Consider the following 243793-nt stretch of genomic DNA (forward strand, 5'->3'; position numbering starts at 1 on the left):
CCCTGCCCAGAAGGGGAAATTTCATACCAAATAGGTAAGTAATATAGTACAAAAAATATTCCAGCATGCATTAATGCAAGCAAACATGTGCAAAATGTGTTACTGTGTCAGCTAGTCAGGAGAACTACGTGTCTAGGAAATCCAGAGAAGAAAGTAATTTCTACCAACATACAATGATTTTTTCAGTGGGATCAATGAGAAATCAACAGAAGAATTAAAATATATATATATATATCTGTGTGTAAAAGGTACAAGTAAAGTTTTCCTGTCCAGTTGTGTCTGACTCTAGGACAAGGTGCTCATCTCTGTTTCTTAGCTGAGAGAGCCAGCATTGTCTGAAGATACAGTCATGTGGCCAGCATGACTGTATGCCAAGGCACACGGAATGATGATACCTTCTCACCAAAGTGGTACCTATTAATCTGCTTGCATTTGCATGCGTTCTAACTGCTAGGTGGGCAAGAGCTGGAGCAAGGAACGTGAGCTCTCTCTGTCACATAGCATTGGGTCTCTAACCCATGGTGTCAGCTCTCCAGCTGACAAGCTCAGTTTCTTTAACTGCTGAGCCATTGCGTAGCATGTATTAATATTGCATATGTATTCATGTGTATGTAACTTAATGACAAGCAATCGTATTACTAAAAAAATCTTACAAGATTCTTCCTAACTAATATCAGTTGTATAGATATAGTTCCATCATGCTATTCTAGTTTGAGTAATGAAATGTCTGCAAGAAAACAATCAAGTTCAGAGAGCAACAAAGACCCTCTCAAGCCTTCTTTTCAAAGGAAGAATATTGTCTATAAACTCTAAAGGCACCAAACAGGTTTTATGACTATACTTGCTAAGGATTTGGTTAAATACCAACAGTATACAACAATAAGACATAGGATAACACAGCAATTTTCAACAGGGAGGCATTAGGTTGAATAGAACATGGAAATCTCCCTTGGGCCACACATAGTCAATTTTTTTTTCAATGTCCAGATATGGCTGACTGTTCCCCGTGTCCAGAAGATCAATACCCAAGCAAGAAGCAAGATCAATGTATTTTCAAGACTTTAAACTTTCTGTCTCATAAAGAACCATTAGGGATGAGTTTAGCCTTGGTTGGTATTAGCCTATTTATAACTACAGCATTTGTCCTTGGAACATTTGTTAAGCACCAAGATACTCCCATCGTCAAAGCCAACAACCGGGAACTTACGTTTACACTCCTTCTCTCCCTTCTGCTTTGCTTTCTTTCACCTTTACTATTTTTTGGGCAGCCCAACAAGACCACTTGCTTTCTTTGCCAAACTGCTTTTGGCATCATTTTTGCTGTGGCTATTTCCTGTGTATTGGCTAAAACCATCACTGTAGTTGTAGCTTTCATGGCCACCAAACCAGGGTCCAATATGAGGAAATGGTTAGGGAGAAAACTGGCCAGTTCCATTGTTATTTCCTGCACTCTTGTTCAAGCAAGTATTTGTTCTTGGTGGATGACAACCTCTCCTCCCTTCCCAAATTTGGATATGCACTCTCTCACTAGTGAAATCATAGCAGAATGTAATGTAGGATCTGCTGTCATGTTCTATCTTGTCTTGGGATATTTGGGATTTCTAGCCATCATTAGTTTTATGGTGGCTTTTTTTTCCAGGAAGTTGCCAGATGCTTTCAATGAAGCCAAGTTTATCACCTTCAGCATGCTGATGTTTTGTAGTGTTTGGTTGACCTTTGTCCCTACTTATCTGAGTACAAAAGGGAAGTACATGGTGGCTGTGGAGATCTTCTCCATCCTAGCATCCAGTGGTGGATTGCTGTCTTGTATCTTTTTCCCCAAATGCTACATTATTCTGTTGAGACCTCAGTTAAACAACAAGCAGCAGTTAAGAAAAAGTAATTAAGCAAAGTTTATATGTTCTTTGTGTGGTATGCACGTAAACATGCATGTGTTACAATTGGTGGTAATAAAATTCTGCCAAATTTTAAATGCAGTAGAACAAAATTTAGCTATGTTCATGGAGATTGATTCATGCTGATCTGATAACAATTGTATAATAAAAAGATCAGAATTTTTTGTTTTAACAGGTAAAGAGTTATAAGGTGGATCCTTGGGCCCTTATAGAGGATACAATATAGCAGAATGTCAGCTTAGGTTTAACAGCTACTTTTCCACAGGAACATAGTTTCAGCTCATAGGTGCATTGCATCAGCCCTCCAAAACTGCTTTGGGGAGAGAACTGAAGTGTACTGAAGTTAGTTCTCTTTGGAATTTTAAAACAGTTATGTGGTGTAAGTATCTCGCTGATTTGTTAAAAAAGGGGGGGGGCTTGGCTGCTCAGAATAAAACATTCTTAGGTAGTGCAGACTGGTCTTGTTGGACATCCAGATCTTTGGTAAGTAATTTAAATGGGCTGAGTGCATGCTTATAGCACAACATTAGGAATGCCTCCATGGAAAAGCCACAATTTTGAAGATTTTGCGTGATGGTTCTGAACCATATTGATTTGTAATAGTCTTCAAGAAGGAAAGAACTGAAACTGGTTTGAAAGATCAGTAACTTTAAACAATGTACTATGAAACATGTCTATGTGTTTTTTTTTTCATCTTTAGATGCCCTTCCTCCCTTCTTAATACTACATTTGGAACACATTTGTAACACAAGCAGCCACCTGGAATGTAGATTTTAAGAATGTAAATTGGACCCTTTCAAAAGGAGAACAGAAAGTATAAAATCCTAGTTCAGTGGTTCTCAACCTTTTTAATGCCGCGACCCCCAACCAGTCATAAGTCGAGGACTACTCAACCAGTCGTAAGTCGAGGACTACTCAACTAGTGCAGCACCTTTTGCAGAATGGGACTTTTGGTGGGCTCAGCAGGGCAGAGACACCCTGGACAATTCCTATTGGCTTTTGAAAGCCAATAGAATTAGACTCTATTCAAGAGAGTCTATTCTATTGGCTTTCAAAAGCCAATAGAATAAAAGGGAGTAGCACAGCTAAGGAAAAGGGGAAAAAATGGTGGACTGCGTTGTTTGGCGACCCCGTGAAATGGTCGTTTGACTCCAAATGGGGTCCCGACCCACAGGTTGAGAACCACTGTCCTAGTTGGACACCAAAAAGTAGCTGTGCATGGAATGACTTGCATGTTTCTTTTTTTAATAAAGCTCATTCTTAAAACAGAATTGGTCTTTTTTATTATATCATCATCATTGTAATCATCTCTTTCATTACTATCTAAAGATAAAAGCCTTCATTTCTCAACACATTTACCAACATGCATATAATCTCATAGAAATCAAAATATCCTTAATTATGCCAAATAAAGCTTGGGCAGTTTATAAGAACATTAAATCAAAGTTATTTAAAGTTCTAGCAAACCAATTTTTCATACTTTCTATTTTTGGTATCAAAAAGGTTTTTGAAATCCTCCACCAAATTAGCAGATTGAATAATCTGGGGTAGGGAGATTACTCCAAAAAAAAGAGACACTATCCAGCATTTTCCAATGATAGACAACTCAATCAGGATTCAACATGGCATCATCACTTAAGAAAATGTCCAGTGGGAAACTTTCTCTTCCTGGAATGTTCTTCACAGACCTACTGGCCCTTTTTATATCTAACAAAGTTCAAAATCACTGCCTTCCACCTAGGACAATTTCCCTGAAATTAATCTCTTCCTTGAAAATTTTATCTAGCTGAATTACAATGGGTGAAAAAAGTACAAATATTCTTTTTGTCCCATGTATTTTTTCCTAATTTTAATATTTCATTCCAACACATGATTACAAAAATGGGGGGAGGGGGAATATAAGCATGTTGGAGAAGTTGAAGTGCCTGTGTGATTGGCAGATATGCTCAGAAAGAGAAAAACAATAATTCTCAGAGAGAGAATTGTAACAAAAATAACAAGTCCATTGGAGTTACATTAAATGCCAATGCATTTATGTATATGTATATATGTCTGTGTACATATATATGTGTGTGTGAGAGAGAGTGCAATGTGCACACACACAAACACAGATTTAAAGGATAACTATGCATACAGAATGAATAGAAGGGACCTTGGAGGTCTTCTAGTCCAGCCGTCTGCTCAAGCAGGAGAACTTATACCATTTCAGACAAGTGACTGTCCAGTTTCTTCTTAAAAACCTCCATTGATGGAGTACCCACAATTTCTGAAGACAAGCTGTTCCACTGGTTAATTGCCCTTACTATTAGGAACTTTCTCCTTAATTCCAGGTTGCTCTCAAATACTGGAATACTGCTATCATGTCAGTCCTATTTCTTCTTTTCTTTAGACTAGCCAAACCCAAGTCATGCAGCCATTTTTCATATGTTTTAGTCTCCAGGCCTTTGATCATCTTAGTTGCTCTTCTCTGAACTTTTTCCAAGGTCTCAACATATTTTTTGTAGTATGGTGATCAAACTGGTTGCAGTATTCCAGTGTGGTCTTACTAGGATTTTATAAAACAGTACTAATACTTCACATAATCTTAATTCTATGCCTCTGTTTATACAACCCAGGATTGTATTAGCTTTTTGGCTGCTGCTGCATATTGCTGGATCATGGTCAAGTGATTGTCCACTAGGACTCTAAGGTCCCTCTCACAGTTACTGTTTTTGAGCTAGGTCTCAACTAGTCTGTACTTATATCTTTGATTTTTCCTGCCTAAATATAAAACTTTGCTATTCTCCACATTAAAATCATTTTGTTGGGTAGACCCATTACTGCAGTTTGTCAAGATCCTTTTGAATCCTGAGCTTGTCTTCTGGGGTGTTGGCTATTCCTGCCAGTTTAGTATCATCTGCAAATTTGATGAGTTCCCCTTCTATTCCTTCATCTAAGTCATTGATGAAGATATTGAAGAGTACTGGGCCTAAGATGGAGATTTGTGGTACCCCACTGTTTACTTCTCTCTGTGTGGATGTAGTAACTTTGAGGACTACTTGTTGAGTATGGTTTGTCAGCCAGCTGCAAATCCATCTGGTGGTGATGTATACTATGTATAGTGATGTATACCGAGTATATTGTGTGTATACATACATAAAGAGACACATATTTTAAAGGATAATTCTATATGTAAATATATTTGGGTGTCTGTGTTTTATTTTTACAAATATGCACTTATTCACACTCACATGAGTTTGATATTACTGTATATATTCATTTATATCTACAGAAAGCCCACAGAATATTATTATTTTATTCCCATTTTTTAAAATATGTAACTCTGAAATTATCAACATAGTTCTAGTAGTTGCTCGTCTTCAGGAGCGGGAAACATAGTGACATAGTGTGTGTGTTGACTTCTCTAAACATTCTCATATCCTCCAAGCAATTCAGTTTCCATGTCAGCAAATTCCAGAGATAATTCAAATTATCTCAGCTGTGAAAAGAGCTGAGCTAGTTTGTGAGAAACTCTCTTGGGAACTGCAACTCTCAAAGGCCTGTTCTCAATGTTGAAGCTGAGATAACATCTGAGGAAACATCTAAAGCCAAATTGCAGAGTCTTTATCCTGGAAAATAAATAATGGCATAATAAGATGTCTGTAGAATTAAGCATTAATTCTACTGTGGCATGCCTCTGGCCAGCAGATATGAACATTAGATTAGTTTGCAAAGGATATAGAACTAAAGTTCGTTTCATATGCAAGTCCTAAAATACATAAAAAAAACATTGATTAAATAAGGGCACAGATTAAACAACTTGTAGCAAAATTAACAGAATAACAGAATAACTGAGTGGGAAGGGACCTTCAAGGATTTTCTAGTCCAGAAGTGTCAAGCTGGCAGCCCGCAGGCTGGATGAGTCATGCACAGGCCATCCCCACCCTGGCTCCACAAAGGCAAAAAACGTCATGATGACACGATTCATCAAAGGATGTGATCAAATTTGACACCCATGTTCTAGTCCAAACCCCTGCTCAAGCAGGAAATGCTTTACCATTTCAGGCAAATGGTTTTATGTCATTTTAGGTCAAAAGATTTAGGCACTCCTATTTAGATTGTAGGTTTCAATGACTCCTTAAGTCAAAAGTAAGGAAGAAATAAGATGTAGTTAAGGATTATATCTTTCATCCAATGTGACTATATTTTTATTAGGCATGAATAGACTTTGGCATATAAATGAACCTAATAAAAGTTTGAATCCTGGTCATAACAAATGGCTCACTCTTTCATTTTTGTTAATCCCCTTGATCAGGGATTAATCCAAGATAAGTTTTAATGTAATGAAGTCAAATTTCCTTTCTCTTCTGCCATATATTAATTTGGTAGCATATCATCTAAAACTAAGTGGAGCAACCTGCCTCCGGAAGTGGTGAATGCTCCAACACTGGAAGTTTTAAAGAAGAGACCGGACAGCCTGAACAGGGGGTTGGACTAGATGACCTCCAAGGTCCTTTCCAACTTTAGTAGTAGTAGTAGTAGTAGTAGTAGTAGTAGTAGTGTAGTATAGTATAGCTCCACTCCTGAACCATTGCACAAGGAACTGAAGTCTTGATTCTTCCTATGAGCTTTGAAGTGCATATAGTCCAGGCCATGGTTTTCCCAGTTGCAATGTATGGCTGTGAAAGTTGGACCATAAGAAAGGCTGAGCACTGAGAACTGAGGCCTTTGAACTATGGTGCTGGAGAAGACTCCTGTGAGTCCCTTGGACTGCAAGGCATTCAAACCGGTCAGTCCTAGAAGAGATCAACCCTGACTGCTCTTTAGAAGGCCAGATCCTGAAGCTGAAACTCAAATACTTGGGCCACCTAATGAGAAGGAAGAACTCACTGGAGAAGGGCCTAATGCTGGGAAAGATTGAGGGCAATAGAAGAAGGGGACGACAGAGAATGAGATGGCTGGATGGAGTCACTGAAGCAGTAGGTATGAACTTAAACGGACTCCAGAAGATGGTAGAGGACAGGAAGACCTGGAGGAACATTGTCCATGGGGTCGCGATGGGTCGGACACGACTTCGCAGTTAACAACAACAACAACATGGGCTTTGAACTTTTATTCATGAGTGTTCTGAATCAAAAGTGTAAATGCAGAAGAGGATAGGATTGTGTAACTACATTTTTTTTCAAAATCTCTCTAAAAAGAAAAATTCAAAGCAGGCTGTAACATGTTCTGTGACTGCATGGTCTACTAATCAGAAAAGGAACTACTACTCTTCGGTGGGCTATATTGTTGTTGGTTTTTTTAGATTTGATTTAGGCTTAGCTTAGACTTAAAATGCTAAAAAAAATTAGGAAGTTGTGCATGTGTGTGGTTCAATATTATTGGATTTTAGCTATTATTTTATAATCAAGGATGAAAAAAACAAGAGATTATTCATAGAATATAATTCCAATGGTTGAATGTAGGCCCTTTCACCAGAACTTCCTTCAGTGGTTAGTTCTTAACATTTCAATGATTTGATTGATTGATTGACTGATTGATTATGTGCCATCAAGTTGTTTTCAACTCAGAAACTCCATAGATCATTGATCCCCAAACTTTCTGGCTCCATGGACCAGCAGCAACACCATTTGTGGCAGCGGGGGGGAGGGGATGGCTTTGCGCACATAAAACCTAGATACCACACATGCACAAATGAAGCTTCGCACAATTGTCTGCCACTTTTGCAGCTGGGCTGTGGCCTGATACTTGTCCACAGTCTGAGGGTTGGGGACTTCTGCCATAGATAGATTTATAACATGATTGTGTATCCTTAACATATTTTTTTAAGTTTCCCTATGGTACATTCATGGCCAACGTAACTGAGTATGTCAGTCTTCCTCGTGGTTGTCCTCTTTTTCTCTTTCCTTCCATCTTTCCCAACACTAGGGCCTTTTCCAGGGATCTGGGTTTTCATATTAGGTGCCCAAATAGAATAATTTGTGCCTGGTCATTCGTACTTCAAGTAAAAACTCTGGGTTGATTTGTTTCATGACCATCTGTTTCTCTTCTGGCCTGCCAATAAAATTTTCAGGGGTCTTCCCCAAGACAAAACTTCAAAAGTATCAATACTCTTTTTTTAAAATCCCACTTTAGCTTCTGTAAAGTCAAAGGAAATACCATGGCAAGTATGATTCTGATCTTTGTAGGTATAGATGCATCACAACATTTAAATATCTTTTCCAAAGCCTTCACCTATACAATTCTGTAGCATATTTGGAGCACAGAGCTTAGAATATCCGAAAGAGACCTTGAAGGTCATCTAATTCAATGCCCTGCACAAGCAAGAGAGTTTATACCATTTCAGAAAAATGGCTGTCCAGCCTCTTCTTGAAAGCCTCCAGTGATGGGGCACCTACATCTTCTGAAGGCAAGCCATTCCACTGGTTGATTGTCGTCACTGTTGGGGAAATTTCTCCTTAGTTCTAGATTGCTTCTCTCTTTGATTAGGTTCCATCCATTGGTTCTTTTTTTGCCTTCTGTTCCTTTGGAAAATAGTTTGCCCCTCTCATCTTTGTGGTAGCCTCTCAATTATTGGAACATTACTATCATATCTCCACTAGTGCTTCTTTTCACTGGATTAGATATACCCAATTCCTGCAACAGTTCCTCATATGTTTTAGCCTCCAGTCCCCGAATCATCTTTGTTACCCTTTTCTGTACTCTTTCTAGACTCTCCGTTTCTTGACTGCTTGTTCCTTTAGTGTTAAAATATCCTTTCTGTATATTGTAAAAGGCAGATGCTACCTATTTCAATTCATTTCAATTAAGCAGTCAAGAAAATCTGACTTTTCCCCCTGCTACTGTAGAGTATCTGGAATTTCCATAAATGATACCCTTGGAATCCTAAAATAAAGACAGCAAGTTGGAAAGATGATGAAAAGATAGATATAGATTAAAAGACAAATTTTAAAAAAAACCCAATAGAGCAGAACAGTGTGAGTTCCAGGGGGTGGAGGGTGAATTCACCATTCTTATCATAAAAACCATACACAAGATAAAACATGAAACATATTTTACTTTATTTTTTTCAAATATCCCTATCCACTCTTGCTTCTTATTTTTTCCTTTGGAGGGTCTGTGTGTGTCAATAATTTTCTATTTATCTTTCACTTTTATCTAGTTTCCAAAGGATTTTCAAATCAAGACCTGCTAATCTCTACCTAATAGTTGATGTTTGACCATTTCATCAAACATTTTGCAGGGAAATGGATTCCTAATCCATTGATTAAATTAAATCTTTGTCCCGATTTCTAGAATTAGAGAAGTGTTGTAGTTTCAAACTTCCCAATTCTATTTCTCCACTATTTTCAAAACAGGTTCAGCATCAGTCACTTATTCTGCCACCCCCAAAAATAAACTTGTTAATCAGACATATACAGAAAAAATTGCCAGGTTGCCAATGATTCAGTGGCAATTATATCCCTTAGGAATGACTATAATCACTCTATTATTCTAGTAGGCCAAAATATACAACATTTTGTACAAAAGGGAATAGGAATTTAGAAACAATAAATCTTTCAAGAGCCACTTGGAGGAAGGGAATGGTAATGCTGTCTCTATGAGATTCAAAGTTCTCTTCCTCCTTTTTGATCTGCCAGAAGATAGACTCCATATACAGAGAGTCATAAAATTGATCTTCCTGGTGTTCCTGATGCACAAAGCAGTTACTCTGAGCTGCCCTGCAAGTAATGCTTTCCCTATTCCACATGACTGGTATCAACCTGGTGACCTCGTCATCGGTGGGATGATGTCTCACATGATTTACCATTTCTATCAAACTCTATTCAAGCAACATCCTTTTCTCAACCTTTATGATTCACCAATGTAAAGATTTTCCTTTGAATTAACTGACCTTACGCACATGCCAAAGAATCGTTTATATGACTAATAGCTTTTTGTATAGAAAATGTAGAGTTTTTCATATAACTTTAAGAATTTTTGTGTTTTGAAAGTTTTCTAGTGATGACAGAAGAGGGAATTTTCTTTGTGTTTGTTTCATTAACAATGATCTCATAAGAAAAGCCCATTTGATTGCATGGAGGTTATCACAAAGCAGAATGCTAAACAAAAAAAAAAATCAGTACTGCCACACTTCACAAAACAAAAATAAAGGTGCTTTTCCAAAAGGCAACTGGACTTCTTTGTTTTTTTTTTCTTTGAAAACGTTTCAGTAAAGTTCCTAGAAAACTAAGCCAACAGAGATACTGAACACTGAAGTTAACACTTTAGAAATTAGTATACCTTATGATGAATCAAAAATAGAAAAATATTAAAGGAAATAAATTGTGTGCAAAGTATACTTGGACTGATTATAAAATTATTTAATGCTTCAAGCAGAAACAGGTTTTCTGGTAGTCAGTTACAAATAATGACCATCCTAAAATAATTTGCAAAATTATAAATTATTATTTTGAAACTATGTGTTCAATCTATTTGCAGTGTAATAACCAAATTCTACCAACATATCCTTGCCTTGGCTTTTGCTGTGAAGGAGATCAATGAGGACTCCCAGATCTTACCTAATGTCAGTTTTGGATTCCACATCTATGACAGTTACTACAATTCAAGGATGACCTATCGTACAACTCTGGACCTCCTTTTCAAATCCAAGGAATTTGTCCCTAACTACAAATGTGATAGCCAGAAAAATCTGATGGCTATCATTGGAGGATTAGGTTCTGATACATCATCTAATATAGCTGACGTTGTAGGTTTCTACAAGATTCCACAGGTAACTATGGAGGGAATGAGCAGAAAAATTCTGCACCTTGTTTTTATAGCATAATTACTGACAATCAGATATTAGGCTTAGATTTGTATTAAGACATTGTGTAGACCTTAAGGTATAATACTTATCACTCTTTTCTAAAATTACAATGCCAATCACAAAAGTGAGTATCTAGGGACATGCCATAACTAAAGAAAGATTTGAATGTAGTATTCATTGATCCTGTTCAGACAATTGACCTATTATAATGTGTTTGAAATAATTCCTAGAAATTGCATTCTATATTAATATTTCAAAAAAAATAGAGGAAAAATCCTTCCTTGGATATTTTTTACAGGAAAACTAGATCCAGAAAGATCAGATTTGAGCTAACAACTCAGCAGAATATCACTCTGCTTTCTTTTAGCTGACATATGGCTCATTAGCCCAAGAGGAATTGCAGACCAGTAAGCTTTCTTCACTTTATTTCATGATCCCAAAAGAGGACCATCAATACATTGGGATTATTCAACTGCTTCATCACTTTAGGTGGACATGGATTGGGATTTTTGCCATGGATAACAACAATGGAGAATGTTTCTTACAAAAAATACAGCCCATACTTTCACAAAATAGAATCTGTTCATCATTTGTACAAAGGCTGCCACAACTAATCCACATAGAACACTATACAAAACTTTATGACATCTTCTTAAGTATTTTCACTAATTTGAGGAATAGCAACACCACTACATTTCTTGTCTATGGAGAATCAGGGACAATTATGTGGCTCAGAGCTATCACGTTTGTAACAGATCCTGAAAGCATTGAAACTGCATCGTTTAGAAAGGTGTGGATCATGACTGCACAGATTGATTTTGTGCTCTCAGGCTTTCAAGTCACGTGGGATCTCCAGATGTTCCATGGGGCTCTTTCCTTCACTGTTCATTCAAGAGCAGTTGTAGGTTTCAAGGAGTTTCTTCAGACCATAAAACCTCATTCAGGCTACAGAGATGGTTTTCTGCAGGACGTTTGGGAACAATTACTTGATTGTTCATTCTCAAAATCAGAGTTACAAGAAATGTCCAGTAGGCAGTGCCCGGAGGAGATAAAACTGGAGGATCTTCCTGGGCCTGTGTTTGAAATGGAAATGACTGGACAAAGTTACAGTGTCTACAACGCTGTTTATGCTGTGGCTTATGCTTTGCAGGCTCTACTCATGTCAGGGTTCAATAAGAAAAAAACAATAATGGGTAAAAAAACTGACCTTCCATATTTGCAGGCTTGGCAGGTATTCTCTCTGCATTGGACATTTCTTTTATTTCATTGAGCAGTTTGATCTAGAATTACCATTTGAACCTATGGCAGAAAGTCTTAATATTTTCTGCTTATAGAATCCAGTTAAGTAGAATAGAATAGAATAGAATAGAATAGAATAGAATAGAATAGAATAGAATAGAATAGAATAGAACGGGACGGGACGGGATGGGATGGGATGGAATAGAGGATAGGGAAAAGGATAGAATGATGGAATGGAACGGAACGGAATGGAACGGAATAGGGGATAGGGAAAGGGAAAGGGATAGAATAATGGGATGGGACGGAATGGAACAGAACAGAACAGAATAGAATATCTTTATTGTCACTTTAAATGTACACTAATTGGCATACATTAAAATGAAAATTCATTGCTCTCAAAGTGTCACCAGCTCCAATGTACACTACATAAATATGACCTAAAAAATTCCATATGCCCACATACCCACATATAGTCTATGACACAGAGAAACAACACAGTGTAGTTTGGATGCATACATGTACATAACAAGAAAAATTTAGATGTGAACATCAAGAAACTACAAAATATTGTTAAGTAACACCGTTGTTAAGTGAATTGGGCTTCCCCATTGACTTTGCTTGTCAGAAGCCGGCGAGGGTCCTAAATGTAAAAAAACAGTCATAAGTCATTTTTTTCAGTGCCATCATAACGGTCATTAAATGAACTGTTGTACATAGAGGACTATCTGTATTATCTTTATAACTCTCTCTCTTTCTCATTCTCTTTCACATAGCTCCATCTATTTCTACATGGCATTTCTTTTAACAGTTCAGCTGGAGAGAAAGTGATCCTGAATGAGAAAGGAGAAGCAATGGGGGGATTTGACATCATCAACCTGATCACGTTTCCAAATCGGTCTTTTCAAAGAGTTATAGTCGGAATAATAGATCCAAGTGCTCCAACAGGCAAAGAATTATTCATTGATGATCGTTTGATTGTCTGGCACCCAGCTTTTAATCAAGTATGGATTCATTTCATGGATGATATCTTGAACTACCCATGTTTCCCCGAAAATAAGACTGTGTTTTTTATTAATTTTTGCTCCAAAAGATGCATTAGGGCTATTTTTCTGCTTAGGGCTTATATTCAGAGAAATACAGTACTAAATGCATCTGGCTGATTGAAGATCTTAACTGGGGGTTATTTTTGAGGTGGGACTTATATTACGAGCGTCCTGAAAAATCATGCTAGGTTGACTTCTGGTTTGCTGGCCCAGCCGCTGCAGCTGGTTGGAAGGCGACTCCGTTTTCCATATCCGAATTTCCTTCACTAGGGGACCCTGCAATGGGTCGAAAGTCACCCTGTAAAGGAGACGAGCAAGGAGGGGATCCCCGCTTGATCGGGGGAAGGCAGCAGCCCTTCCATTTTATCCAGGGCAACCCTCCAAACTGGCGGAGAAAAGACCAGCCATAGCAATATGGCTCGTCATTAGGCTGTAGACAGACAAAGTCAAATATTCTATCAAGCACTTTGAAAGCAATGCGGATGAAACTGGGTGAGATCTCATCTGGTCTTTACCCCAAGTACCTTCTTTTCCTATAAAGGCTATTTGAAGTATCCTCGCTCTGTCAGGAGAGAGGGAAGGAAATTTCTATCCCACCCTCTAAGTATAGCGACATCTGACTACCCAGGGGAATCAAAGCGTTAAAAAGAACAACTGAAATCTAACTGGATTTATATTTCCTTAAACTTGGGGACCAACATTTTTTTCTCTATTTTTATTGGAGACTTTTGTTTTTATCTACAAAAAAGAAATAAAATTGGAAAAAAGAATTAGAAAAATTCAGGACTTAAAAAAAACTCTAAAGGGCATCGGTGACATCTTGTGGTGAAGCTTGGTATTGCAATTTGTTATTTCCTAAAAAGAGACTTGGCTCACAGCCCAGACCTTAGATAAGACCTTCTTGACCTTGGTACCATCTGTGAAAGTCTTAGCTGCAAAAGAACAGCTGGGCAGCAAAATTGGCCTACTTGAACTGTGAATGCAAACCTTTACTGACTTTTCCTTAACAAATAACTTTTACTACAAAGATTATTTACAAATAAGTGAAAGAAATGGATGGAAACCAGGAAAAGATTCTTTCTATGTTGAAAGCAATACATGAAACCATTCTTTTAGCTTGTGATAAAATAAGACCTAGCAATACTGGGATACAATCCCCAAAATGACAGAATGATCTCAGTTCGAATCCAAGGCAAACCATTCAATATCACAGTAGTCCAAATCTATGCCCCAACCACTGGTGCTGAAGAGGATGAAATTGACCAGTTCTATGAAGCCCTACAGCACCTTATAGAATTAACACCAAAAAATGATGTTCTTATCATCATGGGGGATTGGAATGCTAAGGTAGGAAGCCAAAAGATAACCAGAATAACAGGCAAGTTTGGCCTTGGAGTACAAAATGAAGCAGGGCACAAGCTGATAGAATTTTGTCAAGAGAATACGATGGTCATAAAAAACACTCTTTTCCAACAACCCAAGAGATGGCTCTACACATGGACATCACCAGACGGTCAACATAGAAATCAGATTGACTATGTGCTCTGCGCCAAAGATGGAGAAGCTCTATACAGTCAGTAAAAACAAGCAGGAGCTGACTGTGGCTCAGATCATGCGATTCTTCATTGCAAAATTAGGCTCTTAAAATGAAAAAGTAGGGAAAAGCACTAGCCACTCAGGTATGAACTAAATCATTATTCGGATGAATACAGTAGAGGTGCACAAATAGATTTAAGGAACTGGATCTGATAGACAGAGATGCCCGAAGAACTATGGATGGAAGTTCGCAACATTGTACAAGAGGTAGCAACTAAAACCATCCCAAAGAAAAAAGAAATGCAAGAAAGCAAAATGGCTGTCTGAGGAAGCTTTGCAAATAGCTGAGGAAAGAAGGGAAGCAAAAGGCAAAGGAGAAAGAGAAAGATACACCCAATTGAATGCAGAATTCCAGAGAATAGCTAGAAGAGATAAGAATGCCTTCTTAAATGAAAAGTGCAAAGAAATAGAAGAAAACAACAGAATAGGGAGGACCAGAGATCTCTTCAAGAAAATTGGAGATATGAAGGGAACATTTCATGCAAAGATGGGCATGATAAAGGACCAAAATGGCAGAGACCTAACAGAGGCAGAAGAGATTAAGAAGAGATGCAAAACTACACAGAAGAACTATACAAGAATGAGCTTAATGTCCCAGATAACCACAATGAGATAGTCATTGACCTCGAACCAGACATCCTAGAATGTGAAGTGAAATGGGCCTTAGAAAATCTGAGCAACAACAAAGCTAGTGGAGGTGACAGTATTCCAGCTAAGCTATTCAAAATCTTAAAAGACGATGCAGTAAAAGTGCTACACTCAATTGCCAGCAAATTTGGAAAACTCAACAGTGGCCACAGGATTGGAAAAGGTCAGTTTACATTCCAATTCCAAAGAAAGGCAATGCCAAAGAATGTTCAAACTATCGCACCATTGCACTCATTTCACATGCTAGTACAGTTATGCTTAAAATCCTACAAGCTAGACTCCAGCAGTATGTGGATCGAGAACTACCAGAAGTACAGGCCGGATTTCGAAGAGGCAGAGGAACTAGAGATCAAATTGCCAACATACGCTGGATCAGGGAGAAAGCTAGGGAGTTCCAGAAAAACATCTACTTCTCTTTCCATTGACTATGCAAAAGCCTTTTGATTGTGTGGATCACAACAAATTGTGGCAAGTTCTTAAAGAGATGGGAGTACGACCAATCTCATTTGTCTCTGAGAAAACCTATATGCGGGTCAAGAAGCAACAGTGAGAACCGAACACGGAACACTGATTGGTTCAAAATTGGAAAAGGAGTCCGGCAAGGCTGTATACTGTCACCCTGCCTATTTAACTTATATGCAGAGCACATCATGAGAAAGGCAGGGCTAGATGAATCAAAAGTTGGAATTAAGATTGCCGGGAGAAATATCAACAAACTAAGATATGCAGATGATACCACTCTAATGGCAGAAAGTGAAGAGGAACTAAAGAGCCTCTTGATGCGGGTAAAGAAGGAGAGTGCAAAAGTAGGCTTGAAACTCAACATTAAGAAAACCAAAATCATGGCATCCGGCCCTCTCAATTCCTGGCAAATAGATGGGGAAAAATGGAGGTAGTGACAGATTTTATTTTTCTGGGCTCAAAGATCACCTCAGATGGGGACTGCAGCCAAGAAATTAAAAGACGCTTGCTCCTGGTGAGGAAAGCTATGGCAAATCTAAACAGCATTCTAAAAAGCAGAGACATCACCCTGCCAACAAAAGTGCGTATAGTCCAGGCCATGGTTTTCCCAGTTGCAATGTATGGCTGTGAAAGTTGGACCATAAGAAAGGCTGAGCGCCAAAGAATTGAGGCCTTTGAACTATGGTGCTGGAGAAGACTCCTGCGAGTCCCCTGGAGTGCAAGGCGATCAAACCGGTCAGTCCTAGAAGAGATCAACCCTGACTGCTCTTTAGAAGGCCAGATCCTGAAGTTGAAATTCAAGTACTTTGGCCACCTAATGAGAAGGAAGGACTCACTGGAGAAGGGCCTAATGCTGGGAAAGATTGAGGGCAATAGAAGAATGGGACGACAGAGAATGAGAGGGCTGGATGGAGTCACTGAAGCAGTAGGTATGAACTTAAATGGACTCCAGAAGATGTAGAGGACAGGAAGACCTGGAGGAACGTTGGTCCACGGGGTCGGAGGGTCGGGGACACGACTTCGCAATTAACAACAACAAAGAAATAAACCTTTTAATGGCATTTTAATATGACGGTATTCTCTAGCTTTATTAACGGTATTAACACCTTATTAATAGGGCCCATTGGGAGGAAAATTCCACTTAGGGTCTCCGGCTTTGGAGGCGGATCGGCCAAGAGACCTCGAGTTCCCTTCCAGTGTATTCTGAAGAATTTTTCTCAAATGGGATTTTCCCCATATTTTACCAGGAAACATCAGAAGGGCAGCCTAGGAAAAGTCAGTGCCCTCCTAACCATCCCCAAGCACTCCGAGTTGTTGGCGATGTCCATTTTGCTCTAGGAGTTCACGGTGACGTAACCCTAACCCTAAGTGGAGTTTTCCTCCAATGGGATTTTCCCATGTATTTTACCAGGAAAAATAGATAGGGCAGCCTAGAAAGGTCAGTGCTCTCCTAACCATACCCAAGCACTCCTAGTTTGTTGGCGATGTCCAGTTTGCTCTAGGAGTTCACGACGGTGACATAACCCCTAACCTAAGTGGAATTTTCCTCCAATGGGATTTTACATGTATTTTACCAGAAAACATACATAGAGCAGCCTAGAACAGTCAGTACCCTCCTAACCATACCCAAGCACTCCGGGTTTGTTGGCTATGTCCATTTTGCTGTATGAGTTCATGGTGACCTAACCCTAACCCTAAGTGGAATTTTCCTCCAATGGGATTTTCCCATGTATTTTACCAGGAAACATAGAAAGGGCAGCCTAGAAAAGTCAGTGCCCTCCTAACCATACCCAAGCACTCCGAGTTGTTGGCGATGTCCATTTTGCTCTAGGAGTTCACGGTGACGTAACCCTAACCCTAAGTGGAGTTTTCCTCCAATGGGATTTTCCCATGTATTTTACCAGGAAAAATAGATAGGGCAGCCTAGAAAGGTCAGTGCTCTCCTAACCATACCCAAGCACTCCTAGTTTGTTGGCGATGTCCATTTTGCTCTAGGAGTTCACGGTGATGTAACCCTAACCCTAAGTGGAATTTTCCTCCAATCGGATTTTCCCATGTATTTTACCAGGAAATATAGATAAGGCAGCCTAGAAAAATCAGTGCCCTCCTCACCATACCCAAGCACTCTGAGTTTGTTGGCAATTTTTGTTTCTTCTGCCATCAAAGTGCTTCATAAAACGCTAACGCTGTAATCTACAAACTACATTAACGAAATTGAAATCGCTCTTAAAATTACGCAAGAGGATTGCTCAGAAATCAAAAGCTCAGCCAAAGAGATGCGTTCTTACCTTGTCCCTAAATGCCCGGAAAGCGGGGCCCGTGAGCATCACCCAAAGATTCTGTCGCACGGCCTGCCAGGTTTGCCAGAAAAGGCCCTTTCCGGTAGACTGCCAAGCTCTGCTAGTGGGAAGGCCCTTGGAGTGGTCCCTCCTGGTATTTCCCACCAAAACTGCAATATTGAGAGGAGCGGTGGCGATCGCAACCTCCCACCCTGTTTCCCGCTTCCTCTTGGGGTTTTTACTGGGCTCCCAACCTTACTCCATTTCCATCCCTGTCTCTTTAAAAGGAAAAACCTTAACCTCACTGAAAGTGGCAAAAAAAAGGTTGGGGGGACTCCTCAAGGACAACTTACCTGTTTTCTCCCAGTTCCTTCTTAACAGCCACAGCAAGGGGTGGGGGGTCACCCATCCGGCGGAGGCTCTAGGCTGGAAATCCAGGGAGCGTGACCTCCTTTCTCCACTGCCTTTTCCAAAAAGGCTGAAGGTTTCATCCGGCAGGCGTCCCCACCCTTCCTCCTGGCCGCTACATCAGTCGATGCAGCCGTGACTGGGGAAAGTTAGCAAAATTGCAAGCCGGACTCTGCAAAGACCCGGGTCTCCTGCTGCCCCCAGAGAGACCTGCTTTTCCTTTCTCTGACCTCTGGGCGGTGGGTGGGCTGTTTACGGCAACCTGGAGAGGAAAGGAAGGAATCTCCTATCCGTCCTAACCCTGACTTGTTTTGGACGAAGGTCTATAAAGTTAGATGGACGGCGAACAAAATAATAAAAGCCATTAGTTGCAACTTCTCACGTCTCATCCCTTTTATCCATCCTTTAAAATGATAAACCTAGAAGGGAACGATTTTATTTTCAAAATAAACTGCATTTATTTTTATATTGATCGTTTCTTAATAAAAATGCACACAATTTCAAATAGAGATTTGATATTGCACCTAGATTAATACATAGGGATCTCTAAGAAATATAGTTTAGAAACATCAAACCTAAATACAAACCTACATACTACGATCTCCTTAAAGAAATAGCAGGGCAGGACAAACAAAACTATTCTTGAATAAAAACCCCTGGATTTGCTTGAAGGGGGCGAGCGGGGTGCACTTTTAGGAGCAACCTCTTAAGGTGTAACACAGGGAAGCGCGATACGACTGGTTCTTCTACACCCGGGACTCGGGCGCTGGGAAAACCCCATTCAACGGCTGCCTTGCTTGGCAGCCTTCGAGGAGACCCCCCGAGACGGGTCGGAACGCCCTTCCCGACCCGGACGCCAAAAGCCTGGAGCGTGTCCCGCCGGCCCCGCCTCTAAAAAGGAGCTAAAAAGAAGCCGCGGCTGAGCTCGCGTAAACGACCCCGAAGTGTGTTATGAAAACAAGCTAACTTCGTCTCTACGTTCCCAATTTAGCCCCTACAGCTGACAGGGGAAAGAGCGCAAAGAGACCAGGTCTCGCAACCTCCGGCGCCGCCGCCGCCACCGGTTCTCGGTCGCATTTTTACAGACACCGGCGGCGAAAGGCCAGGAACGGCCAGGCGGACATCTTAGGGGAGAGGACCAAACGAGTGGCCGGGGAGGAGGCGGGGGAGGGGGAAGGTGCGGATCCCCCGCTAACTAGGTAACAGAGAAAGCCGGTATCTTTCTGGAATCAGAAAATGCGGGGATGGCTCGGCTCACCTGAGGTAGTAGCAGGCTTCCTTTTTTTTCCTTCCCGAGGCCTCGCCGGTAGACGTGCGCTCCGTCCACGTAGTGCAGAAAAGAGCACGGGAAAAAGCAGGGAACCGTGCTGCGAACGGACAGGAAGCTGGGGACGAATTCGGCGGACGGACAGGAACTCGGCCGTACTGGGAACGTCGTCGTCGGGGGTCATGCTACGGGACGGAAAACTGTGCCCTCCTGTGGTCAAAACCGGGTACTGCGGTCGCCGAAAAAAATAAAGCTTTTAAATGGGATTTCAAGGCTATTTATTTTCCCCCCGTCTTTATTAGTAACCTCTTGTTAAGATTAATAGGGCGACGGGAGGCCCTTTTGCCATTTTCAAAGGTTTATTTCTTTCGGGGGCTGCTATACCCGGCTAGGCCACGGGAGGGCACTGTTTTCCCTCCCTTAGCGAGAGCGGCATTGAGGCCGTGGAAAAGGCCTACGGTGGCCTCGATGGTAAATGCTATGGGCCGGGTATTGCGGCCGCCGAGGGAAATAAGCCTTTTGAACGGGGTTTTCAAGGCTTACCTCGTTGATCGGACGTGGAGTCCGCCCTGCCCAGAAGGTCCCCGGAAGGAAGTGGAAGGACGATTAAGAAGGACGGACCGGACGTCGGCCATATTGGGAAGGTCGCGTTTCAAAGCCCCTGGAGGACGGCGAAATTGAGCGGACAGGAAGTCGGACATATTGAGGAGGTCTACCGGAAAGGAAGTAAGGGGGGAACATTGAGAACGAAGGGACGGAAGTCGTTTGGGGGGAACATTGAGAACGAAGGGACGGAAGTCGTTTACCGCAGCACCTGGGGGACGGCCGACGCCGACGGACAGGAAGCCCGCCGTCCAGAGAGGGCCTCTCGCCGATTAATCGTCAAGAACCAGCCGGCCGACATGCGCAGAAGGCCGAGGGAAGCGGCCCGTCCCTTTCGGAGGAGCATAGAGTGGCGACCCTTTGGCTGACGCTCTGCGCTTTGGGGCTGAGCTTCTCGGTGTCCCGATCCTGGGCAAGTGGCCTACGACGGCTTCCCTGGTAACGCTATGGGACGGGAAACACTGCCCTCCTGTGGTCAAAAACGGGTACTGCTGCCGCCCAAAGAAATAAATGCTTTTGAATAGCATTTGAAGCTTATTCTTCTCTATTTTTATTCTTAACGCCTTATTATTAATATTAACGTGGCGACGGGGGGCCCGGTCGGTGCGACACGGGCGCAGAAGAAATCCTGGTTCCAATCTTAAACCGAGTTAAGGCCTATCGTGGCTTATTCATATTAATAAGGTTTTAATAATCAAGAATAATCATCTTAAAGAGGTTTATTTATTTTTCTGGCCACAGTATCTGATTTGACCAGTTTTCCGTGCCTTAGCAGGGCTGGCTCAGGAATTCTGGGAGTTGAAGTCCACCAGTCATCAAAGAGCCAAGGTTGCCGACCCCTGCCTTAGCTATAGGGTGGAGGCCATCCTAGGATGGACTCCAAGCCAAAGCTATGGGACAGAAAACTGTGCCCTCCCGGGGTCAAAAATGGGTATTGCGGCCACCCAAAAAAATAAACCTTTTTAATGGCATTTTAAAATGACCGTATTCTCTATCTTTATTAACGGTATTAACACCTTATTAATAGACGAAGGTCTACAAAGTTAGATGGGCGGCGAACAAATTAATAAATGCCATTAGTTGCAACGTCTCACGTCTCATCCCTTTTACCCCTCCTTTAAATGATAAACCTATAAGGGAACGATAGGTTATATACTTTTTCAAAATAAACTACATTTATTTTTATATTGATCTTTCCTAATAAAAATACAAAATATTTCAAATAGATATTTGATATTGCGCTTCTATTGATACTAGGTATTCTAAGGAAAATAGTTTAGAAACACCAAAAACCTAAATACAAACCTAACTACGTTACGATCTCCTTAAAAGAAAAGGAAGGGCATGACAAACAAAAACTATTCTTGAATAAAACATCATGGTTTGCTTGAAAGGATGCGAGCGGGTGCACTTAGGAGAACTCTTAAGGTGTTAACACAGGGAAGGGCGAACACGATGGATCATGGAGAAAGCTAGGGAGTTCCAGAACAACATCTACTTCTGCTTCATTGACTACGCTAAAGCCTTTCATTGTGTGGATCACAACAAATTGTGGCAAGTTCTTAAAGAGATGGGAATACCAGACCGTCTTATTTGTCTCTTGAGAAACCTATATGCGGGTCAAGAAGCAACAGTGAGAACTGGACACGGAACCACGGATGGGTTCAAAATTGGAAAAGGAGTCCGGCAAGGCTGTATACTGTCGCCCTGCCTATTTAACTTATATGCAGGGCACATCATGAGAAAGGCAGGGCTAGATGAAACAAAAGTTGGAATTAAGATTGCCGGGAGAAATATCAACAACCTAAGATATGCAGATGATGCCACTCTAAGGGCAGAAAGTGAAGAGGAACTAAGGAGCCTCTTGATGCGGGTGACGAAAGAGAGTGCAAAAGTTGGCTTGAAACTCAACATTAAGAAAACCAAAATCATGGCATCCGGCCCACTCAATTCCTGGCAAAGAGATGGGGAAGAAAGGGAGGTAGTGACAGATTTTATTTTTCTGGGCTCCAAGATCACCTCAGATGGGGACTGCAGCCAAGAAATTAAAAGACGCTTGCTCCTGGGAAGGAAAGCTATGGCAAATCTAGACAGCGTACTAAAAAGCAGAGACATCACCATGCCAACAAAAGTGCGTATAGTCCAGGCCATGGTTTGCCCAGTTGCAATGTATGGCTGTGAAAGTTGGACCATAAGAAAGGCTGAGCGCCAAAGAATGGAGGCCTTTGGACTATGGTGCTGGAGAAGACTCCTGCGAGTCCCTTGGACTGAAAGGCGTTCAAACCGGTCAGTCCTAGAAGAGATCAACCCCGACTGCTCTTTAGAAGGCCAGATCCTGAAGTTGAAACTCAAATACTTTGGCCACCTAATGAGAAGGACGGACTCACTGGAGAAGCGCCTAATGCTGGGAAAGATTGAGGGCAATAGAAGAAGGGGACGACAGAGAACGAGGTGGTTGGATGGAATCACTCAAGCAGAAGGTGTGAACTTAAATGGACTCCAGAAGATGGTAGAGGACAGGAAGACCTGGAGGAACATTGTCCATGGGGCCGCGATGGGTCGGACACGACTTCGCAATGAACAACAACAACAACACAAGAAATAAACCTTTTTAATGGCCTTTTAAAATGACGGTATTCTCTATCTTTATTAACGGTATTAACACCTTATTAATAGGGCCAGGGGAGGCCCGTTTGCTGCAACGCAGGCGAGGAAGAAGAAATCTGCTTCAAAAGTTTGCTAAGCTCACAGATGTTCAATTCCTAATCCTTCATTCTTTGCTCTAACCGAGAATAAAATAAATTCTTAAACCTAGTTAAGAAAGCCTAGGATGGCCTAATATTAATATTGTACGAGTCGTACAAAGAACATACGGACTGCTATCCAATTTGGAGTTTCTTTTATTCTTGGTTAGAGCAAAGAATGAAGCAAAGAACTGCCAAGCTCTGCTAGTGGGAAGGCCCTTGGAGAGGTCCCTCCCGCTATTTCCCACCAAAACTGCCATATTGAGAGGAGCGGTGGCCATCGCAACCTCCCACCCTGTTTCCCGCTTCCTCTTGGGGTTTTTACTGGGCTCCCAACCTTACTCCATTTCCATCCCTGTCTCTTTAAAAGGAAAAGCCTTAACCCCACTGAAAGTGGCAAAAAAAAGGGGAAACTTACCTGTTTCCCCCCCCCCAGTTCCTTCTTAACAGCCACAGCAAGGGGTGGGGGGTCACCCGTCGGGCAGAGGCTCTAGGCTGGAAATCCAGGGAGCGTGACCTCCTTTCTCCACTGCCTTTTCCAAAAAGGCCGAAGCTTTCAGCCGGCAGGCGTCCCCACCCTTCCTCCTGGCCGCTACATCAGTCGATGCAGCTGTGACTGGGGGAAAGTTAGCAAACTTGCAAGCCGGACTCTGCAAAGACCCGGGTCTCCTGCTGCCCCCAGAGAGACCTGCTTTTCCTTTCTCTTACCTCTGGGCGGTGGCTGGGCTGTTTACGGCACCCTGGAGAGGAAAGGAAGGAATCTCCTACCCTTCCTAAGCCTGACTTGTTTCGGACGAAGGTCTACAAAGTTAGATGGACGGGGAACAAAATAATAAAAGCCATGAGTTGCAGCTTCTCACGTCTCATCCCTTTTACCCCTCCTTTAAATGATAAATCTAGAAGGGAACGATAGGTTATACACATTTTCAAAATAAACTGCATTTATTTTTATATTGATCGTTTCTTAATAAAAATGCACACAATTTCAAATAGAGATTTGATGTTGCACCTATATTAATACATAGGGATCTCTAAGAAATATAGTTTAGAAACATTAAGCCTAAATACAAACCTACATACCTACGATCTCCTTAAAGAAATAGCAGGGCAGGACAAACAAAACTATTCTTGAATAAAAACACCTGGATTTGCTTCAAGGGGGCGAGCGGGGTGCACTTTCAGGAGCAACCTCTTAAGGTGTAACACAGGGAAGCGCGATACGACTGGTTCTTCTACACCCGGGACTCGGGCGCTGGGAAAACCCCATTCAACGGCTGCCTTGCTTGGCAGCCTTCGAGGAGACCCCCCGAGACGGGTCGGAACCCCCTTCCCGACCCGGACGCCAAAAGCCTGGAGCGTGTCCCGCCGGCCCCGCCTCTAAAAAGGAGCTAAAAAGAAGCCGCGGATGAGCTCGCGTAAACGACCCCGAAGTGTGTTATGAAAACAAGCTAACTTCGTCTCTACGTTCCCAATTTAGCCCCTACAGCTGAAAGGGGAAAGAGCGCAAAGAGACCAGGTCTCGCAAACTCCGGCGCCGCCGCCGCCACCGGTTCTCGGTCGCATTTTTACAGACACCGGCGGCGAAAGGCCAGGAACGGCCAGGCGGACATCTTAGGGGAGAGGACCAAACGAGTGGCCGGGGAGGAGGCGGGGGAGGGGGAAGGTGCGGATCCCCCGCTAACTAGGTAACAGAGAAAGCCGGTATCTTTCTGGAATCAGAAAATGCGGGGATGGCTCGGCTCACCTGAGGCAGTAGCAGGCTTCCTTTTTTTTCCTTCCCGAGGCCTCGCCGGTAGACGTGCGCTCCGTCCACGTAGTGCAGAAAAGAGCACGGGAAAAAGCAGGGAACCGTGCTGCGAACGGACAGGAAGCTGGGGACGAATTCGGCCGACGGACAGGAACTCGGCCGTACTGGGAACGTCGTCGTCGGTGGTCACGCTACGGGACGGAAAACTGTGCCCTCCTGTGGTCAAAACCGGGTACTGCGGTCGCCGAAAAAAATAAAGCTTTTAAATGGGATTTCAAGGCTATTTATTTTCCCCCCGTCTTTATTAGTAACCTCTTGTTAAGATTAATAGGGCGACGGGAGGCCCTTTTGCCATTTTCAAAGGTTTATTTCTTTCGGTGGCTGCTATACCCGGCTCGGCCACGGGAGGGCACTGTTTTCCCTCCCTTAGCGAGAGCGGCATTGAGGCCGTGGAAAAGGCCTACGGTGGCCTCGATGGTAAATGCTATGGGACGGGTATTGCGGCCGCCGAGGGAAATAAGCCTTTTGAACGGGGTTTTCAAGGCTTACCTCGTTGATCGGACGTGGAGTCCGCCCTGCCCAGAAGGTCCCCGGAAGAAAAGGAAGTGGAAGGACGATTAAGAAGGACGGACCGGACGTCGGCCATATTGGGAAGGTCGCGTTTCAAAGCCCCTGGAGGACGGCGAAATTGAGCGGACAGGAAGTCGGACATATTGAGGAGGTCTACCGGAAAGGAAGTAAGGGGGGAACATTGAGAACGAAGGGACGGAAGTCGTTTACCGCAGGACCTGGGGGACGGCCGACGCCGACGGACAGGAAGTCCGCCGTCCAGAGAGGGCCTCTCGCAGATTACTCGTCAAGAAGCAGCCGGCCGACATGCGCAGGAGGCCGAGGGAAGCGGCCCGTCCCTTTCGGAGGAGCATAGAGTGGCGATCCTTTGGCTGACGCTCTGCGCTTTGGGGCTTAGCTTCTCGGTGTCCCGATCCTGGGCAAGTGGCCTACGACGGCCTCCCTGGTAACGCTATGGGACGGGAAACACTGCCCTCCTGTGGTCAAAAACGGGTACTGCTGCCGCCCAAAGAAATAAATGCTTTTGAATAGCATTTGAAGCTTATTCTTCTCTATTTTTATTCTTAACGCCTTATTATTAATATTAACGTGGCGACGGGGGGCCCGGTCGGTGCGACACGGGCGCAGAAGAAATCCTGGTTCCAATCTTAAACCGAGTTAAGGCCTATCGTGGCTTATTCATAGTAATAAGGTTTTAATAATCAAGAATAATCATCTTAAAGAGGTTTATTTATTTTTCTGGCCGCAGTATCTGATTTGACCAGTTTTCCGTCCCTTAGCAGGGCTGGCTCTGGAATTCTGGGAGTTGAAGTCCACCAGTCATCAAAGAGCCAAGGTTGCCTTACCCCTGCCTTAGCTATAGGATGGAGGCCATTAAAAAGGCCTAGGATGGACTCCAAGCCAAAGCTATGGGACAGAAAACTGTGCCCTCCGGGGGTCAAAAATGGGTGTTGCGGCCACCCAAAGAAATAAACCTTTTTAATGGCATTTTAAAATGACCGTATTCTCTATCTTTATTAACGGTATTAACACCTTATTAATAGACGAAGGTCCACAAAGTTAGATGGACGGCGAACAAATTAATAAATGCCATTAGTTGCAACTTCTCACGTCTCATCCCTTTTATCCATCCTTTAAATGATAAACCTATAAGGGAACGATAGGTTATATACTTTTTCAAAATAAACTACATTTATTTTTAGATTGATCGTTTCGTAATAAAAATACACAATATTTCAAATAGATATTTGATATTGCGCTTCTATTGATACATAGGTATCTCTAAGAAATATAGTTTAGAAACACCAAACCTAAATACAAACCTACATACGTACGATCTCCTTAAAGAAAAGGAAGGGCAGGACAAACAAAACTATTCTTGAATAAAAACATCTGGGTTTGCTTGAAAGGGGCGAGCGGGGTGCACTTTTAGGAGCAACCTCTTAAGGTGTAACACAGGGAAGTGCGACACGACTGGATCATGGAGAAAGCTAGGGAGTTCCAGAAAAACATCTACTTCTGCTTCATTGACTACGCTAAAGCCTTTCATTGTGTGGATCACAACAAATTGTGGCAAGTTCTTAAAGAGATGGGAATACCAGACAGTCTTATTTGTCTCTTGAGAAACCTATATGCGGCTCAAGAAGCAACAGTGAGAACTGGACACGGAACCACGGATGGGCTCAAAATTGGAAAAGGAGTCCGGCAAGGCTGTATGCTGTCGCCCTGCCTATTTAACTTATATGCAGAGCACATCATGAGAAAGACAGGGCTAGATGAAACAAAAGTTGGACTTAAGATTGCCGGGAGAAATCTCAACAACCTAAGATATGCAGATGATACCACTCTAAGGGCAGAAAGTGAAGAGGAACTAAGGAGCCTCTTGATGCGGGTGAAGAAAGAGAGTGCAAAAGTTGGCTTGAAACTCAACATTAAGAAAACCAAAATCATGGCATCCGGCCCTCTCAATTCCTGGCAAGAGATGGGAAGAAATGGAGGTAGTGACAGATTTTATTTTCTGGGCTCAAGATCACCTCAGATGGGGACTGCAGCCAAGAAATAAAAGACGCTGCGCCTGGGAAGGAAAGCTATGGCAAATCTAGGAAAGCGTACTAAAAAGCAGAGACATCACCATGCCACAAGTGATGCGTTTATAGTCCAGGCCTGGTTTGCCCAGGTGCGTGTCTGGCTGTGAAAGTTGGACATTAAGAAATTTTCGCCAAAGAATGGAAGCCCTTTGGACTATGGTGCTGGAGAAGACTCTTGCGAGTCCTTGGACTGCAAGGCGTTCAAACCGGTCAGTCTAGAAGAGGTCAAACCCGAATGCTCTTTAGAAGGCCAGATCCTGAAGTTGAAACTCAAATACTTTGGCCACCTAATGAGAAGGAAGGACTCACTGGAGAAGCGCCTAATGCTGGGGAAGATTGAGGGCAATAGAAGAAAGGGACGACAGAGGACGAGGTGGTTGGATGGAATCACTCAAGCAGTAGGTGTGAACTTAAATGGACTCCAGAATATGGTAGAGGACAGGAAGACCTGGAGGAAAATTGTCCACGGGGTCGCGATGGGTCGGACACGACTTCGCAATTAACGACAACAACAAAAGAAATAAACCTTTTTAATGGCATTTTAAAATGACGGTATTCTCTCTCTTTATTAACGGTATTAACACCTTATTGATAGGGCCAGGGGAGGCCCGTTTGCGCGCAACGCAGGCGCGGAAGAAGAAATCTGCTCAAAAGTTGCTAAGCTCATAGATGTTCAATTCCTAATCCTTCTGTTCTTTGCTCTAACACCGAGAATAAATAAATTCTTAACCTAGTTAAGAAGAAAGCTAAGGATGGCCTATATTAATAATATAATATTGTACGAGTCGTACAAAGAACATACGGACTGCTACCAATGAGTTTATTTATTCTGGTTAGAGCAAAGAATGAAGCAACAGAAACTGCCAAGCTCTGCTAGTGGGAAGGCATTGGAGAGCTTCCTCACGCTATTTCCCAACAAAACTGCAATATTGAGAGGAGCGGTGGCGATCGCAACCTCCCATCCTGTTTCCCGCTTCCTCTTGGGGTTTTTACTGGGCTCCCAACCTTACTCCATTTCCATCCCTGTCTCTTTAAAAGGAAAAGCCTTAACCTCACTGAAAGTGGCAAAAAAAGGGGAAACTTACCTGTTTCCCCCCCCCCAGTTCCTTCTTAACAGCCACAGCAAGGGGGGGGGGTCCCCCATCCGGCGGAGGCTCTAGGCTGGAAATTCCACAGGAGAGTGACTCCTTTCTCCACTGCATTTTCCAAAGGCGAAGCTTCAGCCGGCAGGGTCCCCACCCTTCTCCTGCCGCTCATCAGTCGCTGCAGCGTGGACTGGGGAAAAAAGCTAGCAAAATTGCAAGCCGGACTCTGCAAAGACCCGGGTCTCCTGCTGCCCCCAGAGAGACCTGCTTTTCCTTTCTCTTACCTCTGGGCGGTGGGTGGGCTGTTTACGGCAACCTGGAGAGGAAAGGAAGGAATCTCCTACCCTTCCTAAGCCTGACTTGTTTCGGACGAAGGTCTACAAAGTTAGATGGACGGGGAACAAAATAATAAAAGCCATTAGTTGCAGCTTCTCACGTCTCATCCCTTTTACCCCTCCTTTAAATGATAAACCTAGAAGGGAACGATAGGTTATACACATTTTCAAAATAAACTGCATTTATTTTTATATTGATCGTTTCTTAATAAAAATGCACACAATTTCAAATAGAGATTTGATGTTGCACCTATCTTAATACATAGGGATCTCTAAGAAATATAGTTTAGAAACATTAAGCCTAAATACAAACCTACATACCTACGATCTCCTTAAAGAAATAGCAGGGCAGGACAAACAAAACTATTCTTGAATAAAAACACCTGGATTTGCTTCAAGGGGGCGAGCGGGGTGCACTTTCAGGAGCAACCTCTTAAGGTGTAACACAGGGAAGCGCGATACGACTGGTTCTTCTACACCCGGGACTCGGGCGCTGGGAAAACCCCATTCAACGGCTGCCTTGCTTGGCAGCCTTCGAGGAGACCCCCGAGACGGGTCGGAACGCCCTTCCCGACCCGGACGCCAAAAGCCTGGAGCGTGTCCCGCCGGCCCCGCCTCTAAAAAGGAGCTAAAAAGAAGCCGCGGCTGAGCTCGCGTAAACGACCCCGAAGTGTGTTATGAAAACAAGCTAACTTCGTCTCTACGTTCCCAATTTAGCCCCTACAGCTGAAAGGGGAAAGAGCGCAAAGAGACCAGGTCTCGCAACCTCCGGCGCCGCCGCCGCCACCGGGTCTCGGTCGCATTTTTACAGACACCGGCGGCGAAAGGCCAGGAACGGCCAGGCGGACATCTTAGGGGAGAGGACCAAACGAGTGGCCGGGGAGGAGGCGGGGGAGGGGGAAGGTGCGGATCCCCCGCTAACTAGGTAACAGAGAAAGCCGGTATCTTTCTGGAATCAGAAAATGCGGGGATGGCTCGGCTCACCTGAGGCAGTAGCAGGCTTCCTTTTTTTTCCTTCCCGAGGCCTCGCCGGTAGACGTGCGCTCCGTCCACGTAGTGCAGAAAAGAGCACGGGAAAAAGCAGGGAACCGTGCTGCGAACGGACAGGAAGCTGGGGACGAATTCGGCCGACGGACAGGAACTCGGCCGTACTGGGAACGTCGTCGTCGGTGGTCACGCTACGGGACGGAAAACTGTGCCCTCCTGTGGTCAAAACCGGGTACTGCGGTCGCCGAAAAAAATAAAGCTTTTAAATGGGATTTCAAGGCTATTTATTTTCCCCCCGTCTTTATTAGTAACCTCTTGTTAAGATTAATAGGGCGACGGGAGGCCCTTTTGCCATTTTCAAAGGTTTATTTCTTTCGGTGGCTGCTATACCCGGCTAGGCCACGGGAGGGCACTGTTTTCCCTCCCTTAGCGAGAGCGGCATTGAGGCCGTGGAAAAGGCCTACGGTGGCCTCGATGGTAAATGCTATGGGACGGGTATTGCGGCCGCCGAGGGAAATAAGCCTTTTGAACGGGGTTTTCAAGGCTTACCTCGTTGATCGGACGTGGAGTCCGCCCTGCCCAGAAGGTCCCCGGAAGAAAAGGAAGTGGAAGGACGATTAAGAAGGACGGACCGGACGTCGGCCATATTGGGAAGGTCGCGTTTCAAAGCCCCTGGAGGACGGCGAAATTGAGCGGACAGGAAGTCGGACAGATTGAGGAGGTCTACCGGAAAGGAAGTAAGGGGGGGAACATTGAGAACGAAGGGACGGAAGTCGTTTACCGCAGGACCTGGGGGACGGCCGACGCCGACGGACAGGAAGCCCGCCGTCCAGAGAGGGCCTCTCGCAGATTACTCGTCAAGAAGCAGCCGGCCGACATGCGCAGGAGGCCGAGGGAAGCGGCCCGTCCCTTTCGGAGGAGCATAGAGTGGCGATCCTTTGGCTGACGCTCTGCGCTTTGGGGCTTAGCTTCTCGGTGTCCCGATCCTGGGCAAGTGGCCTACGACGGCCTCCCAGTTAACGCTATGGGACGGGAAACACTGCCCTCCTGTGGTCAAAAACGGGTACTGCCGCCGCCCAAAGAAATAAACGCTTTTGAATAGCATTTGAAGCTTATTCTTCTCTATTTTTATTCTTAACGCCTTATTATTAATATTCACGTGGCGACGGGGGGGCCCGGTCGGTGCGACACGGGCGCAGAAGAAATCCTGGTTCCAATCTTAAACCGAGTTAAGGCCTATCGTGGCTTATTCATATTAATAAGGTTTTAATAATCAAGAATAATCATCTTAAAGAGGTTTATTTATTTTTCTGGCCGCAGTATCTGATTTGACCAGTTTTCCGTGCCTTAGCAGGGCTGGCTCAGGAATTCTGGGAGTTGAAGTCCACCAGTCATCAAAGAGCCAAGGTTGCCTACCCCTGCCTTAGCTAGAGGGTGGAGGCCATCCTAGGATGGACTCCAAGCCAAAGCTATGGGACAGAAAACTGTGCCCTCCCGGGGTCAAAAATGGGTATTGCGGCCACCCAAAGAAATAAACCTTTTTAATGGCATTTTAAAATGACCGTATTCTCTATCTTTATTAACGGTATTAACACCTTATTAATAGACGAAGGTCTACAAAGTTAGATGGACGGCGAACAAATTAATAAACGCCATTAGTTGCAACGTCTCACGTCTCATCCCTTTTACCCCTCCTTTAAATGATAAACCTAGAAGGGAACGATAGGTTATATACTTTTTCAAAATAAACTACATTTATTTTTATATTGATCTTCCCTAATAAAAATACACAATATTTCAAATAGATATTTGATATTGCGCTTCTATTGATACATAGGTATCTCTAAGAAATATAGTTTAGAAACACCAAACCTAAATACAAACCTACATACGTACGATCTCCTTAAAGAAAAGGAAGGGCAGGACAAACAAAACTATTCTTGAATAAAAACATCTGGGTTTGCTTGAAAGGGGCGAGCGGGGTGCACTTTTAGGAGCAACCTCTTAAGGTGTAACACAGGGACGTGCGACACGACTGGATCATGGAGAAAGCTAGGGAGTTCCAGAAAAACATCTACTTCTGCTTCATTGACTACGCTAAAGCCTTTCATTGTGTGGATCACAACAAATTGTGGCAAGTTCTTAAAGAGATGGGAATACCAGACCGTCTTATTTGTCTCTTGAGAAACCTATATGCGGCTCAAGAAGCAACAGTGAGAACTGGACACGGAACCACGGATGGGCTCAAAATTGGAAAAGGAGTCCGGCAAGGCTGTATGCTGTCGCCCTGCCTATTTAACTTATATGCAGAGCACATCATGAGAAAGACAGGGCTAGATGAAACAAAAGTTGGAATTAAGATTGCCGGGAGAAATCTCAACAACCTAAGATATGCAGATGATACCACTCTAAGGGCAGAAAGTGAAGAGGAACTAAGGAGCCTCTTGATGGGGGGGAAGAAAGAGAGTGCAAAAGTTGGCTTGAAACTCAACATTAAGAAAACCAAAATCATGGCATCCGGCCCACTCAATTCCTGGCAAAGAGATGGGGAAGAAATGGAGGTGGTGACAGATTTTATTTTTCTGGGCTCCAAGATCATCTCAGATGGGGACTGCAGCCAAGAAATTAAAAGACGCTTGCTCCTGGGAAGGAAAGCTATGGCAAATCTAGACAGCGTACTAAAAAGCAGAGACATCACCCTGCCAACAAAAGTGCGTATAGTCCAGGCCATGGTTTTCCCAGTTGCAATGTATGGCTGTGAAAGTGGGACCATAAGAAAGGCTGAGCGCCAAAGAATTGAGGCCTTTGAACTATGGTGCTGGAGAAGACTCCTGCGAGTCCCTTGGACTGCAAGGCGTTCAAAACGGTCAGTCCTAGAAGAGATCAACCCTGACTGCTCTTTAGAAGGCCAGATCCTGAAGTTGAAACTCAAATACTTTGGCCACCTAATGAGAAGGAAGGACTCACTGGAGAAGCGCCTAATGCTGGGGAAGATTGAAGGCAATAGAAGAAGGGGACGACAGAGAACGAGATGGTTGGATGGAATCACTCAAGCAGTAGGTGTGAACTTCAATGGACTCCAGAAGATGGTAGAGGACAGGAAGACCTGGAGGGGTCCATGGGGTCGCGATGGGTCAGACACGACTTCGCAATTAACAACAACAACAACAAAAGAAATAAACCTTTTTAACGGCATTTTAAAATGACGGTATTCTCTATCTTTATTAACGGTATTAACATCTTATTGATAGGGCCCATTGGAGAAAAATTCCACATAGGGTCTCCTGCTTCAGCAGGCGGCTGGACTTGAAGACCTCCGAGGTCCCTTCCAGCTGTATTCTGACAGAATTTTCCTCCAATGGGATTTTCCCATGTATTTTACAAGGAAACATACATAGGGCAGCCTAGAAAAGTCAGTGCCCTCCTAACCATACCCAAGCACTCTGGGTTTGTTGGCGATGTCCATTTTGCTCCAGGAGTTCACAGTGACGTAACCCTAACCCTAAGTGGAATTTTCCTCTAATGGGATTTTCCCATGTATTTTGCCAGGAAACATAGAAAGGGCAGCCTAGAAAAGTCAGTGCCCTCCTAACCATACCCAAGCACTCCGAGTTCGTTGGCGATGTCCATTTTGCTCTAGGAGTTCATGGTGACGTAACCCTAACCCTAAGTGGAATTTCCTCCAATGGGATTTCCCATGTATTTTACAAGGAAACATACATAGGGCAGCCTAGAAAAGTCAGTGCCCTCCTAACCATACCCAAGCACTCCGAGTTTGTTGGCGATGTCCATTTTGCTCTATGAGTTCAAGGTGACGTAACCCTAACCCTAAGTGGAATTTTCCTCCAATGGGATTTTCCCATGTATTTTACCAGGAAACATACATAGGGCAGCCTAGAAAAGACAGTGCCCTCCTAACCATACCCAAGCACTCCGAGTTCGTTGGCGATGTCCATTTTGCTCTAAGAGTTCATGATGACGTAACCCTAACCCTAAGTGGAATTTTCCTCCAATGGGATTTTTCCATGTATTTTACCAGGAACAATAGATAGGGCAGCCTAGAAAGGTCAGTGCTCTCCTAATCATACCCAAGCACTCCGAGTTCGTTGGCGATGTCCATTTTGCTCTAGGAGTTCACGGTGACGTAACCCTAACCCTAAGTGGAATTTTCCTCCAATGGGATTTTCCCATGTATTTTACCAGGAAACATAGAAAGGGCAGCCTAGAAAAGTCAGTGCCTTCCTAACCATACCCAATCACTCCGAGTTCGTTGCCGATGTCCATTTTGCTCTAGGAGTTCATGGTGACGTAACCCTAACCCTAAGTGGAATTTTCCTCCAATGGGATTTTCCCATGTATTTTACCAGGAAACATAGAAAGGGCAGCCTAGAAAAGTCAGTGCCCTCCTAACCATACCAAGCACTTCGAGTTTGTTGGCGATGTCGATTTTGCTCTAGGAGTTCAAGGTGACGTAATCCTAACCCTAAGTGGAATTTTCCTCCAATGGGATTTTCACATGTATTTTACCAGGAAACATACATAGGGCAGCCTAGAAAAGTCATTGCCTACTAACATACCCAAGCAATCCGACGAGTTGAGGCGATGTCATGTTGCTATAGGAGTTCAAGGTGACGTAACCCTGCCCTAGTGGAATTTTCCTCCAATGGATTTTCTCATGTATTTTACCAGGAAACATAGAAAGGGCCAGCCTAGAAAAGTGAGTGCCTCCTAACCATACCCAAGACTCCGAGTTTGTGGCGATGACATTTTGCTTAGGAGTTCAAGGGATGTAACCCCTACCCTAAGTGGAATTTTCCGCAAGGATTTTCCAGGTATTTACCAGGAAAACATACATAGGGCAGCCTAGAAGTCCAGTGCCCCTTACTAACCTTACCCAAGCACTCGAGTGTGTTGGGCGATGTCCATTTTGCCTAGAGTTCACGGTGACGTAAACCATAACCCTAAGTGGAATTTTTCTACAATGGGATTTTCCCATGTATTTTACCAGGAAACATAGATATTGCAGCCTAGAAAATTCAGTGCCCTCCTAACCATACCCAAGCACTCCGAGTTTGTTGGCGATGTCATATTTGCTCTAAGATTTAACGGTGAAGTATCCCTATCCCTAAGTGGAATTTTCCTCCAATGAGATTTTCCCATGTATTTTACCAAGAAACATAGATATTGCAGCCTAGAAACGTCAGTGACCTCCTAACCATACCCAAGCACTCCGAGTACGTTGGCGATGTCCATTTTGCTCTAGGAGTTCACGGTGACGTAACCCTAACACTAAGTGGAATTTTCCTACAATGGGATTTTCCCATGTATTTTACAGGAAACATAGATAAGGCAGCCTAGAAAGGTCAGTGCTCTCCAAACCATACCCAAGCACTCCGAGTTCGTTGGCTATGTCCATTTTGCTCTAGGAGTTCACGGTGACGTAACCCTAACACTAAGTGGAATTTTCCTCCAATGGCATTTTCCCATGTATTTTACCAGGAAACATAGATAGGGCAGCCTAGAAAAGTCAGTGCCCTCCTAACCATACCCAAGCACTACGAGTTCGTTGGCGATGTCCCTTTTGCTCTAGGAGTTCATGGTGACGTAACCCTAACCCTACGTGGAATTTTTCTCCAATGGGATTTTCCCATGTATTTTACCAGGAAATATAAATAGGGCAGCCTAGAAAAGTCAGTGCCCGCCTAACCATACCCAAGCACTCCGAGTTTTTTGGGGATGTCCATTTTCCTCTCCAAGTTTATCCTGACCTAACCCTAAGTGGAATTTTCCTCCAATGGGATTTTCCCATGTATTTTACCAGGAAACATAGATAGTCCAGGCAAGAAAAGTCAGTGCCCTCCTAACCATACCCAAGCACTCTGAATTTGTTGGCGATGTCCATTTGCTCTCCGAGTTCAAACAAGGGTGACGTAACCCTAACCCTAAGTGGAATTTTCTCCAATGGGATTTCCCATGTATTTTACCAGGAAACATAGACAAGGGCAGCCTAAGAAAAGTCAGTGCCTCCTAACCCCTTCCTAACCATACCCAATCACTCCGAGTTCGTGCCGATGTCATTTTGATCTAGGAGTCATCGGTGACGTAACCACGACCTAAGTGGAATTTCATCCAATGGGATTTCCATGTCTTTACCAGGAAACATAGAAGAAAGGGTCAGCCTAGAAAAGTCAGTGCCCTCCTAACCATACCAAGCACTTCGAGTTTGTTGGCGATGTCGATTTTGCTCTAGGAGTTCAAGGTGACGTAATCCTAACCCTAAGTGGAATTTTCCTCCAATGGGATTTTCCCATGTATTTTACCAGGAAACATACATAGGGCAGCCTAGAAAAGTCATTGCCCTCCTAACCATACCCAAGCACTCCGAGTTTGATGGCGATGTCCATTTTGCTCTAGGAGTTCAAGGTGACGTAACCCTAACCCTAAGTGGAATTTTCCTCCAATGGGATTTTCCCATGTATTTTACCAGGAAACATAGAAAGGGCAGCCTAGAAAACTCAGTGCCCTCCTAACCATTCCCAAGCACTCCGGGTTCGTTGGCGATGTCCATTTTGCTCTAGGAGTTCAAGGTGACGTAACCCTAACCCTAAGTGGAATTTTCCTCCAATGGGATTTTCCCGTGTATTTTACAAGGAAACATACATAGGGCAGCCCAGAAAAGTCAGTGCCCTCCTAACCATACCCAAGCACTCCGAGTTTGTTGGCGATGTCCATTTTGCTCTATGAGTTCAAGGTGACGTAACCCTAACCCTAAGTGGAATTTTCCTCCAATGGGATTTACCCATGTATTTTACCAGGAAACATAGAAAGGGCAGCCTAGAAAAGTCAGTGCCCTCCTAACCATACCCAAGCACTCCGAGTTCGTTGGCGATGTCCCATTTTGCTCTAGGAGTTCATTGGTGACGTAACACTTAACTAAGTGACTTTTCCTCCAATGGATTTCCCATGTATTTTACCAGGAAACATAGATAGGGCAGCCTAGAAAGGTCACTGCCTTCCTAACTATACCCAAGCACTCCGAATTTGTAGCGATGTCCATTTGCTCTATGAGTTCATGCTGACCTAACCCTAACCCTAAGTGGAATTTTCCTAAAATGGGATTTTACCATGTATTTTACCAGGAAACATAGATAGGGCAGGCTCGAAAAGTCAGTGCCCTCCTAACCATACCCAAGCACTCTGAATTTGTTGATGATGTACATTTTGCTCTAGGAGTTCATGGTGACCTAACCCTAACCCTAAGTGGACTTTTCCTCCAATGGGATTTTCCCACGTTTTTACCAGGAAACATAGATAGGCAGCCTAGAAAAGTCAGTGCCCTCCTGACCATACTCAAGCACTCCGAGTTTGTTGGCGATGTCCATTTTGCTCTAGGAGTTCATGGTGACATAACCCTAACCCTAAGTGGAATTTTCCTCCAATGGGATTTTCCCATGTATTTTACCAGGAAACATAGATAGGGCAGCCTAGAAAAGTCAGTGCCCTCCTAACAATACCCAAGCACTCCGAGTTTGTTGGCGATTTTTGTTTCTTCTGCCATCAAAGTGCTTCATAAAATGCCAACGCTGTAATCTACAAACCACATTAACGCAATTGAAATGGCTCTTAAAATTACACAAGAAGATTGCTCAGAAATCAAAAGCTCGGCCAAAGAGATGAGTTCTTACCTTGTCCCTAAATGCCCGGAAAGCGGGGCCCGTGAGCATCACCCAAAGATTCTGTCATAGGGCCTGCCAGGTGTGCCAGAAAAGGCCCTTTCCGGTAGACTGCCAAGCTCTGCTAGTGGGAAGGCCCTTGGAGAGGTCCCTCCCGCTATTTCCCACCAAAACTGCAATATTGAGAGGAGCGGTGGCCATCGCAACCTCCCACCCTGTTTCCTGCTTCCTCTTGCGGTTTTTACTGGGCTCCCAACCTTACTCCATTTCCATCCCTGTCTCTTTAAAAGGAAAAGCCTTAACCTCACTGAAAGTGGCAAAAAAGGGGGGGGGATCCTCAAGGACAACTTACCTGTTTCCCCCCAGTTCCTTCTTAACAGCCACAGCAAGGGGTGGGGGGTCACCCATCCGGCGGAGGCTCTAGGCTGGAAATCCAGGGAGCGTGACCTCCTTTCTCCACTTCCTTTTCCAAAAAGGCCGAAGCTTTCATCCGGCAGGCGTCCCCACCCTTCCTCCTGGCCGCTACATCAGTCGATGCAGCTATGACTGGGGGAAGTTAGCAAAATTGCAAGCCGGACTCTGCAAAGACCCGGGTCTCCTGCTGCCCCCAGAGAGACCTGCTTTTCCTTTCTCTTACCTCTGGGCGGTGGGTGGGCTGTTTACGGCAACCTGGAGAGGAAAGGAAGAAATCTCCTACCCATCCTAACCCTGACTGGTTTTGGAGCAAGGTCTACAAAGTTAGATGGACGGCGAACAAAATAATAAAAGCCATTAGTTGCAACTTCTCACATCTCATCCCTTTTATCCATCCCTTAAATGATAAACCTAGAAGGGAACGATAGGATATACACATTTTCAAAATAAACTGCATTTATTTTATATTGATCGTTTCTTAATAAAAATGCACACAATTTCAAACAGAGATTTGATATTGCGCCTATATTAATATAGAGGGATCTCTAAGAAATATAGTTTAGAAACATCAAACCTAAATACAAACCTACATACGTAGGATCTCCTTAAAGAAATAGCAGGGCAGGACAAACAAAACTATTCTTGAATAAAAACACCTGGATTTGCTTCAAGGGGGCGAGCGGGGTGCACTTTTAGGAGCAACTTCTTAAGGTGTAACACAGGGAAGCGCGATACGACTGGTTCTTCTACATCCGGGACTCGGGCGCTGGGAAAACCCCATTCAACGGCTGCCTTGCTTGGCAGCCTTCGAGGAGACCCCCGAGACGGGTCGGAACCCCCTTCCCGACCCGGACGCCAAAAGCCTGGAGCGTGTCCCGCCGGCCCCGCCTCTAAAAAGGAGCTAAAAAGAAGCCGCGGCTGAGCTCGCGTAAACGACCCCGAAGTGTGTTGTTAAAACAAGCTAACTTCGTCTCTACGTTCCCAATTTAGCCCCTATAGCTGAAAGGGAAAGAGCGCAAAGAGACCAGGTCTCGCAACCTCCGGCGCCGCCGCCGCCACCGGTTCTCGGTCGCATTTTTACAGACACCGGCGGCGAAAGGCCAGGAACGGCCAGGCGGACATCTTAGGGGAGAGGACCAAACGAGTGGCCGGGGAGGAGGCGGGGGAGGGGGAAGGTGGGGATCCCCCGCTAACTAGGTAACACAGAAAGCCGGTATCTTTCTGGAATCAGGAAATGCGGGGATGGCTCGGCTCACCTGAGGCAGTAGCAGGCTTCCTTTTTTCCTTCCTGAGGCCTCGCCGGTAGATGTGCGCTCCGTCAACGTAGTGCAGAAAAGAGCACGGGAAAAAGCAGGGAACCGTGCTGCGAACGGATAGGAAGTTGGGGACGGCCTCGGCGGACGGACAGGAACTCGGCCGTACTGGAAACGTCGCCGTCGTCGTCGGTGGTCACGCTATGGGACGGAAAACAGTGCCCTCCTGTGGTCAAAAACGGGTACTGCGGCCGCCGAAAAAAATAAAGCTTTTAAATGGGATTTTAAGGCTATTTATTTTCCCCCCGTCTTTATTAGTAACCTCTTATTAATATTAATAGGGCGACGGGAGGACCTTTTGCCATTTTCAAAGGTTTATTTCTTTTGGTGGCTGCTATACTTGGCTTGGCCACGGGAGGGCACTGTTTTCCCTTCCTTAGCGATACCGGCATTGAGGCCGTGGAAAAGGCCTACGCTGGTAAATGCTATGGGACGGGTATTGCGGCCGCCGAGGGAAATAAGCCTTTTGAACGGGGTTTTCACGGCTTACCTCGTTGATCGGACGTGGGGTCCTCCCTGCCCAGAAGGTCCCCGAAAAAAAGGAAGTGGAAGGACGATTAAGAAGGATTGACCGGACGTCGGCCATATTGGGAAGGTCGCAATTCAAAGACCCTGGAGGACGGCGAATTTGCGCGGACAGGAAGTTGGACATGCTGAAAAGGTCTACCCGAAAGGAAGTAGGGGGAGTTGAAGAACGAATGGACGGAAGTCGGACATGATGGAAAGGTCCTTTTACCGCAGCACCTGGGGGACGGCCGATACCGACGGACAGGAAGCCCGCCGTCCAGAGAGGGCCTCTCGCAGATTACTCGTCCAGAAGCAACCGGCCGACATGCGCAGGAGGCCGAGGGAAGCGGCCCGTCCCTTTCGGAGGAGCATAGAGTGGCGATCCTTTGGCTGACGCTCTGCGCTTTGGGGCTTAGCTTCTCGGTGTCCCGATCCTGGGCAAGTGGCCTACGACGGCCTCCCTGGTAACGCTATGGGACGGGAAACACTGCCCTCCTGTGGTCGAAAACGGGTACTGCTGCCGCCCAAAGAAATAAATGCTTTTTAATAGCATTTGAAGCTTATTCTTCTCTATTTTTATTCTTAACGCCTTATTATTAATATTAACGTGGCGACGGGGGGCCCGGTCGGTGCGACACGGGCGCAGAAGAAATCCTGGTTCCAATCTTAAACCGAGTTAAGGCCTATCGTGGCTTATTCATATTAATAAGGTTTTAATAATCAAGAATAATCATCTTAAAGAGGTTTATTTATTTTTCTGGCCGCAGTATCTGATTTGACCAGTTTTCCGTGCCTTAGCAGGGCTGGCTCAGGAATTCTGGGAGTTGAAGTCCACCAGTCATCAAAGAGCCAAGGCTGCCTACCCCTGCCTTAGCTATAGGCCATTAAAAAGGCCTAGGATGGACTCCAAGCCAAAGCTATGGGACAGAAAACTGCCCTCCTGGGGTCAAAAATGTGTGTTGCCGCCACCCAAAGAAATAAACCTTTTTAATGGCATTTTAAAAAGACCATATTCTCTATCTTTATTAACGGTATTAACACCTTATTAATAGACGAAGGCCTACAAAGTTAGATGGACGACGAACAAATTAATAAACGCCATTAGTTGCAACGTCTCACGTCTCACCCCTTTTATCCATCCTTTAAATGATAAACCTAGAAGGGAACGATAGGTTATATACTTTTTCAAAATAAACTACATTTATTTTTATATTGATCTTCCCTAATAAAAATACACAATATTTCAAATAGATATTTGATATTGCGCTTCTATTGATACATAGGTATCTCTAAGAAATATAGTTTAGAAACACCAAACCTAAATACAAACCTACCTACGTACGATCTCCTTAAAGAAAAGGAAGGGCAGGACAAACTAAACCATTCTTGAATAAAAACATCGGGGTTTGCTTGAAGGGGGCGAGCGGGGTGCACTTTTAGGAGCAACCTCTTAAGGTGTAACACAGGGAAGCGCGATACGACTGGATCATGGAGAAAGCTAGGGAGTTCCAGAAAAACATCTACTTCTGCTTCATTGACTACGCTAAAGCCTTTCATTGTGTGGATCACAACAAATTGTGGCAAGTTCTTAAAGAGATGTGAATACCAGACCATCTTATTTGTCTCTTGAGAAACCTATATGCGGGTCAAGAAGCAACAGTGAGAACTGGAAACGGAACCACGGATGGGTTCAAAATTGGAAAAGGAGTCCGGCAAGGCTGTATACTGTCGCCCTGCCTATTTAACTTGTATGCAGAGCACATCATGAGAAAGGCAGGGCTAGATGAATCAAAAGTTGGAATTAAGATTGCCGGGAGAAATATCAACAACCTAAGATATGCAGATGATACCACTCTAAGGGCAGAAAGTGAAGAGGAACTAAGGAGCCTCTTGATGCGGGTGAAGAAGGAGAGTGCAAACGTTGGCTTGAAACTCAACATTAAGAAAACCAAAATCATGGCATCCGGCCCACTCAATTCCTGGGAAAGAGATGGGGAAGAAATGGAGGTGTGACAGATTTTATTTTTCTGGGCTCCAAGATCACCTCAGATGGGGACTGCAGCCAAGAAATTAAAAGACGCTTGCTCCTGGGAAGGAAAGCTATGGCAAATCTAGAAAGCGTACTAAAAAGCAGAGACATCACCCTGCCAACAAAAGTGCGTATAGTCCAGGCCATGGTTTCCCCAGTTGCAATGTATGGCTGTGAAAGTTGGACTATAAGAAAGGCTGAGCGCAAAAGAATTGAGGCCTTTGAACTATGGTGCTGGAGAAGACTCCTGCGAGTCCCTTGGACTGCAAGGCGTTCAAACCGGTCAGTCCTAGAAGAGATCAACCCGGACTGCTCTTTAGAAGGCCAGATCCTGAAGTTGAAACTCAAATACTTTGGACATCTAATGAGAAGGAAGGACTCACTGGAGAAGCGCCTAATGCTGGGGAAGATTGAGGGCAATAGAAGAAGGGGACGACAGAGGACGAGGTGGTTGGATGGAATCACTCAAGCAGTAGGTGTGAACTTAAATGGACTCCAGAAGATGGTAGAGGACAGGAAGACCTGGAGGAACATTGTCCACGGGGTCGCGATGGGTCGGACACGACTTCGCAATTAACGACAACAACAAAAGAAATAAACCTTTTTAATGGCATTTTAAAATGACGGTATTCTCTATCTTTATTAACGGTATTAACACCTTATTGATAGGGCCAGGGGAGGCCCGTTTGCTGCAACGCAGGCGCAGAAGAAGAAATCTGCTTCAAAAGTTTGCTAAGCTCATAGATGTTCAATTCCTAATCCTTCATTCTTTGCTCTAACCGAGAATAAATTAAATTCTTAAACCTAGTTAAGAAAGCCTAGGATGGCCTAATATTAATAATATTAATATTGTACGAGTCGTACAAAGAACATACGGACTGCTATCCAATTTGGAGTTTATTTTATTCTTGGTTAGAGCAAAGAATGAAGCAAAGAACTGCCAAGCTCTGCTAGTGGGAAGGCCCTTGGAGAGGTTCCTCCCGCTATTTCCCACCAAAACTGCAATATTGAGAGGAGCGGTGGCCATCGCAACCTCCCACCCTGTTTCCCGCTTCCTCTTGGGGTTTTTACTGGGCTCCCAACCTTACTCCATTTCCATCCCTGTCTCTTTAAAAGGAATAGCCTTAACCTCACTGAAAGTGGCAAAAAAAAGGGGAAACTTACCTGTTTCCCCCCCAGTTCCTTCTTAACAGCCACAGCAAGGGGGGGGGGTGTCACCCATCCGGCAGAGGCTCTAGGCTGGAAATCCAGGGAGCGTGACCTCCTTTCTCCACTGCCTTTTCCAAAAAGGCTGATGGTTCCGGCAGGCGTCCGCCCCCTTCCTCCTGGCCCTACATCAGTCGATGCAGCCGTGACTGGGGGAAGTTAGCAAAATTGCAAGCCGGACTCTGCAAAGACCCGGGTCTCCTGCTGCCCCCAGAGAGACCTGCTTTTCCTTTCTCTTACCTCTGGGCGGTGGGTGGGCTGTTTTACGGCAACCTGGAGAGGAAAGGAAGGAATCTCCTATCCTTCCTAACCCTGACTTGTTTTGGACGAAGGTCTACAAAGTTAGATGGATGGGGAACAAAATAATAAAAGCCATTAGTTGCAACTTCTCACGTCTCATCCCTTTTATCCATCCTTTAAATGATAAACCTAGAAGGGAATGATAGGTTATACACATTTTCAAAATAAACTGCATTTATTTTTTATACTTTTGAAGCAGATTTCTTCTTCCGCGCCTGCGTTGCAGCAAACGGGCCTCCCCTGGCCCTATTAATAAGGTGTTAATACCGTTAATAAAATAAATAACTTCCCCTCTCCCAGGAAACAGGCAGTGGGAGCATAAGCATAACCCAAGCAAAGCAACAGAATAAGAGACGTGGAGTTCCAACTAGAATTTAACAGAATATCTCTCTGCAGCAAAAAATGGAAAGCATCTCCTAAATTCTGCATGTAATCTTTATTTTATTTTGCATTTATAAAATTTTCAGTTTTTTTTAAAACAGCATTTTAAGCATTTTCCTGCTCAACAAGATAAAGTTCTTTGTTGGAAGAAGGGACGATCCCCATCAGCACCCCAGAGGTGGCTGATGGGACTTGTAATCCAGTAGAAGCCCAAGTCACCCTCTGTTCTCTCAATCCTAAAAAGCACAGCGGCAAAAATGATGGGGATATTTTAAAAACTGGGCCTTTGCAACGGGAGAGGGAGGAGGTGGGAGGCAGCCTCTCAGGCACAAGGCTGCCTGACGAATGGGACTTGTAGTCCAAAAGGTCCCCGGGCGTGGCGAAGGCTCGAGGAGGAGGCATTACGCAGTCTAATCACCTTCACCTGTGCGGGACAGGGCACACCTGGCCGTGATGAGCCTTCCCGCGCTCCGCGGCTGTCTCCATGGCAACCGCTGCGCGAGCTGGGAAAATAGCCGAGCGTTCGCACCTGTGTTTGGGCGGGAAAGAGCGCGCGCCTTTCCCGCCCAGCGCCCTCGGACTGCCTCGCGGGCTCCGGTCTGCACGCCCATCTCGCTCGTGATTGGCTGCTCCGGAAACGCTTCCCTCGGATTGGCTGAGCGGCCTCTCCCCTCTCCGAGAGGCGGGGGCATTTAAAATGTCGGCGGGATTCTCAAGCTGAGTGCAAAAAGAAAAACGAGCGCGCTGCAGAGGCAGCCGACGCCGCTACCGCGTCTCTTTTTCCTCAGAAGAGAGGCGATAGCGGCGTCTCCTGCCTCTGCAGCGCGCTCGCTTTTCTTTTGGCACTCAGCTTGAGAAGCCCGCCGACTTTTTCCTTTTTGCTGCGGGGCGCCGGAGGGCAAAAATGTCTCTCTCCGGCTCTCCCGCGGCTCAAGTCCTCGAGCTCGAGGTCGGGCAGGGCCTTTTGAGCTTTGAGGTAATTCTGGCGGAGAATTTTTTTTACCTTTTAGGGATGCGGAGGGGGGCGCGAGTTCGTTAGCTAATTAATAGCTTATTGTTCTCGAGGAGTCAGGATAGCACCTGGGGTAATTTTAACCACGGCGTGTATTCTTACGAGTAAAACGCCAGTGGTAGCTCAACAGTGTTTTATTTAAAGGACTCCAAAACCCATAGGTCGCTAAAGATACTTATCTCAGTCTTTCGCTCGGGGAATAACGCAAACCGCTGTGTCTTAGAATAATACTAGTCAAGTTCTTAAAATTTTGGTCGAACCTGAGCTAATCTCAGCCATGTCCTTTTTAAAGGGACCAAACCAGCAAAGGTTAAAATTAGCTTTAAAGGGAAAATTATCTCAAGAACTGACTTCTCTCTTAGGAATAAAGTGAATTCTTGGGGTAATTTTAGCCAAGAATTCAAGTTCTTAGAATAAAATATTGGTCGAACCTGAGGTAATCTCAGCCATGTCCTTTTTAAAGGGACCAAACCAGCAAAGGTGAATAGGATTTAAAATTAGCTTTAAAGGTAAAATTATCTCAGGAACTGACTTTCTTCTTAGGAATAAAGTGAATTCTTGGGGTAATTTTAGCCAAGATTCAAGTTCTTAGAATAAAATTTTGATGGAACCTGAGCTAATCTCAGCCATGTCTTTTTTAAAGGGACCAAACCAGCAAAGGTGAATAGGAGTTAAAATTAGCTTTAAAGGTAAAATTATCTCAGGAACTGACTTTATTCTTAGGAATAAAGTGAATTCTTGGGGTAATTTTAGCCAAGAATTCAAGTTCTTAGAATAAAATTTTGATGGAACCTGAGCTAATCTCAGCCATGTCTTTTTTAAAGGGACCAAACCAGAAAAGGTGAATAGGAGTTAAAATTAGCTTGAAAGGTAAAATTATCTCAGGAACTGACTTTCGTCTTAGGAATAAAGTGAATTCTTGGGGTAATTTTAGCCAAGAATTCAAGTTCTTAAAATAAAATTTTGATGGAACCTGAGCTAATCTCAGCCATGTCCTTTTTAAAGGGACCAAACCAGCAAAGGTGAATAGGAGTTAAAATTAGCTTTAAAGGTAAAATTATCTCAGGAATTGATTTTGCTCTCAGGAATAAAGTAATTTTGTTTGGAATCTGAGGTAATTTTAATCAACGCACAAGCCCCTAAAAGTAAAATATATAATAATAATAAAGTTGGAAGGGATCTTAGAGGTCATCTAGTCCAACCCTCTGCTCAGGCAGGAAACCCTATAGTTTAACAAGTTAACAAGAAAAGAAACTAGCGCAGGGGTAGGCAGCCTTGGCTCTTTTATAACTTGTGAACTTCAACTCCCAGAATTCCTGATCCAGCATGGCTCAGCTTGGAAACTTCCCTTTCCCCTCAACATGTCTGGCTCAGGAATTTTGGGAATTGAAGTCCAAGGGTCTTCAAATGTGGCCCTTTTATGACTTCTGTATTTCAATTCCCAGAATTCCTCAGCCAGCGTGCCTGGCTGAGGAATTCTGGGAGCTGAAGTCCTGGGGTCTATTTGTGGACTTCAACTCCCAGAATTCCTCAGCTAGCGTGCCTGGCTGAGGAATTCTGGGAGCTGAAGTCCTGGGGTCTATTTGTGGACTTCAACTCCCAGAATTCCTCAGCTAGCGTGCCTGGCTGAGGAATTCTGGGAGTTGAAGTCCTGGGGTCTTCAAACATGGCCCTTTTATGACTTGTGGACTTCAACTCCCAGAATTCCTCAGCCAGTGGGCCAATCCACAAGTCATAAAAGGGTCAAGTTTGAAGACCTCTGCCTTAAAAGAAGCAAAACATGTAGAAAACAGGCTAGTGCACAGGTCGGCAACCTGCGGCTCCGGAGCCGCATGCGGCTCTTTGAGCCTTCCCCTGCGGCTCCCAGCCTCCTCTGCCTTTGCAGAGAGAGACAGAGAGAGGAATTGCGCTTCCCTGCGTCTCTCTCTCTCTCTCTCTGTGTGTGTGTGTGTGTGCTTTTCTCTCTCTGTGTGTGTGTTTTTGTGTGTGTGTGTGCCGAGGAGCTGAAAAGCTTACTGGGCGGAGCTCCTCCCTTTGCTGCGTCTCTGCAGGAAGCAGGAAGGGCAGGAGAGAGCCAGCTAGCCCAGCTAGGCTGACTCAGGAATTCTGGGAGTTGAAGTCCATGAGTCATAAAAGAGACGAGGTTGCCTACCCCTGATCTTGTTGGACAACAGCCTGAAGCTTGTCAGGTGAGCAGCAGATAGGAGAGGGGGGGGGAGAAAGAGAGAGAGAGAAAGAGAGAGAGAGAGAGAGAGAGAGAGAGAGAGAGAAGAAAGAGAGAGAGAGAAAGAAAGAGAGCGGGGGAAGAGGAGTGGCAGACCAAGGGCAGATAGAGAGGGAGAGAGAGAGACAGAGAGAGAGAGACCCTTTTGACATCTAAAATGAAGGTAACACTGCATATATCCTTTTTTTACCTGTGTGCGTGTGTGTGTGTGTATACATACATACATATACATATATATACACACACACACACACACACACATACATACACACACAAACACACGCACCCCTATAATAAAGGTAAAAAAGGATATATGCAGTGTTATCTTCATTTTAGATATCAAAATGGTTTTGCGGCTCCCAGTGTTTTGTTTTTGGTGGGAAACGGGTCCAAGTGGCTCTTTAAGTGTTTTGGGTTGCCTACCCCTGGGCTAGTGGCTTAAGGGAGCAATGTTACAAGTTATTGTATCTTGCCTTCTTTCACAAGTAGGATAAAACACATAAAACCCCTTTGACTGATTGCTTTTCTAACCTCTGAACATCCATGGTCATTTGGTGATGTTGATTTTTTTTTTTAATTTCAAAGGCATGAATCCATGTAGACGAAGAAGAAGACATCAGCAGTAAGACAGATGGTTTAATTCACTCTCCAGTGTATTATGAAAGTGAGGAAGCCTGGCAGATACTGTTTGCAACATGTTAACTACTGCAAAAATCTTTGGGTCTTGCTAAAGTTTATCTTAAGACTTGCTTTAGCAAAGTTTTTTTTTAAACATTACAAAGTATCCAGGGTAAAAAGAGCAGTCATAAGTGTGACAAACATGCCTAAAAAGTAGCAAAAAAATTTCTGACCCAAGACAATTTTAGCTATTGGCTGTAGATCTTAGAATCAGACAGATACCAGCCTCCTCCAGTACCTGAGGACTCCCTCAGTGAGACTCAAGCTGGAAGGGAATCCTTTGGGATCACCTCCCTCCCACCTTCACACCCTTGGAAATAATGCCAATACTAGCCAGACTTCTTAGAAGCAAAAGTAAACCTGGTGATGCATTTTAATATGATGAATACCAATAAAGAAGAATATTTGTGGTTAACAGTTGAAATGAGGTGTCTTTGGTGCTCTCTGAGCTTGGCGGTTTTCTTGTAGACCAAGCATGTCCAAACTCGTGACGTCATGTGACGTCATGCAACGCATCGGGCTGGTTTTGCCCTGGCCGGCAATGGGGTGGGCGTGGCTTCCACGTGACCTGTCCGGTCCATGGGCCGGCAATTTGACACCCCTGTTGTAGTGCAGTTTGTTCCCAGTTTATGTTCTAGTGCAGTGGTGGCGAACCTATGGCACTCGGAGCCCTCTCTGTGGCACATGTGCTGTTGCCCCAGCCTTGCCTCCCCCTGCGACCCCCTCCTCTCCAGCAGCTCCCCTGAAGGAGACTCGCCCTCGAGCGTGGCCCACACGGAGCAGCGCAGCCAAGGACATGGCAGCCAGGCAGCGTAGACAAGACTCTGCCCTCACACCCCATCATGCAGTTGATGCTGCAGGGCGCGGGCAGAGGGCGTGGCTGCCATAGTGCTGCTGGGCTGCCTGGGCAATCTGCGGAGGGCCATGGAGGCGGTAAGTGGTCCTGTGGGCGGGGGGTGGGGGGTGGGGATGGAGGGGTGGAGCGGGGTCGGGGCAAGTTTTTGGGCACTCGGTCTCTAAAAGGTTCGCCATTACTGTACTAGTGGCTTCTTTCAGTGTTAGCGAAAATGGTCTTGGAGGTTGTTTGTTGCGCTATGTGTTGTTAGCTTCTTTGGCAGCTCCTTGATTAGGATATTGTTTACTTCTTGATTGTTGGTCTGGAAATTTAGCCTTGGCAATGGTTCATAGAACCAAAAAGAAAACATCAATGGCCCTTTTTAATGTTAGGTTGGCCATTGATCTGTACAAGATGTTATAGTTTTGTAGCTTTGCAGACTGAGCAGAGGAAGTGCACTCTTCTACCAAATATTCTTCGAAAGAGACAACGTTGCTGGGCACGACTGAGGAAGAAACCAAGGAGAAAGAAGAAAAAAGAAGAAAAAAAGAGCAAGAAAATGTCTCCAGCGCAAGCCCTCTTAGTCTTCGGCTGTGATGGCACCCTCTACGCTGAGAGGTCTGGTTAGTTGAGTCTTCTATTCTTTAAAGCTTTAGGACAGGGGTCTCCAAACCTGGCCCTTTTATGACTTGTGGACTTCAACTCCCAGAATTCCTCAGCCAGCGTGCTGGGAGTTAAAGTCCACAAGTCATAAAAGGGCCAGGTTTGGAGACCCCTGCTTTAGGATATGGAGGGAGGTGGATGGTCTTCCAGTAATTATGCCTAGGTAAGCAAGGGTAACCCCTGTGTCTGGGGTAATAGTAACCACTGTGTATTGTGCATTCTTAGGAGTAAAACCCCAGTTCCAACTGAAGTAATGTTGACTTTCAAGGAACGAATCCAAAATGACCTGTAGACGAAGAAGAAGACATCAACAGTAAGACAGATGGTTTAATTCACTCTTCGGTGTATCATGAAATTGAGGAAGCCTGGCCAGTACTGTTTGGGCCTTGCTGAAATTTACCCTAAGGCAGTGGTGACGAACCTATGGCACGTGGGACAGAGGTGGCACTCTGAGCCCTCTCTATGGGCACGCGCGCCTTCGCCCCAGCCCCACCTCCCCCCGCGGCCCCCTCGTCTCCAGCAGACCCCCGGAGGAGAATCACCCCTGGATGTGGCCCGTGCGCAGCAGCCCAGCCAAGGACATGGCAGCCGGGCAGTGGGGACAAGACTCCGCCCTCGCACCCTGTCGCATGCAGATGATGCTGTGGGACGCAGGCAGAAGGCGTGGCTGCCATGGCACTGCAGGATCACCTGGGAGATCTGCGACGGGCCATGGAGGCGGTAGGTGGCCCTGCGGGATGGCAGAGCGGGATGGGGAGACGGGCGGGCGAGAGCTGGGGCAGGGCGGCTTTTGGACACTCTAAAAGATCTAAAAGGTTCGCCATCACTGCCCTAAGGCTTGCTTTAGCAGTTTTTTAAAAAAGTGGTCTTGGAGGTTCTTTGTTGTGCTATTTGTTGTTAGCGTCTTTGGCAGTTCCTTGATTAGGACATTGTTTACTTCTTGATTGCTGGTCTGATGTTAATCATAGTGTTAATCTATGCATATCTCAGTGTGGATTGCTGGTGAAGAGGTGTTGTCTTTTTTGCAAAGTGGGTACATATTGTTTCTGTCTGTCTATTCATGGCTAATTTGTCAGAGTGACAGGCTCCTAGAAATTTATTAATGTTTTTGGACATTGCTTGGTCTACGACAGGGGTAGTCAACCTTGGCTCTTTTATGACTCGTGTACTTCAACTCCCAGAATTCCTGAGCTAGAATGGCTGGCTCAGGAATTCTGTGAGTTGAAGTCCACGAGTCATAAAAGAGCCAAGGTTGCCTATCCCTGGTCTAGGATAGTCAGTTTCCCAACTGTAACTATGGTTAGGTCTTTGAATTTATTGCGAAATTAAAGAGTTTTCATTATATATTCTGGCTGCTACCTGGTATTATGATTGATATTTGATTTCACACCTTTCTTCCCTAGCATAATTTTAGCCATGGTGATGGTTCTTAGAACCAGAAAGGAAACCTCAGCGGCCCATTTAAATGATCAGTGTGGCCGGTGATTAATAATAGATTTTATAGATTTGTGCCTGGCATAATTCTAGCCAATGGTGATGGTTCTTAGAACCAGAAAGAAAACCTCAATGGCCCTTCTTAATGCTAGGTGTGGCTTTTGATCTATAATAGATTTTATAGTTTTCTGCCTGGCATTATTTTAGCCATGACGATGGTTCTTAGAACCAGAAAGGAAACCTCAATGGCCCTTTTAAATAAACAGCGTGGCCGGTGATTAATAATAGATTTTATAGTTTTCTGCCTGGCATTATTTTAGCCATGGCAATGGTTCTTAGAACCAGAAAGGAAACCTCAATGGCCCTTCTTAATGCTAGGTGTGGCTGTTGATCTATAATAGATTTTATAGTTTTCTGGCTGGCATTATTTTACCCATGATGATGGTTCTTAGAACCAGAAAGGAAACCTCAATGGCCCATTTAAATGACCAGCATGGCCGATGATTAATAACAGATTTTATAGTTTTCTGCCTGGCATAATTTTAGCCATGGCAATGGTTCTTAGAACCAGAAAGGAAACCTCAACGGCCCCTTTCTAATGCTAGGTGTGGCCGTTGATCTATAAAAGATTTTATAGTTTCCTAGCTTTGCAGATTGAGCGGAGGAACAAGTTGCGCTCTTCTGCCAAATGTTCCTCGAAAGAGACAACGCATGCTGGGCATGGCAGAGGAAGAAACCAAAGAGAAAGAAGAAGAAAGAAAGTAGAACCAAGACAGCAAGAAAATGTCTCCAGCTCAAGCCCTATTAGCCTTTGGCTGTGATGGCACCTCCTACACTGTGAGGTAAGTTTAGTTGAGTCTTGTATTCTTCAAAGTCTCAGGGTATGGAGGGAGGCGGATGATCCGTTATGCCAGGGGTCCCCAACCCCTGGTCGGTGGACCATCACTGGTCCGCAGCATGCCAGCAAGTGGGCCACACAAATAAGCAAAGCTCCATCCTCAGGATTCAGGCAGTATTCAAAACCACACCCCCTCTGGTCCACAGAAAACCTTTCTCCACGGCACCGGTCCTTGGTGCCCAAAAGGTTGGGAACCTCTGCATTATGCCTAGATAAGGAATGGTAACACCTGCATCTGAGCTAATAGTAACCATTGTGTATTGTGCATTCTTAGGAGTAAAACTCCAGGGGCAGCTGATGTAACATTGATATTTTTTTTTAATCTCAAAGGCGTCTACTATACGATCTTAGAAAACAGAAGACACAGTTGTCAGCCTGCAGTGTTGATGGTGAAAATGGAGGAAGAAGGAATGGAATAAAAGAATGAATATGGTCTCCATCAAGAATGCTACTTCACCAACTCAATCACAACTGAGCTGTAGATAATAAAGTTTTAAATGTTTGTTGCCAGGCATAAATTTAGCCATGGCGATGGTTCTTAGAACGGGGGGGGGGGACTCTCAATGGCCCCTTTTAAAGCTAGGCATGGCTGTTGATAGATTATAAACTTTATGGTTTTCTTGCCTGGCATAATTTTAGCCATGGCAATGGTTTTCAGAACCTGAAATAAATCCTCAACAGCCCTTTTCTAATGCTAGGTGTGGCTGTTGATCTACAAAAGATTTTATAGTTTTTTTAGCTTTGCAGTCTGAGTGGAGAAACAAGTGCACTCTTGTTGACAAATGTTCTTCGAAAGAGACAACCCTTGCTGTGCACAGCAGAGGAAGAAACAAAAGCAAAGAAAGAAAAAAAAGAAGACCAAGACAGTAAGAAAATGTCTCCAGCTCAAGCCCTATTAGCCTTTGGCTGTGAGGGCGCCTCCTACGCTGTGAGGTAAGTTTAGTTTAGTCTTGTATTCTTCAAAGGATATGGAGGGAGATGGGTGGTCTTCCCTACTTGTTGATCCGTTATGCCAGGGGTCCCCAATCCCTGGTCTGTGGACCAGCACCGGACTGCAGCATGCCAGCAAGTGGGCCACACAAACAAGCAAAGCTCCATCCTCAGGATGCAGGTACTCAAAACCATACCCCCTCTGGTCCGTGGAAACCCTTTATCCATTGCACCATTCCCTGGTGCCCAAATGGTTGGGAACCTCTGCATTATGCCTAGATAAGGAAAGGTAACACTTGCACTTGAGGTAATAGTAACCACTGTACTTTGTGCATTCTTCGGAGTAAAACTCCAGGGGCAGCTGAAGTAATACTATTTTTTTTAACTCAAAGGCTTCTGCTACACCATCTTAAAAGACAGAAGATGAAAATGGAGGAAGAAGGAATGGAACGCAAGAATGAATATCAAGAATGCTACTTCACCACATAAATCAAAACTGAACTGTAGATAATAGATTTAATACCTTTCTTGCCAGCTGTAAATTTAGCCATGGCAATGGTTTTTAGAACCAGAAAGGAAACTTCCCCAACAGCCCTTTTAAATGCTAGACACAGCTGTTGATTGATTATAGATTTTACAGTTTTCTGCCTGGCGTAATTTTAGCCACGGTGATGGTTCTTAAAACCAGAAAGGAAATTACAACGGCCTTTTTAAATGACCAGTGTGGCTGTTGATCTATAATAGATTTTATAGTTTTCTGCCTGGCATAATTCTGGCCATGGCGATGGTTCTTAGAACCAAAAGAAAACCTCAATGGCCCTTTTTAACGCTAGGTGTGGCTGTTGATCAATTATAGATTTTATACCTTTCTTGCCTGGCATAATTCTGGCCATGGCGATGGTTCTTAGAACCAGAAAGAAAGCCTCAACGGCCCTTTTTAATGCTAAGTGTGGCCGTTGATCTATAAAAGTTTTTGTAGCTTTAGAGTCCCTGAGATCGAGGGGAGGAACATTTGTACGCCTGTTGCCAAATGTTCCTCAGAAGAGACACGGAGGAAGAAACAAAGGCGAAGAAAGAAAAAAGAAGAACCAAGACAGCAAGAAAATGTCTCCAGTTCAAGCCCTATTAGCCTTTGGCTGTGATGGCGCCTCCTACGCTGTGAGGTAAGTTGTATTCTTCAAAGTTTTATGATATGGAGGGAGGTCAATGGTCCCCCCCCCCAAAAAAAATTGATGGTCCATTCTTCCTAGGTAAGTAGGGGTAACACCTGCATCTGAGGTAATAGTAACCACAGTGTATTGTGCCTTCTTAGGTGTAAAACCTCAGTGGCAGCTGAAGTAACGTTGATTTTTTTTTTATTTCAAAGGCATGTACTACAGCATCTTAGAAGACAGAAGACTCAGCTTTGATGGTAAAAGTACAAGAAGGAGGAATGGAAATCAAGAATGAATACGATCTTGTAGATAGTTGATTTTATATCTTTCTTGCCTGGCATAAATTAAGCCCTGGCAACGGTTCTTAGAACCAGAAAGAAAGTTTCAATGGACCTTTTAATTCTAGGTGTGGCCATTGATTGATAATAGATTTTATAGTTTTCTGCCTGGTGTAAATTTAGCCATGGCTATGGTTCTTAGAACCAGAAAGAAAACCTCTCAGTGGCCCATTTAAATGACCAATGTGGCCAGTGATTAATCATAGATTTTATAGTTTTCTGCCTGGCATAATTCTAGCCATGGCGATGGATCTTAGAACCAGAAAGGAAACCTCTCAATGGACCTTTTTAATTCTAAGTGGGGCCGTTGATGGATAATAGATTTTATACCTTTCTTGCCTGGCATAATTCTAGCCATGGCGATAGTTCTTAGAACCAGAAAAAAAGCCTCAACGGCCCTTTTTAATGCTAGGTGTGGCCGTTGATCTAGAAAAGAATTTATAGCTTTAGAGTCCCTGAGATTAAGGGGAGGAACATTTGCACCTTGTTGCCAAATGTTCCTCAGAAGAGACACGGTGAAGGAAGAAACAAAGGCGAAGAAAGGAAAAAGAAGAACCAAGACAGCAAGAAAATGTCTGCAGCTCAAGCCCTATTAGCCTTTGGCTGTGATGGCGCCTCCTATGCTGTGAGGTAAGTTTCGTTGAGTCTTGTTTCCTTCAAAGCTTTAGGATACGGGCAGGGGGGGGGGTTGGTTTTCCACTATTTGATGGTCCATTCTTCCTAGGTAAGTAGGGGTAACACCTGCATCTGAGGTAATAGTAACCACAGTGTATTGTGCCTTTTTTATCTCAAAGGCATGTACTACAGCATCTTAGAAGACAGAAGACTCAGCTTTGATGGTAAAAGTACAAGAAGAAGGAATGGAAATCAAGAATGAATACGATCTTGTAGACAGTTGATTTTATATCTTTCTTGCCTGGCATAAATTAAGCCCTGGCAACGGTTCTTAGAACCAGAAAGAAAGTTTCAATGGACCTTTTAATTCTAGGTGTGGTCATTGATTGATAATAGATTTTATAGTTTTCTGCCTGGTGTAAATTTAGCTATGGCTATGGTTCTTAGAACCAGAAAGAAAACACCTCAGTGGCCCATTTAAATGACCAACGTGGCCAGTGATTAATCATAGATTTTATAGTTTTCTGCCTGGCGTAATTTTAGCCATGGCGATCGATCTTAGAATCAGAAAAAAAGTTTCAATGGACCTTTTTAATTCTAAGTGTGGCCATTGATGGATAATAGATTTTATACCTTTCTTGCCTGGCATAATTCTAGCCATGGCGATGGTTCTTAGAACCAGAAAGAAAGCCTCAACGCCCCTTTTTAATGCTAGGTGTGGCCGTTGATCTAGAAAAGAATTTATAGCTTTAGAGTCCCTGAGATTGAGGGGAGGAACATTTGCACCCTGTTGCCAAATGTTCCTCAGAAGAGACACGGTGAAGGAAGAAACAAAGGCGAAGAAAGAAAAAAGAAGAACCAAGACAGCAAGAAAATGTCTCCAGTTCAAGCCCTATTAGCCTTTGGCTGTGATGGTGCCTCCTACGCTATGAGGTAAGTTGTATTCTTCAAAGTTTTAGGATATGGAGGGAGGTCAATGTCCCCCCCCAAAAAATTGATGGTCCATTCTTCCTAGGTAAGTAGGGGTAATACCTGCATCTGAGGTAATAGTAACCACAGTGTATTGTGCCTTCTTAGGTGTAAAACCTCAGTGGCAGCTGAAGTAATGTTGATTTTTTTTTTTTATCTCAAAGGCATGTACTCTACACCATCCTAGAAGACAGAAGACTCACTTGTCAGCCTGCAGTGTTGATGGTGAAAAAGGAGGAAGAAGGAATGGAATGCAAGAACGAACATGATCTTCACCAAGAATGCTATTTCACCAATTATGTCAAAACTGACCTTTAGAACAATCGCTGAAAATGTAAGCCACTTTCATGATCACACCACACTACACATTTTAATCCTATCTGTGACCATTGCTACATAATAGGGATTCTCGTTTTCTTGCCTGTTGTATTTTTAGCCCATTCTAGGTGTGTTCCGTGATGTACATAAGATTCCATACTTTTCTTGCCTCCTTACTGTTAGGCCTGGCAATGGTTCTTAAAACCCAAAAGAAAATGTCTATGGCCCTTTCTATTGCTAGGCTTGGTCACTGATTATTCTGGCCTAGTGTAATGTTAGCCACAGCTGTACTTCTTAGAACTTGAGAAGGGCCACACAAGCATTCCACATGCCAATCCATCCTGTAAATAGTGATGATTCATTTTTAGAGGTCTTTCAGTCCCTGAGCTTGTGTGACACTCACACCGAATGGATGTGGGATAATTATCGGCTCCCAGACTCACTCAGTCCATGAGCAGATACTTTCTCTTTCAGTCCCCGAGTGAGCAGCAAGGGCAAATCACACTGGAGGCGTCAACAGCCCTCGGCTGGAAGTCTCTCCCGGTCCCTGAGGCTCCCCAACTGAGTCTCAAACTGGAAGGGAATCCTTTTGGATCGCTTCCCTCACTGGTCAATGATGATCATGATCATTGCAGTCCATGAAACCAGAGAGACAAAAGAGATGCACTATTCCTGATTCCATCTGCACCGACCCCCATGTTTAGGCATGGACCCTTGGTCACGCCTCCTTCGCCCCCTGCCACTCGCCTCAGCCCATTTACAGCCAGCTTTCCTCCTCCATTGCCCTCCTGCAGCCATTCTCCACGGCCAGTGGACCCTTGGCCCTCTGCCCGTCGCCCTTCGGCCTGGATAATTCACCCAGACACCCTTTGTCCCGGGCCTTTGGCTATATGGGACAAATAGCCCCCAGCCATGGTGCTGCGGGGGCAGCATGCGATGAACAACCCCAGGGGCTGGGGAGGGCAGCTGTGATGCAAGATTTTTTTTAAAAAGTGCTCTGCTCTGCATGTTTTGGGGCCTTGCAGCTCTGACCCCAGAATCGGAAGGAGGGGGACTGGCAGCAGAAGTAGCAGCCACCGGGGCCACTGGGGGGAGCAGTCAGACAAGAGTGTGTTGGGGGAACAAGGGAGGGAGGGAGGGGCACCTCAAGGGGGCTTCACGAAGACAGCTTGACTCGCAACTCAAAGAGGGGAGGAGGAGAAAGGCCGGAGCAGCTTCTGTCACAGCCAGGGAGGCAGGTTAGGGGGGCACACAGGCAAACAGAGGGCTGGTGTGCTGCTGGAACTGGAGCGTCATGGGAGGGAAGCGTGGGCTAATGGGACTGCTTGCGCCTTGGAAGGGAAGGGAGGGCAACTGGCAAAGACTGGGGCTGATGGGACTGCGTGCGCCGTCGTGGGAGGGAAGGGAGGGCAAAATGGCAAGGGCTGGGAGGGAGAAGGGGAGGCATGATGATGGGACTGCTTGCGCCTTTGGAGGGACGGAGGGCAAATGGCAAGGACTGGGAGGGAAGGGAGGGCAAATGGGAAGGGCTGGGGCTGATGGGACTGCGTGCGCCGTCGTGGGAGGGAAGGGAGGGCAAATGGGAAGGGCTGGGGCTGATGGGACTGCGTGCGCCGTCGTGGGAGGGAAGGGAGGTCAAATGGGAAGGGCTGGGGCTGATGGGACTGCGTGCGCCGTCGTGGGAGGGAAGGGAGGGCAAATGGCAAGGGCTGGGGCTGATGGGACTGCGTGCGCCGTCGTGGGAGGGAAGGGAGGGCAAATGGCAAGGGCTGGGGCTGATGGGACTGCGTGCGCCGTCGTGGGGGGGAAGGGAGGGCCAATGGGAAGGGCTGGGGCTGATGGGACTGCGTGCGCCGTCGTGGGAGGGAAGGGAGGGCAAATGGGAAGGGCTGGGGCTGATGGGACTGCGTGCGCCGTCGTGGGAGGGAAGGGAGGGCAAATGGGAAGGGCTGGGGCTGATGGGACTGCGTGCGCCGTCGTGGGAGGGAAGGGAGGTCAAATGGGAAGGGCTGGGGCTGATGGGACTGCGTGCGCCGTCGTGGGAGGGAAGGGAGGGCAAATGGCAAGGGCTGGGGCTGATGGGACTGCGTGCGCCGTCGTGGGAGGGAAGGGAGGGCAAATGGGAAGGGCTGGGGGCTGATGGGACTGCGTGCGCCGTCGTGGGAGGGAAGGGAAGGCAAATGGGAAGGGCTGGGGGCTGATGGGACTGCGTGCGCCGTCGTGGGAGGGAAGGGAGGGCAAATGGCAAGGGCTGGGGCTGATGGGACTGCGTGCGCTGTCGTGGGAGGGAAGGGAGGGCAAATGGCAAGGGCTGGGGCTGATGGGACTGCGTGTGCCGTTGTGGGAGGGGAGGGCAAATGGCAAGGGCTGGGGCTGATGGGACTGCGTGCACCGTCGTGGGAGGGAAGGGAGGGCAAATGGCATGGGCTTGGGGGTTGGAACTGTGACCCGTCGTGGGAGGGAAGGGTGGGTAGAAGCCACGCTGGCCTTGCTGTTTGCCTGTGTGCCCCCCTAACTCGCCTCCCTGGCTGTGGCAGAAGCTGCTCCGGCCTTTCTCCTCCTCCCCTCTTTGAGTTGCGAGTCAAGCTGTCTTCGTGAAGCCCCCTTGAGGTGCCCCTCCCTCCCTCCCTTGTTCCCCCAACACACTCTTGTCTGACTGCTCCCCCCAGTGGCCCCAGTGGCTGCTACTTCTGCTGCCAGTCCCCCTCCTTCCGATTCTGGGGTCAGAGCTGCAAGGCCCCAAAACATGCAGAGCAGCCACAGCACTTTAAAAAATCTTGCATCACAACTGCCCTCCCCAGCCCCTGGGATTGCTCCTGCCTGCCACCCAGTTGGCTGTGGGCTATTTGTCCCGTACAGACAAAGACCCAGGACAAACGGTATCTGGGTGAATTGGCCGGGCCGAAGGGCGACAGGCAGAGGGCCAAGGGCCCACTGGCCATGGAGAACGGCTGCGGGAGGGCAGCGGAGGAGGAAAGCTGGCTGTAAATGGGCACGGGTGAGTTGATGGGCTGCATTTCTTGGGCAAAAGGCTGCACTGCTGCTGTGGCCATCCTGACTCACAGAGGTGATGCCAAGGCACTCCTGACAGGGATCTTCCAGCCCCTGAGTTACTACTCTGTGAAACTCACACTGAATGAGTAGGCAGCCAGACGCTCCCAGGCTCGTCCAGCCTCTGAGCACACACTCTGTGAGACCCACCCTGAGAGGGAGACCCTTTCAGTACCTGAGTGAGCAGCCAGGGCGAGTCACACTGGAGGAGTCAACAGCGCTCAACTACAAGCCTCCTCCGGTGCCCTAGCTGAGTCTCAAACTGGAAGGGAATCCTTTTGAATCGCTTCCCTCCCAACTTCATACCCTGAGAAATAATGTCAGCTGCAGCCAGATCTCTTGGAACCAAAAGTAAACCTGGTGACACACTTTAATACGAGGTATTGCCATCTCTACAAATTAATAACTAGTTTTTTGCTAGAGTGAAACATTTATGTGCTCGAACTGGAAAATAAATCTGTGTGACCCTTTTAAATTCTAAATGTGGCCATTGAAACCCTGAGTAGATTTCTTGCCTGGCTTAATTTAGGCACGATGGTCGTTCTTAGAACCAGAAAGCATCTCAATGGCCCTTTTTAATGCTGGGTGTGCCGGTGATTGATAATAGATTTTATAGTTTTCTGCCTGGTGTAAAGTTAGCCATGGCGATGGTTCTTAGAACCAAAAATAAAGCCTCATTGGCCCTTTTAAATGATCAATGTATGGCCAGTGCTTAGTAATAAATTTTATAGTTTTCTGCCTGGCGTAAAGTTAGCCATGGTGATGGTTCTTAGAACCAGGAAGAAAACCTCAACGGCCCTTTTAAATGACCAGTGTGGCCAGTGGCTGTTGATGGGTTATAGATTTCATAGTTTTCTGCCTGGCATAAATTTAGCCCTGGCGATGGTTCTTAGAACCAAAATTAAAGCCTCATTGGCCCTCTTAAATGACCAATGTGGCCAGTGCTTGGTAATGGATTTTATAGTTTTCTGCCTGGTGTAAATTTAATCCTGGCAGTGGTTCTTAGAACCAGAAAGAAAATCTCAGTGGCCCTTTTTAATGTCTGGTGTGGCCAGTGATTGATAAAAGATTTCTATTTGGAATAATTTTATCCACAGCTGTTATTTAAAATGTGTAAGTTATGTTTTGACTGATAAATGTTAAACATGACACACGGTATGGCGGTCACCTCAAGAATTTTGATTTCTTTTGTCACACACATTTGTCTTTTTGTTCCTCAAATTTCTGTTTGACATGTATTTTTTGTAATACAACTGAGTTTTAGTCCTGATTTACTGTTGTTAAGTAGTTGTGATGCTTATGGTAGACAAGGTATTTTGTCTTTTGCCTGTTTATTTATGTATTCTTTCTTATCACCATCTCTTCACCAAGAGATACCTGTTGTGATATGTATGTATTTGAACACTGGTGTTTTCTTTCTTCTGAGAAAAATCTTTTGATGAAAGTATGGTTCCTTTTACACCTCACCCTTTGTCAAAAATGTCATTTTAAATTAGTGAACTATTCAACCCATGGTATTTTATCATTGCTTTTGTAATTTTTATGTGACTTTTTATCCTTAAAATATTGGATTATGCTTTTATGTATTTTATCTGTAAGACTGTATTATGTTTTGAATTGTTGTACAAACTGTTGCAACTGGGTAACGCTTGGAAGATATGATGCAGAAACAAAGTATTTTTCTTCCTTCGCTATATTTGGGATCCTGCAGTCAGGAGCTTGGACCTGTTGGGCACCTTGTGCTCCTGCCCTTTGCCAAAATCACCGAGGATCATCTTTTGTAAGGATTTGGGTGTTTGGTATATACAGAAATGTCCTGTTCTACCAAAATAAACTTCCAATGAAGTTTTTTGTGCTTTACATAACATTTTAGATTTCTCTCTCTCCCCCCTCCCCCTCCCTCTCTCCCTCTCTCACCTATTATCTATCTCACCTATTAATCATCTATATCAGACATCCCAAACACAAGGCCCAGGGGCCGGATACGGCCCACAAAGTGGTTTCATGTGGCCTACGAAGCCATCCTGGAAACAGTGAGGAAACGGCCCCCGCTGCCTTGGCTCTGGCCCAGGCCGGCTGGGAGCCAATGTACAATTTTGTGGTGGCCATCTTGGCACTTGCCCCGGTCCCACCCCCTTCTGCCAGAGACCCTCAGATCTGTCCCACTCCTGCCCAGGCCCCCACAGGCACCCTTGATGCGACTGGTGTAGAACTAGCCACGCCCACCCAGTAGGCCACACTCATTCCATCCACACCCACCCAGTAAGCTGCACCCACTCTGGCCATCCCCCACCCCCCAGAGCAACTGCAATGCTGTTGCGGCCCTCAGTGAAATTGAGCTTGATTGACATCTATTTAATCTATCCAGTAACCTTTTCTGCTGTACCTTAGGGAAAAAATGTCATGGGCTTACCTGGCCACAGGAGGGCAGCATTCCCTGTTTTGCCTTCCTCAGTGCCCTATTAGAAATGAAATTTTAGCTCCTACAATTATCTTTTATATTCCCAGCAGCCTCTTCTGTGGCTGCTTTGAGCTTCCATCAAAGGAAATGAAAGAATAAAAAGAAGCCACTCCAGGACTTCTTTGCCAAACGTTACAGCACACATTGGCCACAGGAGGGCAGGCTTTGCTGCTTTGACTAAACTCAAGTTTTATAGGTGTTTGCTTATTATGTATATTCCTTTATCAAAGGTGTACTCTGAGTTCCCCTAGCACACAGGTCAGCAACCTGCAGCTCTGGAGCCGCATATGGCTCTGTAGCTTAATATTAATAAGGTTTTAATAATAAAGAATAATCATCTTAAAACGCCATTAAAGAGGTGTATTTATTTTTGTGGCTGCAGTATCTGATTTGACAGAGTTTTCCGTCCCTTGGTTATAGCATGGAGGCCATTTAAAAAAGCCTACCATGGACTCCAAGCTAGAGCTATGGGACGGAAAACTGTGCCCTCCTGTGGTCAAAAACACGTATTGCGGCCACCAAAAGAAAGAAACCTTTTTAATGGCGTAACACCTTATTAATAGGGCCAAGGGAGGCCCGTTTGCTGCAACGCAGGCGCGGAAGAAATCTGCTTCAAAAGCCTTAAACCTTAAGGACTATGATGCCCTATTAATATTAATAAGGTTGTAATAATAAAAAATAACCTTAAAATGCCATTGAAGTTTTTTAATGGCTACTATACCTGCTTCAACCACAGGATGGCACTCTTTTTTTACCCTTAATAGCATTCAATAGCTTCAATAGCTAAATAATAATCTTAAAATCATGTTAAAAGGGTTTATTTCCTTTTGTGGCTGCTATTCCTTCTTTAACCGTAGAACTCAATTCTTCCCAGAGGGCTTGACCGCTTTAGTCTCAATAAATAACTTCCCCTCTCCCAGGAAACAGGCGATGGGAGCATAAGCGGGCCTCCTGTGGACTTTCCTCACTGTTTTTAAATATCCAGTTAATGTCACGTGCCTCCCAAACGATTCATCAGAGCAGCATTAAAGAACCGCCATCTTCCCACAGCCTTCCGTTGAACCAGGGCGCATGCGCGAGGCCGCTGGCCCCTCCCTGTACGTCGCACTTGGCTTCCTCGGCGCACCTTGTGACGCGCAAGGCGGCGCCGCCGGCCCGTGAGCAGTAGTGATGTTCCGGGTGGTTCTGCGCGGCGCCTCAGCGCTTGCCGGGGGTAGCCGCCTCAAGCTTGTTGCGGGGACGGCGGTGGAGGCACGTCAAGGGCCGGGTGAGGAAGGGCTAGCGGGCGGCCAGATGTCTAGCCGACATGGGGCAGCACCTGTCTCTACCTTTCCCTGCCCTGCCCGCGCTCTGCACCGCTTCCCCCGCTGCTGTCGGACTACAGCACTCATGTTGCTCTCAGCACAAGTGCAGGATGCGGGGATGGAGGGGTACATTCGGTCTTGGTCACGGTGGAGTTGCCCGCATAGGGCTCCCTCTCGAAACGGCCCCGTTTCTGGCGAGGAGGATCGCGGCCTGGTAGGGCTGGAGGGAGATTCGTGGCGGCGGGAGGAAAGAGTCTTTCTATTGGGATTCTCATTCCTGGCCGCTTTTCTGCAGGCTGGTTTAAAAGAGGGCAGGAACTGAATAACATCTGGCCGTTCACGGTACAAATTCGCCTGCCCTATTTCAGTTTCGCGTGCCGGGAACCCAGCGCTTTTGTTCGATCGTGCATAAAAATATTTCGAAAACACTGCCCTGAGGTTAAAAACAAGCAAGCACCGAGCTTGTGAGCCTTTTTCTTCTTCTCCGTCTTCTTGAAGGGCAGGCAAGGAGAAAAACCAGCTGGTTCTTCAAAATGGGAAAAAATGCTCTTAGACTAACAGGCTACTTAATCTCCCCACACAGAGTCTGGTTAATTTTTGTTACTACATGACTTCCAGCAAGAAGATGGTACTGCATTGTCTCAGCGTGTTGTTCTGAACTGGTTCTGTATACATTTTTTGTCTTTTCAGGGAACAGCCCTTTCCTCCAAATCAGAGAATATGCCAGGCCTGTCCAGAAAAAAAAAGAAGGTATATATTATAAATTGTTCAGCTGGCTTCTCATTGTGCCTTCGGGGAGGAAAGGCAGAACATAAATTAGTAAATGGTTGCTTTGGATTCTGGTTGCTGAGGATTCTTTGTTTCTATGGATTTGAATATTTGTCTGTAATCCTAAGCCCTGATCCATTGAAATGGAAAAATAAAAGGTGATAGTAAATTGTGATACCTCCCTCCCTTTCATATCAATAAACACATTGGCCCAGAAAATTGGAGGGCTAGACTTCTGAACAATTGATCTTACAAAAGTAGCAATTTCTTCCACTTCCTTCTTTCTCCTTACCACCAGTGAATTGAGGGGGACCTTGAAACTCTTAAAATTCCATTTTGGAGGTATCTACAGATACCTGTTTGGCCACTTGAGAAAAATAATTGCTGAACAAAAATTTATAACAAGAGAACAATTCTGTTTCAAGCCCTTTCTTTTTAGCTATCTCCAGCCATTTGGATGATCTGCCTGGTACAACGCTGAGGAAAGATTATGCCAATGTCTCAGCTATAGACAAGTAAGATTTGCAGGGATTGGTGGGAAATGGGTGGGGGTGGGAAAGAGGGGAACAGAGTTTCTAGTGCCTCTTGGTAACAATTCTGTCATTTGCCTTATTTTACAGTTGGAAGGAAAAAAGCTCCCAAGATACAATCACACAAAATACCCACCCTTCATATATGATCTGTTAATATTCTCTGGGGGAAAAAATGGTCCCTTCAGCATTACTTTTATATATATATATATATATATATATATATATATATATATATATATATATATATATATTACATATATTATATATTACTATATATATATATTACTATCTATATATATTCTATATACTATATATATATATATCTATATATATATATTACTAATAGATATATTACTATATATATATACTATATATATATATATATATATATATATATATATATATATATATATATATATATATAAATGGAATGAATAAAGCGCGTTCACCAGGAGAGTTTAAAGTTAAAATACTTTAATTAAAGTATTTTACTATACTAAAAGGTTGCCAAGCTTTCGTTGGGAAAACTCCCCAACATCTTCAGGGCTATATATATATATATATATATAAATTTTCTAGTTTTACAATCAAACACTTAATAGACAAAGTGTTGTCTGGGTCCGTTAGTAATTCAGTTGTATATATTAACTTCTTCAATCTAGATCCAATATTACACCATCAAATATTTCTCTATTTTTCCGATAATACCTGTTTTCCCACACTAGACAAATACAATTCTTATTGTTATTAATAAACATACAATTGAATATCAACATCTTTGTTACATTTTTCTCATAATATCAATATTAGTTTTAGATAACTTTTCTAACCAAAATATATCTTAATTGCATTTGCATTTAATATCCATATGTTCAATCAGTATCCTGTTTTCACTTTTTTTTAAAAAAAATTAATTTCCCATCAGTGTTCAAAATGTCTCTATTGTTTATAATTTCAAAGTACCGTATATGCCGCCGTATTAGGCGACCCGGCGTATAAGACGACCCCCGTCTTTATAGCCGGGCCGCATTCCTAGAACGTCGTCTTATACGCCGGAAACTACCAGTATTTCCGGCGTATAAGACGACTCGGCATATAAGACGACCCCCGTCTTTGGCGCCGATTTCAGCGCTCGCGGAAGTCGTCTTATACGCCGGCATTTACGGTAAGTTATATTTGGGTAACTAAAAGTTTCCCTTATTCAAACTTCTTAATGTTTTCCTGTTTCCCTTCTTGTACCAAAATCTAATATTCTAGTTACAAATATTATTTTTCTAGTTATGATAATACTTCTATTTCTAGCAATTATCTATTCTCCACCATATTCAAACATCTAGTTAATATAATATCCCATCTAATGGATCAAAACCTCTATTTTCTTTCTTTGCCAACTAACTTTTCAAGTCAATGCATTTCAATCATTAAATAATTTTTCCTCTATTTTTGTGTATATTGTTTGGAATAAGAAAGATTATTTAGTTTAAAGTATTTTTGGAAAAACAAACCCACTGATATTCATTAAACAGCCTCCATCCTTCTCCAATTCCCCACAGTTCTAACAGTTCTGTCTTCCATTCAATCAGTTCCTCTTCCTTTTCCTCAAATATGTCCTGAATTCTTGATTGGTAAGATGTCTTTTCCATTTCCGATATTATCACTCCGTCTTCTAGTTCTTCAGTTGTCTGAATCTATCGGTTGGTTCCTTCCTTTAGGTCCTCAATCTTTGGATCTGCTTACTCTAGCTTTCCTTCTATTTTCTGGGTTGCTAGTTCCTTCCTTGTAGTCATGTTCTGGGTTTGTAAATTTAGATTAGAAAATTGTTCTTTTATCTCCTTTGTGTTATTTCTAGTCTCATCATGAGCTAAAGCAATAGTCTCTTGTATTAATTTTAACATGGAGAGAATTTCTGATCTTCATCCATATTTTCTTGGTAGTATGTCAAACTGAAGACTTTGGGGACAGATGTTAGAGATGGTTTCTCTACATTTACCATTTAAAGCTGAGTATGGGACATCCATTTCATTTTTTGTAGGTGGTCTTTATAATAAAAATTGCTCATCAATCAAGGATTTGTAATCCAAAATACTCCATCTCAAGCAATGAAGTGTATTTCTCCTGCAGGGAAATAGTTCCACAACACAGCTCTAAAAGTCAGGTAATATTTATATTCGTAGTTCAGTTTCAAAATAATTCATCGTCTCTGCCACATCATAAGCAGCCCCAAATATTTATTTTCCCTTTTCCCAGCTGTGAAAGCTTTCAAGTCAGCAAGAGTCTTATCTAAATCTGGACTTCAAGCCAAGTTTCCTTTAGGCATAACAAATTGTAGTGCCATAATTTGCCACTAGATGTCATTAGCACCATTTTCCAGCTTTTTAAATCCCAATTTGTAATATAAACTTTTCAAATCTCTTTAAAAAAAAGTCTCAAAAGCACTTTTAGTCCCCAAATTTCAAAGCCATAAATGTATATTAATTCCAAATTGATCTTGTAACAGTAATTAATTCACTGTTTTTCTTTTCCTGAGGGAATGGGGGTGAAGATTCCCCTTCCCTCTCTCATCGGGGAGGGTGCTTTGGGCAATTATTTCCAGGAAGAAGTCCTAAAGTTATAAAGGTCTCACCCAGTTTCATCCATGTTGCTGAAAGGTTGCTTGTTAGTGCTTATTGTCTTCTGTTGTCAGCAGCTTCTGACTGGCTACACGAATGTAGCCAGTCTTTCCTCCATCGGTTTGGAAGGCTTCCTCGGATCAAACGGAAGGGCCACCGCCTCCCCACGATCAACGAGGGTCCCATCCTTGCTTGTCGCCTCTATGGGGCAACTTTCAACTCTTTCCAGGGTCCCCAGCAGGGCGAAATCGACCACAAAAGATGGAGCGCCGTCTCCCTGCGCCGCTTCCGCCGCAACTTCAAAACCGGAAGCCCCTTCAGCATTACTTTTAATTTCCTTTGCTGCATCCTAAAAACCATTTGATGCCAGTGGAAAATGCTAAACCCCTCAAGAGATAAATAATAATAATAAATCTGTGCTTTCCTGCAGGGTGGGTGATGTTGTCAGAAGAATGCTGTCTCTGGAAATGGCAAGTCAGGTTAGTTTTTGTTTTCCTTTTATAAAAAGTTTGGGATTTACCAGCAAATACTGCTACAAAATAACCCTTTAAATCAGTGGTTCTCAACCTTTTTAATGCCGCAACCCCCCCCCCAACCGGTTGTAAGTCGAGGACTACTCAACCGGTCATAAGTCGAGGACTATTCAACAGGTGCAGCACCGTTGCAGAATGGGACTTTTGGTGGGCTCAGCAGGGCAGAGACAGCCTGGACAATTCCTATTGGCTTTTGAAAGCCAATAGAATTGGACTCTATTCAAGAGAGTCTATTCTATTGGCTTTCAAAAGCCAATAGAATAAAAGGGAGTAGTACAGCTAAGGAAAAGGGGGGGGCGAATGGCAGACTGTGTTTGGCGACCCCCGTGAAATGGTCGTTCGACCTCAAATGGGGTCCCGACCCACAGGTTGAGAACCACTGCTTTAGATCACCTTAGGTCAGGGAACAGACATCACAGGAGCTACCAGAACTCTTGTTTTATTGTTTTAGGCTTGAGGGTATAATAATAGAATATGAAAAGCCTGTCAAAATTTTTCTCTCTCCTTTTGTTCTAAAGAAAATTAAGAAGGAGTTTTCTTCATCTCCTGTCTCTCTGGGCTCAGCTGATGTAATGGTCACTGAATTTCTTTTTCAAGGCTGTTCTCCATTATTAGTATCCTGTGAGAGTTCCACAATTTACCTTTGTAAAGTATCCACAAGTATCTGCCACGTTTGCCTGATAGGGTGATCAGTATTAATTGCTTTCAGTACTGCCTTCACTTTGTTTAAATCAAAAACATGGTATTGTAGAGTTCAAAAGCATGGTATTGGGTTGAATTTCTCAATGGGTGTGTATTTTTTTTAATTCATAGAATGCAAAACATTTCAAATCAAAGTATCTGGAGACTGTAATCTTTTATGTTGTTATCCCATTTAGCATTAGTATACAGGTAGTCCTCAGATTATGACCATTCAGGACCATTCAGAATTATAATTGTGCTGAACAAAGAGGATTTATGGTGGGTCTTGACGTTTCAGCTTTCACAATGTCCCCACAGTCATGAGATTACCATTTCTACTCAGGGTTGCTTTGGATAGTGAAATAGGCACTATATAAACGTAATAAATAAAATTTCTAATGTTCCTGCTAGCTTCCCACAAGTAAAGTCAGTGGGAAAGTCGGCAAGAAGTCGGAAGTTATGATCACATGAAATTCTTGCTTAATGATCTGTACAGTCCTCATGACAGCAGCCAAGACTACAAGAATTGCCATTGTTAAGTGATGTGATTACGTGACATGCTTTACAATTGAATTGCTTAGCATCAGAATTCCTGGTCCCAATTGCTGTTGTAACCTAAGGGTTGCCTGTATACCAACAGTCATGATGTTTGTGAACTTCAGTGTTCTTCATGACTCTGTTTGCAGAACATACTTAATCAGCTGACCAAATCAACCCATTTCTGAGTTTGTATAATTCTTCTTAATCATAAATTTGGTTAGTACAACAACACGTCACAACAATTGTAACAAAAGTTTTTGAATGAAAAGAATCTTAGTATTTATTTATTTATTTATTTATTTATTTATTTATTTATGAGACTTATATACCGCTGTAAGTGCAAGCACTCTCTAAGCGGTGTACACCAGTAAGCAATGTATATATATATATACAGTTCACCATGGAAACAGAAACTAACAACCAACTTCCCTTCCTGGATGTCTTAGTCTACAAGAAATCCAATGGCTCCCTAGGACACACCATCTACCAGAAGAAAACACACACAAACCGCTATCTGCACGCTCTCTCACACCACCACCCAGCACAGATCAACTCTGTAGCCAAGACACTCATCTCCAGAACAAAACGCTTAGCTGACGAACAACACCTAAAACCCGAACTACACACTCTCACCAATGTACTAACATCCAATGGATTCCATAGAAATAAGATTACAAACCTAATCCAAAAAGAAACCCCCACTAAAATCCAAGACAAAGAACAAGAAAACGGCAAAGCCATCCTCCCATACATAAAAGGCATCACAGACAGAATCAGTAAGATCCTCCATAAACACAACATCAAAACAGCATTCTGCACAAACAGAAAAATATCCACCATCCTTAGAAACCCCAAAGATAAAATTGAATTAGAAAATCAAGGAGTATACGAAATCCCATGCACCACTTGTCCCACCACATACATCGGACAAACCAACAGAAGAATAAGTGCACGCATTGAAGAACATAAGAACTCAGTCAAAAAAGAGGAACCAACATCTTCCCTGGTCCAACACCTTAAAGCCACAGGACATGAAATTGACTTTAAAAATACCAGAACCATTGCCAAAAGTGAACATTTTAATAACAGAATAATCAGAGAAGCCATCGAGATAGAAAAACGCCCACACAGCATGAACAAGCGAGATGATACCTCCCGCCTACCAGCCATTTGGAAACCCGCCCTTATTGACAAACGACTCCCTAACACAAAAAATGATACCAGACCCACACTCACAAAAACCACACAGGATGTCACCACCAAACATCCACGCAAAAAACAAACCCAAAGCCACACTGACTATGAGGCACGACCACAAACCAGAAGCCAGACCACAGCTGCATCATTAGCCACTTTAAACCCCCCCCAATCCATACATGAAGCAAACTGACACCCTCCATGAAGAGGAAGCACGACCACGAACGCGAAGCCAAGGAATGGCAGGGCAGCCCAAAATCTTGAATCCCTCTGCAACTCAGACTAACCTGAGCACAACCAAACAGAACACTCCCCCAGCCAATCAGAGCACAGCCAACCCCCCAGCCAATCAGAGCACAGCCAACCCCCCAGCCAATCAGAGCACAGCCACGCCCCTAACCAATCAGAACACACCTCCACCCAATCAGAACACAGCCAAGCTCCCACCCAATCAGTTCATACCCCCACTGGCAGTTAAAAGGAAGAAACAGCTAAGACCACACATTGCTGCTCGAAGCACGAAGCTGAAAGCACCAGCCTGAAGATGACGAATGGGACTTCGTCGAAACGTCGCCAAGACACTTCCAATTTTACGTGGGAGAAAACCCGAACAACCAAAGACCTACATATATATATATATATATATATATATATATATATATATATATATATATATATACATATATATCCATTGCCCCCAACAATCTGGGTCCTCATTTTATCTACCCCGGAAGGATGGAAGGCTGAGTCAACCTTGAGCCGGTAAGATTTGAACCGCTGACCTGCTGAACACAGTCAGCTAAAGTGGCCTGTAGTACTGCACCCTAACTGCTGCGCCACCTCGGCTCTTACAGTATGCTTTACAAATCTCAGATGCAACTGATTTGATTAAGTGTGAACAGTCCATATATAATTTTATGGGTTCTGTGATAGCAAAATTCCCACTTTCTTCTATAGTAGGCAAGTAACTTTGAGGTCCTTTCCCTCAGGATTTTCATCTGAAGCCCTAGATGGAGCTGTACTAATATGCTGTATATGTTGAGAAACAGTCCAAAATATTGTCCTCCATTCCCCAAGTATCACCAATGTCTTCTTGTGCCTGTAGAGGGAAAAAGTGAAAATGAAGAAAGAGCAGCTGGCAGCCAAAGTCCGCAGGAACCCAAATGACTGTGGATCTGCAGAGGTTCAAGGTAGGCAGAAATGTGGAAGCTATCCCTCCTGCCCCTTAGCTCCACAGCTGCCAGGAAGACTGGGCATCACCCAATTGTGTTTTGGAAGGGCCTAATAGACATCTGGAGAGTTATGACTTTCAATTTGTAACTGTTTTCAGGAACTGGTTAAGCAGATGGAAAAAAAATCTCCACCACAAGCTATACTTGTCTATGGAAGGGTGGATGTGAAGTATTGTTGGATACATCTGAAAGTTGACTCATTCCTTTTCATATAAAAGGAAAATTTTATATGTTTTTCTATTTCCCCAACATCAAAGTCTATACTTCTGCCAGTGTAATTGGATACAGTTGCTTTGTATAATTAATGAGAATATATATGTTTTCTTAATGGCCTCTAAGTTTAGAATGTAGGTGGTTTGAATTAGGTTATGTGTGTTTGTGTGTGTCAGTTTTTGTTTGTTTGTTTTGTTTTCATTTCTTATAAGACTCAGTGCCTTGTACCTTGTCAGGACCCACTTCAACTAATCATCCAAAAAAGCAGAACTCTTGAAACAGGCATTGTCTCAAAAGGAACTTTTATTAGGGACTAGTCATAGCAGGGAATGTAATGCGAGATCTGAAGAAAAGCCTGCATGAATGATATAATTAAAGCAAGCAATATGCCCCCCTCCCGCCAAAGTCATAATGTCCGTTTGAACTCCAGCCAATCCACAGATGGCCTGGTGAGCAGCTGATTTGCACGCAACTCAAGGTCTTCTCCAGCTTTCTTTCCTTGCAATTTTCTCCTATATAAGGAGAAGCATTCCATACTCAGGAGAAGGAGGCCAGACCAAGAAAGAGGAAAAGGAAAGTTACCAACATATTCCCCCCATGCACCCCCTCCCCCAACAGAATGGCAGGCCCCAAAAGAAGAGAAGGCAAAAGAAAAGAGGCGAGGGGTTTGGGGATCTGACAGTATCCCACCCTAGCAGGAATTTGGCATGACATCCAAGATGAATGCTTCTTCCTCCTCCTCTTCTCAAGCAAACTTGAATTATATTCAACAATAATTTTACCATTTACCCAGAAGCAGATAAATTGTTGCTGCTGTTCCTTTCTGTTTTGGCCTCTGGAAGAGAAAAGAAGTGGTGCCTGATTCACAGATCTTTGAAAGAATAAGTTAAAGGAGATGGAGGATATTTTATCTTCCAAGGGATGTGGTAGTCACCCATATGCCTCTGATTATGTAAAGTGTTAATTTTCAACTTCAATGAAAACAATTTCCTGAAAACTTATATAAGACAGTTTAAAATACTGATTAAGGGGCCAAGAGACTTTAGGACAACTGCACTCTCTCAGCCCAATCCACCTCATGGGGTTATTATTCCACGGCAAATAGGAGGTGGGAGCATTGGATGCATCATCTTGCACAAATGTTGTTTTGTTATACAAAATAAAAGAAATGTAAAATCTAATAATAAATTTAAAAAGTAAGATCAATAGTAATTACTTTATACAAATACCTATCTACAGGCTTTTTGTATCAAAAAATGCAACAGAAAAGGAATGAGAGAAGGAAGAGGCAATGAATTCTTAAAAAATATAGTCCTTATGGTGATTGGTTGGACTAGAAATGAGATGCCTAATAGAGCTGATTATTCTGCTGATATGGTCCTACTTCCTGTTTTCACACCTCTCCCTCCAGACTCACTCTGACTTCTTTCAGTAGAACAAAGAAACAACAGGGAACTAACTCAGTTCCCACATGTAAGACTGTGCTCCCTTTCACCGAAAAGAAAAGCTGCCTCTTAAAAGCATGTCTGGCTGCTAATGTTCATGTGTACTCTTTAAAATAGGAGAAGAAAGTATAATAGGAGCGTTTCTAACTTTTTTTCTTAATGTTCTAGTTGCCCATCTGACAGCCATGATCCGCACCCTCAAAGAACATCTGCATATGCACCCCAAGGTATGATTCTTTAAAGCATTTAAGCTGCTTGTTATGTAACCTCTATAAACACTGTGTCTCCTAAGCCAGCAGATTTTGTTGAAAAGCACTGCAATCAAATGGATGGCAGAGAATTGGATTTCTGGCAGTCCTTATTGAATGTAAATATCTTCAGATGCAAAGTAGTTCATTCTTCAAATAAACCTCCCAAAATTCTATATAGATGCATACCCATCACACTATTGTTTTCTTATGGAGCTGCTAGATGATGTTCCTTAACAGACGATCTGGAGAAGCTAATGAGAAAAGGGGGGAAGCTAAAACCATCGGCTATTTCTCACCCTTTGTTCTCACCTTGCAAACTGTCCTTTTTTTCCATCATGTCCATCTATCATTTTGTACGTTGTTCTTTCATCATTAAAATTTTGGACTTTTCTTTTTTGAGGACCCAAAGGTGCTTTTTAAAAAGGGAATTGGACCTTCATTTTTCCTTGAAGACATTTCATTTCTTCAGTTCTGATTGAAGTGTCTTGGATGAGAAGCGAAACGTCTTCAAGGAATAAAACAAAGTCTAATTGCCTTTTGAAAAAAGCAGCTTTGGGACAACCATGACGTGGATGACTGAGAATCTCCATGGACATCTTTTTTGAGTATTTCAAAACAGCATCCGAACATACCTTGCTCAGTCTTCCCTTTCCTCACAATCCATTCACTCCTCCTTCATGAATTTATTTTGCAATTCAGTTTTCATTCATTTTATCTACCATGTATGACCAAGCTGCCCCAAAATATATATTTTCTGTCAGTCACTTCTATATTTAGCCCTCATTTATCATCTTTTTGCTCTCATTCAACTTTTTATGTTTCTCTTAGCATGCCTAGCTCTCATTTCTTAATATAGTAACAAAATGGATAGAAAAATACTTGCAAACAGCCACCTTTTTTATTTTTTTCAACAAACATTCCTTTAAAAGTCACATGTATCCATTACCTTTCCACTGGTACTTCTTAAATGTTATGCTTCTTACACCTTTAGGGGCACAAATTGTTCCCTTTTTTGCCACTTAAAGTTGTTCACACCCAGTTTACTTTGTCAAATATAAGGTTTTGGTACCTTAATTATTAGATCATACTGTCTAAAGTTTCTTGCAAATTTTTCAGTTCTCAGCCACAAATACAGTATCATCTGCATGCAAATGTTCGTGCAGATTCACACTTCCACACTGCATTTCTCTGATATCACCATTATTCCTTATACATTTAGCCATAAATGCATCAAACAGTCAAGGGAATCTCCCACATCCTTGCCTGACTGTCTGTTCAATGTTGGATTGCCTCCTTCCATTTTTTTCTCAGTCATCCTTCACAGGTAATCATTGAATTATGACAGTTCACTTAGTGATGGTTCAAAGTTACATCACTCCCATAAGAACTTATGACACAGTCCTAAAGTTATGAATGTTGCAGCACCACTGCAGTCATTCATCCTTACAACTGACCACAGAGACACTGCAACATTTCCCCTGCCTATTTCCCCTCCCCCCTCCCCAGGACCTAACAGGCACTGGGCCTATGGATACCCACTTTGCGAAGATCTCCATGATCAAGTGAGCTGTCTCCTTTCCAGCCTCTCTGCTGTGGTTTCTATGCTGGCTCCCGGAGCTCTAATAGCAGAGCAGTGAGAGCAGAGTCAGAGCGGGACCCTAGGGAAGAATGTGGTATATTAATAGGTGGGAGGAAGCTGAGTTTGTTGGCAAGCTGAGAAGCAATAATGGTCACAACAGCATAATTGCGTTTAGAATTTGACATTTATGTTTTGTCATTTCATTAAGCATCATTTTATATAGATTGTGATGACTCGGCACAGCACAGAGGCAATGCAGTCAGCTGGCAATTCAAGCCGCCCTTTAATTGTTCCAAATTTTCCCCAAATGCTCCCACATTTTTGGCAAGGAAGACATACACACCTTCAACCGCCTCTGGCTGCAAATAGTTTCACATACAGTCTGATTAGGAATTTACTCAAGGCCACAGAGATAACAAGGAATGACACTTACATCATAAACCTAATACTTGCCTGAGCAGTTTCAAAAGGGAAGCCAAAATACAGTCCAAGATCTTTGAACATCCAAGCAATGTTGTCAGCCAGTCCAATGGTCAGAGTTTCCCAGTTTCCAAGCAGAAGTCACAGAACAAGAGATCAGCAACAACACACACAAAACTCCAAGGAATCAGCATTTGTTCCTGACAAATGCCTCTCCCCACAGCGTCTCCTTAAATCTCAGTCTCCAGGTGTGTCTTGTGGAGAGGGGCGGGATGCTCTCTTCCCGGGTAGTTGAGCTTGCCTGCATTGTTCCCTCCTTCTCTCTGCTCTCCGTGCTCTAGGATCAGGTGGGGGTGGCCCTTGCTCATCGCCTGAACTCTGTCTCTCCTGTTCATCCTGTCCCAATCCTGAAGGGCCCTGGCCTGCCTCGGCCTGCTCTTCCCCACATTCCTCTGAAACCACAGACACCTCTCCCTCAAGGGAGGCATGACACAGATTCTGTTAATGTAACCATGGAATTCTGTAAGATTGTTTTTTTCATTTGTTTTCAGGCAGCCTCTCCATTCATTCTGTAATGAGAATAACCTGTCTTCTAATATTATTCAGGATTCAGCCTTTTTCCCCCTACATTTATTCGTCTTTCACTCCAATTTCTTTTGTTTTTTTTTCTTCCATATCCAGTTTTCCCAAAAATTCATTTTTGATGCTACCAAAAACTAATTGCTATCACATTCAAAACTTTGTATCATTCTTGCATTATTGTTTTAGCCATCCAGTCATCTCCGACTCTGTGACTTTATAGGCAAGTGCTCTCCAGGCTACCCTGTCAAGCAGAGCTTTCAGTTGTTCATCTTTTTATCGGCTTTGATGGAATCAAGCCAGTGTGTTCTTTGCTTGCCCTTTCTTCTTGATGCCCTAAATATTCCTAGTATCACTGACTTCTCTAATTAATTTGCATGCAGGACATGACCAGAGTAAATGAAATCAAAGTCAATCATTCTTGTATATCACTCACTAATTTTCTCAATTTTTATTCACAGATGATCCAACCAGATGCTTTTAAATTCATTTTTTTTCATGTGTAGAGTTAGGCTTAAAACAAACATAGCCTTTTCTAAACAGATACTCCTCAGTCTCCTTTTCATTCATGCCATATAGTTGTGGAGTGGACAGTGCTGAAGCTGGTGGCAGCAGTGAAACAGCACATTTTCCAGGGCAGTTGCAGAGATGAATTTATTATTTTTTAAAAAACATCAGCTGGTCATATATTGTATGACCTGCTCTGTGGATTCCTTCTTTCATATGTACCCATAACAATCAAGTTGATGTGAATTAGTACTTCCCAATGTACATTTTAGGCATAATTAAGCCTACACCTTCCTTTCCCTGCATATATCCAATAATTCCATAAGAGTAGACCATCTTCATTCAACTCTGTTGCATCTTCCCACTTTCATCATTTCACAAAGATACATCATGGCTATTTTTCTTTTGGTCATTTAATTTGATTATTTGTGCTCCTTGCATGCACTCTTCTGGCATTCCAAATTTCAGTTTTCCAATACCAAGGTCATCAATAGATATATTGATATTGACCACCATCACCATAAAACTTTACATTAACATGGAGATGGAGTTCAGGTTACCAGCCTGAATTGTTACTATGCCACATATTTTGATGTTCCCTGCTAACTCCTAGTCAGTTCTGGCATATTATGGCAAATTTCTAGTCCAAAGACTTCATTGCAAGCCAGTATTCTATTGCCTGCATCTCATAAACTAGACCAGTGGTTCTCAACCTTTCTAATGCCGTGACTCCATAATACAGTTCCCCATGTTGTGGTGACCCCCAAGTGGGTGTGGCCACCAATAAGAGAGAGTAGGACAGCTAGGGAAAAGGGAAAAAAATGGCGGACTGCGTGGTTTGGCGACCCCTGTGAAATGGTCATTCGACCCCAAATGGGGTCCCTACCCACAGGTTGAGAACCACTGAACTAGACGATTACATGCTTTAGATCCAATTCTGAGAAGCATATTTTTAATATTGCTTTGTTTCTCAGAAGTCACAGTGTAATCAATAATATTCCTTATTCCCCAACACAGTGTTTTTTTTTTTCCTTCTAGGAAATTAGCTGTTGTTTATTATTGCTGCTTTTCAATAAACTTGCAAGTTTATTTAAATGCTGTCAGTAAATTATTAACCAGAAAGTTGAAAAATTAAAAGACTTGAGTCCACGAATAATTCACTGAAGAGGCTATAACTTTCTAGGACAAGGTTAACCTTACCCGTATGATGATAGCCATTGACCGTCGGACTGTGTTGCTGAAATACCTACGTAATAATCATTATGATATTTTTGAGAATACATGCAAGCAGTTGGAAATTGAGTATTCACCTCCTCCACAATACCGGCGAAAAATCACACGGCGTGCAGCTGTCAAGAAGGAACTTCGAGCCATGGTAGGTTAAGAATGGCTGGCCGAAGGTGACCTAGGGCAACTATGGGCTACTTCAGCTTCTATATCATAGAGAACTTGGTTTGGGATAGGCATGTTCTGCTCTTCTGCATAGATTTCAGACAAGGAAAGAGGCTTGGAAGGCCACTTTCTTCAAGGATCCTGTCCAATAGGTGAACAGCATTTATGTCCCCAGTGTTAGAGTGGGTGGGTAAGATAGCATGTAAGAGAGCAGGAAAGCATAGGCGGCATGGCTAAGTGAAGAAGTACATTCTCAGCAGCAGTGAACAGCTTGTGGATAGAGGCCCTGCCTTAATCTTTGCAGAAAATAGCATGACTTAGCCATAGCTTATTCCTTTGATCATTATCAGTTGGCTTCGTGTTTCACATTCAGATAAAATGGGGCAAACTACATTATGGCTTGGTTTTTTAACTGTCTCATTGTAGCAGTTGCAGCCATAGGAATGGGGACATTCTTGTATGGTGGCAATGGAAGCAGAAGTTGCTTATTTCTCCAGGGTGACAGGGCATTTGGGGTAGCTAAATCCCCAATTAAATCTCTCCTTCCCATTAATATTTAGGTCTATAAAGAGAAGCAAAAACTAAGAGCTCTGGAAAGATTGAAGCAAATGGAAAAGCAAGATGAAGGAATAAGGGAGCAAGCTCAGCCAAAGGAGGAGACCCCAGGCTGAATTAGGCATACCTTCTGTCGATGAGAGGAGAAGCTCAAACCAAGGAACAAATTTTAAAGATAATAAAATATTGGACACCAACTTTTCATCTGCATCTGTGTATGTGCACATAAGCACACATCCTTTTTTTTTTTTTTTTTTTTTTTTACTTCATGTATGCGTTTGAGGTGTAATAAGGATGTTAGATTGGGGAATCTCCAAACTTGTCAACTTTAAGATTTGTGGACTTCAGCTCTCAGAATTCCCCAGCCAGCATAGATTCTGAGAGTTGAGGTTTGCAAATCTTAAAAGTTGACAAGTTCGGAGACTCTTTTGTGTTAGATATTAGTTATTGTTCTATTTACCTAAATATTAGTAGGGATTGTTCTACCATTCTCAGAGTTCAAGGATCTACTACATATCTCAGGTATTATTTCACAAAACTTGCTTTTTGTTTTCAATAAGCGGTAATGTGTAATTAAGAAAAAAAATACTTGGAAATGTTCAAGACTGAATGTTTACGTTGTTAGGATTTTTGAATTCCCGAGCTTTGTGCCATCAGAGTAACAGAGTTGGAAGGACTTTGGAGGTCTTCAGTCCAATACCCTGTACAAGTGTCCCCCTACATTGTTCTGGACAAATGGCTGTCAAATTTCTTCTTAAAAAATCTCCAGTGATGGAGTAGCCACGACTTCTGGAGGCAAGCTGTTCCACTGATTAATTGTTCTCACTGTTAGGAATTTTCTCCTTAATTCTAGGTTGTTTCTCTCCTTGATTAATTTCTATCCGTTGCTTCTTGTCCTGCCTTCAGGTGTTTTGGAGAATGGGTTGACCTCCTCTTCTCTGTAGCAGCCCCTTAGATACTGGAACACTGCTATCATGTCACCCCTAGTCCTTTTCATTCAACTAGACATACCCAATTCCTGCAACCATTCAAGATGTGCTGTGGTTATTTTGAACGCATCTTGAATGATACCAAATTTTGGGAGAGAAGCAAGGTGGCAGGTTCCTGGGATGTAGAAAGTTACCTGGGAATGCAATTCTTTCCCCTACATTAACCTTCCTACCTTCAGTGCTGGGGCAGACACATATGTAATGTACATATATAATGTCAGTTGAGCTATTTGGGAAGAACAGCCTAGGAATCCAGGACCATAAGCAGTCTCCAGGACAGCACCTTTTTGCAATCCTCACCAGAGTTCTGATTTACAATCTGAAGCAGCAGGATCTACTCTCTGCCTTTGTCATAGCTGTCACTCTGCTGCTTGCTTCTCATTGCATCCTTTGCCAGATTGACAGCAACGGTGCGGGGAGGAGGGGGGAGGGTGAGAAATTGGAATATGAGTGGTTAGGGAGGGTTTGGCTTTGAAGCAGAGGAGATTTTACCGAGGAAGTTACGGAAACGATGTCTGCTCCAGGGAAAGAGCCAGAGCAGAGGAAGACAACTGTGGACAAGGCAGAGGGATCCCACAGAGGACCCAGGCAGCCCCAATCACTGGTGCTTGTCCAAAGGTTGTAGGAGAATGGCCTGCGGTGCCAACTGGGAAAAACCCCACACTCCCCACATGGGGAGTTGGACACTTGGGAGAAGTAGAAGAACCTTCCGCAGGGCCAAACAAGGTAAGGGGAGATCGCTGGAAGGCCTGATGCCCTATTAGATGGGAGGACCAGACCGACTGGAGAACCCCAAGTTCCATCTCCAGCAAAGCAGCAGAGCAGCTAAGAGATTCCAGGCCCTGGAAGTATGGAACCCTCCCATTCAGGGAGCCGTTGCCATGCCTCCCAACCCTGCAGCCCCACTGTGCTTGCAACTCCACCAATGGCTCTGCCCGCTGCCTGAGCAGCTACCACTCCTGCAATTGCCCTGCCAATGGCTGCCCTGCTAGCACAGGCCCCACCCCTGGGCCTGGGGGATTGCCCTCCACCACTCCTGATGGTTAAGTTCGATGGGATGCCAAAGCACTGGCCTATTTCCTAACTCAAGTTAGGCGTTACATGGGAACGCTATGGGGCCATGTACCCAGACAATGCTGCCTCCATTGACTATGTGGTCTTGTTGCTAGATGGAGATGCGACGGAATGGCTGGTGGCCTTCCACGATGATGCGCAGGAACTGGGGCATTTTGATACATTCGTGAGAATCTTACAGCAAGGGTTTGAAGACCCCTACACAAATTAATGAGCTGAAACCCACATTCGAAATATCAGGCAAGGGAAGTGATCAGTGGCAGAGTATATCCAGGAGTTCTGCAGACTAGCCAGCTGGTTGGGAGAGTGGCCCCAATGCCTGCTGATAATCTACTTAACGAAGAGTTATACCACACTTGCTTTTCCCGAGGGGTACCACGAAGTCTCCAGGCATGCTACCTGCTGGCCAGTGAGGTGGAAATCGACCTAGATGAATTCCATGAACGCACAGGGAGAAACAGCCACAGATACCCTAATCCTGAAAGGTGAGGAGCACAAAAAGGGGGTAGAGGGGGCTCATCTCCTTCAAAAAGCTCCAAATCCCAATGGAGCTTAATTGCATGTTTCTGCTGCGGCAAAGATGGGGCACCCAAGCGCATTATCTCAGACCGTGGCATCCAATTTACTTTTAGTTTTTGGCAGGAGTTCCTAAAGGTGTTAGGTACAGCTCAGGGGCTAAGCTCCTCTTTCAGACCAATGGAGGCTGAGAGAACTAATGGCATGTTGCAGCAGTACCTCCATTGTTACATTAATTACCAGCAAGACTATTGGGCCCAACTCCTGCTCTTTGCTGAAGTTGCCTACAATAATTCAGTGCACAGTAGCACAGGTTTCACCCTTTCTGGGTGACCACAGGCCTGGACACTTTGTCCCTATGCCAGAACTGCCCCAGCACAGACCCCTGCATGTATCATTAGCTGAGTGCGTCAAAGCCTGCAGAATACTTAGCCCATGGTCTGCAAAGCTCTAGATGAAGTATAAAAAACAAGCTGACAAGAAGAGAGCACCTCAAAAGGAGTTTAGGAGATACCTCTTCACTAGTTCTAACAGTCACTATAACCCTGAAGAAAACTAAATTCAAAATATGTAGTCTTTTTCCATCACTAGGGTCATAAACCTGGTGACAGTTGAGTGAAATGAACCAGGAATCTTTCCTTGCTAATTAAACAAGTGGGATAGAGGACATTCTTAACACTTGAGCCCTTCATTTCCCTGCAAGCTGAAGCACTGCTGGCGATCTAAAATTCTGACTATAAATACTACACAAAAGCTGCTTTAGGACAATTTTTTCAGTTGCTCTATCTGCTGTTTAGAAAGCTACTTGTTTCACAAGCCTTGGATTATTCCACCCACTTCTTGCTGCTTCCTCTGGCATTTCACCCAGCCTGCAGGATACCACATAGAAGAGCTTTTACAATCCTGCTTGCCCAGTTGCAAGACACCCAATGTATGTTCAGAAGCAGTTTTGTGTTTCCCAGGAGCCCAGTCTTTGCCAATGTCCCAGTCAGTGATTTGCCAACCAACTGTCTCCTCAGTAAGCCAGTCCTCAGAAGGCAGTTGGGCCAGCGGGAGATATGAGTGCTGTTTGGACTGTCCCATGTGTAAGTAAATCTCTGGTTCTAATATCTGTGGGGAGTAGCCAGCTGAGAAGGAAGGAATGAGACCTTGTGAACTAGTTTTTTCTGAAATAAGACTGGATTTCTGGGTTATTTCCAGTAAGTGGACTTCCCAACCTGGTGCTTTCAACATAGGTTGATACTAAATCCCATCCTGCTCAGCCATTATGACCAAGATGGTTAAACAAGCAAAACCTTTCTAATTGGAGAATTGTCAGTGGAGAAGAGGATGTGAGGGGTCCTTGGTGCTCTCTGAGCTTGGTTGTTTTTATGCAGATGTTTCATTGCCCAAACTAGATATCATCAATGCTAGTTAAGGAGTGGGGTTTGCTTTCAAAGAAGTGGGTGTTTCTCATTTCATTCATTGTGCCTTCATTCACGACTGAGGTCATGCTGTTGTTATGTCAACAACTGCAGATATAGGATTCTCTTTTAAGGTTTCTCGGAAATATAAAAAATTATGTAGGAATCTGGCTTTTGAGGTCAGGACTTTGTTAGACATTGGCAAAAAAAATTAACTATAAACAATATTTTAATTTTAAATATCAAGACACCAGCTCAATTCTCTTTCTTGTTTTGAACAGCTGACATTCTCAAAGATGTTTGAAGGGGATTAACTGCTAACTTTATTATGTTGAAAGTTACCCACCTTGTCTTAAAAGTATATTGGGAATGAAGGCAAATATATGTGCCTGAGGATAATGTTACAGGATCCAATCTGAGTTGGTCACCAGGACCAAAGTTTTATTCTTCCAAGCTTTTGGACTTGTGCTGGAGCCCATCCTCAGGGAAACTTCTCTCTCTCACAATGGTCACAAATCCACAAGTCTTAAAGTTGCCAAGTTTGGAGACCTCACTTCTAAGGCAGCCCTGCCAAAATAGGGCTTTTACTCTCCAGAACCACGAGGATATATGTGAAAGGGTTGCAAAAACTGCCCCCCTCAAGTTTACCATCATCTAATCCAGTACAGTTTTTATTGTGTTGTGATTTTTTTTTCTCTGAGGGAGCAAAAAGGAACAGCATATGACCATCTCCATTTCTGAAGTCTGCTTTTCAGCTGACAGGGTCGCTGGTGATCATAGTTTATTACAGAACACAGTCAACCAGTCACTCTCTTATCCAAGAAGGATTGGCTAAGTGAGGACTTAGTGGCAAGGATTACATGTCTGGACAATGGAGGACAGCATTTTCTACCTACTTCTATTGATCTTTGCTTCCATGTGCATGTTTATGTTGCTTGGCAGGTTGTGTTGGAATTTGCTGCCCGGTGATTCTGAGCTGCTACGTGGCACGCAAATATGGAGAACACTGTTGCTTGGCAGTGGTGCCTGGTGGCATGACTGCACTCCGAACACACATGCGGGTCTCCTATGGCATTCCGGTAATGCGCTAAGATTTCACCTAGGAGGTGATCTTTCTCTGAGAAATAGAATAGCAGATGCTGGGGAGTAGGAAGAAATGAAATTTGTATTTTAAAAAAGTTTTATTGTCAAGATTTATTGCAGCATTTGTTCTTAAACCAAACACTATGCCGCAGAATAGTATCTTGTCTTGATTGCACCTTTCATCGCTGGAATTGCTAAAATGCCTCTGCTGGACACAAAATGAAAAAGGAGAGGGTGAATTTATTTATTGTCCTGCTTTTATTATTTTATATTACAATTATTCCTTGTAATGCGAGTTTGTTTGCCTTCATGTCTACCCTGAACACTTCCAGTTTGAGAGAAAGGATAGCAGGGCATATAATGGTATGTTTCTTCATCTGTTTTAAATCATATTTGTAATTACAAACTTGCGGTTTTAGTGCAGTGGGTGAATTCAGCCAGTTTGTTGGCAAGACGGTTATTGAAATTTCACAAGAATTCTATGAGGCAACTTGTCAGTGAAATAAACCACAAAATACCCTTGCCATCAAAACTGGGCACAAACTGCAGAATTTGCTTGAATCCTGGAATTAAACTGTTTCCATTGCGAAAGAAAGCAGAAATAATTTATCTCAACTTTGCAACACTACAGAAAACATGCATTATTAACAAAGGACATAGTGCATGCTTTGTCTCATCATATCAGAAATACGGCCTTGGCATTATGAAATATTGTGCCTTATTCTCTAAGTCTTGAGATATGGTGAAACAAGCAAATACTGCAGCTTCACATCTAAATGGTCATGCATGGGAGGACAATACAGATTTTTTCTATTGCTACTTGTCCTTTTAATGCTTATTTTACTAAACAGTTCCAAGATCTATTGTGAAGTATAGGAAGACAAATCTAATATTTAGCTAATCTTTAATTTGTAGCATATTCATCTAGCATCCGGTGACAATTTTTTTCAAAGACTGTGTTTGAAACTTCAAGTATTTTGCACTGCTCCAAAATAGTGCCATTTCTTTCTGTTCTAGCATACATAGGGGAGAAGTAATAACTAATTCCTTAAAGTGCTGTTTCCCAAAATCACATCTTACTATGCTATGTAGTACTCCTATCATCCTCATTCTAAGTGAAAATAATTACTACTGCTGGGAAATGTGAAATTTGGGAAGGAAGAATCAAGCCTTCCCCCAAAAGATTTTCTGTTTCCAACTGTAAAAAGTAGTTAATGGTATTCATGAACTATCCATGATTCTTCAGGTATTCTAAACAGGGCATTGTAGAAGAAGCAGGACTAAATTTATGCTGGATCTTCCAGCAGTAACTTTAGCCCCTATATTTAATTATTATGTGTAGGAGGTAGTCTGTATAAATGGGCTTGGTCAGTCTCTGTTCAAACGCCTGTGGTCTACAAACCTTTGCCTCAGAAAATGCCATCCAAGATTTCTGGCAAAACATCAGGAAAACTGCTGTCTAAACCACGGTCACTAAATCCTGGAGCCCAACATCTGTGTAAATGTTGACTGCACAGAGGATCAGGCATGTTTGCCAACCTAGTCCAAATCCCCAGCCTGCCTATGAAGAGATCGACATGAGCTTTAGATATCATGAGAACAATATGCCTCTCCAACCTTTTGAGATATAATAATAATGATGATGATGATGATGATGATGATGATGATGATGATGTGAGAAGAATAGAGATGTTAATAAACACACCTGATATTTTTCATCATCTGTCCGAAATTCATAGGGGGCTGAGAGGGGATTTCCTGTTTCATCTCCTACCGAAACTGAACAGGGAGCATCAGGCTGAGTCATGCAGCTTCTGGTATGTGAGGGCATAATGCCCAAACGAGTAAATCTGACACAATCTCCTTGGCTTGAGCATTGCAGGGCACCGTTTTGAGGGATGCGCTGTCGATGTGCCTCTGTGGCTGGTGTGAGATTTGCCGAATGGCTCGGGAAGTGCATACTCGCTCTCCATCTTAGATAGCAAAGGAGGACAACAAAGGTGGGTCAGGATCAGAAGATGCTATCAAGAAGTTGGGGGGGGGGTCATTTTCAGTCATAAGATACCCTCCACTCCAGCAATGCTTTCAGTTGGGAAACTGGGCTCTGCAGAAGGGGGGCAGGTTCAAGCTACTTTCCTGAAGGTAACCTGCATTGCCCTGCCAGAGCTTGCTTCCAATGTGGGAAGGAAGGCTACTGAGCAGCCAATTGCCTGCCCCCCCCCAACCCATGTCGATGCCCAGGACCCCAAGCCAATCCAAGCCAAAGAAGATTCCAGAAAAGATGAAAGAAAAGATGCAGGTGGCACAGCAGGTCGTGGAGGTCTCCCCCAATCAAGGGAAGAGGAGGGAACTCTGACCCCCGGCAGGCCTAGATTGGTCTTCTATGAGAGCGATAGCGGTAGGGAAGACAATCTAATGATAAGTGGTGCCATCACCCCATTGATTGCCCAGGTGGAGGTGGTAGTCCCCCAATCAGAAGCAAAGGGAGTCTTCATAGCCCTGCTAGACTCGGGGTGCACCCATTGCTTAATCAGACTGAAAATGGTGGACTTTTTGGGACTAAGGCTTAAGAGACTAAAACAACCCATGAAGTTAGAGCAAGTGGGTGGCTCGCTTATTGGGGGGGGGGTTGCCTGCAACCTGCCTGCCTGAGCCTGTGAGCCTAAAGGTGGGGAGCCATGAAGAGACTATCCGGTTTATTGTAGCCCCAAAGATAGCAGAAGCAATGATAATGGAATTGTCTTGGCTGAAAAAATGGAATCCATCAATTGACTGGCAAAGCAACAAGTGACGGTTGAGGATTAAAGATGAGAAAGGATTTGTGGGGGGGAGGTGGAAAAGCCCCGAAAGTCAGGCAAGCGCAATTGGCAGTGAAAGTGAAAGCAGACACAACCAATATGTTAGCTGAGAGCAGCTCAGTAGAGCCAAGCATTCCAAAGGAGTAGCGAGAAGTCCTTAGTGAATGTGCTCCCTCCTCACTGCCCCACAGACTCTGCTATTGAGTTACTACTGGGGGAAAAACTACCTAAACCAAAAATTTACTCCATGACCCTGGGGGAGATGGAGGAACTCCGAGACTTTGTGGACAAGAACTCAGCCAGGGCTTCATCCAGCCAGCTAAATCCAAGAGGGCAGCACCAGTGCTCTTTAAGGAGAAAAAAGATGGGTTGCTGAGATTATGCGTGGATTTTAGGGAGATTAATGGTGTATGCGTGGAAAACATATGCCCCCTCCCCCTCATGCTGGGGTACCTGTCCAAGGGGAAGGTGTTCACCAAGTTGGATTTAAGGGAGGCATATTATCATATTATGTGAATGGAAGACTGCTTTTAATTGCCCCTTGGGATGCTACCAGTTCAGGATGATGCCTTTTGGACTGCAGGGGATGGTAGCAGTGTTCAAATGTGAAAAAAATTAATCCAGTAACTGTTGAACTATGGTTACCAAAGAATTGAAGCAAGTTCACCCAGTATTCCATTGCTGTTTGTTGAAGCCTCTCAAAAGATTCAGCCTGAAACCCGCTAGAGAGGAACCTTCTCCTCCTATACTGGTAGAGTGTGAGAAGCATTATGAGATTAAGAAAATACTGGTTTCAAAGATCTTTACGGGGCAGTTACAGTACTTAGTCCTGTGGAGAGACTAATGCTGTGAGAGCCCAGGATGTTAAGGCTGATCAATTAACATGAACATTTCATGAGAAATACCCACAATGTCCTAAAGGAAGATGTGTAAATGGTTGGATAACTGTACTTATCATTTCCCTATGCTTATTTTTTTTCAGGGGGCCAGCATGTCAAGACTGAACTGCTAAGATACTTGCTAACCTCTGTCGCTACTCAACTTGCCATAGAAATGGGGGAGGGGAAGCTTGGGAAAGAAATGGGATTTTTAAGAAGCCGTCTATAGACTGTGAGAACCAAGGTCACAAAAGCAGATGTCTGACGGAGAAGTGGACCACTCTCATAACAAACTAAATAAGTGTGACAATGTAAACATTCGGTGGGTGGAAGTTATCGAAAACTATTATTAACTAACCAGATTTTTGCGCAGGAAACTTAGATTTGATTTTGCTTCTTCAGTACTGAGATGCGTATTCAATAAAGTTTATCTTTTATGGAACCTCAAAGCCATAAAGTGTCTTCAATGTTGAATTTGCTAGCCAGTTGACAATAACAGATGTTGAGACTCTAGAAAAAGTACAGAGAACAGCAACAAAGATGATTAGGGGACTGAAGGCTAAAAGATATGAAGAACGGTTGCAGGTATTGGGTATGTCTAGTTTAATGAAGAGGTGACATGATAGCAATGTTCCAATATCTCAGGGGTTGCCACAAAGAAGAGGCATTCTCCAAATCTATTCTCCAAAGCACCTGAAGGCAGGACAAGAAACAACAGATGGAAACTTATCAAGAAGAGAAGCAACCTAGAACTAAGGAGAAATTTCCTAATAGTCAGAACAATAAACCAGTGGAATGACTTGCTTCCAGAGGTTGTGGGTCTTCAAATACTGGAAATTTTTAAGAGATTGGACAACCATTTGTCTGGAATGATAGGGTTTCCTGCTTGAGCAGGGGGTTGGAGTAGAAGACCTCCAAGGTTCCTGTTATTCTGTTAAATACGAGTCAGCTGCCCAGCATCCAAATTTTGGTCACATGACCACTGCAATGGTGTTAAGTGTGAAAAACTGGCATGTCACTTTTTCCAGTGCTGTCGTAACTTTGAATCGTCACTAAAGGAATGGTTGTTAAGTCAAAGACTACCTGTAATAAAAAGGTGGAGTCGTCCATGGCTAGAAGTCTTTGTCACAGGTGACCAAGCCGGGTGTATGTCTGAAATTATTAGCCATCCGAGATGCCCTTCGATGGAGCCTGCAGGCAAAACGTTCCGCAGCTGAAAGGACGCGAGCGGCAAGGGCCAACTTTCCTCGCGGCGGTTGGGAATGGGGGGGCCTTCGTTAACCCCTCCCCTCCCGACTTCCTCGTTTTCTCTCAGGCCCGCCCGGCCAGCAGGAAAGAGCATGCGCCCGCGAGAACGCGCCTCTGGAAATCCTAATTACGGCCGTCTCGGTGCCGCGCAAGGGCGGGGCCCTCCCTCGACCGGAAGCCGTCTCCCTCGCGGTTGCCTTGGCGACGACGCGACGCGACGCCCCTCTCGCCGCCGGGAGGGCTTCTTTCGACTTCCCCGCAATGTCGCTGCGGACGCTGCCGCTGCTCGTTCTCAACCTAGGCGGGGAGATGCTCTACATCGTGGACCAGCGATTGCGCGCGCAGAGCATCCCGGGAGACAAGGCGCGCCAAGGTCAGGGGGCCGCCGGGACGGGGCCGCCGGAGGGGCCCCGGGAGTGCAGGCCCCATGCCCCTCCCCGCGGGGGCCCCTGGTCCGCCCAGCCGCAGCGCCTTGGGAGGAGGGCCGGGCCTTCTGTTTCTCCCCCTCCCCCGGGTTGACTAAAAGACTAAAGCTTTTGCTGGCGTTCATCCAATCATGATTTATTTGCAATAATAAAGTGCAGTGAAAGTGGACATAAACCATAATTGTTCTTGATGATAAAACCTATTAGAGAGCGCTGTAGTCGACCTTTGTCCCTGGACCCGGTTGGAATCGCAGCAGAGGGGAAAAAGCAGAGAGAATCCCTTCCTGGGGAGACCGAGAGGCTTGTCTGTCCCTCGCAAGCTCCTCATCCCCCAGGGCATGCCTGCTCTCCTATGGAGGAGGCGCCGATTCCCTTGAGTAGGAGGCTCTCAGCCCTCCCCTGTACTTCAGAGACTCCCCTCCAGGGGCTGAGGATGCTCTTGCTTCCTGGGCTTTTGGAGAACGGCTGCTTGGTCTCTGAGACAAGAACACCTGGGGTTCACTTTAAGAGGTATTACTCCTTGTGTATCAGAAATGGACCACCGGGGTGTGGAAGTGAAATAAAGAAACAAAACACCAAGATGAGGATAAATCAGCTCACATGTGAATGAATGTGTCTAGAAGGAAGACCTTCACACACACATACACAAATTCAGGACCTCTGGATCAAAAATATCTGATCTTAGTTTAGCTTTGTTTATTTACTGATGGGCAAACTGGTTTCTTTACCTCTCTAGGCATTCTGAGAACAAAATAGTTTTTGGGAAATGGAGAGACTGAAAAATAACAAAGTAGTAATTTTTGGTTATTTGGCCAGGTTGTGCTTCATTTTTCTAGCTTTTCAGGTGAAATCAAACAATCTGGTTCTGCAGATTTTTCTTGTTGAGAAACATGGAATCGCTCTAAAACGATAGCCCATCCATGTGGATCTGAGGATGTCTCACCAAAGCTTGGTTCCCTGTGAATAATTTTTTACATTTGTGGTAGGACACCATAAAAGTTGAGCTGCTGCTGAACTGTTCCTTCATTTTCAAGAATTTTTAATGCTGGGAAAATGCAGTTCTTCTCCATAGTGTGAAATGGGCTTGAAAAGTTAGATACTTCCATTTCATACTACCTATATCATTGCCACTTTAAATATCCTCAATAGCTGTCTTCTTCTGTGCAACATCTTATTAAGTGGCAGAGTACCTTCCTCTTCAATTCTTTTCTCTTTTCCGCGTTGTTTTCAGTGTGTTCTTAGTACTTGACCCGCCATTTTTTCTGTTTTATGCTTCGTGTAGATGAATGGACTGATGTGGACAGGAGACGAGGTACTGTAACATTTTTAGACCTGCACTGAGATTCCAAACTATATATAGGCAGTATGTTGAAGAATGCTGCCAGAAAATTTCTTCAGATTTTCAGTTACTTCTGTTACTCTGAATCACAAAAATTTATGTTCAAGCTGTGGAAGTGTATGGTCTGTTTTGTGTGTGATAAGCCAAATCCATCAAAAAATTGGGTTCAAAAATTTGTTGAGATTTATTGGGCAGCTATAGAAATCAAATAAATGAAATAGAAAAATTATTTGAATCATTGTTGAACAGGCCAATTTGTTAATTCAACCTTGAGGTAAGGTGTAGATCAATTGACAGGTAAAATATTGTCACTAGACAAGACAAATTGACCTGTTGTAAAATGCTAATTATGCTGTTTCTGGCTTCATTTTTTAATCTATTCATGTCTGATAATGCAGATTGTCCAGAAATACGTATACTATATTCTGTACTTCAGTTATTGACATCCAACAAGATTTTGTGTTCCCACAGTAGATGGCTCCTGTCCCTTTGAAAATTATTTCCTAACACTAATTATGGTTCCAGCAAGAGAAGAAGCCAAGGGCTGCTAGAAAGAATAATGGGTCCAAATAAGCATAACTACAGAAGTGGCTACTTTTCATAATAGGTTGCAAAAGCAATAGGAAGAAAAAGAATGCATCTAGCAGTCTTCTTCAATCTGGAGGCTAGTATAAAGTGCAACTCCTACTCTTTGCAACATAGCAAAAATCTGGAGATGATGCCAGTTATAGTCAAACGTGGCTGGAAAGGCCAGTATAGGAGAAAGATCAGTTGAGATTTGTGGGCTAAGTTCAAATCCTCATGCAGCTATGGAATTTATTGGGACACATTTTTTCCAGGATAAATTTGGACGTGATAATATGCATTCATGTCCCAGGAAAAGGCATGAAAATTCCAGGAGTGAAAATATATTTTAAATTAATAACCATTTAAAAAAAAATACTGCCTATTCTCATATTAGCACTTAATATACTTTTTGACAATAAGCATTCTATTATCTGTAGATGTCTTGCACTCAAGATAATGCTTTATAAACGTCTACATATTATTTGACTATATTTGATCAAGGTTAAATTTAATCAAATCTTTTTTAGCCAGTGAAATTCCCTGTTCTAATTTGACTTCTCACTGACAGAAATAAGATGATATTTGGAATTCCAAGATCTGCTTGTTTTGTTCTGTTTATTTGCTTTAATGTTTAGAAATAAAATATATAGAAAACATAGAAAACATATAGAAAATACAGAGGAAAAAAACCCATTTTAAACACAGCATTAAATATTGTCCACACAGATCAGCCCTTCCATTACATTGAAATGGAAATAATTCATAAACAGTGAATCTAGAATCTATTGATAATGGCATTGTCTTTCCATTATAAAAGAGTAATATTTTTGATATGCTTCATTCTGTAGTTCCATAGTTTTCCAAACATTGATAGATTCTGCATTTTTGATACATAATTCAGAATCATGTTCATATCTTTAAACATTACTTTTCTTGCACCTTATGAACAAATTTATGGATTTTAAGCCAATATGGAACGATACTGAAGCAAACCTAATCATCCCCTCATTTTACACTTTCATTTTAATGTTGGCAGTTAATCCTTTCAAATATCTGATATTGCCAAATTTAAGAGTCTGTATAATGAAACATCATAACCATGCTCCTCACATTTTATTCCTCCCAAAACATAAAATATATAAAGGGAGAAACAGTATCACCGTTAAGCTTCAAAGGGAAGCTTAAAATTATTTTCACGGTCTTGTACAATGTCAGTACTGGAAATAAATACCAAAGCATGGGAATTGTCTCAAAGACTGCCTTCTTGTCTAATAACCCCTTACTCCCAAGATAACGAAACCTTGAACAGGCCCCCTGTAGATGACGCAATATGAGAATCAGAATAATGTGGCAAAAAGTGATATTTGATGTGGCTTGTAACTGTACTAAATAAATAATAATAATCAGCACCTTGAGTTGTGCTTGGAATGACTAGAAAAAAAATGTTATCCTGCCCAATAGGTATGCTTCAGTGCATTTTTAGTAAGTCTGCATCATGCTGTTCAATGATGAAGAAATAGAACAGACGAGGAACTAGTAAACCTCTTAGAGCAGTACCGGTATTTCTCAACCTAGGCAACTTGAAGGTGAGTGCACCTCAACTCCCAGAATCCCAGTATTGTTGACTGAGGGATTCTGGGAATTGAAGTCCACTCACCTTCAAGTCACCTAGCTTGAGAAACATTGTCTTAGAGAATAATATTAGAATTTAGGAGGATTTTGACAACTTGGAGAAAGACCCATATCACCAAGATAAATTTGAACAGGGATAAATACTGTGGGCAGTAAAATTGAAAAGTATGTGTATAAAATGAGAGCTCCATATTGAACAGCAGTAAATTCTGGGTCCTATGATGGATCACAAGATGTCAGAAGCAAAAATAATCATAGGCTGCATCAACAGAATTACAGGTTCTTAAGATTAATAAAACTCATTGTCTGCTTTGCGTTGACCAGACTGCACCTAGAATATTGCATCAATCCCTGTGTATTGTGTCTTAGGAAGCACACTGATAAATTGGAGTTTGTTCATGGGGCACAATCAAGATAGTAAGAAGTTTGCAAGGAATCTTATAAGGAATGTTTGGAGATTTGGGATATGTCTTCAAGTATCTGAAAGTCTATCACATAAAAGGCGGGGAAGAATTATTCAGTTATTTCAGGAAACAGTACAAGAAACAAGTTTAAATATCAAGGAAATCAATTTTGAATAGATATTGGGGGGGGGGGAATGTAATGGTAAGAACTGTTCAACAATGGAACAACATTCCCATCAGCAGTATCTCTTAAAGTATGGTCCTTTCTTGGGTCCACAAAATTGAATTTATTTGCCAGCCTATGTTGAAAAATAATATAGTATTAATATCCTATCAAATGAAGATGAAAAGCGATAGTGACAAGGAATGTATATGTAATACATGTAAATGTTTATATGTGTAAATGTTTAAGAAACACTGCCTTAGAGAATGGTAGGCTCTCTTTGCTAAAGGTGTTTATACAGACTGAATGGCCATCTGTCAGGAATGTTGATGTTATGGACTCTTGCAGGGGTGAGAGAGTTGGACTAGATGATCTCCAAACTTCCTTTCAATTCCTTTCATTCTATGAATCTGTGCAGTAGCAAATCTGGCATACAGGCATAATGCAATCACTGCATTACATACCAGTTGTAGCCTCCACATTGTGTAAAGCCTATGGCCTCAAGAGTACCTTCCAGCTCTAGAATTCTGTGAAACACTCTGAGTTGCATGAATAATGTCTAATTGTACATATGCTGAGTGCAAACAGATTTGGCCCAGTTTGTTTCTCCTCAGTTGTTTCTGCTGTAAAATTGTTTATTGTTTTAAGATCTTTTCAATATCATTTAGTATGACTTTACCACATTTGTTCATATTGACATAAAATTTTTGTTGTATTCAAATTAATAGTGATGCAAAGCAAGCAGATTGCAACTATGAGTGTCTGTGGGGAGTAAATGACAGTATAGGTGTGCCATTATCATGCAAATGCCTGGCTTAGGTAGGGCATCAGATGTTTGGGACACATATATATAATGGTGGAATTTGGCATCATTGCAATTCGTAGTGGGCACTAGTGACAGCCACAGTTATTACCACAGTGTGTTACCTTTGATCCACTTACCTATGTTGTATCATAGTCTTGTAGGTAAGCAAGGTGTAGGGGATAATCATTTATTTAGAAAAAAAACTGGTTAACTTGCATAGATTTGAGCAGCAGGTTTCTAAAAAGATCTCAGCTCCGAATGGTAAATGTACAATACATAACATTGTATTGTGGCTGCATAACATTCCTTTCTTTAATCATTTTCTTGGTGCGTTCACTCTCAGGGCATCCCAAGTGCAAATTGCAGGAGGTCATAGAACAATTCCGGAATCCCCAGTTAAAAATGAGGCATTAAGCACCTACCACTTACCCTCTGAATATGGCTTGTGGGGTAATACAATGCAAAAGGCTCTTCCACTGGACCGAGAGGTTTTCTGACTTGTAGTCTAATTAGCATACATGAAAGACTTTCTTTTCAGAAACAGTGAAGGCTTTAGCACAGATATTTTATGCTTCAGAGTTTGTCCAGAGGGAATTGTGCTGCATATCTATCTCTGGAGATATTGTGATTAACAGTATCTATTGAATGCTGAGCTGAATGACTCTACAGAAAAAATAAAAATGTCAGGTAGAAAAGGCATTGTGGGGAATGTTCATACAATGCCCTTAACCCATTTTTTGGTTTTGCACAATTCACTGAATCGTGAGCTAGGTTACAGTATATTCATATGAACCCCCAAACCTGCACCTCAGTTTAAAAGTAAGCTGTGCAAATGCAGCCAATATATTTGTAACAGGCCTAATTAAGTGTGTTGTGGGGTCACAATTGATTCTGACATTTGTGTGGAAAACTGAGGAAATTCCATTGTTGTCTGCCTCCACCATGGAAAGGGAAAATGGCAATATTGGATAATACTTAAATTGCAGTGTCTTCATCACCCTCAAGGACAGCCAACTCTTCTGTAATTAATTTGAATCTGATCTCAGGTCTGATGATACAGTACTGATAATTGGATAATTTTCTACCTGTTTGCTATCTGATCCTCCCATACGCAGTCACAGAAAGTCTGAGTCACTTCAGTGTTCAAGGTTATTAACATCTTGTAATTCATGGAGTAGAGAGTTCTTCAAAGCCAGCAGATCCATATCATGGATCTTATGTACAGGAAAAAGCAACTCCATCCAGAATTGCCTTAAACTGTGAAATGGGCAGGATATAAATTTAATAAACATTTAATGTTTAAGTAATGCTAATGAATGCCACTGTGAAGATTTCTCTTGGCAGTTACAGCACCTAAATATTGATAATTAAACTATTATGCCTAAAATGTGATCCTCATAAGAAAAAGGGGTCCTCTAATAGTTAAAGACTGAGAAAATTAGCCCAACTAATTGCAGAATGTTGAAACTGAGATAAATGACAATATATGTCATTATATTTAAACATGTTTTTGTCATGACTGCAAGAAGCAGAACTGAAGCAGCTTGGAAGTACAAAAACTAATGTTGCAAATTGTAACTGCTGAAATTGAAAAATATTCCTCTTGGATTTTGCAAACATTTCTATCTTGTTGGAAGAAAGAATTATCTGGTGTAGGAACAGCAGTGAAGCAGTTTCAAGCATCGCCTTTCCAAATATAAGAAAATGTTTTCCAATTTCTGCATTGCTACCAGTCTAGTGAAATCCCGGTCTAGAAATCAGGAAATATCTTCTGCATGTCTCTTTTTTAATTGAGGGATATTCAGAACAGAATATTGCTTGCACAGGAATTATCTGGAGGCAAAGACATTTAAGTGAAAAAGCAGCCTCAGCAGCACATTTTCTTCTCAATTGCAAAATGCCCGCTTCTTCCTGGAAAACTAAAACAATTGATTTCTAACAACTATGATTATTTTATCTTTTCAGTGATGAATGACATCATTGGGGGCATATTCAATAAAAATTTTATGGATGAGCTATTTAAGCCACAGGAACTCTATTCCAGGAAAGCCCTAAGGACAGTTTTCGAGCGGTTGGTTCATGCCTCCATCATGAGACTGAATGCTCCCAGTATGGATAAGGTGAGGTCAAACCTTTCTTTTTCTAGATGTCTTATGAATCTGAAACCCAGTTTTTATCAAGAAAAGCCATTATTAAGTTCACACAAGGTGAATCATAGATGCACATGGAAGTGAAGAAATGATCTGAAATACTGATTTTCAGTGCATGTATTTAATCACATCAATGCTTACTGACTTTACAGCGAAGGACAAAATATGGTATCATGTAGTCTCATGAAATGTCACTCTGCACCTCTATCTGTCTTTTTCTGCTTTCTTAATCAACTAGTGCCTTAGCCCTTGAAACTCACCCCCTCCCCCCAATCTTGTCCATACCATAGCTTGTCCTCATCAGCCTTCCAAAATCCCAGTCTGAACAGTCAGATTCAGCCTCATATGTTCAATCCTGATTTGGCTGATTTCTGTTCATATCACTTTTGTTCAATGGTGTTATTGAACAAAATAGTTGCCAAGATGTTACTTGCCAAATGAAAATATCTGAAGATTTAATTAATGTGTTTACATGTATATCTTCAACGAACTACTTTTATCTTTTTCAAGAAACTGTGTGTGGTAAGTGAATAATTTGAATAGAATAGAGCTGGAAGGGACCATGGAGTCTTCTAGTCCAACTCCCTGCTCAAGCAGGAGACCCTATAGTCTCTTTTTAAAAACCTCTAGTGATGGAGCACCCATGATTTCTGGTGGCAAGCAGTTCCACTGGTTAATTGTCCTCACTTTTAGGAAGTTTCTCCTTAATTCCAGGTTGCTTCTGTCTTTGATCAGTTTCCAACCATTGTTTCTTGTCTTGCCTTCAGGTGCTTTGGAGAATAATGTGACACCCTCTTCTTTGTGGCAGCTCCTGAAATACTGGAATACTGCTCTCATGTCTCCCCTATTTCATCTTTTCTGTACACTAGCCAAACCCAAGTCCTGCAGCCGTTTCTTCATATGTTTTAGTCTCCAGGCCTTTGATAATTTTAGTTGCTCTTCTCTGAACTTTTTCCAAGGTCTCAACATCTTTTTTGTAGTATGGTGACCAAAATTTGTTGCATTATTCCAGGTGTGGTCCTACTAGGGTTTTATAAAGCGGTACTAATACTTCGTGTGATCTTGATTCTATGCCTCTGTTTATACAACCCAGGATTATATTAGCTTTCTTGATTGCTGCTGCCTACTGCTGGCTCATAGTCAAATGATCGTCCACTAGGATTCCAAGATCCCTCTCACAGTTGCTGTTTTTGAGCCAGGTCTAGCTAATCTGTACTTAAACCTTTGGTTTTTCCTGCCTAAATGTAAAACTTTGCTTTTCTCCACATTAAAACTCATTTTGTTGGATAGGCCCCATTGTTCAAGTTTGTCAAGATCTTTTTGGATCCTGAGCTTGTCTTCTGGGGTGTTGGCTATTCCTGCCATTTTAGTGTCACCTGCAAATTTGATGAGTTCCCCTTCTGTTCCCTCATCTAAGTCGTTGATGAAGATATTGAAGAGCCCTGGGCCTAAGACGGAGCCTTGTGGTACCCCACTGCTTACTGCTCTCCGTGTGGCTGTAGTGCCATTGAGGACTGCTCGCTGAGTATGGTTTGTCAGCCAGCTACAAATCCATCTGGTGATGATGTTGTCTATCCCACCTTTTTCTAGCTTACTAAGCAGTAGATTGTCAAATGTCTTACTGAAATCTAAGTATACTATGTCCACAGCGTTTCCGTGGTCTACTCATTTAGTCCCTTTGTCAAAGAATGAAATAAGATTGGTTTGGCATGATCTGTTTTTGATAAACCCTTGCTGGCTACTGGTTATAACTTCGTTTGCTTCTAGTTGTTCACAGATCTGTTTTTTGGTAATCTTTTCCTGGATCTTCCCAGGTATTGATGTTAGACTGATTTATTTGTTTACTTATTTATTTACTTTATGTTATATAAAATATGCATACAAATACAAGATCTAAGTTTAGGTACATATCTGAATGCAGATGTGATAATGTTAGTAAGTTTCCTGCTGAGATGTTTTTATTTCATACCATTTGCTTTATCAACTGAGGGCTTTCAATTAATTTCACTCGCTGTTGCTTCGGTTTATTACAGGAAGTCCTCAACTTATAATTAGAATTGAGTTCAAAATTACTGTTGATAAGCAAGACAGTTAAATAAATTTTCCCCCTTTTTACAGCCTTTCTTGCAACAATTATTAAGTGAATCCCTGCAGTTGTTAAATTAGTAACATGGTTGTTAAGTGAATCTGGCTTCCCCGTTGACTTTGCTGGTCAGAAGGACCCAAAAGGTGATCACGTGACCCCGGGACACAGCAACTGTCATAAATAAATGCCTGCCAGTTGCCAAGCATCTGAATTTTGATGATGTGATCATGGGAATGCTGCAACAGTCATGTGAAAAATGGTCATAAGTCACATTTTCAGTGTTGTAACTTTGAACAGTCACTAAATGAACTGTTGTAAGTCGAGGACTACCTGTATATCTTAATATTTTTAATTCTAACCGTTTACCATATGCATTTAACTAAATAATGTGCAGTATATTGTTGCTAGGTCCTGGGCATGAATGAAAAGTGTATTTCCTGCATTTTAATAAACATTGCACTGAAAGCTAGCCAGGATTATTGGTATTCTTCAAGTAAAATCCTGCCAGCTGTATTAAAATGAGATGTTAAATCAGTAATCATGTTCTAATAAAATATAAGTAACTTTATAAATGCTGCTGCCCTGACCCGGCCTTTGTGATTAACTGGTATCTCTTGCTTATTCTGTAGCTTTATGATCTAATGACTATGGCTTTCAAGTACCAAGTTCTCCTCTGCCCTCGACCCAAGGACCTTCTGCTCATCACTTTCAACCACCTGGATGCCATTAAGGATTTTGTCTATGAATCGCCCAAAATTCTGAACCAAATTGATGTTACCTTTCACAAGTTCATTGATGTATGAATGCCGTACATTCTATCTTCTGTACAAAAATAGTATAAAAGAATAAAAAACAAACTAAATTATAGAAAGAATTATAGCTTTGTCAACAGTAGATTTAGCCTTCTGGGAATAAAGTTACTGGAAGGAACAAGTGAATTGCAGATGAGCTGTATTCGTGACACACTACATTCCTAAGTAGCCATCTATAATTTTAACCTTGCAGATTATGCATACCCAGATGATACAGTTAGTTTATGTTTTAGTCTCTCACGCCCATCCAAAAATCTGCAAAAATTAAGTAAATTATATTTTAGTTAACCATACTGTAGTTAAATATACTGTATAAACAGCCATGGCATAGAATGACCAGTGATGGTTCAGTGATACACCATCAGTGAAAGATCAAACAGGACCATCACATCATTTACATATGTGCTTACCAGAGTTATATAATATTAAAAGTATATCTTAAATATTAAAAATATTATGAAATTAATTCAAAATTGCATAAGCATGATGCATCTGCATCTAGATTTCCGGTTTGATCATTAGAACTGAGAGTTTTGGCATAAAAGTGGGGTCCTACAACCTATCACTGAAATAAATTTGATAATAATCTGCTGACAGATATGAGGCCATACAAAATACTTGCTCCACTTAGCTCTAAAATGGGCAAGAAGAACTAAGAACTCATCAGATGTTGTCTCTTCTGATTCTTTTCCCTAGACCTACATCTTGCTCTCTGCTGGGGAACTTCAGCTTATCCGACAAACGCTGCTCATCTTTTTCCAGGACATACATATCAGGGTAGGCATGTTATACATTACTTCCATGGGGTGATAATGGTAAAAAGAAAATGTTTAGCATAAGTTATTTCCAAGTGAAGCATTTTTATTGAGAAGTCTTGGCATTTCTTTATAGGTTTCCATTCTCTTAAAAGATAAAGTGCAGAATTCCAATGGCCATTTTGTGCTGCCAACCTCAAGTTCTGTTCCTTGGGGAACAGAGATCCCTGGACTCATCAGGTGAATCCTTTGACTTGCCTTTTTCCTTAACTATCCAACTGGACTAATCACCTGTTCAGATGGATACGGACCCCCAGCCTCATACTGCAGGTTATCTTTTGGGGTATAACAGTGTTTACAAGGTTGGGTTTATGGATCAATTTCTCGGTCCCCAAACTCTCCCAACTATTGTATAAGAAAAAAGGAAACAGTATTTATACTTTACAATGTTACAGACTTTTTAACAGTAAAGGAGATGAAATTCAGAGGATCGAATTCAGCAGTGGAGGAAATTATGTTCTTCCATATCGGGAAGGTTCATTTGACCTTCATGGAGACAGAGTCATTAGACTGGGAACAAACATGTAAGTCATGGTCTGCAGTTTCAGATTGAGGCTTTCAACAAGTTTCCTATGTGCCTCTTATGTACATAAATTCAATTAATCTCTAGATACAGCATCAGCCGGCCTGTAGAGACAGATGTATCAGGGGCCAAAAACTTGGCATCTCATGCTAAGGTCAGTATCTTTGATTTACCCTGACAAACACAGAACAAGGTTCTGTTTTGCTTCCTATTTCATTTTGTTCAGGATTAATATCCTAAATCCCTAGATTATTATACTGGAATAGACTTTCTGTCTAGAAGCTACTTGTTCAGAGAGTATTTTCCAGAACTTCTTTTTAATTTTGATTTAATTTTTCTTTCCTTCTGTTGTGATCCGACTATATCCATTTGGCAACTACTGTTAAGATGGATTCTGCTTTACTCCAGGGCTAATGATTAAGTGAAGGTGGGGGGGGGAGTGGTATTTTAAGCCTACTGATTTCCAAATAGGAGAAACTGGGAAACCAATCATTGGCACATTTCACAGTAGTTCAAATTGTGTAACTTACATATTTCTTTCCATGGCTCTTATAAATGTTGTTGTCAATGCAGGAGAACACTGCTCCCAACCCTCTTGCTAAAGAAGAGCTGAATTTATTAGCCAGGCTGATGGGTGGCTTGGAGATCAAGAAGCCCCTAGTCAAGGAGGCTGGTTTTCGTCTGAATCTTTTCACTACTGATGAGGAGGAAGAGTATGATACTTGGCTTTCAATGGTAGTAGCAATGGTGGTGGGTCTTCCATATATCCAGAGTTGCCCTTGGCCTTTGAAATATCAGAGGTCATATTCCAGAAGTGAGTTAGTGATAAAAAGAAACTTTCAAACTTTCAGTAAATTAATTAATTGTATTTATGTGAGTTTTTATTTGCTCTGTTAAGACACGCTGCCCTGACTCGTCCAGAGGAGTTATCTTGTCAAGTTATCAAGATACATGCAGGCCAGGTAGATATTTGTTGCTGCATCTTATTGTTTCTTCAAAAAATGAGTAACACAGGTTTTCTTTTAACTGGACCAACTTCAATTTGTATATGTAAGTTTCATATACCTCTTAATGTTTTTGTTCCAGTTAATAAACATACAAAAATAAGATTTTTTTAGACAGCACACATTCATAAGAAATACTCTACTGAAATTGTGGATTAGTCTGAAAATAATTTTTCGGTGCAAAATAGTTAGCCAACACAGTGCTAGGCTGCATTAACAGAGGGATAGAATCAAGATCACATGAAGTATTAATACCATTCTACAATGCCTTGGTAAGGCCACACTTGGAATACTGCATCCAGTTTTGGTCACCACGATGTAAAAAAGATGATGAGACTCTAGAAAGAGTACAGAGAAGAGCAACAAAGATGATTAGGGGACTGGAGGCTAAAACATATAAGGAACGGTTGCTAGAATTGGGTATGTCTAGTTTAATGAAGAGAAGGACAAGGGGGGACATGATAGTAGTATTCCAATATCTCAGGGGCTGCCATAAAGAAGAGGGAATCAAGCTATTTTCCAAAGCACCTGAAGGCAGGACAAGAAGCAACGGGTGGAAACTAATCAAGGAGAGAAGCAACCTAGAATTAACTTCATGACAGCGAGAACAATTGATCAGTGGAACAGCCTGCCTCCAGAAACAGTAAATGTTGCAACACTGGAAGTTTTTAAGAAGAGAGTGGACAGCCATTTGTCCGAAATGGTGTAGGGTTTCCTGCCTGAGCAGGGGGTTGGACTAGATGACCTCCAAGGTCCCTTCCAACTTTACTACTACTACTACTACTACTACTACTACTACTACTACTACTATTATTATTAAATATAGCATTGTTCCCAAACATAACAAGTCATTATAACTCATAGTCATTGAAAGGCTCCTCCTTCTCCATGGCTTTTAAGAAAAGAGGGGAAGGAAAAACTGAGGGAAGTCAGTCATGTAGCTAGAACTTCCAGAAGCAGATTTTAATATGCTAGATTAATCGCTATGGCTCAAAATCCTATCAGATAAATAAGTCTGGAACAGATCATGAAAAACAAAATATTAAAAGCATATACGCAAATAATCCATTTCTGTGGAAAGGAAAATGAGAAATGTTAAGAATCCATTAAGGATGAATCATGAGTTTTTAAGAGCTGTTTCTTTTTAAATGAGATGTTTTGAATCCATAGATTTTCATTCATACTATGTTAGGGTAATATTGTATTTTGTCCACACCTCTATTCTTACATAAATACTTGCTTGCAACATTTATTGAAACAGGACCAGCAACGGAATGAGAAGCTGGATCACATCATGGGGGAATTTGAGATGTCGGAACAGCAAAGTGAGACAAGCAGCAAAGGATGTGATATGTTGGCAATGATGGATAAGCTATGACCCTCAGCTGTGAAGAGCCATGCAGCTTTAATGCAGAGGAATGCTAGGATACCCAGCTTGATTAGAAGACCTAAGTCTGATAGAACAGAATGGATTCTTAAGCTACTCACTTTTTCTTAGCACATGAAATTTGGGAACTGTCTGAGATCCATTTAACAGTTCTTTTCTCTGGCATTAGGGAAATGTGGGCACACATGTCAGAGGATACTCTATTGGATAGCAGTTTTGTTCCTGTGCTATTAGTAACTCTGTTCATGTTAGCTACAGTTAAAAAAGAAATCCCATAAATCCCCCAGGTAAGTTCTGTAAATAAAAATACATACTATGAAGTAACAATTTATGTTACCCATAAAAGCTAAGTTTACAATGATAGTGCAGCTATTCTTTTTAGCTGCAGCTGTAAATAAGACAACCTTCTTTATTGCAGTATTCACTCCAGGAAGTTTTTGTAATCAAAATCTGATTAAAGAAAGTTACTGCTCTCCCAGAGCTGACTGACTCTCCTAGATGTATATTTCATTTTGGTATCATATAGTTCACATAATATTCTAAGCCAAAACTAAAATTACATTAGACCCAATAACAAACTGATTGTTCTAAGAAAGTATTGTTTTTTCAGCTGTTACACATAGGACATTTCAGGCAAATGAGACTATGGTTGTGTTTCGTTTTCTTTAAACCCCCCCATACAATTATCAGTACCAAAAATGATCAGTGGTCCTGCAACAAAAAAACAGACAAAATCTGATTGGCTAATCTCAGAGGAGCCTCCCAAACTCCATTCCAAATTTAGGAGAGTGACTTGGTGGTTGCATTTCTTGCCAGAACAGCACGGCCATGTCGCTCACATCGGCTTGAATGATGAATTGTTCAGAGTGAGGGTGCTTTTAAGGACTGGTTCAACTGCAAAGTCTCTTTATTTTTTCGAATGCAGCCTGGCACTCTTAACAACCATTGCAAAGGCTAACAAGGTCAGGGTTTTTCCCCTCCTTTTCCTGCTTTGAGTAAATCGGTGATTGGCATGGCTATCTTTGCAAAAGAGGGAATAAATTGACAGTAAAAGTTGGCAAAACCCAGAAAGCTTTCAAGCTGCTTATGGGTGCGTGGGGGTTGCCATTCTAGCACTACTTTTACTTTGGCAGGGTCCATTTCTATCCCCTCATTGAAATCCGATACCCCAGATAATCAAGGCATGTCTGGTGAATTCATACTTAGCTTTGCATAGTTTGGCTTTTGACACTGACCACATGTAGCTGGGAGTGGTGGGTTTTTATACCTTCTTGGGCTTTTGTGCTTGAAGTCGTTTCCTGTTCCTGTAACATGAACCTGAGCTTTTGAGCATGTCCTTTTGGTATTGTCTTAAAGGTCAGAATTATGTCCTATTATGTCCTAAAGGTCATATTTTTAGAATCTGAGGGGTATGTAGATTTCAGGGGTCTTTATCTTTCTAATCTCAATCAGCTCCAAGCTACCTGGTTCTAGTCTTTCTGAAAGGATTATCAGATCTGCATTTCTACAGACCTAGTTTCTGCTTGGGGCAGAGAGACCTGGGGGGGTGTGCCTTTAAGATCGTTTGGAGAAATATAATATTCTGCCCCAAATATTTTTTTTCTCTGAAGGGAGTGCTCTTCTTACACCCCTGCTGCACTAGAACCCCTGAATGGCTCACAGTTGAGCCAGGTACCACCTTATCTGTATCTGTGCATTTGGTTTTCCATTCCTGTGGAAAGAGCCTCTCCCTTGGGGATTCAATCAGCACTTTGGAGAAATAATTGAATTGAAGCAGTCTTAGTGGCAAGAAACTAAGATGAGTGACATTCAGCAAAGTTTCTTGGCTAGCTAGAAAGAGTGGTCTCTAAATGTGTGCCTTTATACCTTTCCAGGGTTTTCAAAATTGTCAATTTTGATTATTTGAATTTCTGAGTTTTCAAACTGTCATTCCTGATTCGTGGAGCAGTGTCTATTGATGGTCTAGTTTCTTTATCCAATCTTTAGGGAAAAGGTTAAAAGTTAATCCCTGTCTCAGGAAAGAATCTGATGTGTTTCATTAATTTTATGTATTTTTCTGTGTTTCTGTTCTAATCGTCATTAATTGCCGGTAGCCGGTCCTGCATTCCTGTGGTTAAGCTTATTTTCAGTGTTTGTTCAAGTTGATACTTTGGAGCTGTTTTGTTTGCACTTGGGTTTGTCTGAGGCTGTGGACTCTGAAAATGAACTAGACTGTTCGTTTTAATTTAAAAAAGACTCGTTTTTTAATTAATTCCTTTTGGGGGGAGGGCTCATTTCTACTTTGGAAAGATTTAAACTGTTGTGATTAAATTTTCTTCCTGCCTCCAGATTTCTTCTTCTATCTGAGGGGGGGTGTCTTCCTTTATTCCTAACAGCAGAACCTTTTCTCATCGCTGAACTGCATTTTGTTGGATATGACCTCGCATTAGAAATCATTGACCAGACTTCCCATCGCTTCCCATTCCGCTCAGTCTTCGGATAGCCCCATCCTGCACATGACCTGGAAGGGAGATTTCGGCCAGACCACGAGCGATTAAACGGCGCCGTGCACAACGCGGACAATCTCGCCCGCCAACCGTGAAACCGCCTCTGTGTGGCGTATGAAGGGGGAGGGGAGCGGAAGACGGGAAGCGCCTCTTCCGGGGCCGAACCTCCGTTCAGGATTCGGGCCCTCCACGCAGCCGGGCCAATGGCATCGCTCCCACTCGAGCGGACGAACACTGGCCGGCCAATGGCATCGCGGATTTGGAGGCGGGGCCTCGCCGTGCAGGCGACTTGGCGCCTTTTCGCCCCGGAGACCCGAGCCGCCGTCGGCCTGCCTTCCAGTTGGAGAGCGGAGCTGGGATGCGGGTCCCGGGGTCTTCCGGCTGAGCCGCGCCCCGGGCCGCCATGGAGATCAGCCACTCGGTGAAGGAGCGCACCATCGCGGAGAACAGTCTGGTATTGCTGCTGCAGGGCCTGCACAGCCGCGTCACCACCGTGGAGCTGCGCGACGAGAGCGTGGCCGTGGGCCGCATCGTCAACGTAGACGCCTTCATGAACGTCCGCCTGGGCGAGGCCACCTTCACCGACCGACACGGCTGCGCCTGCCGGCTGCAGGACCTCTTCATCACCGGCAGGAACGTCCGTTACGTCCACATCCCCGACGAAGTGGACATCCGGGCCACGATCGAGCAGCAGCTGCAGCTCATCCACCGCGTCCGCACCTTCGGCGACCGAGGCAAGGGCAGGACCGAGTTCCTTCGGCCGAAGCCAGCGGGCAAGTGACCTGTCCGGTGACAGTCGGGCACGCGGAGAACCGGTGCTGGAAATCTGCTCGTTTCAGGAGAAATGTGCCCGAGAAGACGCATCGCTCTCTTGGGAAGTCCGGGGCTGCTTTCCTGCTCGGTGTGACCAAGCAGCTCCCAGACCGGTTCAAAGGGGAATCGGAGGGTGACGTTCCTTTGTCAGAATATAAGCCATTGTCTACCAATAAGAACAATATTTTCAGAGGCTTTTCTGTTAATATTCTCTCCCCACCAACCTCAAGAATAAACTCGTAAGCTTTAAAATTCAGACGGCCTGTTGAAGCAGGGAGGTGGTGGACGTCTTTTGATCCCCCTGTTGAAGCGCTGTGTGGTGTATGCCTTTGGATTACAGTAATTTCTAATCAGAAATGAAAACTAATTTTGTGCCTAATGGGTTGGATTTTCTGGAGTTTTTTGTATTAGTTCGTTCTGATTACAAAATAAGCAAAGGATGGTAAGCAATGTTCCTTTTTTATCTGCAGAAAACCCAGACACACAAAAATGAAACAGCCCAGAATTCCAGGATCAGTTGTTCTTCACATTACTTCCAATCCTCTTTATGGTCCCTGGCCTGTAAAAAAACTGCCTAAAAATAATGAGGCTCTGTCAATAAAACCATGCCCTGTTCTTGCATATTTGAAGGCTGGATTTATGCAACACACTAGTTCTAGCAAAAATGGATTGTAGTGGGCGATAGTAATTAAGTATGTTATAGGAATATTAATACTATTAGGTCATAATTTGATTTTGTTGGAATGTTATATTTTGTTAACCTGAGTTAGGCTTTGTTGCATTGTGTCCATTAAACCACAGCATGTCCTCTGGTAGTAGATTGTTGCTTGCAAACTATGAGTCTATTTGAAGCCTGCTTGATTTAGAACTGCCTGCAAATGTGCCTAAGTGTCCCTACATACCTACACTGCAAAGGGGTTGATGGATAAGCATAGGTTGCAGATGGCTGCAATGCGTACACCTCCCCAATCCCAGCTGCACAATGTGCAGAGGTGTGCATCCTGAGTGCTGATTGGCTGATCCAACTTCCTGTTCTTTGCTATTTGAGCGCCCCCTAGCCAGAAGGGTACATTTGCAGAAATATAAATGGAACTATGCAGCTGTCCCCAAATGACAGATATACCACATGTGTTCCCTGATGTGCAGTGCTGGAGATGTCTAATCTAGGCTTGAATCATATCCCATCTTCCTACCATTGCTGCTTTATAATTTCTGTTTTGGGACCAGCTAACTAAGCCTTGTAGGTCTTTTTTTCAGTAAATGGAGAATAGCTGCAGTCTTGGTTGTTTTTCATGCCAGAAATCATGAAGTTGGAAGGAACTTTAGAATGCATTTTGTTCACACACACATCCTACCAGTGCAGATTCCACTAGTGCTGCTTTAGAGAGTGACATTTGCTATGATCTAGACCAGTGGTTCTCAACCTGTGGGTCGGGACCCCATTTGGGGTCGAATGACCATTTCACGGGGGTCGCCAAACCACGCTGTCCGCCATTTTTTCCCTTTTCCCTAGCTGTCCTACTCCCTCTTATTGATGGCCACACCCACTTGGGGGTCACCACAACATGGGGAATTGTATTATGGGGTCACGGTATTAGAAAGGTTGAGAACCACTGATCTAGACTTTCTCCTCTTAATACACCCCAAAACAGCAATTAATTGATTGAATGAATGAAGTTGTTTCACATTGCTGACTCAAAGTTGTGGATTCCGTTTCAGATGGTCTACTGTCAAGCCAGGTCTCCCTGTTCAATACCTGACTGACATTTTTCTGAGCGTGATGCAGATAGATTTTTATCTAGTTTTATATATATTTTTATTAATTTTTTATAGTCACAAGTGCTTTATATTTTCTCAGCAACATATTGTCTGGGTTCCAACATTTAACTTACTAATACATGTTAAATTCCTTTCTCTCTACCTCGTTTTTCTAGCCATTTATAAAAGGTATCCCATGTTCTAAAATAAACCGAATCTTCTTTCTCTTTCATTTTTAATGTCAATCTATCCATTTCTGCATATTTAATTTTTTTTAATTAACTTTTCCTCCATTGGTAAATCTTAATTTTTCCAATGTTGACCAAATACAATTCTTGTATTTATATGTAAAATTAGATATATATATTCTTTCTCATAATTTCCTACAATTATGCCTAACAAAAATAGCTCTGGCTTAAAATCTATATATTTTTAGTCATTTTCTATAACCATGTGTTTATTCTTAACCAGAATATTTTGGCTTTAGAGCATGTCCACCAAAGATGGTGCCTGGTTTCTGTCTATATTTTTAACAATTGCTTGATATATTTTTAAACATTTTTGCTAACCTCACTGGTGTTATTTAGTTAGTTATTACTTTGGTCTTTTCTCTATTTTCAGACCTACCACTTCTCTAAATTCTTCTATCTTTTTCATAAACTTAAGGCTTGTCTCTAGGGGCTCTTCTAGTATAAAGACCAAATTGTCCGCAAATGCTTGTAATTTGCATTTTTCATCTTTTATTTACAATCCTTTAATTTCCTTATCTTGTCTAATGTTTCTGTTTAATACCTCCAGTGTTAATATAAATAACAATGGGAATAATGGACACCCTTGTCTTGTGCCTTTTTGATATTGAAATTTTCTGTAAGATCTCCATTTACAATTACTTTAGTGGCTAGATTTTTATCTTGTTAAATACCATCCTATTTAAGGTTTGCTAAGTGTCTCTTCAACTCCCTTAAGTTATTGATAAAAAAAAAAAAGTTGAATAGCAGAACAGACATAAAATACTTTTCTTGATAGTTTTCTCCAAGAGAAGCCATTAATGAGCTCTCTTTAGATCAGGGGTGTCAAACTCGCAACATCACGTGACATGTCATGACTTTCTCTCCATTGCCGGCAATGGGATGGGCCCAGTTTCGGTGTGACGCATCCGGCCTATGGGCCGGCAGTTTGACACCCCTGCTTTAGATGTGAATCCAGTTATCCTAGTCTAGCTCTTATTTTCCATTCTATGAAGGATAATGTTATGCAATCAAAGACTTGCTGAAATCCAGGTATAATAAACTTACATTTCTCTTATTCATATTAACAGAATTACAGCCTTGGAAGGGACCTTGGAGATCTAGTCTAGTCTAACCCCCTGCTCGAGCAGGAAATCTTATACCATTCCAGATAAGTAGCTGTCCAGTCTCTTCCCACACTTTAAATATTTCTCCCGTCCAGTCACAAAATCAGAACTTGAAGCAACTGGCACCCGCCCACCCCCGGCCGGGGCTCGAGCAAAACGGTCCGGGTCAGTTCAGAACGACGCCGCTTGGACCGAGACTCCGCCTTGGGGCGAGGAGGCTTTTTCCTCTTTTCCTAGCAGGCCTTCTGACGGGCGGTTCCGCAGACGCCGCCAGAGGACGTCGCTTGGGCTGCCTGAGCCTCCCCGGTGACCAGCCAAGAGGCAGTGAAGCCGAAGCCAAGGTGGGCTCCTGCGGGCCGACCCCTCCCAACCGCAGCGCCGGAAGCCCAGGGACGAAGGGGGCGGGGGACGCCTACGTGCTTGCTAGCCCAACCAATCCGGAGGACGGGGCCGGCGGCGGCCTGACGTCTCCTGCGTCACGTCCGCTGCAGGGGCCGAGGCGGGCGCCCGAGCGGGAGGCGGTCAGGCGAGCGGGGCCGGCCCCGGAGGCGGCGGCGGCGATGGGTGAGAGGGCGCGGCCACGGGGGCCCGGCGGGGCAAGGGGCTCATCCTCGGGTTCCGCGCGGCGGTAGCCGGAGCCCGGCGGCCGGCTTCTGTCGCATCGGGTGCCTCCCTCCGGCGAAAGCGTTTGGCACTCGCCCGGAAAGGGAACGCGGCGAGGCTCCCGGGGCGGCGGTTCTGCGGGAGAAGCCGCTGCGGCCCGCGATCTTCCGCGCCGTTTCCGAGCCGCGGAGGTGCTGCCTCTGGAAGCGACTCCTCCGGGCCGCGAAGAACCTCGGACGTTTGGGGGCGGCTCCTTTCCGACCGAAGGAGGCCCCGCCTCGCCCTCTGCGCGCCGCGGTGCTTGGGCTGCGGCTTTGTGGACGGGGCGAAGGTGGGGTCGCCTGGCCCTCCGCTCCCCTCCTGGGGCAGGCCCGTCTGCGGGAGAAGGCGACCCTCCAGGCCTGGCCGTTGGCATTCCCCCAAGGAGCATTAAATGCCTGGGATTAGTACAGAGGTGTGTAACTTTGCCCAAGAGCGTGAGCAAAGGCCCGGCTTTTGCTCCGTCTGCCCTGGGGGCCCGGTGCCTTCGTTACTGAAAAGCCATTTAGAAGTGCTGAGTGTGAAACCAGAAGCTCAGATTGGAGCTGCCAGCCCCAGTCAACGTGCCTTTGCGAATGAGAGGCAGAAGCCATACCGTGCCTGTGTTGTTGGCACGGTCGACTTACACCAGTGGCTGTAGTTTCTAATGTGCCTGACCAGCCGAAATGGCCATCGGTTGGGTTGGAATAGTCAGTTCCAAGTGCAGTAGCCCTCCAGACTTCTCAGCCTTTTAAAAAGAGAAGCTGTAGAATAACATCCAATGTATTGAGCCACTAAATCTGACACTAAATAGAGATACCAAGCACAGGGTGCAGAAGAAGCCTGTGCCTCCAGTCAGCAGTTCTGGTGACTGACCTGCCTCTTGGGGCAGCATAGGGCTGTTTTTTTTTTTTGAAGCAGGCAACTGGTGCAGGCCTTGGTGGTTAAAGGAAAGAGAACAGGTAGTTCCAAAATAGAAGACTGGCAGATTCCAAACATAGCAATAACCTAGCTATAATCTCTGTTCTCCAATAGTCTGAGAGGTGAGAGCACCTGTATATCTGGAGAGCATAATATCCTTAAAGCATAAGAAAAAATCTGCTAATCTTCCTCCCTATCTTCCCTCTAAGAGATGAGATATCCGTGCCAAGCAATGTCTGAGAGCAAGCCTTTTATAAATCTGAGTAGAAGGGTTCCTTTCAGTCTGGTTTCTCTCCAAAATTAAAGAAACGCAGGTAAGAGTAAGGACCTTGGAGGTGTTATAAATAGAATAGAATAGAGCTGGAAGGGACCTTGGAGGTCTTCTAGTCCAGCCCCCTGCTCAAGCAGGTTATTTCAGACAAGTGATTGTCTAGTTTCTTCTTAAAAACCTCCAGTGATGGAGCACCCACAATTTCTGGTGGCAAGCTGTTCCACTGGTTAATTGTCCTCACTGTTAGGAAGTTTCTCCTTAATTCCAGGTTGTTTCTCTCTCTGGTCAATTTCCAACCATTGTTTCTTGTCCTACCTTCTGGTGCTTTGGAGAATAATTTGACACCCTCTTCTTTGCGGCAGCGCCTCAAATACTGGAATACTGCTATCATGTCGCCCCTGTTTCTTCTTTTCTTTAGACTAGCCAAACCCAAGTCCTGCAGCCATTCTTCATATGTTTTAGTCTCCAGGCCTTTGATCATTTTAGTTGCTCTTCTCTGAACTTTTTCCAAAATCTCAACATCTTTTTTGTAATATGGTGACCAAAATTGATTGCAGTATTCCAGACGTGATCTTACTTTGATTTTTTCCTGCCTACATATAAAACTTCGCTTTTCTCCACATTAAAACTTATTTTGTTGGATAAGACACATTGTTCGTCAAGATCTTTTTGGATCCTGAGCTTGTATTCTGGGGTGTTGGCTATTCCTGCCAATTTAGTGTCATCTGCAAATTTGATGAGTTCCCCTTCTATTCCCTCATCTAAGTCATTGATGAAGATATTGAAGAGCACTGGGCCTAAGACGGAGCCTTGTGGTACCCCACTGCTTATTTCTCTCCGTATGGATGTAGTGCCATTGAGGACTACTCGCTGAGTACGGTTTGTCAGTCAGCTACAGATCCATCTGGTGGTGATGTTGTCTATCCCACCTTTTTCTAGCTTACCAAGCAGCAGGTTCTGGTTTACTTTGTCAAATGCCTTACTGAAGTCTAAGTATACTACATCCACAGCATTTTGCTGGTCTATTAGTTTAGTCACTTTATTGAAGAATGAAATAAGATTGGTTTGGCATTATCTGTTTTTAACAAACCCGTGCTGACTACTAGTTATATAACTTTGTTTGCTTCTATTTGTTCGCAAATCTGTTTTTTTTATTATCTTTCTGGATCTTCCCAGGTATTGATGTTGGACTGATTGGTCTACAGTTTCCTGGGTCCATTTTTTTTCCCTTTCTTGAAGATGGGAACCACATCAGCCCTTTTCCAATCCTCAGGTACTTCCCCGGTGCTCCAGGATTTTTGAAAGATATGGTGCAATGGTCCTAAGATAACATTTACCAGTTCCTTCAGAACTCTGAGATGTAATCTGTCTGGAGTCCTAGTGATTTATATTCATCAATGTTGGATAGGTGTTCTCTTTCGACTTTCTTATTTAATTTTTGTTTTTTGTTTGCCTTTTGCAGTAGTTTTTTTAGTATGTTGGACTATAATTTCTTTTTGTATGAAGACTAATGCAAAGAATGACTTAAGCAGCTCTGCTTTCTCCCTGCTGCCTATTACTTCCTTGCCACCTTCTCTCTTTATTGGACCTATAGTTTCTGTGACTTTTTTCTTGTTATTAATATGTTGAAAAAACCCTTTTTTTATTATCCTTGATTTCTGTTGCAAGTTTTTGTTCATTCTGAGCCTTTGCTTTCCTAACTTCGTCTTTGCATGTTCTGGCTGTCTGATAATAATCAGTTATTTGTCCCCTTTTCCATTTTTTTGTACTTATCCTTTTTGTTATTCAGTTTGTCAGAAGAATCTTTGTGCAGCCATTTTGGTTTCTTCGTGAATTTCTTGTTTTTCTTTTTCTGGGCTTTATGATTGCATTTTTCAGTGTTTCCCACGTTTCTTGAGTTATTTTCCGCTTTAGGATTTTCGTTCATGGAATCTTTCCTAAGTTCTCTCTGAGTTTGTTAAAATCAGCTCTTGAAGTTTAAGACACTGGTTAGATTATTTTCTATTGCTTCTGTTTGCATTATATTGAATTCCAATATGACATGGTCACTTTCCCCCAAAGTTCCAGCAACTTCAACTCCCTCTATCACTTCTCTATTAGTAAAAATTAGGTCCAATGTAGCTTTACTTCTAGTTCCCTCCTCCATCTTTTGGATAATAAAGTTGTAGGCTAGGTTGGTTGGGAATCTGTTTGATCTCCCACTCACTGCAGACTTTGTCTCCCAGTTGATATCTGGATAGCTGAAATCTCCTATTACTAGTGTGGTATGCTTTCCACACACATTTTTGTTAACTGGTTGGCAAAGAGTTCATCTATTTCTTCCTTTTTTTATAAGTGTTTTATTGATTTTCTATTACTATAAATCATAAATGCTTAGTAAACAAACATGATGTCCGGGTACATTTGTTACTCGGTGTTGCATCTTAACTTCAGTATAAATCTATTCAATGCTACACAGTCCAGTGGTTTGGGGAGGTTTTTTTATTGGTTTTGTGTTCTAGAGATTCTAAAGATTGGTCACCCTTCCCCCTCAATTTTAGTTTAAAGCCCTCCTGATGAGTTGGGCCAGTCTTTTCCCTGTTTTTGTGAGGTGCAGCTCATCCTTTGCCAAGAGTCCTTCTTGTAGGAAATACAGTCCATGGTCCAGGAAACCAAAGTTTTAATAGTTTTTTTTAACAGCTTTAATAGTGCGAGAACCTCTTTTATTTCCCCTGTTATTCTTGGTGCTTCTGCTGTGGGTGGACAGTCCTGGATGCCAGAGGCCTGAATTAGTTCAAAATCAATTTGCTGAAATCATCCTTAGAATGCAATGAGATGAGGGAGACCTCATGTAGTGGATCCTTCCTTTCTCTCTGACCATTAAACTACTGGGGGCTCCTGCTTGTCTTCGCTGATTGCTTCCCAGGCAGCAACTCTTCCCTTCCTCCTCCAAGGTCATCCTCAAGTTCCATTGCAAGAAACGTGTAAATTTATGAGCTTCTGGGTGGTACAAAAAGGTAGTTGTGACATAAAAGCTCCATTGGGGAAAAGAATTGAGCTTAAAGCAGCGTCTGCCTTTCCTTTCCAGAACTCAGAATGAAGCGAAGAACCTCCGATAGAGGTGGTGGGGAAACATCAGCCAAGGTTCTCTGCCCAGGGATTTCCAGCAGTAACACCAAAAGAGCTGGGCCTTTCATACTTGGTGAGTAAGAAGAGATTCTTGCCTCAGGACACTGCAGCTAACCAGCTATTCAGTGCTGTAAAGATCATCAGACATGCAGAACGTTTCCTTTGCCTAATGAGTTCTGTCATAAAACAGGATGAAATTCCTGGTCCTTGACAGACAATATATTCAGCCAGGTTGCAGCACTGCAGAACTCCTGAAAGGTATCCCAGCCTCTTTTCATCACCAGATGGTGTGAGGATTGGAGCCCAGACCCAATCCTGTTTCTAATCTCAGCATTTGGGAATAAAGATTTTGAATCCCTTTCTGCTGTGGTCACTGCCAGCATAATTGTCCCTAGTACCCCAGTGCGGCTGGCTCATCAAGAAAAGATTGCACTTTCTCAGAAAAGAGGGCAACATGCTACAGGGTTTACACTTTCGTGTGACACTTCTGGCTTCAGTTTCAGAGTGGATGGCCACGGCATTCTCCTGCTCTTGTGCTGAGCTGGGAAGGACACATTAGGGCCATCACCATTTGGCCATCTCTGTGGCTTAAAGAAAAACACGTCTTGCTGAGCAGAGAGGGAGCTTCTGGGGATAAGCTAACAAGGCAGATGTTCTATTTTTATGTTCCTAGGCCCACGTTTAGGCAACTCCCCAGTGCCTAGCATTGTTCAGTGCTTGGCAAGAAAGGATGGGACAGATGACTTTTATCAGCTGAAGGTAAGAAGCAATTTACAGAATCAGTTTCCCAGAAATAACTGACATGAAAGAGAGACACATTGTTTAAATCCTAAAGTTCTGCTGAACTGCAGAGTCTGTACAGGTGGGATTGAATGCAGCGAATGTTAAGAGGAGCCCTGGTGGTGCAATGGTTACAATGCAGTATTGTGGGCAAACTCTGCCCACAGCTAGGAGTTAGATCCTAATGGGGCTTAAGATTGACTTGGCCTGCCAGCCTTCTGAAGTTGCTAAAATGAGGACCAGATTGTTGGGGGCAAGATGCAAATAATGCTTTGTAAACCACCCGGAGAGTGCTGTAAAGTGCTATGGGGTGATATATAAGCCTAACTTAGACTTATATACCGCTTCACAGTACTTTACAACCCTCTCTAAGCCTTTTACAGAGTCAGCATATTGCCCCCAACAATCTGGTCCTCTAAATGCTGTTGTAAGAAGGGAGTGGGACAGGCAAGGCCTGGTCAATCTTCTGTGGAAAATCAATATGCAGTGGTGGCACCATAACTAAAACATTGGTGGTTTTCCTCAAGTGAGGCGCAGGCCTTTCAAGGAAAGATGCCTTCTGCAGCTGTCCAGTCCCCAAAGCCACAGCAGCCCCTTTTACCTGGTGATGCTTTTCCAGAGGGCTCAAGTCTTTTCTTACACCTTCTCTGTGTTGCTTGCTGCTGCTGAGGCTAGGGGTCATAAAATAAGATGTGAAAACAGTTACCTGCCCTAGAACCATTAACGTCCAAATTCCTCTAACCTCCAGGCAGAACAACAGGAAGAGTGTTGGGGAAAGGTGTACCCCCTTTTCTTGAGCCAGACCAAAAAGGGAAATTGGGCCTCCTTTATTTATGATGTCAACTTTGGGCTTCAAGGTGCTCTGTGCCCTGCTGTGATTTTCTGTGCATTGCATTGCATTTGAGACTGGCCTTTCTGACTTTTACTGTCTTGAGCTGCTTTTCCTTTGTTTCATTCACAAAGATCCTCACCTTGGAGGACAAGAATGACCATGGCACAGAAACCCAAGAGGAACGTCAGGGCAAAATGCTGCTGCACACAGAGTTCTCTCTCCTCTCTCTCCTGCACAATCAGGATGGGGTGGTCCATCATCATGGCCTTTTCCAGGTAGAAGTTGGAGCCCTTCTCTAAACACCATTGCTTGCTGGCTTCCCAGCACTGACATGGTGGAGCCTTGAGAGGCCTGTTTTTTTTAAGCCTTCAAATGGCGCAGCCCATGTTAATTGGTTTTGGGGACATTGTGGTTTTGATGTCATGTGCTGCCTGCAGAAGCTGCCACAGTCTCAGTCCAGCTCCTCTGCCTGAGACTGTTAGATTCTGGCAATCAAATGCCCCTCTGTGCCAGTTTAATCATAATTTCCTAAGCAAAGGGGGGGATGTCCTTGGGGAGCTTTTGGCAAGTCTGGGGCATGCTTGCTGGGAAGAATTGTACGCTTCCAGTAAGACAAAATATTTCTGCACCTACCCACTCTTCAGAAATCTATGAGAATTTCATTAATGGTTGTAAAGAGCAATTTTGCACTGGTACAAAATCTACAGTTATGGCCCTCATGGAAGCAGCAAAAAGCGGGCTTGTGTCTAATCAATGGGTAGGATGGGTTTCTCCCTGCTCAATTAACACTGGTCCCTGTGACTTGGGACTATGCAGGACAGAACCTGTGAGCTGGTGGAAGAACTGGAGTCCAATCGGGTGATCCGAAAAATGAGGAAACGTATTTGTTTAGTGTTGGACTGCCTCTGTGCCCATGACTTCAGTGACAAGACAGCTGATCTCATCAATCTCCAGCACTATGTCATCAAAGAGAAGCGGCTTAGCGAACGAGAGACCATTGTCATCTTCTATGATGTTGTGCGGGTGGTGGAAGCCTTGCACAAGGTACCATGTTTCTGCACTTATTCCACAGTATGGTAGCAGCCGTGTAATGGAGTGCACACCAGCCCCAGAATCTTGCACAGCTAGAAGAATGTTGCGGTCAGGGCACCAACCCTAAATTTTATTGAGATTTTTATTGAGAAATTTTATTTCTCACCTGCCTTGGCAGGAGCCAAAGAACAGAAGCCAGAACTGAGCAGGGCTCTTCTCTCGGGGGATTCAATCACATGCTTAGTTTGGGTCTTCTGCATTGGGCAGAATAATCTCAGTTGTTCTAATTGCAGGATTGTTTTATTTTTGCAGAAGAACATTGTCCACAGAGACTTGAAACTGGGGAACATGGTGCTAAACAAAAGGTGTGTTCCTTTTGCAAATTGCTCGGCCATGGGGTTGTTGAGGGTTCCCAGAGTGTCTTCACTTGTCCTTTGCAAACAGCTGGGGAAGTGGGTAGCAGGGCAGGTCTTCAGAGACCCCCTGAAAAGTTTCAGCTGGTCTACCATGTATAGCCATGTCCAGGGCAGATGGTATTTCTCCTGTACACACCTTTTTTTGTTCTCTGGTGGGCAAAGGGCCAAGAATGGATGACATTTCCATCAGGGGCAGTTGGTAGCACTGGAAGAGAGTGAGGAGGAGATGTGTCAGTCAGCTCCCCAATCAGAAATTTGGAGGTTGGTACTGTCATTGCTCTAGTGACTCTGCAGCTTGTCCTTGGTGCAGACAGGCAGAAACATTATTGCAGTCATTGACCAATAAAAGTGTATTCAATAAAACGAATGGCACAAAACTATCCCTTAACAACAAGAACTAATAGGGTGATTGGGCTAGCTACTCTGCCAGCCAGAAGGGAGACCAGGCTAGCTAGTTGTATTTCACAGAGCCTAAATGCAAGAGGCTGCCCACCGCCTCCTGTCTTCATTATGCCTAGACAGATTGAGGAATGTATCTGGGCAGCAGTTTTTGTGCATCATCCTAAAAGCATTTTAAGGGTTCAGCAGCAGCCTTCTGGCCTGTTCTCATTCACTCATGGGGAAAGTACCCCAAAGTTCTTTCAAGACTGGGTGGAAAGAGCTGGTCCAGCCTCCAGCCAGATAGTGAAAATTCCTGAATGCATGCAGCTCTCTGGCCTTGGAAAGGAGGCTGAATGGGCTTAGTCTGGGTATTCTGAGAGGCTTTGGGGAAGTTAGAAGCTATTTCTTAGAGGTTGGAATTCACCACTTGTGTGGGGAAGCAGGGCTCAAAAGCTCTTAGCTCCGGGGATACTCTTGGTTCTAGCTTCAGAAAGAGATACTCATGCAAACTTACTTTGGCTTCTGCCACCTACAGCTTTTTCTAACCTCACCTTTCTGACCTATATTTTGCCCATGTCCAGGTCGTTGCTGCAATGTGTTCTGTGAGAAAGCTGTTTGGAAAAAGTAGCTGCTGAGTTTTTGACCAGGACTCCTAGATTTGAATATACTGGGCAGAATTGATAGCTTCTAGAGTTGTCAAGTAGTTTGAGATCAGGGAACCTGAAGCTTCTTCCTTCTGAGCTTGATTATGACTTCTTTTATGCACTTACCTGGATAAGATTGGCTCCTGAGAAAACTGGACCTTGGGTCTGCTTCTGGGCACCACAGTCTAAAACAACATGGAAAAAGTTGACCGTGTTCAGAGAATAGGTATCAAAATGGAGGAGGGAATGGAAACCCTCTGAGGAACGATGAAAGCAATGGACCATGTTTAGCTTGCAGAATAAAAGGATGAGGGGAAGCCTCCTACTGTCTTCTGACATCTGAAAGGCAAGGAAAGGGAGGGAGTTCTCCATTGCTATGAGAGCAAGGTCAGAGCCAACGGATTGAGCCTGCGGGAAAGGAGGAATTTCCTGATGGCAAAGAGCTCTCCGTTGGCCTTCGCTGGAGGACTTCAGACAGGCTAGACAGCAATCTGCAATGGATCCTGCATTGAGCAGAAGGTCGGCTTGGTCTCTGAGATCTCTTCCAATTCTATGATTCCATGGAAAGGGTCTCTTTTTGGCAGCACATGAAATTTGGAACATCTTTGTGGCTGAATTCATAAACAGTCTTGGATTGCAGAAGTTTGGTTTGGTGCATTTGATTGTTTGGCTGCCTTCTCTGTCCTCTTTTCTCTACAGTGATTATGGGTGTTTTCTTGGTTTTAATCCTGTAGCTACAAAAAACCCCTCCTGTGGTAGATAGAAGGGAATATAAAATAACAAATTCACTATTGCTTAGCAAATTTCCCTTGTTCTGCTTTATAGGAAATCCATTCTAATTCTGTATTTGCCTGAGTTGGAAGATTCTTTCCTTTTTTCATTTTAATAATAATAAAGTTGGAAGGGACCTTGGAGGTCATATAGTCCAACCCCCTGCTCAGACAGGAAACCCTATACCATTTCAGACAAATGGCTATCCAGTCTCTTCTTAAAAACTTCCAGTGTTGGAGCATTCACAGTTTCTGGAGTCAGGTTGTTCCACTGGTTAATTGTTCTCACTTTCAGGAAATGTCTCCTTAGTTAAAGGTTGCTTCTCTTTGGTTAGTTTCCATCCGTTGCTTCTTGTCCTGCCTTCATGTGCTTTGGAGAATAGCTTGACTCCCTCTTCTTTGTGGCAGCCCCTGAGATACTGGAAGACTGCTATCATGTCCCCCTCGTCCTTCTCTTCGTTAAACTAGACATCCCCAATTCCAGCAACCATTCCTTATCTGTTTTAACAGCAATTTGACACTATTCCTTTTCTAAAGTTCTGAGGAGTCTGGAGTCCCAGCTGTATGAAATAGAAACAAATTTATGCATGCCCTGCTTGTTACCTCAGGTATGAGGAATGATGATGCAGGGGATTTTCTGACTCAGGCGATATTAGCCTTCCCTGTTTCCCCAGTACAGCATCCAGGATTCTCTTCTGCACCCTGTTCCACTATAGGCTCTCAACACCCCCAGGAAACTGAAGACTGAAGGACTGGATCAAGCCCAAAGATCTTTTGGAGAGCTTTTGGGCAGACCTAGCTTTCCAAAGTTTTATAAGTCAATTCACAGTCACGATACTTACCAGTGGAGGCTATTTGAATTTGGTAGCATTCAGATATAATCAGTAAGTTAGTACCATTGGTCGTGAAAGCTGTCTGGGTGCACCTTTATTGGGACTCTGCTTACTTTTCATAAAATCATTGAATTGTAGAGTTGGAAGAGACCACAAGGATCATCTGCTCCAACCCTCTGCAGTATACAAAGAGATCAGTTAAACCGACTGTCCGAGTTGGCTACCCAGCCTCTTAAAAATCTCCAGAGACTCAAAACCCATAACCTCCATTGGTAGACTGTTCCACTGTTGTACGTATCTTATCATATATTTAAATGAAATCTAGGTAACTACAGCTTATATTGGTAATTTCTGACCTAGTTTTGGGGCCATAGGAAACAGTTTATAACTCTTTGTGGTTCACATACCTGAACATAGCTATCACATCTTCGCTGTGAGAACATCATACATTCCTTCAGTCTAGGGCACATTTCAGGTTCTGATATCGCCTTCATTGCACTTCTCTGAATTCTCTCCAACTTGTCTCTCCACTTCCATTTTAATTCTGTCTTTGCTTCAGGACCCACCGAATTACGATCACCAACTTCTGTCTTGGGAAGCATTTGGTGAGTGAAGATGACCTGCTGAAGGACCAGCGGGGCAGCCCTGCCTACATTAGTCCTGATGTCCTCAGCAGTAAGTAGCGTCCCTTCATCAAGGATGTCTCTAACAACCCTTTTCTTTGCCCCGAGGGCTTCCATTCCTTTGTGATGCTGCTGTCTATTCCATTTTTTGGAAGTAGAGGCTCTTCCTGTGCACAGCACATTTTGGGTGTCTGGAAGTGGGCGGATTTCCAGAATGAAGAGCAGACCTATTTCTAACTTGCTCCAGACAGAGCTACAATTGCTCTAAAACCTTTTTCTGGGCTGGCTGGTGGTCTAGTGGGTGGAAAAGAAGTTCTGCTTTTTATGACTGGGAGAGAAGGGGAAAGAAGAGCACTGGCTATCTTTACTTCTTTTCCCCCTGCCTCAGAACACTTGTGGCTTGGGGCAGAAAGAGTGCGAGCTCAACTGGCTGGGTGGTTTAGCTCCTGCTTCTTAGTGGACCATGCTAGGGTGCCTCCTCTGCCTGCAGGTCGGCCATACCGTGGCAAGCCCAGTGACATGTGGGCGCTGGGAGTGGTCCTCTTCACCATGCTCTATGGACAGTTTCCCTTCTATGACAGCATCCCTCAAGAGCTCTTCCGCAAGATCAAGGCTGCTGAGTACACGATCCCAGAGTGAGTGAAAGCAGGCCTTGATCCTCCAGCACCCCCGTCTCCCTGAACCACCGTTCTTTCTGGCTCTGGGGGTTTGGGCACCTGCCATTTCTCTAGCTCTTCTTCACTGTTCTCCAGCAGGGATGGGCGGGTGTCCGAAAACACCGTGTGCTTGATCCGGAAGCTGCTGGTCTTGGACCCTCAGCAACGCCTGACAGCCTCAGAAGTGCTCGAATCCCTCAGCTCCATAATTGCATCCTGGTGAGTGGGGAGGTGGGATATGAGGGCGAGGCTGCAGGGGCTGCCCTGTGTGTGGAGAGGTGGTTTGGAGTGGCTCTGCCCTGCATGCCAGCCCAAGCTTTGCCAGATGGAGGGTGGGTTGGATTGGGTTGCCCTTCTTCGTCCGTCCAAAGTGGACTGTTTGAAAGAGAATCCTCTGGAGCGCTTCCTGACTCTCCATGTTTGACAGCACATGTTGGCAGCTCCCTTGCTTTGCCTTTTCCTGCCATTTTCTGCCTCTAACAAAGGGCCTTACTTGAGATCCTGCCTTTGCAGAAATCTCAACTAAGAAAATTGGAAGAACTCCTCCTGGGGTCCCCAACCAGGTGGCTGAAGGAGATTCAGTTCTAGATGCATTTGTTGTTGGAGAGCACAAATCGGAGAGATGATGGTTGCCAAACTGGCTGGCCTTTGATCATTTCTGGCCTCTTAGCTCTTCTTTGCCAGTCTTTGGGTTGCTCTAGTGAGGGCATCATCTCAGCTCTGCAGTGTGAACTGAAAGATGCTACACTTGATCTCCCTCCCCCATCCTGATAGAGAAGCACCCCTAGGATAATAAGCTGTGCTTGGTATGCCTTGGGCGCACTTGCTCCCCTGCGCTCTGGTGTGCATTATGACACTCACTGGGCTGGCTGGGAAATTCTCTCCATGGGCTGGGCCAAACATCGGAGTCCAGTGACATCCTGCCTGCTCCTAGCAGGAGTCTTCACCCTGCTGAACAGCAAAACTTTGTCTCCTGCAGGCAGTCCATGTCCTCCCTCAGTGGGCCCTTACAGGTAGTGCCCGATGTCGACGATCAGGTGGTCAACCCAGAACATGCACATGAGGTAAGATATGCCCTGCCCGGAGAGGCCTTGTGGAGGGTCTCAGACTGGGCATCATCCCAACTGCTATTGCAGCTCTTGAGGAGACGGTCTGGTCTGTCTTGTTCTGAGCTTTTTCCAGGAGCGTCTTCCAATCCCTTATGACCCCCTCTGTGCCATGTATCTATCTGCATGTGTGCCTGCAAGGAAAATGATGAAAGCATGGGGTGATCTAGCTTAGGATTGGCCTCAGCTGGTGACATTTCTGTATCTGTTGCTGTCCTGACTCATTTCATAAATTCTCCCTTTGCTAGTCTGACAAACCGTCAATGCAAACTGGCATTTTCTATTGCCAGGGAATCAGTAGCATAGAAAGATGTAAGTGTGTAAATGTGTGTGCATGCATGTGTGCTTGCAGGCATGCATGCATGGGCGTGCATGTACAGAGAGAATAAGCAGGTGTCTTCTGAAAGCTACTTGCAGACTGTCTGCCCTGCTCTTAATGAGGCTGGGATTCAGGAAGCCGCAGATCAACAGCATTTGTCTTCTGGTGACAAAAGGCAGGAAGGGCTGGACACAGTTCTGGCCCCCCAATAGACTTTGTCCTCCCTGCAGGCGAAGGTGACTGAGGAGTGTTCACAGTACGAGTTTGAGAATTACATGAGGCAGCAGCTCTTGCTAGCGGAGGAGAAGAACACGCTCCATGAGGCAAAGAACTTCCTGCAAAAGCGGCAGTTTGGCAGCGTCCCTCCAGTGAGACGCCTTGGCCATGATGCCCAGCCCATGAACACCCTGGACGCCGCCGTTCTCGCACAGCGCTACCTTCGGAAGTAGCTCGCACAGGAGGCGGAAGTCACGCTCCACCTGCCTAGCCTGGTGCAAGAATTGGGGCCGGGCCTAGGTGCCAAGCAATGTAGCAGTCTTCCCTGCGTGCTGAGGGGTTTTTGCTTGCCGAGATTGCCCCAAGAGGACAAGTGGAAGACACCTGGCTGGGACCAGCACCGTGGATTTGAACTTTCATCATAGACAGTAGCCTGCTTTTACTTAATGACTCCGAAATCTACCTCTCCGCCTTTTTTAACCACACTGTTCTCTGGACTGAAATGTAGAGTGGTTTTGGCAAAAGTTGTCCCAGCAGGCTCCTTTCCTAACACAAACGGGAAAGCAGGTGGATTGCATTTTGCTCCATACGGTTTGAATAAGCTTAATCATTTTTTTCTCCAATGTCCTTTACCCTGGGTTTCAAAAAGGGTAACTCTTTCTTAAACCCATTTTTGTTCAATACTCTGGGTTCTGTTTTCAGTTTAAGCCCCAGGTTGAATTTACTTTGTGCAAGCATTAATTTGAGACCCCAGTGTGATTATGGTCTTGCAAATGTCTCATCTTTATTCTGAGTTTGTTGAACCAAGACAATTTGTTGCAGATTCCAGCTAGGCCAAGTTTCAACCCAGAGCTGTTTACAATGTAGCTTTTCTGGAGGCTGGTCTCCAAGCCACTTAATTATTTTGGATCTCCTGGGTGTTCTGTTTTGGTTTTGATTTTTTAAAATGGTAGCTTTTGAAAAGTGCAGCAATGTTGCATTGATTCTGCTGATTTTTATCTCTTGTCCCATTAACCATGGAGGCATGTTTGAAGGGATAAATTTTTGATAATGTGAAAGGGGTAGTTGTCCCTTCCCTCTTCCTTCTACTCCATCCCCCACCTCTCCCCCCACTGCAGACCTCACTTCAGTCCCCTCCATGTATGCTCTTGGCACACTCTCACCTTTGTCGCTGGTCACAGCACTTACCTGTATGCACAGGTTGGGGGGGGGTGCCCCTTGCTCCAAGCTAGGATCCAGCTGTGTGATGCCAGAGCCATGGGGTTTTTTTGGACTGGATGCCTTTCTTGCCAGATTAGTCATGTCCTGTGGAGATGATTCTGTTGCAGAGTCTCCAGTTTCCTTTTCTCATCCATCATCAGTTCATTTTCCAGCAGCAGTGGCTCTCCAGTGTGCTGTCCTTTGGAAGACCGGGAGCAAAGCTGTCATGTCTTGGCGTGACATCTTCCCTGGAGAGGTGGTGGGGGTGAGCAAAAAAACTCTTTGGCGCATTCACCATTAACAGAAAGAAGTGTGAGTGTGTTCGCATGATTGAAGTAGTAGAAACAGATTTCTGACTGTTGCACAGGAGAAAACAATACAGTCCAACAATGTTTGGAGATTTGGTGAAATCCAAATGAGGCTTAGCCTGTCATCTGGAGCTGCTACACAGGACACAGGTGCAGTTATCATGGTCAGTCTCTGGAAAATGGCATAGGAACCCCCCCACACACACACACACACACCCATGTTTTCTCTCTGCAGCTGTAGAATCTGGGCCATCAAGCAGGGTCTATGGAGATTCTCAGTCATCTAGGCAGGGTTGTCCCAAAGGTGGGGTTTTTTTCCCAAGAGGCAACTGGACTTGCTTGCTTTTTCTTTGAGGCACAGGCTCTTGTGCTTCAGTTTGAGATTCAGACAACACTGATTCATCCCCAACAGCCTGTGCCTGCTTCCACAGTGAAGGGACCCAGGGCAGAAAACATCCTGCAGCCAAGAAGGCTCCACACACATTTGTGCTACTCAGGTGAGCCTGCGAACACAGGTAAACCTCCAAATGGTCCCAGGGACTCTCTCAAAGGGTGCAAATGACCATCTGTCTGCAAGGAATATAAATCCTTCCATTCCCCACCATCCAGTCAGAGCTGAAGAAGCTTCTTGGATGAGAAGTGAAACATCTTCAGAGAAAAAACAAGAAAGTCTAGTTGCCTCCTGAAAAAAAAAGCATTTTTGGGATCAAGCAGGGTCTTTTCCCAGCAGCTTTGTCCATGGATGACAGCAGAGGTCAGGGGCAGCAGCAGCCTTTGTTTGCTGAAATGGAAAGTTGTGTGCTTAGTTTTTGAGTTGCTTTTCCATAGCCCTTCCAGGAAACAGCCTTCCCTTCTCCTGGTGAGCCCTATGCAAGGGAGTCCCGAACATGATTCCCAAGTGTGAGAGAAGCATTTCTAATATGGATGTGGGAGACAGACAGACATAGACCTGTGGGAAAGCTCCCTCTGCAGGAAGGAGCACTTGGAGGCCTCGCCTGCAGCACAGCCTCCCAGCCTGCTTTAAGTTCCACCCTAGGTTTAATCTTCCCATAGAAACGTTGGAAGCAGAAGTTGCCAGGGGAAGGAGCAACTCCAGAAGGGGCAATCGGGGGTCTTCCCAGGAGAGGAGCAGGAAGCTGTGTCAGGGGAGTCATCTCCCAAGCCTTAGGAATGCTGACTTATCCCTCCAGAGCTCTGCCCCTTCCTACGTTTAATTTTTTTCCCCCTTCCCCAAGATAGTTAACAATATGTCTGAAAGGTTTGGTCCTTCTCCCACTCTTGACAAAAATAGCAATACTCCATTGATGTAAAGTTGGGTGTTCCACCATCTGTTGCAATAAAAAGCTGATTGGAAAGAGATGGAAAAGGACTCTGGGGTGGGGTAAGGGCCATGAAAGGGATGTTGTGAGCTGCTGGTTTTGTTTGGGGAGCTGTCATGTTGGGTGAGACATCACAGACAAAATTCCTGTTGTAAAAAAATTGCGAAGAACATTTGTATAGAGACTATTTTTGTATTACACCCAGCTAGTCCAGCATGCCAGCAATAAAATTTCATAATGTAGAATTCATGCATTGAGAAGTCTGGTTATTATTCCAACAGTTCCCCCACCCCACACTTTCCAGGGTGGGAAATGGAAAAGTTCTTTTGTAAAAGCTTTTCACTCATCTCTTTTAATAGCTGTTTTTGGCCTGTATCTCTGGGGAGGTATAGGTGGCAACACCCATCTCGAAAGCTATGGGGAGGGGGGGGCAGTACTGTCACCTTGCCTTGTCCTGTCATGTAAAACTACCTGCTTTGCCCTGTCACGTAAACACCTAAATACAAGCAAATCCTTCTGGAATATCTGTGCACAGAAATGTACTCCAATTATGAAGATCAGCGTTGAATGGCAGTAAAAACACCAGAGAAATCCTCATTAAAGGACCTTGCTCTCCTTCACCATTGTATGATTGGGTCATATCGTCTGTATGTTAATGATACCCAATTACATATTTCCACCCCTCGTCAGATAGTTGTTGCTGTGGTGATGCTGGCCAAGTGCCTGGAGGCTGTAAAGGAGGAATACTGGCAAATGGAGAGGCTCTGGGGTTTTCTGCCTCCCTGGACCAGACGATCTTTCATTCTGGAGGGGGTGGTACTCCCCCACATTGAATTGGTGAATAATTTAATAGTCTTCCTAGACTCATTGCTTGTGGTCATGGCTGGGGTGGGGAGGCTTTGTACAGATTCATCTGGTGTACCAATTATGCCCTTTCCTGGACCAACACTAGACGAAGTGGCTGCATGTAAGAGCATAATTCTGCCCCTTGGATTACGAGAGAAGAGTTGAATTACGCTAGGAAAAGTGAGAAGATGGTACTTAAAACATGAAGCCAAGGTTGAATGGATGTTAAATGAATATCAAACTAAGAAGAAACATGCAGAGGTGGTTTGGTCATACTGTATGTAGGAAATGGATAAGGGCTTGAACTGCAAAAAATATAGGACAGAAGGTTAATGGTTCAACGAAGCAATAAATCAAAGTCATTTGGACAGAACTGATGAACCTAACAAAAGGGGGAGACATTTAAAGTATAAAACAGCAAATGGATTGGTAGATGCATGGTAGATCCAAAAATAGAAATAGTGGTATAGTAAATAGTACAAATTAGACTTAATGATATTTCCTTTTCTCTCATGCCTTAGCTTTTTTGGTCTATTTCTTACTGTGCTTAACATTACTTACCCATTGCTTAAAATTAACTTCCATTTCTAGAGATTTTTCATGAGTTCAGTCAGAAACTAAACAACACTCCTATAAGTCTGTGTTTTTTCCTACATTTATAACTTTTAATTTCTCTGGTTACACTTCATCCTGTTGTTTGCATCCCATTTCCCTAACTTCTAGAGTTACATGTTGAATTTTATTTCATTCTGCTACAGTAGTAATCATGCAGTTTGTATTCTCAGACTGACAAGCATTCACTCCATCCTAATTTTTAGAAAGAACTGAATGGAGGGGCACCAACTTGATGAGGAACTCTGGATAAACACCCATTGTATGATTTTCAAGTCATTGTGTCATTCCAACCACTTCATTAGCTGGAGTATTTAGCCTAGCTACCATTTCCACAACCTAGAAAGACCATTTTATTTATGCATTTATTTAATCTTCAAGTCAAATGAGGTTTGTTTAGCAACACTGGTTCTTGACAAATTGATGTGGAGTCATCGTTTTGATCCAGAACAATCTCTTTGTGATCTGCTTTGGAATCTTCCTGCCTATCAAAGTCAGGTTGACTCCTCTGGGGTCCCTGGATGTTTTCCTCCTCTTTGGCTGCCCTCCTTCAGATATCTGGCCTGTTCCTCACCTCCAGGATTCTTGTCTTCCATGGACTAGAAGGCTGGATAAGAACCATCTTGTTGCCCTCTCTATAGCCAAACTCCTTGCACTGTTAAAAAAATTAATTTCCTTTTTTTCCCTTCTCAGGTTCCCAGTTAGACAAGTACAAAGTCTTGACCTTAAGGGAAAATTTGTTAGGGATTCTCCATTGAATTTCATTGGCAAACATCTGTTTGCTGTCCTTAAGCAAACAGTTGCTGTCCAACTCAGGGAGCTGATTAGAAGTACATGCAACTTATGCCGATAACTGAGACCAAAGTTCTATTTTGAGACAGTTGTTAAATTAATTTTGCCCCATTTTACAACCTTTCTTGCCACAGTTGTTAAATGAACCACTACGGTTGTTAAGTTAAAAACCCGGTTGTTAAGTGAATCAGCTTTCCCCATTAATTTTGCTTGTCAGAAGGTCGCAAAAGATGATTACATGATCCTGGGATGTTGCAATCGTCATAAATATGAGTCAGTTGCCAAGCGTCCCAATTTTGATCATGTGACCATGGGAATGCTGCCACAGTTGTAATTGTGAAATATGGTCATAAGTCACTTTTTCCAGTTGTAACTTCAAACAGTCATTAAACAAACTGTTGTAACTGTTACGAAAGAGAAAAAAAATAAGCCAACTGCATATAGAACATGTGCCATATATTGACCACAGTGATTTTCTCCACAGATTGATCCTCAGCCTGGTCCTCCAGGTGTTGCAACAATCAAAGTCATGGAGCCTTGCTGCTGCTCTTCTCTTTCTTTCCACCTTTTCCAGTATTCTGGGCTTCTCCAGAGTGCTGGGTCTCTGTATAATAAACACTTAGGACGCATATTTGGTCTTGCTGACTAGTCGCCAAGAAGCAAAAAAAGTAATCGAGGGTTGGATGGCCTGAAAGACTTTAGCAAGTCTATTTATTCGATTTTTACCCTGCCTTTATTACTTTGTAAGCAACTCAGGATTGTGAGTATACTCCTTCTTCCTATTTCTCTCACAACCACAACCCTGTGAAGTGGGTTGGGCTGAGAGGGAGGGACTGGCCCAATGTCACCCAGTCTAAAGCAAGACTAGGCCAGCTCCTTAACCACTAGACCAAACTGGATGTGTTTTGTGCTGAAAGAGGTCTACTGTACATTTCCATATTGCTGTTTGCAGGACTGTCCAAAAAACAAGAACATAAGACTGGGAGCACCTGAAAGCCATAAGACATAGGCCCTGAAAAATATCAGCAGTGAGTTTCAAAAGTCACATTTCAGGGAGCTGCTTCTTGAACCTCTGAAGGATTATCTAAGCAGGAAAGCAACCACCTTTTGCTATCTTTTTCTGCCCACCCATGGACCATCTGAAATCTGCATGCATTTAAATATAAATGAATCTGTCAGAACCGTTGTTGGAAGGGGTGATTTCTTTATTCTCTGTTCCTGCGGGTTCTGCCATACTGGGGGGTGGGAGGTGAAGCTATGGGCACTACAATGTATGCTCTCCGCTTTCCTCTATCTGTTTGCTCTTTGATCTATCTCCCTTGATGCCAGCCTGGGGTGAGAATGGAATGTGCTTCTGGCCATCGGCCTTATCTCTAGCTGCTGAAGAAGAGGTGGCAGGACCTAACAACCTAGCAGCCTTGGGAACGGGCATCTTATCAATCCCGTTCCCACAGCGGATTCACACCTGGGGATTGGCTCACCTGAACTGACAGGATGGACTATTGGGGTGGGGATGCTAGTTACTCTTTTAACCAATTGATTTGCGCAGGAAACTGTCAGATCCTGCCTTCTGTGCCTGCTGTCAACTTCTCCTAATAAAACTTCCTTTTGGGATGAAACTGTTCCAGGAGTTCTGCTTTCTTGGGAAGGGGGATTGAGCCAGGTCCTTACAGAATCTCAGCCCTTTAACTTTTTAAGGAAGGGGCTACTATTGCCCCTTCCAAGCTGAAGACTGGACGTCTAGTGTGCTCTTTTCTAGCTTGCTGTAATTACTTCACCTGGCTGATGCTGTGTCTGTCCAAGTGTTTGTGATCATGCACAAGTTCTAAAGCAAAGAAACTTCCCAACCACACACCCCTCCCCAAGCCTGTCTTTAAGAGAAAAGGGGAGCTCTGGCCCCAACCAGCAACTATTTCCTGTTGCTCTGAAACCTTAATGCAAACCAGACCCCAACTCCCAGCCTCAGTCTGCAATCTCCCTTTGCAGTCAAGAGGAAGCGGACACAGGAGGACGGCTTCTTGGCTCTTCCAGAGGCCCTGGATCCTTCTCCTCCTAGTAGTACCCAGGTAAGCAGTGCAGGAGTGGGCTCCCTTTCCTTCTCTTTCCTTTCAATATATTACCTTCTATCTTCTCTCCCCCTCTCCTCCCCTCCCCTCCCCTCCCTGAAAGCAGGAATGTCTTTCTATGTTTGGCCACTCCTGGGATGATTTGGTGTCCCCCTTCCCCTCCTGTCCCAGCTTTATAGGAATTTCCAGTTCCAGGATCTCTAATGCAGGTGTGTCAATCCGCAGCTCACAGGCTGCTTGCAGCACTGGACAGTTAGTATCACAGTCCCACAAGACAATACAAAATATTTAAAAAATAAAGGAAGGTTATTTACGTACATTAACAACATAATGTATTTTAGAGGCAGCTGAAGACAATTCCTCTTCACTCAGTGTGGTTCAGGCAAGCCAAAGACTGGACCAACCCACTCCAATGGCTGCTTGGAAGAGAGCTTAGCCTCCGCTTCCCTTCTGCCCAAGGTCTCCGCTGGGAGGCAACTTCCTGGCCACACGTGGCATTAGGCAGGCAGGGCTGGGCCATTTTTGGGCCTTTTGAACAGGGCAGGGAGTATGGCTGAGCTACGGCTTCCCCAAACCAGAGTAAACATTTCACGTTCCCACGCCTGAAGGCCTCCCGTGGCCTGGGCCTGCCCAAATCTCAGGGAAGCTGCTTTCCCTTCCATTGGTGCCAAATCCGCTTGTGTTCTCGTGAGTGCTTCCCCTTTGGGAGCCTGGGGCAGCTGAAGGGCGAAGATGCCCGGGAGGCCAGCGGCGCCTGCCTTCCCACCTCTGCCTTGGAGGGAATCATTAACCAGGGCAGCTGGGGGGGGGGGCAGGAAGCCGCAGCTGCCCTGGGAGGCCCGAGCTCTCCCTTTGGCCTGGTTCAGCTTCCCCAGCCGGCTTCCCCCTCTTCTACCACCCCCCCCGCCCATCAGGAGAGAGGCAGCGTTCCCCGCGCCAGTGCCGGAAAAGGCCGGAGCCGCCGCTGACCTCCGCGGCTGCCGTCCTGCATTTCTGGCATTTCGGCCACGGCCAGGAGCCTTCTGGCTGCCTCCGCCGGCGCAGGGCGGCTGTTTCGCGGGAGGGGCTGGGGATGAAGACGGGGCGGGCTCTGCGCCCAACCGAGGCCACCTTTCCCGATCCGAAGCCGCTCCCCAGACGGCGCCCACGAGTCTTGCCCAGCCCGCGCGGGAGGGGAAGGGGCGGCAGGCCGGAGCGGGCTCGTTTCGCTCTCGGCGGGCAGGACGCCGCTTCCCTGGCCCGCTAGCAACCGCCCCGGAGGCCGTCCCAGCGGAAGGGCGGGCTCCCGTCCCGCTCATTCCGCTGACAGAGGGCTCCGGGGCGGTGCCGAGAGCGTCCCTTCTGCCGGCCGCCCCGCCTGTCCCGCTCGCTTCGGCTGCGCAGAAGGGAGCGCCCCTTTCCACTCGCGCCGGACGGTCGGCCGGCTCGGCTCAGTCCCGGCCGGATCCTCCCGCGGGCCGCGCTTGGCTCTGCCGCGATGAGAAGCCGGGAGGCGCAGCCTTGAAGGCGACAGGTAAGCCGCTGCTGACCGCTACCGCGGCTGCACCGAAGCAGGAGGCGCCTCGGAGGAGCCGCCGCCGCCGCCGCTTCACCGCCTCTGCTCCCCCGGGGCGGGCACGGCGAGAGGGGCTCCCTCGACGACCGCCGGACGAGCTCGCTCTTCAGATCGTCCCGGCAGCTGCCCGAGGCTTCGCCGCCGGGCCGCGCCGGGTCCCGGGTGGTCACAATCCGGCGGGAGAGGCAGGCCGCCGAGCCCAGCTGAGGACAAGGCTGGCGACTCCTGGCCGGCACTCTGCTTAAGTTCAGAGGCCGCCTCGCGCCTTCGTTTCGCAGGGCACGGCGGAACCTTCTCCGCCCTCCCCCTCGGCCCCTAGACGGAGCCCCTTCAGCCGGAGCCACGTCTCTCTGGAGGAACGAGTCCCGGGCGGCGCCCCGGCCTCCCTTTCCCCGAGCCAGGGACGGGGGCGCTTGCGGGGCCGCGCTCGCGCAGACTGTCCGAGGAGCGCAAGGAGGGGGCGTCACCCGGCGGGCTACCAGCCCCCGCCGCCCGAGCCCCCCTGCCCGGCCGCGGTTGCCCCGGGAAGGGGCCGCGGGGTGGGGCGGAGCTCCGTGCCGCGCGCTCCCTCCTTCGCCGCGTCGAGGCGAGCGTCTTTTCTCGCGGGGGGGGGGCACTTCCAAAAGTTGTAGCGTCTCCAGTTCTGACTCTCCGAGGTTTGCTGTCCCGACGGTTTCTTCCGCCCGCATTCCTGCTTTTCCTGCCCGTCTGCTGTTTGGCGGGAGACGGTGAGATTGCTGGGCTTCCCCGCGCCCTGGAAAGAAGCAGCCCGGGACCCCTTTAAAGCTGTTTCCTTCCTTTTCTTGTGGAGAGACTTTCTACTCGATGTTCTTTGCAACTCCAAGGATGTTTCAAAAGCAAATTACTAGATGGAACACAACCAAAGCTGACCATCCACCCAAAGAATCAAAACTGCCAATCCATAATTGGTCGATCTTTGTGCACAGTGCGCACCTTGGGTGTTCATGAGAGGAAGCCCCCGATGCATCTTCTCTGCCCACTTACCTTCTGGCACTCTCCGGCAAGGAGAGGCAGGAGCTGAGCGCTTCCATGAGTGCAATGGGTTCTCCCCAAAGGGAAGGAGCCTCTGTTCGTTCAGCGGTCCTTGGATACTCCTTTGGTGCCAGTCACCAGGCAGGGAAATCCTCTGACCTTTGACATCTGAACAATGCTGCATAATGAAAACCAGGAGGACCTTCCCCTCACAAGAACTATCCTGCTGGTTCCAAAGCAGTGAAGAAGTCAACATAAGAAATGGAGTCGCTGCAGTCAGTTGTCCTTCCTAGAGTGACCCTTGAGCCCAGTCCCAGCTCTCCGTAGGAGCCCCAACTCGAGCTTCCCATCTCTACACAACCAGGAAAGGGGAGCTCATTCTTTACACTCAAACTACACTTCAGTTGATGTGGGGCTTCCTGTACTGTAATTTTTATTATTTTTGTTGTGCCCTTTGAAAAATTGAGGACAACCTTTGTGCTTCTGTGTTGCAGCATTTTCAGCTGTTTTATTTTATTCTATTCTATTCTGTTCTACTCTACTCTATACTCCATTCTATTCTATTATTATTATTATTGTTGTTGTTGTTGTTGTTGTTTACATATCTAATCGTGACAGAGGTAGTTTGAAACCTTCCTGATCACATGTAGCATAGATCAAGGGATCTTCTGAGATACAGTCCATGTTGTAGAAGTCCATCCTCCCCAAACTGAACTTATAGCATTTTCTCTTTCTTGTCCTCTTCTCTGGAATGGAAAGATGGAGAAAATATTTTGAAGCCCATGATGCAGCTGTCCTTGCAGCACAATTTGTCCCCACCAAGGAGCAGGAAGGGGAATACTTACCAGTGGAAGTGAGAAAACCTGAAAGTTGTTCAGTAGGCATCCTTGCCATGTAGCCTAGCGCCTGCCCTGGGCTGGAGCAGAAACAGGAGCCTCGAAGCCCAGTCAGTTGTTCTGCCCCTGAGGGGCAGCCATTCCTGGACAGTAACGGGAAGCATCAGGAGTGGTGAGATATAAAAGAAAAGGAAAAGCCTCAGTTTTTGCTCATCTCCACAACCTGGGCCAGACCCACAAAAGAGCGCCTGGATCAGCTTTGAGAATGGGAGGTGCCATTTCGGATTCTTTTTCAGCCGGGAAGCTCCAAGAGGTTTCCTTCCTCCCTTGCCTGCTCCATTCTGCAGCTCAGAAAACATTTTAAGGGCCAAAGAGAGCTAAAGCAGAGGGCAAGGAAAAGAAACCATTTCCTGTCCTGTTTGGCTGCTAGCTTCGATTTACTCACAGGATTTGGCAGCCTCCCATGATGGGCGGGGAGGGAGGAGCCAGGCTGTGCTTGCTGGTTAAAAGGACTCTGTTTTGTTGCCATCCTGGCTTCAAAGCTCCTTTTATTTAACTTGCTTCATTCTAAGTGCTATGGAAAAGGTAGTTGTGTGTCTCTTACTGGTTTGACTTCTTGAAAGTAGGCAGGCAACTTTTTCCTGCACTGCACTATGGTTGGGATCCAGCCCATCCTGCCCCCGTATTTCCACCACTGAGACAGGCAGATGTGACGTCACCTGAGTGAAGCATTCAACTTCTCTTCTGCTGTGAGATGCCAGAGCAGGGGTGGGCAATGATGGCCCCTGTGGATTTTAGCTCCCAGAATTCCTGAGCCAGTATGGTTGTAAAGGAGCCATAGCTGCCCAGAGGATCCATTCAGCCTTGCAAAAGCATAATATCCCTATTGTGACACTGCCTACTCAACTCCAATCTACTTTCAGCAATGGAGACTCCTGGATGACTGAGTCACTCACCCTTCCTCAGCCCAGCCCACTTCACAGCTCTTGCATTTGGGGATCAAATGAAAGACAATCAGTCTGTAAGCTCCCTTGAGCAACTGAAGGAAATGTAAGGAGCATATTATGTTTTAATTTTTAATTAATAAATAGTCAAAACAAACCAGCTAGCCAGTTGAAGGGCAATGCAAAGTCCAGGATGATGCAAACCTTCCTCACTACTGAAACTATCCTCCCCTCTCCAGGTACCACAAAGGCATCTGCCATGGAAGCTGACGGTGAAGGGGAAATGGAACTCCTGAGCAGCAGCATTGCAGCCTATGCACATATCCGAGGTAAGTGGGCAAATGGGGCTTGGTTGAAATATGTGTCTGCCACCACACCACACTGTGTTTGAGAGCACTTGATGGGTGCACAACATGCTTGGTCTTGCTGGGCAGGATCTCTTGGAAGTGACTGAGTCCAACTATCTGGGAAATATTTGAGCCGGTTGATCAGCTACATGGACTCATGCCTCGGGATCCTAGGAGGTAGCATGTATTAGGTTGAGTGGTGGTTAAATGCCTCTTTGCAAGACGCATAGAATCAAGATCACACAAAGTATTAGTATCACTTTATAAAACCCTAGTTAGACCACACCTGGAATACTGCAACCAATTTTGGTCAAAAAAGATGTTGAGACTTTGGAAAAAGTTCAGAGAACAGCAACCAAGATGATCCAAGGCCTGGGGATTAAAATATATGAAGAACAGCTGCAGGACTTGGATTTGGCTAGTCTAAAGAAAAGAAGAAACAGGGATGACATGATAGCAGTTATTCCAGTATTTGAGGGGCTGCCACCAAGAATAGGGGATCACGTTATTCACCAAAGCACCTGAGGGAAAGATGAGAAACAAGGGTTGGAAACTGATCAAAGAGAGAAGCAACCTAGTATTAAGAAGAAACTTCCTAAGAGTGAGGACAATTAACCAATGGAACAGCTTGCCTTCAGAAATCGTGGGCACTTCATCACTGGAGATTTTTAAGGCTAGACAGTCACTTGTCTGAGATGGTATAGGTTCTCCTGCTTTTTTTTTTTTGTAAAAAATTTTATTTTCAACTTTATAATACATAACAATCTTACAAATACTTCAGATAAAAATTAAAACAAATTGATACACACCACATTCGGTCTTGCCTGCCCATTTCCCCCCAAACCGCATCCCACCTCAAACCAACTTACTTCTTTCCCTCTTTTTCTTCACTCACCCCCTCTCCTCCTTCACCTCAACCTTTCTACTTACTTCTCACCTTCTTCTTCTCCCTCTTGATGCGGTCCAGGGGAAATGCCCGAGCAGTTCCTCTCTCAAAATTAAAACATTAATATTATATACAATAAAACTATTTCTACTTCATCTGAACTACTTAAACTTCAACCCATCCACCCCCCTCCCCCCACTCCCCCACCCCGACTTCCCAGAGCAAAATACAGGATTATGCAAACATATTAAACATAATCTATTTAAGTTTACTAATTATACAATGAACAAAATCATAAAAACCCTTAACTCTCTTCAAACTTTAACATCATAAGTTTATAAACAAAATCATTACTCATAGAATAAGTGAAACTTTGTAGTTCCATATTTCTTCTGAACATATTCTATCCATCTTCTCCATACGTTAAAATATCTCTCTTGTGAATGGTCCTTTAAATAAGCAGAAATTTTAGCCATTTCTGCTAAATTAGAAACCTTAAATACCCATTCTTCTAAAGAAGGCAGAGTATCCTTCTTCCAATATTGACCCACCAGTAATCTTACTGCTGTTATTAAATTCAACATTAAAATAGTTTCTTTAACATTAAAGTCCACGAAAATTCTCAAAAGAAACAGTTGGGAAGTAAACTTAATCTTCCTTTTAAAAATCTTTTGAATGTTCCACCAAATCATAATCCAGAAGGCTTTAATAACTTTACAAGTCCACCAAACATGAAAATAGGTTGCATCCAAGCAACCACATCTCCAACATTTAGGTTGCAGGTTCGGGTACATACAAGACAGCTTTTTAGGATCCAGATGCCATCTATAAAACATTTTGTAAAAATTTTCCCTCAAATTCTGGGCTAGGTTCTCCTGCTTGAGCAGGGGGCTGGACTAGAAGACTTCCAAGGTCCCTTCCAGATTCTATTCTATTCTATTCTATTCTATTCTATTCTATTCTATTCTATTCTATTCTATTCTATTCTTATTAACAATTTCTCCCCATCCAGACCTTTACTGCCTCCAGATTTTCAATTAGCACTGCAACAGCATTGCCTGCCTGGAGAGAAGTGGATGTATGCCATTGGATGACCTCCCTAGCGGTTTAGATATTAAAGAGGAGAGCTGGAAAACTCAAGCCCTGAGGCATCCTATGTTGCAAGGGTCTGTCACTCAACCTCTCCTCCTCCACCAACTCTGAATAGACCTGGCTATGCAGGAAAGAGGAGAATCACTGCAAAACTGTGCTTCCCATCTCAAACCCCCAGTGCCAGTCCAGAAAGATATTATTGTTCATTATATCAAAACCTGCTGAGAGGTTCAGGAGGGCCGGAATAGTGGCACTGAGCTTGTCTTCTGGAGTGTTGGCTATTCCTGCCAGTTTAGTGTCATCTGCAATTGGCGACTAAATTGTGCCTCTGGGTCTTTCACCCCCTCCCCCAGCTCGCATGATGTATCATTTTTTACTCTGGATGGGGTGGCACTCCCCTGGACCGAGTTAGGAGGTCCTCCTAGAATTACGACTCCTGCTCAAGGAGCAGGTGGCAGCCTTGCCCAGGTGGGCTTTACCCAGAGGGCTCAACGGTCGCTCCCTGCTTGGATTACTGCAATGCACTTTATATAGGACTCCCTCTGAAGACCATCCAAAAATTACAAGTTGGGAGTTGTGGACATACTACACAAGTTACTCTCTTGAAATCCATCTCCCCCAGTCTCTGCAGAGATATTGCCTACAGAAATCAGTTGCTTGTTTCTCTTTCACACAAAGAAAAGAATTTGGAGAGAAAATTATCACTTTGCTATCAATGTGTAGAAGAGCAGCTTACTCTCTTGCAGTTCCTCTCCTATCTCTCTGCTCCATAAGGGAAAAAAAAAAAACACAAGCACAGGTCAACACATACTGACTAAAATGGCAATCACATGACAGGGACTCTGCAAAGATCATAAATGGGCAGTAAAGTTATTTTTTTTTTCAGCATTGTCACTTTGGCCAGTAAATGAATGGTCAGTAAGTGAGGACTATTTGTATTGTCTTTCAGAAGACCTGGAAAGCTGTAGGGGCTACAGCTGCTTCAAGTGCAAAAATTATTGTGCCTGTTGCTTTGCTTTTCTGATTTTTAAAATGAACTTACCTCTTATTGTTTTAAGCATTGGTGGTTTTATTTGTTGTCTTATTGTTCTCCAGGAGGGAGAAATGGTGGAGATAGTCAGATTCAATCCCTTTAGTCTATTCCCTCCTGCAATCTGAAGAGCAGCATAGAAAAAGTAAATGACATCCTCCAAGGAGGAGATGTGCCACTAGAGATTAGATAGGAGAAGCTTCCTGTATCTGTGCCACAGAATGTTTGATTAACTCCTGTGGTGCCCGAGCAGCCCATTCCTGGAGAGAACAAACTGGGAAGGATTTGCCCACTGAGGCCCCCCCCCCATCTCCTCCTCTTTCTCCTAAGCCACCATTTCTGACCTGCTCCTCTTTGTCTTGACTAGATAACCTGGAGAGTGTGGGCCTCTACTTCGTGCTGGGTGTCTGCTTTGGTCTGGTGCTGACGCTCTGCCTGCTGGTCATTCACATCTCATGGCACCCTCAAGCCATCCCCCCCAAGCACCAAAAGAGCCTGCAGGACTTGAGTGAGGACGAGGAGGAGGAGGAAGAAGAGGAGGAGGAGGAGGAGGAGGAGGAGGAGGAGGAAGAAGATACAAGCAACCATGCACTTTCTGTCCCCACCTTAGCCATGACAGAGCTGCCCCTGGTATCCCCCAGCACCCCTGATGAAACCCTCACAATCAGTGTCTTTGCTTCGGCTGAGGAACTGGAACGTGCCCAGCGTCTGGAGGAGCGTGAGAGGGTCCTCAGAGAAATTTGGCGTAATGGGCAACCAGACATTCTAGGAACCGGGACTGGGACCATCGGGAGAGTCCACTACTATTGATCGACCTCTTCTTTCATGCCTAAGCTGAGTAGGCACTCCTTGAGGCACTGCAGCAATCACAGACCTTGAACTAAGAGGGATAATGGCGGATGGGAAGGGAGAGGTCTTCCCCAGTGTATGTGATTGACTGTGAGCATCACACACAGCCAGTGGGAGCCTCAAGGATCAATTGGGCAGGACTGTGACAGGGACACTAAGAGGACCACGCCTAGGTACCAACTTCTCTGACCTTGTGGGGGTGGGGAGGGAGTCTGTTATGGGTTCTGAAAAGTTCTTACAGCATCCCCTAATGGATCTGGAAGGGAGGAGGCTTCAGGGACTTTGGGCCTGCTCTGTGGAAGGATACAAGACCTTCAGGGTTAAAACCTCCAACAGCTGAAGAAACTGCGCTCAGTATGAACAGCCCATCCCAATCTTAGCTGACCTGCTTGTCCTGGGCTGGCGCTGTGCCCAGGCATGTGCTCTGCACCCACTCTTTCTTTCCCCAGTTGGTGGGCAGGCTCTTCTCCCAACTTGCCAAGCCATGGGAAATTCCCCCCCCCCCCACACACAATTCCTTATCTGAAGTACTGTATCTTAGGCTACTCTCCTACAACATGGTGACTCTCCTGGAATTTGCTGTGAAATTTCTTGTTTTCTAAAAAGGGGTTCAGCACTGGGGGATAGGGGAGTCTGATGAGTCCACCAGTGGCCTCTCATGGACTGAAGCTGGGGCCGGCAGAGAAGGGCTGCAGAGAGTCCTGTGCCTAGTGCCCAGGTGCTTTGTTCTGTTAGTTCCTCACTGAATGCAGCGGTTAACTGGTAGCAGATACTCAATTTAGTGTGTAAAACTGCCTTATCTTTTATAAAACAGTATTATTCCAGTGCAGTTCTTCTTGTGGTGCTCAATGCTTGCTCCCTTAGTCTGATTGTGGGTGTCATTCCTTAAAAATGCCCCAGTGCCTGGAGGGAGGGAGGGGGGAATCACCAGTTTGTATCACTTGGACATTCCTTCCAAGGGTGTTTTTATAGTACAACCTCATTTGAATCAAATGCCAGACCAGCCTCCCCCCCACCCCCACCCCACGGAGGAAGCTGATATTTTCCTGAGAAGTTTTGGTTCTTCTCGGCCCAAGCTCCAGGCTCTCACTGGGGGTGTGGGGGTGGGGGGGATGCATGGACCACCTCTTACAGGGCTTTCTGGTTCGGGTGAGAGAAGCGAGCTGTTCCCACACTTGGTTTTCCCCTCTCATAACCTTCCAGAGATTCCCTGGTCTTCAGCTTGGAGATGAAGGGGGGGCAGAAGTTGCTCCTCCTTCCCTGCTTTTCCAGCAGGGAATAGAAGCCTTTGTCCTATAGCTACAGAGGATTGTGATTGGACCAGGGATGTGTGTGTGTGTGTGCGAGTGCACGCAAACTCCCTTGCATATATGCAGTTCATGCAAGCAAGTAGCTGTAAAAAAAATTCTGAAATTAATTTTGGAATTAGGGAAAGCAGTTAATTTTGTCATCTGAGACATGGCAGATCCTGGCCTCTGGAGAACTGAAGCCCTGTTGCTTGGGGGAAAGGGTTTGCGATGGGGGGTGGTGGTGAAGTGTCATTGCTCCTAGGATAAAGAAACTCCATGCATTCCCTTTCCTCCTGCTGCCCCCCTCCCCCCACCGAGAGGAGCGGTAAAAATAGCCTTTCCGCTCAGTCCTGTTGTAACTTGAACCAGATGTTTGCCAGATGTTTTCCTGCAACACAGTTTCCTGCAAAAACAGTTCAGGAGACTGTTTGGAGTGCTGGACAAATCTCTTTGAGGGGGGCAGGAAGGCAGCCCAGTCTTTCCCTACCTATAAAGTTTCAGTTTTGCCATCTGTATTTTAAACTATAGGAAGACAACCCCCCACCCCCACCCCGAGAACAACAAAATTGGGAGAATATTAAAAGGCAGAAACTTCTCCCTCTCCCCCAGCCAGAAATTTAGCAGGCCAAGTCTGTAGAAATGCAGATTTGATAATCCCATTCAGAAAGACTGAGGCCCCCATTCATGAACAAATACTATCTGCAGAAACCCATTCAAGACAGGATCTTTCAAAAACCCTTGGAGCAAGAGTTGATAGGTAACAATAGTAGAGTGATAGAGTTAGAACCAGCAACTCCTCACCCAACAATCCAACACAGGACATCAGGCTATCAGCCACAGCCCCAGGGAAGCAGGACATGACCTTTAGGACGTAACTGGATTAACCCACCACCATCAGAATACCAAAAGGGCACACTGAACCTCAGGTTAAAGCTCATGCCACAAGAACAGGAACAACTCCAAACACAAAAGCCCAAGAAGGTCAGCTGCCCCAGAGCCACATTTCTGTCTGGTTCTGCAACTCAATATTAAGAACTTTCTTTCTAAACAGCCTCCATTTTGTTTATTCCCAGTTTGGATTGGACCCTGATGAAGATTTTTCTTTCAACAATAATTAATGCACAGCCAACTCAGAATGATTTGTGTTTCATTTCAGGGAAACAAACTGCTTGTCTCCAATCTGTGGAGAACAGAACCCTCCCTTGCAATCCCACATTCTTTTCCAGGTACCTTGATGTAAAGCACTCCTTCTAGACTTTTCCTTCGGTTGCTTGGATTTAACCAACTTAGGATCATGGCTGGGTGATTCCTACAAAATGATAAAACAATGGTGTGAGGGATGAAGGCTTAAATGGGGTTCCTCTGAGGCATTGGCTGTTTTGGTTGAGCTGGGATTTGAAAGAAGACCACAAGGCTGAAGGCCCATAATCAGAAAATACAAGACTTGCAAGAGGATTTGGTGATCGTCTACTCTAGTCCAACCCCTGCCCATTGCAGGATTCCAGTACTGAAGTATCCCTGACAATGTCATCTAGTTTCATGTTTCCTACCAAATGCAGGACTTTCATCTGTTAAAATTGATCTTGAAGATTGTGGCCTGATTCTCCTCTTATAAATGTTGATACAGCCTCTCTGGTGTTTGGTCATCTTACTGGATTGTCTATCCTCATCCCTGCCCTCTTCTCTTTCTCTGGAAGACATCTTCCCACGGATCCTACCTAGGTCATCTGTAAGCTTATCAAAACTGTCCTGTTACATCTAACTTGGACATGAACCTCTGGCACAGAGAAAGTTGACATCATTTCTTATATAGGTAGTCCTCAACTTACAACCACAATTGAGCCCAAAATTTATGTTGCTAAATGAGAAATATGTTGACTTTGGCCCCATTTTACAACTTTTCTTGCCACATTTATTAAGTGAATCATTGCAGTTGTTAAGTTAAATCTGGTTTTCCCATTGACTTTGCTTGTCAGAAGGTCACAAAAGGGGATCATATGGTCCCAGGACATACAACTGTCATAAATATGAACCACTGGTCAAGTATCTGAATGTAAATCACATGACCACGGAGATGCTGCAACGATTATAAGTGAAAAATTGTCACTTTTTTCAGTGCTGTTGCAAGTCATGTCATTTTTTTCAGTGTCATTAACTTTGAACAGCCAGTAAATGAACTGTTATAAGTAGAGGACTATCTGTATTCAACTCTTGCAGTTCAATTCCAAGCAGTTAATTCCCCTCCCCAACCAAAAATATTTGTGTTTATTCTTTGCCATGTAATCTGTATTTCCTTTGCCCAGGAGCCAGAGGACTATGAGTGGTTAGTTCAGTAGCCTAATTCATGCATACGGTTCCTTTTGAACCATAAACTCTGGATCACAAAGTACCCACAATGCTGGGCCCAAAGCAAATCACACTGCACTACATCTTAGCAGGGCTCCATCTCAGGGTGGGCCACTTCTGGCTCCTCACCTGCTGGCATGGTCCAAAGGCCTTTCTGCCAATGCTCCAGATGGACCAAATCTTGGTGTCTCATTTGAGAGGTGGAGAACTAAAAGGGAACAGAACATTTTTGCCCTAGAGAATCTTTGCATACTCCTTCCCAATTTAAACCAACGCCACCTCTCACTCTACATATCTTGCAAGTTGTCTCACCGCACTCTTTGGAACCCCAATTGAGAGCCTGTTGAAGCTTGTGAGCAGAACAGAAAGGATCTCTGGTACTGGGCTTTGTGTGGCAATCTGCATGTTGTATGGAGGACAGGTAGCCAAGTATTTTTAACAAACCATGATGGCTTATGACAGAAGGGTACTGCCTTATTTGAGAAATGGGAGAAGGGAATGCCAGGAGTCTCCTGCAGCTGAATGGCTAGAAACCTAAGAAATAGATGGTGATGTTTGGTGTCATCTTCCTTAAAAACTGATTTCATGGCTGTCACTCAAGACACACACATACCCAGGAGCAGGATCGTGACCATGAGACTGAGCTCCGCATCTGCAGCTTGGAACAAACGGGAAAAGTTGGAATGGATGTCGCCCCTGTTCAAGCAGGACAAACCCAGCTGTAGAGGTAGGCAAGTTGGGGAGCATCGCCATCCACAGGGGATGGAGTACCCAAGGAGTGCCAGCTTTGCCCACAGCCCCAAACAGCCGAAGATTGGGAGATAGGAGAAAAAGAACTGCGTGGGTGCCCCCTGCTGTTGGAAGCCAGAAGCACAGGCCAAGCAACTGAAGCAAATCAAATGCTGGTGGGAGGCTGGATATGTCCTTTTGAGAGGCTGGTGAAGGACATTATTGTATCCAGCCTTCCGCCAGTATTTGATTCATTCCAGGTTGCTTACTGTCCAAATCGCTCTACAGAGGATGCTATTTCTTCCGTTCTCCATCTGAGCTTGGAGAAAGGAAAGAAATACTCATGTGAAAATGCTGTTTGTCGACTTTAGTTCGGCATCTAGTAGATGAACTGGGCCTTTTAGGTTTTAATACTCCTTTGTGCAACTGGATTCTTGATTTTCTTATTGACAGGTCCCAGTATGTGCAAGTTGGGACTAATATTTCTAACACCATTTTTTCTTGAGCACAAGTTCTCCTCAGGGCTGCGTCCTAAGTCAGTTGCTGTTGACTCCTAACTGTTGTGCAAGGTTTGTCACTAACCATATTGTGAAGTATGCGGATGATACAACAGTACTAGGATTTATTCAAATGACAATAAGGGTATTTATTGCAAGGAGGTAGAGGGTTTGGTGGACTGGTGTAAGAAAAACAGCCTAGTTTTAAACATTGGAAAAACTAAAGAGATCATTGTCAATTTCAGAAAAGACAGGCACAGCCACACTCCTCTGTGCATTAATGATTCACCTGTGGAGATGGTTAGCAGCATTAAATTTCTGGATGTGCAGCTAACAAGTAGGCTGGCTTGGTCGCCCAACAGCAAGACACTGGTGAAGTGGGCACAGCAGTCCTTGGATTTTCTGCGACGCATGAAAGAAGTACTTCTTCCTTCCCCTGTCCTTACCACTTTCTATAAAGCAGGAGTGTCAAACTGCTGGCCCATGGGCCGGACTCGTCATCGGGAAACCACACCCACCCCATTGCTGGCAATGGCGAAAAAGCTCCGATATGTGATGTCGCCCGAGTTTGACATGTCTGCTATAGAGTGACGATAGAGAGCATCCTGTCATATTGCATTACAGATTGGCTTGGAAGCATCACTGCTTCAGACAGGAAGGCAGTGCAGAGTGATGAGGATGGCAGAAAAGATTATTGGCAGTTCATTCCCTTCTATCCAGGACATGACGTAAGCGTTGCTTGAGCAGGGTCCACAGGATTGTCTGGGACATCCTTTTCACGACCTGTTTACCTCGTTACCCTCTAGGAGGGGGCTTCATGGTATTTGAAGCAAAACATCCAGATTCAGTCAGTTTTGTTCCCACCCTACCATTAACATTATAGACTGATCATTTCTTTGTCAGTGGGCAAATGTACAAAATCAGCAGGGGAATCAAATAATTTTTCCCCTCACTGTATGTAAGGGTGCAGGTATATACATATGTTGTATATAGCATGTTTATATGTGTTGTGTATGTGTACACTTTTGACAGCAGGCAACAGAATTTCATTTTTAATGTGTGCCAGTGTTCCCACAGTAAAAAATGATAATAAAGATTATCTTATATGGGAACACTCCCCACTGCCGTCCACATCTGCACACCCCTGGATTGAGATTTACCTACATTTTAAAGACAGCTTTTGCTGCACTGTACCAGTGGGCAATTGCTTCATCTGGAAACAAAGACACCCCAAAAGGTCAGAGGTCCCGCTCTGCCCAATAGTATGGGCAAGAGGCATGCAGCCATTATTTGCTCTGAACATAAGAGTTGGAAGGGACTTTAGAGGTCTAGTCCAATCCCCTGCTCAAGCAGGAGACCCTAGACCATTTCAATTGGCTTTTCAGTCTCTTCTTAAAAGTCTCCACTGATGGAGCGCCCACACTTTCTGGAGGCAAGCCGTTACACTGGCTAATTGTTCTGTCAGGAAATTTCTCCTTAGTTCTAGTTTGTTTCTTTCCTTGGTTAGCATCCAAGATGGGGTTCATGCTTAGTACATTAAATGCATGTTAAACCCAAGGAGCACAGAAAGATCCTGCAACCCAACACACCCTTCACCTAACCTGTACAATTTCTCCCTATCCATTCTGAATTGGAGTCTTTCAGGATTTTATGTCTAGGCTTGGCTTATACATAATACCTTCTAAGTTGAACTGTAATTTGCTTGGTGTTGGCTCGCCAATACATTCAATGAACCACAAATAAGGCAAACTAAGGTGTATTGCATGAACACACCCTAAACACATGCTAAACTCTTGTGAAGAGTTGGATCTAATACATACTTGGATAGGAGACCAGCACAAACTGCCAAGGTTCTAGAAATACTAAAAAAAAAACCTAGAAGGAAATGATGAGAAATCACTTCCCAATTGTTGCAACCCACCCCCAGATAAAGACATTTATGTAGTCATAAGAAGCAGCTTGATTAAAGGAAGCTTTTATCTCCACTCAGTGCAGAATCCCAGCCAGAGTTCATAACCACCCCCCAGGCTCTCCTTGAATGTAAATGAAGAAGAGAAGCTGGTCACTGTCCTGGTTAGTTGGTTGGGCTTTTTCTCTCTTCCCATTCTTCCAAGACCCTCAGTGTCTCTAATTAGATCCACTTCCCACTCTTCATTTCTTAATCATGATCTGACATTTTATATCATCCCAGGATACAATCTCTGCCCCAAATATGTGGCTCCAACTTAAACCCCTTGTGTTGCAGGTCAGGGTTTTTTCTCACAGCATTAATACTGTTAGTAATCTGCCATGGCTCTCTTCTGTATTGTCTGCACATTAGACTATACAAACCAGGTATGAGTCTGCCCTCGACCACTCAGCCTCAGCACTGCAGGAGATGCTCAACATTCTGTTTAGCAAGAACAGTCCAAGAATCCTGCCATGCCGCATCTTTGGGTATCGGTCCTGCTGCCCCCTCCCCCTCTCATAAATGCAAGCAAAGAGATGCAGTAGAGGAAATTTTGCTACAGTTAAAAGTTTGGAGCCAGTGTGTGTACCAAGGTAGCAAAGACCAAGGGGAGTCCACCCTGTTCCTCCACAGCTAGCCAAGAAACTCCCTGGGTGCCATCAGGCTCTCTCTCTCTCTCAGGCCAGGCCACGTTCCAGGATGAACGTAGGAATAAAATGAAGGGAGATCCTCCCAGAAGACACTCTTGAGATCCTGAGACAGAAATCCAACACATTTTAAAAATAAAAGTGGCTGAAATTGCCACCTCCCTGCAAAGCAGAAGCCATGAAAATGGGCAAAGTAAACTGAGATGCATGTGAATAATACTGGATAATATAAGCCAATTTTGCTTTGATTAGAATCTAGGAAAATGGGAACACAGCACAGTTGGGTTCCCCCCTTCCCCAAACCTAAAGGTTTAAAGCTTGTACTATTTGACGTCGTTCCGAGCTATTATTTATAACAAGGATGATTTCTGATAAATTTACAGAATTTTGTAGATTTATAAAACTGAAGGCATAGACAGTAACAGCTAAATGAGTTAGGAGTGGAATCTGAATACCTTGCAGAACAATTTATACAAAGCAAAAGCAAACGTTGTGCAGTTTTACCTAGGCTGAAGAATGCATTTTTCTTCTTCTTACAGAAACTTGTTTCTGTTTCCCTCCAACCCCATCGGAGGGGGATTCTGAATACACTCACAGGCTCTGTCCAGCCTTTTTCATTGGAACCAACTGGACATTCAGGATCCAGCTTCTGCTGCTCTTTGTAACCGAGTATTCAAACAAATTCAAGACTGGTGAGACAGCAATGAGGCCACACAGCTGCCATAACAAGAAGCTAACAAGGGGTCCTGAGCTCCTCCAGTTATTAAGGGTAGCAAGTGAAGCAAAGAACCTCACATCTACCTTCATCCAGGTGGGACTTCCATTTTCAGCTTGAACAAAAGATGTGATCCATGATGAGCATTTTCTTACTACTTCTGAGCACTTATTTTCTTTCTTTCTCTTTCTTTTTGCTGATAACTGTAATGTTGACCCTACTCAGTGCAAGACTGTTCGCAGCCATGAAACAAAAGCATTAGTACAAAAGCAGTATGAAATGGTATGCACAAAGTTCAATTCAACATAGTTTTATTTTAACAAGGAGGCAAAACAAGAATTTGCTAAGAATTTGCTGTGCTAAGCAGGAACTGCACCCGTCCAAAATATGAACTCACAGAGGGGAAAGTGGGGGAGCAAAAGGAAGCATGGCAAAGCCAGATTATTCCTGGGGGATTAACACAGCAATCAGAATCTCTCTTGTGGGCTTGGAAGTAAGAAGGTTGCCTACCAAGCATCTTTTAAGCACTGCAGATTTAAAGCTGAAAAGAACGAAAAGCCAATTGTCAGGCAAGTGACCATGGCCACCACACAAGTAGCTCAAAATGGCTTTATAAAAAGATGCATACAAGAAGAATTCTCATTTTATTCATGCTACAGCCTTTTTTAATCTTGTATATTCAGAAGTTTCTTACAAAACTGTAATCCTGAAAACATGTTCAATTTGACACTGGGAAGGAAAAAAAGTATGACAGGAGTCTGGATGAACAAATGAAGATGCTAACATCATTCAAGAAGAAATCTGTAATTTGATGCAAGAAGGAAAATGAATTTCCTCACTGTGCCATGCTATCTTTAAAATTTCAGCAGAAAAAGAAAACAATACCTTTAAAAGATATAGTTCTAAATTCAGTTGGGGAAAAATTCCTGTAAATTAAAAATGCTACAAAGTTTGGTCCCAATAGTTTCTATTCAGATGTTTATTCCTTTTTTTCCTCTATTCATTATATGTATATATTCATTATATATCCATGACCTTTCTGAAATTAACCATTTAAGGGCATATTGTCAATATATATGTAAATGCTTAAAATAAAAGATTTTTTAAAAAATCCACAAACAGGAAAAAGAAAAACAAAAGAGCAAGACATTACTCATCTCTATCACCACGTTTAAAAAAGACAAAAATGATTGCCAAAAATAGTGGGCACAACTCTATCCTCCTCCAGGGTCAATGAGAAACCAAATAGCAGGAAAACATTCAATTAGCCAATCAGGATCAAAGACCCACCCCCATCCTGTCACCAGCGGCTCCTACTCTGCCAAGGGTGGGAGGACATCCTTGTCTTCTCTGTTCTCTGGCCCACTCTCGTCGTCCTCTATCTCGCCCTCTTCGCCACTGAACTTGTCGTGAGCCCACTTGGGGCTGGTGCTTGACTTGCGATACAGGAACCGTCCCCGACCTCGGGGGAAGAGGCCTCGGCCTCGGCCCCGGCTCGCCCACTTTTCGCCACCTTCGCCCTCCCGGTCATCGTGCTGAAGGAGAAAAGGGAGTCAGCTGGTAAGCTCTGGCCACTGAGACACCCGCAGCCCATCACACAGCCCCAGCCCCATTCCCCCCTCTTCCTCTGCCCCTGAGACAAATGGGAGCCTCGCAATCAGGCAGCTCTGCCCAAAGGGCCAGGATCACTCGGCCCCATCTGATGGGTGGAGGAGCTCACGCACCAAGTAGTACTTCTTGCTCTTGGGTGTATACTCAGGGTCCCAGTCCTCCTCCCGGTTTCGCTTCTGGAAGTCAGTGCTGGTGCCGCTGGTGCTGGTGTTGCTGTTGCCAGAAAAGGCACCCCTTCCCCAGCCACGACCTCTGGCCCGGAACTGCTGCTAAAGAGGAGGTGGCAGAGCAGGCCTGAGTCTGAAGGCCCCAGTCTGTCAATTTGCTGAGGGGGGGGGGCGGCATTTACTCAAATGGGAAAGAAAAAGGGAAAGCTAAATGGGAGGTTTTCTTTGCCTCTGGAAAGGACTTCAAGGACTTCCTGACTGGAGGTCACAGACTCTTTTGGTTAGGTTCAACTTTAAAAAAATCACTCTGGAGAGATATGTCTGTGTTCATACTCCATCAGAGTTTTGAAATATTTAGATATATTATTTTCAAGCAGGGTGTCAACGCTGCAAATATTGTTTCCTGGGGGGGGGGGGAAGTGACAGCCAGCAAGCCGGGGGAGAGAGGAATCTAGCAGATTTCCCAGCTGAGAGCAAAGACTTCAAAAGCAGAATGGAGAGATAACAAAGTTGTGGATGAAATCGAGTGAAGTGAAAGCTGACAAATTGGTCAAAAGATTTCATGTGAAACACCCCAACAAACCGAAAGATAACCCTTAACATATGCTTTTGTTTACTTTACAGGACCTGTCCTTCTTGTAAGTAGGGCCGGATGACAACGCTGCAAATATTGTATATTCTTACTTTGACAATATGCAGAATTGTCTGGTATTTTGGGGGTTAATACAGAGCAGAAGGGGGTGGGAGTAAAGCCTAGGAAAGAAAGAGGAAGGAAACCTTTGACCTTCACACTAATTGGATAATGTGATATATGACAGCTAATTTAGGGAGGGAACATGCTGATAATTTAACTGCTCAGAGGAAGAGAACTTAGATCTTAGCATAAAGACTCCGTTATGCCTGCACCCACATTTTGAATCAATAAAAGACTTTTAGGGAAATCAATGCCTGGAAGTTCTTTGAAGTGTTTCATTAGCCGGAACCATAACACAGGGGCTTAAAGAGGTCAAAGCAGAAGACTATCTTAAACCAGAGCATGAGGCACCTTTAGAACCCAGGATCACATCTGGCCATGTGCACTAGAAAGCAGGCAGGGACAGGATAAAATCTAGATTAATTTAATTAAAATTAATTAGTGGCAGCTAATAAGATATTTCTCAGAATTTAATAGTTTTCCTCCTTTCGTCCAATGAAGTAGTTAAATTTGGTGATAATTTTTGGAGGGACTTCACAGGGCATAGGAAATGTACTCTTAAAGGACACTCACAAATGTTCCTCGGGCTCTGCCCCGGTCACTCGGGCCGGCAAACTCCTTGGTGCCAAGGCGGGATTTGTCAAAGCCAGGGGCAGGGGCCTCTTCGCGTTCCTCAGTTTCCTCAGGATACTCCTCCGCTTTATAGGAGCGTGAAGACTGTGAGGACGAAGAGCTTGACCTCGATCTCTCCCGGACACGTCGGTGCTTCCTGGGACACCAAAGCAGAATCACAGAAACTCAGTAATTACTTGTTAGGGGCATCAGATTGTACAATGTTCCTCTTGACTGAGAAATTCTAGGAATTCAGGTCCACACATCTGGAGAACATGCAGGCTGGGAAAGACTAACCTCGTTACTAATATTGGGAAGGCTCTGCAGGACGTGGATCCACTTCAATAAAAAGGAAAAGAAAGCATAACCTAGGGATATGAGCTCTCCCTCTAACGTACTTCTTTTTGGAGCCTTTGTGAGGCCTCTCTGTTTTCTCTGCTGATCGTTCTCTTGAGTGACTGGAAGGCCTGGACTCCACAGATTCTCTTGACTTTCCTCGCTTATCTTTCTCCTTATGTTTTTTACGTCTTTCAATATCAAGGCGCAGGTCAACTGGATCATCTTTGTATTTGCTCTCAGTCTGGAAGAAGAAACACAGCAAGGACAGGACTTTAAACTGAGCCTTTAGCAGTTTCTTCACAGATGCAGTGTTGATCTTATTTAGAACAGGAACCACCAAGGATAACACACATTATATTGCTGTCCAAAAACAAATTGTCTGAAAACATGGAAACTCTCCCACTCTTTCTGCATGCGTTTCTCTCCCAGCCAGAGTACAGAAGAGTCTTGGCTAAGTTATTAAACCAGGTAAAATGAGAGAGAAACTCAGCCAAAGCCAAGACCCTTATGTGCAACCTCAAGGGCACAATCACTAAATAAAACCAAAAGCTATCAACTTCTATTTGGGGCAGGGAAAAAATACTTGTCATATGCTGCAGGAAATTGACTTAAAAACTATGAAATCCCCTTATTCCTAAAAAAAGGATACCTTCCCCAAGAATGGGAAGCCTGGCTGTGGATATTGAGAGAAAACATGAAAAGGAAGCATCCAGCTGCAATTCAGCCTCAGAAGCTTCGCAGAAAATTTTCACCCTAGATTGATGTAGGGAAGTAAGAGCAACCCAAGAAGTCCTCATTTTTGTCCATTCTCCCTCCAACACCTATGCATTTTGAAGACTTGCTAAGAATCATCACTTAAACTTAGATATGCGCACTGCAAACATGAAACTCACATCACATACACACACAAACAGGCCTGAAAAGACTTCTGTTGATGGAGACTAAATGAAGGAGAAAGCGGTTTGGACCCAGGCAAACTCTGATGCCTGGGCCTTTTCCACAGCTTCATGCTCTCATCGGCCCATAGGAACCCAAGGTCCTGCTTCAACTGCTCAGCAATGGACTATGTTTCTCCTCCCTTTCCTTGCTTCCTTCTTGCTCCTTGCCAAACCTATTTGCTATTGAAATTATGACTTTTTTGGAACGCTGAACTTTTAAAAGTACAATAAATATACAAATAACTGCAACTAACTGCTGCTTCTGAATTATTATGTTTTTTAGCACCTGCATAATAAACGGAACTGCAGATAACCTTCAGATATCCTTGGAGATTGAAAGAGCAGAAAAGGAAAAAGGAATAAGTACGAACCAGAGAAAACATTATAGTCAGAAAACTAAATTTTATGGCAAAGTTGAGCCTTCATCCAAAGCTTTGCAATTATTCATTCAAGAAATCATTTTGTATCTGTACAAGTCTTGTTGGTTATTAGTGAAAAAGTTGATTCATGCAGGGCCTTGACCCAATTCAGCAGTTTCCAGCCTGGCACAAGGCAAAGACCACACAAAAACAGGCCAAAGAACTGTTCCCTTAACTGCAATGAGAAGCATTAGCAGCTCTCTGTTAAAGCAGTACTTACACAAATCTATAGTACCCTTCCTGATAAAAATATAGGATAGCTCAATTACAGCAGAAATTGGTACTTGTTCTTGGAAGAATTTTATTTGTGCTTCTGCATTCCACAGGTGAAGAACAATCCTTTGCAGTTCAGAAGACAAAGACGACTTTATTACCATAGTGGAAACTGGTTTGTCACCAAGTATCACCATCCAAACCTGGAGATGTAGCAATTATTCAATCCATTCCATTTCTCACAGAGCTAAGAAGCTCTTGTTTGCAAATCAGAAGAATGTCCCTATTCATGTGTCCACATGCACATATATAACTTTGCGTTCCCCATCGGAGCTCATCTATTGTCTTTCAGAAGCAACAAGTGTTTTGATAAACAGAGAACAGGCATGATAGGAAAGTAAACAGTTTCACAGCATTGTTAAAATACTTTAAAACAAACTTGCATGAAGGTGAAGAGACAATGCTTAAAGATGAAATACTCTTCTTTAAAAATTATAAATAGTAATATTAAAATAAGGGGCCTACTGAAATTTCACTGTGCATATTTAAAAACCTTCCATTTTCAACATCATTTTAAAATAAGCTAATAGAATTCAACAGGAAACGACACATTAGCAAAAAATGTCCTTTGATTCGCCTTATTTACAATTTGACTTAATTTCCTCTTTCTGACATGCATGTCTTTTTGAAAACATGGTTGGAAAATATCACGGGTAAGACAAGTGATTTAGTTATACTTACAAGCATCAAAATATCACAAAAAGTCTCTTCCATCATCAAGGTCACTTGTTTCCAAAAATCCACTTTTTGTCTCAAGCTCAACCTCAATTGATTTTGTGGTCATTTACCATATTTCTAACCACTTCACAAAGGTTGTTGATACATTTTTTTTAATAAAAATTAACCCTTTGTAGTTCATTTTTAGAATTATGCCCATCCTTGAAAGAAAAACACAAACTTAAGTAGAGAGCAAGTTAAATTAAAAAAAAATCACTTTTTTTTAAAAAACCCAAAGTTCATGCCCAAAGCACACAGATGAGCACCAATCAAAAGTATTGATTCACCTTGTAGCTGGCCTCTTTGGAACTTTTGATCTCCTCTTGTGAGAATCCATGTTTTCTAAAAGAACTTGGGGAAATGTCTATCCTCCTAAACACAGAAAGACAAGCCATGATTAAGAAACACACACCAAAAATGTCTTTTCCGATGTTCAAATTATGAATAAACTTGGTCAGTTTCACCCTCTTATTGGTGTTTTGGAGGATTTTAAGACTGGGAATAAAGTCATCTCAGAGGTAAACAACTCCCTTTTCACTCTTAAAAGGCTGAGACTGCTTTCTTCAGACTATTTTTCAGCAGTTTTAAGGAAATGGCCTGTCTCTAGCTTATCTGTTACAGCTCTCCAGGAAGTTGGGAGGCTGTCTAGTTTTAATTACTTGATTTTCACTGTGTATTTCTTTGATTTTAACTGCATTTTCATTAAGATCACTGTCTTGGGTCTTGGTGGGAGGGAGTCCTTATTTCTTTTTCCATTGCTATAGTTGCCCACTGATGCATATTCCCAAATGGCTTACAATGGTTCAAAACAATACAACAAAGGGAATAAAAATGACTTCTTCACCAGGGGAAGAAACTATCATAAGCAGCACAATCCAGAGGTGGTTACACAAAATATGGCTCTAACCTACTAGCATCACCTGATAAGACCTAAGAAGGCTGTTTTGTCTGTCACCACCTGCGTTCTGGAACAGCAGCCCTCCAAGGTGCCTCAGCTCTGGCTGTGCTCAAAAGAGCTCTGAAAATTTGGCTCTTTCTTCAGCCTTGGGTTAGAGAGGGTGATAGGATCCTGCAGGTTTGTTTTTAATGGCTGTTTTTTTAAAAACAACATATGGATTTTAAAAATTGTACCTTATGCCAGTGCTTACCATACACCACCGGGACTCACTGTACGGGTGGATAGCTTTATGAGTGAGAGGTTCAACTCTGAGCTACAAATATTCTCCTTTACTAGTAGCTTTATGAGTTTGTAAAAGAAAAAACCCTCTGGCCCAAAGCCTGTGGAATGAATCAGGCAGGGTCAGGGCTGGACAGATGTCAGATACAGGCTGTTCCAAAGGGCAGGAAAAACAACACAGGAGGCACACCATCTGTACCCCAGCAGACATCCTCATTGGATGGATGGGAAGCGATGCAGGCCAATCTTATTGGACAGGCAGGCACAACTGCAGACAAGGGGACCTGCAGATGGGCCAAGCTCTACACCAAGAAGGTTTACAGATGACCACTAGCACCATCAACTGCATCTGGAAGCCCAGTGGCAACCAAGGCAGCTTGAGAAGGAGCAACACCACATGGACAATGCAGGTGGGACCACAACTGCTTTTGCCACCACATTTTGGACCAGTTGAGCTAGTCTTCAAGGACATTTCTCTGTAAAGTGCACTAGAGTACAGGTAGTCCTTGACCTATGACCACAACTGAACCCAAGACTTCAGTTGCTAAGCGAGACAATTAAGTGAATCATTGCAGTTGTTAACTTAGTGATGCATTTGTTAAGTGAATCTGGCTTCCCCATGGCTTTGCTTGCTAGAAAGTTGCAAAAGGTGATCATATCACCCCAGGACATTGCAACCATCAGTTCCTGGTTCCTCGCTGTTCCCAGACGGCCTTGTGGAGCTAAGACTGAATACATTTCAGCACAGATGGCCACCACAAAACTGTACATTGGCTTCCGGCCGGCCAGGGCCAGGGCCAAGGCAGCAAGGGGCGTTCCCTTGCTTTTTCCAGGATGGCTTCACGGGCCACATGAAACCACTTTGCGGCCGCATCCTGCCCCCGGGCCTTGTGTTTGACATGTCTGGTCTACAGCCACTAGGTCTTGCTGGAATGAGCTTCAGCCTTATGACCTCTTATGATGTTTGACTTATTGAACCGCCTGGCATTTTATTACAGGTGGATACAAATGATTGTAATAAATAAATAAGCTCTTATTATGCTACCTAACCCTGGATGGTATGCTGGGACACTGATTGTGAGACCCCTCGTGGCCTTGGAGAAGCTACCATTGCTAATCCTGCGATAAGGCAAGGATTATGTTGAGATAAATATTGTGCATTCTCTTGCAATAGTGCAAAGCTCATAAACACAGAGCATGAAGCAATCTAACAGAATTGGGCTTCCTTGAAATCTCCGTTTGCTTTTGGTCCTTAGCACTGAGGAAACATGTCTCAACTTATGGGAACGCTATTCATCCTGTTAAATGTTCAGGAACTTAAATCCAGTTTCAGCACTCTTGCCTTTTTTGGCCAATTATTGACATTTTTGCACAGAATCTGTTAGAGCCTTAACCTATGAGATGTTGGGGCTGGGGGGAGGAGGAGGAGGAGGAGGTCAGGTAAAAATACATCTGCCCATACAAGCATAATTCCCCCCCCCCCCCGCTCCTTCAATCAAGCAGGGCTTGCTCCTGATCAGCTGCCTAATACTGAGCAGGCTGATTTGGCTATGCCCCTCCATGATTTTCAGCTGTAAATTAAAATCAAATACTAGGCATAGAAATTCTCCTGCATTTTTCTACCATTTCTTAATATTTTTAATGAATGAAATTTTGTTTTAGAAATTACTTCAAAAGAAAATAGAATTTCAGATCATTTTTCATAGGCTGCACTTGGGTTTCTTTCATTCATGAGGTTGCTGGATGCTATATATGAATATGGAGTACTGTATACAGTCCTCTCTTGTCTGCAGATTCCTGAGTTTCCCACGCTGCCAATGAACCCAAGATCTCCTGATTATTTTCCTTTCTCTGTAAAAATCCAAGGAAATCCTGCACCCAGTTCTGCACCTTTTAAAAGGCTATTTATGTCCAGCTCTAATTCAAGCCTTAAGCCCCTGCAACATCTCTTCCTATGTTTGTCATATTCTAAAGTTCCACTTCAGCATAAGACCCTCGGTTCTCCCACTTGACCCTGCTCTGCTTTCAGGCCAAGTTCCACTCACCTGTGGATTTCAGGGCTTTTGTTCTTAGCCGACTCCTGCTCTGCCCGCTTTAGGTATTTTGTAAAGCGCTCATTCAACGTCATTCCTGAAGACCCAAAGTGATGCTCTGTTGATTTACGATGAGGAAACACCATATTGTTAATATTGTATATAGACTTTAGGACAAGATAAAAGTGGGCTCTGCAACAGATTCAAGAAGCAAACAGTAGAGAAGTGAAGAGGGGGTAAAGACAGAAAGAGGAGAGGATCCACCTCATTGCTTAGACGTATTAAAGTCTTCTAACTGGAAGCTTTTCCTGGCACTAAAGCCATCTGATGCTACTAAGCGTGAGATGGAGCAGGACTCTCCTAAAAAATAAGGAGCGTTCCATGCCACTCTTCACTTTCATAACTATCCTGCTCCTAGACTTTTTATTCCAGACAAGTGAGTTTCAGTCATTTTAATCCATTTTTTCACTCCTTAGGTGGAAGCAGACAAAGAAGTGGAAAGATCAGGAAGTAGACAATATTCTAAGCCATATGTGGAGAAAAGTTTCTTTCTCATGGGCTACAATCCAGTAACTATTTTCTCCAGGCAGCATAGTCCCCCTGTAATTATGTTGCCTAATAAGATTGCTGCAATCCAATAGCAAGGCTTCAGAATCCTGCAGTGTGCATCTTCAGGGCTACACATGTTCTCAGTCACCAATAAAGATACTTTGGGGGAGGACTTTTCTTCTCCTTGTGACAATGTTTTTACCAATGGTTCACAAAGGGCCTGCATAGTAACATGTCTAGGAATGTGAAGCTGTTTAGTTTCTGGCGTAGGCATATTCCCTGTACCTGTCAGCACCACGCAGCCACTGCATGGGTCCAGGAAAAGGCAGAGCTTCCTTTAGGCCCAGATTCAATACATGTTCCCACTTTGAGTACAAATAGCTGCACTTTCCTTTTGCTCAAAGCTAGTAGTAATTTTATATGGGGTTGACTTTAAAGACTATTGGGAAAATTCAATTAGCACAAAAGGTGGCTGCCTACAGCTGGCAAATGAGTAACTCTGGTTTCACAAATGCTGCATTGGCTTCCTGTAGGTTTATGGGTACCATTCAAAATACTGGTTTTAACATACAAGCTTTTTATAGCTTCACTGACAGATATTCTCCATCTCTTTCAAACAGAACTGTATCATTCCATGTGCTCATCTCAGAATGATGCATAAAGCTCCCTCATCCAAGAGACTGGGATGCAGGCCCAGCAATCACCAACTGCGGACCTTCTCTTCAAAACAGCCTCCCTGGAGTTTATAATACCCTAAACTACTCCGTGATTTCTATCTAGAATACTGATATATGAAAACATAAATAATTTGCCAGAAGCAGGAATAGATAAAATGATTTGGGTTAATTTATTTCTGTTTGATTCACAGGAGAGAGAAATAGAAGTTTAACTAGAACTGAATCGAAATCAGCTAAGAGGTAAAATGAAGAAATTGTTCCAGAATCTTTCAAAAATACTTTTTTATAAAACAATATAGGAATAAATCATAGGGCTGGAAGGGACCTTGGAGGTCTTCTAGTCCAACACACTGCCCAAGGCAGTTATCAATCCAATCTCCTGCTCGTTGCAGAATTCACTGCATATTCCATATGGAAGCATTTCCCCATTTGCTCTACTGAAAAGAAACATACAGAAGTCTGCACTGATTTCTGAGAAAGCAGCAGTGCCAGGCTGGCTTAAAAGCCCAGGAAACTCACCTTTCACATGATGGACAATGGTCACTATGTGCTGGGCAAAGAGCTCTGAGGGACTTCGCTGAGACTGGGCTGACTGAATGTGATGGAAAATGGAACGGAACTCTTGTTCCTTTTTATTGCTGTGCACCAAATCACGACATAACTTGCGCTCCTGTGCCAAAATCCCACTTGGGCTGTAAAGACACATGAGAAAGATCATGTATGAATGGTTATAGCTGCCACAGAAGGCCACTTCCAGACTGGAAACCATAGTGATGTAAAATGTGGCACCCTAAAAGTCAAAAGAGATTATGGTATATCCCGCTTTAGAGAATTATTCTTCTGATATTATTTTCTCCAAATCTAGATTCATACTAATATCCTTTTTCTCACTGTAGCCAAGCTTCAAGAAGAGAGGAATGGGAATGGCTTTCATTTCACAGCTCTTGGGGACAAAATGCCAGCCACCAAGCCACAAGCAATGTTTCAATGGGCAGCAAACACTATGTTGCTTTAGTATAAAATGGCAAGTTAAGCAATCATTATGTGAAAAAAGGAACCCTGTGTGTGTGTGTGTGTGTGTGTGTGTGTGTGTGTGTGTGTGTGTGTGTCTATCAGTTCTTCACTAAGATGCTGGATGACAGTCAGAATTGATCTCAATGGAGACTGCTGAATAAGCAGAGGTCCTACAACAAAATATATAAATTTATGTATTTTTTCTTCTCCTTCCCCACTCAACTAATGTGCATGCTACTTTTCAGATTTTCAGGCTGGCAAGCTTTGAGACAGAAATGCTGGGCACCATATACTATCTAAACACAGGTTTATAAAGGGCTTTTGGGCATGCTTAACAAGTAAGATTTGAGGCTTCATTTTCACTGGCAGAGAGAGGAATGGGACCACTAGTTGCATAACTACATCTGGGTTAACCTGGATAAAAATAGCATTAATTAAGGAGAAGGGTTAGGAGAGACCTAATAAGCAGTGCTTCTTTTTTTTATATACATGCATAATTTACCCATAATTACACCAAGAGCGGTTTTGTGCACGAGTCTGGAGTTCTGGGTATGTGAATGTATTAGTACCGCTTTATAAAGCCTCAGTAAGGCCACACCTGGAATACTGCATCCAGTTTTGGTCACATTACAAAAAAGATGTTGAGACTTTGGAAAAAGTGCAAAGAAGAGCAACTAAGATGATTAAAAGCCTGGAGACTAAAACATATGAAAAACGGTTGCAGGATTTGAGTATGGCCAGTCTAGAGAAAAGGACTAGCAGTACATGATAGCAGTATTCCAGTATTTGAGAGGCTGCCACAAAGAGGAGGGGGTCAACTTGTTTTCAAAAGCAGGACAAGAAACAATGGATGCAAACTAATCAAGGAGAGAAGCAGCCTGGAATTAAGGAGAAACTTCCGACAGTGAGGACAATTAACCAGTGGAACAGCTTCCCTCCAGAGGGTTGTTGGTGCTTCATCACTGGAGGTTTTTAAGAAGAGACTGGACAGCCACTTGTCTGAAATGGCATAGGGTCTCCTGCTTGAACAGGAGGTTGGACTAGAAGACCTCCAAGGTCCCTTCCAACTCTATTCCGATTGATTGACAGAGCCAATCTTCTGGCTGCACTGATAACTGTTTGGACGACACCCAGTTCCTATGTGGGTTTTTTATATTTTATGTATTTTATTGTAAGTCGATGAATTAAATATAAATTAAATGCATCAAATAAAAATAGCCACTCTTACGGTGCTTCAGTAAGGATCTTTTTCAGTTTTCACTTTAAATAGAATGTAACCCGAGTCTGTACAACTTTTCCTGGGCTGAGGGTTACATTTTACTTTTGATTGTGTGCTAGTAAAGCCCCCATTTTTTGAGTTAACACTAAATGATAACTTAAAATTATATTTAGTTAATATTGCTTTCTTTACAAAACAATTGGCACCCATATATTTTTAGCAGCAAGAGCAAGTACAGTGCTCTATAAATAGAAAATTGGGCTTATTTTTAAGCGGCTCCTGATTTACCCTTTCTACTGAGAGAATGAGGGAATAGAATAGGCATTCATTTTCCCCAACCCCCCTTTCTCCACAAAGCCAGACATGCCGAATGCCTCACCGAGCAAGATCCTCATCAAAAGAATCCATCCGAAGATTGACTTGGGTTTCACGAGTAATGGAAAAGGAGGATTTGCCAGTGGCCAGGCCTTCCCCCCGCACGCTCGGCTTCTCTCTGCTCTCTGGGGCCTTTCGGGGTGGGGGAGAGGTCGCCATTTTTTCCTGGCCTGCCTTGTAGGTGGTGACTCGGAAATTCTTCTCTGGAACAAACCCTCGGTGCCCAGCTTCTGCTCTTTTGGCCGCCTGCCTCTCGTCTTTCTTGGAGGGCTCAGCATAGGACTCCTCGGCCACCTCTTCTGCTTTCCTCTGCTTTTCCTTGGCTGCTGGTAAATAAACCAGGCCTTCCCATTTGCCTGGCCGATCCTCATCCTGGCTTCTGCTGGAAGCAGGCGCTGTCTTCACAAATTTGGGCTCCTCGTCCTCGTCCTCCTCCAAATTGGATTCCTTCCGTCCTTTGCCCTTAACTTTCTTTTCTGGCTCCTCTGCCTCCTCTTTGCCATAGTGGGCCTCCTTGTGGAACTCGGCCATTTTCTTTTCAAAATCATCTCGAACTTTATAGCGCTTTGGGGACTGATTCCCACGATGCATCTTTTCTGTATCGGCCTTAGAGGTGTAAGGATCTAACTTTGTTTTACCATCCACTAATCCCATCTCAGAAAAGCTTCCCTTCTCTTTCATTTTGTCCTTTTCTACATTCATCAGTTTCTGCTCTTTGTCCTTCCCATTCTCTGCTTTTTGTTCTTCCAGGTACCTATGAGTAAAGAGAGGGAATATTTCAGGCAGTTATTCCTGTAGGATCTAATCAAGCCATCTGGAAAAGACCCTGTCTCGTGATGTGTGGCCCATGTTTAGTTAGCTTCTTTTGCATTGTTTAACACCTGATTAGCAAGTCACAGAACCTGGGAACAAATACCTTAGCAACAGTGATAAAATGGCAATCTTTCTAGAATCTTTTGCCACAGCTAGAAGGCAGAAAATATGTAAAGTATCTTACCTAACCTGCGTATTCATTTACAAACCTGTTTCTGAAGAATTAACCCATCAACATTTTCACTTTGGACTGCTGTGCTTTTAAGTAACACACAATGGAAATAAAAGGCTCAAAAGCTACTTCAAATATTTGAAGGCATGTCTCCTATGGAAGCTATAGACAATTCAAAACACAAATAAAAGCAAAAACGTTAATGGGGAAAATACTTAATTGGCTGGGAGGAAATGAACACTTATCAAGAATGGCAATGTTTAACCAGATCGGATGATTTAATTTGATACCAGTGATTATTGCATCTAGCTCTAAAAACAATTTAATGTTCAATCAGAGGTGGAATTCAAAACAGATCTAGCTGCAAGATTACCACATCAGCTAAAATTAACATCCGTGTATTAATATGGATGTTTCCATAACATAGCTGTTATTTTTAAACCATGAAAATAATGTTTCTGCCCAAGGATGTTCATTGCAACTGCCACTTTCATTATTTAATTTTTACTGGATGTACAAGTTGACTTTTGAACAGTTATCGATACTTGCTAGAAATTAAGCCCATGAATAGATTCCAGAGGATGACAAATACTGTGAGCACTATTTCAAATATCTTGCCAAATGCTTCTGAAAGCATACCAGAAAGGTTCTGCTTCTGAACTATGATTCTAGCAATGTTCTGAAATCTACCTTATTTGCAATAATGGATGATTAAAGACGCAGCACTGTTAAAATGTGCATTTAGAAATTCAATACTATTCTTTCCCTTGTTTTAAAATTGAGGAAACCATCTTCTACAACGTTTATAATACAAAAAAATCCAAAATAATATAATGTCTGCAGATTTCTATTTAAATTGTGACCAATCTCCTCCCACCTGCTCTAAAGACATTCCTACTGTATCCATGTACCCTAGATTTAGTTTAAGCCATTTTAGAACACTCTCAGAAAAGAAAAATCTAAGTTTAAAATATACCTTTAACACGGTAAACTAAGGGAATATACCGGTATTCCTGTTATTCCCTATTATGAACATAAGCCATCAGTCTACTCAAATTTTACTCTGCTTTAGATCACCAAATCTGGTGTTGCCACATAGCAACAAATAAATGATAGCTGTGAAAGCAACCCCTGATGGAGCTCTAATAATATTCCAGCAATGTCTAAAAATCAGCTTTTCCTGCTAACACAAAATTTTCCCCATTGGACAGCAGTGGCCTAATTAATGGCCATATAGCTGCATCGCACAAATGGGCAGGTTAATTCTTCCTAAATTTGCATTGCCCAGAGTTTTATGCCATTTCTCTTCAGGATTTTGTCCTATGGAGCACAAAGCCTTTTCACTCTGATACACATTAAACATTTAAATACTCCAGGAAATCTCAACAAGAATCCTAATGAACTGCCTTCTATTCCTGGTTAAAAATCTGTCCAATTGAAAGAAAATGTGGTTAACTTTCATTAGTATTAGCAGTAGTAAACATCAAGTTATAATTTAGTTTCCACTAGCCACTCTAATCCATAATTTGTACTGGATAAAGCTATGAACTGAGATTTAATCTAAAACAGAAGCTTTAGTGTCGCCAAGGCAGCTGGCCACACAGAAAATACAAACCTGAAGTTTCTTCTATTAGGCCTACCTAACATTAAAGCACAGATGTTTGGTCCATTTCAATTAGTTTGGACAATGCCACAAGTTGGGTTTCACAAAAAGCTTGGATTTTAGGTTTCCTTGGTTCCAGTGTTCATAATTTTCATTACCAACTCCTTCCAAACTCAAGAATTTGCTAGTCCACTCAGGCAAAGACCAAATTCCAATATCAAGCTGGCTTTTTGCTAAACATAGTGTAATAAAACCTCCATTCATGTGGAGAGAACAGGTAATTGGTAAATTTAAAATCAGTTTTACAAGGGAAACTACAGAAACCGAAGCTCAGTCATGCTGGACTGTTTCAGAATCCTGGAAAATGCATGAAAAGGTGAATTCTGGAATGAATCCAAATCAAAACTACATTTAACTTTTCAGGAAGCCATTTTTCACACCATATTGTATGTACGTAATTTGTACATATCAGTAAAATCAGAACGCTAACCACTTGAAGATTTATCTCCCAATTTCTAAAATATATGTAAGGTTATTTTAAAATATTTGTAAATATTAATTTTAAGTAAGACTTTGAATCTGAAATGTGACATTACTGATATTCAATTAATTTTTAATCAAAAAACGCCTCCAGCTATTTATGTGACTAATAATATAGGTAGACCTTGACTTATACCACAATTGAGACCAGAATTTCTATTGTTAGGTGAGTCTTGCCTGATTTTACAACTTCTGACATGGTTGTTTGCAAATCATGCCGTTATTAAGTAAATCTGCCTTTTGCCCCCTTGACTTTGCGTGTCAGAAGCCAAGTGATAAGGTCCCAAATAATGATCATATGACCTTTACTTACACACACACACACACACACACACACCAGGATTCTGCAACCATTGGTAGATACATGCCAGTTGCCAAGTTACCAATTTTGATCATGTGACCATATGGGGGATCCTGCAACAGTCATAAGAAATGTGAGGATCTGTTGTAAATCACGGCCATTGTTATTTCGGACAGCCACTAAACTAATAATTCTAAGTTGAGGGTTACCTGTTTTTAAAACTACCCAAGTAAAATATGCATTCAGGATGTGGAATAGTTTCCCAAAATACCTCTTTTATTTCTCCTAATTTAATTTAGTTACTTTTTCATGAAATGGACTGAGATCCAAACTAAGCCTGGTTTAGGTACAGCTTATTAAAATAATATAAAGTGCTCTTCATTATGATTTAAATCTCATATAGCAGCACATTTAGTCTGGATCCAATTCCATGCAAACAGTATCCAAGAGCAACTTATTTATTCTATAGCCACATTGAAGAAAGGCAATCATTCCATTAACCTACATTATTTTTAGCAGCTAAACTATGCATCCAGCTTCCAACCCAAATAGGAACAATTAATCAATTCCATGAATTAAGACCACTTGCCTCTTAGAAAAGGCTGCCCCTATTTCCTCCTTCTGAGATGCCCCATAAATGGAGCTGATTGTTGTGGGGCTTTTGCATACTGGGCTCTTCCTGGTTGGGCTCAGGCTGGCTAAACCATGCTCAAACTGATGTGAGCCTGCCTGAAAGGAACTGCCGCTCTGCAGAGCTGAGCCCAGCTGGGAAGGATTGGAAGATGTTGGACTGGGCTTCTGAAGTGGGCTTGGCCTGGGCGATCGGCGCCTGACTACGACTGATTGGAGAGGGCTCTTTAGCGCTGGGCTACGCTCTTTGGGACTCAACTCTGTCAGGGCAGAGGCCCTTGAGGCTGCGCTGGTGCCATAGGTTCCCACATCTTGCCAGGGTTTTGACCCCTCTGAAGACTTGACATCCTGGGTAGTTCCTCCTGAGAAGGGCTGTTCCTTGGAGTCATCCCCTTGGTTGTCCCCAGCACCTTGGGACCCTCGAACCTCCTTAGAAGACTTCTTTTCCTTTAACGACCAACGTTTGGAGGACTCAGCTCTGCTATGATTAGAAGATGACCGAGATGATGAAGACCTTCTTGAACGATCAGATGATGATTTGTCAGAGTTTCGAGAATGACTTCGGGATCTTGGAGAAGGAGATCTCCTCTTTGGTGACCGAGAACGTGAACGCCCCCTTCGAGGGCTGTATGTTTGGCGATAGTTTTGCCAATTAGACCTGTAATTTCCATAACCACCTCGATTATATTGGCCCCACGGGTAGAATCCTCTATTCCTTCCACGGAAGTAATAGGGTCTCCGATAGCCTCTGTTATGACCTCGAAAATCCCGGTTCTGGTATATTCGTTGATGGTTCCTCTCCCTGTTATGAGAGGGAGAATATGATCTTGAACGGGACCTAGAACTGAGGAGAAAAAAGGTATTTGGTAAATATACATAATACTTTTCAATGTAATTCAAAAAACCTATTCTTCCTTGCTTGACAGGATAAAGATTCCCTTTCTAGAATTTCTCAAAATAATCCTCTTTACTAAAAAGCTAACATTTGGAATTTACCAGCTAGAAGAAAAAATTGGTTATTGCATTGCTTTGATTTTCCTACAAAAACATTACTAAAATACACAGATACTGAGAATAGAAATAGAAATAGGAGCTGGAAGGGACCTTGGAGGTCTTCTAGTCCAGCCCCCTGCTCAAGCAGGAGACCCTATACCATCTCAGACAAGTGACAAGTCCTCACTGTCAGGAAGTTTCTCCTCAATTCCAGATTGCTTCTCTCTTTGATCAATTTCCAATCACTGTTTCTTGTCCTGCCCTCTGGTGCTTTGGTGAATAACCTGACTCCCTCTTCTTTGTAGCAGCTCCTCAAATACTGGAATACTGCTATCCCTTTTAAAAATCAACTACAATGCATTTATTTTTGTTAGGAGTAAGCAAGAATGATTATATAAAGGAGTTTGGCCCTAGGAAAGAGGAAGGGATGGGAAAGAATCTCAAGATAACCCTGTCTTGATTCACTCTTGAGAAGGCAGAGGGTAACTCTGTCAGGGTCTCAAGATTCTGTTGTTACAACCTATAGGATAATTCCAGTAATTTTTGTGGTGCCTCTTTCCTGACCTAGTCTACCTCAAAAGACTATCAGTCTTCTAAAACTCCTGTTGAGAACAATCCTGGCATGGATTGGATGAAACCTGTAAATTAAAACCTGAAAACAGAGAAATCACATATAAAAAATGAGCAGAACTGAGTTTGAACTTTATCACGCTAGTAAAAAAAAGTTGAAACCTACTATAAAGCCACTGTCTTTTAAACCACAGCTATAGAAGATGATATCTATGTTAAATTATATAGGAAAATCAAATAACACTGGAGATGTATTTTGTAACATGTGTAATGTTTTGAGCAAGTCTGTTTGATTTTGCTGAAAAAAGTGTAGGTAATATCACCTTAGAAAGTCAAAGGCCAAGACTATGATTAGGAAAACCCAGATCCTGACTTTGAAACATATATATTCAGCCTAACATACCTTGCAGCATTGCTATAAGGGTGTAGGTCAACATAAAAAGTCACTGCTGTCTAGCAGCACAATACACTTTCCTCCCTGATAAAAATAAGAAAGAGACCAATTTACCTGGGATACTGTCTCATTCGCAAACAGTTTCAGGAACAGAAGAAAGAAGAAGCAGACACACAGCCTAGTGCACGCAGTGAAAGCAAGCCAATTAACGGTAGTTCTAAAAGAACTAATCAACCCACACAAGAGCCGGTCCCCAAGCGGTTAGGTTAACAATTATTGAGGACCAGTTGCCTGGAGGCTGTTCACAAAAAATCATTTTCAAAGACATGGAATGAAACCCAAGTTCTACAACAGTAAAGAGGGTTTTGTTTGATCTAAAAAAATCAACAATGAGATTTAAAACCACATGGGCTCAGATCACTCCACAAAGTTAGGGGAAATGAAAAGAGAGGCAAATGACTGACTCATACCATGAACTAAACAGACTGTCAAGTTGAAGAAAATAAAAACTCTCCAGAGAGAGACACAAATACAATCCAGCCAATTTTCCCAACCGAGTCACTGAAAGCAAACAGCTGCTACAGCTTTTTCCTCTGCCAAAGGATTATGATCTGCAGCCACTATCCTGAAGAAATGAATCCTACCTCTGAGAGATTGCTAAATTTTTCCCAAATGATTTGTACATGCCAGCTTTTTCCATTTTGCTTCTTTAATCAAATAATTCACAAAACAAAAATTTCTCCAATAGGTTTTCACTTCCAGAGACATTTTGCACAAGGAATCTGTTTCCATTTGCTTTTCTGAATATTGCTTAGACAGATGTTCCTAGTGATTTTGCCCTCTGGAAGAAAAGCCCTTCAGTTTCACTGCGTGATACAGTTGCCTTTCCCACGCATTTCTAATTATTAACAATTACTTGTGTCTGTAGCCTAACAAAACACAGAATATTTTCAATTATTTAAACGTTTAATTAAATATAACAGGAAGTCAAGAAAAAGAAATCTGTTCGGAGACTAAGTGGTTTCTGAAAAGCAGAGCAACCCCATAAACAGACAAGGCATGTCCCTAAGCAGCTATCTGGGATTATCTGAACAACTATTCTTTTTTACATAAGAGTCCAAGCTTCAATATGGAATCAGAAAAGCACATAGAAAATTATCTCTTGCTTTTGGGAATTTAGTTACCAGCAACACCACAATATTCAGATCAGGAAACTGAAATCACTAGTTTTCTATCTGTATTAAACTCTTTTCTGCTTGCAGGGTCCTAAAAAGTAAAAACTTGAAGATTTTGAAGGGAAATCAGTTAAAACATTTGCACATACTGCAGCTACTCTTTGCTCTTGAACAGGGGAAAGGGTCTGACCATAAAACCTCATTTTATCTGTCAATTTACAGAACAGGAAACGTTTTCTTATAATTTATAGCATTCCTCAACAACAAAAGAACAAGAAAAGCAAATACTTGCCAGTGACCAAAAATTATCTCCCAAAAGAATCCTTTCCCAACATGGAAAGTACAAGTTTTAATGAAGCTTTCTTTTCATGAACGATCAAGAATCATTTTGATAGAATTATTGAAATACAACTTCTGACATGCAGTTGTAACATAATAGACATTCTTTTCATATGAGGATCTGAAGGTGAAGCATTTGTTGGTAAAAATCTGACAACCCCAGAGACAACCCCAAAATACTGACCTGAGCCTTCGTTTCCTTGAGCGTGAAACTGATCTAGACCGAGACCGAGACTTTGAGAAAGACCGAGACCGAGACCGAGACCCAGATCTTGAGCGAGAAGAACGGGACCCAGATTTTGATTTATTTGTTTTTGACATCTCTTATAAATCCTTTCACTTTAATCTGTCAACAGAGAAAATTTAACCAACATCAATGGCTGTCCCTCTGTAATAAGGGAAATGTGTTTACTGAATAATTTCTGAAAATGGAAAAGGACAACAGTAGGATCACACAAGCTTTAAGAATTCTCTTAACAAAGTGTCAAGCCCATTACTTTTTTATGTCTAGCAAATAATTACATTTGTCAGATCCCCAAATCTTTACTACAAGCTGTAATAGACAAACTGTAACCTGTTCTTCCACACTTAACAAAGAACTAGAGCTTAGGAAGAGATGTTGACTCTGAAGAAAATTGGTGGTAGCAAATCAAGTTATATACATATCACAATCAAGCAGCCACAAGGGATTTCTTCTGTAGCCAAAATAAACCAGGAATCTATCCAAGTGTTTCAGGGTTGCATATGTTGGTTACAGTATCTTGTCAACTTACAATATCTTTGAAGAATTACATTTACAGGAAAATGGCTTTGCTAAAAGTCATCTCATACCAGTGTGTGCTCGTCTAGTTCTTACTTCTCTTGTGTAAGAACTCTATTTAGATGAGCACAAACACACTGCAGCAACCGTGGACAGCAGAAAAAGGAAACAGATCATCTATATAACATCCTCCAACAAAAACACTGGGCTTGGTTTAGGATCATCAAGTTTTCCAGTTGAAACTACGGTTAAATCTGCCCATGTGTTGGGAAATTAAAGATTTTTCATCATGTCTTCTGACTGCTAGTTGATATTCATGGATGCTTTCTGGATTTTCTCCTTTTGGAGAAAGGAGTTCCAGGAAAAAAACACATTTGAGTTAAGTTGGTAATGACTGGGGGCCTCTAAGTTGTAGCCTTAATGCCTCTTCAACTCAAGCTGTCTTGAAGAAGCTGGTCACAGGATACTGGTTTCAAATACCAGTATCTTTGTTAAATTCCTAAATAATTTGTCAGGATGAGTTTACCTTCTGTAAAGTTTCTTTTTTGGTATCTTCCAGTCAGTCATGACTCCTGGCAACTGCCTGGAATTTTCTTGGGAAGATTTCAGAAATGGTTTGCAATTGCATGATTTGTAATGCTGAGAGTGACTGGCCCAAGGTCACCCAGCTGTCTTTGTGCTAGGGCGGGACTAGAATTCAGTTTTCTGATTTCTATTCTGGTGTCTTAACCTCTATGCGAAGTTGGGTCCTATGTAAACCATTACAAATGAATTAAAAGTATTTTAGTGAATACTACAATAATAGTCCTGACTGGGTTCAAACTCTCAATTATTGAAGCTTTATCTCTTGGGAAAAAAAACCCTCAAAATGACAGAATTAAGAAGAATTACTATTACAGCCTATTGGGAAAGCATTAATATACCTTTTTAAAAGTAAAATTGTGTTATAATTACACTGAGGATCCTATTGGGTTTTCAAATCAAATCAGTTTATTACAGCTATAAGGAGATACAATAAATTAATCTGTACATATATCTACAGGTAGTTCTTAATTTATGACCACAATTGGGACTGGAATCTCAGTCATTGAACAATGTGGCCATTAAGTGAACTGTCATGTCACTGATTCTCTTGTGACAACAATCCCAGCACTCCCAGTTGCCATGATTAAGTGAGAATCACAGGTTGTTAAGCAGAGTCCCAGGTAAGGAGCAGGGCAGGAATATGTGTGTATGCCCCAGGGCTTGGAAAACAGCAGGAGCCTCATTTCCTAAATCGCACACACCTTCTTCCAAATCACATTTCTGAATGAAGCATAAAGCAGCAGGACTGAAAAACGAAAGACCATTCAGGTGTATTTATTTTCAATGGATTTAAAAATGTCCAGAGTCAGAGGATTCCTTCCTAGGTTCCTAATAGTGATAGAACACACACAACTTCTGAAGGCAAGCTGTTCCACTAATTAGTGTTCTCACTGTTAGGAAATTTCTCCTTAATTCTAGGTTGATTCTCTCTTTGTTAAGTTTCCATCCATTATTTCTTGTCTTGTTTTCAGGTGCCTTGGAGAATAGGTTGACCCTTTTCTTCTTTGTGGCAGCCCCTTAGATATCAGAAGATTGCTATCATGTTGCCCCTATTCCTTCTTTTCACCAGACTAGACATACCCAGTTCCTGCAACCGTTCTTCATATCCTTTATCCTCCAGCACCTTTGTTGCTCTTCTCTGCATTCTTTCCAGAGTCTCACCATCTTTTTTATATTGTGACGACCAAAACTGGAAGCACTATTCCAAACGTGATCTTGTCAAAGCATTATAAAGTGGTATTATCACTTCATGTAATCTTGAAGCTATCCCTCTGTTGATGCACCCTAAGAGTGCACTGTATTGTATTGTATCGTATCGTATTGCACTAAGACTGCTGGCTCATACTTAAATGGTTGTCCACTAGGATTCCTAGATACCTTTCACAGTTACTGTTCTTGAGCCAGGTACCACCTATTCTATACATGCATTTAGTTTTTCTTGACTAAGTATAAAACCTTACTTTTCTCCTCACTGAATTGCATTTGGTTGTTCAAGTCTATCAAGATCTTTCTGAATCTCGAGCCTATCTTGTGAAACGTTAACCCTTCAGCTCCACCACGCTGCTGCAGCCTACTGCTACTGAACAGGGCAGCTAAAAGGGCACAGCCAGGGGTGGGGCAGAGATAGGTGGAATGAATTGGAGCATCCCTGCAGCCATAAGCACTGCTGAACAAGTTGGGTGGCTGCATCTTTGCACTGCACTATCCCCCAATTCGTACATGTATAAACTATGTATAATAAAATGGGCTAAAAATTTTGGTTGTGATATTCAAAGGGAACAATGGGAGAATACGTGGATGCAAGGACTGAAATTCAGACTGTGTTATAATCTTAAACAGAATTTTCATAAAATGCTGTAGTATTTGTTACTGAAAAAAGTGTCTAAAGTATATAAAAGTACTTTGAATGTATGTCAGAAATGTGAACGAGGGAACTTTTTATCATGCTGGATGGACATGCAAAAAAGCTAAAAAAATTGGGTTGAAATACATTAATGCAGAACTCTTGAAGACCAATATACAATTGAAACTTTCTGATGAACTTTTTAAAACAGTTGCAAAAAACTCATGGAACTTTGTTTCTATATAACAGCAGTGAGATATTTATATGTACAGTGATGGAAGGGTCTGACATTTCCCATCATAGAAGAATGGATGGTAAGGTTGATGGAGCTGGCCGAGATGGTGAAATTGACAGCTCTGATTAAAGAAAAGATACTGATTAATTCTAATGCTGATTGGAACCCCCTTTCGGACTTTATATGTGAAACAGAAAAACAAATGAAATTTTGATCTATAGATTTGATGATTAGAAAAATAGACAACAGGAAAATGATGTGGGATGGCGAAGGTTATTGAGGCACAATAGAACCTCTGAAGCACAGGGCAGCAAGGGCAACTGCAGCTTTGGAGAATAGTACCGGTGTAGCTGGCGCTAATGTGGAGCTTGTATTTATTTCTCAGTAGCAGTGACAGTGCTGGGGCTGAAGTAGAGGCCGAAGGGCAGTGGTAGCTGGCTGGGACTTCTGAAAGTCCCAGGACTCTATTTCAGCACCAGTCCCAGAGCTACCACCAAATGCCAAAGTGCAGGGTGGCCAAAATAGCATGGGAGGGGAAGCGAGGTGGAGGGAATTACAGCACCCCTGCAGTCGTAAGTGCAGGCAGGCTGCCCTATGCCCGAATTTTGATCACATGACTGGGCACTGCAACAACCTTCATTCTGGACATGGGTCATAAGTCCATTATTTTCAGCAGTCATTTTGAACAGTCACTGGGCCAAGAACTACTGTATATAACAGAAAAACAATGAGCTTTTAAAACATGTTTTTAACCATTTTGCATGAAAAGTATGCAACATTCAAAGCCTCTTCGGTATTAACAATGACAAGTTGTTGGAAAACTTACCTTGCCTTGAAATTAACTCTGGCTGAACAGAAATCAAAGGTCAATTGGCACTCTCCTTCCACTTGAAAGCAGCAAACAATTCTGCAAAATAAAGGTAAGAAATCAAAGGTCAATTGGCACTCTCCTTCCACTTGAAAGAGCAAACAATTCTGCAAAATAAAGATAAGTGCTTATTTCCAACTGCACACATAGTAAATATTATATTTTAAGGAATATAAAGAAATAGCTTGAAAGATGGTTTGAGGCACAAATCTATCTAGCTTGAACACTGAGTTCAGTTAAAAGGAATTGTTCATCTGTGCCTCGTGTGAGCACAGAGTACACTATCAGGAACTTGAATGGCATGTATAAAACAAGGGTCCCCGACCCCCATCGGTGGCCCAGTGCTGGGCTGCAGTCCATTGGGAACTGGGCAGTGAAAGTGGTGGGCGAGAACCCATCTCCTCTCCCGCCCCCTACTGCCGCCTCCGCCATGCCTGAAAGGTTGGGGACTGCTGATATAAAAAATTTAGCCAACTGGCCTACATTGGAAGGGTCACATTGCAACCTGAGAAGTGAATTATCCCACTCGCTTTTTGTATCTTGACATAACAGAACAGGAAATAAAAAATGAAGTATATACTGTACCCTGTTTACTCCATTTTACATATAAGAAGTCTTCGACTTATGACCATAATTGAGGCCAGAATTATGGTTGTAGGTCACACCAATTGTTAGGCAGTCATCATGTGACCACATCCAATTTGAGGACTTTTGCTGAAGCAGTTATGCAAACTTTCCAGGAAAAAATGTTGTCAATTGCCATCATGATTTAAATGCAGGCCAGTTGCCACACATTAACTGTCAATCTTTTCTAAACTAATCCAGCTATATTATACATATAAAGTGCCAACAGCAAACTTTATTTTTTGAATACCCAATGGCTAGTTTTGAATTTTTATAATGCAAATTAGGTATACCATGTAAATTCTTCTATAATTTTAGTATTAGTAATATCAATTATTACTTTATAACACGTAATCAGTTTCATAGTGTGAAGCTGCTTGTTTTTTTTACCAAGCAGAGACAAAATTTCTAGACCAGGCTTGGAATTCTGCCAATAGAAGCAATCTGCTTTGCCTTCCAATTGCCATTGTTGCAAATCAAACCTTCATACAAAGTTGATTTTTATGTTGTTTTTACCCCTAATCAGAAAGAAAACACCTTTTGTTCAGCACAGTGAAGCCCAAAGGGCCTCTCCAGCAACATGGGCAAAAAGCCAACCACTCCTCCTCAGTACAGTAGCCTGCTTGGGCTTTTGAAAACAAAAAGTCACCACCTGTTCATCTCATCCTTAAGGAATATTTTAATTATCTCACATCTGAAAGGGGACCATTTATCTTCTCATCCTGTCAACAATGAGCTAAGATAACATTGCAGCCTGCTTCACAACATGCAGTTGACAGTGATTCAATCAACTGATGACTGAATTTTTTACTTTCTTTTCCCAGACCTGTACACCTTAAAATCACTCCTAATCAGGCATGAGGCAGAAAACAGACCTGCAGTGTTTTAAAACTCTTCCTAGAAAGCATTATAGCTCATCAAAGAAAAAGGAAATTGAAATGAATTTTTAAATGATCACAGTATTAATACATATTAAAATTACTTTATATAGTTACAAATTGTTGACAAGGACAAACTTTTCCATGAGTAAACAAGTTATCCATGCAAATTTCTTCACCTTCTTAGCATGAGATCCAAATGAATTTAGATCCAGGAGTTTATCCTTGGGTGAGGGAGCAAGATAGCACCAATCTCTTGTATGAAAAGGAAAAAGCTATTTAAAAGAAAAGCGGACTGCCCACAAAATTGAAAAATTACTATTGCTCTTTTAAGCTTTAAAAGTTTCAACAATCCTCAACTTTAGTAGTCCCTTACTTCCCTTCATTGCCTTTCTGCCACAATAGTTTCTTCCAACAGCCCAAAGTTTCACAAATGTCACTACGGATGTGGTTGGGTGTTTCTCTCTTGCCCAATCCCTCTTTACCTTTAATAGAGGGTTCAGCATAAATGTCATGGCTTGCATTAGGTCAAAGTTTCCCATTACACTTCAACCAAAGAATTGTATTTTAATAAAACTGCTGTAGTTGACAGCAAAAGGAAAAGAACATTCTTTTCCTCACAACTGTCCCCAACTGGACGACCTATTCGTTTTAAGTCTACACAAGTCACTTTATGATAATGTAAATAAACAATGCTCTGCAGATTCATCATTTCTATTTTTAAAGGCAACCTTCTTTAATTCCATTTTTTAAGATGCAAAAGCTCAATAGTGGCATATGCAGAACCATAGTGGACCGAAATGTCTAAAACTGGAATATCAGGTCAACAACAAAAAATAATCCTTCTTCCTGTTACATCAATAATGAAACTGTTAGCCATCATTTTAAAGCAGTCCATTTGAAACTATATTGATTTATAAATTAAAATGTTTGAGAAAGAGAAGTATCTGCATAAAATTTAAAACAAAACTTATACAGCTGCATGCTGTTAAAATTAGCCCTGTAATATTCAGATCAAAGTTTCCTTGGACTGGAATGGGATTCTTACAAATGCTGAAAATTACTCATTTTAAATAAATTAAAAGCATAATTCTGCTTGCTTGTGATTCAGAAGCTTCATATAGAAGACAGAGCACTGCAGCAAGCTCAAATAACCCACATCTGTCTACATTCTTCCAAATGGAAATCTTTCTGCCCAATGAATCTGCTGCAGCTATTTATTTCCCTTCTGGTTATCTTAAATAGCAGCTCTTTCTTACAACAATTAACTCCATGCAGAAATTCACTTAGCTCTAGAGGAACAAATCTCCTTCATTTTAACAGTTGTCAGCAAGCCAGAAGACATTATACTGTATAAAAATAATACAACATGGGTAGTCCGTAACATACAACCACAACTGAGCCCAAAAGTTCCATTGTTAAGCAACATAGTTGTTAAATGAGTTGCCCCATTTTACGTTTGCCATGGTTTTTAAGCAAATCCATTAAGTGAACCATGAGGTCATTAGGCAAATCTGGCTTCCCCCCTTAACTTTACTTGCTGGAAGTCAACTGAGGTTATAAATGGTGATCACATGACCTGGGATGCTGCAATCATCATAAATACATCCCAGTGGCCATGCACCCAAAGTCTGATCATATGACTGTGGGGATGCTGCAATGGTCATAAGTGTGAAACCTGGTCATAAGTCACTTTTTAATGCCATTCTAGCTTTGAATAGTCATTAAACATTACATTATTGTAAGCAGAGGATTGCTTGTAGAATCTAACTACCACACATAATGTGATCCAGTTTTTCTTCAGACAGATTCCTTGGTTCTGAGCAAATCACAAAACTTCCATCTTATAATTCCTTTATGGAATATAGCTGCCCATTTCAGAACTCAGACATAATAGAGAAAAGAAAGCACAGGACATTTTTACATGTGTAATCAATAAATAATTTCTAGCAGCATCATAAAACTATTATATGGTTGTATGCTTAAGAAATGGATATGTGCTTAAATTCACTTGTGAAATATAGGGAAGACTTCAGTGTTAGTTGCATGAGAATAAAAAGGTAAGTTGTTAGGAGCATGGTGGCTCATGTGGTTAGAACATGGTTAGGAAGCTGCGTTGACAAGCAGCAAGCCCAAGTTTGAGACCCAAGTGCTGCCCTGGGGCAGGGTACTTCATGTAATCTTGATTCTATCCCTCTGTTGATGCAACATAGGACTGCATTGGCTTTTTAGCAGCTGCAGCACACTGATAGCTCATACTTAAATATAGTGATTGTCCACCTAGATCCCTCTCAGTTATTGATGTTGAGCCTGGTACCTCGTCTAAGCCTGTGCATTTGGCTTTTATTATTTTTCACACCACTGAACTGCATTTTGTTGGATAGACCCCAGTGTTCAAAGTATGTCAAGCTCCTTCTCTATCTTGAGTCTTATCTTGTAAAGTATTTGCTATTTCCCCCCAGCTTGGTGTCATCTGCAAATCTGATGAGTTCCCGTTCTATCCCCTTATCTAAATTGTTTATGATGAAGAAGTGTACTGGGCCTAAGACAGAACCTTGAGATATCCCACTGCATTCTTCCCTTCATTTAGACATAGTGCCATGAAGACTACAGGTTGAATGTGATTGGTCAGCCACTTATGAATCCATCTGATGGTGATTCTGTTTATCCCACACTTTTCTATCTTACCAAGAAATAGGTCTACTTTGTCAAATGCTTTACTGGAGTCTAAGTAAACTATGCCTACAGTATTTCCCTGATCCACCAATTTAGTCACTTTGTCAAAGAAAGTAATAAGGTTTGTCTGCATGATCTGTTTTTGACAAAACCATAATGACTTATATTAATAGCTTTGCTTGTTTCTAGATGTTCACATCTTTTCCAGGATTTTCCCAGATACCGATGTCAGGCTGATTCGTCTGTAGTTTCCTAGATCCGCTTTTTTCCCTTTTTGAAGATTGAAATCACATTGCTAAATGCTAATTTTCTCTTGTAGTTAATTGTTCCTTGTTGTGTTCAGTTTGGTTGCAGTTTTTTTTCCTTTAGTTGGGTTTCTCATTTTGTTATTTGAATCTAGACTCCTCTAAAACCTTTGCTTTTTCCTCTAGATGGTATATCTTTTCCTTAAGTAATTCAATTAGTCTACATTTGGTTGAGGTATAATTTGGGTCTTCTATGCACTTGACCTAAAGAAGCAACAGAGTTTTGCCTTACTGATGAAACCTAGAGATTTGAGGTCTGCTGCCAAGCATAATGCAGTTAAAATGACATATTGCCCTGCCTTGAATGGATTTGTGAATGCTTTTAAACATACTTTTTAAAATGAGAATTATGAGTTAAAGGGGGGCTTGTATTTGGGAACATGTGCAAAAAGCTATGTAGTGAACAATTAAAAAAATCTGTTCGTATGTGCTAATGCATGTATGATTTTTCCGAGATATTCAAACTGTTAATGAAACAGTGCCAAATTGCTGGACCAGCCTAGTTAGTATCAGCCACACTGTTGGACTACAGTGAGTGAAACCAGTAGCTGAAGCTCAGAACTCCTGCAATGTTCTCTTCCATAGAATGACCGTTCTTCCCGATCCTTTCATGATTTATATTTTTAAGGAAAATGGCTAAAATATCACTTTTAGGAATAAGCTATGCAGAGAAATGCACATTAAAAAAAATCACTAAATATTGTGTTAGGCTCTAAACAGTACAAATGTAATATTGATGTTAAATAACCCAGAAAATATATACAGAAACATAAAAAATTAAAACCATTATAACTGAATTTCTTGAAATCAAGAATGCAAACAACTGAACCATTTTCCATACAAAAATAAATGCAAAACACATTGGACAAGCTCATTTCATGTCACTACCCATTTCACTAATCTCGCAAATGTTCAGGGCTCTAAGCATTGCAGCAGACAAGAAAACCCACAGCTAACCAGACACCCTTGAACCAGGCCAGAGGAGGCCATGATCAGGGCCGATGCCCGATTATTCCACGGAAATGGCAGCCGTGTGCCCGGACCTTGCTTCCGAGGCCTGTCGGCCCCGTGGCTGCCCCCCGGGCTTCTTTGTGTCGAGACCGAGGAAACCCACTTGGTAGCCATTTTGAAAACGAGCAATCCCCGTGGCAGCCACGCCACTCCAGGCAGACGCCCCCGAGTCCGAGGGCGGCCAGAAGGCAGCGAGAGTTAGGCCGGCCGGCCGGCCTGCAAGCCTTTCCCGGGACAGATTTCAAAATATGCCAAACTCCGTTCCGCCAGGCACTCCGAGTATCCCACCGGCCCACAGAGGACCTTAACTAGATGAGTCCCATTTACAGGACATTTCCTAGAGGAAACTTCTCACCATCATTACATTACTGTGAAATAAATTGTAAATGCCACAAAACCGCTCTTCTCCCACAGCCTCCCGCAACAGACGAGCCGGGCTGACCAAACGGGCGCCCGTCTCTCCCTCGCCCGGGCGGGACTACCGAAAGGCGCCGAGCTGTGGCATTCCGGGGCCGCTGCGCCCGCCCAGCGTGGGGGCCACCTGGGGAGGTCGAGCTAGCCAGCGGCCGACCTCCTCGGGAGCCGCGTTACGAGGCTAGGACGCCCAGCACAAGGAAGGCCACGCCGGCTGGAGCCAAAGGAGGTGGGCCGCGGCCACCGTCCGCCCGGTTTTGGCGCTGCCAACCGAATTTTAGCTGACGCCCTCCGAACAAACGCGGGAGGCCCTCGGCTTGGGCCGCGCGCGCAGCCAGGAAACGGTTCCTTTCCTCGCCCGCCTGCCCGTCCGGGGCAGGCCCTTCCACCGACCGACCAGGCCTCGCGAGTTCGCTCCCGGCAGCGCCACAGCCCGAGTATCTTCTCCTTCCGCGGGAGGGGAGGGGAGAGGTGGGGTGGGGGGAGAGGCACCGTGCCGACGGAAGGCCTGCGCTGGCGGGGGGGGGAGGGAAGGTCCACGAGCTCCTTGGGCGCTCCTCCCCCATGAGCCAGGCCTTCCCTGACGCCCTCCAGCCGCGCAGCGGAAGACCACGCCAAATCCCGGTCCCCGCGCACTTCGGGAAGTCCAAGATTAGGGGTATGAGAAAGAAGAGCCCTCGGCCTCCCACTCACCGCCGAGGCGCGGCCCGCTCTCGCCTGCCTTTCGTCGCCGCACGATCCACCTCTACAGCTGCAGTAGGCCCGGATGCTCTGCGCGCGCATCAGGGCAAAAGCAAGCTTGTTACGTCCGATGGGAGGTGTAGTTCTTCTTGAGCCAGAATTCACGGGCTTCCGTGAGCGTCTTCCCCGAGAGGACTACATCTCCCAGGGTACCCGCGTCTATATATTGGCTCGCCCTCTGCTTCGGAGGTTTGCGCCCTGCACTCGCCAAGCTCCGCCCCTTGCGCTTTTTCCCGTCCCGTCCCTCCTTTGGCGTGATGGAATATCGAGTCTTTCTGCTTGTCTACCTGCATTGGCGAAGAGAGATTGAGAACTACAACTCCCAGGAGGCAACTCGGTACCTGTAGATCCTTGGGAGAGAATACGCCCGCGCCAACACGGCTTTTTCCTGGGGCCTAGGTTGTTGTTGTTTGCTCATGGTCCCTGGGCTAGGCCGCTTCTGTCGATTGGGCGATTGCTATTAATTGGCCTTTTATGGGACGGGACTAAAGAAATAAATCCTCTTGAGACGGGCGGAGAGACCCGGTAGAAATTGTGGTGTGCTCGCATGTGGTCATTTGCGTTCACATACGGGTAGTGCGTGAAACAGGCGTGAGAATCCGGGAACACGTGTTAGGATGCTTACACAAAATACAAAACATTCTATGCAGAGACTAGTCGCAGAATAAAGTAAAAGGGGCCAGTAACAAAAGAAATAAGAATATGGGGAGTATCGTGGGACGCCAAGCAGAAGAATTCATGGATAGAAGAGAATCTAGCTCAGGCTTGAACTACGAAGTCCTTGGTGTTCTCTGAGCTGGGTTGTTTTCTTGCAGATGTTCAACACCAAAGTAGCTAACATTTTTAGAGGAGGTTAACCTATTCTCCAAACACCTGAAGGCAGGACCAGAAGCAATGAATGGAAACTTAATAAGGAAAGATCCAACTAAGAAATTTCTTGACAGTGAAAACAATCAGTGGAATTGCTTGCATCCAGAAGTTGTGTGTTCTGAACACTAGCGATTTTTAAGAAGAAACTGAACAGCCACTTGTATGAAATGGCCTAGGTGTCTCCTGGTCAAACGGGGTTGGACTATAAAACTTCCAAGGTATCTTCCAACTCTGTTCCAAATATCCACAAACACATCTGCCAGCTCCAGCTAACCAAGGAAAAACACTGCATTTTTAGACAGTGTTTCCCTTCAATTGGGAAACAGCAGACATTTTAGAAAAGCAAGATAGAAAAAAAGTGGCCAGAGGATTCTTAGAAACAAGGCCTTCCAATCAAGTTGCAATCCAAAATATAAACGAAGGGCTACCTTAAGCATTTGGAAGCTTCAACTGGTGCAGAATGCAGTAATGCAAGGAGTTCTTTGGGCCCCTAAGGTGGCCCATGTTACACCACTGCTCCGTGTCTGCTGGTATGCTTTTGGGTGTAATTTAAGGTGTTGGTTTATTACCTTTAAATCCCTGGATGACATGGGTCCAGGTTGCTTGAGGAACTGTCTCACCCCCAAGGCCCCACCTGTGCCCGCAAAGGAGACATCCTGTGGGTCCTGTCAGTCAAGGACTTCCTGTGTCCAGGAGTTCTTTTAATAAAGCATCCAGATCTACACACATGGTTTGCTTTATTGGAGGATAGGTGGGTTTAATATTAATAAAGTTGGAAGGGACCTTGGAGGTCTTCTAGTCCAACCCCCTGCTCAGGCAGGAAACCCTATACCATTTCACACAGTCTCTTCTTAAAAACTTCCAGTGTTGGAAGTCCAAATAAATTCTCTTCTTAAAAACTTCTTAAAAACTTCCAGTGTTGGAAGTCCAAATAAATTATATCCACAGCATTCCTCTGGTCCACTAATTTTGTCGCCTGCGCCAAGAATGCAATAAGATTTGTCTGGAATGATCTGTTTTTGACAAACTCATGTTGGCTTTTGATAATGACTTTGTTTGCCTCTAGGTGTTTGCTGATTCATTGCTTGGTTATCTTTTCCAGAATCTTCCCGGGTATTGAGGTCAGGGTGATAGGTCTGTAGTTTCCTGGATCCATTTTTTTTTCTTTTTTGAAGATGGGAACTACATCAGCTCTTTTCCAGTCCTTTGATAGTTCCCCGGTGTTCCAGGATCTTTGAAAAATAGAGTTCAATAGTTCTGAGATCACATCTGCCAGTTCCTTCAGAACCCAGGGGTGTGATCCATCTCGTCCTGGTGATTTGAACCCATTTAGAGTAGACAGGTGCTGCGGTACCAACTTTCCAGGCTGGATTACACGGGTCTTTGCCCCAACCCCTGCCAGCAACCTTTTTTTGGTGGCCGGAGCAGCCGCCTGCACCCCAATTGCCAAAACCCCACTGTAACCAGCGGCAGATTCTTCTTTCTTCTCCATCTCAAAATCTTCGCTCTTTGCCGTCCTCCCAGAAGAAAGATGAATCTGCCGCAGGTTGCAGTGGAGTTTTGGCAATTGGGGTGCAGGCGGCTGCTCCGGCCACCAAAAAAAAGTTGCTGGCAGGGGCTGGGGCAAAGACAAAGTTGCTGGCAGGGGCTGGGGCAAAGTTGGCACCGCAGGAGAGAACTCCACTCCTGGAGGACTTTTCTCAGGCAGAGGTGGCTTCTCAGTGCACCTGCTGAAGAGGAGATCCTACTGATTCCATCTCACAGTCCTTCATCCGCAGCACCTAAGAAGGGGAAAGGGTCAACTCAGTGGAACACCTCCATGGAGTGGAAGTACCAGATGGCAGTCCACAGCCCCTCTGTTGAACAGGAAGGAGAAATTTGACTGACTGGAAGTCAAGGAGGTGGACCCTACCGCACAGTGCGTGCGCTCGATGGATGCTATATCAATTTAATAAATTATTTAGGACAATCAAAGAAAATGGTGGTGGCTGGTTTGGCCAGAACTCTGAATGCTTGTGAAGATTACTTACAATTTGAACTTTTTTTTTTTTTACAAACGTTGGGGGTGAATTTGCCAAAGGCTCTTGCATTTGAAGCAGGTAATTTGAGACCAGAGTTGTTTTTCAGAGTGAGTCAGGCAGGATGTAAATATAATTAAATAAATAAAAGTATCAACAGTGTGACTTCAAACAGTGTCAGGATCCCAGAAGCTTGGGACAACCTTTTGCTTCCAGAACAGAAGATCTGGGTAATGAAGAATGTCTTTGAGAAGAGTGTCTTTTTTCTATTGGGGTGACCAGTTTTCACTAGACTAGGTATACCTAGTCTAGTGAAAAAAAAATACCAGGGGTGACATGATAGCAATCTTCCAATACTTGAAGGGCTGCTACAAGGAAGAGGGAGTCAAGCTATTCTCCAAAGCACCTGAAGGCAGGACAAGAAGCAACGGATGGAAACTAACCAAGGAGAAAAGCAATCTAGAACTAAGGAGAAAATTCCTAACAGAACAGTGGAACAAATTGCCATTGGAAATTGTAGGTGTCCCAACACTGGAAGCTTTTAAGAAGAGACTGAACAGCCATCTATAAAAAATAGTATAGGTCTCCTTACGAGAACAAGGGGTTGGGCTAGATGACCTCCAACGTCCCTTCCAACTCTATTACAGTTGCCGAGAGGATAATCAATGATACTCAGAAAGAAGTCCAGCTGGTAGGACCTCCTGAACTGGACAAAAGTTGGATAACTAGAGACATTTTAGAAGCTGATCACTGTTTTACTGCAGCATTGGGTGTCTGGTGGGGAAATCGAAATATTGGCCACTGAGCAGCTGCCCAGAAAAGTTTTCCTAAACTCTTTTCAGCTTGTTATAAATGATTTGCACACACATGCAATGCCATCAGTTTGCCAGTTGATGGTGCTGTTGAACAAACAACTGCAGCTCAGTTTCTGAGCAGTAAGATGCCATTGCAAAACCAAATAGGTTGGGGTAACTTGGTCTAATGGTTAAGGTGCTGGATGGGGAATTGTCATGCCTCCTAGTTCCGCTTTAGGCACGCAAGGTAGCCAGTGACTCTGGACCAGTCACTCTCTCTTGGAGGAAGAAGGCAACAGCAAATCATTTCTGGATACATCCAGAAAGCTTCAGGACACCATCCTTGTAGTTGAGTTGCTGGGAGTCAAATTGATGAGAAGGACAAAAATGTAGTATGTAAAAATGATATGTGTATTCTCCAAAAAGTAAGTTCATAGCACAGCACCAAACACGTACATCCACATGCAGGATGACTAAAAACAATGTTCTCATTTTGAACCAATCAGTCATGTGACCTTTTAAGGTACTCAGAAGAGGAGAGCTTACTGTGAACCATCTGGGCAGCCCTGTTTCCTGAAGAAGCAGAACGGACCAGCAAACGGGAGCCATGTGGCTGCGGAGCTGTTGGTGGGGGCAGTGGAACACTGCAGCACAGTAGACCAGGTGCTGCAAACGGCAGTAGACCAGGGACTGCAAACAGCAGCAGACCAGTAGGCTGAGGACTGCAAACAAAAACAGACCAGTAGGCCAGGGACTGTGAACGGCAACCGCACAGCAGACTCTTGGAAAAAGAAACTGATGCTATTTTGATTTGCAAAGCATAGGATACAAAAAATAAAAATAAAAATAGGCACAATTATCTAGAAAAGAGAAGGTAGAAGCGTGGCTAACAGCAAAGCACATCCACCAACCATAAATGAGGGATTTTCAAACAACAAATTCATGGAACAGGCAACAGAAACTATTGTTGTATGCAATACATGTTCCATGTATGTGCTTATGCCCAAAGAACACCCAAATTATACATGCATTAAATGTAAACTATGAGAACTACTAGAGGAAAAAGTAAGGCACTTAGAGGCAACTCTAGCCCAACTCCAACCTATGAAAGAAAGCGATACCCAAACCGAACCAAATAATGGACAAATCCCAGAGGATTTGACTCTAAACTCTTGGAGGAAGACAAATGGAGGTATGTCAAACATAGAAGGAAACACAAGAATCAAAGGAAGCAGCAGCATACATCTAATAAACCCCTACTGCCCAACCTAACCCAACCAGAAACAGCCCCATTAAAACTGAGCAATCAATTTCTCCCCCAAGATGGAAATACACAGACCCACAACCCCCCTCAAAGAAAACATGCAAACACCTAGCAAAGAAACAACACCAAATATCCCTTAAAAAGTCACATCAACAAACACACCTGAGACGAACAGAAAAGCACCTCAGACTGCACCCCCCCCCCCAAAAGAAGGCGAGTGCTGGTGATAGTAGATTCTATTTTCAAAGGAAAAGAATCAGCCATCTGCAGACTGGACATACAATCCAGGGAGGTATGTTGTCTCCCTGGAGCAAAAATCAAAGATGTGGCTGAGAACCTAACCAAAATAACGAGGCCCAAAGATTACTACCCTCTCCTATTCCCTCACATTGGGACGAATGACAAAACAAAAAACCTGAGCACAATACTGAGAGACTATAAGCAACTAGGCCAGTGGTTCTCAATCTGTGGGTCGGGACCCCATTTGGGGTCGAATGACCATTTCACGGGGTCGCCAAACAACGCAGTCCGCCATTTTTTCCCCCCTTTCCTTAGCTGTGCTACTCCCTTTTATTCTATTGGCTTTTGAAAGCCAATAGAATAGACTCTCTTGAATAGGGTCTAATTCTATTGGCTTTCAAAAGCCAATAGGAATTGTCCAGCCTGTCTCTGCCCTGCTGAGCCCGCCAAAAGTCCCATTCTGCAAATGGGGCTGCACCAGTTGAGTAGTCCTCGACTTACGACCGGTTGAGTAGTCCTCGACTTACGACCGGTTGGGGTCGCGGCATTAAAAAGGTTGAGAACCACTGGGCTAAAGGGTTAGTGTCACCAAAAAAACTTTGTTTCCTGGACCATGGACTGCATTTTCTACACGAAGGACTCTTGGCAAGGGATGGGCTGCATCTCATGAAAACACAGGAAAATGTACTGAGAAAAAGAATGGCCCCAACTCATTAGAAGGGCTTTAAACTAAAATTGAGGGGGAAGGGTAACCAATCATTAGAATCTCTAGAAGACAAAACCAATCATAAGCCCCAAGAAAACAAATCAAACAAAGAGGTAGGGAGTGATGAGAAAAAAATAAAAAATAAAACAACGATTAGGAGATACAGGAAACATACCCATGGCCAGACATAAAAGTCTTAAATGTTTATATACTAATGCTCAAAGCTTGGGGAACAAACGGGGTGAACTAGAAGCAATAGTACACGAGGGTGGTATAACATAGTTGGCATTACAGAAACCTGGTGGGATGAAACCCATGACTGGAATGGACTGATTGATGGATACAAATTGTTCAAAAGAAACAGAACTACAAAAAGAGAGGGGGAGTTGCACTATATGTAAGGGAATACTACATGTCTACAGAAATGCACATGATCCAAGATAAAAGCCCTCCAGAATCTATATGGGTCAATATAAAAGGGGAAAAAAGTGACATTGCCATAGGGTATACTACAAGCCACCCAACCAATCAGAAGAAATAGATGGACTCTTTGTCAACCAGTTAACAAATGCATGTAGGAAGCATACCACAGTAGTAATGGGAGACTTCAACTAACCAGATACTGTATCAGCTGGGAGACAAACTCTGCAGCAAGCGGGAGATCAAACAGATTCCTAACTAACCTAGCCGACAACTTTGTCATCCAAAACGTGAGGAGGGAACTAGAAGTAAAGCTATACTGGACCTAATTCTTACTACCGTAATAGGGAAGAAGTGACGGAGGGAGTTGAAGTTGCTGGAACCTTGGGGGAAAATGACCACGTCATACTGAAATTCAATATAATGCAAACAGAAGCAATAGAAAATAATTCAACCAATGTCTTAAACTTCAAACGAGCTGATTTTAACAAACTCAGAGAGAACCTAGAAAAGATTCCATGGAGGACTTTGAAAAAAGCCCAGAGAAGAGCAACTAAGATGATCCAAGTCCTGGAGACTAAAATATATGAAGAAGGGCTGCAGGACTTGGGTTTGGCCAGTCTAAAGAAAAGAAGAAATAGGGGAGACATGATAGCAGTGTTCCAATATTTGAGGGGCTGCCACAAAGAAAAGTGGGTCAAACTATTCCCTAAAGAACCAGAGGGCAGGACAAGAAACAATGGTTGGACACTGATCAAAGAGAGAAGCAACCTGGAATTAAAGAGAAAGTTCCTAACAGTGAGGACAATTAAACAGTGGAACAACTTGCCTCCAGAAATTGTGGGTGCTCCATCAGTGGAGGGTTTTAAGAAGAGACTAGACAGCCACAGTCTGAGATGGTATAGGTTCTCCTGCTTGAGCAGGGGGCTGGACTAGAAGACCTCCAAGGTCCCTTCCGGCTCTGTTCTGTTCTGTTCTCGATAGTTAAACCAGCACAGTAAAACAAACAGGCAGCAAATCTGATTCTGGGACAGACTAAGAAGATACAAGTTTGCTCAACTGCATTTATTTCAGTGTTCAGGTAGTATTTTTCATAAATTAAATTAAGCTTGAATGTTGTACAAATGATATTTAATTACCAATAATTTTAATTCTTCCCTACCCCAGGATCCCTCTGATAGCCTCATTATTCAGTCTTTTTCACAGTCATAAAACCTGACATAGATGGGTACTATCTCTTAATGCTTAGAGAATGAAACACAACACAATGCAGAAAGTGCTCGACCTACAACCACAATTGAGCCTAAAGTTTCTGTTGTTAAGCGAGACATTTGTTAAGATAAGTGAGACATTTGCCCCATTTTACGATCTTTCTTGCCACAGTTGTTAAGTGAATCATTACAGTTGTTAAGTTAGTAACATGGTTGTTATGTGACTCTGGCTTCCCCACTGACTTTGTCAAAAGGTCACAGAAGGTGGTCTCAGGATGCTGCATCCATTGTAGGTACACGCCAATGGCCAAGTTTTTAAATTTTGATCACATGATCATGGGGATGATGCAATGGCTAGGTGGGAAAAACTGTCAGAAGTCACTTTTTCCAGTGCTGTTTTCACTTTGAACAGTCACTAAATAAATGGTTGTAAGTTGAGGAGTACTTGTATAGTCTAATAATTGTCTTACAGTTGCATCAGTGCTGGGCAATGTTCACTTCACCTCAGTAGTGGCAAACCAAAATCCGCCTCCTTCTGGTTCATTGAGTGCTTCTGTGCGACTCCGAATTTGGTTGTTTTGTGTCTTTGCATCTTCCATCACAATTCAATGCAGTTATCTTGGGTTGGTTCCCTTGTATTCCTACTTCTAGCATTAGCCCGGTTTGGGGGATTAAAAGGACCCCCCCCCAGACATTTAGGTTTTCTTTGTACCTCAGGCCTTTTGAAGGCAGCACCCTGAGAAGGTCCAGGGCTTGAGACTGGAGAATCTTTTCCAGGCCACAGGAAGGATAAGGAAGAGGGTGCAGGTTCCTTCTCCCAGGTTATTCGCCACTATTGCAGGACAAGGAAGTACAGGCCTTTTTCAGTGGGGAGGGGGAACGGGGATTGGCGATTGCCAGACCCACTCAAGGAGGGCCACCCTCTAAACTGTCATCTGTTACTGGACAAGATCAAATGGATCCAGGTTGTCCCTCCAGGGCACAAAAGCTCCGTTAAAGTCGAACGCCAGGGAGCCTTTCACGGTTTCAGGTTTCCCCGCGCTTTGAGCTGTTGGCCAATTGGCTGCTAGCCAATAGGAAGAGAAGCGGGAGGCCGAGGCCGGGGCTCCCGAGCGGACAGGAGGACCCGGCAGAGAAGCGACGGGTCTCGGGGGCCGCCGCGGTTCCCCCCTCCCTCCCTCTCTTTCAGGGCCGGGCGGGGGGCTTCGCGGACAAGACGAGCCTGGCGGGAAGGTGAGGGCGACGCCTGTAAGCGCCCACTTCGCGGATCCGGCGCTCCTCATTGGCTGTATTCCGGGGACGGTCCGGGCGGGAGGCTGGAGGCCGATATAAGCGGCGGAGGCTGCGAACAATACGGCGTAGCCCGGCTAGGTCGCGCCTCGCTGGCCGCCACTTCCGTAGCTCGCCGGGTCAATTGGGCTGGTGCGAGGCTCTGGCTCTGCCCCGACCCGCGGCAGCTGCCCGGCGGCGCAGGTGGCGGCGCTGAACCCGCCCAGGGGCTTCCGACCCGGCCCCGGGAGAAGCCAGAGCGGCGGCCGCGACCCGGAGGCGCCTACCCGGCAGAGGGAGCGACGGCCATGGATCTGGACCCGCCGCCGCCCTACTTCTACGACCCGTGCGAGGCGCAGGGCGAGGACTTCCACCGCTCCAGCGCGCCCAGCGAGGACATTTGGAAGAAGTTCGAACTGCTGCCCAGCCCCCCCGCCTCGCCCCTGCCTGGCCCCGCCGAGGATGCGGGCGCCGACGGCCCGCTGGAGCCCGCCGCGGGGCTGCTGGGCAACCTGAGCGCCTTCGTCCTCCGCGACTGCATGTGGAGCGGCTTTTCGGCCCGCGAGCGCCTGGAGAAAGCCATGGGCGAAAAGCTGGCGGCCAAGCCCGCGCCGGCCCTGGCGCCGGCGCACGATTTCGCCGGGTTGGGCGGCGAGTGCGTGGCTCCGGGCGCCGTCTTCGCTTGGCCCGGTGGGAGCGGGGCCGCGGCGGCCGCGGACACCAAGATCCCGGTCTCGTCCGGCTCCGAGAGCCAGAGTGACTCCGGTAAGGGTGGCATCGAGGCGAGGGAGGGCTGAAGGGTCGCCCCCAACCTCTTTGCCCATCTCTGCGCATCCCGCATCCTTGAGCATCCCCTGGAGTTTCTGCTTTCGCGAGGAAGTTTGCACTGCTCCTTCCGCCTTCCCTCGCTGCTCCCGCGAACTGCTTGCGGACTCTTCTCTCCCCCCCCCTCCCGCTTTAGCCGCTTCCAGATCAGATCAGCTGGTTCCCAGGGAAGCTGGATTAAGGAGGGTGGGGTCGTTCGGCCTTAGCGTGTTGTCGGGATCGGGTCATTATCGGGCAGGGCCGGTGAGGCGGTGGCTTTTCACACGTTGAGTGAACTCCGCCCGGAGGCCTTGAAGACGAAATCTCTCCCCTCTGCTCCTGGGGTCTGCCGGTAGGAGGGGGCATTTCCTTGAGGAACTGGAAGTGAGTTAGTGGGCGTTTCAAGTTTCAGGGTATCCCCACTGCATTGCAATCCTGTGAACTACAATTTAGTTCTTAATTATTAATTATTGGAAGGCTTGAAATAGCAGCAGCAGCAGCATCCTAAAGCTAAAAGCTGGTGGCATCAGACCACTACAGGTGCCATCACAAAAGCATGGCAGGGTGGGCAATAGAGCAATGTCCTTTCTCTCATTGTCCTTCCGCAGCTTGGGGTTTAAAATGATCTAAAAGGCATGTTCTTGGGTACAATAAAATGGGGGTCGGGCAGCCAAACCATGCTTGAAGTTCTGGAGTTTGGGTGCACATCTCAGTTTACACTCAGAGTTGCACAGAACTGGAGAAAGAAAGAACCTAGTTGGTTCTGGAGCCATTTCAAGAAAAATCAGACTTCCAATGTGAGCCCTCTCCTAAGATTCTCATTGAAATTTTCTTGGGGGGGGGAGTCTTCAGGGGAAGAGTGACAAACATGAATAGAGGAACAGGAACCATGATGGGTGGGGGAGATTGGCCATTGGAAATGGAAGAAGCAAACTGGTCGACTCACAAGTTGTCCTTAGCGTGTCATTAGAGGCCAGGAAACAGTTGTTCAACAAATAAACTGCAAGGACTGCCAATGCCTGGTCCAGTCAGCTGCTGTTAGGGCAATTTGGTCCCTTTTGTGGTGGATTTAAGACCTGAGTTTCATCTGGCTCAGTCCACTTGATGAGTTCACAGCAAAGCAGATGATGGTAGGAGCTGCCTTTCCTCATTCACACCACCACCTTTTTGCTGGCTGATTCTCTGGCTGAGACCCCAAAAGGGATCTCCCCAATTTCTTACTGTACCCATGAGGCACTGATATTCTCCAACTGCATATCAGGCCTCGATATTCAAGGGGTTTGAGTGTACCTGGATTCCTAAGCCTTGCATGTGGAAGTGTATTATGACAGCTCAAGTGTTCGGTAAAACAAGCTATGGCAGAGATTGCCTTCTGCAGTGGTGCTTTCTTACTGACTCATTTTAGTGAAGTATTATTTCTGGAAAATGTTTTCCAGCATAAAGAGTAATTCCAGGGTGACAGCTGCCCTCTGGTGAAAAGACAGTTTAGACAAAGTGAAGTGACAAAATAGGTGTGATAGTGATGCAACGCCTGTTCAAGATCATTTTTTTTCCAGCTAAACTGGGAGGGGGAGGTTCCTTGTAATTCTACTGCATTCTATTTCCAGGCTTCAAGCCTTGTTGATCCTCTTTTGCTTGAGTCACTAGATGAATGGTGATGGCTTGTTACTCAGCTTGCAAGGCTGAAGAAACAAATCAGGTGTAAGGTTTAATTCATGAGGACAGCGGTAGGTCTGGCAGAGGCTTAATCTCAGTTAGCAAAGGGGTGGGAACAGTTACTGATTTATTGAATCATGCGCTTGTGTTGACATGAACTTTACCCCCACCAACAGGAGGGCTCTGTCCACAAATGCCCTTTTCAGTCAATGACAAAAAGCAACAGATGCTCACGTTTGGGTTATTTTGAGGGGGTGTGGCTGCTTAATGAGTGGCTGGAGGAGAAGCCAATGGGGATAGGAAGGGGTGGCATTTCTGAATGTGATCGATCAATTTCTTTCAGCCTGGAACCAACGGTCAGCTGTTTTATATGCCCCCCCCTTTCTCTGTATGTATGTCTTTGTTGATTTCTGGAGATTGTCTCTGAGTACTGCAGTTTTCTTGGCAAGATTTCACAAGCATCTGCCATTGCCTTAGGGTTGGGAGAAAGTGCTTGGCCCAAGGTCACCCAGCTGGCTCTGTGTCAAAGGGGAGACTAGAACACAGGGCCTCCCTGTTCCTAGCCTGGTGCTTTAACCACTAGACCAAATTAGCTCTTTAGACAATATTAATCCTAGGGAAAAGTTGGATTGTGCAAAAGGAAGTTTAGAAGACAACTTCAAAATGTAGAGCAAGTAAATGGGAATTCATAATGGGTATAAATGGGTTTTCAAATCTTTTACTTTAAGGGTTTTATGCTGTTTTTAGAACCAAAGTGAACTAGTGCCCCAAAGCAGTGATCCATTTGTAATTTTGTCAAGTGCAGATGGGTGGTCTGTAGAGCAGGGCTTTTCAACCGGTGGTATGCTGGCACCCGGCAGGTGGTACGCGGCCCTGCCTAGCCAAGTGTAGCAGGGGAGAGAGAGCCAAAGCAGTGCAGTGCAGGACTTGCCATGAGAGAGTCCTCAGGAACTGCAGGGCTGCTGGGGCGAGACAAAAGCCCCAGGATCAGTACTTCCGGCTCACTAGGAAGAGAAAGGAGGACGAGGGTGGAAGGGATATAAAAGGAGGCAGTTTTGGCGGGAGAAGGAGAGAAAAAAGAGAAAAGGCTTTTGTCAGAGAAGTGTGTGTGTGTGTGTGTGTGTGTGTGTGTGTGTGTGTGAGAGAGAGAGAGAGAGAGAGAGAGAGAGAGAGAGAGAGAGAGAGAGAAGGCTTTTGGTGGGATGTGTACTGAGAATGGGGAGGATTTTGGAGGGATGTGTGTGTGTGTGTGTGTGAGAAAGAGAGAAAAGGCTTTTTGTGAGAGAAGCCGTGAGGAGAAAGGGAGAAGAGAAGGAAGGAGATGCAAATGAGAAAGAGGGAGAGGGAGGGAAGGAGCCTAACTTCCTCCACCGGAGAACCCTGGATCCCTCCACAGGCGCCCCCTGACCTGAGTGAGACCTGAGCGACATCGAGCTGGCCACACAACCCCACTCCCCCCCCCCATGCTGATGTGACCATCAATGAAATCAAGTTTGACACTCCTGATATAAAAGGACAAAGGAGGGAGAGGAGAGGATAGAAAAGAAGGGGTGAGAAATTTGTTAAATGAGATTTGCCCCATTTTACAACTTTTCTTGCCACATTTCTTATGTGAATCACTGCAGTTGTTAAATTAGTAACACGGTTGTTAAATGACTCTGGCTTCCCCTATCGACTTTGCTTGTCAAAAGTTGCAAAAGGGGATCATGTGACCCCGGGACACTGCAACCGGCATAAATATGAATCAGTTGCCAAGCATGCAAATGTAAATCACAAGACCCTGAGGATGCTGTAATGGTCATAAATGTGAAAAATGGTCATAAGTCACTTTTTCCAGTGCCGTTGTAACTTCGAACAATCACTAAGTGAACTGTTGTAAATTGAAGACTACCTTTACTTGGTCACTTTTTTCCTTTTTTGGAGGGGGGGGATGTTTGTCAAGTTTTGACATCTTGCTAGGTGACTGGCGGTACTCAGATATTGCCATATCCTAAAAGTGGTACAATTGGTGAAAAGGTTGAAAAGTCCTGCTGTAGAGGATGGAAAAGGCATTTTTGCAGACTCCCTTTCCAGCCCCCATCCTGCTTGCTTAGTCTTCAGTTGATAGGGAGCCCCCGATCTTCCCTTCTCTTTGAATTTAGATAAAACAAGTTGCAAGAGAATAGCAGGATCTTTCCATTATCATTGTTTAAAATGTAACCCACGAGCATTGTGTTTGGGTCCTGAGAGTGAGAAATAAGGTTCATCCAAGCATCTTTATAATGCCTTGGTAAGACCACACTTGGAATACTGCATCCAGTTTTGGTCACCACAATATAAAAAAGATGATGATACTCTGGAAAGAAGGCAGAGAAGAGCAACAAAGATGATTAGGAGACTGGAGGCTAAAACATATAAAGAACAGTTGCAAGAATTGGGTATGTCTAGTCTAGTGAAAAGGAGGACCAGGGGCGACAGGATAGAAGTGTTCCAACATTTGAGGGGCTGCCACAAAGAAGAGATCAGCCTGTTTTCCAAAGCACCAGAAGACAAGACAAGAAACAATGGTTGGAAACTAACCAAAGAGAGAAGCAACCTAGAACGAAGAAGAAATTTCCTGACAATGAGAACAATTATCAAGTGGGGCAGCTTTCCTTCAGAAGATGTGCTCCATCACTGGAGGTTTTTCAGAAGAGATTAGACAGCCATTTGTCTGGAATGGAGTCTGCTGCTTGTGTTGGACTAAAAGACCTTTAAGGTCCCTGCCAACTGTTATTCTGTTATTTTATCTTTCCCATTAAAGACCCTCCACTGTGGGCTCCTCTGTCTGTTCCTTCTAATCCCCTTAGCAAAGAAGAGAAAAGCTGAACCAGAGGCACGAGTTTGATGAGAGGCGAGTTTAGACAGGTGGCAGCCTTTCCTGGAAAAGGCTTTCTTTCTTTCAGAGAGCCCAGCCAGTTTGTCTGAAGAAGAATGAAGGGTTTCTGTTGAAGTTTACTTAAGCCCTTCTCTCTCTTTTTGTGAGCTGCTGGGCAGAAGGTGCTATGTCCCTTTTTGTGCCTCTGGAGGTGGGGAAAGGCTCTATAGATTTATGGCTTTTGTGAAGTGGCAAGTCAAAGGGACAAAAACCAGCTCCCCTCCTGCCTGCCCCCCCCACCCCAGGCCTGGGCTTCATTTACAATTCCAATGAGCTGTGAAAGAACAGGGAAAAGATGGGTGGTGGATTTAACCAATAAACTTTGTTCCAATCCTGCCTCCCAACCAGATACAATTAGAGCTTGTTCTCTTGTCCCTGCAGTTGTCTTCAGTAGAGATTTCTTCCTCTCCCTCCAGAGTACTAGAAAACACGCCTTGTTTGGCTGCAGTTCTAAACAGACTGAATTTGGAGGGCAGAAATGCTCCCCTCCCAATTCTCAGGAGGTTCTTTTGGTGCAGGTCAGATTGCTGGAGTCCTGACCGGTCTGAGTTGCACAGGAAAGGAGGCTAAGTGTGTACAAAGTTTCCAGAATAATGTGGTTACATTGCCCTGGTCACTCTTGAGGCTGAGAAGCAATTTGTCAGACATGCCCCAGTTTGCTCTCAGGAAAGTAGGACTCGTGACGAAGTTGAAATGTCCCACAGTTTTAGAGTCATGCCTTTTCTCTAGAATTAACAGTCTCTGGCTTTGGAGAATATTAATGGGGACAGTGTGGGGCTCTCTATAGGCACCTACCTGGTCAGTTTTAGGGTTTGGCTTTAGCATCTCTGATCTTTTACTACTCAGTTATAGATTTGTAAGTTTGCTGCTTTAAGGAGTTTTACTCTGTTATTGTGCTGCATTTGGTTACTTAAGCGCAATAAAGCTGTAATAGTCCTCAACAGTAGACTGATAACATCTGATGAAAAAGAGAAGAGGGAGAAGAATATCAGACTAGAGGTCCAAATGCACAAATACTACCCAAAGGGGATATAGTATTTCTTAATTCACAGAGTGGCTCTAGAATTGGAACAGATCATGATTTTGCTCCTTCCAGTCATTCTTTTTGCATCTTGCTGTGCCTGTGTCAGGAGATCAGGAGGGAAACACATTCAGTGTTCCAGATATTTGAGTTTAGAGATGCATCTCCTGTCTTACGAGCCACAAGCCATTCCAGAATTTGGTAAAGCCATCGACCCATAACTTAGGGTCAGGAGCAGGTATGAAGAACCTCTTCTGGCAGTGCCAAGGTTGACTTTAAAAGGCATCTGATGGCTACCAGGGAAAACTGAATCCAGCCTTGGGGTTGGATCAAGGCACTTTTCAGTAGTTGTAGAAGTTAATATCTGGTTTGGGATGCTCACATGCCTTGAAGAAAGAGGCCACAAGGTTCCACCTACTTCTGCTGGGACCCTTGGTTCATACAAGTTGAGACATATTTTGTTCAGCTATGGTTTATTGAAAATCACAATTAGCTGGATTTGCATAATATGCAAACCAAAACCAAGCTCACCACAGTACAACATAAACCCAGCCTTGAGCTGTCTCTCAGCTCAAGTGAAGTGCTGTCCATTCAATTATATCTCTGCTTGAGTACTCAGGTTTCTGCACACAGTTGCACACTGTGTTCAGCTCATTTAATTAGTTGTTTGCCACTGCCTGAATCACAGAAGCAGATCTTGATACCTGTTGATTCTCGATCTTTTCTTTGTTTGCAGAAGGAGAAGAAATCGATGTGGTGACCATTGAAAAGAGGCAGGCTTTGGGGACAAGGAAGCCAGTCACCATCACAGTGCGGGATGACCCCCTGGATCCCTGCACAAAGCACTTCCACATCGCCATCCATCAACAGCAGCACAACTATGCTGCCCGCTCCCCACCTGAGGCTCCTTCCATTGAGGGGCCTCTGGAGAAGGGCAGCTCTGATGCTGGGGACAATGAGCCACAATTGCCAGAGCAAGGGCTAGAGAGTTTCCCTCCTGCGGCTTCCCTCCCCAAGGCTGGGAGTGCTCCTGGCTCAGACAGTGAGGATGTGACCAAGAGGAAAAACCACAACTACTTGGAGCGCAAGAGGCGGAATGACCTTCGTTCGCGTTTCCTGGCACTGAGGGACCAGTTGCCCGGACTCGCATCGCACCCCAAAACCCCCAAAGTGGTGGTCCTGAGCAAAGCCTCCGAGTACCTGCAGCTGCTTCTTAGCACTGAGCAGCAAATGGTGGCTGAGAAGAAGCTGCTGAAACTGCACCAGCTTCAGCTACGGAAACAGATTTCATACCTGCAGGGCACACAGTAGCTGGCCAGGCTTCATGGGTTTTCAGTCGCATCAGCACTTTTTGGTTGGTTTTGGGTTGCAGGCTGCTAATGGACTGTCATTCCCAGCATGCATTGCCACTGCACATCATAAGGGTTTGTCCTTATTCTGCTACTCCCATCTGATTTCTGTTCCTCCTTCCAGGAGAATGAGGGGGGCTTCAGCTACCAAAATGCGGCTTTTGCTGCACAATGTTGGATTATGGTGAAGACCCACAGCTGTCCCCTTCTTGGTGGGCCCTGCTGGACCCAGACGGCTGTTTCTCCAGAGGGACCCTGGGACATACCAGACAAGGCCCTCATCGCAATCAGTAGGGTGTTTTCAAGGGGGCCCTGAGCAGCATTTCTCAGTGGAGGTCAGGGGTGCATGGTGCATTTGTCATTTGTGGTACTCCTAAGGAGGGTGGATCTTTCTGCAATTTGTTGCTTTTTCATAATGAGATTGTAGTCAAATTCTTTGTCTTGTCCCCTTGCTCACAGTCTAAGACTTGGTTAGAATTGTCTTTTTCTGTTTCTGCAACAAATTGTGGATGGGTCCTTTGCGCAAAGAGTTATTTCACAGCTGGAGTTGGGGAGCTGAGATCTCCCTGGAAAGGCAGCAAGGAGCACCCTGCAGGGGAGCTTCTGGTTTTAAGGAAATCTAATTCCAATGGAGTACAACCTGCCCACATCAAGGGTTTGGTGCAAAAGGCACTTCTGCTATGGATACCATCTGTCTTTTCAGAGTTTTTCCAATTCAGACGGGGGTTGGGGCTTTAAAAAAATCACCCCACCTTACTCCATCACTAGAACAGCACTGCAATCACCTTGAATTTGATTTACCTCATTCTTTTCCCATTTAATGACAAACCAGGACTTATCTTGGTGTTTGTATAACTTGGAACCTAATGTAGTGACTGCCTCATTCTTTGTACTGGACTGCTTTTTAAAGATATATACTGTATTTTTGTACTTTTTTTTTTTTTAAAAAAATGTTTTTGTAAAATGCTGGCTCTTTCCCCTTCCCTCTTTGTTTCTATATCTAAATATACTGCCTGCAGTCAGGGCGGTGGGCCACCTCCATGGCTTGCAAGGGAGTGATTCAGATTGGCTCCCTTGGAAACAGGCTCCTTTCCAAAAACTGGGATGACTGGAAATTCTTCTCGCAGGGAAGAGGCTGGTTCCAGCTTGCAAGTGCCAACAGCAGATGTCCCAGGGGCCTGTCTGGTGGAAAGCAGAGCTGACCCTGCACGTTCAAGGCGACTCCAAGATGGGGTTTGTTTCCCAGGTATAGCAGGAAATGGCTGCTTTTGTACTGGTCTTATATGGGCTATTAGCCCACCTGTGGGGCAGATCTTCAGGGCAACAAAGCAGATGGGGTGCAACTCATGGCTTGTAGAAGCATTGAGAACATCTTGGTGAACAAGGAGGCTGGCGAGTCTCATGAAAGGGCAGGGGGCATGGCGGGGGAGAGAAAGCTGTGTCCTTGCTTTCCCTGAACTTTAACTTCATGTGCTGCATGAAACTCGCTGGGCTAGATGGATGCCTAAAGCAGGGATCTCCAAACTTGGCAACTTTATGACTTCTGAACTTCAGCTCCCAGAGTTCCTCAGCCAGCATGAGGAAGTTGAAGTTCTGGGAGTTGAAGTTCAGAAGTCTTAAAGTTGTCAAGTTTGGCCTTATCCTTTCAGAAACTGCCCTTCTGCACAAGGCCACTGCACTGGCTCCCTTTCTTCTTCAGTGAAAGAGCCACCCTAAGATCCTTGCTGGCGGGAAAGACTGCCACGTTTATCCACTGCAATTATTTGTGGTCTTCTAGGATGGGATGGCAGCCTTTGCTAACGGGAGGGGGCTGAGCAGCATCTCCCTCTGCTTTTGCCAAGCTTTCCCAAAGCGTGGCTGCTCCCTCCTTCTGCAAACTCCCACCCACCCTCCCCCACCTCAGAAGGAGTGAGAGTGATGAGCCTCCTTGCTGGCATAGTGCAAAGTCCACCATGCAGATATGGCTGGGACATTCCTCAGCCAGCCCCAGCAAAGCTTCAAGGGGGTGTGTGTCAGCTTTAGCACTTTGTTACCTCACATTTTTGAAATAAATTAATGGCAAATGGGCAAACCAATGTGGTGTCTTTTTCTCTTGGGGGGCAGATTCTTACCTGGGGGGAAGGCTTCATGTTGTGTTGAATCCAGCTGAAAATTAAATGGCTGTTGATAGTGAGAGCAGAAGTTACTTCTGTGCTATAATGGAAATTCCTCAGGTCTGGCCATCTTTAATTGTTCAGCACCTTCCTTTGAATTCCTAAAGTGCCCGGACACTTGCGGGCAGCAGCTGGCTAATTTGGGGTATTGTCTTGATTGTCACCCCATTCCACCCTCTCTGTAAAAGGAGACGTATTCTAATTCGGGAGGGGCAAACTCGGGTTATTTTTGGCTTTTTGGCATCCAAAAAAATCCAGAGCTGCATTCTTAATCCAACAAAGAGCTTCAGGATTTTGCTTGCTCTGAGTGAGGAGGGGCCAATGGCTTGTACTCCAACTTGACAGATGCAAGAAAGAGATGAGCTGGTTTTCCCAACACTAGAACTAGAATTCAATTTTGTAGGCGTACCTAGCCACACACATGGACGTATACAGGTAGTCCTTGACTTACAACCTTTCTTTTAATGATCATCCAAAGTTACCACATTGCTGAAATGACTTACAATCAGTCCTCACACTTTATGACCATTATAGCATCTCCATGATCACATGATCAAAATTCAGCTTCTTAGTAACCAGTTTGTATTTACAATGATTGCAGTGTCCTGGGATCAAGTGACCATTTGCAACTTTCCCAGGGGGCTTCCAACAAGCAAAATCAATGGAAGAAGCCAGATTCACTTAATGACCATGTGATTTGTTTAACAATCATAGCAAAAAGGGTCCTAAAATCAGGCATGACTCACTTAACAACTGTATTAGTTAGCAACCAAAGTTCTGGTCACAATTGTGGTGATGGGTCAAGGACTACCTGTACAGAGAATGTATCTACATAGGATGCTTAACCCAACAAGTAAGTTGATCAGTTTTCGGGATTTGCACAATACATCGATTCATGCTGCACCCAAAGCATGAACCTGTCCTCATGCTACAAACGAACCTCTTCCTCCCAAGAATGAAAATTATTAAAACTAACCAAGGTTGGGAGGCTGTGCAATGCAGCAACTATATTTGCAACTGACCAGGATAAGCGTATCACATGAATACAATCAAAGGACTGTGGGATAGCAGCACAAAAGACACGTGGCAGGGGAAGATGGGCAGATCACAAACTTGGTAACTTTTAAGACTTTTGGACTTCAACTCCCAGAATTCAAGGGAGTTGAAGTCCTCAAGTCTTAAGACTGCCAAGTTTGGAGAACCCTGCTACAGAGAGACTGGAAGGGCAGGTATGTTAAGTGTTGGGGAAAGAGAACTGTTCTCCATTATTCAAAAGGCTCTGACAGACCTCTCCTGGGTCTCCCAGGACATGAAGTTGCAGATGTAGAATCTCAAAAGGCAGAGTCCAAGTGAAAGTGGCTGAGGTCTCTTTTGAACTGGAAGAGCAGCTGGACAGTGGAACTGATCACGGAAGGAGATGGGCTTTACCCTGAGCAGAAGGACGGATTAAAGTCTAGGCATCACAGCTTTTTGCTCTATTTTGCTTATCAAGCATTTCCTCTTATGCTACAATGTAGCCTTGTGGGATTTTTTGTTTGTTTTTAATCTAGTTTTGTAAAAGCCTCATGTATTTTTCATTTTGGGGGGGTGAAAGGAAGGTTAGTTCATGGCTGGGTTAGTAAAGCCTGCTTTAATCCCATCTCCTCCAATTATATTGCCTGCTCTCCCTGTTGCTATGGCAGGAGATGTGAGTTGCTAGGGGAAAAGATATCTCCCCCTCCCTTTGTTGCTATGGCAGAACATTGCTGAACCTTTCTGCTACCTTGGCAATAGCTTCCATCTCCTTGGTAACTGTCTCTCCATCCCTTTTCTTCTCTGCTTTTTGTTGCTACGGCAACAATTCCTTTCTCTTGTCTTTGGTCACAAGTTCATCTCTTTATCCATCCCTAGGGCATCTGCTCTTCCAAATGGTTGCTATGGCAATCTCCCTCTCCCTACTTTGCTTACCGAATAATTTTTTTCTTCTCCCCTTTGTGCTTGGCTCTCCCCCCATGTACATCAGCCCATCTGGCACCAGATGTGACATGGTAAGGGCAGACCCCTAATCCAGGGGGGGCAGCCTCTTCTTAACCTGTACCTTCCTGAAGGGTGAAGACTCCAGCTCCCATCATTCTTGACTTGGAGGGCCCTAGCTGTGGCAAGTTGGAGGGACTGTCACAGATATCCAGAAAACCCAGGTGATTTACCATGGCTTCAAAGCTAAACTGAATGACACAAACCATACATTGCATCTGACTGTTGCTCTAATTAAGCAAACCATAGTTATTAGATTCGCATAACATTGATCCAAAACCAATCATGATGTAGCAATACAATATCCAAATTCCCTGATGTTAAGGTCAGAGAGAGGCAAATGGCCAAGATGCAAGTTAGCGGAAGACGGGGATCCCAAATACTGTGGTATACCTTCTATTCAATGTAATATGTAGCTAACCAACTGTGGTGTAATTAAAGCATCCAAGATAAACCATGAGTTGGAAGAGTTGGAAGGGACCAATCCCCTGCAGGAGCAGGAAACCGTATACCATTCTGGACAAATGGCTGTCCAGTCTCTTCTTAAAAAACCTCCAGTGATGGAGTACCCACAACTTCTGGAGGGAAGCCATTCCATTGATTAACTGTTCTCACTGTCAGGAAATTTCTCCTTAATTCTAGTTTGGTTCTCTCTTTGGTTGGTTTCCATCCGTTGCTTCTGGTCCTGCCTTCAGGCGCTTTGGAGAATAGCTTGACTCCCTCTTCTTTGTGGCAACCCCTGAGATATTGGAACACTGCTATCATGTTCCCTCTCATGCTTCTTTTCACTAGACTAGAGATACCCAATTCCTGCAACCATTGTTCTTTGTATGCTGTAGCTTCCAGCCCCCCCCCCCCATCAATCTTGTTGCTCTTCTGGGCACACTTTCCAGAGTCTCAGCATCTTTTTATAATATGGTGACTAAAACGATGCAATATTCCAAGTGTGGTCTTACCAAGGCCTAACGGTACTAACACTTCACCTGATCTTGATTCTATCCACAATGTTTAATTGCAGAGGGAATATCAGAAATCTCAGGCAACTCCAGGGGATTTCACAGGTCTAATCCTGGGAAACTATTATTCCAAAGTGAGAATGAGAATCCAAGTTTGGGACCATGAAAAAGAAAAGTCTAAGATCAGGGAGACGCTCTAAAAGCAAAACTAGGAGAGATGCTGGAATCCAAGTCTTGGTCTGACTTTTTTGCCAAGCCAAGATTTCCTGAAAAGGGCTTACCCAACAGCTAAGCCATGAATCATTGCTTATAAACCAGGTGCCCAGGGCTCACACCTTGGGACCCCGGCACGCGCTGTACAATCTTGGCCCAAACCCCCGAAAGCGGCAGAATCGGTGGGGCCCGGCCCGCGGCGGCCCGTAAGGAATTTCGGGCTCCCGGGACCGCCGGGGCCGCGCCACCCTCTTCCCCCCGCCCAGCGCGCGCACCCGCGGCGGCCCCGCCTCCCGCTCCCTCCCCGGCCCGCCCGGCGGGCTTCCCCTCCTCCTCCTCCTCCTCCTCCTTCTCCTCCGGCCGGCCATGGCGCGCTCGGCGGCGGCGGCGGCGGGGCGGCGGCTGCCATTGGTGGTGGTGGTGCTGGGCGCGACGGGCACCGGCAAGTCGCGGCTGGCGCTGCAGCTCGGGCTGCGCTTCGGCGGCGAGATCGTCAGCGCCGACTCCATGCAGGTGCGCGGGCCCCGCGGGGGAAGCCGGGCAGAGGCCGGGCGCGCAGCGGCTCCGCTTCCCGCAGGGCCCGGCTGTCCGGGGCGGCGCCGAGGGGCGGCAGAGGCCTAGCGGGCGGGCGCCGCGTGAAGCGGGCTGGGCTGCTCGTGGCGCGGGGCCCTCGCCTTTCGCCGGGCCTTCCGCCGCGGACCTTCCCGGCCAGGCCTCTCCACGCCCGCCGCTCGGCCGGCCCGGGAAGCTTCCGGCCAGCCATTCTGAGTGTCGGCGGCCGCCCCGATGGCTCTGGCTTTTATCGTTTTGGATTGCGTATCTCGTTTATATATAAAATGGACTTTTAAAAAGGAGGTACGGCATAAAATGGCATCTGTCGTCGTTCTGGGGGAGGCTGTCCTCAACCCATGATGGTAAAGTGGCTTCTTGCCAACTTATTTTGCAGCCTGGGAAGCGCCCGTATGTCTGCACGTGTGTGAAAATGCAAAATAATATCAAAACAAGCCTTTGTTGTTTCTTGTCTAACTTAAGTTGCAACAAGAAGGGGATTCCCGGTTGCAGTTGCCAAGTCCAGTTTGCCTCCTGAAAAAAGCACCTTTGGGGCAAGCAGTGATATCTTGTGTGATAAAATAGAACAGAATAGAATACTTTATTTGGCCAGGTGTGATTAGACACACAAGGAATTTGTCTTCAGTGCAGAAACTCTCGGTGTACATGCAAAGCAAAATAATAACCACAATAATAATATAATATCGATAAGAGAGAGTGGTAAAAGATAAGAAGGATAATAATGCTACAGCTGTACAAAAACTGTCTTGTTCTTTTGGCCTGCAATCCTCTGTAGCAGCGTCCTGAGGGGAGGAGTTGAAACAGTTCACATCCAGGATGGGAGTGATGTTTTCTCAGCCCCTCCTTCTGACCCGCGCAATGTACAGGTCCTTCATGGAAGGCAGGCTCCTGGCAGTTGTTCTTTCCGCTACCCTAACCTATCCGTTGAAATCTGCACCTGTCCTGTTTGGTTGCTGTACCAAACCAGACAGTTATTGAAGTACGAATGACAGACTCAATAATTCCTGCTTAGAACTGTATCAGCAGCTCCTGGAGCAGTCTGAATTGCAGGGAGAACATTCTTTGTTGTGCTTTGCTAACGATGGTTCTAATTTCAAGTGTCCATTTCAAATCCTGGGAGTCTGTAGAATCCAAAAACTTGAAGGATTTGACTGCTGATACCCTGCTGTGGAATAGAGTAAGGAGTCCTGCTTGTTTTGTGCCCTATGAAACAGCCTTCCCCTAGAAATGGATATGGCCCAGGCCCTGTGGGAATCTTGCAGAGGTCCAGGAAAATTGGAGCACCCGCTCCCCAGTTTTGGATTTATATTGTTTGATTGTGTCTTTTTTTGATTTGTTCTTTTTCCCACTCTGCCTTTGAATATCACTGGGGGTGTCTGGTTTTTCTCATCTCATTTTAATACTTACATGTGAGCCAGCTGGAGGATCAGTGCTTCTATCCCCTGCCCTTCTCAGCTCTTGCCTCCTTCCTTTGAGGCAAGAAAGATGCTGTGGAGGCCGAGGCACCATGGCGCCTCTAGCCCAAACCTGGGACCTTCGCTTGTGAGCATCCTTCTGCTGAGGCTGCCTCCAGGGCCAGGCTGTCTGGTAGTTCTGCCAGCTGGGATTTCTGAACATTGAAGCTGCCAATTAGGAACAAGATCATGCAAAACCCGGATCAGTCTGTGCTCTCTCCTGGCATTCAGTACCAAATCCCAGATTTGATCTGGAGATAGGAAGGTGATGATAATGGAGAATTACTTTGCATATTCAAAGATGCAGATCTTTCTGTAATAATATGTACCAAAGTGTATATAGAGCAATCCTAAAAGGAAAGCCGACTCTCTTGGTCCTTATGGTCTCATGACTGACTGCCCTGAAGGATGGATTGAGCAGATGACGTGTCTCTGTCAGGTGTGTGCAATTCAGTTGTGGCTCCTCAGTGCTGAGCAACAAGCAAGCAATACGTGCTTAGTGTTCATGTCTTTGTGTTCTTTCAAATGTTCTGTGGCTACATCTAAAGCTGAACTATTCTCTGGACAAAGTGAGCAGGTCCTAAATGAGTGTGCCAAAACACCCAGTGAGTCTCCAGAGATGGCTCCGATGAGGTGAGCTTGCTTGTAGGTCCCCTTTTCCTGGCCTGAGAAGGAATGTGGCTTTTCCCCGCCCCGCAGAGAGTGGTGCGCCCTGCTGCTCAGGAAGAGAATGCTGGAGACGCCTTCGAGAAGCCGAGTGCTTTGAGTGAACCGTTTCATTTCATTAGGACATGTTGATGCAGGCAGACACACATTCTTTGCACAGTGCTGTTCTCAAGCAGTCCTGAACCAGTATGTACATTCTAAGGGTGGGGGTGACATTCTCGTCCTCAGCAGTGCCTTAAGAGTGACCCTTTGCTTGCTCCGAGGCCTCCTGTGGCTTGAAGTGGTGAGCCAGCTGAGATACAGGCTGGCCACCAGTGTGAAGACTAGCACTGGCTGAATTTAATACTTCATCTGTTTGTCCCTCCCTGTCTCAGGTATATCAGGGCTTGGACATCATCACCAACAAAGTTTCTGCCCAGGAGCAGAAGCTGTGCAAGCATCACATGATCAGCTTTGTGGATCCCTTGGTCACCAATTACACAGTGCTGGACTTCCAGAAGAAGGCCACCACCATCATATCCTTTTCCAGAGACTGTTGGGACATGGGTAGGTTCAGTGCTGTGGAAGAGAACCACAACCAAGGGCTTATAAACCACATTATATACGATTTGAGAAAGTATGTTGGGGAGGATGAATGTGGAAGTGCTTCTGGCTGTTAGGAGAATTAGTAAAGAAATATGTTTGTGACTCAGGCAAAGAACACGTGCGAATTGTGTCCTGAAGAATCCAAACTTTTCTGATGCTGGTGGTGCATCAACTTTTCAAGAATAAACTTAATGCTAATTGAGAAAAAGGAGAAAATACAGAAGAAGTATGTCTTTCAAAATTTATTATTTTAAAGTTGTCAGGTTATATATATATATATATGTATAAATGAGTCTCAGCTTCTAAGTTTTTCCATATGTTCCTCAACTATTTACATTGATGAGATTCTTGCCTCCCAGAAGATCCCAATTGTGGTTGGTGGAACAAATTATTACATTGAATCTTTGCTCTGGAAGATTTTGTTTGACACCAAGGTAAGCCTCACTTTGGGACAAGTGGAAATTAATCCTTTGGTAGGAGGGATTTTGACTGATGGATGGAGACACAGAGTTTCATCAAGGTCATGTTAGTTTTTTGCCTTCCTATTGCTTGGCTGAGTTGTAAAGTCTTCCTTCCTTCCTTCCTTCCTTCCTTCCTTCCTTCCTTCCTTCCTTCCTTCCTTCCTTTCTTTTTTTCTTTCTTTCTTTCTTTCATCAAGGCCCAACAGTTGCAGGATTCTGCCCTTTCTGAATGCCTGCAAAAATCTTTGGTTACAAAAATGTCACACGTTTATTAAAAAGTTTTTATTTTCCATTTATTCATACAAAATAAAATAAATTCCTAACCATTGGTACTGCCTGCCCAATCCCCCCAGGCTGCATCCACCCTCTCTAATCCTTCCCTACTTCCCTCTTCTTTCTCTCCTCCCCTCCTACTCTCTTCCCCTCCCCTTCTCCTCTAACCATCCTACTTCCTCCTTCCTCCCCTCTCATCCCTCTCACACACATGAACACAGCATAGGGGAAATGCCCAAGCATTCACCATGACTATATTATTATTACCCAACCACTCACCCACCCACCCACCCACCCACCCTCAACCCTCCCCCCCTCGCTTCCCAGAGCAGAGTAAGGGTTATTAATAAGAAAGTTAACAATAATAAAAAAAAGAAAAGAAGAAAAAAGAAAAAAAAAGAAAAAACATCATACTTAACCTTTAACTCCCCTTAAATTAAGTCATATAAACAGATCTCTACAACAGTTACTATAAAATTTACTCATAAAATAAATGAAACTTTATAGTCCCATATTTTTTCTGAATATAATCTATCCATCTTCTCCATACAATAATATATCTTTCTTGTGTATGATCCTTGAAATAAGCAGAAATTTTTGCCATTTCTGCAAAGTTAGACTTTAAATATCCATTCTTCTAAAGTAGGCAATGAGTCCTTCTTCCAATACGAGCCTTGCTGCAGTTAATAAATGCAACATTAAAGTAGTTTCTTTGTCATTTAAATCCACAAAGATACCCAGTAGGAATAATTGAGGGGTGAACTTTATCTTCCTTTTAAAAATCTTTTGAATGTTCCACCAAATCATAATCCAAAAAGCCTTTACCTTTTTACAATTCCACCAAACATGAAAATATGTTGCATCCATATTACCACATCTCCAACATTTGGGTTGTAAATTTGGATACATACAAGATAATTTTTTAAGATCTAAATGCCATCTGTAAAACATTTTATAAAAATTTTCCCTCAAATTTTGAGCTTGTGTAAATTTAACATTTCTAATCCAAATTATCTCCCATAAGTCCAATGGGATCGGATCCTGGATATTCTGAGCCCATTTAATCATACAGTCTTTAACCAATTCTGTTTCAGAGTCTAATTCTATTAAAGCATTATAAATTCTTTTTATATGGGTCTGACTCTGATCTTTAATCTGAATAACCAGATTTCTATCTTCTAGTGTTATTCCTTCTTTCTTATCTACAGTCCACCTGTCCACTATTTGTAAATATTGAAACCATGACTGTAGAATATTTTCTTGCCTTAATACATCTAGAGATTTTAAATGCCAATGGGAACCTGACCAAGTTAATAATTCTTTATACGGAATTTTATCAAAGTTCATCCCTTTAGAAATCCCCTCAGTTGCATGTCTAGGAATCCCCCAGATAGGTATTTTATAGTTTAACCTATAATAATACTTTTTCCAAACTCGAAGTAAGGCACTCCTCAAAATATGTGATTTGAAAGCCCGGTCCACTTTCTTATTAAAAATTAAATATGCATGCCAACCATACATTAAATCCCACCCTTCAAGAACAAGAATATCCTTATTTGTTAAATTAAGCCAATCACTTATCCAAGTTAAGGCGGCTGCATCATAGTATAATTTCAAGTTAGATGCTTTAAGTCCTCCTCTTTCTCGGGCATCTTGCAAAATCTTAAACTTAACCCTTGGTTTTTTCCCAGCCCAAATGAATTTATTGATACCCTTCTGCCATTCCTCCAAATTTACATCTTTTTTTAAAATAGGTATCATCTGAAACAAGAAAAGAAACTTTGGTAGAACATTCATTTTTACAGCTGAAATTCTCCCCAACAGTGACAATTGCAGTTTTTTCCAGTCATTTAAATCCCTTTGCACTTTTGCCCATAGTAATTCATAATTATTTTTATACAATTTTCCATTTGAAGCAGTTAAATATACTCCCATATATTTAACCTTTTTCACCATCTGAAAACCTGTGGCTTTAACCAAACTTTCCTTGTCATTGGCTAACATATTCTTAGATAATATCTTAGTCTTATGGTTATTGACTTTAAAACCAGAAACTTTTCCATACTGTGTTATAAGTTCTAATAGACAATCAACCGCTCTAATCGGTTGTTCCAAAATCAAAACCAAATCATCCGCAAAAGCCCGTAATTTATACTCATTTTTTCTTATCTTTATGCCCTTGATTACCGTTGATTCTCGAATCTGGATCAACACAATCTCCAATGTTAAAACAAATAACAATGGAGATAATGGACATCCTTGTCTTGTCCCTTTTTCAATATTAAAAGTCTCAGTCAATCCCCCATTAACAACAATTTGAGCAGATTGTTGCTGATATATAGCTTTTATAGCATGTAAAAAATTATCCCCAAAATTCATTTTCTCTACCAGTGAGAATAAGAATTGCCAATCTAATTGATAAAAGGCTTTTTCAGCATCCAAAAATATAAAAGCCACAGGAATCTGATTGTTCTTATCCAAATACTCAAAAAATCTTTGGTTACAAAAATGTCACATGTTGATGGCATAATATTTCTCCCCATACTGCCTAATAGTCTGAGATTTTCCGTATGCTGCTTGATTTATCACTTGTTGGTGGCAATGATTTGTTCAGTTTTCCCTGCCTGGGTTTGACATCTGGTGTTCTGCCTGCAAGCAGGTTGTCCTCCTGAGAGGTGGGCAATGCTGGGATGGTGGTGGGTGGATGCAAGGCCTCCATTTTGAGTCTGATGTCCTTGGACCTTTGCTAAGATCAGAAAAAGAGGATTTGTTGTCTCCCTTCAGCAGTTGTGTCATACTTTGGGGGAATCTGTCTTGTGTGTAATCATCCCTATTTTTTCAGGGGGAGGCCAGGGGTCCAACAGTGACAACAGAAGAGTGGAAAACTGGGCTGGAGGATCTGGAGAGTCAGGAGCTACACCGTCGGCTGAGTCTGGTGGACCCTAACATGGCAACCAGATTGCACCCCCATAATAAGCGCAAAATAATCAGGTCAGTCAAATGGAGGCTGCAACAGGGACAGCCAATGCTCTCCAAATACTACAGGCCCCTGAAAATTGGAGGCTCATACCTACAAATTCCTCTAGCGGTGTGTTTTGTTCCCCAGATACCCACTGGATCCAGATGCTGGGTAGAGGTAGTCTCACTTTTTCCTTGTAGAATTGTAGAGTTCCTCCAGTGATCGAGATTCTGTTTAATTGTAGAGTTCCTCCAGTGATCGAGATTCTGTTTAATTGCTATTAATTGGAAGAATTCATTTTCCATTTTGGTTCATGCTTTCTAGGTCAGGAGGGTACCTGTTGGCTTTGTGGCCCTGCCAGCCCTTTAATTTACTGTCCTGTAAGTCCACCTCAGTTGCCCTCTAATATTGGGTAACAGATGGCGAGTAACAGCAGAGCAATTTCAAAAATGGGAAGTTGTGGTTTTTATCTCTTACAGGCAAGCAAAATCCTTCAGCTTCTGTTACAAATGACAAGGAGACAAGAAGGTCAACGCTTCGCCTCCCTGGGAGAAGGGACTGTGAAGCACCTTGTGATTGCTGGCTGCTGAAAAGATGCCCTCCCTTAACAATGCACCAGGGCTCTCCAAGCTTGGCAGCTTTAAGATTTGTGGACTTCAACTCCCAGAATTCCTCAGCCAGCATGAGCCCTGCAATAAACAAAGTGCCCACCTTGTTCTGAAGTCACCCAAGCCATTGACCATGCAGGGAGGGTCTACAGGACATGGTCCACAAAGTCACCATGGCAGCCACATAAAAAATGGGTGGACCTTTGCTTTCCCCTTAACCACAGCCTGCAGACATCCACCCACCCCAGTCACGTATTCTTGAACTCTGCCAGGAGCTTCTCAGGCCCTTTAAAACCCCAGGCCAATAATCCTCCACAGCTGTGATTGCAAGAGATCCCTCACAAGAAAGTCCAGATGGCAACAGCACACTCATGGGACAGGGCTTCAGTTAGATCACGGATGGGCAGTTGTGGCACCTTTATGACCTGTGGACTTCAAGTCCCAGAATTCTGGGGCTTGAAGTCCACAGGTCATAAAGGGGCCATAGTTGCCACTCCTGAATTAGGTGATTACAGCCACCATCTTGATTTTTGGACATGGTTCCCTGTTCCCTGAGGAAGCTCCCGCATGACCATGAAGCAGCCAGACCAGAGCTGATCTCAGAATAACAGAGTTGGAAGGGACCTTGGGAGTCTTCTAGTCCAACCCCCTGCTCAAGCAGCCTATACCATTCCAGTCTCTTCTTAAATGTCTCCAGTGACGGAGCATCCACAACTTTTGAAGTTGAGCTGTTCTACTGTTCTCACTGTCAAGAAATCTCCTGTTCAGAGCCTCCTCTCTGGCCAGCCCGGCAGCAACCAACCCGGTCTGCCCTGAGGGCAGCAGCTCCGTCATGCACAGCTGCTTGAAAGACACGTCTTGGGCTGGGCGGGGTGGCTGCTCTGGGATTTGCACCAGTTGTGCAAACTGGCGTTGCCCTACCAGACAGGCAGCTTTACAGCTGTGTGGGAAACAGGCTGTGGCCAGCCCTGGCTTGTCCTTCTGCTCAAATCTCCCAACCTTACGCCGCCCAGGAGAGGGAGGAGGAGCCCCCACCCTGCTCACTTAGAGTGGGGCCCGAGGCCAGACCTTCCTCAGTAGTCCTGGGATTTTGTTTGCATTTGCTCTGCGATGGAGTGGTGGTGGTCAGAACTGGCACATAGCGGCCTGAAGAAGGATCTTAGGAGACGCCTCTGCTCTGGCCTCTCCTCACATCTCCTATGGGCATCCTGCAGATGCATTGTGATGGAGCTCTTTTCATTTATTTACTTTTTATGCCACCCATCTTCCTTAATTTCTCCTGAGATTCTGGAGGCACTGGCTTTGGAAGGCTGGGCAGCTCTGCAAGGACAGCCTGAGGCAGACTCATGGCCTCTCTAGCTGAGCATGCAGTTCTAGGCAAATCCCTGGGCTGGAATAGTTGCCACCCTAAATTACTGTAAAGAGACCCCCCCCCCATTGCAGCTTTCCAAGCCTGAGCTTCTGCCCCAGTGGGAATAAGGAACTAACTTCATCTGCATTCCAAGGCTAGGGAATGCCACGTGATTTGGAGAGAGTGGGAGACCTAACATCTGACCAGGCCTGGTTAATGGCATGTTGCTTTTGCGGCACGACAGCTGTGAAAGCCATTCTGGAGAGCCCCCAGCCTGGGACCCATTTCTAAAGTGGGTTGATCCACATCTGGTCTGCTCATCGCCCCAGTTGCAAGGATTGGTGGCCACCTCTTTGGAGCTTCTGCAGGGCTCAGTGAAAACATTGCTGTGGTTCCAGCTTCCCTGCTTGCTCCAGATGGTTTGAAGGGATTTCCATCGCCGGACATCGCACAGTGTTGTCCTTTTCAGCAAGGGGCAAGTCTGGCCTTGCTGCTTCTGCAAGCATGTTTTTTTCTGATGTTTCTTTCCTCTTGGGTTCCGGTCTAGTGCCATCCTTTGCTCTGTGGCTGTAGCTGAGCACCCTCCAAGCCAACCTGCCCTGAAATTTTCTCCTGCAGGAGCTTGCAGCTGTTTGAACAAACTGGCATCCCCCACAGTGAGTTGCTACGACGGCAGCATGAGGAAAAAGGGGGAGGACCCTTGGGGGGTCCTCTGAAGTATCCCAATTCTTGCATCTTCTGGCTTCATGCAGAACAGGCAGGTAAACAACGGGGGGGGGGGATGTCTGATGACTAAGGCCAGCCTTCCTCTCTCAGGCTGAGGGAGGGTGAGGAGCAGGACCCTTCTGGCTTTGGCAGATCCTTTTGGAAACTTGCAGTTTTATTCTCTGGTCATGCTGTGTGGTTGGCAGCCATTCTCTGGCATTTGCTGCTGAATTGACTTTGGAGCAGACACCCCATCATTTCCCCAGAGCTTTTGGGGTATGTAGCCTGACTTTTTTGTCTGCTGGGTTTCCTCAGTTCTGGAGGTGCGACTGGACCAGCGGGTGGATGTAATGATGGAGGCCGGGCTGCTGGAGGAGCTGCAGAATTTTCACCAGCAATACAACCAGGAGAAAGTGGCTGAGAACAGGTGAGGCCTCGGTCCTGCTTGGAGATGGACATTGGCAGTGGTGTGTGTGAAGGGCTGAGCTGGCTTGGGAGGCCAGAGGGATCAGCTCCATGAGTGATCAACTGCCGGCAGTGTCGGCCACCTGCTTCTCATCCCTTCCCCAGCCAGGATTATCAGCAGGGCATTTTCCAGTCTATCGGCTTCAAGGAATTCCACCAGTTCCTGATTTCCAAGGACAAGAGTCCAGAGGAGGACAGGCACCAGCTGCTGGACCAAGGTGAGGACCTGCTTGGGGAGAACCTTTCTGGAGAGCAGGCTGTGGTTTGCTTGATTGGCAGGCCAGAGAATTAGGCAACCTTTGGCGTAACAGGTGGGTCCATGTTCTGGGAGATGGAACACATTTTCTGGCATACTAAAATGCAAGTGGTCCAGAGGAAATAAACAGATTGTTGAGTAAAGAATTTGTGGTGCCTTCCTCACACTAGTGTTTGTATTGGCCTGACTGGGCCAGGGCAGCCTCTCCTGGCTCTGCCGTCTCTTATCCTGAACTCTTCCAGCCCTTCAGGCCTTCAAGACAGGGACCAAGAGGTATGCTCGGAAGCAGAACAAGTGGGTCCAGAACCGATTCCTGAGACGTAAGTCTTTTCTCCCTGAACCAAAACTTACTCGGCAACTCACTCAAGTGTGAGAGGTCTTTCCTGGGAAATGGACAATCATTGTAACGGCTTGAACTCTTTTGAGCATGTGCAGAGTGCGTTCCCTTGGGGAAGGTTTTATTCTGGAGAAGAGCACTTTGAGACCAGCTGTGCCTGAGGGGCTGCCCTTTTGCAGCCCCTTAAGACCACCCCTTCAGGGTGGTGAAACAAGAGGCACCAGGAAGGGGGCTTCCTGCTCACTGTCTTTTCCCTCTTGGGCCAGATGGAGGGAGAGGCCCCAACTGACAGCTGTCCTCCCTGATCCAGCTGGTGGTGGGTGGGAATGAGACGGTTCCCCCCACACTGAACTGTATCACCTTGCCTCAGGCTGTGGAGGGGGTGCTAGTTGAAAGGCTGCCGGTGAGTTCAGGAGAAAGGCATGTAACCTGAGAAGTGGGTGGAGAGGAGGGAGACTCTGGGCCGTGGCAAGGCCTTTTCCTGGCCAGGTGCTGAGCCGCCCGGGCTCGCTTCTCTGCCAGGCAGCCAACAGGTGTGGCAGGAGCCGGGCTTTGTGGTCAGGGAAATCAAAGGCATCACCTGCTCAGATTTTGGCACTGGGAGGGCTATTGTCCTGCTACTGTTTGACTCAGCCTGCCTGGCAGACATGGGGCACCGTCTTGAGAGAGGCTGCCCTGCGATCTGTACTCTGGACAGGCGCACCTGGCTTTGCATCAGGCAGGACTGGGAGGAGCAGCGGTCTGGGTCCCCTCCACCTGGTGTCTTGTCTTAAGCAGAAAGTTACCTCCTTGAGGTGCCACAGTGCGTGGCTCACTGTAATCCTTCTAGAACAGTGGTTCTCAACCTGTGGGTCGGGACCCCATTTGGGGTCGAACAACCATTTCATGGGGGTCGCCAAACAAGGCTGTCCGCCATTTTTTTCCCCTTTTCTTTGGCCACGCCCCTGGCACCCGGTGATGTATAAGTGATTGGGGGTCACCACAACATGGGGAACTGTATTATGGGGTCACGGCATTAGAAAGGTTGAGAACCACTGCGCTAGAAACTCTTCTTTGATCAATTCCCCCCCCCCCGACAGCCCCAGCCCCAGGAATGGATGACGAGGACCTTTTTCTCCTCACTGTGGATCAGAAACAGTATAATATCAGCAAACTAATTAGCCATACAGAGCAATAAAGCAGATTGAAAGTGTAAAAAGATTGAAAGAGAGGCCCATTCAGGATAAATAGGTCCCAGGAGGAGGGCCCAGTCCTCTTTATGGCAGAAGAAACGGTGCCCATGCCCCGTGAGTGAGTCACACGGGCCGATTGGCATGAAGAGCAGAGAGAAGCCAGGTTGGGGTGGGGGAAGGTATGCCCTTCGCCAGCTTCTCCTTTAGGGTAGGTTGAGTTTGTTGGAGGACAGCCCAGCAGCAGTTCTCACCTCAAAGGAATTAGCAGTGTCTGCAAGTTCTACGTAAGACAGCAGAGTCTTCCAGTATATCCTTAGCCCCCCTCCCCCACATTATGCCTTGCTGGCTCTCCCTACTCGTTTTACTGGTAGAGGAGCCTCCGGTCACAAGGATAAAGCCAATGATGCTCTTTTTTATGGGTCCCTCCAGGTCCTGGATCAAATGTGCCCCCTGTCTATGGCTTGGACGTCTCCGATCTCTCTCAGTGGGACAAAAGTGTGTTGGAACCAGCCATTCAGGTTGTGGAGAGCTTCTTGAAGGTAACCACCAGATTGCCCTGGAGGAGATTTTTCTCTGGCACACCCTGAGTCTGCCGATGATCGCTGTTCTGACTGGCTGCTGCCCTCTTGAGTCTGCAGCCTGGACCCCCCGGGACCCTTGGTCTGGAGCAGAGAGCCCCTTGTGCTCATTGTGTATGTTGTACTCTGGAGGAGGCCTAGGAGATGGGGAGTAGACAGCTCTGGGGAACCAGAAAAACCCAGCAGAGTTTTTTCTTTATCCACCCTAGACCAGGGCTTTTCAACCAGTGGTACAGGTACCACCTGTGGTACATTGGCACCTGACAGGTGGTACGCAACCATCCTAGAAAAGTGGTAGCGGGGGAGGGGAATGAGCTGAAATGGTGGGAGCACCGCACAAGCCTGAGCGAGAGACGGCTGGAGCTGCAGGGCTGTCAGGGCTCGGCAGAAGGGCCAGGATCAGCGCCAGGCTCCAGCTAGAGCTCGGCACTGATCCTGGTGCTTCTGCTGAGCCCTGAAGAAGCACCGATCAGCTGGATTGTTGCAGCATCTCCAGGGTCTTGTGATTTACATTCAGATACTGAATGTAATATGGTCACAGTGTCCCAGGGTCATGTGAAGTGACCAAAACCTGCTGCAACCACTCAACAGACGGGGGGAATAAAAACTAAACACCCCCCACTGCCAATCCTCAACAGAAATGCTCACAACAATGAAAACCTCAGACAGGAGGAAGAATGCCGATGGGTGGGCAGGCAGGTGTCTTGCTTGGCTGTGCCTTGGGGGGCACTTTTTTCAGTGCCATTGTAACTTTGAACAGTCACTAAGCAAACTGTTGTTAAGTTGAGGACTACCTGTACTTTATCACTTTTTTCCTTTTTTTTTGGTCATCAAGTTTTTGACATTTTGCTCGGCGACTGGTGGTACTCGGATATTGCCATATCCTAAAAGTGGTACAATGAGTGAAAAGGTTGAAAAGCCTTGCCCTAGACAAGATATTGTCCCATCCCTAGATTCGGACCTCTGGGATGCTGAATTGAAAGATAAGACAAGATCTCCTGCCCAGAGGAAACAGTGATAAAGGTCCCATACATTAAAAGAGCTGCCATCCCAGAGCATTACTAATCTGGGAGTAAGCTGCCACGATGGGAGCATCATCCCTGGCACCCAATGACTGGCTGAGTCTCTGTGGGCATTTGTAATGGCACGGTCGGTCTCTGAATCACGGAACCTGGAACTCTGCAGGAGCTTCTCTTTGGGGTGGGGGCTTAGCTTCTGGGTCTTCAGCCCTGCTGCCTTCAAGGAACAGGGAAGACAAGTTGAGGTCCTCTTTGCCTCTGGAATGCTTCACTCCCCGCTCCCACCCCCAGGGCCAGAAGCCTCCGATGGAGCCCCTCAAGCTGGAGCCGATGCCAGCAAAGGACAAGCAGAGTTGCCGGTTGTGTGAGCTGTGCGGCCGAGTCATCATCGGGGACAGAGAATGGGGAGGTAAGGCTTATGGGGCTGGGAGAAGAGGAAGGACCTCCTTTCCCAAAGACCACCCCCACCTTTGCGTGAGTGGCTTTTGCAGGATTGTCTCCCCTCAGCTTGTCTGTCCAGGCAGCTGCTTGACAAGCCGTGCCACTCCCTTGACCTTCCTCTTTGCCGGCAGAAAGCAAAGCCAATCTCCTTCCTGAACCAAGGAAGGGGAGAGAGCAGTGGGGCAGGCCTGGGCACAATCCCCCCCTCACGGCAGGGTTGGCCAGGCTGTGCCTTAAACCTGGGGAGAGGGGGCGGGTTGGAGAGTGCTCCCTTCAGAGTAGAATAGCAGGGAACTGAGGGGAAGCAGTTGGTACAGAAGAAGCTTGTTAGAGCTTTGAAGAATTCTGGGAGTTGAAGTCCACACGTCTTAAAGTCACCAAGGTTGAGAAGACCTGTTCTAAGGACTTGAGTGTTGAGAAATGGTGTTCTCATATTCAATCCACTTTTTTCCGTGTTGCATCAACCTTCCCTTTTCACTTAATTCAGCCTTATCTTAGGAGTCCAGGCCCTATAATTCCCAATAGCTGTTGCTTGGGACGTACTGTGCTATTTGTCAATTTTCCAGTTGCAAGAAACTGAGTGTGGTTTTGGTGGAAAATACTTGACATTTTCAAATAGGGCAATTCAAACTGCCTTCTCAAGATTCTTCTGCCCAAAACCAAGCTCACTGTGTAGCAGGTTTTGGATATAGATCATTCTCTCTGGATCAGCTTAAATTCAGAATGAATGATTGGCAGATCGACATGTTGTTTTGGGAAGTTGGGCCAAAGGCAGAACATTTTCTCAGAAAGTTCAGAATCCCACTACGGGCAGTCCTTGACTTACAATCACAACTGAGCCCAAAATTTCTGTTGCTAAGCAAGACAGTTTTAAGTGAATTTTGCCCCATTTTATGACCTTCCTTGCCACAGTTGTTCAGTGTCAACTGTCCCACTGGTTGAGACAGCAAAGGAGACTCCTGGGCCATCTTTTTACCAAGAGTAAAACTTTACTGAAAATTCCATCTGGTACAGAAGTGGAAAAGCCAATTCTAACCTAAATAGACAGCCTAGGAAAACTTTCCCTTTCCCCCTAGCCCTCCCACTGACCATTTGTCCAGCCAATTGGTTCCGCTCGCCTCGTTTTGGGAACGGTCTCTCTGCTTCGGACTGTCCCACTTTGGATACTGGATCTCCCCTTCCCATTACTGATGTCTGTTGCGAGTGGGATTTGTGTAGCAAGCCGACCATGACATTAAGTGAATCACTGTAGTTAGGTTAGTAACACAGTTAAGTGAATCTGGTTTCCCCATTGAGTTTGATTGCTAGAAGGTCACAGAAGGTGATCACATGACCCCGAGACACTGCAACTGTCATAAATACGAGTCAGTTGCCAAGCGTCTGAATTTTGATCAAGTGACCACAGGGATGCTGCAAGAGTCATAAGTGTGAAAAACAGTCATAAGTCAACTTTTCAGTGCCATTTTAACTTCAAACGGTCATTAAATGAACTGTAGTAAATTGAGGATTACCTGGGTTATGCAAAATTATGCACTCTCCTATGCTAAAAGAGTTGTGCAGTTTTATTTAGGAAAACAAGGCGGTTTGTCATTTCTGGATCGATATTCTGAACGACTCTCGTTGGCAGCTCACCTGAAGTCCCGCTGCCACCTGTCCCACCTAAAGAAGTCCCGGCGCTCAGCCTTGGCCTCCGTCTCTGACAAGGGCTGCAGCGGCAGCAGCAACTCAGAAACCCCTGCAGGGAAGACAGACCGACGGATGGACGGAGGCCGGTGAATCCTAGGCCCAGTCCTGCGTCAGAGACACAGAGGGTCTGGATCCCATCCCCTTCGGGCAGAACGGGCCGAGAGGAATGGCTTTTGTGCCATTTCCCATGAACTCTAGTCTGCAAAATGCAAGGCTCTCGTCCTCCAGCAGCAAACTGTCGATGGCACACCTCCATCTTTACAGTCCTCTTTTCCCCTAAATGAAGGCAATATTTTTATATTTTGATACTGTGGGTGCCGGTGCCTTTTTCTTCATTACCAGGATCACAGCTCTCACTGATCTCGAGGGAGGCAAAATGGAGTTGGGGGCGGGGGGTCTGCATGTAGCAGCCTCTGCTGCTGCTGCTGCTGCTGCTGCTGCTGGCTACTCTCAAAGTTGGTTGCATTTATTCTTGCCCAGGATCTGCTTCTCTGAGCCAGGTTGCCCGCAGAGAGGTCAAAAAAACAAGATGGGAATTGTAACTACACAATTAAAACGCTTCCCCCTTTAGTTGCAAAATAATAAATTGGGGGGATTTCAATTTCAATTCAGTCAAGGTTATCATCTTGACTCCTTTTACGACCCCGTGGATGCTTTTGACTCACACGAGCAACAAATAACAATATCTGGGCCAGAAAGGACCTTGGAGGTCTTCTAGTAGCCCAACCCCCTGCTCAAGTGGGAGACCCTATACCAGTTCAGACAAGTAGTTATCCAATAAAGATAACTGGAGAAAATCACAGGAATATATAAGTCTCAATAAAAATCAGGTAAGAGTCATTTGTTGGAGGTAAAATCAGAAAAAGAGTGCTGTAGCACCTTCAGGAGAAAGGGGTTTATTTATGGCAAGAGGTTCTGGAGATTAGAAAGCACCCCAGCAATCGGATGAACCTGAAACTCTTAAACTGGTAGGAATGCTGAGGCAGGATGAGATTAAGACCCAAATGCAGTATAGCAGCTGAGGCTGCTTAGACAGGATCCTTAAGCCCAAAAGTGTATCTGAATTTCTGAGAAAAGGACAGGAGGAGCCAAGGAGGGCATCTTGCCTGGGGGAGGGGGGGGGGAGAAGAGGTCTCAAAGAAGCAGCTCTTTCCTGAGTAGGAAAGATGGAGAGGCCCTCAAGGATGACTCCGACTCTGGACGTTTGGTCCTGAGAATGTGCAAGAGGCAGCTTTTTCATCCTGTACATCATGCACTATTATGGGTGGGCATGGAATAGGAACTCTTTCTTTCTTTCTTTCTTTCTTTCTTTCTTTCTTTCTTTCTTTCTTTCTTTCTTTCTTTCTTTCTTTCTTTCTTTCTTTCTTTCTTTCTTTCTTTCTTTCTTTCTTTCTTTCTTCTCTCTCTCTTAAAATGGTTTCATTCCAAACATTAAGAGGAGTTAGGGAAGACTTGTTATAACTGAAGAAAAGGGAGACTCTAGTGTTGCAATCTATCTGCAGATAGGAAGTAGCTAGGGAGGGGTATGTTCCAAAGGAAAAGAGCAAGTTGACTTTGTGCAGATGGAAAGCAGAACCCCAAACCCAGAGGAGGTGGGGGGGGGGCAGGATGGCTACTTGCAGGAGGGAAAAAAAACCCTCCAACCACAGCCATTGTTGGCCCAGTCTGGAACTGGAACTTGGATGGTGTGTTCTGGTTGATTCCTGGAGACATGACCCCTGAGCTGCCATATACATCTGGGAACCTGGGAGCAGCCCCTCTGAGGGTGGATTGCAAAACTTTGCAGCTGCCGTGATTACTGACACCAGTGTTGTGCAAAGCTGGAACAGGAGTGAACCCTCAACTCCCTCCTCAACATCCCCCCCGTGACACAACCCAGAGTAAACAAGAGGTCCAGTGAGAAGAATGGAAGAGATTCAAGTGAACCTGGGAAGCAAGTGAGGGCAATGTTGAGGGGGGGTGGCCTCAGCCAGAAAGCAGCTGGTCTCTGTAGCCCGGTGGGGGTGGGGGTGCGTCTTTACAGGGGGAGGAAAACTGACCTGGGGATGAAGAGCTGACATTTGGGAAAGCCTGGGAGGATAGCTGCATTTCTTGGGATTGGGTGCCTCCTCCCTTGTTCAGCAAGAAAACAAATCAGTAGAACAAAACAACCATTAACCAAATTATGAAAAGCTCCAGCATCCAAGACATCAACATTTAATCTTTATTTTTTAAAAAATAACTTTATTAGCATTCACCCTCCAAAAAGGGTCCTGCTGCTCACACTCTCTTCACTGTCAGGTCTGACTTTAAAAGCCAGATTTTAACTCCTTTCTTGAAGCTCCATAGGGTGGGGAGTTCATCTGATCTTGGAAGGTAAGTTGTGCCTAAGAACTGAGCAGGCTTAACTCGGGGGCCTCTGAAGTAGGCCATTCCTAAGAGCAGAGCCTGCCGTTCCCAACCTGGGCACCCAAAAGTCACCGGAAGCAGGTGGTCCTCTGGATCAGTGTTTCTCAGCTTCTGCAATGTTGAGATGTGTGGACCTTAACTCCCAGAATTCCCAGCCCATGTGTCTTAAAAGTTTTTAAGACGAGATTGGACAACCGCTTGTCTGGAATGTCTAGGGTCTTCTGTTTGAGCAGGGGGTTGGACTAGAAGACCTCCAAGGTCCCTTCCAGTTCTGTTGCTCTGAAAACATTGTTGAGGTAGAGACACCTTGCAGTCCTGAGCCACGCAGGGCTTTAAAGGCCCCTCAAGTACCTTGAACTAGAAACCATTTGAACCTGTTCAACTTCTCTAATTGCTTCTGTGCCATTTTTGGCACTTTGGTTTGCTTTCCCACCAAGATGGGCAGGAAATTGCACCATTTTTTGTTCAACAGTTTGCCACTGAATTTCAAAAGTGTGTTTTGTTGGGGGATGGAGTGGGGTGGCAGTTAAGCATCTTCCAGTCTACAGCAATTTTTAATATATATGTGGTCACAGAGAATGTCAAAGGCTACCACTTTTCCTGTCCCCGCACAGCATACTGTGGTCCTGGTCCTCATGGAGGCACTACGGCAGAGGTGGGCAACTATGGCCCCTTTACAACCTGTGGACTTCAATGCCCAGAATTCCTGAGCCAGCCATAGCTGCCCATCCCTGCATTAAGGTGAGGGAGAGAAAGGTTGCCCTTGAAACAGGTTGAAATCCAGGGATGGAAGGAACAGAGAGGGTGAGGCTGCTGGGGCCATGGCAGAGCTACTTTGCTTGGACTTTCCCTGAGGCCCTGCAGCAACCATCTTCTGAGCTTTTGCAGGAGACCTCAGACCTTCCTGGCTGGGAGACCTTGGTAGGGCTGAAACGCTCCTCTTGGGAAGGTGGCAAATGTGACATGCCAGCTGTAAGCCCAGCACTGAACTGCAGCTGCTTCTCCATGGCCAGGTTTGGTGCACTGGCGGCCTTACAGAGAGAGGACGTGTCTGAGGAGGGGTTTTGCCTTCTCTGGGCAGCAGATGCGTGGCCACCTTCTCAAAGGAGTGGTAGAGGCACCTGCCACTCACCCCCTTTTCCTGGAGGAGACCCAGACTACTGCTGATGTTTGTAGGGATAGACACATAACAGCACTGAAATCTCTTTTCCAAGGCTTTGATGGCTGGTCTAAAAAGAACTAGTCTGGTGTATTTTTTGACTGCCTGTTCTTTTACAGTGGGTGGTTGATCCTAGAAGGCAGAAGATCCCCACCACTTCAGCATCTCCACTGCCAGTTCTAAGGCAGGTTGTTCTATTTGTTGCTTTTAGTTTTACCTTCTTTACATTTAATCTTAGTCCCATTTTTTTGTTCCTTAACGTGTATTACTGGAGCTTGCAGATCCTTTTCAGTTTCAGCTATTAGTGTTACCAGCGTAGTATGCCCTATACAGATAGTCCTCATTCAGAGAACACTTGCTGAGCAACTTTGTCCGAAATGGTATAGGGTTTCCTGCCTGAGCCCTGGGTTGGACTTAATGACCTCCAAGGTCTCTTCCAACTTTATTATTATTATTATTGTTGTTGTTGTTCAAAATTACAGTAGCACCATGACCATTCCTTGTAATAGCAGATATTAACATTTGTGCACTTTGCTCACTCCCTCTTCATCCTGGTTGGTTTAATTTTAATTGCATTTTAAATTTATGGCCCTTATTTATTGTTTTAATGTTTTATAATGCATTTTAATTCAATGTCTGTATGCCTAGAAGCCCCTGGTGAGATGGGTAGCATACAAATAGATGGTAGATAGATAGACAATGGATAGATGATAGCTAGCTAGTTAGCTAGCTAGCTAGACAGACAGACAGGTAGATAGACGGATGGATAGATGGAAGATAGATGATACTGGATGATAGATGATGGATGGGTAGATGGATGGGTAGGTAGGTAGGTAGGTAGGTAGATAGATAGATAGATAGATAGATAGGTAGATAGATAGGCTGTTTCTGAACATGGTGATGTTCTTGGAAGTTCAAAAGCCATCCAGACAGCAGTTGACAGGCATGGAAGATGTTGACGTGCCACCACTGGTCAGCTGGATCCCCGGTCTCTGGATCAGTTCAAGAGATCAGGCAGCTACAGGGAAAAAGGTCATTTTGAAGGAATCACCTTCCCTGCTGCCCAAAGATAATGCCCAGGAACGAGGGAGAGAGAAGCACCCCAACCTTTGCCTGAAGGCCAATGGGTGCCATCCAATTCCACCTCTACATGTCACCTGACAGCAATGCTGCACAAATGCTCAGTGAAGCACTGCTGATGGTTCATGGCTGATTTAAGGGGGGAAAAAACAAGTTTAACCCTGAAAAGCCTGGGTCCAGGCTATCTGAGGAACCATTTCAACCCAATTGGATTGGTCTACACTGGACAAAGGGCATGCTGCAGACCCCGTTGGTCAAGGCAGGGTCTAGGACAAGAGCCTTTTCTACTGTGGCTCCTGCCCTCTAGAACATTGTGCCCTGCAAGATGAGATCGATCCCCATGTTCTTGGCCTTCTGGAAGGGCCCGAAGAGCTGGCTTTGTCAAGAGGCCCCAATGGGGGCACCTTGTTCTGGAGGTGGTTAATGGACTAAGATAAGAACCCACCTCCTCCCTCTGTGTATCTTTCCCCCTTCTTTGACATCTTTATCAATTTTAAAGTCAGTTTAATGTCAACATTTATTATTGTTTTATTGTATTGCTTTTATCTGCTTGGAAGCCACCTAGAGTCACCTCTAGGCGAGATTGGTGAAATTAATAAAATTGCCAAGGCTGAATTTAAGGTGTCTTAGATATGGGTCAGCAATGAAATGAAGGTAACTACATAAAATAAAATATGACGAAGAAGAGAAGGTAGTTGTTTCTGGGGTTGCCTGTGTCACAGTGAAGGGCAAGTTTAAAAGCCAACATGTGGACACGTTTAAGAAGAGACTAGACAATCACTTGTCTGAAATGGTATAGGTTCTCCTGCTGGAGCAGGGGGCTGGACTAGAAGACCTCCATGGCCCTTTCCAGCTCTATTCTATTCTAACATAGTGATATTTGGGGATGTGAGTGTATAATGATATTTTTATTTTAAAGAGAACTGAACCTGAGGGAAGTTTAATTTCATAAAAGTAAATTTTAATGAACTTAGGGAAAAGATGAGTAAGCTTCTGTGGTAGGAGATGCTAATAGAGTTGGAGCTCAAGGTGAGTGGAAGATCCTAAAGGAGATATTAAAAGCACAATTACACAATTCCAGCTAGAGGAAAACTGGAAGGCAATGTGGCTGCACAGACAGCTTGGATGGAAAGAGGGACAAGGAGTACAGACCGGGAGGCTAAACTGGTTGAAGTGGGATCCTGAGAATAAAAGCTCAGAACAAGCTGGGTTAGCAAACAGTGCTAAGAATAACCCAAAATTTCAAGCCCAGAAGCCGCCAATGGAAAAGCTGCACCTTGCAGTCTCAGGGAACATAGAATAGAGCTGGAAGGAACCTTGGAGGTCTTCTAGTCCAGCCCCTTGCTCAAGCAGGAGAACCTATACCATCTCAGACAAGTGACTGTCCAGTCTCTTCTTAAAAATCTCCAGTGATGGAGTGCCCACAATTTCTGGGGGCAAGCTGTTCCACTGGTTAATTGTTCTCACTCTTAGGAAGTTTCACGAAGCTTCACAATTGATTCTTCTGGAGCAGAGGAATTAAGGGGTGAAAGCTGCCAGAACCCTCAGCAGTCAGGACATGCAACGGTGGTGCCATTCTTGGATCAATGCCACCTTCTGCACTGATCGGGAGGGGCTAAAGACCTTTGGAAAGGGACCGAAGGAGTGAGCCAAGAACGTTTAGCCCAAGACCCCTTTCTCTCTCTCTGCTTTATGAGAGCGACTTTAAAGTACCTGAAACAATATTTCAGAGAAAGCAAAATATGGTTCTCTGTTCCAGAAATGGGAATGGCGAAGGGATTATATTAGAAAAGGGCAAATTTTGGCTGAATGTTGTAGAAAAAGGAACAAGGAGGTATTTCAACCAAGACCCTATATCTCGCTACCTGAAGCTGGGCAAATACTGATTCTGCTTATTTATTTTAATTTCCCACTCTAGATTTACTTCTATCCTTTTCAGATGCTTCTTTTCTATCTATGAATACTGTGTTTCCATGCAAATTGCTTTGGAGGTTTGAGTGATATTCCTAGAAACCTTTCACTTGTCAAGCTATGTAGCCCAACAAAAAGTCTCTGGTTTTCCCAGAGTGGAATGTAAGATCTTAGCTAAAATGCCTCCTTGCTCTCCTTTTGGCCTGGAGCAACGTTCCTCAGCCTTACAAGGAGCAAAGGCTGGTGGCAACGTGAGCTAAAAATTGGTCCTAACTGGGAAAGGCCTGTTATACACAAGAAATCAGCTTAACAGTGGAGGCCGTGTTTGGGGCAACAGATCCAACCAGTATTGACAAGCACAGCCATCCTAGATTAAAGCAAAGCAGAAAATCATGCTGATCTTTCATACATTAACTTTTCTTGCTTTATTTTGACACAAAAATGTACAAAATAATAGGTGTGCAGTTAATATGCAGTTGTTCATATTAAAAATCTAAAAGGTGTGACTGAGCCATTAAGAATGGAATCAGAATTGAAGGCTTAATGATGGTGCTCGTGCCCATACATTCAATCAAGCTTTTCCAGATGTGTTATTTACATCTTGGGTAAGAGAGTATCACTTTCCTGGCATCCAGGCTTGTTTGTAGATCCATCTTATGGTCCCAGAAAGGCTTGGAAAAAACCTTCCTCCATGCTCCACAGGAATGATATGCAGGGGACCTGGTCACCCCAGCACGGATGGGACTGGATTCAGCACAGCCGGTCACTTGAGGCAAGAGACTGGACCCTGCGCTTTGGCCAGCATTGAACGGGGGTCATCTTGGAGTTGGAATTAGAATATCTATTGTAGTTCTGTGTCTATATGTGTATGTATATATTTATATTATATATATATATATATATATATATATATATATATATATATATATATATATATATATATATATCCATTGACAATCTCACCTGCACTTCAACTTTTCTTTTTTTTTAACAAAATGAGGGATATGATGACCAATGGCTATTTATAGCAACATGCTAACATTAAAATTTTTGCCGGAGGTGCTGTGAAGAATTTCTTGAGTGTGCCTCTGGTGAATGGCTGTTCCAGGAAGCTTCATTGCAGCAAAGCCCGGATCTGCTTAGAAGTGCTGTCGTCATTGAGGTGCCGGGTGGTGTATCTAGGAGAACAAGCACAGCCATCCTTATGGAGGTGGGAAAGAGGGAGAGACATATATGAAGCTCCAAAGCCTCTTGGCCCCCACTGGGCGAAGGATGGAGAGATGGCCCATGAACAGGAAAGCCCTGGAAGAAAGTAATCAGGGAATAAGCTAGCAGAGTGTGTGTGTGTGTGAGAGGTAGAGAGACAACCGGTGAAAAAAAAGGTGAACTACAGAACAGGACTGGGATGGAAGCGTGTGTCCCTTAAGGTCACGTTCCCTGAGTGCAATACTGGACAGGCAGTGGCTGTGTGTGATGAATGCAGAAAATCCCTGTGTAACTACCTCCTGGTCACTGAACCCTGACTCCTTCCTGGTAAAATCCAACACAAAGACACATGACCGCATTTCCACCCACTTGTCTTTCCTGTCTTAGTGATACTCACCACTACCCTCTCATCTTGCATGGGCTGCATTCACAACATGAGCTGCATTCACCCTACGCTGATCTTTTTAGTTTGCTTCTGGTTCAGTGCATTGTGCAAAGTGAGAAAAAGAAGTATTTTGGTCACCCAGTTAAGGGTGGTGTGTGAACATAGATTTTCTGATGCACTGTACAGGTAGTCCTCAACTTACAACAGTTGATTTAGTAACCATTCAAAGTTATAACAACACTGAAAAAAATGACTTATAACCATTTTTCACACTTACGACCTTTCTACCATGTTTCCCCCAAAAGAAGCCCTAGCTTGATTTTGGGGGGTTGGCCTAATATAAGCTTACCCCCAAAATAAGCCCTAGTTTTGGGGTGAGGCGCATGCCTAAAAATCAAGCTAAGGTGGGGGTGGGAGGGTGGAGCTGCCCCACATGCCCCACATCCATTTACCGTTGCACCCAGGCCTCCCATGCCCCGACACCTGCCTCGCCAGCCCACTTCTTCAGCGGCCACTTGCCACCGCTCATGCACGGCGCCCCCCTGGCCTCCGTTTCGCCATCAGAGGCCTTCAGGAAAGGCCTCTACAGCTGAGAACCGAGCTCCGGATTGATGCGTACAGTGCACCCCGGCCTCTGTTTCACCATCAGAGGCCTTCAGGAAAAGGTCTTTCCTGTGATAGAAGTGAGGAGAAACAAAGCTAACAGGTTCCTGTTGAATTGAACTGTAAATCATTTGTGGCACCAAAGCATCCACTGGATGGAGTGGGGAGAAGCCAGGACCCAGACCAACTCTTACCTTAAGAAAGCTTCATTTCCTGGGAAGTGGGAATATTTATTCATATTTGGGCAAAACAAGAATAGTTTTCTACCTAATCAGATAGGTAGTACTTCTACACAGTTAATCTCTCCCAGTCAAACATCTCTGTTCTGTATTCTTCCCAATTTCATCCCGTGAAAGTTCTCCCCTGCTATTCTCATGAAGCTTCCCAGAAGGGCAATGGCTGACCACCTGCAGTTCCAGCACCCAAAGTGCCTGGTCAAGAGCCACACTGGACCTCCGGTGGGCACGGGAGCACCTTTGGAGCTGCCATACCTCAGAGCATTGAGAAGGCCTTCTGTACTGTTGGAGGGCTGCTCTTTCAAAACCTTGATGCATCCTTTCATCTAGAGGGAAAGAGGAAGGAAGAGCTTTCATTTGCAGAGAGGAGAAAGGGCTGGCAAAGTGCAACGAGGCCTGCCAAACTTTCACCAGAGACCAAAAGAGGCTTCTATTTCTAAGGGGTCTTTTTATACATGTGACTGTGCGTAAAGGGCATGCAGCAAAATGGGTAACAGCAAGTTTAAGCTGGAATGCCAATCCTTTCCTTGCCAGGGAGATTTCTCCAAAACCTTGCTGTTTCCCTTTGAAACCTTCCTGAGAACAGCCTCTCTTCTTTGCCCCTCACCTCCAAAGAGAGAGCTTGGGAGGACGAAGTGGCTTTAAGGGGTCACATGCATGTCCTTCTGCATGGGGTGTTTAAAGTGCTCCACTCTTCTGAGCGTATGTCTCTTTGAAAGATCTCCAATCTATTCCTATTTGGAAGTCATCATCTACCTCTTGGCTGCCTCTCTGGTATCAGTCTCGGCAGCTATGCTGCTCTTATTCCTTCTTCCTATTTTTTTTTTAAAAACTGCAGACGCCGCCAGCAGCACCACATGATTGGCTGCCCTTCTTAATGGATATTCTCTGGTAGGAAAAATGATGCCGGAAGTGGTGAGAAAACCAGGGTGAGTCTCCCACTGAAAATTCATAGTGCAAGTGAGGCGGGGGAGCTCACAGAACCTGAGCTTCACCCGAAGGCTACACTGAGCCGTGTGGGTCTAAAAGGTTACTTACGTCTATTTTGGAGGTCTTAGCGAATGCCCCCACTGGGTGGACGTGGTCATAGAGAATGATGACCCCTACCATCACCCGCATGCAGAAGAGGAGGGTCTCAGTGTTAGTGAACCTGCTGCGATATTCCCTGTGGGAAAGCAGAAAAGAGACTTGGAAAGAACTGGCCACAGGTTCAGTTTTCCTTCCTGGAAAAATGCCAGATGCCATCAATTCTGGTCTGCGTCCACACCACTTCAAAGAAGCCTGTTTCCCAGGGAGACTGCAGCCTTTTCCCGATGCATTCACCCTGGTCCTTCTGCACTTAACCATAAGCAGAACACCAACTGTCTTGGCCACTGGTCTGCTGCCCTCCTTCCTGCCAGCTTCACTGGGGTCTTAGTGGCAAGTGCCTGTGGTGTAGGCAGCCCAGCGGCCTCCGCAGTGCAAACCTATGTCCGTGGAGGAGCAGGCCAAAACTCACGGAGTTTCCAGCATCACTCGGCAGACACAGGCCATGGTGCTCAGGCAGTCAGTCGTGTCCTCTATTGGGAGAGTTTTGTTCTGAAAGAAAGAGAGCAAGAGCCTCCGTGGGTGGGGGGATCACTTCCTCTTCATCCTGGGGAAGAAGCACCTTCAGGGCGAAGGAGGGCCTCAGACCCTGAGCAGACCCCCTCCCTTCCCAGAGCTTCTGCAGCGCTGGTGCATTTCACTCGTCCTCAGCCTCAATCTCTTCCTCCTGGGACTTGGAAAAATATCCCAGGAGGTCTCATGGCTCACCTCTGAAACAAACTTGGTCGTGGCACTGCTCAGAGTTTTCAGCATTGGGGTAGCCTCGGCGTAGAAGAGAGACATCCGGTTGGCCATCTCATTGTTGACCTCGCTCTCTGCATCCAGCTGCATGCGGGGGGCACAGAGCAAGTCAAGGCAAGTGACCCACTTGCAGGACAACTGCAGGACTGCAGTGGGGGTGGAATTTCTCTGGGGAAGAGTCAGCTTTGCTTGCTCTCATTCCCCTATCAGGGATGAGAAAACTCAATCCTTCAAAGAGAAAACCAAAATAGGGCCTGCTTTCAAAAGCCCATCTGGCTGAGGGGAGACGGTGGTCCTCCCGATTGGTTCCTTGGCATTTTTCGCAATTGAGTAAAGGGTTAGGATTAGGGTAAAATTGGTCATTATCTCATAAGCAAATAATAGATTTTAATTAATCACCGCATTGCTCTGCATCGATCTTTTTCTTTTTTCCACTTTATTCATGCCAGAGTTTTATGTGCCCAAAACTTAGCAAAACAGAGAAGCATTTCCTTACTTGCAAATTGTTGATTCGATTTCGGCTGATGGTTCTTCTGTAGTAGCTAAAATCATTCTGAATGGCAGGATTGGTCATCTGAGAGAGATAAGGGAACACCTGGAAAGTGCTTCCTCCTGCCCCCACCTTGGCTTCACTGGAAGCCCCAACATTTCTTGGGGATGAAGCCCTGGGCTTACAGTTTATTCACAGACTGGGAAAACCATTATCCCCAATACACTTGGGACCCCTAGCAGACACTGTTGAGGTAGGGCAGGGTAGAGAGAAATCCACATTTCGCTGCCTCCTGCAGCAACTACGAGATGCCTTCTGACTACCCTGAAATGTGGGTTGGAGGGGGGGGGCGGGGGAGAAAGTGCTGACAGTACATAGGGCAAATGAATTTAGTAATCTTTCAGAATAAAATATCTGAGATTAGGAAGGGTGGTTGCAAGGTGTCCCTTTATGTTACAACCCCTTGCTTCTTAAAATGATCTGTGGGAAATTTTTAAACACATGTTTAGTGCTCTTCTGAAGGAGTGCTAATCCCTTGTTTTAAAGTAGCCTGAAAAAACTCCTTGCAGGCCCTCTGGGCAAGCCATGTAGTGACAGACAATGGCCGAGGGTGGGAGCCTCTTTCTCTCTGCCAGGACTCTGATCCTGGGGGCAGCTTCAGAGAAGTGGGGATCTTCAGCTCCTGCCCTCTTGCCAAACTGCCTAGATAGGAAAGCCTTGGGATCAGCTGCCAGTGTGGGAAGAATTGGCAAGGAAAAGAGGAGGGAAGGGTTATTCCCTGGTCTCTGATCCTGTGAAGTAAAACAACTCTATAGAAGTGGGGAGCTGGTAGGGAAACGGTCAGCTTCCCACCCGTGACACCCCTCTGAGTCTGGGGACCTGCTGCCAGATCTTTCAAGGGAGCAGACACGGGAAGGGATGCCTCTCTGACATTGGGGGGGGGGAGCCCACATTGAAGGAACTGGATTCTCCTGAAAAGTCTGCAACAACCTGAAATGGCCAGTGGGAGCTGGGTGGATCCCAGCCTCAGCCACCACCAGGAGACATCACAGCTAATTCAGACGGCAAGATTTGTGGAGGAGGAGGAGGAGGAGGAGGAGGAAAAACACCCCTTCCATCTAAAGAGAGATGGGAGCTGCCTGCTTGGCGGGCTGGGTGAGACCCAAGCGTTGTCCTTTAGAAAGAGCAGTGGAGGTTTACAAGCAGTTGCAATTACATAAAGGAAACAGCAGAGAGAATATTTATAAATCCCATATTTTATAGGAAGTATGTATTTTTGTGCACTGACTATTGCTCTTACTAGATATACTGCAAATTTATTACGGGATCTCACTGGATATGTTTACTCAGTGTGTCATTTTTTCAGAGAACATAGATGGGCAGATTAAATATAAAAATGAATGGGGCAGAGGAGAGAGAGATTCAGCTGAGAGAACCCACCGGACAGAGGCAGATAAAGGGTTAGAGATCCAGGTTCCCTCTGTGTCTGGGCAGGTTTGGCGCATTTTGATTGCCCAAAGGAAAAGTCTCAACAGAGTCATGCTTAAACATTGTTTGGACCTGTTGTGAGCCTGAAGCTGCACCACCCCTGCAACCCCTTCATTCTCCTGTCCTCCATTCCCCCCCCCCCAAGGTACCTTGAGCTCATCAAAGCTGAGGGTGAAGTGCAGGATTTCTGCAAACTGCTTGGCTAAGGCCTGCTCTCTCTCCAAGTGCTGGGTGGGGGCATAGGGAGGGCTGGTCAGGGCCTCCAGCAAGCTCCGCAAGGCATTCTCTGGGGGGAGAAACAAAGGACAGGTCAGTACCTGTGAGCCACTTGGGGGGCTGGCCCAATACTACAAGGGGTTGAAGGTACTCCTTTTTCCGCACAGCCAGGCCAGGCTCTTGTGTAGGAGAAGAAGCACCAGCTGCTAAGAGGAAAAAGCCTCAGGAAAGAGGAAGAACTGAGGCTCCTGTCCTCCCCCACAAAAGAACAAGAAAGAAAAACGTCTTCAAAGGGGAAATCTAGAACCCAGGGACCACCGTGCCCAGAAACGCCCCTCCCCAAACTGATCCTTCAACCTTTTGGCACTGGATAAGGACACTCGGGCACCCCAGGAGCTGCTCCCATACTGACTGCCTTTTCTTAGGTTACCAGGGCCCCGGTAAGTATAATCCATATACGAAGATGCAATCTGAAAGACAGGCTGCAAAAAGTAAAAGTGTGTATCTGTATGTTTCTGTGTGTATGTATGTGTGTTGGAACTGCCCTTGTCATCCCTCCCTTCGCACACCAAGCAGACATACATTTACCAAGCCTAAGAGAAAACTCATAAAACCGTTTCAGCTTCGCCACAAGAGGACACACAGCACGCCAGGCCTTTTCTTGAAGCTGCTGGTCACTGGGGTTCTGGATCGCCTGAAGAAGGAAACTGTCATGCTGGACGTGCTGATCCTAAAACCCTCCATTGCTCTGGTTTTATTTTCCCAGAGAAGCAGCCTGCAACCCCAACCAGGCCGGTTCCTGGTGGATCAACTGCGGGCCTGACTCCCGGGAGCTGGGATAGCTGGGGACTACTCTGAGGCTAGAGAAAGCCCGTGGCAGCTGAAGCCCACCCTCAGTCCCCAAGACTTGGGAACAATCTATCTGGAGGAGGTGCTCTGACTAACCAAGGCTAGCAAGACAAAAATGTTGAGCGACCAAAGCCAGGGCAACAAAAATCCCAGTGCAGAATCTCATGGTTGTGAGAACAGAGCCTCCCACCTTAGCCCCACTTGTGGCATAGCCTGGGCTGGCTGCAAGCTCAACTTTGCTCATACCTCTCGGATCTCTTGGCCAGCACCAGTGTAGGACTTCAGTTCTGCCAGGATGGTCTGGGCCTCCTCCAGAACAGCGTTCACCTGGTTCCAGACAGCAGTCTCGGCTTCCGTGGGCTGAGCATCTGCAGCACACCCCACCCAAAAAGGAAGGGAGGCAGAATTCAGAAGCTGGCGGGCAAAAGAGTGGCCATAGAAGAGAGCATATGGAAGGGAGGAGGATGGTTAGCTGGCCAGTGATGGGAAGGAGCTAGGACACTTCTGAGGACACTCTTGTAAGTCCATAAAACACCTCCCCAAGCTGGTCAGTCAATCCAAACTGATGCCTGGAGAAGCAGGATCTTCAAGGGATCCATAAGCTTCTGTCTCCAGATCCTTTGCTCCATCACCAAGAAAGGGAGACCCCTTAGGAGGGAGGGGTAATATCCTGGGGCTTCACCAGAAAGCCATGACTCATGAGTTGCTTTGCTCTGATAAGCCAAGTTCTTTGGCCCTGAGCAGAGCAGGAGAAATTGTAGAAAATAAGTATATAGAAAAACATACAGGAGAACCAAACAGAATAGAAAGCATGAAACAGAGCTTTACACCTGTGGCAACCTAAGTCAGGGCTACCTGGCTGCTACTAAGCAGGGGTCCCTCTCACCCTCATGGTCTGATGGGCCAGCATCCCCCTTTCTTCATTCCTTCTCCCCCAATGTGGGTTCCTTCTTCAGCAGCTTTCCACAGCTAGGATATCCTCCCAAAGAATGGACTTCAGCTCCAAGGGACCTTGGAAATCTTCTAATCCAACCCCCTGCTCAAGCAGGGGAACCTATACCATCTCAGACAAGTGTTTGTCCAGTCTCTTTCTTGCCCTCCTAGTTCCCCAGTTCCACCAGCCTGCTTAGTCCAGCAAAATAATACCAAATTAAAGTAAATCAATGTGAATAAAGCACAAATTAATGAAAGAACTTGTGAAATTAAAATAAAGACAAACATAATTTTAAAAACCCTTCTCACGTTCAAAGTCAAGGAAAAAATTAGGGCCTTGGTCATGCTCATTATAAGTCAACACTTTAAGAAGATTCCCCATGTGACACACCTGCAAGAGAAGAGACAAGAAGGAGAAAAGCATGATGGGTCATGAGGGGGGGCAAGGATGGGTACAATGGGGTTGGGAATGGCTCCCCATCTGGGACAGGAAGAGTCTCCAGCAGGTCAGACAAATTCAATGCAAAGCCAAAGGCAGGAAAATCCAGGAATGCAATGGGGCTGTCCAAGCTGAACTAGGACTGGTCTGGCCTGCTTCTTCCTGCCCTGAATGGAGGTGAGCATTGGCTGATGGCGAGGAAGACCAATGATAAAAAAGAGGAGAGCCACTGTTCTCTGACATGGGAGGGGGAGGGGCACCCCTGTGGCAGGCAGGCCTGAGGTGGCCCATCGTGGCTGGAGCACAGCAGCTCTGTGTCCCTGTTGCAATATTGAAAACCTGCCTGAAGGAAGGAAGCATTCCCAGGAAAGTTTTGAATAGAAGTGACATGCAAAACACCTGAAATGGATCTAAGCCTTTATATGGCACTTCCAAGACCCCAAGGCTTCTCTCAGTAACCCCTGGATGCATTTTCAAAGACCACCAGCACCACTGCTCCCACTTTGCAGATGGAAGCACTGAGGACAAGAGACACCGACTCGAGCAACGAGCATGTGTTGGGACCAACTTATGGCTTATAAGCCAATCTAACCATGGCAGCTCAATTGAGCACAATCAATAAATGTACTGTTAATTTTATCCCAAAGGTATGGCTTAAGTTTTTTAATTACAAGGAAGAAATATACAAGCCTTTTCCTCTTTTTTGCCAGCATTTCATAATGCCAGTAAAATTCTTTCTTTCCTATATGGGAGACGGACCATTAGCATCTTGGAGGCGTCCACTCTCTTGGGCTAGTGGAAGTGTTGCTTCAGAACAAGACCTGTGATTCAGTCGTTCCCACACTAGGAAGTCTCACTTTGGGGGTGGGAGCAGAGGGGTGGGCTTGCTTAGGCCTCTGTTTCAGACTTGGGGGGGAAAAGACTCCCAGCCTACATGCCGCCCTTTTCCTCTGGACCGAAGGATGCAACCTCGGCTGCAACTGAAAGATCTTTAGCTGGGTTGTAAATGCTTTATATGGTTTTGCTTTTTACTTCTGGTTTTTCAATCTGTCATCTGTTCTGAGCACCCCAGAATGGCAAGAGGGGTGCAAAATGAAACACACGCACCGATAAAAAGATGCAGGGATTTAATGATCCCCAATTTGCTTGATGGGAAACTCTGGAGCTGAAATCTGAGGACGTCTAGGCGTCAGTTCTAAAATTGTGGGTGCCCCTCCCTAACAGAATTTGCAACGCTGCTGCTTTTTTGTAGTGCAAACATGTCTCCTCTGAGACATATGCAGAGGTTGGCTCCCTCCAGGAGACCAAAGGAATCCATGGCCCAAACTGGTGGAGAACAGTGACTCCCCCATCAGGATTTATGGCCCCCCCCCCAGCCCCCTTTGTTTTGTGCCCGGGACTTACTTTCAAAATCCAGGAAGAAATGAGGACAGTTTTCTAAATCTTTACCCAGCACTTTGATCAGGTTGCCCATGGCGGCAGACCTAAAGCAGGAGAAAGGGAAGGGGGTGGGAAAGTGGAGGCCCAGCCAGGACGAGGGCCACCCTCAACCCCTTCCCCATCAGGAGCCCACAACATGGCTCCTACATCCGCCACCCAAAAGACCAGCTTGCAAATCCTGCTGCTGCTGCTCAGCCCTGCTGGCAGATGCCTGGGGGTCAAGCTCCTGATACAGAGACCCCTTCCAATTCTCCTGGGTGCTTGAGGGCACCAAGAGCTGACCCTTTGCAGGCACTCAGCATCAGCAGCACCGCCACTTTGGGCTGTGGAGCAGGAACTGAGGCCCGGGGAGCTGGACCTCAGGCTCCCTGTGAAGCCAGCCTGGTTGCAGCCCCTTCACAATTGGCCCCTTCACTTCTGCTGTGCTCCTGCTCTGAGCTTCAGCCCCCCCCCTCCCAGCCTGCGCATAGCTCTGGCCCTCTGCCGCCCCCTGCAGTTGGGTTTGTCTTTCCATCTGGTTAGGCATTTTTGTTTCTTGGTGTTTTTCTTTTCTTTAGGTTTTTGAGCTTTTATATTTATGATTTTCAGCCTCAGACCAATTTTTTTTCTTTTCTCAGACACTTTCACCATATTTATATTGCAAAATTACATTTAGCCCTTGAGCCATGCTGGCTCACAGAGTGTGGCACTACTGTCTTTTGCTTTTTCTGCTTTTCAGAAATCTTTTCAATTTTGGCCCCCGTAGCCTCCTCCTGAGGCCTACTCACCTGGGCCTAGGGCCTGCCCTGAGCAGCAGACCGCGGGGGGGGGGGCTCTTTGCTTTCACGTTCCTTTGCTGGATAAGCATCCCTCAAGGTGCCCTTTTTGCTTCTTACAAGCAGCCACAATCTGAAGAGTAGGAATGTCCTCCTTTGCAACCCCCTCCCAAAATCTGGCTCTGCCTCCCCCCAAACTTCCTCCTGGCTCAGGAGGCAGAAAGGTCAGAGCTGAGCATTGGTGGGGCGAAGAGGGTCCAGGGTGGGCTTGTGCAGTGCAGGGGAGGCCCTTTTACCTCTGTTTATGGTGTCTGGGTAATGTCTACAGCAAGGAGTCCTAGAGTCCTATGTGGATCGTGAGATGCTTCATCAGCTGGGAGGATCCTGCAGCGAGGAAGGGGGAGAGAAATTGGGGGAGGGAGGCTTCCAGATGCTCCTGGCCAAGTCAGCAGTTCCCTTCAGGCGGCCTGTCTCAGGTGTCTGAGCAGGAGAGCAATGTCCTTGGTGAAACTGAGGATGTGAAAATGGACACCTCAGGTCAGAAAGAGAAATTTCAACCATTGTTCCACACAGGAGGGAGCCAAAGGATTCGGCTGCTGAGGGCAATTATGGTTATCGATTGCTTCTGATTTTTATTGCTCCCACCAACAGCAAAAATTCTCTAGTGGATTGCAAAGGTATTAAAAGACTAAACAAGAGAAAAATAAATGCTTCAGAAAGATATTAAAGCCATTATCTCAATACATGGCAGCAGTTAAAATATCAAAACAGAAAAACCTTCAAAGGCTGGGAGAGGAGAGACAGCTGGAAGGAATGGGGAGTTACTCTCTTTGTTCCTAATTATATCATGTTCACAACAGTCTTACTTCTTACTTCATCAGGAAGAATTTGTCATTAGCTGAATATTAATACTGAGAACAACTTCAGGGAACAAAATCAATGTGGACACATAAAACAATGTTGGGTACTGTCTATAGAAATTCTCAATCATCCAGGTCACGGTTGTCCTAAAGATGCTTTTTCAAAAGGCAACTTGGTTTTTTCTTTAAAGATGTTTTGCTTCTCATCCAAGAAGCTTCTTTAGTTCTGAAGTCAGAATTGAAGAAGCTTCTTGGGTGAGAAATGAAATGTCTTCAAAGAAAAAAAACAAGGAAGTCCTGTTGTCTTTTGAAAAAACACCTTTGGGACAATGTTGAGTCCTGTTTAAGAAAAAGGATCCACACTGTGTGTATTAGATCATGGTGGGCAACTTCACAGTATTTATGATAGCTGCCCTCCTGCCCCAACCCCAACTTCTGGAGACTCACCACATGCCTCAGCTTCAGCTCACCTCCAGCTGCATGGCCTGGTCCCTTCCCTAACCGGTGCAGACCGGGGATTGGGGACCACTGAGCTAAATTACACAAGCGGTGGGTATAGTGGAATCAACACCCAGAGGATGCTCACAAATGGTTCTACATCAAGTTGAAGAGTAGTATCAGGTAGAGGGCCACAGGGTTCTGTCTTGGCCTGTCCTATTTATTAATATCCTGGAGTTGAGGAAATGATCATTAAATATGCAAATGACACAAAACTAGAGGCATGCTAGCAACAACCAGCAAAGCCCCATCCATGGGATGCAGGCAGCACACAAAACCACGCACTCTCTGGTCTGTGGAAAAACTTTTCTCCATGGAACCGGTCCCTGGTGCCCAAAAGGTTGGGGACCTCTGATTTAAAGAGTTGCTTTAAGAAGATGGAATGGATGTTCTCTGTCACCCAAGGGCAGCAGTAGAACAATGGTTTGAAACCATACGGAAGTAGATACAGGTATTAGGAGGAATTTCCATTATAAGAGCTGTCAATCAGTGGAATAGGCTGCCTCATGAAGTGGTAGATTTGCTTTCACTTAAGATCTTCAAACCTTCAATGGTTCCTTTGATCAAACAGTGCCATCTATTGGCACCCTAGAAGAATGCCTCCTCTGTTGTGGCACCTGCCATCTGGAAGGCTTCCACTTGGATGGCAGTCCAGAGGGCCCCAAAGACCTGCTGCTTCTTCCGGGTGTTGGACTAAGTGTGGTTGGAACTCCTTCTGGTGTACAACTTTTGTCTTGTTGACTGTTCCACCATCTGGTTATTGCTACTGTTGTATGCCTTTTGTATATATGTTTTGTTTTTATGCTGTGAAGCACCCAAGAATTTGTACTGTAAAGGATTGTAAAATATGCTATTTCCATGGCAACAAACATCCAAAAGATAGTTCATTTTAGAGTATATTTTACAAGGCAGTTAAAACCATCCCATTCAAAAAGGCTATTGGGTCAATAGGCTATTGGGGCACCTCCAAGCTTTAACTGCTATCATGCTATATTTAGACGTTACTATGGTTTTAGCTTATTTGATGTAACCTTGAGTCTTAGGAAATAAGTCAGTGTAGAAATGTGCTTGCAAGGAAAGATAATTTCACATCCCTCTTTTGTCTAAGGGAGGTGGGTAGTTAGTACTTATGAAATATGTGATTTGATCTAGTTGAAGGGTATTCAACCTTGGCCTGGGAACTGAACACAAGTCTTAATGTGGGCAATGTTAGACACCTCCATTTAGTTTATGTATAACTGCTGGGGGTGGGGGGTAAAAATGTTAAGATGTTTTCTACAACTGTACAACTGAAGTCCTACTGGTTTTTATGTATGTTGCCTTTATTTCAATCAATAGAATAGAAAATTTTAAATGGAAAAATGTATTAGCAAAATTTTAAAAATGATTGCTAAGACCATGCTATTGGCAATATTAGTGTGTTTAGTATGCTTTGCCTCTCCCAGCACAAGTGGCAGTCACCACCCTCAAGCCAAGGAAGATCCTCAATCATTTAAGCATTTTATATGGGCACCCATTTCTTTATGTTTGCAGAGAACATAGATGGGCACTGCTAGTTGGACTCAAGCTGAACAGTCTCATCCAACTTTTCAACAGCTGGAACTGCCTTGCCTCAGGGAAGATCCAACAACCCTTTTAGGCCTTTGTTTCACAGTTTTTTCTCTCTCTGCCAGATAAGGTGGTACCTGTAGAATAGGCACTACATTACTTCCCATGTTACAAACCATTTGGCCCTCTCTTAAATTTGGATATATCAAAGTCTAAGTTACTCCCATAAATTAAGAGAGTTTTAAGTTGCTGATGGATTAATGAAGTATTGATGCTGCAAAGAAGCTGTTATTGTCTTAGTACTAATCTTACTTTTTTCCTTTGCTTAGAACAACAGAAAAAAATCTGAAAAAATCTTTGTATATTGAAAAATAAACTAAAGCCAAAAATTGCTCAAGAAGATTTCAAGCTTGCTTTCAAAACTCATGATTATAGAGTGCATCCCAAATCTAAGCAACGGTTTGGGGTTTGTTACCTATTTGGAGGAGAAACCTGCCAGAACAATGGCAATTTGAAAGAATTGGGCAGCTGCAGGATCTTCTCAATTTCAGGACCCCGAAATGGAACCTCCCAGCAGGATCTGCCTGGATGCTTAGCATCCCTTAAAGATCCACCACCTTTGACCAATATTTAACCACTTTCAGTCCAGTTGGGGGAGCTTTTAAAAGAATATCATCTTGTTATCTTTCAGACAATCGGGTAGAAGTGCTCTGAATCAGTTGCCTCTGAATGATCTATAATGAGTCAAGAATTAATCGTACTGGCAAGAATGCCAGCTGAAAGTGATCACACTTAGGGCATTGATAACTGATAGCGAAATGCTGAGGAAAAAAAGCAAAAAAAGGTATTTCAGGAATAAAAATAATTTTATTCAAGAGAATATCTCCAAGGAAAGTATTTCCTTCTTCAAAAAGGATCCAATTGTTTTAATAGATTTTAATTCAGATTCTGTGTGAATTGATCATGTAATTTTAAACCTGCTGTTGCAATAGTTTTCCTAATTTTTTTAAAAAACAGGCCTGAGGGCCATCATGGAACCAGAGGATAATATTCATTTGTATCTTCCATGTAGGGCAGCTTTTCTCAATCTTGGCCAACTGAAGATGCTGGCTGAGCAATTCTGAGAGTTGAAGTCCACACATCTTGAACTTGCGAAGGTTGAGAAGTACTGACTTAGGGAAAAAGTGCATTTTGCCCTCTCATAATATCCTAGGAATCCAACTATTGGAAAATTCTCCAATAACAGAAGAAGTGTGATTTTCAAAGCCATTTGATGAAGTGCAGAAAAAAGTGCAGGAAACAAAATACTTGAATAAAACGAATCTAGATAGCTTTCAAATCACTAACAGGAAGTCATTAGCAATGTTCAACAGGAGGAAGGGAGGAGTGACCAAGATCTGTGTGTACTGCAATGCTGTACGGAGAGAAAAAAATGTTTCCTGAATAGCTGATAATGGTGGGGATGTTGCCACCAATTGCCCATTGAGGATGATTGAATGGCTGCTCCGTACTGAGCAAGTGAGTGAGCTAATAGTAGAGAAGGGCAGGGAAGCTGTCACAATTTCCTCTATTAAGAGTGTATACAAAGTGAGGAGAAAGCAAAAAGAGAGCCAGAGGAGGGAATCGTAACAAAAACTAAACCAATTTCTTTTATATTGCTGTTACCTTAAGAAGCAGAAATGAAGATAAACGAATAGAACTTTCCAATCATGAACTATGTTTGTCAGACATATCTGGATTCCTGCCTGAAATTAAACTTCTAGCTGTGCTGAAAGAAAAAGCACAGAACAGCAGGTGGCACCATCAACTGAAAAGGGAGTATGAAGATTTATTACACCAAACAAAATACAAGGAACAGAGAAGAAACTTTTCAAAATGAAGAGAATAAGCAAAGAAGCTCCTGAATTCATAAGAAAGACCCCTAAAATGAGAGTGCAGGTGATATTGTCCACTGCTGCAACCCAAACAGTTTTGGACCTCCTGCAGAAATAATAATTTCTGAGCTTTCAAGAGAGGAAAAAGAGGCCATGCTGAACAAGGAGGGACAAAAGGGGAGATCCTTGAAGAGCAGAGGAAATGCAGCTGCACCTTGCAAGAAGACAAAGAAAAGAGTTGTGGCAGTTGGTTGACTCAATGAAACAAGGACACGGCCCAGTGGGTGACCACCTTTCAGTTATAAGAGGCAGTGAGGATTTGATGGAGAAAAGAAATATTATTGTAAGACTGACACAAGAAGCAACTTTCCAGAAAGAAGAGAATTGAAAGAAAGAGGATGCTATCCCTGTCTTCAAAGAAACGAAGAGGAATCCCAGGGAGCAACAAAGGCACACTGTCATCAGTGCTAAAGAAAGTGCTACGACTAAAGAAATCACTGGGTAAGCAACGCACTAATTAGAGAAAAAGTGAGCATGCATTGATTAAAAATAAAACTTTCCAGACTAACCTTATTTCCTTTTTTTAATCAAGTAACATTAGTAGATTGCAAGACTGCTGTCAACACAATAGACAGAAAAGTTGGGAGACTTTCTGGAAGTGGCAGAGAGAGTGAAGGCCCTGGATAGTTTCAGCGGTAGGGAGGGGGGGGGGATGACCTTGAGGATCTAATGACAGGCCCTCCTCAAACAGCGAGGGATTGTCACTCAGAAGGAGGGCAAACCCTATTCTCTCTCATCCAGAGCCCAGAACACCAGTTAGAGGGAGGCCCTAGACAGCTCCGGACCAGTCATCTAGGTAACGCATTCTCCCACGTTCCTCTACCTGTCCACCAGACTGACCAGGGAGAATCCCCTCCAGCTCCTGTCTTCTTCCAAGTGTTCTCCGGTGGGGCCTGGAAGCAGCCTTTCTCCACATAATATGCCCCCATATTCCCTTCAGCCAGCTCCATCCGCTGGGAAGATGGACAGGTCCCATCTGTTCTGTCTGGTTCAGGAGGAGGTGATGCTGAGGGGCTTCCCAAGAGGGGCTTCCCAAGAGTGTGACTTTGGTATTTTTTGTTTTTTTATTTGGATTCTCATTTGTATTTGCAAGGTGTAGTTAAAAAAAAGGTTGTTGTTTTTAAAAAAGAGGGTCATCATGGCAGCACAAGTGAAGCTCTCCCTGCATGCGTGCATGAAAAATGGGCAGAGCATCAATTGTGCCATTCCAGTTGCCATATTGGCTTTTTATCCACTCCTACTTCATACTTTTGGTATATTTGGAATGGATTTTTTTTCTTTTTTCTGAATGTTTTTTTTATTTTAGGATGAAATTGTTAGCTGTCCCAGACTTTCATGATTCAACAGCATCCATGTGAGGCAAATAAATAAATCCTCAACCAAATTTTGAAAAACCTCCTAGGAGGAAGCGAGCTAGAGAGCGGAGAGGCCGCGGGGGTCCCTCCCTGGGTGGGCCCACTCCCTTTAGATCCCTGGCAGGGGTTGAGGCCAAGGGGATCCTTGCTGCCTTGGCCTTTCCTGTCCCCATTTCCCTCCTAAGGACAGGCTCTGTGCCAGTCTGGTGCACCCAGAGGTTGCGGACCTGCAGAGCCAGACCCCCTGCCAGCAGCATCACAGCCTGAATGCTCTGCACTCTTGCAAGGGAAGCTGAGAAGAGAGATCCACCTCCCAAGAAGACTCTGAAGAAATGCAAAGCTCTGCTCTCCCTCATTCAAATTCCATCTATGTGCAGCTAAGCCAGCCCAGAGCAGGGGGGGGGGCGCTTTGAAGGAGATTTTATCTTTTTTCTTAATGAGTTCTCCCACAGGAAACTGCCTGGAGGCTGCTTCTCTTGCAGGATCTCCAAGGATCTTGCAGATAGACTCCTCTCCAGTAGCCCTTACCCTGATTGGCTCAGATCATTTCTATCTTGGCCCAGGGCATCTTCATCACCCTCCTCTGGCAAAGTCCTCACCTACCTGCCCAAGGAACACCTGCCCGGCTCAGACCAGGACCAGCTACTCCAGGATCCCTCCTCCAGACTGTCCACCCCGCACTCTGCCTTTCCACCTGCTTCAGCTCTGATTCCAGGGAAGACAGCTCCCTTCGTTCCTGCTGCTGACTTTGGGGATCAATCCCTCCAGACACCCCAGACGTATGGGAGGTGGAGGGTGCTGAAAGTTACCCTCTCAAGTGAACATCTCCAAGAGAAGGGGGAGGAGGAGCCCTCCTCGAGGTTGGGCACGTACAAAGCCGCGATTTTAGGAGGGACCCAGGAGAGCCTCCCCTCATCCTGGGCGCCTTCCGCCTGGGGACTGCTGGAAGGAGAGTGTCGGCCACTCCCTCGCCTCCCCACGCTTCAGACTTCCCCAGCAGGCAAATTCTGGGGGCTTATTTGAAGGGAGGGAGTGGGCTCGTATTAACTGTCTCTGCAGGTAAAGTGGGGGGGGGGAATCCGCAGCGGCCCATTTCACAGAAGCGACAACTAAGGAAAATCCTCGGCATGACTTGGTCCCCAAAGGGGCGGGCAGCTGAGCGGGCTGGGCTGAAGGAAGGAAGCCAGGAAGCCGGGGCGCCCGGGACTCGGCCGCAGCGGAGCGAGGGGCGCCCAAGCCGCCCCGCCGCTCTGCGGAAACAGCTTCGTTCCCGACCGAGCCCGCAGCTCCGGAACGCCCCCAGAATCTAGGCTGCCGCCGCCCCACCCGCCTCCCCGTCCCGGCCGAGGGGCGAGGTGCCCACCTTTGCACGGAGGTCATGGACGAGGCCAAGGCGCAGGTTGGACGGCGGGGGTCCTGCTGCTGCTAATGCTGCCGCCGCGGCTGCTGCTGCTCCCAGCTCGCAGATGGGCCGGCTGACGGCGCCGGCGCGCGGCGGCGGCGGCGGCGGCGGCGGGCTGGGCTCCGGGGGGACGCGGCGCCGGGGCTGGGGTTGGTGCAGCTCCTTCGCGCGGGCTCACAAGCCCCCCCATGCGCCCCCTCCTCTTCTGCTCGAGCCCTGGTGACGTCTGCGGTGCGAGGGAGCTGGAGCAGATTAACCCTTGCCTGCCGGGGCCAGCCGCCCAGTGACCTAGAAGGGAGTAATTCAGAGAGATGGTCATCCAGTCTCATCCACTTTGCAGCCCCTCTGCTCTTGTCCAGTGGAAGCCAGCAGAGTCGGCGTATTGGTGGGAAGCTGCCTTCAGCCACTGAAAAGGAAAAACCAAATGTACAGGTATAGAATACAGTAGGTGGAACCTGGATCTACAGTAGTAACTGTGAGAGGGATCTTGGAATCCTAGTGCAGGGCTTTGCAACCTTTTCAGAGATTGTAGCACTTTTAGGATATGGCAATATTCAAGTAGCACCAGTGACCTAGCAAGTGTGTGTGGCCTGCTCCACGCCACTCACTGGACACAGCTGACAGCTGGGTCCCAACGGAACAAATCACACTGGCTAACTTGATGTGAGGACAACTCCATGCCCCACAAACTGCTAGCAGCCAAGCGCATGCACACATACACGCAGGCACACACCCCGCATGATTGGCAATTTGCTAGCTCAGATGTGGGCACAAGTCTCCAAGCTTGGAATGGTTGTGTGTGTGTGTGTGTGTGTGTGTGTGTGTGTGGATAGCACTCTAAAGAGATGTTCTTTTCCCAATCTTTTCCCTGCCCAGCGCCCCCTCCTGGCAGAGGAAGCCTTTCCTCTGAGTCCAACTTCTATCATGACAGATCTCTGGAGAGCAAGAGGAGGCGGCAGGGGAGCAGCGCTCCAGGGTTCTGCACAAGGAAGACTGGCCCTTCTGCAAAGGGAATTCCCATTTCCAATTGGTAAGGATACTGGCTTGTTGGGGCAGCCTTCCCCCACACAGCTCCCCTGCCACCCCCTCCTCCTCCTCTCCAGAGACCTGGAGGGGAGACAGAGATCTGGTGGGCAAGATGCAGCCTCCATATTGACCACTTCTACTTCTCCAAGCCCTCCTCAATTAAACCTACATTATATATAAATTAAAGAAAGAAAACATAGTTAAATCACTAATTACAGCTCTTCACATATTTTCTGGAAAATCCACCTTTATTGATGTTAGAAAGGAAGAGCAAAACTTATTAAGAAATTCTTAACAGGAAGGGAATTGAAGACCCCCAAAGGTCTTGTTCTTTCTAATCCGCCTTCCCTTTGAGCCTTTAGTTCTCATTGTTTTATTATTAGGCATTTAAGAAGAAGATCAAAGGCCTCCATCGCTCAGGATACTCATCTTAAAATCAGAACCCAGAAAAAATGAGTTAATCCACAATACCACCCTATGAAAAATGAAGATAATCCTTGGGCCCTGAGAGCATGCAGGTGTCCAGTCAGAATGTTAGTGGTACACCTGTCAGCAACTGGAGTGCATAAGTCCATGGACTTCCCTTCCCTGTCTCACAACTCAATCCATACTTCCTTTAATTTTCAGACACATCTTTTTCTCATAAGCTCCTTAAAAAACCCACAAGGTATACTGTAATTAGCAGGAAAAATAAATCTAGCACGCCTGAATTCTTTTTCCAAGGGGAAAAGGAAAGTTCACAGCCTGCAGGTTGCTAGCAAAGTCACCAAACAACGTAGGTATTGCTGCTAAAGGCAGAAATAAATAACAAATCATTTTTTTTAAGTTTTATTATTTTTTAAAAAGAGTTCAATAATAATTACTCAACAAAAAATGTGTTATCTGAGTATCTTATTCATTAATACAAATTAAATTCCTAATCCCTAAATCTTTTCTCTAACCATTTGTAAAATAGGTCCCAAGTTTGAAAATATTCTGTTTCTTCTTTTTCTTTCAACCTTAAAGTAAGTCTGTCCATTTCCGTACAGTCTAATATTTTTTTAATGATTTCTTCTTCTGGTGGTATTTCTTTGTTCTTCCAATATTGTGCAAATATAAATCTTGCCGCGGTTATCCCATGTAGAATCAAATATGTACTTTGCTTATCAAATTTTTCTGGCATTATACCTAGTAAAAAAAAATTCAGATTTATAGTCTATGTCCATGGTGGTGAACCTATGGCATACATGCCACAGGTGGCACACAGAGCCCTCTCTGTGGGCACGCTCACCGTCGTCCCAGTCCTATGCCTTCAGCTGGGTTTTATAAAACCTTTGTGCTATAGGCCTCTGCCGCCATGTGCAAAAAAAAAAAAGGTTCAAACAATCAATCAATTTCAACTTCTCGTGGGAAAAAAAAGATTTCGCAAAGTTGGAATTGATTGATTAAACTTTTTAGTCCCACCCAGTCTGCTGTTACCACCGAAGCCACGCCACCAAATGGGCCACGTCCACCCAGCACCCGACGTTACATAAGTGGGTTTTGGGTTGCAGTTTAGGCACTTGGTCTCTAAAAGGTTCGCCATCACTGCCTAAATGGAATTTTCCTCCAATGCAATTTTCCCATGTATTTTACCAGGAAACATAGATGGGGCAGCCTAGAAAAGTCAATGTTCTGGTAACCATACCCAAGAACTCCGAATTTGTTGGCGATATCCATTTTGTGTCTAAGTTCATTGTGATGTAACCCTAACCCTAAGTGGACTATTCCCCCAATGGGATTTTCTCATGTATTTTACCAGGAAACATAGATAGGACAACCTAGAAAAGTCAGTGCCCTCCTAACCATACCCAAGCACTCCGAATTTGTTGGCGATGTCCATTTTGCTCTATGAGTTCATGGTGACCTAACCCTAAGTGGAATTTTCCTCCAATGGGATTTTCCAATGTATTTTAACAGGAAACAGGGCAGGCTAGAAAGGACAGTGCCCTCCTAACCATACCCAAGCACTCCAAATTTGTTGGCGATGTCCATTTTGCTCTATGAGTTCATGGTGACCTAACCCTAAGTGGACTATTCCTCCAATGGGATTTTCCAATGTATTTTATCAGGAAACATAGATAGGACAACCTAGAAAAGTCAGTGCCCTCCTAACCATACCCAAGCACTCCCAATTTGTTGGTGATGTCCATTTTGCTCTCTGAATTCATGGTGACCTAACCCTAATCCTAAATGGACTATTCCTCCAATGGGATTTTCCCATGTGTTTTACCAGGAAACATAGATAGGGCAGGCTAGAAAAGTCAGTGCCCTCCTAACCATACCCAAGCACTCCGAGTTTGTTGGCGATGTCCATTTTACTCTATGAGTTCATGGTGACCTAACCCTAACCCTAAGTGGAATTTTTCCCCAATGGGACTTTCCAATGTATTTTAACAGGAAACAGGGCAGGCTAGAAAGGACAGTGCCCTCCTAACCATACCCAAGCACTCCGAATTTGTTGGCGATGTCCATTTTGCTCTATGAGTTCATGGTGACCTAACCCCAACCCTAAGTGGAATTTTCCTCCAATGGGACTTTCCAATGTATTTTAACAGGAAACAGGGCAGGCTAGAAAGGACAGTGCCCTCCTAACCATACCCAAGCACTCCGAATTTGTTGGCGATGTCCATTTTGCTCTATGAGTTCAGGGTGACCTAACCCTAAGTGGACTATTCCTCCAATGGGATTTTCCAATGTATTTTATCAGGAAACATAGATAGGACAACCTAGAAAAGTCAGTGCCCTCCTAACCATACCCAAGCACTCCCAATTTGTTGGTGATGTCCATTTTGCTCTCTGAATTCATGGTGACCTAACCCTAATCCTAAATGGACTATTCCTCCAATGGGATTTTCCCATGTGTTTTACCAGGAAACATAGATAGGGCAGGCTAGAAAAGTCAGTGCCCTCCTAACCATACCCAAGCACTCCAAATTTGTTGGCGATGTCCATTTTGCTCTATGAGTTCATGGTGACCTAACCCTAACCCTAAATGGAATTTTCCCCCAATGGGATTTTCCCATGTATTTTACCAAGAAACATAGATAGGGCAGGCTAGAAAAGTCAGTGCCCTCCTAACCATACCCAAGCACTCCGAGTTTGTTGGCGATGTCCATTTTACTCTATGAGTTCATGGTGACCTAACCCTAACCCTAAGTGGAATTTTTCCCCAATGGGATTTTCCCATGAATTTTACCAGGAAACATAGATAGGGCAGGCTAGAAAAGTCAGTGCCCTCCTAACCATACCCAAGCACTCCAAATTTGTTGGCGATGTCCATTTTGCTCTATGAGTTCATGGTGACCTAACCCTAACCCTAAATGGAATTTTCCCCCAATGGGATTTTCCCATGTATTTTACCAAGAAACATAGATAGGGCAGGCTAGAAAAGTCAGTGCCCTCCTAACCATACCCAAGCACTCCGAGTTTGTTGGCGATGTCCATTTTACTCTATGAGTTCATGGTGACCTAACCCTAACCCTAAGTGGACTATTCCCCCAATGGGATTTTCCCATGTATTTTACCAGGAAACATAGATAGGGCAGTCTAGAAAAGTCAGTGCCCTCCTAACCATACCCAAGCACTCCAAATTTGTGGCAATGTCCATTTT

General features: G+C 44.5%; 10 protein-coding genes and 3 long non-coding RNA genes across 33 annotated transcripts in view; 10 read left to right on the top strand and 3 right to left on the bottom strand.

The window, feature by feature from the left end:
• Nucleotides 1–1886, top strand: part of LOC120300633 (vomeronasal type-2 receptor 26-like) — a 5229-nt gene extending 3343 nt beyond the window's left edge. The window contains exons 3-4 of the mRNA XM_039326919.1: nucleotides 1–34; nucleotides 988–1886. The exon at nucleotides 1–34 is cut by the window's left edge and continues 93 nt beyond it. Of these exons, the coding sequence (XP_039182853.1) occupies nucleotides 1–34; nucleotides 988–1886 (933 nt within the window). The remainder of the gene's footprint in view (nucleotides 35–987) is intronic.
• Nucleotides 1887–62297: 60411 nt separating this feature from the next.
• On the top strand, nucleotides 62298–77722 carry MRPS15 (mitochondrial ribosomal protein S15). The gene is made up of 8 exons (XM_039327550.1): nucleotides 62298–62453; nucleotides 63181–63240; nucleotides 63698–63773; nucleotides 66831–66879; nucleotides 70457–70541; nucleotides 72410–72468; nucleotides 76761–76952; nucleotides 77530–77722. Exons 1-8 carry the CDS (start codon nucleotides 62357–62359, stop codon nucleotides 77638–77640), a joined length of 729 nt encoding a protein of 242 aa, XP_039183484.1. The 5' UTR covers nucleotides 62298–62356; the 3' UTR covers nucleotides 77641–77722.
• LOC120300975 lies at nucleotides 71082–87630 on the bottom strand. 3 transcript variants are annotated; one of them, XR_005554790.1, is made up of 5 exons: nucleotides 87349–87630; nucleotides 86624–86775; nucleotides 84295–84562; nucleotides 74032–74150; nucleotides 71082–71631 (listed from the first exon to the last, which is right to left on the bottom strand). It is a non-coding gene; the product is annotated as an uncharacterized LOC120300975 (long non-coding RNA). The 3 variants fall into 3 exon arrangements; XR_005554795.1 differs by having other exon boundaries at nucleotides 72802–74150; nucleotides 87349–87480; XR_005554791.1 differs by lacking the exons at nucleotides 84295–84562; nucleotides 86624–86775 and having other exon boundaries at nucleotides 87349–87616.
• OSCP1 (organic solute carrier partner 1) lies at nucleotides 78470–102105 on the top strand. 4 transcript variants are annotated; one of them, XM_039327538.1, is made up of 10 exons: nucleotides 78470–82585; nucleotides 94814–94968; nucleotides 97714–97881; nucleotides 98593–98673; nucleotides 98788–98891; nucleotides 99107–99235; nucleotides 99322–99388; nucleotides 99808–99947; nucleotides 100133–100196; nucleotides 101500–102105. In XM_039327538.1, the coding sequence occupies exons 1-10, from the start codon at nucleotides 82378–82380 to the stop codon at nucleotides 101614–101616; spliced, it is 1233 nt and encodes a 410-aa protein (XP_039183472.1). In that variant the 5' UTR covers nucleotides 78470–82377; the 3' UTR covers nucleotides 101617–102105. The 4 variants fall into 4 exon arrangements, 3 of the variants coding, with proteins under 3 accessions (XP_039183472.1, XP_039183466.1, XP_039183454.1); XR_005554786.1 differs by lacking the exon at nucleotides 78470–82585 and adding an exon at nucleotides 87635–87886 and having other exon boundaries at nucleotides 99808–100048; XM_039327532.1 differs by lacking the exon at nucleotides 78470–82585 and adding an exon at nucleotides 87635–87886 and having other exon boundaries at nucleotides 99808–99969.
• Nucleotides 84461–86707, top strand: LOC120300983. The gene is made up of 2 exons (XR_005554798.1): nucleotides 84461–84589; nucleotides 86370–86707. It is a non-coding gene; the product is annotated as an uncharacterized LOC120300983 (long non-coding RNA).
• Nucleotides 102106–104069: 1964 nt separating the features above from the next.
• Nucleotides 104070–105362, top strand: LSM10 (LSM10, U7 small nuclear RNA associated). Its single transcript, XM_039327562.1, has one exon. It carries the CDS (start codon nucleotides 104515–104517, stop codon nucleotides 104890–104892), a length of 378 nt encoding a protein of 125 aa, XP_039183496.1. The 5' UTR covers nucleotides 104070–104514; the 3' UTR covers nucleotides 104893–105362.
• Nucleotides 105363–105893: 531 nt separating this feature from the next.
• STK40 (serine/threonine kinase 40) lies at nucleotides 105894–124641 on the top strand. Of its 4 annotated transcripts, none has more exons than XM_039327486.1 (11): nucleotides 105894–108600; nucleotides 112917–113030; nucleotides 113631–113716; nucleotides 114701–114844; nucleotides 115386–115613; nucleotides 115914–115966; nucleotides 119205–119320; nucleotides 119759–119903; nucleotides 120021–120143; nucleotides 120904–120988; nucleotides 121580–124641. In XM_039327486.1, exons 1-11 carry the CDS (start codon nucleotides 108597–108599, stop codon nucleotides 121796–121798), a joined length of 1317 nt encoding a protein of 438 aa, XP_039183420.1. In that variant the 5' UTR covers nucleotides 105894–108596; the 3' UTR covers nucleotides 121799–124641. The 4 variants fall into 4 exon arrangements, with proteins under 4 accessions (XP_039183420.1, XP_039183429.1, XP_039183405.1 ...); XM_039327495.1 differs by lacking the exon at nucleotides 105894–108600 and adding an exon at nucleotides 108607–109093; XM_039327471.1 differs by lacking the exon at nucleotides 105894–108600 and adding an exon at nucleotides 111083–111122.
• A 4372-nt stretch (nucleotides 124642–129013) lies between these two features.
• Nucleotides 129014–138061, top strand: EVA1B (eva-1 homolog B). The gene is made up of 3 exons (XM_039327506.1): nucleotides 129014–130221; nucleotides 133276–133365; nucleotides 136759–138061. The coding sequence occupies exons 1-3, from the start codon at nucleotides 129441–129443 to the stop codon at nucleotides 137199–137201; spliced, it is 1314 nt and encodes a 437-aa protein (XP_039183440.1). The 5' UTR covers nucleotides 129014–129440; the 3' UTR covers nucleotides 137202–138061.
• A 2982-nt stretch (nucleotides 138062–141043) lies between these two features.
• LOC120301003 lies at nucleotides 141044–146285 on the top strand. Its single transcript, XR_005554802.1, has 2 exons — nucleotides 141044–141602; nucleotides 145236–146285. It is a non-coding gene; the product is annotated as an uncharacterized LOC120301003 (long non-coding RNA).
• Nucleotides 145706–176803, bottom strand: THRAP3 (thyroid hormone receptor associated protein 3). 4 transcript variants are annotated; one of them, XM_039327625.1, is made up of 12 exons: nucleotides 176648–176803; nucleotides 170005–170085; nucleotides 165940–166101; nucleotides 162544–163128; nucleotides 158230–158979; nucleotides 156137–156309; nucleotides 154404–154509; nucleotides 151469–151553; nucleotides 148894–149075; nucleotides 148457–148652; nucleotides 147136–147291; nucleotides 145706–146946 (listed from the first exon to the last, which is right to left on the bottom strand). In XM_039327625.1, exons 3-12 carry the CDS (start codon nucleotides 166074–166076, stop codon nucleotides 146725–146727), a joined length of 2592 nt encoding a protein of 863 aa, XP_039183559.1. In that variant the 5' UTR covers nucleotides 166077–166101; nucleotides 170005–170085; nucleotides 176648–176803; the 3' UTR covers nucleotides 145706–146724. The 4 variants fall into 4 exon arrangements, with proteins under 4 accessions (XP_039183559.1, XP_039183552.1, XP_039183532.1 ...); XM_039327618.1 differs by having other exon boundaries at nucleotides 147136–147288; nucleotides 162244–163128; XM_039327598.1 differs by having other exon boundaries at nucleotides 162244–163128.
• A 7318-nt stretch (nucleotides 176804–184121) lies between these two features.
• On the top strand, nucleotides 184122–195275 carry MYCL (MYCL proto-oncogene, bHLH transcription factor). The gene is made up of 2 exons (XM_039327648.1): nucleotides 184122–186252; nucleotides 192601–195275. The coding sequence occupies exons 1-2, from the start codon at nucleotides 185796–185798 to the stop codon at nucleotides 193173–193175; spliced, it is 1032 nt and encodes a 343-aa protein (XP_039183582.1). The 5' UTR covers nucleotides 184122–185795; the 3' UTR covers nucleotides 193176–195275.
• Nucleotides 195276–198873: 3598 nt separating this feature from the next.
• On the top strand, nucleotides 198874–219376 carry TRIT1 (tRNA isopentenyltransferase 1). Of its 3 annotated transcripts, none has more exons than XM_039327677.1 (11): nucleotides 198874–199061; nucleotides 201613–201753; nucleotides 202159–202257; nucleotides 205400–205548; nucleotides 208094–208236; nucleotides 208496–208607; nucleotides 208751–208863; nucleotides 209144–209221; nucleotides 210840–210949; nucleotides 212299–212416; nucleotides 217801–219376. In XM_039327677.1, the coding sequence occupies exons 1-11, from the start codon at nucleotides 198915–198917 to the stop codon at nucleotides 217809–217811; spliced, it is 1221 nt and encodes a 406-aa protein (XP_039183611.1). In that variant the 5' UTR covers nucleotides 198874–198914; the 3' UTR covers nucleotides 217812–219376. The 3 variants fall into 3 exon arrangements, with proteins under 3 accessions (XP_039183611.1, XP_039183603.1, XP_039183593.1); XM_039327669.1 differs by lacking the exon at nucleotides 217801–219376 and adding an exon at nucleotides 214009–214111; XM_039327659.1 differs by lacking the exon at nucleotides 217801–219376 and adding an exon at nucleotides 214076–214440 and having other exon boundaries at nucleotides 198875–199061.
• Nucleotides 219377–221614: 2238 nt separating this feature from the next.
• On the bottom strand, nucleotides 221615–239437 carry LOC120301027 (CYFIP-related Rac1 interactor A-like). 8 transcript variants are annotated; one of them, XM_039327738.1, is made up of 13 exons: nucleotides 239098–239437; nucleotides 231836–232049; nucleotides 230749–230828; nucleotides 229215–229296; nucleotides 228219–228340; nucleotides 227712–227817; nucleotides 227057–227193; nucleotides 225426–225503; nucleotides 224897–225013; nucleotides 224601–224680; nucleotides 224141–224267; nucleotides 223358–223428; nucleotides 221615–221850 (listed from the first exon to the last, which is right to left on the bottom strand). In XM_039327738.1, the coding sequence occupies exons 4-13, from the start codon at nucleotides 229285–229287 to the stop codon at nucleotides 221787–221789; spliced, it is 975 nt and encodes a 324-aa protein (XP_039183672.1). In that variant the 5' UTR covers nucleotides 229288–229296; nucleotides 230749–230828; nucleotides 231836–232049; nucleotides 239098–239437; the 3' UTR covers nucleotides 221615–221786. The 8 variants fall into 8 exon arrangements, with proteins under 8 accessions (XP_039183672.1, XP_039183680.1, XP_039183690.1 ...); XM_039327729.1 differs by lacking the exon at nucleotides 221615–221850 and adding an exon at nucleotides 222656–222935; XM_039327746.1 differs by lacking the exon at nucleotides 229215–229296.
• Nucleotides 239438–243793: the final 4356 nt, after the last annotated feature.

This window comes from Crotalus tigris, unplaced genomic scaffold (assembly GCF_016545835.1).
Source record: "Crotalus tigris isolate CLP2741 ecotype Arizona unplaced genomic scaffold, ASM1654583v1 scf7180000017614.5298720, whole genome shotgun sequence".
Classification (NCBI taxonomy): Eukaryota; Metazoa; Chordata; class Lepidosauria; order Squamata; family Viperidae; genus Crotalus; species Crotalus tigris.

Coding starts and splice junctions, on each gene's coding strand:
- MRPS15 (XM_039327550.1), top strand. CDS start 62,357: ATGTTCCGGGTGGTTCTGCGCGGCGCCTCAGCGCTTGCCGGGGGTAGC. Junction 70,542..72,409: donor TGGATCTGCAGAGGTTCAAG/GTAGGCAGAAAT, acceptor TTAATGTTCTAG/TTGCCCATCTGACAGCCATG. Junction 72,469..76,760: donor ATCTGCATATGCACCCCAAG/GTATGATTCTTT, acceptor ATAACTTTCTAG/GACAAGGTTAACCTTACCCG.
- OSCP1 (XM_039327538.1), top strand. CDS start 82,378: ATGGAGGACAGCATTTTCTACCTACTTCTATTGATCTTTGCTTCCATG. Junction 94,969..97,713: donor ATGCTCCCAGTATGGATAAG/GTGAGGTCAAAC, acceptor CTTATTCTGTAG/CTTTATGATCTAATGACTAT. Junction 99,236..99,321: donor ATTAGACTGGGAACAAACAT/GTAAGTCATGGT, acceptor ATTAATCTCTAG/ATACAGCATCAGCCGGCCTG.
- LSM10 (XM_039327562.1), top strand. CDS start 104,515: ATGGAGATCAGCCACTCGGTGAAGGAGCGCACCATCGCGGAGAACAGT.
- STK40 (XM_039327471.1), top strand. CDS start 111,089: ATGGGAACCACATCAGCCCTTTTCCAATCCTCAG. Junction 113,031..113,630: donor AGCTGGGCCTTTCATACTTG/GTGAGTAAGAAG, acceptor TTATGTTCCTAG/GCCCACGTTTAGGCAACTCC. Junction 119,321..119,758: donor TAGTCCTGATGTCCTCAGCA/GTAAGTAGCGTC, acceptor CTCTGCCTGCAG/GTCGGCCATACCGTGGCAAG.
- EVA1B (XM_039327506.1), top strand. CDS start 129,441: ATGCCCGGGAGGCCAGCGGCGCCTGCCTTCCCACCTCTGCCTTGGAGG. Junction 130,222..133,275: donor CGCAGCCTTGAAGGCGACAG/GTAAGCCGCTGC, acceptor TCCCCTCTCCAG/GTACCACAAAGGCATCTGCC. Junction 133,366..136,758: donor AGCCTATGCACATATCCGAG/GTAAGTGGGCAA, acceptor TGTCTTGACTAG/ATAACCTGGAGAGTGTGGGC.
- THRAP3 (XM_039327598.1), bottom strand. CDS start 166,076: ATGTCAAAAACAAATAAATCAAAATCTGGGTCCCGTTCTTCTCGCTCA. Junction 148,653..148,893: donor CACAAAGGCTCCAAAAAGAA/GTACGTTAGAGG, acceptor TTGGTGTCCCAG/GAAGCACCGACGTGTCCGGG. Junction 147,292..148,456: donor GCAGAGCCCGAGGAACATTT/GTGAGTGTCCTT, acceptor CCTCCTCTTTAG/CAGCAGTTCCGGGCCAGAGG.
- MYCL (XM_039327648.1), top strand. CDS start 185,796: ATGGATCTGGACCCGCCGCCGCCCTACTTCTACGACCCGTGCGAGGCG. Junction 186,253..192,600: donor CGAGAGCCAGAGTGACTCCG/GTAAGGGTGGCA, acceptor CTTTGTTTGCAG/AAGGAGAAGAAATCGATGTG.
- TRIT1 (XM_039327659.1), top strand. CDS start 198,915: ATGGCGCGCTCGGCGGCGGCGGCGGCGGGGCGGCGGCTGCCATTGGTG. Junction 201,754..202,158: donor AGAAGAAGGCCACCACCATC/ATATCCTTTTCC, acceptor TCAACTATTTAC/ATTGATGAGATTCTTGCCTC. Junction 202,258..205,399: donor AGATTTTGTTTGACACCAAG/GTAAGCCTCACT, acceptor CTATTTTTTCAG/GGGGAGGCCAGGGGTCCAAC.
- LOC120301027 (XM_039327699.1), bottom strand. CDS start 229,287: ATGGGGAATCTTCTTAAAGTGTTGACTTATAATGAGCATGACCAAGGC. Junction 224,681..224,896: donor CGACCAAGTTTGTTTCAGAG/GTGAGCCATGAG, acceptor TCTTTCTTTCAG/AACAAAACTCTCCCAATAGA. Junction 223,429..224,140: donor CTAAGACCTCCAAAATAGAC/GTAAGTAACCTT, acceptor CTTTCCCTCTAG/ATGAAAGGATGCATCAAGGT.